Here is a 241,518-nt window from a genome sequence, read left to right on the forward strand (position 1 = left end):
AATCACTTGCCAAACTGACTTAATCCCAAGATTTTAAAAAAAATGTGGATAAGCACCCGAATTAGTAAATATACATACAGTATTCCTGGGGTATAAAATCGCTCAGCATGTGTTAATGGTGAAGGAGCAATGGAAAATTATTTGTAATTTGAGAGAATCCAAATCAGAGGAATGACATCAGAGGAACAGTGATCCTCAAAAGTGACACAGAAGATAACTGCTGGCAATGTAAAAAAAAATTACATCTGTTGAGAGGATAGAAATGAAAACAAAATTAGTTTCTGCTGCAAAATTAACTTCCCAGGAATGTTGGCATGGAAAGTTCAGTACTTGACCCTAAGATAAAGGAAGATGAATGTCCAACAGCACTCATAGGCTCAACCATATGTGCATACTGATGCAGTTCAAGCATGCAAAAAAAAGAAAGTAACATTGTAATTACTTTAATGAAGGCAAGAATCCCTAAAATGAAGCAGAAAAAAATAAGGGCCCTTGAAGCCAACACTATACATCTGTGGTACCCGAGGGGGCTTTGTGGTAGTCAATGAACTAAACAAAGAGTTGTAACAGGCATGGATAATGAAACCCTGATGATTACTGTTTTCTAATGGTTTGTCCTGTGTTTCTATGATATCTTTCTGGAGGAACATTGGATCATTTTTTAATGCATGCATTTCTAAATAACAATAAACGAGGACTGAGTGTCCTCATAATCTAATCTAATGCCTAACAATTCACAAATATTCTGGACAATAGATGTCTAATAAAATTATAACAACATTTCTTAGTAATCAAGCAATATACTAGAGCAATGATCAGGGATTGTCTTTTCTGTCATGGTTAGTGTGATGCTATTACAGTTCGGGGCATTGGATTTCAGAGCTCAATTCTGTCATCATCTGTAATGGAGTTTGTACATCCTTCCCGTGAATCATGGGTTTCTTCCCAGTGCTCTGGTTTCCTTCCACATTCCAAAGACAAAACAGTTAGTAGGTTAACTGGTCATTGTAAATTGTCCTGTGATTAGGCAGGGTTAAGTCAGTGGGTTGCTGTAGCGGCACCACTCAGAGGGCTAGAAGGACCTATTCCATGCTTTATCTCTAAATACAGTGCTTTGATAAAGTATCCAGTCTCCACAACTGTTTTCATATTTTACTGTCTTCTATATATTCTAAATTTAAAATATATTGAAGAAGGATTTTTTAGCTAAATCTACAAAACATTGGGCACCATGTCAAATCAAAAGAAAAAACTCCAAAACCTGTCAACCTTACTAAAACTTAATGACCAAAATTGTGAGGCTGAAAAAGTGTCCATGCCCTTAGTAATTACCATGCTAATTTTTCTCAGTAGGAATATATTACCTTATTTGTTGATGTTTAATATTCATCAATATTTGATGATGTAGAAAAATGTAGGTCACCTGTTTTCACTGAATTTACAAGAATGAATACTCCCTTCTCGGTAAGGACTAACTGTAAGGTAATTTTCAACAGACCAAACTAAAATGAAGACAAAAGAACATTCAAAGCAAGTCAATGATAATACAAGAGCACAGATCTGACAGACTGTCTTAAAGGCACTGAACATACCATGAAGCTCAGTGCAGTCCTTTGTGAAAAAGTGGAAAAAATATGAAACCACAGCCATAATTCAGGCCATCACTCTAAACTTAGTCACTAGAGAAGAATGACACTTGTAGGAGAGGGTACTGTGATGCTAACAGTCACTCTAAAAGAGCTGCAGAAGCCAGTGGTTGCAAATGGAGATGAAGTTCATGGCTCCACAATCTCTAAGGTCTTGCACAAAGAAGATACTCATGGAAGAGTGGGACCGAAGAAGCTCTGGCTGATAAAAAAAAAACATATTCTTGCCTGTAAAGACTTTCCAAAGCATTATTTAGAAGATATTGTAAAGATGTGGAAGAGGTCTTGTGATTGGGTGAGACTAAAGTGAAATTTGTTGGCCTCAACACTAAGCAGTACATGTGGTATATATTGAATACTGTGCATCAGCCTGGTAACACCATCCCTACTAAATCAGAGTCAAAATCAGAATCAGGTTTAATATCACCAGCAAATGCAATACATAATAATAGACAGAATAAACAGTGAATTAGAGTAAATGCACATAAATATTAAATAGCTAAATTAAATAAGTAGTGCAAAAACAGAAATAAAAATATAGTAAGGTAGTGTTCATGGGTTCAATGTCCATGACAGAGGGAAAGAAGCTGTTTCTGAATTGTTGAGTGTGTGCCTTCAGGCTTCTGTTCCTTCTTCCTAATGACAGCAATGAGAACAGGGTGACAGGCGTCCTTAATGATGGATGCCACCTTTTTGAGGCATCGCTCTTTGAAGATGCCCTGGATACTACAGATGCTAGTGCCCATGATGGAGATGATTAAGTTTACAACTCCCTGCAACTTATTTCGATCCTTTGCAGGAGCCCGCCCATAGCAGTTGGTGATGCAGCCTGTTAGAATGCTCTCCACGGTATATTTGTAGAAATTTGTGAATGTCATTAGTGAGTTACAAAATCTCCTCAAACACTGAGGAAATATACCTGCTGTTGTGCCTTCTTTGTAGCTGCATCGATACGTTGGGTCCAGGATAGATCCTCAGAGATGTTGACACCCAGGAACTTGAAATTGCTCAGCCTTTCCACTTCCGATCCCTCAATGAGGATTGGTGTTTGTTCCCTTATCTTACCCTCTCTGAAGTTCACAATCAGTTCTTTGGCCTTACTGACACTGGGTGCAAGGTTGTTGCTGCGACTCCACTCAACTAACTGATATTTCTCGCTGCCGTTCGCATTCTCATCACCATGTCAAAATCTGCCAACAATAGTTGTATCTTTCACAAACTTATAAATGACACCTGAGCTGTGCGTAGCCACACAGTCATGGATGTATGGAGAGTAGAGCAGTGGGTTAAGCACACATCCCTGAGATGTGTTGATGTAGATTGTCAGCGAAGTGGAGATGTTATTTCTGATCCACGCAGGTTGTGGTCTTCCATTTACAGAGGGAGATATAGAGGCCCATGTTTTGGAGCTTTTCGATCAGAACTGTAGGAAGATTGTGTTGAATGCTGAGCTCTAGTCAATATACACCATCCTGGCAGAATAGGGAATGGAAAAGGAGAGGGATAGGGGGTCCATATCCCTCTATTCCTTACCTGATTATACGTCAATCTAGATGTCTCATGAATATCCTATTGTATCTGCTTTTATACCTTTTCTGGCAGGAGTTCCAAGGCACATGCCACTGTGTGAAAAACATTCTCCTCTCACCCGTGCCCTGTAGAATTTGACCTCCCCATTCTCTGAGAAAAAGGATTCTGGCTATTTATCCTACTTATGCTTGTTTAATTTTAATATGCTTCCAATAGGTTGCCCTTACCCTCTGAAACTCCTGGGAAAACCTTCTAAGTTTTTCCATTCTTTTTGAGATACATAATACACCTCAATTCTAGGAACATCCTGGTAAACCTCTTTTGCAGCTTCTCCAAAGCTTCCACATCCTTGCTATAGTGTGTCAACAAGAACTGCAAATAATACACCAAATGTGACCTAACTAAAGCTTTAGACAGCTACAACATCACTTCCAGACTTTTATACAATGCCCCAACCACTGAAGGCAAGCAGTCCACATACCTTCTTTACCACTCAGTCTACCTATGATCCCACTTTCACTGAGCTATGGACATGTATCCGAAGATCAATGCTTCTAAAGGTTCTGTTATATACTATACACCATTTTATAAACATATATTTGTTCCATATATTTTTCTTCTCTGTCAGGAGCAATTTTTTGAATATTTTGCTATATCAGGGTTTTTGGCTCATAATTTTGGGTCTCAGATTTACCTCATAAATCCCTTGATCATAGTTAGGTATAAGGATTGCAATTTAGAATTTATTTCATAATATCTTCCTAATCTCTGTTTCTGTAAGTGATAATAAATGTTTAATTTCTTTCTCTAATGGAATTGCCACAGTTTCTATGATATAATTAGCCTCTAGTATTAAATATTTAACTTCTGAGAATCATTTAAAACATTTACTTTTTGATTTCTGACTTCTGAACTTTAATAATCCAAAGTCAAGACCTTCACCGTCACAACTGCTGATCGAATTTTTGGGAATAGCCATGATGTATTAACTCTGCACAGGTGTCACAAGACTCTTTAAATCTCTGGTACTTCTAGCTTATCAGAATTTTAAAAGTATTTTAAATTAAACCTTTCAAGTCAAAATTACCTTATATTAGTCTTCAATAATACTGACTTCCCATTCATTTAATCTATTACTATATCCTTGTAATTTTATGCTACTATCAACATTGCTATGATACTGCAAATGTTTTACTAATTGGCAGACTGACATGTGTCACATGATTGCAACATACACTCAATGACCACTTTATTGGGAATACAAAATACTCTCCAGATGCTGGGCTCAAAGTAACACTCACAACACACTGGAGGAACTCAGCAGGTCGGGCAGCATTCGTGGAAACCATCAGTCAATGTTTCCGACCGGAACCCTTCATCAGGACTGAAGAGGGAAGGGGCAGAGGCCCTATAAAGAAGGTGGGGGGAGGGTGGGAAGGAGAAGGCTGGTAGGTTCCAGGTGAAAAACCAGTAAGGGGAAAGATAAAGGGGTGGGGGAGGGGACGCCTGTCCCTACATCTCCTCTCTTGCCACCATTCAGAACCCCAAACAGTCCTTCCAGGTAAGGCAACACTTCACTTGTGAGTCTGTTGGGGTCATCTATTGCAACCGGTGCTCCTGGTGCAGCCTCCTCTACATCGGTGAAACCCGACGCAGATTGGGGGACCGCTTTGTCAAGCACCTCTGCTCCGTCCGCCACAACAGACAGGATCTCCTGGTTGCCACCCACTTCAACTCTGCTTCCCACCCCCATTCAGTTATGTCTATACATGGCCTCCTCTACTGCCATAGAATTCTCCAACTTCCGGCAATTTCCACCCCCTCCCTTCCTCTGTCCCCATTTCACTCTGCCCCCTCCCCCAGCTGCCTATCACCTCCCTCATGGTTCCGCCTCCTTCTACTACCCATTGTGTTTTCCCCTATTCCTTCTTCACCTTTCCTGCCTATCACCTCCCTGCTTCCCCTCCCCCTTCCCTTATCTTTCCCCTTACTGGTTTTTCACCTGGAACCTACCAGCCTTCTCCTTCCCACCCTCCCCCTACCTTCTTTATAGGGCCCCTGCCCCCTCCCTCTTCAGTCCTGATGAAGGGTTCTGGCCTGAATCGTTTCCACGGATGCTGCCCTACCTGCTGAGTTCCTCCAGCGTGTTGTGAGTGCCACTTTATTGGGTACCTCCTGTACCTAATAAAGTGGCCACAGTTTGTGTATGTCTGTGGTCTTCCGCTGCTGTAGCCCACCCACTTCAAAGTTCGATGTGTTGTGTGTTCACAGATGTTCTTCTGCACACCACCTTTGTAATGTGTGGTTATTTGAGTTACTATCGCCTTATGTCAGCTTGAACCACTTCTGATCTCTCTCATTAACAAGGCATTTTTGCCCACGGAAATACACTCACTAGATTTTTTTTTTGTTTTTTGTACCATTCTCTGTAAAGTCTAAGGATTGTTGTGTGTGAAAGTCCCAGGAGATCATCATTTTTTGAGTTACTCAAATCACTTCATCTTAACATCAGCAACTATGCCATGGTATAAGTCACTTAGATCACATTCTTCTTCATTCTGATTTTTTGGTCTGAACAACAAACGAAAATCTTGACCATGTCTGCATGCTTTTATGCATTGGGTTGCAGCCATATGATTAGATATTTGCATTAACAGGCAGGTGTACCTATTAAAGTGGCCATTGAATGTATAAAACATTAATTAATTTCATAAAGACTTGATGCCTAAACACAGTCACCCATTGGACAGGTCGTATACTGACCATTCTCCACCAATATTCTGAAGTAATCCCCGATTTTTGATTTTAACTCCGAGAAGTAAAGTCCACATTACCTAGTTGTTATTCTTAACCAAATCACCTGAGAGATGATGGGAAAAGGTTTTGAACTTTTATAATCATGTGACAGGAGCCTACGAAAAGGACTCAGTGCAAACTAAATGCTGCAGGAAAGGAATCTCATTTTGAAGTGGCCCATGCTGGGAAAGTTCTCAATTTTCTTCTGAGGCCCAGACAAGCACTGCTGTTCCTCCTGAGAAAAGAGAAAACAAGTTTGATGCTGGTGATGACGACAGTACTGCTTTCCTGCACATTAAATTAACTAAATAATTTGATTTTCTTTTGATGATTTCATGATGTAGATCATTTACAGATATGGGTAGAGAAGTGGCAAATTGAATTTAATCTAGGCAAGTCTGAAATATTGCACTTTGAGAAACCAGCTGAAAGGAGAAAGCATACAATTAATAGTATTAATTAATAATTAATAAATAATTAATAGTAGGTTCCTTAATAACATTGAGTTACAGACAGATCTGGGGTCCAGGTCCATAGTTCACTAAAAGTGGCTGTGCAAGTGGATAAAATTGTAAAGAAGTCATGCTTGTCTTCATTAGTGGCATTGAGTAGAAGAGTAAGGAAGTCATGCTGCTGCCATATAAAACTTTAGTTAGACCACACTTGGGGTGCTGTGTGCAGTTCTGGTCATCCCATTACAGGAAGAATGTGAAGGCTGTGGAGAAGTTTTACCAGGATGCTGTCTGGATTTGAGGATAGAAACTGTAAGGAAAGGATGGACAAACTTCGGTTGTTCTCCCTAAAGTGGCAGGCTGAGGGGAGATCCAATAGATTTTTTGTTAAATTATGAAAGGTGTAGATAGAATGTTTTTCCTTTTATATATATGACGAACATCAGAGGAGATGCTTTTAAGGTTAGAGGGGGGAATTTAAAGGTAATGTGAGGGCCAAGTTTTTTAATGCAGAGAATGGTAGGTGCCTAGAATGGATTAACATATCATCTGTCATGCAGTTGGCCCTGATAGACCTAGAAAACAAGGACACTTATGTCAGAAGGCTGTTTCTGGATTTCAGTTCAGCATTAACACTATTGTCCCATAGATGTTGGTGAACAAATTCCTACCCCTCGGTCTAAATGCACCATTGTGCAACTGGGTGTTGAACTTCCCAACCAACAGACCTCAAATAGTCAGGATGCACAAACGCTCCTCCCTCCCCATCTCATCCTCAACATCAGTGCTCTGTGCTGAGCCCATTACTGTACACTCTGCTCACACATGACTGCACGGCCAAACACCCGAGTAATCACATCATCAAGTTTGTTGATGACATGACAGTGATGGGGTTCATCACTAACAACGATGAGATGGCCTACTGAGAGGAGGAGGTGTAAGAGCTTGAGGCCGGGACATTAATTTCTTCTTTAATGTCAACAAGACAAATAAAATGGTTATCAACTTCAGGAAAACTTGCTCCACTCACACCCCAGTTTACATTGGTGGCACAGCAATGAAAACTGCAAGCAGTTTCAAACTCCTGGGAGGACCGTTCACACACAACTTCTCGTTGCCCTAAAACACAGTCAGGAAAGCTCACCAATGCCTCTAGTTTCTGAGGAGGCTGTAAAGAGTTGGACCTTACACATCAACACTCACGTCATTCTGCAGATGTGCAGTAGAGAGCATCCTAACAAGCTGCATCACTGCTTGGTATGCAAAGTGCACTGCGGCAGACAGGGAGGTTTCACAACGGGTAGTCAAAGCTGCCCAATGCATCACTGGCACCAGCCTACCCAAAATCAAGTATATATATACAGAAAGTTTCTGGAAAAAGGCCATTAACATCATGAAGAATCCCACCCACCCTGCCCATGGACTGTATGTCCCACTCTCATCAGGGAGGAGGCTATATAGCATCCATGCCAAGAACACCAGACTCAAAAACAGTTACTTTCCACAAGCGGTAATGCTGATCCACACCGCCACATTATTATCAGAATCAGGTTTATTATCACCGGCATGTGTCATGAAATTTGTTAATTTAGCAGCAGCAGTTCAATGCAATACATAATATAGAAGAAGAAAAATAATAATAAATAAATTACTGTATACATAGCAACACACATCAAAGTTGCTGGTGAACGCAGCAGGCCAGACAGCATCTCTAGGAAGAGGCACAGTCGACGTTTCAGGCCGAGACCCTTCGTCAGGACTAACTGAAGGAAGAGATAGTACGAGATTTGAAAGTGGGGGGGGGGGAGGGCGAGATCCAAAATGATAGGAGAAGACAGGAGGGGAAGGAATGGAGCCAAGAGCTGGACAGTTGATTGGCAAAGGGCATATGAGAGGATCATGGGACAGGAGGCCCAGGGAGAAGGAAAAGGGGGGGGGGAACCCAGAGGATGGGCAAGGGGTATAGTCAGAGGGACAGAGGGAGAAAAAGAGAGAGAGAGAAAGAATGTGTGTATATAAATAAATAACAGATGGGGAACGAAGGGGAGGTGAGGCATTCGCGGAAGTTAGAGAAGTCAATTTTCATGCCATCAGGTTGGAGGCTACCCAGTCGGAATATAAGGTGTTGTTCCTCCAACCTGAATGTGGCTTCATCTTTACAGTACAGGAAGCCGTGGATAGACATATCAGAATGGGAATGGGATGTGGAATTAAAATGTGTGGCCACTGCGAGATCCTGCTTTCTCTGACGGACGGAGCGTAGGTGTTCAGCAAAATGATCTCCCAGTCTGCGTCGGGTCTTGCCAATATATAGAAGGCCACATCAGGAGCACCGGATGCAGTAATGTGCAATTAAGATGTGTGGCCACTGGGAGATCCTGCTTTCTCTGGCGGACGGAGCATAGGTGTTCAGCAAAACAATCTCCCAGTCTGCGTCGGATCTCGCCAATATACAGAAGGCCACATCGGGAGCACCGGATGCAGCACCTCATCCGTTATTTATTTATATACACACATTTTCTCTCTCTCTCCTTTTTCTCCCTCTGTCCTTCTGACTATACCCCTTGCCCATCCTCTGGGTTTTTTCCCTCCCTCCCCCTTTTCCTTCTCCCTGGGCCTCCTGTCCCATGATCCTCTCATATGCCTTTGCCAATCACCTGTCCAGCTCTCGGCTCCAACCCTCCCTCTCCTGTCTTCTCCTATCATTTGGATCTCCCCTCCCCCTCCCACTTTCAAATCTCTTACTATCTCTTCCTTCAGTTAGTCCTGACGAAGGGTCTCGGCCCGAAACGGCGACTGTACCTCTTCCTAGAGATGCTGCCTGGCCTGCTGCGTTCACCAGCAACTTTGATGTGTGTTGCTTGAATTTCCAGAATCTGCAGAATTCGTGTTTACTGTATACATATATTGAATAGATTAAAAATTGTGCAAAAAACAGAAATAATATACGTTTGCATATTAAAAAAGTGAGGTAGTGTTCACGGGTTCAATGTCCATTTAAGAATTGGATGGCAGAGGGGAAGAAGCTGTTCCTGAATCACTGAATGAGTGCCTTCAGGCTTCTGTACCTCCTACCTGATGGTAGCAGTGAGAAAAGGGCATGCCTTGACTGCTGAAGATCCTTAATAATGGATGCTGCCTTTATGAGACTCCGCTCCTTGAAGGTGTCCTGGGTACTTTGTAGGCTGGTACCCAAGATGGAGCTGATTAAATTTACAACCTTCTGCAGCTTCTTTTGATCCTGTGCAGTAGCTCCCCCCCCACCCCCCCATACCAGACAGTGATGCAGCCTGGCAGAATGCTCTTCATGGTACATCTGTAGAAGGGATATACCAAATTTCTTCAAACTCCTAATGAAGTGTAGTTGCTGTCTTGCCTTCTTTATAACTGTATCGATATTTTGGGACTAGGTTAGGTCCTCAGAGATCTTGACACCCAGGAACTTGAAATTGCTCACTCTCTCCACTTCTGATCCCTCTATGAAGATTGGTATGTGTTCCTTTGTCTTACTCTTCCTGAAGTCCACAATCAGCTCTTTCATCTTACTGACATTGAGGGCAAGGCTGTTGCTGTGACACCACTCCACTAGTTGGCATATCTCGCTCCTGTATGCTGTCTTGTCTCCATCTGGGATTCTACCAACAATGGTTGTATCATCAGCAAATTTATAGATGGTATTTGAGCTACGCCTAGCCACACAGTCATGGTTATAGAAAGGGCAGAGCAGTGGGCTAAGCACACACCCCTGAGGTGCACCAGTGTTGATCATCAGCGAGGAGGATATGTTATCACCAAACCGCACAGACTGTGGTCTTTGGTTAGGAATTTGAGGATCCAATTGCAGAGGGAGGTACAGAGGCCCACGTTCTGTAACTTCTCAGTCAGGATTGTGGGAACGATGGTATTAAATGTTGAGCTATAGTTGATGAACAGCATCCTGACACAGGTGTTTGTGTTGTCCAGATGGTCTAAGGCCGTGTGAAGAGCTATTGAGATTTTGTCTTCCGTTGACCTATTATGGCGATAAGCAAATTGCAATGGGTCCATGTCCTTGCTGAGGCAGGGGGCCAGTCTAATCATGACCAATCTCTCAAAGCATTTCATCATGTCCCGTCAATTATCTTATGAATGTCACTTTATGGACATACAATTCATCTATGTATATTAGCGATCTTATGTGTTTATATTTATTGTATAATTATTAATATTGTGTTCTTGATATTTTGTGTTTTTGTGTGCTGTATCCAATCCGGAGTAACAATGATTTTGTTTTCCTTACACTTGTGTACAGGAAATGAAACTAAACAACCTTGAATCTTGATGAGACTTTCAGATAGGACCTATGAATATGAAGGGATATGGACCTGTCCATATCACAGAAGGACATTTAGCAGGAAGAGGATATTTAGTATAAATTGGCATCGATCAGCATAACAATGTGGGCTGAATGGCCTCTCCAGTGGTGTACTATTCTATGTTTCTGAATCAAGGGACAAGATTGGAGTAGAGAAAAAGCAGTTCTCTTAGTTAGGGAGTCCACAACTCGACTAGGACTCACTGCAGTGAACGGAAATCAGTTCTACAGATATAGAAAACCTGAAGTTGAAGGAGAAGATGCTTGTAACACTCATCAGATTAAGCAGCATTGGTGGAAAGACAAACAGAGTTGACATGACAGATCCAAGACCTGTCAGAAATGGTGAGATGAAGAAAACTATCTTAAAACAGAAACTGATCTCTATTCTCTATCCTAGTTTTTTTCTAAAGATGCTGACTATTTCCGCCAATTCCTTTATTTTCTCTCTCTCCGAAAGTCAAAGTAAATTTTATTATCAAGGTATATATATGTTGCTCTATACAGCCTGAGATTCATTTTCACGTGGGCATATTCAGCAAATCCATCAACGGAAGATCAATCAGAGTGCAGAAGACAACAGACTGTGCAAATACAAATATAAATAAATAGGAATAAATAATGAGAACATTAGATAATGAGATAAAGAGTCCTTGAAAATGAACTAATTGGTTGTAGGAACATTTCAATGATGGTGCAAGTGAAATTGAGTGCATTTAGCCCCTTTTATTCAAGAGCCTGATGGTTAAATAAGAACATAAGAAATAGGAGCAGGAGTAGGCCATCCAGCCCATCGAGCCTGCCCCGCCATTCAATAAGATCATGGCTGATCTGTCTGTAAACTCAGCTTCATCTACCTGCCTTTTCCCCATAACCTTTAATTCCCCTACTATGTAAAAAATCTGTCTAACTGTATCTTAAATATATTTAGTGAAGAAGCCTCAACTGCTTTCCTGGGCAGCGAATTCCACAGATTCACCACTCTCTGGAGAAAAACTATTTCTCCTCATCTCCATCTTAAATCTTCTCCTCTAAATCTTGAGGCAATGTCCCTTAGTTCTAGTCTCACCTACCAATGGAAACAACTTTCCTACTTCTATCTTATCTATCCCTTTCAAAATTTTGTATATTTCTATAAGATCCTCTCTCATTCTTCTGAATTCCAGAGAGTATAGTCCCAAGCAACTCAGTCTCTCCTCATAGGTTAACCCCTTCATCCCTGGAATCAACCTGGTGAATCTCTTCTGCACTGCCTCCAAAGCCAGTATATCCTTCCTCAAGTATGGAGACCAGAACTGCACACAGTACTCCAGGTGCGGCCTCACCAGTACCCCGAGTCTCTCTGCACAACAGCATGCTGCAATCTTTCACCCTTTAAATAATAATCTGCTCTTCTGTTATTCCTTCCAAAGTGGATGATCTCGTATTTACCAACGCTGTATTCCATCTGCCAGACCTTGGCCCACTCACTTAACTTATCTATATCCCACTGCAGACTCTCCATGTCCTCTGTACAATTTGCTTTTCCACTCAGTTTAGTGTCATTTCAGCAATTTTGCTACGTTACACTCAGTCCCCTCTTCCAAATCATCAATGTAAACAGTAAATAGCTGCGGGCCCAGCACCGACTCCTACGGCACCCCGCTCACCACTGACTGCCAACCGGAGAAACACCCATCTATACCAACTCTCTGCTTTCTATTGGTTAACCAATCCACTATCCATGCCAATACACTTCCTCCGACTCCATGCATCCGTATCTTATTTATACGTCTTTTGTGTGGCACCTTATCGAACGCCTTCTGGAAATCCAAGTATACGACATCCACCTGTTCCCCTCTATCCACTGCACTCATTATGTCCTCAAAGAACTCCAGTAAGTTTGTCAAACAGGACCTGCCCTTTCTGAATCCATGCTGCATCTGTCTAATGGAACCACTCCTTTCTAAATGTTTTGCTATTTCTTCCTTAATGACAGCTTCAAGCATTTTCCCAACTACAGATGTTAAGCTAACTGGCCTATAGTTGCTCGTCTTTTGCCTACATCCTTTTTCAAAAAGTGGCGTAACATTTGCTATCTTCCAATCCGCCAGGACCTGCCCAGAATCTAGACAGTTTTGGTAAATGATTACCAACTCGTCTACTATAACCTCTGCCAATTTTTTCAGCACCCTGGCATGCATCCTATTAGGACCAGGGGACTTATCTACCTTCAGGCTCTCTGGTTTGCTCATCACTATCTCTTTAGTGACAGTGATTTTATCAAGGCCCTCACCTCCCATTTCATCCATAACATCATTCTTTGGCATATTAGACGTGTCCTCCACTGTGAAGACCGACGCAAAAAAGTCGTTCAATGCCTCAGCCATTTCCTTATCACCCAATATCAATTTCCCCTTCTCGTCTTCCAAGAGACCTACTTTGACTTTGGCCACCCTCTTCTGCTTTATATATTTATAAAAACTTTTGCTATCTGTTTTTATATTTTGTGCTAATTCACTTTCATACTCTATCTTCCCTTTCCTTATTTCTTGTTTAGTTCTTTGTTGCTTTTTAAAGTTTTCCTAATCCTCCGGTCTCCCACTACTCTTTGCAACTTTGTACACATGAGCTTTTAATTTGATACTATATTTTATTTCCTTAGTTATCCAAGGCTGGCTCTCCCCACACTTACTGTCCTTACTTTTGACTGGAATATACTTTTATACTTTATACTTTATTGTCACCAAACAATTGGTAATAGAACATACAATCATCACAGCGATATTTGATTCTGCGCTTCACACCCCCTGGATTACAAATATTAAATATTAAAGATATTAAAAATAGTTAAAATTAGTAAATATTAAAAATTTGAATTATAAATCATAAATAAAAAAATGGGAAGTAAGGTAGTGCAAAAAAAACCGAGAGGCAGGTTCAGATATTTGGAGGGTACGGCCCAGATCCGGGTCAGGATCCGTTCAGCACTCTTATCACAGTTGGAAAGAAGCTGTTCCCAAATCTGGCCGTACGAGTCTTCAAGCTCCTGAACCTTCTCCCCGGAGAGAAGAGGGACAAAAAGTGTGTTGGCTGGGTGTGTCGTATCCTTAATTATCCTGGCAGCACTGCACAGCACAGCGTGCGGTGTAAAGTGAGTCCACGGATGGAAGATTGGTTTGTGTGATGTGCTGCGCCGTGATTACGATCTTCTGCAGCTTCTTTCAGTCTTGGACAGGACAATTTCCATACCAGGTTGTGATGCACCCTAGAAAAATGCTTTCTATGGTGCATCTATAAAAATTAGTGAGGGTTTTAGGGGACAGGCCAAATTTCTTTAGTTTTCTCAGGAAGTAAAGGCGCTGGTGGGCTTTCTTGGCAGCGGACTCTGCTTGGTTGGATCAAGTCAGGTCATTTGTGATATTGACCCCGAGGAACTTAAAGCTTTTGACCTGTTCCACTTGCGCACCACCTATGTAAATTGGGTCGTGCAGTCCGCTACTCCTTCTGAAGTCAACAACCAATTCCTTCATCTTGCTGATGTTGAGGGATAGGTTATTGTCTTCGCACCATGACACCAGGTTCTTAATTTCCCCTCTGTACTGTGAAAAATCTCTTTGGAAGTATTCCACTGTTCCTCAACTGTCCTACCAAATAGCCTGTGCTCGTAATCCACATTAGCCAACTCCTCCCTCATCCTGTTGTGGTGTCCCTTGTTCAAGCATAATACATTAATTTTAGATCTATTTCATCCTCCATCTGAATGTGAAACTCAATCAAACTATGATCATTCTTTCCAAGAGGAAAACTCAGGGATAAAGTTAAGAAACACTTCTAATTAAAGTATGGTGAAAAATGTAAACTTCTGCATATTCATAATGAATTGTTAATTATAAGTCTGAGACTGGTGTGTTTCTGTGGATATAAAGGCAGGCACATAGTATTAGCTCACAGATCAGTCATGCACAGGCCCAGTAAGTTACATGGCATACTCTTGTTCCTGTGCACTCTTATGATTGCAATTCAACAATTACCGTATGATGAAAACTCAAATAATACACCAAAAACACTTGAGCAAATTGTAAATATAAATCATGAATATAAACTGTACTTATCAATAGTGTGTGGTGCACAGCGTCTACCAAAAACTGCCCATATTATTAGCATCCATGGAGAAGGTGATCAATGGTCTTACGACCGTTTTAGGTAGATATAATGCATAAATAGCGGAGATGGATCATGATAAGTGGCTACACAAGATTGCACCTTAAAATTGGTGCGAAGAAACACAAACAACAGAAGCTATGGCGACTGATTTTGACCCCTCTTTATAACGTTCCTGTCCTCCCCTTGTCTCTCAAATTTTGCTGCCCTTTCACGGCCTAGTTTAATTCCTCGATCTCCCTGCTTTCCTCCAGTTCTTTTGCAGCGCCCCGACACATTCTGCTCCTTCTTACTGTCTCGGTGAGATTGGCCACGTCTCCCGGCCCGAGGTTCCCACTGCCTCCCGCGTTTGGCATGGTTTCGCCACTGTCCCTCTGGGCCCCGTGGCTTCACATCATCCCTATCCGCCCCTCCACTCGGCCCATCTCCTCGGTTTCCGATTCTCTTTCTACGCTGACGTGTGCCTCTGGCTGCCCGGTGGCAGCGCATGCGCAGCGTCTGGGCGAGCTTGTGCCGGCCGGCCGGCGGTGGCAGCTCTTTGACGTGGCACTTCCCCAGCTGGTGGACAGAGCATTGATTGCACCGAGAGCAAGCCCGGCTACAGGACAGCCGGCTAGGGCAATAACCGGGCACCCCAGTGAGGCAGTAAACGGCATCCACTGACCGCAAGGTAAACTGCAATGGTGCTCTTAAGCAGTTTTGCATTTTGGTTCCTGATTCATTTAGCTTAAGATTGCATATTTTCTATTATATTTCTAAATCTTTCTTCCTTCAGACACTGGCAGTTCCTAAACTGAGCACTTTCTCTTGAATTATATATTCATCTAGAATAAAGAGTAAGGACATCAGCAAATTTCAAATACGTGGGGAGTTTGACGTGGCAATTCATTCACTGACTGCTCTGTCAACTAATCTGAGGTGTCAATTCAGAAGGATGGCTGTTGTGCGCATTTTATTTTACAGCGTTTATACAATACTGGTAATAGGGCTGTGTTAATATTTTCATTCAATTAATATGTATTTTTTCAATGAAAGTTTGTGTTTGAGGAGTGAGGCCTTGCATCAGCTGTAATGTGTACAACAGTGATGTGCAGTTGTAGCAAATGTGTCCATGCAGAGTTAGAAGCAACATCAGTCTAAAAAAAGCCAAGTATTATAAAATACTAATCAATAAGAGTTAGGTGCTTGAGCTTGTAGTGGGTACTCTTGGGATTATTATTATTTATAATTCACAATTTGATCATGTATTTGTCATTAAGTTACTTAACATTTCTCTGCTGGATTAGTGAATAATATTTCTATCGTTCGTCCCTTCCATCCATTCTTCCATTCTTTACCCAGATTTTCACTCCTTGAAATTTCTAGTTGAATGTTGATAAAACTTGCTAAATGAATTAGTTTTAAGATTCTGTGGCAGAGATCACAGCTTGAGAATAGAAGGATGTGCCTTAAGGACAGAGCTGAGGAGGAATGAGGGTGGTGAAATGTGGAATTCATTGCTATAGATGGCTGTGAAGGCCAAGTCGTTTGGTCCATTTAAATTGATAGGTTCTTGATTAGTAAGGGAGAAGGCAAGAGAATGGGGTTGAGATGGAAAATAAATCAGTTATGAATGAATGATAGCAAACAGTTGATGGGTTGAATAGCCAAATTCTGCTCCCATGTTTTGCAATCATATTCTTTATTTCACAAACTAGATGTTGGAGGCAAGGCCTGGAGCAAAAGCTTATCCCTGATTGTCCTTGAAAACAACTGCTTTCTTGAACTTATGACTCAGAATCAGGTTTAATATCACTGGCATATGTCATGAAATTTGTTATGCAGCAGCAGTTCATTGTAATACCTAAAAACGGTAAGTTACAATAAGTGAGTATATATGTGTGTATGGATATTTGAGAGTTAAATTGAGTAAATAAATAGTGCAGAAAGCAAAAAAAAAAGTAGTGAGGCAATGTTCATTGGTTCAGTGTCTATTCAGAAATCTGTTGGCAGAGGGGAAGAAGCTATTCCTGAATCACAGAGTTTGTGCCTTCAGGCTTTCAGGCCTGTACCTCCACCCTGTTAGGAGCAATGAGAAGAGGTCACATCCTGGGCATTAGGGATCCTTAATGATGGATGCTGCCTTTTTGAGGCATCATGGTTTGAAGGTGTTATGGATGCTAGTGAGGTTAGTGTCCATGATGGAGCTGATTGAGTTCACAACTTTCTGCAGCTTAGTCCGATCCTGTGCGGTGTCACCCCATACCAGATGGTGATGCAGCCAGTTAGAATGCTCTCCACACTATGTCTGTAGAAATTTGTGAGTGTCTTTGGTGACATACCAAATCTCAAAATCCTAATGAAATATAGTCATTGCCTGCCTTCATTGTAACTGTTTCAATATGTTGGGCCCAGGATAGATCCTCAGAGATATTGACATCCAGGAACTTAAAGTTGCTCACCCTTTCCAATTCTGATCCCTCGATGAGAACTGGTATTTGTTCTCTTGTCTTACCCTTTCTGAAGTCCACAATCAACGCTTTAGTCTTACTGACGTTGAGTGCAAGGTTGTCCTACGACACCACTCAACCAGCTGATCTGTCTCTTTCCTGTATGCCTTCTCATCACCATCAGAAAAGCTGCCAGCAATAGTTCTGTCATTAGCAAATTTATAGATGGCATTTGAGCTGTGCCTAGCCACACAGTCATGGGTGTAGAGAGAGTAGAGCAGTGGGCTAAGCACACATCCTTGATGTGTGCCAGTGTTGATTATCAGCGAAGTGGAGAGGTTATTTTCAACCTGCACAGACTGGTCTTCTGGTTAGGAAGTTGAGTATCCAGTTGCAGAGGAAGGTACAGAGGCCCAGGTTTTGGAGCTTTTTGATCAGAACTGTAGGAATGATAGTGTTTAATGTTGAGCTGTAGTCAATAAACAGCAGCCTGACATAGGTATTAGTATTGTCCAGGTGATCCAAGTTTGCATGAAGAGGCAATGAGATCGCATCTGCTGCAGACTTATTGTGGTGATAGACAAATTGCAGTCTGTCCAGGTCCTTGCTGAGGCAGGAGTTGATTCTAACCATGACCATCCGCTCAAAGCACTTCATCACCATAGATGTGAGTGCTGTTGGACAATGGCCGTTAAGGTTGCTCACCCTGCTCTTCTTGGACACTTGTATGATTGTTGCTCTCTTGAAGCAGGTGGGAATTTCTGACTGTAGCAGTGAGAGATTGAAAATGTCGTTGAACACACCCACCAGTTCGTCAGCACAGGTTTTCGGAGCCCTACCAGGTGTAACATTGGGGCCTGTCACCTTGCAAGGGTTAACTCTCTTGAAAGACAGTCTGGCATTGGCCTTTGAGACGGAGGTCACAGGGTTACCAGATGCTGCAGGGACTCACATAGGTGTAGTTTTATTCTTACTTTCAAAGCGTGCATTAAAGGTGTTAAGCTCATCTGGGAGTGAGGCATCAGTACCATTCATGGTGTAAGATTTCACTTTGTAGGAAGTAATGGCTTGCAAACCCTGCCAGAGTTGGCATGCATCCGATACTCCCTCTAACCTCAATTGGAATTGTTCTTTTGCCCTAGAGATAGCCCTCTGTAGGTCACACCTGACCTTCTTGTTTGGTCCTGGACTTATGTTTCACCAAGGTTTTTGATGCCATACTCAGGTTATAAGACCATAAGATCATAACTGTAGGAGCAGAATTAGGCCATTCAACCCATCAAGTCTGTTTTACCATTGCATCATGGCTGATTTATTACCCATCTCAACTCATTCTCCTTACTTCTTCCTGTAACCTTACTAACACCCTTACTAATCAAAAACCTATCAAACTGCTCTAAATATACCACATGACTTAGCTTCCATGACCAACCATGGCAATGAATTTGACAGATTCACCACCCTCTGGCTGAAGAAATTTCTACTCATGGTAGGGTAACGCAAATGGGAGAAATGTACATAATTCACAACCACTGACATTGAATTGGGGTTTCGCTTTAGGGGGCTGGTCTGACATGATGATGTCATTACATACAAGGTTTTTAGCGCACTTTTGCTGTGTAGGTCTTGGAGTTCAATAAAATGTGTTACAGGTTTTGTTCAACATAACCTGCCTCACTATGTTTTATTTGTGGAAGCCAACATTGGTGACCCCAATGCTTTAGGATGATTCTGGAGTGATTGAATATGTTGGCCAACGCAGTTGCTTTGAAACAGCCAGAGTTTTGGGAGCAAAATGCCGTCGCTTGGATCATACAAGATGAGACCCAGTTTGCTCTGCAAGAGATCTCTGCCAACAACACCGATTACTTCTATGTAGTAGCATTGCTCAGCAATTGCACTGTGGCGAGAGTGGTGAGTCTGCTTGAATACCTACCTGAACACAATAAATACTGATTGCTGAAAACTCACCTTTTACAGACTTTTGGACTATCTGATCACACTGAACAGTTGCTCTCCTTGCCCAGACTCGGTGATGCTAAGTCATCAGAGCTAATGGACCACATGCTGTCTCTCCTGGGAAATCACTATCCTCATTTTATTTTTAAAGAATGCTTCATGTAGCAAATGCCTGGTCAAGTTTGCATTGCCCTTGTTAATGCACCCAGGATGGATTATAGGGAGTTTGCTAAAATAAGACCATAAGATATAGGAGCGGAAGTAGGCCGTTTGGCCCATCAAGTCTGCTCCACCATTCAATCATGGGCTGATTCAATTCTTCCAGTCATCCCCACTCCCCTGCTTTCACCCCATACCCTTTGATACCCTGGCATCAAGAACCTATTTATCGCTGCCTTAAATACACCCAGTGACTTGGCCTCCACAGCCGCTCATGGCAACAAATTCCACAGATTTACCACCCTCTGACTAAAGTAATTTCTCCAAATCTCAGTTCTAAAAGGACGTCCTTCAATCCTGAAGTCATGCCCTCTTGTCCTAGAATCCCCTACCATGGGAAATAACTTTGCCACATATAATCTGTTAAGGCCTTTTAACATTCGGAATGTTTCTATGAGATCCCCTCTGATTCTCCTGAACTCCGGGGAATACAGCCCAACAGCTGCCAGACTTTCCTCATATGGTAACCCTTTCATTCCTGGAATCATTCTTGTGAATCTTCTCTGAACCCCCTCCAATGTCAGTGTACCCTTTCTAAAATACGGAGCCCAAAACTGCACACAATACTCCAAGTGTCGGCATCGCCTATTGATGAGAGTGCAAAGAGCGATGAAACCTTGCTGGAGGCCGCCAACGGAAGTGGGATCCAGACCTATGGGACATGATGGGTGACATTCTGTTTCAGTGGATGACATTACACATGGGACTTAGTCCTGGCTAAAGTGGCTAGTCTACTGCTTTGTGCTGATTTCTTGTGTGGCCAAGGACTATTAGTCAATCTTAAGAACTGCTGGCTTGTGGATGTCAAGGACCTTGGGTTGTTTCCCCACTCCCCCAGGAAGTTCCCTATAACAACTCTGTCAAGCACATGTACCACTGCATGTGCATTTAATTGACTGATGGGTGAATTCCCAGATATCACAAAGACCACATCACAAAGGTGGTGTTGTAGATTGTGTAGAGGATTGTCGAAGATTGCAGAGAGACATTGATAGGATGCAGAAGTGGGCTGAGAAGTGGCAGATGAGTTCAACCCGGAGAAGTGTGAGGTGGTACACTTTGGTAGATAGGGTAGTTAAGAAAGCTTATGGAGTGTTAGCTTTCATAAGTCGAGGGATAGAGTGTAAGAGTCGCGATGTAATGATGCAGCTCTATAAAACTCTGGTTAGGCTACACTTGGAGTACTGTGTCCAGTTCTGGTCGCCTCACTATAGGAAGGATGTGGAAGCATTGGAAAGGATACAGAGGAGATTTACCAGGATGCTGCCTGGTTTAGAGAGTATGGATTATGATCAGAGATTAGGGAAGCTAGGGCTTTACTCTCTGGAGAGAAGGAGGATGAGAGAATACTTATAGAACCATAGAACATTACAGCACAGAAACAGGCCTTTTGGCCCTTCTTGGCTGTGCCGAACCATTTTTCTGCCTAGCCCCACTGACCTGCACCTGGACCATATCCCTCCATACACCTCTCATCCATGTACCTGTCCAAGTTTCTCTTAAATGTTAAAAGTGACCCTGCACTTACCACTTCATCTGGCAGCTCATTCCACACTCCCACCACTCTCTGTGTGAAGAAGCCCCCCCCCAATGTTCCCTTTAAACTTTTCCCCCTTCACCATTAACCCATGTCCTCTGGTTTTTTCTCCCCTAGCCTCAGTGGAAAAATCCTGATTACATTCACTCTGTCTATACCATCATAATTTTACATACCTCTATCAATTCCCTCCTCATTCTTCTACGCTCCAGGGAATAAAGCCCTAACCTATTCAACCGTTCCCTGTAACACAGTTTCTCAAGTCCCGGCAACATCCTTGTAAACCTTCTCTGCACTCTTTCAACCTTATTAACATCTTTCCTGTAATTTGGTGACCAAAACTGCACACAATACACCAAATTCGGCCTCACCAATACCTTATCCAACCTCACCATAACATTCCAACTCCTATACTAAGAACATAGAACGTAGAATAGTACAGCACAGTACAGGCCCTTCGGCCCACAAGTAGTTTGTTTAATAAAGGCCAATGTACCAAAAGCTCTCTTTACGACCCTACCTACCTGTGATGCCACTTTTAGGGAATTTTGTATCTGTATTCCCAGATCCCTCTGTTCTACTGCACTCTTCAGTGCCTTACCATTTACCTTGTATGTTCTACCTTGGTTTGTAATGGTCCAAAGTGCAATACCTCACACTTGTCTGTATTAAACTCCATCTGCCATTTTTCAGCCCATTTTTCCAGCTGGTCCAAATCCCTTTGCAAGCTTTGAAAACCTTCCTCACTGTCCACTACACCTCCAATCTTTGTATCATCAGCAAATTTGCTGATCCAATTTACCACATTATCATCCAGATCATTGATATAGATAAAAAATAACAATGGACCCAGCACTGATCCCTGTGGCACACCACTAATCACAGGCCTCCACTCTGAGAAGCAATTCTCTACCACCACTCTCTGGCTTCTTCCATCGAGCCAATGTCTAATCCAATTTTCTACCTCTTCGTGTATACCTAGCGACTGAATTTTCCTAACTAACCTCCCATGCGGGACCTTGTCAAAGGCCTTACTGAAGTCCATGTAGACAACATCCACTGCCTTCCCTTCATCCACTTTCCTGGTAACCTCCTTGAAAAACTCCAATAGGTTGGTTAAACATGACCAACCACGCACAAAGCCATGTTGACTCTCCCTAATAAGTCCCTGTCTGTCCAAATACTTGTAGATCCTATCTCTTAGTACTCCTTCCAATAATTTACCTACATGATAGAGGTATACAAGATATTAAGAGGAATAGATAGAGTGGACAGCCAGTGCCTCTTCCCCAGGGCACCACTGCTCAATACAAGAGGACATGACCTTAAGGTAAGGTGTGGGAAGTTCAAGGGGGATATTAGAGGAAGGTTTTTTACTCAGAGAGTGGTTGGTGCGTGGAATGCATTGCCTGAGTCAGTGGTGGAGGTAGATACACTAGTGAAATTTGAGAGACTACTTGACAGGTATATGGAGGAATTTAAGGTGGGGGGTTATATGGGAGGCAGGGTTTAAGGGTCAGCACAACATTGTGGACTGAAGGGCCTGTACTGTGCTGTACTATTCTATGTTCTGTGTTCTAAAATAGTTTATGCCTTTATTCCTACATAATTAAGCATGCCTTTGGTGTTGGATTAGTGTGCAAAATTGTTATATTTCACGTGGTTTAACTTTCTCTATGTTTGCTTTCATTTTTATGTACTCATCTAGTAGAATGACCATACAAATTTCATTTTTAAGATTCTTAATTCAGTGCATCACAGTAATAATACATGTCATAAACAAAGAACAAGAAGCTTTCCCAGTCGAATTCTAAAATCAGATTTGCAATCAGGCAATGTACCACCTTTATCAATTGAAATATTGAGAACATTGCCAAGAATTTTTCATTGATTTTTCCCCGTTCTTCAAACAGCTGTAACACATGTTTGTTCCTTTCTCCTCCCTTGTTCACCTTCCTTATCCCTCCCACAACCTGCTTTCTGCCCATTGTCACTCCCTAATCTGGTTCTCTCTATCACCTGCCAACCTCTGTCTCAATACCTGCCCTTTTTCCACCGCGCTCTCCCATCTTCTCATCATCCCACCTCAAATGGTCTCACCTATCACCTTCCAACCTCTGTCTTATCCTTCTCTCTCACTTTTATGTTTCAGCTATCTTCCCTCAACTTTCTCCATTCTGATACAGGGTCTGGAATTGAAACTGCAACCACCTATTTGCCTTCACAGTAGCTACTTGACCCCCGCATTCTTTCAGTGGATCATTTCCCTTTGCTCCAAATTCTAGCATTTGCAGTCTCTGTGTCTGTAACTCGAGCATTAGTAAGGTTGTGATTCCACCTCACAACCCTCTGTCTTTCCTGTCCCTAATGTGCAAACCTAAACATTAAAAATCAGCAAACTATTCATCCAGCAGACACAATCAATTAATTTTGATCAAACCAATATGCATATGCATAAGCAGCACGTTCATTGTCTTCGTGGAATGATAAAGTATTAGGATTGGGTTATCTAGATGCACATGAAAAATATTAAAATTGAGGCTCTTGAAACAGAACTCCTGGAATTAGATTTTTAAGGCAGTATTGGAAAAAAGATGCAAGACCAGGGATATCTTTCCTATAGCGATATCTCTAAAACAATTTCTAATGGTGCATCCAAATTAGATAAGTTAAATTACCATAGGGAGTTGATATGGGTAAAAAGGTCTATCTGGACAGCTAAGAAAGTAAATTATTTAAATTTGTGAAACTTATGAAGCACAATTTTAAAAAAAACTAACAGAAAAAGAACTTATGCAGAAAGAATAACTTGTGTTTGTTCATCTCTTCCTCTACTATCAAGCTGATCTTTCAGTGTTCTTATTTGCATTTGCTCTTGCTGGACTACCTCAGATGCTTGGTTATTTGGTTGCTTTCTCTAGCCTGTAGGTTTGACTCCAGTAAAATGTCACAAATGACATTATTATATTTTCACTGTGTGCCTTTGATACTTCTCAACAACTCTTCAGATATTTAATAGTCAACCATTTCACCCAACACTTTTCTTCATTTGTCCAGCGACGTAGGATTGCCAAACTTGGTTCCGTTGTTACCTGTTTGATTATAATCAGAACACCTCCAAATAAGGTTCAAATTGTTCTGTTTACTATCAGAGAATGTATAAGCATACAACATGAAATACTTGTCTTCACAGCCATCCATAAAAAACAGAACCCCAAGAGAATGAACGACAGAAAAATGTTAGAACCCAAAAGCCCCCCTCCCCCTCAGGCTCACCACCCACCCAGCAACAGCAAAACACCCAAAGAGAGACCATGAACAAAAATTGTTGTTTACCTGACAGTTCGACATGTCACACTCTCTCACTCTCACTAACAAGGGATGGAGCGATATCACCAATTTTTTACATTGAAAGGGGAGACTGACAGTCACAGTTATGGTGTTACAGTCTGACGTGTCGTTTTTTTATTCCAAGATTCCCGACTCGAGAATCAGCGGCAAATTCTCTCCCCATTGAGTGAAAGAGAGGGTGACTGCAGCCACTTAACTACAAAGACCTCCGTCCATACTTCCACCACAGCAAAATCCTGATATTCCACCTCCTGCGATGCTCAAATCAGCAACACCGGTCTGGAATCTTTCATCCACTGGGCTGCACAGGGCCACACCCTGGAGGTGCCAGCTTCCAAGCTGCGCTGGGAGAATATCAGAAAATGGCTGGCCAATGAGCTTCAGGAATGGGAAATCATCCACTGTCAAAGAAAGTGCATTTTGAGTGCCACTTGCAGATCAGATCTGGATAGAACCCCCAACAACTTGAAAAGGGGAATAAAGAGAAAGAGACTTTAGAACATAGAAAACCTACAGGCCCTTCAGCCCACAAAGCTGTGCCGAACATGTCCTTACCTTAGAAATTTCCTAGGGTTACCCATAGCCCTCTATTTTTCTAAGCTCCATGTACCTATCCAGGAGTCTCTTAAAAGACCCTATCGTATCTGCTTCTGTCACCGTCGCCAGCAGCCCGTTCCACTCACTCACCACTCTCTGCGTAAAAAAAAAAACAACCTACTTCCAAGCACCTTAAAACTGTGTCCTCTCGTACTAGCCATTTCAGCCCTGGGAAAAAGCCTCTGACTATCCACATGATCAATGCTTCACATCATCTTATACACGTCTATCAGGTCACCTCTCATTCTCCCGTCAGAGGATGAGAGGTGACCTGATCCTCTGTGCGTATTTACATTACAGAGGGGAATTTAAGCATATGAGCTTGAAGAGACAGCCACTTGGCGCCATCTGAATTTGTCCCAGTTCTCTTCCCACCCAACTTTAAATTTCTCATTCATACAATGACCCTCCTGTTCCGTCTGCACATTGCTTTTGCATTGTAAGATCAGATTCTTCCAATATCCAGCCTTGAATGAGCCACAGTTTTCTCCAGTTAACATTGGGAACATTGAGACTTTTGCCTTTATTTGCTGTCACAAATTCCATAACATTGCCATTGATTCTGTATTTTTAGAACTGAAGGCTCAGATAGGCAAGCAATGCAAACAAAAATCAATAAATTGAGTCAAAAAGGTTCACTCAGGACTAAAAGCTGTGTCATTGAGCGGGGTTCCAATGACTATTTAGATTAACTACAAGTTTTATACCTTTTCGTGTACAGGTTTGTCACCTGTAACTATTGCCTAATCTGACTCAGTAGTATTTGGATGTGACTATTTTGGCACAAAATCGTGCAATTCAAATTCTTATTGCTACCTACTTTGAAGATTACTGAATCCCTCAGTTTGTTTCTCTGTCATGATTAATTCCATTTCCATAGTTTTCTATTTAAATTTTAAGCTAACTTGACTAACGCTGGCACTATTTCTTCTCATTAGTGCCTTTATGTTTCATCCCCTTCTAACATTTACTCAATTTGATTATACTTAGATATACTGTAACGATCTTTTTGCACAATTACTTTGTACTTCATTGCGTTGTTCTTTCACTTTATATAATGACTATCTTATCCAACTCTAGGCTTATGCCAAGACTTTTATCCATGAAAGAGATAGAGAGCATAGTACCATGGTGTGACTGACAATGACCTTTCCCTCAATGTCAGCAAATCAAAAGAGCCAGTCCACCAAAAGCCTGTCCTGACCTTACCAAATAGATGCCACAGCCAGAAGATAGGTTCCATTGAGAAACCTATAAACAATAAAAATTAAATCAATAAGTAGAACTAAAAACACCAAAATGCATAAGTAATTCAAATCACAAAGTTCAAAAGGAATTAGAAGAGGATCTTGCCTTCAGCTTTGCTTTGCTATTATCAGCCTATAATTCCCATTGAAATGAAATTGGCTTTTGCCATATGTAATCTGGCTCAGGACCCAAGAGTCCCATTCCTGGTCAAAGTTCTGGAGAATTTCAGCAAAATTGAGCTGCACTACTGGATTCCATGTGGAAACCACCAGTGGAACTATTAGATTTCACATGTGTGAAAGTGTGAAAGTCCCCAGTTTGCTTCTGTTTGGCTAAATTGTGTTTGGAACTGCTGGCACTTACCATCAGAATCCACAGTGATGATGGTCTTTCTACGGTTGATGTACGAGTTCATAAATATTTCAAATATTTCTTGCTTATTGCAGCAACCACCGAATTGTAATATCTTTTGAGAAAACAGTATTAAAACTAAGTAATTTCTATAATGATTAGTCCAACTGCATCAGTGGCATTATGCATAAGAGTAAATATAGCGAAACAAATCTTGGTTTTTAGAAAATGTGCGATTTGTGCTCGTGCTTATAATACATGTCAAATGAAATAAGGAATTCTGTGTGGATTACCCTACGAATATGCCTGAAATCCAATTGTAGGGGAATATCTGTGCCAAGATTATAATTTTGTTTCATAATTTGTCATCATTTATAATTCCATGAATAGATGCAGAATTAGTTCAATAATTGCCCAATATATTCCAAATACTGGTGCTCAGTAAGGTAGTATCCTCAGACCTCTGCTTTACTTCCTATACACTCATGACTGCATGGCCATATTCTGCTAAAGCTACCAGTTTTCAGCTGATGCCACTGTAGTGGGCTGTATCTGAACTAATATTGAATCAGAGTACAGGAAGGAGATAGACAGCTCAGTGACATGTTGTCATGACAAAAATGTTCTCCTTCATGACAACAAAATAGATGGTCCCTGACTTCAGAAAGAGGGGTGGTGCATATGCTCCTTTACATAACAAATGTGTTGAGGTTGAGAGCTTCAAGTTCTTAGGTGTGAACGTCAACAATAGATTGTCATGGCCAAGAAAGCTCAGGAGGCTAAAGAAATATCCCTGTCAGCCCTTATCAAATTGTATTAATGCACTATTAAAGGCATCATATCTGGATATATGACAGCTTGGTGTGGGAACTGCTCTGCATGCGACTGCAGAGATGTAGGTCTCCTTGTCTTCTTTCCATACTTCTCACTGCCTCAGTAAAGAAGCCATGATAAACAAAACTGGGCACCATGACACTGTAGAAGACAGCACAGTGCTATTACAGCTTGGGGCACTGGCGTTCAGAGTTTTATTCCGGTATTCTCTGTAAAGAGTGTGTACGTCCTCCCCGTGAACGCGTGGGTTTCTTCCAGTTCCCTCCCACAGTCCAAAGACGTAACAGTTAGTAGGTTAATTGGTCATTATAAATTGTTCTGTGATTAGGCCAGTGTTAAATAGGTGGGTTGCAGCACAGTGGGGTTTGTTGGGCTGGAAGGGTCTGTTCGTGATGTACCCTAAATAAATAAATAAAGCACCCACTCTAGACATTCTCTCTTCTCTCCTCTCCATCAGATAGAAGATACAAAAGCCTGAAAACCCCTACCACCACACTCAAGGCCAGCTTCTTCCCTACTACTCTAAGAGTATTGAATGCTTCCTTAGTATGATAAGATGAACTCTTGACTCACAGTCTAACTCATAATGAAATAGCATCTTATTGTTTTCCTACACTGCACTTTCTCTGCAGCTGTTACACTTTAATATGCATTCTCTTATTACTTTGTACAACCTCAATGCACTGTGTAATGATTTGATGTGTGAACAATATGCAAGGCGAGCTTTTTACTGCACCTCAGTACTCGTAACAATATAAACCACTTCCATTTCTAGTAATATCATAATATTATACAATGCCATTCAGCCACCATTTCAGATTGCACCAAGCCAATTAAATTCTTCTTTGGTCTATTCAATAGTAAGCTGAGTTTCCATATATTTTCCTTAACAAGAGTCCTCAATGTACCCCACCACCAGCCTCTTGCCTCGACTTCTACTGATTAAATTTTCATTAATTCCTTTTTCCATTTCAGCTTAGACAATTCTGATGCTCTCCCAACTACTGTTCAAATCCCATCTATTTACAGTGCCCTGTAAAAGTATTCAGCCCCCAACCTTTTGTTCACATAAATGGAGTGGCATAATAGCATAGTGGTTACAGTACACGTGACCAGGGTTCAATTCCCACCACTGCCTGTAAGGAGTATGTACATTCTCAGCGTGACTGCATGGATTACCTCTGGGTGCTCTTGTTTCCTCCCACTGTCCAAAGACATATCTGTTGGTTGGTAATTGGTCATTGTAAATTGTCCCTTGATTAGGCTATGATTAAATCAGGGGACTGCTGGATGGTGTAGCTCAAAGGGCTGGAAAAACCTATTCCACAGTGTTTTTCAATAAATAAATAAACAAGTACCACAACAGTGATTTTGATCAATTTAACTGAGAATTTTTATTTGTGAATCACGTGCTCCTTTTTTCGCAGTAGAGCCCAAATAAACAGGGTAAATTGTAAAGCATGAAAAACTGAAATGCCAGCAGTTCAAAAGTATATACCTCCCTTTGCTCGGTACTTAGATGAACAACAATTACAGCCAGTAGTCTTTTTGGATAAGTCTGTTAGTTTTACACAACATGATGGAGCAAGATTTGCCTATTCCTCGTTGCAAAATTGCTCAAGCTGTGCCAGGTTGGTCGGGGAGCGATGGTGGACAGCAATCTTGAGGTCTTGCCAGAGATGTTCAATTGGGTTAACTTCAGGACTCTGACTGGTCCACTCAAGGACATCAATTTTCTTCATTTGAAGCCACTCTGTGGTTGCTCTGGCAGTGTACTTTGGGTCATTGTCCTACTGAAAGACAATCTTCCTCCCCAGTTTACGCTTTCTGGCGGAGGCTTACGGTTCTTTATCCAGGATTTCTCTGAATTTAGCAACATTCCTATACCCTACAATCCTGACCAGATTTCCAGTCCCTGCTGCCGAATGGCATCACCATAGCATGATGCTACTTCCACCATACTTTACAGTAGGGATAGCAACTACGTTTAGAGAGGCAGTCTGATCGAGGCAGTGTGGCTGTGGTGTCATATTTTTTTATGATGGATTGTAATGTTATGTTCTGTGCCTTTGAAATGGTCTTGTACCCTTACCTCGATTTGTGCTTCTTTATCACCATCTCGCTAACTTGTCTTGAATGCTCTATTGCCTAATTTTGGTGTGGTTTTTTGAAAGTTGCCATACAGTTGGACCATACAGAGAGAGGGAGTATTATTCTTATGAACTCATTGAAAACAGATGGTCCTCTATTTTTCTATATCAACAAATATTGATGAATATTGAACATCAATAAATAAGATAATATATTGCTACTGAGTAAAGTCAGAATGGTAATGGGAGACTTTCTTCAGTCTCTCAATTTTTGTGTTTAATTTCTAGTAAATTGTTGAAAGGTTTTGGAATTTTCTTTTGATTTGACATGATATACAATGTTTTGTAGATTTGTTCAAAATTCCTAGTTTGAAATATTTTAAATTTTGGAAATGTGAAAATAGTTGTGGGGGCTGAATAATTTTTCAAGGCACTTGAAAAAGCTTCAGTCCTGTCAAATCACATATATTTCAATTACCACATCTCAATTTCCATCTATTTTCTGCTGTCCTACTCCAGCTTTCAGTCTTCCAGTACCTTTTCAGCCCTAGAACCATTTAGTTATCCCACTAACTGCTGTTCTATGAACTCAATCACATCACACTTCACACCATATTTGACAGCTATAGATTAGGTGAAATACGTCCCAAATCTTTGACCCTGAACCTAAACTTTAACTGCATTCCTCTCTTGATTGAAGATATTCTTTAACTTTCTTAGCATGGTACAGTAATTAATTTTTACAATCCAAACAAAAACAATGCACTGTGCAAGTGAAAACAAAAATGGTTAACCCAGGAAAGCAACTTCAAGCAGACTCTCAGTGCCTGCCAGGAATATTGACAGCTGATCTTTTAGTGACCCTTTCGTTTGTGTCTGCACCAGGACTTAATTAAATAAAATTATCTGTCACATTTTGCCACATACAAAATCTGTATATGGTCCAGTTTTCAATGTAACTGGTATGAAGATAATAATTCTTAGCTGTGCAAGGAGCAGACATGTTTGACAAAGCCCTAATCATACATTCCTGTTCCTTGCATGTATATCATGCAAAATAAGATTAGAGCATGTTTTGAAAGGTTTGAACTGTCCATTAAGAATTGGTTTGGACTCTTACTATGATCCACTCTAATGTAGATTTCATTTCCTGGTGCATTAGCCCATGTGTTAATGTCATCAACATCTGTAGTTCCTGTTAATTACTTACTGACAAAAATTGGATTAAAAGGTCGCAATTTACAAGCTTCATAAATAACTCACCATAAAATGAATAATTGAAAGTAGTGAACTAATTGTGACCCAGAGGACAAAGATTTTACATATATAAAAGCATTACCTGTAATTTGAATCAAAAAGTAATCAGCACTTGCAGATGTCTATGAACTGCTGATGTAGCTCACAGACCCATCTTGTGGGGGCTTGACTATCCAGGGTATGGAATATGCTCTGGAACACTCAGTATAAGCAGGAGGGGTCTTCCTGGGACAGCCTTGCAGCTATAATCTCCCAGCATCTTTTTCTCTTCCTTCCCATGTTTTCTGTGATTTTTTTTTTCTGCTTTATTTTTTCTTTTGCCCCATAAGATATTAAAAGATTCAATCAGAAGTCTTGAAGAATTTTGTTACAGATGCTAATCCAAATATAGCAGATCCTGGTTAATTGGGATACATCAGGACCAGAACATCTTTCCAATTAAGTAGCTGTGCCAATTAGCAAAAAGTTTCATGGAAATAGTTAAAAAGGTATAAAAAAAGACAAACTATCATTTAACTAAGTAACAAATTATGTATTTAAATGAAAAACAAAACAATTTAGAACACTGAATTCTACTACAAAACTATAAAACTATATTATTTCCTAATAGTTGTCACTCACCATTAAATTGTCTCCACTGCTCTGTCACCAAATGTAGAGGAGTCTTGACCTAATCACAGAGCAGCAGAGATGAATTAATGGTGAGCTATAACTTTAATAACAAACTACAAAATAATGAGCATGAGGGAGCACAAAACAAGAGAGAATAGAAACTTAATATGACAAGGCAACAAGATAACTGAAGGCTTAGACTAACTGGTTGAGGCTGGCTCATTCCTATGAAGGAGGATTGTGGATGAGAACTGGGTTTAAATAGGCAGCATGTTTTGCGTTGGAATAAGTGGCAGGTGACTCCTGTTAGTTGGATGAGGACTGGGAGGATCCTGCATTTGCAGGCCTAAAAGAAGGTATAAATTCCCTACAGTCAGTGAGTGAATTAAATCCTGGTTGCTGGCACTAATGTTATTATGCTGCCCCATATAACCATTATATCCATGTTGGAGGCATGTGCAGAGTGAAACATTTCATGGTACTTTCAATATTAATTACAGTTTATTGATATTAAATGGATCATTCAACCTCTATCTATTTATATGGGGAGTTGAGTACTAGGGCCTAGAAATTTATGGTTTTTGGATCACCTCATCAAACTTCATTTGTTCAATGGTCACAACATACACAACCAAATATGCGCCATTTGATCCCCTTCCCTCAAGGCCAAGCTTTGGAGGAGGAAATTCCAAAGCTTGGTTGAGCCTATGACTGGGATTGGGAGTTGTTTTCGAGACTGGGACATTATGGGGTGCTGCAAAGCTCTTGTTTGATTGTGGCTATGTTTTGGAGTGTTGGAGGTCGGGGGTGTTTGGAAATTGACATTGTCCAGAGGAGCAGATGCTTGAAGGCTTGGAAAATGCATGGCAGGGAATCACAGGTTTGGTTTCATTTAACAGGATTTGCTGAGCTTCTAAGCTCTTAAGTGCAGTCTGGATTTTGGGGGCTTGATCTTGAAGGGCAGTTATAATGCAGTGGATGGGACCTCAAGAATGTAGGGAATTAATTTACATATTTTGCAAGTCTGCCATAATCTTTTGGAAATACCTAATAACAATTGCAAAAAATAAGTAAAATAAATATTAGTTCTGTGAAAAAGTACAAAATTACAACATCTGACTTCACACCTCTGGAAGAAAATGCTATCAGATTTTCATGGAACTGACTAATTTGGTGCCTGGCCTTCTGTCAATAGTTGCTGTAAACAATGTTATGTCTAATTTCCCTGTTTGCTGGGTATTTCTCATGAAAATCACTGGTGAGCCCCTCTACATTGCTAATATGCTGAAGCATTCTGCACCAATTTTGTGAACTATCTCTAATATAAATAGCAAGGTTTCATTTGATTAAATATCTAAACTTTAGATAATTAATTAATCAAGTGAAACTTTGCTATCTAATGTCCAACTTGCCCTTCAAGCTTGCATTTTAATTTGTGACAATTCGTGATGGAGTCAGGGCACACCCCTTGCATTATTGTCAGAATATATTTGGATGGTATATCATAGGCGTACTAGAATCTCGACTGTCCTGCAATGTGAAAGTAACCTGAAACTTTGTCCTTTTTTCATCAGATTTCTTAAGAATCCAAGGAATGAGAATATTTTAAATAAAAATGAGTCAACAAGGATATATTACCACACCACCTTATTCTCAAAGTCAACCTGGAATGGGAGGATATCCAACTGCATGCGGTTCAGCAAATTCACAGCCTCATTACGGCCACTTTGGTGGAACAGGTTAGTCACATTCAGTAGCACCTACAGGTAATCTGTATACAGAGACAAGAATTAGGCTAAACAAACTTTACGGCATATGCTGGTGATGTTAAACCATATTTTGATTAAAGATCTTAAATGACGCCCTGCGTTGTGCATTCACTAGCCCCTCCCACTTTACCTTGATGACTGCTGAAATACAGGTACACTTTTAGAGTTTGTTTGATCGTCTCTGATGAGCAAAGGTTAGCAGAAAGCCAGCATTTAGCTCCTGTTGCTTGGATTTTGTTGAGAAATGGACATTATTTGCATAGAAATCTGAATATTTACTTTTGTTACACACTTTGTATTCTATTCCTCATGAATAGATTATCTGATAGAAATAATTTAAGCTAACAATTAACACCCAAAGTGGTATTTAAATAATTTTAATTTCTTTCACTTTTTTTAAATCTATTTATCTACTTACTACTATTTAGCACAGAAAATGTAACTGATTTGTCAGTAGTAGATTGTGCCATAGCTTGTAGAATTGAAGAATTAAAAGAGAAAATGCTGGGATTTCCCAACAAGTCAGTGGCATCTCTGAAGAGAGAAACAGTTAACATTTCAGGCCACTGACATTAGATTTTGAGTTCTCCAGAATGCCTCTCATATTGTGAAAGAATTATTGGTCTGAAATGTTTACCCTGTTTCTCATGAATATCTCCAGAATTTTATTTTGGATTACCAACACCTATAAATTTTTGCCTTTCAAGTGGAATTGAAGAAGTCTATAAACATAGCAAATATTTGAACATAAATTTATCATAGTTGTGGAAATATGTTCTATTCCTAATATCTTTTACAAATATTTTTTCCATGCATTGCTACTTTTCCCAAAGGGTGTATTTGTGTAAAATAGGATTGTGATTAATGGTTATACTTGTTTCATAGGGCTGTTGAAACCAGCATCTTTACCTCATGGGCCAGCAGTTTCTGTTGGTCATTCACCATCTTCTCTAGCACAATTTGGTCAAACTAACCTCCAGAATGGGATATATAATCCTGGAAACCAAATACCAAGGTATTTATCATAACCTATAATAAAATTTGTATAAAAACATCATTTTACATACATAGGTATACTTGGCTTTGTTTTAATAAAATTGAATGTCTTAAAAGAGTAATCAAGTATGCTCTTTTTTTTAGCAAGTACTTGGCTCCTGGTGAATTAACCACAGTAAAAAGTAAAGGCACTTAAGTTTCCAACTGGATTTGTTGCAGAACTAGAGCTGTTATTGTTCAGCTGCTTTGCCCAATAGTTAATGGTCATGTAACCATGAAATTTTGCAGAATGCTAAACTGTACTAGGGCTGGGTTTGTTGAATATCACATGCTAATGTTTGAGTCATATTTTCAATAAAATGATTGTAAATGGTTTAATATCAAAGAATAATTGGAAGTAAATTAGTTAGAGATACCACTATGACGCTTATATTTCAATTTGTTTGTGTTTGTAGCTATGCAGTTTCTTCTCCAAGCAGTGTTCAGACTCCTTCCTTCCAATCCCATGGCTCTCACGCACAATCAATATACCAGAATACCACACCACCTGCATTCACACAGCAAGTCATTGGTCAAATGGGTACCATGAAAATAAGTGGCTATGGTAAGTGTTCTTGTTAAGTAACACAGCAAATCAGTTGAATGCAACAAGAGGAAATCTGCAGCTGCTGGAATTTCAAGCAACACACATAAAAGTTGCTGGTGAACGCAGCAGGCCAGGCAGCATCTATAGGAAGAGGTACACTCCACGTTTCGGGCCGAGACCCTTCGTCAGGACTAACTGAAAGAAGAGCTAGTAAGAGATTTGAAAGTGGGAAGGGGAGGGAGAGATCCAAAACTGATAGGAGAAGGCAAGAGGGGGAGGGATGGAGCCAAGAGCTGGACAGTTGATTGGCAAAAGGGATATGAGAGGAGTATGGGATGGGAGGCCTCGGCAGCAAGAAAAGGGGGAGAGGGGAAGACCAGAGGATGGGCAAGGAGTATAGTGAGAGGGACAGAGGGAGAAAAAGGAGGGAGAGAGAATATATATATAGTAAATAAATAAATAACACTGACTACTCTAACTTCCGTTAATGCCCCACCTCCCCCTCGTACCCCATCTGTAATTTATTTATTTTATATATACTCTCTCTCGCTTTCTCTCTACTTTTTCTCCCTCTGTCCCTCTCACTATACTCCTTGCCCATCTTCTGGTCTTCCCCCTCCCCGTCCCCCTCTCACTTTCAAATCTCTTACTAGCTCTTCTTTCAGTCAGTCCTGACGAAGGGTCTCGGCCCGAAACGTCAGCTGTACCGCTTCCTATAGATGCTGCCTGGCCTGCTGCGTTCACCAGCAACTTTTAAATCAGTTGAATATTTGTTTTGGATGTATAAGAACTTGGTAAAGGAATAAAAGAGCAATGGGAAATTAAAAACCTATTCAGGATTTTTTTTTCAAATTTATTTGATGCTGGATAATTTCTCTGTAGTTGTTCCTTGTTGGCTCTCACAATCCCTCTCCCCCCCCTCTCCCCCCCCTCTCCCCCCCCTCTCCCCCCCCCTCCCCCCCTCTCTCCCCCCCCCTCCCCCCCTCTCCCCCCTCTCTCCCCCCCTCTCCCCCCCCTCTCCCCCCCTCTCCCCCCCCTCTCCCCCCCCCTCCCCCCCTCTCCCCCCTCTCCCCCCTCTCCCCCCCTCTCCCCCCTCTCCCCCCCTCTCCCCTCTCCCCCCCCTCCCCCCCTCCCCCCTCTCCCCCCCCTCCCCCCTCTCCCCCCCCTCTCCCCCCCTCTCCCCCCCCTCTCCCCCCCTCTCCCCCCCTCTCCCCCCCCTCTCCCCCCCTCTCCCCCCTCTCCCCCCTCTCCCCCTCCCTATCTCTCTCTCTATCTCTATCCCTCTCTCTCTCTCTCTCTATCTATATATGTGTGTGTGTATATATGTATATGCCTCTGCTCAGTAAAACATAGCAAGCATTTTAATGGCATGACAAAAGCAACTCAAAACCTCTATGATTGTTAACAATTTTTTTCGTTCCTTGTCTTTTCATGATTTACTCCAGAATTCATGCATCTGACTTATGCTGACTTATTGATGTTAGCCTGAACTTCCACTGGCACCCAACTTTTGTGACTATCAAACTTGTTTCACATAATTATATATTATTCAGGCATACTCCATTATCAAAATTTCAACATATAACTAGGGTGAACAATTATTTTGTAATAATTTCTAGAATTGTTAAAACATCCTCCCTCAAATTACACATCTTTTACTTGGAAGGTAAATTGGTGAGTGAAGACAACTTGGTGAAGTATTATTGTGGCTCCAGTAAAGAAAGCAAATAGCCAAATACCTAATCTCTCCATCTCAAGAGAGAAAATCCTTGTGTAAATTGTTTAAGTAATTTAATAAATGTTTGGAAAAGATCTGAATATTTATGCATATAACTCCTGTTGCATTATACCATAAGGTGAAACTCTCGCTGAGGACAAATTCCATAGCTTTTTGCATGTGTGTATTGGCTACCTGCATGTGTTTCAGTTTCCTGAAATGTTGTTGACTTATTTATAGATTGTGCATGGTTTGCATGGTCTGCATTTATCTTTCATCGATAATTGCCCTCAGGATGCTGATAATGAGCCATCTTCCTGAATCATCACAATCCTTCTAACGAAAGCAGTCCCAGTGCTCTGTACATTCCTATTGTAAATATGACCTGCTTTGTTTGCTGACCCATTCAAATGTAATTCAGTATAGTGCAAACATTAATGACCATCCCCATTTCTGACCATGTGATACAATGAAGGTAATGATAACCTAGGGCACCGCCGTGAGGAACTCTCGCACTAATGTTTGTGGCTGAAATAAATAATCTAGTGACTTGCTTTTAGCGTTATGATTCCCTCAGAGGGCAGCACCAACTCCATTCTGGATGCCGCGCCACATCAGCCCCCTGGAAGTGCTACAAGCACACCGCCTCACTCTGGGCTGCTGAAAACTGGCAACACTGTGGCTTCAGGCTTTTTCCTCACCAAGGTGAAGGCCTGGCTGCCCCCTCCCACCATCTGCCCCTGCTCTCACCCAAGAAATCAGTGAACCAGATGTTCCCAACCCACTGAGTTTCTCCTGCACTTCGGTTTTTGTTCTTTATTACAGAAGCTACTTCCTTTTGTGTAAGCATTTCAATTAGACCTTATATCAAAATGTTCCTTTATTTTAATAGGCTCTTCTCGAGCACCTCCACAAAGTGACCCTTCACTGGCTGGACCACCCCTCCAGCCTTCGTTCCAAGGGTCGCAGCCACAGCACCATTTGCCTCCTATTTCTTCTCCTCCAGCTCAAGCAACACCTGTTACACCAGCTGTCCCAGTAGCTTCAATGTTTCCCAGAGGGCCTGCAGGAGTAAATGTTAATCATCCTGGAATGAATCAAGGTGGTGTTGGTTACCAGAAGGTTCCAGGTCAGCCTCCCATGGTTGGATACTTACAGCAGCAAGGTAAGCACATCTTATCAACAAAATATCATTCTGACAGTAGTGTTGCTGTCTGAGATCAAGCCCAATAATATCTTCATTGGTAACATTTGTCAATATTCAGATACTATGATAATGTAACATAGACAATCAAATGTATTCACACTCAATTGTTATCTGAAATATTATGTTTGCAAAGGGAAAATGTGAAATTTAAACTTCTGCGTTAGAAACTTGCCTATGAGAACATTACCCATGTGTCCTGCCCCATTCTTCAGGAACCTTTACACCCACTGGATTACTTTTGAAAGCAGTTACTGCAACTAAATGATGGCCAATATGCACAAAAGTCAGGTTCACATAAGTTTAATAAGATGATTTCATAGAACATAGAATAGCACAGCACAGTACAGGCCCTTCGGCCCACAATGTTGTGCCGACCCTCAAACCCTGCCTCCCATATAACCCCCCCACCTTAAATTCCTCCATATATCTGTCTAGTAATCTCTTAAACTTCACGAGTGTATCTGCCTCCACCACTGACTCAGGCAGTGCATTCCACACACCAACCACTCTCTGAGTAAAAAATCTTCCTCTAATATCCCCCTTGAACTTCCCACCCCTTACCTTAAAGCCATGTCCCCTCGTATTGAGCGGTGGTGCCCTGCAAGAGACCTCCATCATGTCTCCTCTCATCCTCCTTCTCTCCAAAGAGTAAAGCCCTAGCTCCCTTAATCTATGATCATAATCCATACTCTCTAAACCAGGCAGCATCCTGGCAAATCTCCTCTGTACCCTTCCCAATGCTTCCACATCCTTCCTATAGTGAGGTGACCAGAACTAGACACAGTACTCCAAGTGTGGCCTAACCAGAGCTTTATAGAGCTGCATCATTACATCGCGACTCTTAAACTCTATCCCTCGACTTATGAAAGCTAACACCCCATAAGCTTTCTTAACTACCCTATCTACCTGTGAGGCAACTTTCAGGGATCTGTGGACATGTGCCCCCAGATCTCTCTGCTCCTCCACACTACCAAGTATCATGACATTTACTTTGTACTCTGCCTTGGAGTTTGTCCTTCCAAAGTGTACCACCTCACACTTCTCCAGGTTGAACTCCATCTGCCACTTCTCAGCCCACTTCTGCATCCTATCAATGTCCCTCTGCAATCTTCGACAATCCTCTACACTATCTACAACACCACCAACCTTTGTGTCGTTTGCAAACTTGCCAACCCATCCTTCTACCCCCACATCCAGGTCATTAATAAAAATCACAAAAAGTAGAGGTCCCAGAACAGATCCTTGTGGGACACCACTAGTCACAATCCTCCAATCTGAATGTACTCCCTCCACCAGAACCCCCTGCCTTCTGCAGGCAAGCCAATTCTGAATCCACCTGGCTAAACTTCCCTGGATCCCATGCCTTCTGACTTTCTGAATAAGCCTACTGTGTGGAACCTTGTCAAATGCCTTACTAAAATCCATATAGATCACATCCACCGCACTACCGTCATCTATATGCCTGGTCACCTCCTCAAAGAACTCTATCAGGCTTGTTAGACACAATCTACCCTTCACAAAGCCATGCTGGCTGTCCCTGACCAGACCATGATTCTCTAAATGCCTATAGATCCTATCTCTAAGAATCTTTTCGAACAGCTTTCCCACCACAGACGTAAGGCTCACTGGTCTATAATTACCTGGACTATCCCTACTACCTTTTTTGAACAAGGGGACAGCATTCGCCTCCCTCCAATCCTCCGGTACCATTCCCGTGGATAACGAGGACGTAAAGGTCCTAGCCAGAGGTTCAGCAATCTCTTCCCTCGCCTCGGGGAGCAGCTTGGGGAATATTCCGTCAGGCCCCGGGGACTTATCCATCCTAATGTATTTTAACAGCTCCAACACCTCCTTTCCCTTAATATCAACATGCTCCAGAACATCAACCTCACTCATATTGTCCTCACCGTCATCAAGTTCCCTCTCATTGGTGAATAGCGAAGAGAAGTATTCATTGAGGACCTCGCTCACTTCCACAGCCTCCAGGCACATCTTCCCACCTTTATGTCTAATTGGTCCTACCTTCACTCCTGTCATCCTTTTGTTCTTCACATAATTGAATAATGCCTTGGTGTTTTCCTTTACCCTACTCGCCAAGGCCTTCTCATGCCCCCTTCTTGCTCTTCTCAGCCCTTTCTTAAGCTCCTTTTTTGCTTCTCTATGTTCCTCAATAGATCCTTGCTTGCTAAACCACATGTATGCTGCCTTCTTCCACCTGACTAGATTTTCCACCTCACTGGTCACCCATGATTCCTTCACCCTACCATTCTTTATCTTCCTCACCGGGACAAATTTATCCCCGCAATCCTGCAAGAGATCTCTAAACATTGACTGCATGTCCATAGTACATTTCCCTGCAAAAACATCATCCCAATTCACACCCACAAGTTCTAGCCTTATAGCCTCATAATTTTCCCTTCCCCAATTAAAAATTTTTCTGTCTTCTCTGATTCTATCCTTTTCCATGATAATGCTAAAGGCCAGGGAGCGGTGGTCGCTGTCCCCCAGATGCTCACCCACTGAGAGATCTGTGACCTGACCCGGTTCATTACCTAGTACTAGATCTAGTACGACATTCCCCCTCGTCGGCCTGTCCACATACTGTTAATCTGGTTGCATTTATCACCTCAGTTTGGTGACTAACCCAGAAGTAGAATGGAAATGCATTTAGCATAGGTTGACACACATTAATGGAGGCAAATTCCTAGGGCCTGTCCAGGAAAGAAGTCACAGTGGCTCTTATAGAGGTATCTGCTTCATCATTAGCCATTAGGGAAGTTAAACTGAATGGTAGTTAATGTTGATCCATTGTTACCAAGGCTAACAAGGTCAGGCTGGGGAAATACAGGCAAGTGAGCCTGACTTCAGTTGTTGTGAGTTTACTGGCAGGAATTCTGAGTGACAAGATCTACCAATCGACTCCTGATCAGTAATAGTTGGCATGGATTTTTGCATGTGATGTCTTGTCTGATTGAATATTTTGGAGCTTTTTGAAGAGTTAACTAAGGGAGTATTTAACCTACGGTAGGGCACTGGATGTTGTCTATATTAGCTTTAGTAAAACCTCTGACAAAATCTGGAAGATTAGCCCCCATAGGTTTCAGTGGGAGCTAGTGAAATGGATTTGGAATTGACTCGATGATAGGAAACAAAGGTTGATGGTTGGCTTATGCTTAATAATGTGCCAGGAGTCAGTGTTGTGATCTCTGTTATGCAATATTTATGTGAATGATTCGTATGTGAGTGTATGTGGCACGATTAGCAAGTTTGCTGATGATACTAAATTAGGAGGTCTTATTGACAGTGAAGCAGGTTGCAATGAATTGCAATGAGATCTTGATCTGTTAGGACTGAGGAATGGTAAATGGATTTTGACTTTGATAAGTGTGAGGTGTTGCATTCTGGATATTCAAAGAAGGATAGGACGTATATAATGAATGGCCAAACACTGATGAGTGTTGCGAAACACAGGGATCCCAGAATCCAAGTGCAGTTTGTTGAAAAGGACTACACAAATAGACAGGGTGTGGGGAAAAAAAAACATTTCCATGCTGGCTTTAATCAGTCATGCCTTCGGGTTTAGGTGTAGAGACACTTTATGTGGAATTTATATAAGTTGTTGGTGAGCCAGTTTTGGTCATTGTCAAGCTGGAGAGAATGGTGCCTGGACTAGAGGGTCTGAAGTATAGCGAGACGTTGGCCATGCTGGATCTTCATTACCTGGAGTGCAGGAGAGTGAGGCGTGACCTGACAGAAGTTTATAAATCAAGACACATTACAATTAATCCACTGTGCCCTTTGCACTGCCTGTCTTTCCTCTCAGTCTTTCCACACGCCACATCTACTCAGGTCCCCATCCCCCACCAAACTATTTTAAACCCTCTCCAAAAGATCTTGCAAACCTGTTCACAAGAATATTTGTCCCCCTCGACTTCATCTGTAACCCATCTCTTTTGTACAAGTCATACCTTCCCCAGAAAAGATCCCAGTGATCCACAAATCTGAAACCCTGCCCCATACATGAATTCTTCAGGCACATATTCGTCTTCCATATTGTTCCTATTCTTGCCCTCAATGACATGTGGCACAGGCAGCAATGCAGAGATTACCACCCATGAGGTCCTGCTTTTTAGCCTCCTATCTAGCTTCCTATATTCTCTCTTTAGGACCTCACTGCTTTTCGTTGATACCAATATGTACTGTGACCTCTGGCTGTTCACCCTTCCTCCCCTTAAGAATGCTGTGTACCCAATCTCAGACATCCCTGATCCTGGCACCTAGGAAGCGTCATACCATTCAGGAGTCTCTTTCATGTCCACAAAATCTCCTATCTGTTCTCCTAACTATTGAATCCCCTATCACCACCACTCTTCTCTCCACTTCCTTCCTGAGTCACAGAACCAAAATCATGCCAGAGACCTAGTCACTGTGGCTTTGCCATGGTAGGTTATTTCCACACCCCATCCAACAATAAATAATAAATAAAGGCATCCGTTAGTCTTGCGAGACCATGGATCTGCACCTGGAAAGTCTTCACTCTCCAGGGCGCAGGCCTGGGCAAGGTTGTATGGAAGACCGGCAGTTGCCCATGCTGCAAGTCTCCCCTCTCCACGACACAGCTGTTGTCCAAGGGAAGGGCACTAGGACCCATACAGCTTGGCACCAGTGTCGTCGCAGAGCACTGTGCGGTTAAGTTCCTTGTTCAAGGACACAACACACTGCCTCGGGGATCGAACTCACGACCTTCAGATCGCTAGTTGAATGCCTTAACCACTTGGCCACGTGCCCACACATATCCAACAATAGAATGCAAAGAAATATGATTGCTGTTGAGGAGAACAGCCACCAGGGTACACTATCCGGCTGTTTCCTTTCCCTCTCCTGACAGTCACCCAGCTACTTGCCTCCTGCACTTTAGGAGTGATCATATCCCCTATAGCTTTTATCTATCACTTTCTCATTTTACTGAATGATCTGTGGATCATCTGGTCCTGGCTCCAGCTCCCTAACATGGTCTATAATGAGCTGCATCTTGACGTACTTCTAGCAGATGTGTTTCATGGAGATTGGTATTCTCCCAGGGCTCCTACAGCTCGCATGAGGAGCACACCATTAGCTGGGGGTCCATTCTCACTACTCTAGCTAGACACCAATAGACAAAAGAGAATCCTGGCGAAACCTTAAACTAGCAACCACCTGTTTTTGCCAAAGCATCTGTTCCCCACTCTAAATCTGTCCCACTGCCTAGCTTCTTTTTATTGACCATTGCCAAGTGTGTAATAACCTCAGCCATCTCAATCTTTGCAGAAAGTCCCAACAGGCCCTGCTTACTTTTTTAAATTGGGCAATCTCATACTATGTAAACTTCACAAGCAGCTTTCTCCGCAAAAAGTCCTGGAAGGCCCCACTTGCTTTTGGAATCTGCCGTTTAAACTCCACAAGCAATTGTCTTTTCCTTGCTCCTCTTTTGGTTTTTTTGACATCACCTCCATTCTTGCCCTCAAGTTTCTGATGGATTGAAGGTGCCAATGGGAACAGTTTTTATTCTATCTATTCATGACTTATCGATCCCTGCAATTCTTGGCTCCACGGAGAACAAGTACTATTTCTCAAGTATGTCTATGCAACCAGAATCCTTAATCCTTTCAATATTTCCAATAACTCTACCCTACACCCTGTCTAAAGCCTTTGTATCTCGTCTGATGTGTAAATCCTAGATCTGGACATGTAACTCTACTTGGAGGCAAATTAATGATTTATATAAATTCATCATGACTTACTTGCTATGGTACTCTATATCTCCCTCTCTAAGTCCCAGCATTCCATTGTGTTCTAACCCTTTCCACAACCTTCAAATGACTTAAAGAATTTAAATGATTTATGAGTGCCTGAAGAACAGGTAATCGTCTGGCTGCATCTCGTGTGAGGAAGACCTTGGCTAGGGTCAACCCACATAAAGCTGGTCAGGTGCTGAAGGACTGTACAGACCAGTTAACAGAAGCTCTATCATACATCTTCAACATCTCTCTCGAGCAGTCCACTATCCCTGCAGACATCATCCCAGTGCCAAAGAGGTCAAGGGTAACCTGCCTTAATGACTATAAGACTACATTCCAGTAGCACTGATCTCAACAATAATGAAGTGTTTGATTATAGATTGCATTAAATCCCATCTTCCTGCTACATTGGACCCTTTCCACATTGTTTATTGCTCAAATTGATCCACTAATGATGCCATAACCTCTGCCCTCCATCATGTTCTGTCCCTCCTGGAAAATGGTGCCTCATATACTAGGATACTGTTTATCAACTACAACTCAGCATCTAATAGGATCATCCCTCAGAAGCTGGTGGATAACTGTCCTCGTTGGGTTTCAACACCTCTCTCTGAACCTTGGACTTCTTGACAGAAAGACCACAGTGAGTCTGTGTTGGCAGCAACATATCTAGTGGACTTTAGGAGATGCAGTCTGACCACTCCTCAGTGCACATAAACAGCTCCTCCATGGAGAGAGTTAAGAGCACCAAGTTTCTGGGAATGAACCTAATGGACTATCTCACCTGGTCCCTCAACACCATCTCTTTAGTCAAGAAAGCACAGCAGGGTCACCATTTTCTGAGGACATAGAGGTAAGTGAGGATTCCCCACCTCCAATCAAACCAAATCTTACAGGAGCACCATTGAGCACGTCCTGACCAATGCATCACCATTTGGTTCAGAAATTATAAGGCATCTGACCACAAGACTCTAGAAAGAACTGTGTGGGCAGCCAAGAGAATCACCAGGGTCTCTCTCCACCCGTTCCAGATAGTTATCAGGATGTTGCATATGCAGGGCCCTTAGCATTGTCAAGTATGCCTCCCATCTGTTGCACAATCTCTCCTGCCTCCTACAATCAGGCAGGAGGAACCGTAGCATTAGGACCAGGACTGTTAATCTGTTAATCAAGGACTGAGAGAAACAGTTTCTTTATCCAGGCCATGTGGTACTGAACTCCCTGCTACCACCCAGGTCTCATCACACATGAAGATGTGTATATATTATATATATATATATATATAGAGAGAGAGAGAGTCCAGTTTCTATTGTCTCTCCTTTTTTCTTATATTTTAAATATAATGCTTTACATATTTCTCATTTAAATTTCATCTATCAAGCGCATTGCCTATTCCACCAGTCTGTCTTTATCCTTTCTCTCCATAGTTCATTTTGCTTCCAAGTTTTGTGGTATCCAAGGCATTAATATATATTAAGAAAATAAGTGTCGCTGACTCCTGGGGAAATTTACTACTATATGCCTCCCACTAGTTTGAAAACTACTGTTAACCACTGCTTTCTGTTTCTTCTCAGTTAGACAGTTTTCTATCCATGAGACTAATGCCCAATTTATTCCATGCTTTGTCACCAGATTTGTACGCAGAAGTTCATGAAGCTCATCTATTATTCCATATGCATATCAACTAAATTTCACTCACTGGCCTACTCCGTTTCAATATAAGAAAGTTCAAGTTGACTAAAATTAATTTACGTTTAGCAAGTCTATGTTGCCTTTTCCTAATGAATTCCTATTTTCAGGTGACTGCTAATTCTGCAGATTATTATTCTTTTAAGCCAGGTGGGTTATAAAGTGACCGATCTGTTGTTGCATTTGTAATAGGGGTATCATTCCCCTATCTGTGGAAGACTATGGACAGTCTCTCCATTCTTCTCTTGGCAATCCAAGATGCATTCCATCTGGGCTAGGTGTTTTGTCCTCTTTAAGTACAGCTGCATTTATAGTATATCTTTGTCAGTTTTAGACCATCGAGGATGTCGACTACATTTTCCTTTTCTGAGACATCAGCAGCACCTTCTTTCTTGGTAAACACTGATGTAAAATGCCTACTCAGTACCTTGGATGTGCCCCCTACCTTCATTATCAGATGTCTGATTGGCCTCAACTTTCTGTTTCTACCTGTTTACTATTTCCTGCCTTTTTTGCTTGCCCCTTTATATTTGTTAACATATTCATAATCTCTATTTGGTCCTCCTGTTTCATTTTAACTTTCCTTTTAACTTTGTATAATTAGACTAGTTCTCACTTGTGTTGTCAACTCAATGTCTATCATGGATCCTTTTAATGCTTAACTTTAGTCCTTGCATTTCTGGTTATCTGTCTTTAATTGCCCAACTTCATGATCAGAATATGCCGGAATTATATCTGAATTATCACTGCTCGTTGTTCGTTTAGTTTCGTCCTCTTAGCATTAATTTTACCTCAGATTTGTTCTCATTTCACTAGAGTTGACTCTTCTCTGGCTGCCTATTCTTTTTACCAATTCTTAGAATGACACCTCTCCTTTCTCATAGCTGTTAGAAGACTTCACAGTATTATGACCAGTATGTTTGCAGAAATGTTCTATCGATATTCAGCCCGTTTCCTTCCCCTTCCAGTTGGAAATAAATAGATACATAACTTCTTCTGGAAAAGATTTCAAAATTTCGTTCCTCGTCTCTTTTGTATTTTGTTATTTTCCCAGTATATAATAGAAAGGTGATTCTCTATGCTGTTGTGTATGTTCCCTGGAAATTTGCTGCTTTATTCTTCCTGCTAATTGGTGATCTATGGAATATTGCCATTAGTGCAGTGTCACCACTGTATTTTGTTCCCTAACTCTAAGATAGATTCAGCCCAAAACATTGACTGCCTGTTGCCCTCCGTAGATGCTGCCGGACTTGCTGGGTTCCTCTAGCATTCCCACCGCTATCCGTAAGGAGTTTGTATGTTCTCCCCATGGTTGGTCTCCTCCAGATGCTCCGGTTCCTACCAAAGTCTAAGATGTACTGGTTGGCAGGTTAATTGGTCATTGTAAATTGTCCTGTGAATAGGCTACGGTTAAATCGGGAGATTGCTGGCGGTATGGCTCGAAGGACCGGAATGGCCTTTTCCACTCTATAACTCAATAAATAAATAAATAAACATTTGCATACGTTGCTCAAGATTTTCAACAACTGCAGAATCCCTTGTGTTTAATATTCAACTTAATCAATTTATCACTCTTTATCACTCTTCTTTTTACTTTCCTCTATCTTTACAGAACACTTCATGTAAAGGAATGTTGAGTACCCAATGTTAAGTGTAAATCTTTTAAACAGATATCTATTATTTCCAAAGCTGCATAGTGGTTCAATTAGTGACTTGAACTCAATGGTGATATCCAAATATTTGGTTTTGGCTGTGTGGAGTTTGTGCAATCTCCATGTGCTTCAGTTTACCCACATCTATAGATGTAGGTTTATTGACCACTATAAATTGCCCCACTTCATCAATGATATTTACGATAGGTCTGGGGTGAGTTAAACCACATAGAATGGATTGGTATAAGATGGTGGTTATTGTTTGGTGCAGGCTCAGTAAACTGTAGCATGTTTCCAAACTATATGACTTTCACTCCATGAGTTTAAGCCAGGTAACTAATTGTGTCTGCAGTCCTCCAAAATTGACTAATTTGCCTTTGTGTTGACGCACATCTGTAAAGTTTAGACCTTGTACTCTAAGACACTGCTTATGTATAACTACTGTTTCTTGTTCAAGTGTTATCTGCTTCTCTCAGTACTCTTTACATCCTTTTGTATCCTTGTGTCTGCTTCCCTCTAAAGCCCTTTCCCTTCCAAATTAATTTATAAGTCCCCTTCTGCTGCCCCTGTCAGCCTTATGCAGCTGTAGGGAGCCTCCCTGTGTCTACTTCAAGTTCTCATCATGCCAACCTGTGTTTATTTACGGAATACATTTCAGTATTGACATGTCAAGTAGCATCAGAGAAAAAGGAAACAGAGTAAGTGTTTTGGTTTGAAGACCCTTCGTCAGAACTGAGATGGTGCAAAAACAAGGTTCTTGGTTTTAAATTGCAGAGAGCAGCGGAGTAAAGGATAAGACAAAGGAAACATCTCTGTTAAGGTGAAGCCAGGGTTGACATGATGACATGAAGATGATCTGTAAATAATGTCATCCAGTCAATATGTTTATCAGAGCATTTAGAGAAAGAGATATGTTTATTTGTTGAATACAGCATGGAGTAGGCATTTCCATCCCTTCAATCCACAATCCCTCTATTTAATCCTAGCCTAATAACAAGACAATTTACAATGACCAATTAAACTACCAACCAATATGTCTTTGGAGGAATGCAAAAGGGCAGAGCTGTAATGTTCGAGGTGTAGGCTCTACTACTGAGGAGAGAAAACTGAGTCAATGTCATAGATGACCTGGCCAGCCCTGATTTTGCAAGAAGTATAATTGTGCCCCTCAGGACCATGTAAATCAAAAAAAAGGTAAATTTTGTTAATTCAGTGTTTTAGATTTATGGCTTGGTTTAAACATTCAGAAATACATGGAGATTATTGAATGTTTATGCTGACTTATATTGAAATTAATAAAACCAAGAGTACTATATTGCTGCTTTCAGTTGGAGGAGCTTTTCTCAAACATTATATAAACTGTAAGTGGAAACAATTATCTCCATTTCTTTGACTATTTATAAATTTGAATGTAGTATTAGTCGATCACTTTTGAAGGAGTTGTGTTTGTCTGTGTTAAAAATCTTTTAAAACAAGTAGTACTGTTTCTCTGAAGGCAGCAAACAAAAGAATAATCCATGAAACTTTACTGATCTAATTGAGATAACCTTGGGAAATAAATTTTAAATTCTGGTGTTTATTCCTGTTCTGTGCAGCAGGTATATATGGAGGGCAGCAAAGGGGAGTTCAGTCAAATTATCCTGGAACTTATCCTGGGGCACCAGCAACTGGTGCACAGCTTGTGGGACCTCAACAGAAGAAACTGGATCCTGACTCCATCCCTAGCCCGGTAGGTACAGGACAGTAATAAACATAAACTATTAGTACTTCCAGATTTTCTTCATTTGGATTACATTTTAAGCATGTAAATTTGTTGGAATTCCTGTGTCACTCTTAACTGGATATAAAATCTATGTAGTCTTAAAAGAACATTACAACTGTGTTACTAGTGGAGGGGATCTGGTGAGTTTTGTAGCTTCAAAGCATTAAGTTAATTCAAATGAAGACGAATGAATTCAAGAATACTGGTTCGAGAATCTGAGAATACTGGTCTAGTTCGAGTTTACTTTAAGTGACGTATCAAACGCACAACAGGATATGTTCTTTTCGTTTCAAAGAATTCTGATAGTTGTGCGTTTCTGTTCTTTCGGCATTTGTGAAATGAACAAAGTAAAAAATATTCTCAATATCAGCATTTGATCTGACCTTAGTTTGGCATTTCTATGATGCTCAGTGGATGTCTGCTACTGTTGTTTCAACACAGTAAAATTTAAATCTCATGACATTGCAGATGGGTTAGTATGAGAGAGCCCAGTCTGGTGAAGATCCAATACCAGTTGTGTACCAGCCTTGACACCTGCTAGTATTCAGTCAATACTGAAAGATTTAGTACTTCATGAGTTCCCTATAGATCTACTGGAGTGATGTTTCCAAAACTGACCTCGCTTGAATGGCTCCCTGTAGAAGAGATATTGGCTAACTGCCAAATATGATGGGAGTCTGAGATCCAACCCAAACAATGTATTGCCAGCAGCCGCATCTTATTGTAACAGTGATACCTGCCAGTCTGTTATAATTCTTCCAAATAATTGACTATATATTTAGTTTAGTCACTCACTCTTTGTGAGATGTTTTATGCTTTTTTAAAAAATAAGCATGGAAAACCTGGTCTTCAGAAAATTGAAAATGATTGTCGGTAACTTAATTCAATCCATTACAAACTAGACCTAATTTTAGATCTATGCTTGCGAAATTGTATCATGTTTGATTAAGTAATCTTGCCTTGTATCTAGATTTCAGTGGAGCATACGGAATGGAGTTCAACACTCCATAAGCAGTATGCGGAACATATTAGTTCTTCCAATCAAGGCTGAATTTCTAGGCCTTTATTTTTAAGATTAAAATACCACTATCTGGTGGAAGAGATGAATTATTCAAGACAAAAAAAACTATTATAATATTCTAGTCAGTCCTGACGAAGGGTCTCGGCCTGAAACGTCGACTGTACCTCTTCCTAGAGATGCTGCCTGGCCTGCTGCGTTCACCAGCAACTTTGATGTGTGTTGCTTGAATTTCCAGCATCTGCAGAATTCCTGTTATTATTATAATATTCTGATTTGTTATGATAAATTTTAGATATCTAAATTCAAGTTTATTATTTTAGTTTTAAAGCCATTTTTAAAAATGAACATTGTCTCTTGATTGACTTGATCTATCAAATTATCATGTATCTTTATGTTAGATAGGATATTTTTGATGGCATTTGTGGTTAATGGGCTCTTGATTGGTAGAAAAATATTCAACTCTATCAAACTAAAAATGCTCAGAAGACCTGTCTGTTTTTTAAAACAAATATTGTTTTAAGCGGAATTTAAATTGGTCTCTTTCAAATGTTGTTGTGTTACTAAGTGAATGGATTTGTGAAAGACACCCCTATTTTATAATATCACAAGCATCAAAGAACATTCCGTCTAACATTTTGTAAGCTTTCCCATGTCAGCAGTCTGAACTATGTTAACCTATGTTACTTATTAGTTTTGGTCAAAGCACATTCACTTCTATGAATGAAAAACAGAGGAGCACTTCTATTTCAACATATGTCCCTATTTCCACGGTGAACAGGTTGAGAGAGTATTGATATCAGACCAGAATCTCAAAAGAAGAATAATGTAGGTAATGGGAATCTGAAACAAAACAAAAGATAAAAATAGTGAGCAGACCAATTATCATCAGTGAAGAGAAAGATGGAGTTAATGTTTATGGGACCTGTAAAATTTTCTCTGCCCCTTTCGCCACAGTTGCTGCCTGACCTGTTGAGTAATCCCATCATTCTCTGTGTTGCTTTTATCCAAGAGAATTATTACCTTGTTCTTGGACAATATTGAGAATTTAGTAATATCTGTCACCAAGATAATGATGTTCTTAAAAAAATTGTTTTGAATTTGGTACCAACTAGCAGAGAAGTCAACTAGCATTGTTTGTGCAGAATTTTTCCTCAGCCTGAAGCTGTTAACAATGTATGGTGGAGATATTTGTTTAAACACTCTTGTGTATCTTAGACGATGGACAGCTCCAAACCTTACCCGAGGCACTACTGCTGATATTAATATCCATTCCTCATGGCAAAACTATCTTCGACTGAATATGTTGTGGGGAATCGAGGCTAACTTCTGCCAATACTTGCAAATCTTTCCAGTAAAAGTTCTATTGAGACTAGGGATTAACTTTGACAAAATAGATATTTCAAGGATTTCATCACTAGAATGATCTCGTGGACTGGTTTAATTAACCTGGACTAATTAGAGAATTTCTTCTACATTTGGTCTGGATTCTGCATCTCTCAAGACATCATGTTCCTTTCTGTGGAACAGGGATTGTGTGGAAATATCCAAATACACTGTTGTTATCTGTTATTAAGAAAAAGATATACTTCTGGGATTATATCATCATCTAATTGTATTAAGTACTTCAGGGTGACCTTTTTCTCAGAAAGATAGGTCATGTGAATTGTGTCAAAATCTGATTTGGCCAAAACACACAAAAAAAAGCCTGGTTAGTATTCTCTCTAAAATTCAAGAACAAGATTTTCTTATAATAGTTATTAAAAACATCCATGGCTGTGCCATCAGCACAGGCAGTCACCAGTTAAACTGCTGCATTGCAACTTTCTTTATAAATTTAGAACTCCCAAGTGAAGTAAGTTGGCCCTGTGCCATAAAGATGCCTTGGGAGTCTCTTTCTTTTTCTGGTAATCTGTGGGAGAGGAAGTCTGCCTTGCAGACTTGCTTCTGTCTATTACCGTGTGTCTCAACTTCGGTCTCAACCATTCTTACGCTCTTCGCATGTAGCCAACTTTAACTGTTAAACTCATTTGCCATTTTTATATACTTTGGTAGTTGATTAATTACATGATTATATGGAACATTTTATATTACTGATGACATTTGTTGATGACATTTTGGTGAATCTCATGACCTGAGCTAAGACGTGATTTGATGTTGATTCACATTCTGAATTTGAACTCTGTGCGCTCGTGTAGTAACTTTATGTCATGACAAACTAGAGTTTATAAACTGCAGCAGATTTTCAACTGCGCTGCATGTGAAAAAAGGTGCTGTGTGAGAAAATGTATTTCGGTAGGTATAAACCAGAAATTGTTATTTCTTATAGCAAATGAATCGTGATCCTCTGCTCACTTACAGCTCTCCTTTCCTTCCAGATTACAACATCGCCCTAGAATCAGACTTATTATCACTGATATATGTCACGAAATGTGTTGATCTGTGGCTGCAGTACATAGAATTTCTATAGGTTACAATAAGAAATATAAAAATGACTAAATGATAGTGTAATAGATCAAAGTGACGAGGTGTGCTCAAGGACAGTTCAGAAACCTGATGGTGGAGGGGAAGAGACTGTTCTTGAAACGCTGAGTCTGCATCTTCAGACTCTTGTACCTCCTCCCTAATGGTAGTAACGAATGGACGACGTGCCCTGGATGGTGACGGTCTTCAGTGATAGGTGCCACCTTCTTGAGGCTCTGCCTTTTGAAGATATCCTCAGTAGTAAAGAGGCTAAAGAGGCTAGTGCCCATGATAGATCTGGCTGACTCCAGGCCCTCTGTGGTTTTCTTTCAATTGGAGATTCCATACCAGTTAGTGATACAACATACTTTCTGTTATTACCTCCCACTCCAGATGAAGTTACTTCTCCTGCATTCGCCAAAGGAATTAAAAGCACATGAGCATTAGAAGACAGCACATAAATCTATATCTGAATCTATCCACCCTCTGAAGCTACCAACCCTCTGAATTTATCCACTCTTGCCCATCTCAAATACGGTGTCGTGGGGATTATATGTAAGTGTTCTCTGCTCCACACAAAACAATGTGATATCTTTGGAAAAGAAAAGTCCCAGGCCAGATTTAGAGAGGGAAAAATAGAAATTGTTTTCTGACCAATCCAGATGATCAAACTTGTACATCAGATCGCTCTGGTGCCAAATTCATTGAAGCATCTATTTCATCAGAGTCAATGCCTGATCCTAACAACTTTTAATGGAAGGATATTAGTAAGTTGGTGGCCAGGACAAAAGGTGTCAGCCTGTAACAAAGGTCCGTTATTCTCTAGAAACAAAATAAATCTGTTAACATCTGACTTGGATCTGGCCTTCACTTTCTCCTCTGACCTCATCTTCCTATTTCAATGTGCGATCAAATGGAATCCAATCTGTATACTTTATCATACAAAAACCAATCAGATTTGACCACATCCCTCCCCTTCTTTCCCCCCCCTCACCCCTATCTCCAGACAATCATTCTCCAATCAAAGATAGCAACTGATTTTGCCTATTTTTACAACGGGCTTTATTTCAACACCATATCTAATAACACCTAATGGCATCTTTTACAAAACTGATTTAAGGAGACCAGAAATGGTTATGGTATTTTCCATATCTATGAACCCTGTTTTAGTTGTCACATAGAAGGAAAATATCTGTTAAAGCTCATTTTTAATGTGAACACTTCATCAGTTCACAGTCTTTTATGTACAAACAGTCTTTCCATATTCTTCTAATTGAAAAACAAAACCAGACTGCATTCCAGTATTTCTTTTTTTTTGTACATTATCGAGTTCCTGTTATTTCTATTTTGTAGTAAAGGGACCAGAACTGCTCACAGCATTTCGAATAGTCTAACCATGGGTTAGGTATTTACACCATGTGCTAAGTAAGATTATAAGACTGAGAGAGAAACACCAACACTGGAAGTGTACAGTGCCTATCTGGTTGCAGCCTTGGTTGTGAATTAATTTTAGTGCATGGCCAGTGACCATTGTCGGCACCTCAGCACTGAACTTTCTATTAGTATTTACAGGATTTCTGAAATGTGCTTAGCTATTCATTTTGGTGTTTGATCCAGGCACAAAATGGACGTTGTTTACTTGTGCTTTCTAACCAATAACCCAAATGAACAATGAGCAGTTTATGCATTCTGTTGGTCCAAGTACATAAGTTTAAGTTGTCAAGCTTGTCTGATGCAGACACAAAATTAATGGAATTATTGCGAAAGTTAATCTGCATTTTTGATGACTTAAAAAAGAGGATCCAGAGAAATGTAAAATGATTGCTGGCCTCATCTGAAGCACGGCCAATTCCTGTTAACATTCTTAACGGATAAAACATTTTAGAATGAAGTTTCTGTATTCTGTCAAGCAACACCTCACAAATTTAAACTCCCATAATTCTTTTAACTCTTAGTGCACCACCTGATATAACACAGCATAGTTGAAAGTTTCATAAATTTTCCTTCATAGCCTATTGTACTGAAGTAGACTTTTCTCCATTATTAATTTACATATACAGGGTAAATAAACCATAGTTAGTGTTACAAGACTTAACATGCTCAAATAGTTGGTTGACATAATATGGCATGGAAGTGAAGGTGATGAAATAATTCCAACTTCACATTTATTGTATTCAGAATAATGTTCCTATGATCATTCATCCGATAAGACAGCAAATTGTCTCTACAGTACAGAGTTCAGTACAAAAGTTTGGAAAGTTAAACTACCCTCTCTCTTTGTCCTTCCCTCTCTCTGCATTGATTGATATATTCCTAGAGTAAAGTTTTTTTTGGAAGCAGAAGAACAATCTAATGATGATAAAAATACAGACATCATAATCAAACAGGCAAACACTACCTTTTGCTGTCCCCTTCAGTATGTTTGCTCATGGAGAGAAGGATTGTAGTTAACGGGTTTTGAATGTTCTTTTAAATAGAGTTGTAAATGAGGGAGAAGCTATTGTGTGCTAATATTTTCAACATATACTATACAGTTGTGTTAACGGTTGTGCATTTCTTTCAGATCCAGGTCATAGAAGAAGATAAACTTCGACGATCGGGACAGCTCTTTGCTACAAACACTAGGGGCCAAGTTCCTCCACTCGTTACCACTAAATGTGTTGTACAAGATCAAGGTATAGCAGTTCGATATTGCTGAATTAATGAAGATATTTGAAGTTGTTATCCAGTGAAAAACACATGTCTAAATATTCTCTATCATTGTCACTTCTTTTTGTTACCTGTTGCCTTACTTTTAATTACTTTCTCACATTATCCCGTCTAGAACAACCCTAAATTTATCCGTAACATGATAGTTGAACTGTGAAATTGAATCTCAAGGACACTGAGTTTGTGCAGTTTGAAACAATGCAGCACAGTCTTTTTTCCTTGTTCTTGTTCCTAGGGAACAAAATAATTCTCTTAATTTTGAGAGAGAAGATGTTTGCAACCCTCCTAAGTAGGAGATGTTTATTAAGGAACAATCTATTTGGCAATAGGCTCTGGAGTCAAATAGGGGTAAGACAATACACTAAGTGGCAGAAAGCTAAGGAATGATGATGAACAGAGCGACTTGGGAATTCAAATCCATAGTTCCCTGAAAGTGGCAATGTGGGTTGATAGAGTGGTGAAGAAGACATGTGGCATGCTTGCCTTCATGCCTCGCGGTATAAGGTATAAAAGTTGGGATGTTTTGTTTCATATTTACAAAACAGTAGTTAGACTGCACTTGGAATATTGTGTGCAATTCTGGTCATTACACTAGAAGGATGCGATTTGATTGGAAAAAGTGCAGAGGATATTCATCAGGATATTGCCTGAATTGGAGGACAGTAGATATGGGGAGAGATTGGATAGGCTAGCAGGCATGAAATCAATCTCAGCGGCTCGAGCACCCCAGGGCATATTCAAAACCCGGACTCCAACAACGACCATGGACACCTTCAAAGCGACTGCACAACCACCAACTGCGACGCCAGCCTTGAACTCCAGGCTCCACCACCACTACTCTGCAACTCCTTCTCCCTCAGTTCCCACCATCAGCTCTTGGGCCCTCAGAGGCTCCATCTTCCTCTCACCCCAACCCTCCCCTCTCCACTGACACCAGCAGCCTCCCCCCTCCCCCCCGATCCAAGCTCTCAAGACTCCAGCCTTGAATTCCAGGCCGGGTCTTTATGTGCTGCTATTGTGACTCCCGTCTCCCCTTCCCCCACCACCACTCTGCAACCCCGTCTCCCTCATATTGCATCATCTACTCCTGGGCCCTCGGAGGCTCCTTCTTTCTCTCACCCCAACCCTCCCCTCTCCACTGACACTACCAGCCTCCCTCCTCCCTCTGATCCCAGCTGTCATCCGTGCCGGGTCTTTACCATCCTCTCGGACCTTCAACTGTCTGAGGCAGAGCGCTCTGTCCTCAGTAAGGGCCTCACCTTTGTCCCCCTTCGCTCACACCTCAGCAAGTTCTGCGTAGGCCATGATGCTGAACTCCTCTTCCACTGGCTCCGTCTCTGAGCCTACTTCTTCGGCAAAGACTCTCCCACCCCCACCGATGACACCTTCTCCCATCTTCAACTCTCCTCCTCTTCATGGACACCCGGCTCTGGTCTTCTGCCTGCTCTGGATCTCTTTATCGCTAACTGCCGACGGGACATCAACCGTCTCGACTTCACCGCACCTTGTTTCCATTCCAACCTCACTCCTTCGGAACGCTCTGCTCTCCACTCCTTCCGCACTAATCCTAACCTTACTATAACCCACCGATAAGGGGAGGTGCTGTTGTAGTCCGGCGTACCGACCTCTACCTTGCCAAGGCACAGTATCAACTCGCAGATACCTCCTCTTATTTACCCCTCGATCGTGACCCCACTAAGGAGCACCAGACCATTGTCTCCCACACCATCACTGACTTTATCCGCTCAGGGGATCTCCCATCCACTGCTACCAACCTCATAGTTCCCACACCCCGCACTTCCCGTTTCTACCTCCTACCCAAGATCCACACACCTGCCTGTCCAGGTAGACCCATTGTCTCAGCTTGCTCCTGCCCCACCGAACTCATTTCTGCATACCTCAACACTGTTTTATCCCCCCTTGTTCAATCCCTTCCTACCTATGTTCATGACACTTCTCACGCTCTGAATCTTTTCAACGATTTTAAGTTCCCTGGCCCCCACCGCTTTATTTTCACCATGGATGTTCAGTCCCTACATACCTCCATCCCCCACCAGGAGGGTCTCAAAGCTCTCCACTTCTTTTTGGATTCTAGACCTAACCAGTTCCCCTCTACCACCATTCTCCTTCGTCTAGTGGAATTAGTCCTTACTTTTAACAATTTCTCCTTTGGCTCCTCCTACTTCCTCCAAACTAAGGGTGTAGCCATGGGCTCCCATATGGGTCCTAGCTATGCCTGCCCTTTCGTTAGCTTTCTGGAACAATCCATGTTCCAAGCCTGTACTGGTATCTGTCCCCCTCTTTTCCTTCACTACATCGACGACTGCATTGGCGCTGCTTCCTGCACACATGCTGAGCTCGTTAACTTCATAACTTTGCCTCCAACTTTCACAATGTCCTCAAGTTTACCTGGTCCATTTCCAACACCTCCCTCCCCTTTCTTGATCTTTCTGTCTCTATCTCTGGAGACAGCTTATCTACTGATGTCTACTATAAGCCTACGGACTCTCACAGCTACCTGGACTATTCCTCTCCCCACTCTGTCTCTTGCAAAACTGCCATCCACTTCTCGCAATTCCTCCATCTCCGCCGCATCTGCTCTTAGGATGAGGCTTTTCATTCCAGGATGAAGGAGATGTCCTCCTTTTTTAAAGAAAGGGGCTTCCCTTCCTCCACCATCAACTCTGCTCAAACGCATCTCTCCCATTTCACGCACATCTGCTCTCACCCCATCCTCCCGCCACCCCACTTGGAATAGGGTTCCCCTTGTCCTCACCTACCACCCCACCAGCCTCCGGGTCCAACATATAATTCTCCGTAACTTCCGCCACCTCCAACGGGATCCCACCACCAAGCTCATCTTTCCCTCCCCCCCCTTTCTGCTTTCCACGGGGATCGCTCCGTACATGACTCCCTTGTCCATTTGTCCCCCCCATCCCTTCCCACCAATCTCCCTCCCAGCATTTATCCTTGTAAATGGAACAAGTGCTACACATGCCCTTACACTTCCTCCTTCACCGCCATTCAGGACCCCAGACAGTCCTTCCAGGTGAGGCGACCCTTCACCCGTGAGTCGGTTGGGGTGATATACTGTGTCTAGTGCTCCCGGTGTGGCCTTCTGTATATTGGTAAGACCTGACGCAGGCTGGGAGACCGTTTCGCTGAACCGCCAGAGAAAGCAGGATCTCCCAGTGGCCACACGTTTTAATTCCATGTCCGATTCCCATTCTGATATGTCTATCCATGGCCTCCTCTACTGTCACGATGAAGTCACACTCTAGTTGGAGGAACAACACCTTATATTCCATCTGGGTAGCCTCCAACCTGATGGCATGAATATTGACTTCTCTAACTTCCGTTAGCGCCTCTCCTCCCCTTCACACCCCATCCCTTATTTGTTAATTTGATTTTTTAAAATATTTATATATTTTTCCCCCTTTTTTTCCCTCTTTGTTCTCTGTCTGTCCCTCTCACTATAATTCCTTGACTGCCCTCCACCCTCTGGGCTCCCCTCCCCCTTCTCTTTCTCCCCAGGCTTCCCATCCCATGATCCTGTCCCTTCTCCAGCCTTGCATCCCTTTTACCAATCAACTTTCCAGCTCTTAGATCCACCCCTCCCCTCCTGTCTTCTACTATCATTTTGGATCTCCCCTCCCCCTCCCACTTCCAAATCTCTTACTAGCTCTTCCTTCAGTTAGTCCTGATGAAGGGTCCCGACCCGAAATGTTGACTGTACCTTTTCCTATCAATGCTGCCTGGCCTGCTGCGTTCCACCAGCATTTTGTGTGTGTTGTTTGAATTTCCAGCATCTGCAGATTTCCTCGTGTCTGCGTTGGATAGGCTGGGTTTATTTTCTCTGCATGAAGGAGATTGGGTTGTGCTCTGATAGGGATATATAATTATGAGAGACATAGATGGGGCAGTTGGTCAGAAACTTTTCCCCATGGGTTATTTATTTATTTATTGAGATACAACTTGATATAATTGTGCTGCCCAGCAATTCCCAATTTAACAGGGGACAATTTACAATGACAAATTAACCTACCAACTGGTACACCTTTGAACTGTGGGAGGAAACTGGAGCATCCATAGGAAACCCACATACTGACGATGAGGACATACAAACTCCTGACAGGCAGTGGCAGGAAGCTGGGGCATCGAAAATAAAAAGGCAGTGGAAGGAGTTTTAAAGGGGAATTGATGGGAGTTGTTTTACACTAAGTGGTTGATGTCTTCAACTCATTGGAAGGAGATAGTGGAGTTAAATGCAGTCACTACTCTTGAGAGACACTTAGACATAGTATTTAAATAGGCAGGGTATGGAACGATAAGGACCCAGTGCAGGCAAATGAAACAAGTACAGATGAGCAAAATTGTCAACAGAAACATGATAGACTAAAGTGCCTGCTTCTATGCTATGCAACTCCATGACACTTAAATCCATTGTACAAAGCTACTGCATCCCGCAAAGCAGCCCCCAAATATTTTACCCTAATATAGTAATAATGGATCATTCATATATCTATTTCACAGCCATTCTAGATGTGCTGTATATTTTGATCACATTTTCCTGCCGATTATTGAATGCTAATAAATAGCTTTTAAATCTGTCCTCATGGTGACGATTGTACTTATGTTCCCACAATATGTACTGCAGTGTATACTGGTAACGGGATATCACACATTTCTGCCAACTGAAATGTTGGAATTAATAAAAACAAAGAATAAAGAAAGCAATTGAAGCCAGCATGAAAAGGAAGGCCCTAAACTGGAGCCCATTGTAATAGATTGTGATATTACTTAATTAAATCAACATTCAGAGTCAAGACATTAAATAATCTTGAATCTTTTTGTCTCCCTTGTTATTCTGTCTCTATAATGCCATTATCTGGTTTCAATGCCCTGTTGCTATTTCACACCTTTTCATGCATAACCTGTTGCAGATGACTTTCGATTTGTTTCCCGGGATCTGGTAATATACGTACCTTGGTTCTCTCCGGTGACTACAAGCTATCATATTTTAAATCAATTTTTAAAGAAGTGTTTATATGTTGGATAACATTAATAATACTTACATTACACTCGTATTCACATTTCACTAACATTAGACACAGCCCTCATTGTTATTGCTTTATCACGGAGTTGGTTGCCAGGAAGTGCCAGCCAGTGAATTGACACGCAGGTCTAGATATCTGTGGCCCTCAAATTTAGGCTGTAATAGATGACAACAGAAAGATCTCTCAGTTCTCAATGTAACAAGGGTATTCCTATACCTAGTTACACAAGAGGAAATACTACATCTTCCCTTTTGATAGACGAAATCATAATAAGTGAGCACCAGGCTTTCTACAAACTGCAAGGTAGCATGGACCACAGATTACTTGGCCTCCTTATCACAGCTTTGCATTTTATCAAGGCATTTCCTTGGTGAACCAGAACCCGCTTCTGATGCACACAGGACCAAAGTTCAAAGTAAATTTAGAAAAATACAGGGCTATCCAGTAGGGAAATTCTAGGCAGCTTCTATAGTGGGTTACATGGTCACCACCACATTGTGGGTTGAAGGGCCTGTAATGTGCTGTAGATTTCTATGTTTCTAAATTCATTATCAAATTGTATATGACTGTATATGTCATATACAATCCTGAGATTCAATTCCTTGTGGGTATTCACGGTAAATACAAGAAACACAATAGAATCAATGAAAGACTGCCCCCAAGCAGGATGGACAGTCAGTGTGCAAAAGACAACAAACTATGCAAATACAAAAAAGAAAATAAGCAATAATATTGATAATAAATGAGCAATAAAATAAATATTGACAACAAAAGATGAAGAGTCATTGAAAGTGAGTCCATTGTCTTATGTTCTGTAACTCCAAAGAAATCAAAAGAAAAATATAGGAGACCGGGAATAATAACACGTATTTCTTGTTTCATTTTTACTTTGTGAGGCGTGTAGATATGATGTGAAATTCCAGCAGAAATTCCAGTTCCACCATTTTTAAAAAAATAAACTTAGAACATAGAACATACAATAGTACAGCACAGTACAGGCCCTTTGGCCCACAATGTTGAGCTGACCCTCAAACCCTGCCTCACATATAACCACCCACCTTAAATTCCTCCATATAAATGTCTAGTGGTCTCTTAAACTTCACTAGTGTATCTGCCTCCACCACTGACTCAGGCAGTGCATTCCACGCACCAACCACTCTCTGAGTAAAAAACCTTCCTCTAATATCCCCCTTGAACTTCCCACCCCTTACCTTAAAGCCATGTCCTCTTGTATTGAGCAAAGATGCCCTGGGGAAGAGGTGCTGGCTATCCACTCTATCTATTCCTCTTATTATCTTGTACACCTCTATCATGTCTCCTCTCATCCTCCTTCTCTCCAAAGAGTAAAGCCCTACCTCCCTTAATCTATGATCATAATCCATACTATCTAAACCAGGCAGCATCTTGGTAAATCTCCTCTGTACCCTTTCCAATGCTTCCACATCCTTCCTATAATGAGGCGACCAGAACTGGACACAGTACTCCAAGTGTGGCCTAACCAGAGTTTTATAGAGCTGCATCATTACATCACAACTCTTATACTCTATCCCTCGACTTCTGAAAGCTAACACCCCATAAGCTTTCTTAACTACCCTATCTACCTGTGAGGCAACTTTAAGGGATCTGTGGACATGTACCCCGAGATCCCTCTGCTCCTCCACACTACCAAGTATCCTGTCATTTACTTTGTACTCTGCCTTGGAGTTTGTCCTTCCAAAGTGTACCACCTCACACTTCTCCGGGTTGAACACCATCTGCCACTTCTCAGCCCACTTCTGCATCCTATCAATGACTCTCTGCAATCTTCGACAATCCTCTACACTATCTACAAGACCACCAACCTTTGTGTCATCTGCAAACTTGCCAATCCACCCTTCTTACCCCCACATCCAGGTGGTTAATAAAAATCACAAAAAGTAGAGGTCCCAGAACAGATCCTTGTGGGACACCACAAGTCACAATCCTCCAATCTGAATGTACTCCCTCCACCACGACCCTCTGCCTTCTGCAGGCAAGCCAATTCTGAATCCACCTGGCCAAACTTCCCTGGATCCCATGCCTTCTGACTCTCTGAATAAGCCTACCGTGTGGAACCTTGCCAGAATAAACTTGCACTTGATGGCGGTTGCCTTATGTGGGGATTGAGTGTTGTTGTACCATCCAAGCTGAGAGTTAAAGTTTTGGAGAAGGTACATGCTGATCATCTTGGCGTGGTCAAAATAAAAGCATTGGCTCAAAACTTAGTCTGGTGGCCTGTGATAGAGCAGTAGATCAAACAGCTTAATGTGCACTGTTTGGGATGCCAATGCGTACACAAGAAAGGTATCCCGAGCTGTCAGAACCACTTCCTGTAGTCCCAGAATCAACTCCTACAGCCACCAGAGAGGAGACCCCGGAACCTGAGATTGTTTCACAGCCACAGGTCTCACCTGCCAGGCAGAGTGACCCCCACCCCCAGTCAGGAAAGATACAAACCCACAGGAGTAAGAAATCCTCCACAGTGATTAAACCTTTAGGCCTGAATGGGACAATTTACAAATTACTATGCTGTGGATGTTGATATGGTAGTTGTCTTTATAGTTGAGATGCATTCTATATTGAATTCAAGTATTTTTGTCATTCAACCATACACAAGTATACAGTTAAATGAAAAAACTTTAAGTAATGTCTAGTGTGTAGTTGCAGAGTGTTCAATGAATAATTGGACTGTGTTGCAAATCAGCGTCATTCTTTATGTTGTCACATTATGACTAAAATAGTTACTAACCCAGTGCAGAATGAAAGAGTGATATTTTTTCCATATTCCAATCCTAATAAAATTCTTACAACAAGTTTTGTTATCTATCTGTGAAGTATACTTCAACACTGTACCAAATAGGTTCTATTTTTCATGTAATGGCATTTTTTACAGCTGGAATAATGAAGTGCTCTCAAATCTTTCACCCTTGATGAGCTTTCAACTTAACCATTGCCCTTTGTCTTTCTGATTTGCCGAAGGAGATAGTACTGATAAGGCTACTCCCTGGGACATCACCCTGGACGCTTTGAGAAAGGTCATCTTGCGTTTGAATTCTGACATCTGAAGTGCTGGGGTTCTACTGACACTAGCTGAATTTATCATACTGCTTACAAAAAGTACATGCTGCTCTTGGGACAATGGGATACCTTTAATTGTTTGTTTTGGAATGTAGTCAATGTTTAGTTTTCACTTTATTTATCTCTTAAAGGAAATGCGAGCCCTCGTTTCATCCGCTGTACAACCTACTGCTTTCCAAACACAGCAGACATGGCCAAGCAGTCACAGATCCCTTTGGCAGCTGTCATCAAGCCTTTTGCAGACATCCCAGCAAATGAGGTAGGCTGATTGGATCAATGACGTAGGAGGGCGTCAGGTTACTTTGATGCAGTAATTAACTCTCCAGTTAGTAATCCGAAGTTTTGCTTATCAGATATTTAATTCAAAACTCATTATAACTTGTCATTGCAAATGGGGAAAATATCTGGGGGGGGGAGGGGTTGCGCCACGGTGGTGTAGCAGTTAGCACAGTGCTATTACATGTAGGGACATTCCAGAGTTCGGCTTTCAATTCCCGCACTGTTCTATAAGGAGTGTCTGTGCATCCTCCCTGTGAAATGGATGCATTTTCTCTGTGTCCTCCTATTACCTTTCACAATCCAAAAACATACCATGTAGGTTTATTGGTCATTGTAAATTATCCCATGATTAGGTTAGGGATAATCGAATTTGTCAAGGGCTTGCTGGGGCAGCATAGCTCAAAGGGCCAGAAAGGCCCACTCAGTGCTGTGTGGTTAAATAGATAGCAGCATTGACAAGAGTAGCCTAGTCAGGAGAATGAGGCCAATTAGGTATTGATAGCTCATGATGTGGATAAAGGAGATCCAATTTAAATCAATACTTAATAACCGGTGCTGATGAACACATCTTTGATTTCTGCCCTGAGGTCCTTTGTGGTCAATGAGATGCTTGCATTGTTATCAAGATGGCATCCAAAGAATGGATATCCAGCAACTAAAAACTGAAGAAATCACTCACTATTAACCTAAGCATAGACAGTGAAATTTCTCCAGTCCTGATGAAGGGTCTCAGCCTGAAACGTCGACTGAACTCTTTTTCTATAGATACTGCCTGGCCTGCTGAGTTTCTCCAGTGTCTTGTGTGCTGCTTGGAATTCTAGCATCTGCAGATTTTCCCTTGTTTGTGTTTATGCAGTTTGCAGTCAGTCTGAAATCATCCATTAGGTGTCCCATTTCCCTTAGGCAGCAGGAAAAACAACAAAATGTCACAATGCAATCAGTGTTCTTGGATTCTTTTTAGTCGTAGTTTATATCAGTACAGGCAAAATTTGACAATATATGTATACCTAGTGACATCATTAGATTGGAGCCTGATGTGAGAAAAAGATCAGCACGCTAATGCAATCGGTATAATTTCACCAGAGAATGTTTGAAGGCATGATTTCTTCCAGGTATGATCATATTTTGCATGATTAGCACCCAATAAACATGACGCAGGGCCTAATTTCTAGACTTTTGTTTTGAATCTACACATTGCATGTATAATTTAACTATGCAACATTGAATTTGTAAGGAAGAAATTCTAATAAAGGTGAAAAATAATCTCCAAAAGTGGACAGTATAGTTTTTATAGTTTATTTAAAATAAACATTATTGTTTTGTTGGGAAATGTGTCATAACTAAAATATCCATGGATGTAACTGATAAACCCTTCCATTTTACATATTTTGTTGGTAAATTTTAATTTCTTCACTATCCTAAAAGGTGTAATGTCAATTTTTTTTTGAGAAGTTTTGGAAATGGTAAACTTGACTAATTTATTGAATGAAGGACTTTTGGATCTAAGCAACAAGGTACACTTTTTATGTTACCGTGCAATTTTAAAATAGTTAGGTTTCAAGTAGGAATACTTTAAGAAATATATCACATCTGCTTTTACAGCCTAATAGTGATTGCAAAGTGAATAAACCATTGGTGTGGAGAATGGTCTTCTACTGAAAAGGGTTCCAAGGTAGCGTAGCACTTTGCACAACACTTACAGCTTGGAACGTCGGAGTTCGGAACTGAATTTTGGCTTCCACAGTTCACTTCCAGCATCCTCTGTATGCTCTTCCCATGTGTTTGGGTTTCCTCTGGTTTCCTCCCACAGAAAAAAAGACGTACGGGTTCACAGGTTAATTGATCATTGTAGGTCGTCCTGCAATTAGGCTCAGAATTAAATCACTGGGTTGCTGGATGGCATGACTCAGTGGGTCAGAAGGGCATGTTGCATGCTGTATCCCTAAAATTAAATAAAATCTCCCCTTCATATTTTGCAAATCTGGTTATTTTCATATTTAATAATCTTCAAGGAAGATCACATCTCCTAATTTAGGTGAAAGGCAGAAAAGGGAGAAAGCAAGTGTCAATTTGCAAGCACTTGACCGTGAATTTAATGGAAGCAGAAAGGGTGAATCCAATTTCTTCTCCATGGGCTTTCACATAAAGATTTTAAGGCTGTACTTTCTGTGGAGGAAGTCACATTGACGCTTAACTTCCCCACTGCAATATCTTACATGTTTCACAGTTGGCTGATCACTGCAGTATCCAGGCACTATATTCAGAAAAAAAAGATATTTAATCACCTTCAGTTTTGGTGAGCAGCTGGTACCTTCTTGGGCACTAGGATAGGTTATATTTCAGGATTTCTTGTGAGTACAGGTAGTCATTTATAGGATTTTCATCCCCAGGAACAGTTACCATTTCTTCACAACCAGCTAATTGTGAACCATGAAAATACAGACACACAAACACAAGTTATTCTGCAGAAAATCTTAAGCAGCATACTTAAGATGTTGGAGGAACTCCGCAAGTCAGTCAGCATCTTTTTCTTTGGCATCGTTAGTCTCGTGAGACCATGGATTTTGTGCCTTGAAAGGTTTCCAGGGTGCAGGCCTGGGCGAGCTTGTATGGAAGACCAGCAGTTGCCCATGCTCCAAGTCTCCCCTCTCCACGCCGCCGATGTTGTCCAAGGGAAGGGCACTAGGGTCGATACAGCTTGGCACCAGTGTTGTCGCAGAGTAATGTGTGGTTAAGTGCCTTGCTCAAGGACACAACACGCTGCCTCAGCTGAGGCTCGAACTAGCGATCTTCAGATCTTAACCACTTGGCCACGCGCCAACACAGTCAGCATCTATGAAGAAGAATAAACAGTCCATCAACTCCCTTTGGTTCTCCTCCTCCTTCCTTTTCTTCCATGATTCACTGTCCTCTCCAATTAGATCCCTTTTTCTTCAGCCTTTTACCTCTTTCACCTATCACCTTCCAGCTTCTTAGATCATCCTCTTTCCTTCACCCACAGACCTTCTCCCTCTTCTGGTCTCACCTAACACCTGCCAGTTTGTACGCCTTGCCCTCAACATCTTCATGTTCTGGCTTCTGTGCCCTTTTAAGTTTTGATGAAGAGTGTTGACCATCCGTTGATGCTACATGACTTGTTGAGTTCTTCCAGTATCTTGTATGTGTTGCTGATGAAAATATATATGACTCCTTCATCCTGAGGGAGGCTTCATTGATAAAAGTTTTCAGCAGCCAGAACTACCTTCTAAGGCTGATCACGCATGCACTTTCCAACTACAGCGACAGAGAGCAGGTTCAAACTAATGCCATACAAGTGCTAGGATAACAGGAGAAAAAGCCATTGGTCTCCTCATGGTGAAGTTGTGCTGCTTTCATTAGTGCAAGCAGATGTAGAGACACAGATCTGTAAAGCTTTATGATGTAGGGTTTCTTCTCTGAACTTTGGACTTGTAGCTAGCACCAAACTTATTCTTTGCTCTTGAGTAATTTTGAGACACTTTGCCTGTGAGTCGGCTGATGTGATATATTGCATCCAGTGCAGCCTTCTATATATTGGTGAGACCCGACGCAGACTGGGAAACCAGTTTGCTGAGCACCTACGCTCTGTCCACCAGAGAAAGCAGGATCTTCCAGTGGCCACGCATTTTAATTCCATGTCCCATTCCCATTCTGATATGGCTATCCACGGCCTCCTCTAGATAGATAGATAGGTATACTTTATTGATCCCGAGGGAAATTGTGCTTCGTTACAGCCGCACCAACCAAGAATAGAGCATAAATATAGCAATACAAAAACCACAAACAATCAAACAACAAAATGCAAACTATGCCAGATGGAAAATAAGTCCACGACCAGCCTATTGGCTCAGGGTGTCTGACCCTCCACGGGAGGAGCTGCAAGTTCGATGGCCACAGGCGGGAACGACCTCCCAGTGTTGTATCTCGGTGGAATATGGCCGAAGTCCAACAGCAAAAAGTTCAATATCCAGTCTACAAACATGTTCCTCGATCGTAATATGACCCGGATTGCACCATCTGTTGTTAACCAGAACAGTAAGCACCCAACTCCTTTATGCTTACCGCTCTCAGTGCACTTCCGGTCAGCCCGAACGGCCTGGAAGCAGTTCATGGAGAAGTTTTGATCGGGTATGTCCTCGTGCAGCCCCGTACCTGTGAAACACATAACACTGTCAAGATGAAGCCACAATCAGGTTGGAGAAACAACACCTTATATTCCGTCTGGGTAGCCTCCAACCTGATGGCATGAATATTGACTCCTCTAACTTGTGTTAATGCCCCTCTTCCCCTTCTTACCCCATCACTTATTTATTTATTTATTTATTTATCATTTTCTTTTTTTTCCCCCTCTCTCTGTCCCTCTCACAATAACTCCTTGCCTGCTCTCCATCTTCCTCTGGCGCTCCCCTCCCTCTTTCTTTCTCCCTAGGCCTCCCATCCCATGATCCTCTCCCTTCTCCAGCCTTGTATCCCTTTTGCCAATCAACTTTCCAGCTCTTAGCTCCACCCCTCCCCCTCCTGTCTTCTCCTATCATTTTAGATCTCCCCCTCCCACTTTCAAATCTCTTACTAGCTCTTCTTTCAGTTAGTCCTGACGAAGAGTCTCGACCCGAAACGTCGACTGTGCTTCTTGCTATGGATGCTGCCTGGCCTGCTGCGTTCCACCAGCATTTTGTGTGTGTTGCTTGAATTTCCAGCATCTGCAGATTTCCTCGTGTTTGCAATATAATGCATGGTTATGGTTTCTGAAGAAGGGTCTCATCATGATGCTATGTCTTAGTTTGGAGAAAATTAGAAGTCGAACCTTTGAACCTTTATTGATTTTGAGAAAAGATGGGGCTCATTTGCTTGTTATTATCATTTGAGTTAATTGATATAATTTTTCCATAATCTAATTGTAAATTTTTTTAGTATATTTTCTTTTCTTGCTGGCGGTTTGATGTTTATTTTTAGAAGCTTTTTGTATGACGCATGGCTTCGGGGTTGTACACCTAATGGGTTCCCTTTTTTTTCTCACTTTTTTGCTCAGTAGGTTTTTTTCGTTATCACAAAATTCTGTTTTCAATCTTTAAGATGATGGGTTTTTTTTGAGGCATTGTAAGTGTTGTTACTTCAATGTACTCATGTTATTTTTCCTATATATACAATAAAAAGATTTGAAAAGAAAGAAGGGTCTCATCCCAAAATGTTGATTGCTTAATCTTTTCCTCTAGCATTTTGTGTGTGTTACTTTGGATTTCCAGCATATGCAGATATTCTCCTGTTTTTGATCTCAATATTACTTTCATTGTAGATTATCATCAGAATTTCAGTCACAGTTTCAATACATATGGAGGTGGCCATTAATATATTTATTATTGTGATATAGTCATTTGAACTTTTAAAACATATATAAGTATTTGTATAAGCTTCTAAAGCTGAAAATTACATATTAAGATAAAGCTCAAGGAAGCTGACCACATCATATTTGTATTTCTTATGTCAATTGATATCCAGAACTTCCATAGAGCAGAAAAGAACATTTGTTTATTTGCTGGAAATTTCCACACTGCATAAAAGTTGATGTTCTTGGGCTGTGTTGGTGATTGTTGTGTTCATTATTCGTAAGGACAGTGATGTTGTGGGGATGGAACTGGACTCTCTGACGGTGGTGTCTGAAAAGAGGATGCTGTCCAAGTTGCATGCCATCTTGGATAATGTCTCCCATCCACTACATAATGGACTGGTTGGGCACAGGAGTACATTCAGCCAGAGACTCATTCCACCGAGATGCAACACAGAGCATCATAGGAGGTCATTCCTGCCTGTGGCCATCAAACTTTACAACTCCTCCCTTGGAGGGTCAGACACCCTGAGCCAATAGGCTGGTCCTGGACTTATTTCCTGGCATAATTTACATATTACTTTAATTATTTATGGTTTTATTACTATTTAGTTATTTATGGTGCAACTGTAACAAAAACCAATTTCCCCGGGATCAATAAAGTATGACTATGACTATTGAGGGATAGTACAGAGCACACTAGAAAGGCAGCATGCAGAATACTCAACTGAACTTTATTGATAACTCTGCTTGTACAGTATGTGAACTCCTCCCATGTGGGAGTGGCATAGAACTAGCAATATTAACTACCACTACAGAGACCAATGTTATGTTCTGTGCATACTGAAATACGAAATCCTTTAGGCTTTATTGGCAGTATTTTGTGAAAAATTGTATATGAGTTTCATTGGCTATGTATAGCCAATCACAAATTTGCCTCTACCTTGCACTGCGCACATTTTGCCTGTTTCTCCCTTAAAGTTTATTTTTTAATTATTTTAATTAAGACCTAAATCCTCTTAAGTTTTCTTTTTTATACTGTGTATACTTGTAAAATATTTCAAGGGGATCACAAATGCTGGTTCACTTTTGTTAACAGTTGGAGCCATTCCAAAATAGGGGTGTTCAGAAGACATGGGCCAAGTAACTTAACACAAATGATTTATTATGCTCTGGCTACCATTATATTGCTCCTTGACAAGAAATATAAATAGATTTTCTCTATCATTTTTACAATATAAGTGTTGTGCAGTAGAGGAGAAGCAAACTATACCTTCAAAAAATTTACACAGCTTATAGGTCCTTTATTGTATTTGAAAAGTGAATCTTTTTTACCGCTGTTATTTGCAGAAATGCATAATTTCTCTTAAATGATCAGATTTAATCATATCACAACTAAGATTCTAGTGTTTAACAGTTTCTTAATGGTCACTGAACTATGGAAATATAAACAACAGATTTTATTTATATCTTCATTGCCTTTATACGTCTCTGTAGAGGTCTGTTATTCATTTAAAATGTTTAAATTTTCAATGAATTCCATAAATTACGTGATGCAGATCTGCATATGCTGTGTATTTCTACTGCCTATGAATTCTTTATATTTTTAAAGATTTAATTATTTATTTAGCAATACAGTGTGGAGTCAGCCTTCCCAGCTCTATGAGCTACACCATCCCAGCAACACCACAACCCCGATTAACCCTAACCTAATCATGGGAAAATCTACAATAACCTACCTGGTACGTTTTTGGACTGTGGAAGGAAACTAGAAACCCTGGGGAAAACTCACACATTCCTTGGGAGGTCGTACAGAGACTTCTTACAGATGGCGCTGGAATTGAACTCCCAACTCCAGAATGCCCGAGTTGTAATAGCGCCGCACTAACTGTTATGTTACCATGGCATCCAAATGTTTACATATTCCTTATATAAACTTGCTTATGTTTAAAAAACAAAGTGCTTGCATTTTCCATACAGTAACTGTTTAATTGAAGTTATTTCCTTACACCAGAAATCAAAAAAAGTTATTGAAATGATTAGTTTTAGGATTTGTAATTACTTTCCTTTTTCCTTCCATCTCTTGCGAATTCAGCTGATGCTTTTACATATATGGTTTCTTGAATAGTGATAGCTGTAAGGTTACCCTCCATTTTTTCTTATGTAAGCCTTGGATATCTGAGAAGGATGAAATTACATACAGACCATTGGCAACTCTTGGAATATGGCAGGTTAATTCTGTTCACAGCAGACAGCCACCTATGTACATGTCTCAGCAGAGGTCACTGTACAGCACTTGGCATGAATTTCTTCTGCCAACAATAGTACCCCCAAATCACCTATTTTACATCAATTGGTACCTTGCTGAAATTCTGCCCATTATCTTAGCACAGATACTAAATCACTTTTGGGCCAGGTTCCCAACCTGGTGTCTACAGATCCCTATGTTAATGGTAAGGTCCATGGCAGAAAAACAGGTTTGGGAACCCCTGTTCTGAGCTGAGTAACTTAATACAGCATTTGTTTCTGGCTAATCCATTCAACTGACAGCAATATTTGTAGAATAACATGTTGCTTACTGTCCATGTAATGTATGCTGTGAAGACTAACACAATCCCTTTTAACATCTTCAATGACATTCACAACTATATATAGTTGGGTGCATAAAGGGAGGATGGGTGGATGAATACAGGGCCCTGGTGGAGGACTTCGTCAAATGATGCAAGCTGAATCATCTGCAGCTCAACATCAGTAAGACAAAGGAGATGATGATGGACTTTAGGAAGACAAAGCCTCCCTGTTACTACTGATGGTGAGGACCTATAAGTAGCTGGAGGTGCACCGGGATGACAGACTTCAGTGCAGCACCAACACAGGAGCTGTGTACAAGAAGGGCTAGAGTCACCTCTACTTCCTGAGGAGACTGAGGTCCTTTGGAGTATGCAGGCCTGTCCCTCACATGTTCCACAAGTCTGTTGTCACCAATACAATCTTGTGTGCAGTGGTGTGCTGGGGCAATGGCATCAACATGGGTGATGGCAACACGCTCAATAAACAGATTAGAAAAGCTGGCTCTGTTATAGGAGTTAAACTGGACACACTGGAGTCTGTGGTAGAACAAAGGACACTACATAAAATCCTTGCAATTCTGGACAATGCTTCTCACTCTCTGCATGCCAGCTTGGCTGAACAGAGGACCACTTTTAGTAATAGACTAAGACAACTGTACTAACAAAGAGCGTTATATAAGGTTATTCTTACCCTCAGCCACTAGTCTCTATAGTGAGTCAACCTATAGCCAGGGAAGTGATGACTCTCCTTCCTGTTAGACTATTTGAAGTAACTTATTTTTTAATCCTTTTCTTACTTCTCTTCTAATATTTGTATATTCAGTATATCTGTGCACGGTAGATGCAAGTGGAACAAGTGTTACACCTGCCCCTACAAAACCTCCCTCTCTACCATTCAGGGCCCTAAACAGACCTTCCAAGTGAGGTGACACTTCACCTATGAGTCTGTTGGGTTCATTTACTGTGCTCGGTACTTTCAGTGTGGCCTCCTGTATATCGCTGAGACCCGACATAGGTTGGGAGACCACTTCGCTGAGCATCTATGCTGTGTTCACCAGAAAAAGTGGGATATCCCAGTGGCCATCCAGTTTAATTCCACTTCCCACTTCCATTCTGATATGTCCATCCATGGCCTCCTCCACTGTCGTGATGAGGCCACACTTAGGTTGGAGGAACAACACCTTGTATTCCGTTTGGTAGCCTCCAACCTGATGGGATGAACATCGATTTCCCAAACTTCCGGTAATGACCCCGTCCCAGCCCACTGCACCATTTCCCATCCCCTTTTCCCTCCCTCACTTTATCTCCTTGCCTACCTATTGCTCCCTCTGGTGCTCCTCCCTTTTTTCTTCTATGGCCTTCTGTCTCTTTCACCAATCAACTTCCCAGCTCGTTGCCTCATCCCTCCCTCTCTAGGTTTTACTTATCACCTTGTGCGTCTCTCTCCCCTTCGCCCACCTTTTAAATCTACTCCTCAGCTTTTCCTTCTCCAGTCCTGCCGAAGGATCTCGGCCCAAAACGTCAACCGTACTCTTTTCCATAGATTTTGCCTAGCCTGCTGAGTTCCTCCAGCATTTTATGTGCGTTGCCCAGAACACACGCACTCTTATGACTCAAGCATTCTTTTTTATTTTATTTGTACACAAGGAGAGCAGCATGGAGCCCTGTCACCCACATTGTTCTGAAGCCAAGACAGAAAGATTGCTATTTTTATACAGACACAAAGTGCTGAAGGATCTCAGCAAGCCTGGCAGCGTCTATGCAAAGGTGTGCAGTCAACCTTTCAGGCCGAGACCCTTCATCAGTTGCGAAAGGTTGACTGTTTACTCTTTTCCATAGATGCTGCCTAGCCTGCTGTTCCTCCAGCATTGTGTGTGTCTGGTGCTTGGATTTCTAGCATCTGCAGATTTTCTCTCGCTTGTGATTTTTATACAGAATTAGCTATTCAGTTACAAGGATTGACCATTCAGTAAATCGTATATGTTTGAATCACCGTTCACCATTGAGGTGTTAAAAGTTAACTGAAACATCAAGCTGACATCTTATGATATTTTGAAGTTTATAAAGCAATTGTCCCTTAGTTGTTGGTGTTTTTTACATCCTTTCTTTAATCCTATCTATCCAGCAACCCCTATTGTGTAAAGGGACACTATGTTTTAGGAAGATCTTTCTAGAAAGGTCTCACTACAGAGGCCTAACTCATCTGGTTTGAGTGCACACTACCACAGTCTCCCCTGCCTATCTGTCTGCAATGGGCAAGGTTGGCTCCAGCAATCTCACATCAATGGTCTCTCTTGACTACAGCTGCTCCAGGCTATCCTTGTCTGGATGTCGTCTTTAACCCTTGCATTACTGCAACTTCCACAAGGCTAGCCAGAAAGCCTGCTTTGGAGAACAGTCATGCAAAGAAGCAGGTGGTCATTTCTTAGGGGTCTGTTTAATGCTGCAAATGAGCACAATTTCAATTGTTTACTGGTTTGGTTCGATTTGATTCTCTACTGAACGCTTGTATTCCTCATAGTTCATTTAATATTAAATAAGTTAAACTCATTCCAAACTGTAGCCAGATAAAGTAGGTATTTTTATCATCTTCTTCCTGAATGTCAGCTTAATCGTATGTGCACATGATTTTATTCTGTTAATCTTGAGTATGGTCAACAGTGTTTGACTCCTAAGTCTTCTCACATTTACCTGGATCCATGCAAATGAATTACTTTTCTGATTTAAGTTCCATTTATGGAAGTGAACAGTGAAACTTAACTGTTCAGTTATCCCAAACTGCAATAATGCTTCTTACCAAATATGTATTGAGGTCAAAGGTCATCACCATGAAGGAAAGTGCTATTGTACAGAAGATTCCTAAAGAGTAGAAAACCAGGCTGAGCAAGTTTATTGCATTGGCAGAACTTAGCTAGTTATATAGGTTTTAATTTGTTTTTGGATGGTAAAAACTAACAATGGTAGCATAAATGAATTATATCCAATTTTTAACTAACAAGGCAGTTTAGAGTCACCTTGTTGGTGGGTCCAGTGTGATGCCTCCAAACCTCAAAATGTAGATCATTGAACATGTGAAAAGTAAGCTCTTAGTGTAGTGCTGAGAATGCACGTTTTCCAACAAAGTTGGAAAGCACAACACTTACTGGGGCGGGGGAGGGGGGCGTGGTTTCAGCCCCAGCACTTCCCATTCTGTTTGTGCTTTCCTTTCACTGGTGAGGACCAGGAAGCTTTGAAAAACAAAACCCAATGCTAAATTTAAAAATCCAGACCAGAGTTGGTTAAATTGGACAATTAACACCCCTTCTGAGAGTTTAATGGACTGCAGGTAAACTGGGACGTCAGTAGGTTGGAAATACAACATGCTTAGGAACGCCAGAAGCTGCTGCACGTTACAGTCCAACCCATAATTTCCCACAGTGTGGTTGACTCTAAAGAGAATACTGTTCAGTTTGTTTCATTTCACTAAAGAAAGTCCTTTATAAAGTTAGAAGCATATAGTATTTAAAACTGGAAAAGAATGGTGAAAATCTGGCAGAAAAAAATGCTACTTAAGCATTTTTATTGGTTAGTTTAAAGTTATTTGTTGGTTAATTTAAAGTAAACAGCATTATATTTCTATGTAGGTAGCACTAAGCTTTGCTGTTACAAGGAGCAAGTTGCTGTCTGTTCATAAATTACAATGTTCTGGGTCTGGACTGAGAGTGAAATATTGCAGAACGTAAACAAGAGTTCAAAACTGGCACTTTGCATAGTTTTCCATTTTATTTGCCAAAAAAAGCCCACACATGTACAAAAAAAGTTTTCGTGAACATTATGCTTTGGAACAGAGGTAACATAATTTGTATTTTTGTTATTTCTTTGAGTCAATTTAGAGAAAATGATAAATTATGGATGTGATTGATTCTTCAACTATTTAAGTTTAATCTACAGCTGTTCCTTTACAGCAGTTATTCTTGTTTCTTCTGAGATTATAAAAAGTTTGCACAGCTGCTGAAGTGTTAATGTCCCTTTTCAAGCAGTGAAACCAGATGTCTTCCATTTCTGTAGATTATCAAATAACTTAGCCAAATAATAGTGTCCCACATTTGAGCAGGAGTAAATAGACAGATAAAGCAGGAAATCAGAAACTCCCACTGTTGAAAGGCTATAAATACTGCTACAATTAGATATAAAAGAAGTACAGCTGGTCTGAGAATTTTTAAAAAACAGTGCCATAAGAAAATATAGTATAACGAATGCTTTAGGAGCTTTTGTGAATTACATCTGGTCTATTATTGGTTTGGGATCACTATTCATCCATATAAGACTAATATTAGAATGGATATAGCAACACAGATAAATGGTCTGTAACTGACAGAGTATGCAATCCATTTATGGGCAGGTTAATGAAACGTAGCAATGCTGTAAAACATGCTCTACTATCAGAATAGCAAAGCTACTGGGCCTTGAAATTCTTGGACTTGGGAAAGTTATATTAAACCACTAGCAACATGAATAAATAAGAGAAAGAGAAAAAGTAATAATAGTGGAGAGTGTATTGACTGGCTGTATCATGTCCTGGTATGGGAATACCAATACCTGAGAACAGAAAATCCTACGAAAGGTCAACACCAAGAGAAAATCTGCAGAGGCTGAAAATCTAAGCAATACACACAAAATGCTGGAGGAACTCAGCAAATCAAGCAGAATCTATGGAAAAGAGTACAGTCAATGTTTCGACAGAAACCCTTTAGCAGGACTGGAGAAAAAAAGCTGAGGGGTAGAGTTAAAAGGTGAGGGATGGGGAAGAAGCACAAGGTGATAGGTGAAACCGAGAGAGGGAGGGATGAAGTAAAGACCTGGGAAGTTGACTAGTGAAAGAAATACACGGCTGGAAAAGGGGCAATCTAATAGGCGAGGACAGAAGGCCCTGCAAGAAAGAAAAGGGTGGCGGAGCACCAGACATGGGCAGGCAAGGAGATAAGGTGAGAGAGGGAAAAGGGGATTGGGAATGGTGAAGGGGGGAAGGGACCATTACTGGAAGTTTGAGAAATTGATGTTCATGCCATCATGTTGGAGACTACCCAGATGGAATATACGGTGTTGTTCCTTTAACCTAAGTGTGGCCTCATCGCGACAGTAGAGGAGGCCATGGATAGACATATCAGAATGGTAATGGGAAGTGGAATTAAGATGGGTGGCTACTAGGAGATCTGCTGAATGGAGTGTAAACACTCAGTGAAGTGGTCTCCCAATCTACATTGGATCTCTCTGATATACAGGAGGCCACACTGGGAGCACCAGACACAGTATATGACCCCAACGGACTCACAGGTGCAGTGTTGTCTCACCTGGGAGAACTGTTTGGGCCCTGAATGGTAGTGAGGGAGGAGGTGTAGGGGCAGGTGTTGCACTTGTTCTGCTTGCAAGGATAAGTGCCCGGAGGGAGATCGGTGGGGAGGAACAAATGGACAAGGGAGTCGTGTAGGAAGTGATCACTGTGGAAAGCAGAAAATGGCGGGGCGGGGGAAGGAAAGATGTGCTTGGTGGTGGGATCCTGTTGAAGATGGTGGATGTTGCAAAGAAGTACAGGTAGTAATGCTTCATATTCATATGATTTTGGAAAACTCACCCTCATACTATTAAGATACTGTATGTGTTACATTTTGAGCGTGTTCCAGAGAGTATCTCATTGGTTCAGATTCTACTGTTTTAATGATGGCAAAATTGTTACCATTACACTGTGAAAGCTATAGTAACATCTGCCATTTTAACTCTGTGGTTATATATGGAAATCTGGAACATGTGGTCAGTGATGTCCTGTTCCTCCACAGGGTGTGCTTTTCACATTATTACCAATGTAAATCTTAGTGACATCTCCAATAAGATCTTTTGATGAAAATTTCTTATGCATTGTTAGCAGTCGCTTCAGGCAATGGGGCTCATTAGCTGTGGTTGGCAGCTCATCTAGGAGAAGGAAAACATTGGTCTCAAACCTCTGCTGCCTTGTGGCTATACCCACTCATGGGGAAGGCTTTGGGAATAAATCCTGAGGGAAAAATCCGGAGCTGAAGTCCCTACGGCAGTCCTCAATGTTGACTGGCAGCTCCTGTGACACTGCTGGTACCAAACTGTATCGGTCTCTGCCGTTCCTTTGGGTTGATCAGATGCATGGAGAAGGGGAGCTTGCTATGTGAGCAACAGCTTGCTCTCCATATTGTACTGCCCAAGCTTGTGTATCTAGACAGCTAGGATGCAATATCCATGACCAACTCTGACTGATGGAGGCCTCAACCTTAACTGCAAACATTCTTGAAAAAGTTAAGTCTCATTGAGTGAGTTGGTAACTGAGTTTTTGTTATTGTGCCAAACCATAATAACTGTGTGGAAGCATATTTTGTTCTGAAAATAATTTTGTCTATAGCCTAATTCATTGAACATAGTTTTCAAAATTCCATCAGAGTTAAGTTTTTTGAAGTTTTAGACAGTTCAAGTTTTATCTTGATATCTTATTTTATTCCTTGCTCTGTAAAATGTTTAAAAAGTTAGCTAAAAGTTATAAACACAGGAGATAATGCAGCTGCTGGAAATCTTGAGCGATACACACAAAATACTGAAGGAACTCAGCAAGTCAGGCTGCACCATGGAGTGGAATAAACAGTCAATGTTTCAGACGGAGATCCTACATTAGCATCTTTATTTTGAATTTATGAAAATATTTACATGTAGCTGGCTGCTGAGTCTGTTTGATGTCGCTTCATGCCAGAAGTGTTTTAGAGATGATCTCGAACCAAACCAAGGTCAACAAAGGAGCAAAGCATGACATAGATATTAAACTCCAGAACTGTGTAGGCAATTTTCTCATGGACTTAGCTAACTTTTAATACCCTACTTTAATGGAGTTCTCAGGCAGAGTGGATTCAGTATAATTAAATAATGATTTGGTTAACTAAACCATATGATCGATTCTGTTTTAAAGGTGATATCTGAACAACCTGAATGATACCCATGTGAACTATGCTTATGTACATATAGGCAATCAACTTGTCCATATCTCCCTTGAAAGTCAGCAATCCATTTCCTAAAGAAGTTGAGTACGCCTTAAATTGGACATCTCTCTTTAACTCCTCATCCAATCGTATATTTTATGCCCTACACACATCGATAATTGTCCTTTGCTTCAGTATGACCAGTTATGTTTATGGGGTATAATTCCTAAAATCCATTTATCACATGATTGTGTTCACAACTGTTTGATCAGCTCTGATGAATTAATGAGTGCCTTTGATGCCTGAAGTACTAGAGCTACTAAACCTTGTGTTCTTGTGAATGGTGAAAGCTCTGCCCTTGTTTTTCTATGCAAAGATCTGTGAAAACAGACTGTTCAGTGTCAGTTTTGTGCAAAGGATCGGAAGTGATATTGTGATGTGGATAGTTTGTGCAAGATTTATCTAAATCTTGGATCTTCTGTAGAAATGATGCAGAAACTGTGAGTTAATTCTGAAGTTGCATGTTCTACGTGACTCCTTGCTGTACAGTTTCCCATATTACAGAAGCTTTTAAAGTGATGGCTGTGGGGGCCACATAAAGTAACAAGGCCATGATCTATATTCAAGCGAACTGTATTTTTGTTAAACGGTTAATGCTTACACAAAAAATTTCAAAGAATAGGAGGACCACACTTCAGATTCTCGAAGTATGCCTGGTATGCAACAATTGTCTTTTTACAATAGGGTTGCAAATGAACAATTACGTACATAGAAGATAGAAATCTACAGCACATTACAGGCCCTTCGGCCCACAATGTTGTGCCAACCATGTGACCTACTCTAGAAACTGCCTAGAATTTCCCTAATGCACAGCCCTCTATTTTTCTAAGCTCCATGTACCTATCTAAGGGTCTCTTAAAAGGCCCTATTGTATCCGCCTTTACCACCATCGCCAGCAGTGCATTCCACGCACCCGTCACTCTCTGTGTGGAAAAACGTACCCCTGACATCCCCTCTGTACCGACTTCCGAGCACCTTAAACCTATGCCCTCTTGAGTTAGCTATTTCAGCTCTGGGAAGAAGCCTCTGGCTATCCACACGATCAGTGCCTGTCATCGTCTTATACACCTCATATTACATAGTACATGATTGCGCTTATTCTTTCAAGCAATGGAATCTAGAGCCTAAGGAAGGTCTTCCAGGAAAAGAGAGTGAGGGAGAGACTTCCAAAACTGAGTCAGTACTTCACTGGAGACAATGTACGTTGAAAAGTAAAGGAGCAGTGGGTGAATTAGTCTATGCAACTTAGAATATCCAGAGGAAACTAAACCAAAATGAGGGCTTCATGGATTGAGGCAGAAACCTCTTCAGGCACAAGTTGCATAGATGGGAATTGGCAGCAGTGGCAGAAATCATGAATCCGGAAACCGATGTTCTTCCTATTCATGATGTTACCTGCAAGAGAATTCTTCTCTCCGTATATTGATAACCAATGGTGTGTAAATTCAATAAGAGCAAGGTGTGATTACAAGGTAGCAGGAGCAATGAGGCAATTAGCTTATCTTTCCTACAGCCCCGGTGATTCCTCTATCTTACTTAAAGAAAACATAATAGGCTTGTAGATTCTTGTCTTCATTGCTTGGAATCTTGCAGTTCAAATTAACTACCTTTTTTGGAAGTCACCCAACTTTCATTTCAATTAAGACATAACAAGGAGGTGAAGACCCAAACAAAATAACGTTTTTCCAGCGCCAAGGTATAAAACACAGTGTCAGTAGTCACACAGAACACATATAAATAAGATAGCACTAAAATATAGTCACAGACAAAAAAACATAGTCCAAGGCCCTGAGTTCATGAATGTGGCAGCAGTCTGTAGTCAAAGACGACACAGCTTGTCCTGTGCTGTGCAAACTCTAGAGGACAACACCAACCCTAGCATGTTCACTGTGCCATACCAGGTCCAGCTCTGGTGGAGTGCTCCAATGCCTCTCTCCTGGGTGGCGGCAACGGCAGCTTGAAACCTAGTTCTCACTACAACTGAGGCGAAGCAGCTCCCCTGCCATCCACCCCCACCATACATCAATAAAGCACTGAATCAGACTTGCAGTATTTCACTGTTGATTACATCCAAATGGTCAGGGATCTGAGTTTGGGACTGGTTGATTTGAAATTCCTGTCTTATTTCCTGCGTATGTCCTGAGTGGCAACATAGTTTGAACCTATAGCATGCACAAACGTGTCATTTATTGCAGTGAAAGTGAAAAGACATCTCCTGTTTTATGGAATTATGTGAATTTGACATCCTTTCAAAACTGTGACAACTGGGGTCTTTGAACATTATATTTGGACCCACTACGACCAAAGCAGCTGAAAAGGGGCAAGCACTGAGAGCAGAGGAGCAGTTGATTCAATTGCTGAACTCCAACTTTAACATGAACATCTTACAGTTGATGCTGTCCTCATGCTGCAAGGTAGGCCCGCTGGTTTACCTGCAATCAGCCTCCCCACCCCATCCCTTTCTTTGAAAGTACAGTCCGGCTTGTGCAGGGATCACCACAGACTATCCGAACAAAAACCTGAACCCAGCAGCTCAGGCAGGTTAAGTGAAGCAATCCTAATGCTGTCTGTTTACCTCGCATTCAAACAGTGATGAGAGAAAAGGATGTAAGGAATTAGACTATAGTTCTGTATTGTGTCAGTTTGGCAGAATACCTGTTACTTTAAGTCTGTAGCGTTTATTATGCTGCCTCAGTGCTGAATTGAATTTAGTTTGGATATATTATTTATCCATAATCAATATATGGACACATAATGACAACTATCATTAAAGATGGGACAAATACTGCATGATAAATATAAGATAATTCTGTAAATGTGTATATTTTTCACATTTTAATCTTATCTATGCAAGTTCAAGCAGTTGTCAATAGTCAGGAGTGTTTCAGACAATTTCTGCTAATAACTGTTATCAAATAATATGCTAGATAATTTAAATATGCTGCAATTGTTTGCTATGCACCGTAATATCCAGGAATATCAAGTTATCTTCTGGTTGGCAAACTATTGTTCTTTCTACTAATTTTAGTTACTTGCTGTGACAATTCTTGCATAAATGAACTTTGAAATACTCCAGCAGCTTATGTTTGCATGCTTTCTTTTATAAAAATCTATTTCTTGGACTATTAATATTTTCATTGGTGATGTTTCCACTTCTTATGGTTTCTGCTTTTTACTTAATAATGTCGTTGCTTAGGGCAGATAATACTGGTCTCATAATTTAGAGGACTGAACTAATAATGAAAAAATGATGAATGAAGGAAATGAACTTGGTTTAAATCTGTGACCCTGTCCCAATCAAATGTGGATGATATGCCCTAACACACCACTTACTTCTCTAAAGTTTCCCTTCCCATTAAAATGACTACATGTTCTCCACATCTCATCACAAAACTCACTTCCAGTTACCACTGAAACTTCAGCTGACCACTGTTATTTTTGAATTTGGCAAGTTACTTTCAATGAGCATTTGAAGGGTGTTCCCACTGGAATTATTGAAACATTAGGATTTAGATCATAAGCTGAGGAAGGGCTGCAGATATACACAGGGATTCCAAGAGGGGGCAGAGAAGGGTTCATTTTCCTTCAGGGTTATTACAAGAATCCATTCCTCAATTAGGATCTCTTATGAGCAATAACTACAGGGCTTTTTGTTTTAACAAAAAAGGTCTTGTAAAGATCTGCAATATCCTGTGGCCCTAACTTTTGACAGTTACCTATGACTGGACTTGTCTGTAACTTGAAGTCAAGGCCACTGTTACAGTCATCTCCCTAATCACAAGATCATTTTTAATTGCATAGTACAGCATTTATGAAATGACTGAAGCTCAATGCTGTATGAAAAGTGACTTCCTTGACTTTTCTTCAGGATCAGAAGATGTAGCTTAGCAGTTGCAGTATTTTTTTTCAGCATTTCTGAGTTTCTTACAATTACATCTGTCAAATGCTGCATTCTTGTTGCATCTTGAAGTCCCTGTCAGAAGCTGGAATTGATTTACACCAGTTTCAACTTCCAAAATGTTCAGGTCATGCTCAACCATGAGAGAATATTTCTTGTGGTCAGTTGAAGTCATTCTTTGGTCATCACAACTGCTTAATATCTTTTAGGAACGATGCATTCCTGACAGATATACCTCCAATATTACTTCTTAACCACACCCTTATGGTCTCCAGCCAAGGCAGCTCAGCATCAGCATCAGGACACTGAAAACCAGAGCCGCACAGAAAACACAGTAGAGGCCACAGTTAGTCTCCTTATTGTGATAGGGGGAAGAAGAGGCTCTCCGGTACACATTAGACAGGAGCCTGAAAATACCTTCACGCACTAGTAGCGTACAGGTAAAAGTCAAAGGTGAGTTGATAATGGGTGTTGTTGAGCGGGGTGTGACCAAGGTGGATAAAGACATGGGATGGAGGGACGACTGCTTTAATCAGAATCTATGGTGCGAGGAGTGCATTGTTGCAAGGGTGCCTGGTTGTGGGTGTTCCCAGGATGACATGGGAATGAAATCTTACCAAGCACCCTAATAGAGAAATTGTGCTGTGATTACAAGGATGGTAAAGGCCAGCACGGCTTGGTCAAGTTTCCGGCTTGGTCAAGTTTCCAGCTTGCTGCAAAATGGCACAGAAATGGCCCTTAGTTTCAGATTTCTTTTCAATTGTTGATAAATAGCAAAATTGTGGAATTAAATTTTTAATTAGCTGAATTAAATTGACTCCCTAATATGTAATTGTGGTGAAATAATGAGAGCTAGTTAGTAAATCACAGAATCGAACTCTGCCTTAAACAGATAGGTAGAAAGTTATGGATCTCAAAACTAAAATATTTTGACTGACATGGCCAATAAAGTAGAAATCTTGCAAAAGTACATAAATGTAGTAAGAAAATATAATTTTGGCCCAATTATCAGAAAAAGAATGTAAAAGTCCAAGAGAATGTGTAGCATAGTCTGATGAGGATAATTTTAAAGACTGATGTGAATAAATGAAAATGAATGCTGGAGTAGCAAGGGCTGCATTCCTGGAGAATACAGAAGGGAGTTGTTTGAGTTGTGTAGCCTAATGAAGGGAATAGCCAAGGTAATCATGTGCAACATAAAATTCCTCTTCCACCATAATCAATGCTTAGCCAACTGCAACTTTTAAATAGTTACTGTAGATAGGGGAGGAATTAAAATGTTTTTCTGCTAACTGTGGCATGGTAGTGTAGTGCTTAGCACAATGCTTTACAGGTCAGTTGAGTTCAATTCCCACTGCTGCCTGTAAGGAGTTTGTATGTTCTGCCCATGACTGCCTATGTTTCCTCCAGGTGCTCCAGTTTTCTCCCACATTCCAAAACCTATCGGTTGGTAGGCTAATTGGTCATTGTAAATTGTCCTGTGATTGGGCTAGCCTTAAAATCGAGGGATTGTGGGGCGGGGCAGCTCGAAGGGCTGGAAAGAGCCTCTTCCATGCTGTATCCCAATAAATAAATAAATATGAGCAGTGAAGTTCTGAGTCAACATGGATTTCAATAGACATTAACTTTAGAACTATGAAAATATTGTGACTTAAGATAAATTTTTGTACGTAATTGTACGGTGCATGTTCGGGAAAATTGAACTTTGTAAAGTGAGTTCCTAATGTAATAGAGTTGTACAGCATAGAACTGGGTCATTCATTCCAAGTCTTCCATCCTGGCCACAATACCTATCTATGCTAATTCCATGTCTCCATATTAGGCCAGTATGCCTCTACTTCTTTCCTATCCAAGTACCTAAGGAAATGTCATGTATACATGTAATTGTGCCTGCCTCTACCACTTCCTTTAGCAGCTCATTCCATATACCTTTCACCTTCTATGTAAAAAAAAATCTCCTTTAAACTCCTCTCCTCTCTTCTAAAACCTATGCCCTCTGGCTTTAGATTCCCTCACCTAGGAAAAAAGACTCTGAGTAGCTACTTGTATGGTAGATAAGACGTTAATTCCCCTCCTAAAGTTTCTTGTGTTTCCGTTATAATAGAAATTTTTAAATTACTGAAAACAGCACAAAATCCCTGTCCATAACATTTTCTCAAAAAAAAACACCAACTTACAAGCCATCAGTAGACCCCAAAATCCCATTTGTTTTAAATTTTACTTATTTGTAATTCCATATGCAACAGTTTTCACCTCGACAGGAAATAGAGCATGCCTACAGAATCTGATAATGGAGCAACAGATGTGCCCTGGAAAAACAGAGATCTTTTGAAGTTTCACTAGTAGATTTGTCATATTTGTGAAATTAATACATATTAGATAATTCCGATTTACATTTTTGATGAAATAGTTGAAAATTCTGTGAAATGTAGAGTATATGAATTTTTATAGCTTACAACGTCACATCTTGAAGTTATCCCTGACTTTTCTGGGCTAATCCAACTCTGCCTGAAATATTACTTACTCGAATACTAGTAAGTAATTGACATTAAAAATTATATACTTGTTTTTAACCTCAGATCTTTCAAGTCAGGATGGTACTGAAGTCTTCATGAGGCCAGAATATGTCAGGATATATCGGTATCAGTAATCAATCCCATCCTAATCCAAAAGTGTGAAGCCCTGCACCAGGAGGCATTGACCTCAGATTCAGAAAATCAATGAAACAATTAAAAAGGTTTAAACATAGAAATAAATATATCTTATTTTATTTTAAAAATAAATATATTTAAGGAAACTCAGTGAATTGAAAACGTACTTAAACTTGCATAGATTCTTGAGAGCTCTTCATTAAAATTGATGTCTATGTTATTTCTATTGCAACTCATGGGAAATTGCAACATTTACTTACTAACAGTGATTCAGGTGGAGGCCATTCATCCCATCAGCTTCATACAAGCTCCCATTATAAAATTCCATCAGATCCACTGCTGTCCATTTTACTGTAGCTCTGCTATTTAATCTCTTTCTCAAGTGTGTGAGGTAAACAGAAAAGGGTAGCATTTCTGGTGAAGGGGCTTGTCGAATGCATTGCCGGGCAGCTCTCTCACCTTTACTCACCAATGGACACTCGGCTGTCACCTGTGACTCCTAGCTGCGTTTGTATGCGACAGCAGCCGCACCCCGGTATACCAGTTCAGCAAGTGGGCTAAACCAGGTGAGGATAGCCGCCAGGTACTCTCCCAGTGAAATAGGGACATGACTGTCCTAGCACGTCAAATCAGTTACAACGGACTGGGTGGATAAGATCGTCTGAGAGGACCAGTGGCTAGGAAGGTGATACTGCAATGCTCCACGGAGAGTGAAGTGCTTGGAAAAGCACCAAAGATATCATGGTTGTCTGTTGCAACCTAGGAAGACCCCAGATTGTGACACTTGTTTGTACCACTGGATCTGAACTTCTAAGGTCAAGAGGGTAGAACTGCCCCAGTGTAATGGCTTTTCCACTTTAAAAACTCTACCACGTAGATTTCCTGTTATCATTGGACAGAATGGACAACCACCACCACAAGTCTATCAATTCACTTTCTTTTTCAGTAAGTTTTCAGTAGCCAGTTAATCAGCCAGCATATAGTTTGGGATGTGGGAGTAAACGGAACACCAGCAGGAATCTATGCAGTCACAGGTAGAATGTGCAAACTCCACATCCAAATTAGCATCAAACCATGGTCCGGGCAGCTGTATTAGCTAATAGGCTACCATGACTTGTATATTGAGGTTGAGCTATGTGGCAATTCTAGCATCAGAGCACAGATGAGGAAATGCTGTGGGAATCACCAGCTTTGGCAATATCTACACTGAGAAATGCCATCATTTGCTACAGGGCTACTAGAAGTTTCCATGAAGGTACTGAACCGTGCAGAAGTCTTGGGTCCCCTACGTTTTTTTATGTAAAATTTGACTTATGTGGTTTTTTTTGTCTTTTGCATTAGTGTGTCATTTCTTCATGGCATAATAAAAACATTCACCATTTAGGGGAAAAGATGATAGGATGGAGAGGTCAGTGCTATGAAATTGCCTCTTCAAGCCACACTACCCAGCAATCTCCCAATTTAATCCTTGCCCAATCATGGGACAATTTACAACGACCAATTCACCTACCAACTGGTACATCCTTGGACTTTGGGAGGAAACTGGTGAATGCAGAGGAAACCCACGTGGTCATGAGGAGAATACACAAGCTCCTTACAAGCAGTGGTGGGAAATGAACCCAGGATGCTTGTACTGTAAAGCGTTGTGTTAACCACTATGCTACTGTGCCACCCCATAATATATGTGTTTATTAAGTTACTGTAATACAAACATTCTGGGTCAACTTAACTATTGTATGTCATTTAACTCTGCCTTTTGTGTCCAAATGAGGTGTGGGCAGCACTTAGCCCAGACGGCAAGCCTTTTATAATGCTATGGTTTCTGAGGACATGTGGTTACACTTGATCCTTTGTGTACTCCTTGTGTCAGGACATTTATATTGGTTTCTTCTTAGGCTGCTTCGTTAAGTGTGTGATATTTAACATTTTGTTGTCATTGGTCTAAGTAATTTCAGACATGGCACTTTGTAGCAGTGAAGTTGTTGTCCATTTATAGTACCTTCCCTGTACAGCATGTATGGCAGCAGTGTAGTAGTCCTGTTTAAACTCTCATCCTCTCGATTTGTGTGCAACGTCTTGTCATGTGATGTGAAATATATATAAAAAGCTTCTTGTAACAGGGTTTTGCACCTGGAATATTTTAATAGCTCCTTCAATATTACTTGGTATTGTTATTTATTGTTACTTTATTTGAACTGGCTTGGAGGGAAGGGGAAATTGGATAAATCAGGATTAGTCAACAGTGGGTTTGAACACCTGGAAGAGAATACACTCGGAGGATTGGTGCTCCAGTATTTCACTGTTTAAAACTCATGGGAATTGCGGAGAATGAAGAGTGGTGAGCATGTGAGATGTGACAATGGTAGTAAGAGGAGGTTGGGGGGAAGGAGTTGATACAGGGGAGTGGTGAATGTGGGCAGAGCATGTAATGTGGACTGCTGAAGGGAGAACCAGTGGAGGAGATCCATAATTATGGAAAGTAATGGCAACATTGACTTGCATGGAAGTAGATACCTATGAATGACCAGCAGCTGCCCAGATAGATTGGGTCCAATAACACTGGACAACATTTTTTTCAAAAGTGTTACTTCCTCAAAAATATTTTTGTTTATGAGACCGCTTGAAACTGAACTCAAATATAATTTCAGATTACTTGTATCATGTAGGAGTTTGGAGAAACAAGAAATTAACTTTTATTGCATATAATGTGTTTAATTGCATAAGTGTGCTGAAGCTTTGCAATAGTTCAACTGAGCTAAAAATGTTTTGTTGATGATTTTCATTTGTACTCTGTGTCTGAGGCTTCTTGCTTAGGTGTCCAACAATAATCAGCCAGCACTGATGGATTCCAGTTTCCTTGATACCGTTTCTCTATGACCGCAATGTCCTGGTGAAACCTTTCACCATGCTCATCACTGACAGCGCCAAGATTTGCAGGAAAGAAAACTAAATGGGAATGTAGAAAATGAACCTTTTGTGACATGCTACACTTCATGGTTTCAGCATGCATTGTGGGCAACATTTTAATTGACTTGAAATAAGAATTGAAATAACAAATATAGGCAATTTTTTAAAAATGGTGCATGATAAGGAAATGTCATGGTGATTTTCATGATCAGAACCTAAAATCCATAAGATACACTGAAAAGTATTCAGGATGCAAAATCTTTGTTGTCCAAAGTAGTTAATGTGAAAACAGGCATCAGTTTTTCATTGAAGACCTATTGCAATTTTCTCAGAGGTCTACCATGTGTAACACTTAACTGGTATCCAATGAGGCTTTGTTCCTGCCCTGTAGTTTTACTAAATATGCACAGAGACCTTATTACCCAAAAACAGAATTAGCAGGTCCAAGGCAGATGCTTATAAATTAATCTCGCCGCTGGTGAATGTGTAGATGAGATTGACAGGATGCTGGCTGGGTTGGTGCAATTCAGCAATATAGAAACTCGATGTAGGTTGGAATGGAGATGACTGAGGGAGGTAAAGTTATGAGAGGCAGAGATAGATTTATAGTTAGAAACTTCTGTGTATATAGAGTGGGGATTATTTTCAGGTAAAAGAAAGGAAATTTACTGTTAAGGAAGATTTTTTCACCCAGAAGGTAATTAGACCCTGGAACATACTACCTAAAAGGGGGTGCTGCAGGCAGAGACTATAACAACAATTAAGAAATCATTAGATAAATACTTAAACACCATGACATGAAAGGTTACAAATCAAATAGAGAAAACTTGACTATGGATGGGTACACGATGTGCCAAAGGGCTTACTTCTGAGCTTTATATCGATGACTATAAAATATCACAGCGAAAGTGAGGTGGATGATGATGGGGGAGGGGTGGATATTTGTGCCTGCTATTGTGCTTGAACTTACTAAACAACTTTTCAAGAAGATGTATTGTTTTGGCATATGAAGATAATAAGTGAACTTAATTAGTTAATGGAAAGGGTGCAGACACTCCTTGGTCCTTAAAAGGCCAAAGACACTGGAATGACAGCTTAGAGATTTTCTAGGTATGGATTCACATGCTAGAAATTGTATCAAAGTGTGATGTTTTCATTGGCACATTGATACAGTGCCTTCAAAAAGTATTCGACCCCCCAACACTTTGTTCACATAAATGAGTATTGCAAACCGGGATTTTTATCAATTTAGCTGAGCTGCCTTGAGGTCTTGCCGGAGATGTTTGATCAGGTTAAGATAGTGTGATGCTATTATTGGCCAGAAAGATCTACCGTCTACACATCAGTGGATTCGGATGAAGCAAGGACAGTGAAAGTAGGCAAACCTGTTGTCTTTAATCTTGCCATATGTTTGAAGGAAATGGAGATGGCCATTTTGTGAGATTTTGTCCTTGCAGGTACCCTCCCCCCATTTTGTGAACTCTGAACTGATTCTTGCTCTGGGATAATCTAATCAGAGCAATTGAATGTGGACACAAGGAGCTTCAGCTAATGATCTCCTATACCTGAGACCATTCTCAGATGAGTAGCTATTTATTATGTAAAGTGGCCGGTTTGCCAGAGAAGCAATCTGTAATCTTGTTAGACTCATTGTTTGTGTATCTAGTTCAACTGGTTTGGACCACTCAGAGTTGAAAGTAACAAAGGTAGGAGGCTCGGGGCTCAGGGGTGAGCAGAAATCACAGGACAATGTTGGTTGATGCCCTGGATCAGAGCTAGTAAGAAGGTGACCCAGGTTAGGAGTCAGGAGCTTCAAATACAAAACAGCGGGTAGCCCTCCAGAGACCAACCATCATGGAAGTGGAGGACCCCATAGACATGTAGAGATCGGAGCAAGAAAACGAAGAACCAGTGTAGGCTCCTCTCCCAAGTAATATCTTGTCTCTTCATTAACTATTCATAATGGGTCAGGGAATCACGGTGGTTGTGCACGCAGGTAGTTAGTTCATGAATCTACATGCATTTTAGTTGAGACAATAATGGTTACTTGTCGGTGAATACAGATTCTGTCTGTGTCTCTCTGATCATGATTACTAAGGGGTAGATCCTTGTAACGCTCCCCTCCACTGTGCATTACAGTAAGGATTGTATTACCTGGCTGATGCACAGAGTTAGATTATGCTACATGTACTGCTTAGTGCTGAGGCCAAGAAGTTCCACTTTATTCTCATCTGACCACAAGACCTTCTTCCACATCTTGACAGTATCTTCCTAAGTGACACTTTGCAAAGTCTTTCCGGGGAAGGATATACTTTTTTTTAAGTGGTATGTGTGGCATAAATCTAATACTGTGCATTGTGCTATGGAGATGATTTTCAGCAGCAAGGACAGGAAATCTGGTGAGGATTGATGGGAAGATGGTTGGTTGTTCATCCATCGTTGACGTCGATGAGGACCTCGACACCATTATGATGGTGTCGAGACTAGCGCTTGATTTGGGTTTAAGTGAGGGAGAGTTGCGCAGCGTCAGCCTCACTCTCTCTTCCCAATTCCCATCTGGATCCAGTGGCAAGACAGAGTCTAGACGGCTGGAGATGGGACTAGGCGCAGTGGATGACCAGGACGTCTTCTGTGTCTTGTCCTGCTCTACACGTTCCACGACGCTTGCAGAGACCGCCGCCTTGACCGTTGGACCTTCCATAGGTCTCGTCCGCTCAATCCGCCGGAGTCTGTCTTCACATGCTGGGATAGACAACTCCCTATCACACCGGGGGTTTGAGACCCGTCGGCTACCCTCACCTGGTTTAGCCGGCTTATCAAAGCCGTTGCCCGGGGTGTGGCCGCTGTCGCATGCAAACAGCTACGGGGAGCCACAGGTGAGAGCTGAGTGCCAGGTGGGGACCAAAGGTGGATTAACCGCCCTGTAAAGGACGCGACATGGAAAGATGAATACTGCTAAATATAGGGAGATCCTGGATAAAAACCTGCTTGCCTCTGCCAGAAAACTTAAACTGGGGAAGAAGTTTAACTTTCAGCAGGACAGTGACCCAAAGCACGCTGCCAGAGCAACCATGGAGTGGCTTCTAATGAAAATTGATGTCTTTGAGTGGCCCAGTCAGAGCCTTGATCTTAACCTGAGAGAACATCTTTGGCAAGACCTCAAGACTGCTGTCCACTGCTGCTCCTGAACTACCTGGCACAGCTTGAGCAATTTTGCAAGGAAGAATGGGCAAATTTTGCTCTATCACATTGTGCGAAGCTAATAGAGACTTATCCAAAAAGACTACTGGCTGCAATAGCTGTGAGAGGTGGTTCAATTAAGTACTGAGCAAAGGGAGATGAGTACTTTTGAACTGCCGACATTTCAAAATCTTTGATTCATAATCTTTGACTACTTGTTAAAGTACAGAAGTTGGTTAATAGTATATTTTATTATCTGATAAGTTTCTTTTTTCTTTCTCTTTCCCCAAACAGCTTCAACTTTGGTAGTGGGTGTAGATCTTTTTTTTAATAAAATTGTTTATATTCTAATATACGAATTAATCCAATCCATACGAATATAGAGTAAGGAGTTCGTTAATGTGATTCAATATACTGTATCTGGCATTATTATATTTTGTTTTTTGTTTTATAATATGTATTCTCTTGAACTGTGTATTCTTCTATATAGAAATCCATAAAAATATTGAAAAAGAAAGAATTTTTAGTTTTTCATCCTTGACAATTTTCCTTGTTTTTTGGGCTCGACTGATTAAAAAAAAGAGCATGTGAATTACAATATAAATTCTCAGTTAACTTGGTCAAAATCCCTGTTTGTAATACTCGTTTATGTGAACAAGGGGAAGAGGACCAAATACTTTTTCAAGGCACTGTAAATTTGTACTTTTGTAAACTACATTCAGCTGCTCCGTGTGTGTGTTGCCGCTTCAGGCAGTTCCAGCACAGCCCTTCAGGAACTCGCACAGAGAAGCATGACAGAGACACAAATGAGCATAAAGTGCAGGATCAACATTGTGTTGAAATGGTAGGGCAAAAACATGCTTCATGAATGCTGTGAGGTTCAAACACAGAAGCAAGCCTTTAAATGGAAACAGTGTAAAAGCCCACCATTACCTGGGCTGAATGAGTGACTTGATTCCACTGGGATGGTCCCAAGTTTGCCCTTGCACAGGGTAAGTTTTTACTAGATGAGTAGGTGCGGTTTGCAAAGGAGTCTTTTACTGGGTGCCTTCCATTAGCATCCTGTTTCCATCTAGGTAACCGTGGATAGTGTCTGTCACTCAAAATTTGCATTGAGAATCTCCCATAGGATTTATATGCAGGAGGCCTGGCAATCATGATATTAATTCGTCAGATACATGATTCTCATGTAAATTTGAATTTTGCATTGCGGGTTTCAAAAAGATTAGTATAATCTAAGACACCTGACCTGTACTGTTCTTGCATCTGTACCTACACAGTGAAGAATTCCTTCTCCCCTATCTGATCTTTAGACTGACCCAGCATAAGATGAGTAGTGATCCTCCTTGTAAATGAAGTTAGAGGGAAAGAAATTGAGTTCCAACTAGAATTGTGACTTGATTCTTTCTTCTTTATTTTTTCTCACTTCTAATATTTGCATGTTTGTGTATCTGTGCACTTGTAATACAGGTCGACCTTCACTAATCCAACTACCTGTAATCCGGTTCCTTCAATAATCTGCACTAATTTCAAATTTTTCAGGCCACCGTACCAATCTGCTGCGCATTGTTTTGGTTGCGCTAGATCTGTTCACGTGTTGGCGCACTCTTGTAAGCACAGACAGGCGATTCCTGCTTGTTTTCCTGCATTTATTAATACCATTTGCGTGAGGCGCGGCCGCCCAGCACCCGCCCATCTCACCCACCAGCGGCGGGGGAGCTGGCACGCACTGGGTCGGTCCGCCTGCCAGCAGTTGCACATTGCCCTCCAGCGTCGCCCAGCCAGTGCTCCATTCTCTTCTGCCTATGACCTCAAATCAGACGTGGTGACCCACCGAATTTAAGCATATTACTAAGCGAAGGAAAAGAAACTAAAGAGGATTCCCTCAGTAACTGCGAGTGCAATGTAGTCTTTGGGGTAACTACAAGTCTGTGTCTTTGCTATCGCTTAGCTCATGCTTGAGTGCTGGTAGTGGGTGTGCTTTATTTTTTGCCGGTGGGGAGGGGGGATTGTTGCTCGCTGCCGCTTACACACGGGAGGGAGGGGAGCGGTGGGGGGGAACTTAAGGGTTCTAACGTTTAACTGTCAATCATTCTTTGGGGCACTCCTCTGTTTTCGTAGATGGTTGCGAAGAAAAAGCATTTCAGGATGTATATTGTATACATTTCTCTGACATTAAATGAACCTTTGAATCCTTTGATATTTTAAAGGTATGATGAGGCGGTTAGCTATTGTTTAATGTGGTCCTTCTGTAATTCGGCATTTTCACTAATCCAGCACTCCTCAGGTCCTAATGGTGCCGGATTAGTGAAGGTTGACCTGTACTACTGTGACATTGCAATGTCCTTTGGGATCAATAAAGTATCTATTTATCAATCTAACACTGGAATAAAAGGCAGCATTTTTTTTGTATTTAAATATTTGTATATGGTTTTTTAAGGCAAGTACAGGTGTTTGATTCCTTGCCACTTTCCCTTCCCTTTCCTGACATTTACTAGTTTGTCAACATTTGCAGCTTCACTGATGGTGATCAGCTTCCACTCATTGCCTTTGGCATAAAAACACACAAGAAATCAGTTATTTTCTAAATTAACTGGCTCATATGTCTCAGGTGAGGACATTGATTCATCACAATGGCTGCCAGCCACACTGACAGACTATTCTACTACTGGCTAATACTGCAAAGTGGCATCAAATGTAGAGCACAGGCTGTAGTTGTCTGGCTCTGCTTTGCTTTCAAAAAAACAAATCAACTTTGTTTTTTAAAATTAGCTTTGGGTCTTTAAGCAGCTGACATGTTTCTCCAGACTAGTGTAGTTGTAAAACAGATTGATTTGTTTGTTTCACATAGATTTTTTTTGGCTCTTTAATTGATAGCATTAGATAAGAATTTTCTTTCCAGACAGAACTGTGAGTGTTTCCCACTCTCTCCCCTAAGTTAATGGTTACTAGCCAGAAACAGCAACTACATGAAAGTCATGAAATTTTTTGTTCATAAAGATTCCTTTATTTAACCATAAAAGTTTATTTAATGTAGGTCTTTATATGCAGTATATTAAAGAAAATCCTGACCTGAATTGTGTGAAGGATTGAGGGAAGGTGAACAGAATGGTTGGACATGGTATCATAATATGCTTCTGTTATAATGAGCATTAAGACAAAGAAGTCTGCAGATAATCTGAGAATATAATGGAATATAAAATCGGGGATCATGCAAAATGTGTTGCTGAAGCCCCACACCCATTTAGCATCGATGCATTTAATCTGTCACATTGTTTTCTGTCACCTTGTAAATTCTGCAATGATGATTGTGAGGTTTTCCTGAAACAGAAAGCTGCATCTTCTTTTTTCAACTGTTGGACTGAGTAGGATGAATTGAGGAATGTGTCCCCCAAATCTCACTGAAGAGTACATCTGGATACTCTTTATCCAGTTGGAGGAAAATCAAGATTCCCAACACAGCTGCTAGACCCAGTACGACCTCCACATTGTGCAGTCTGAGGAAATGCAGAAGCAAACACAAGCTAATTTTAAACCAGCACCACCTCTTCATCTTTTCAGTCCAACATTATTACAACTGTTTTCTAGAATCTCCCCATTGATTGTGCTTCAGCCTGTCATTATAAAGGTAAATTTGACTTTCTACATTAGTAGAGAGAAGCGATTTTGCTTCATTTATAATGTGTTCATATGTCATGATTTTCATTTCAATTGACTGAAAATTAAGTGAGGTGCATAATGGACAACTAAACCGATTTATTGTTGCCCCAAGATCAAGATTTCTCAAAACCATTCTGAGATCATTCATTGTGTCCTTTGACCATCCACTCGGGCTCTGTGCATTCCTACAATAATCCCAGCTCATGCTGTGTGTGTATGAATTGTTCAAACAGATGCTGGAAGTGCTTATGATCACAAGCCACATGGTCAAAATTACCCAGCTGCAACTAAGAAAAAAGACAATAACTAGAAGTATGTATTGTAATTGGAGATGGCAATATAATGCACTTTGCAACAGGCTTTCAACACCATGTGGTGAATGATCTCCTGCATGCACACAGCTTCTGAAGGAATGGGACCTCTTTTATTTGTAATGGTCACTTTTATGCATCTCAGTCTTTTTTTTTATTACTGCTTAACTGCCTATATTTTGAAAACAGGTGTTGTCCCAAAAGACTGGTCACAACATGCAGTTGGAATTCATTATTTCATTTCAAAAGATCTATCAGCACTTTTTTTTCAGGTAGTGAAGACTCATTTGATTCAGATTGAATGGTTAAGAATGAAAATTGCAGCAATTTTGTGCAATGTGATTCATAGTAAATATATATCAATCTGTAGTACAAAGCAAGAAGTCAGAAATAAGCTTGCAATTTATGGTGGTAAGAAATCAGTGTACACGGTTTGTGATTAAGCAAGAAGGCACTTATTATTTCAATCGCAGAACAGGTGAGAGGGTGGGAGAGGAGCTTGCTTTGCTGTTGCTGTTTTGTTGTCTTGTCCTTGCTGGTGCTGTTCCACTAAACATGGCGGACATGCTATGCTGTTGCTGGAATGTGTAGTGACGCTTGCAGACTGGCTCCTGCACATCTTTGGGTTGTATTGTTTGTTAACGCAAATGACATATTTCAGTGTACGCTTTGATGTTCATATGATAAACAAACACAACTGAATGAGTCTGAATCTGATGACTCTGCTGTCACATGGGATAAGAATGGCAGATTTTCTCCCCTGAAAGGTTTTTACAACAATCCAGTACTTTTCTGGATATATTTTTTATTTTAGTTTCAGATTAAAAGTCCTCCCCAGGACCCGTGCAGTTTGTACATGTGAATGAGCATTTGGGAGATTGGCTGCGATAGCTCATTCCACCTGGAAACTCAATTCATGACGGCAGTTCCAGCTTGTGATGTCCCGATGATGAATAGCTCACATGAACAGAGCGCTGTAACCTGGGAAAGGCGGGTACTAGAAATTGTAATTTCGCAGTTACCTGGGGAACTTCAAATTTAGGTCTCTGATTTGTTAGATTAGACTCCTGGATTGGGATTTTAGTAATTTACATACTAAGCTACCTCTGGCAACACTTCCAATTTTCTGAGAATCAAATGAATCATTGAAAAGTTAGAAGTGTCATAAACGCAGACCTGCTTGTTGGCAGAACTGACATTCTGATTCAAGCTACTGTGCAATGATATTCGGTGTTGCAGTAATGTACCATTAAATTTAAACACTATAAAATAGTATTCAGTGCACTAGAAACTTAACAGATGTCTGTAAACATGCATCTTGTTGATATTTAAGTGAGATTTCAAGCTGTTGTAAAATCAGAATTTAATAATAGTGGTATATTATGTAAAATTCTCTTTCTAATGTTGTGAAGTTTTTGGAGCAAAGTTGTCTCTATATAGAAACATAGAAAACCAACAGCACAATACAGGCCCTTCAGCCCACAAAGCTGTGTCAAACATGTCCTTACCTCAGAAATAACCTAGGGTTACCCATAGCCCTCTATTTTTCTGAGCTCCATTTTTCTGAACTCCATATTCCTGTCCAGGAGTCTCTTAAAAGACCTCATCATAGCCCCCTCCACAACCGTCGCCGGCAGCCCATTCCACAAACTCACCACTCTCTGCATAAAAAAACTTACCCCTGACATATCCTCTCTACCTGCTTCCAAAAAAGGCCTCTGACTATCCACAAGATCAATGCCTGTCATCATCTTATACACCTCTATCAGGTCACCTCTCATCCTCCGTCACTCCGAGGAGAAAAAGCCGAGTTCACTCAACCTATTCTCATAAGGCATGCTCCCCAATCCAGGCAACATCCCTGTAAATCTCCTCTGCACCCTTTCTATGGCTTCCACATCCTTCCTGTAGTGAGGCGACCAGAATTGAGCACAGTTCTCCAAGTGGGGTCTCACCAGGGTCCTATATAGCTGCAATATTACAAATATTAAACTATATATTAAATTTTTTACAAAAGTGAAATAGTTATCTTAATGTGGGTGGAAATTCACAAGGATAATTATGTGATATCACAATTTCAGTTACAATTAAAAAGTAGCTATGGTATTGTAGAGTTAATGGTACTATTTGGAAGTGCAATGGGCATCTGGTAATTTTAAACATAAATTGGAACAGCCATGTAAGATTTTCCCCATCGTGGCAGTCTATTTTTAAACTGTAGTTACTTATTTTTCATACTGACTTACAAATATACAGTGGATTCTAGTTAACTAGGACACATCACATCGGGGCCAGTACATTTGGGCCAGTTAAGCGGCTGCTCCAATTAGCCAAAATTTTATGGAAATAGTTTTAAAAAGATAAACTACTGTTTCATTAAGTAACAAATTATGTATTTAAATGAAACACAGAACAAAATAGAACATTCTGAAGTGGGAGGGTGACCAACCAGATGTCATGGTGCACATCGGTACCAATGACATAGCAAGGAAGAGTGAGGAGGTCCTGGACAGTGAGTATAGAGAGCTTGGTAGGAAGTTGAAAAGCAGGACCTCAAGGGTGGTAATCTCAGGATTGCTACCTGTGCTAGGTGCCAGTGAGGGTAGAAATAGGATGCTCTGGAGGAGGAACAAGTGGCTGAGGAACTGGTGTAGGGGGCAGGGTTTCAGATTTCAGGATCATTGGGACCTCTTCTGGGGCAGGTGGGACCTGTACAAGAGAGACAGGTTACACTTGAACCACAGGGGGACCAATATCCTTTCAGAGAGGTTTGTTAGTGCTATTGGGGAGGCTTTAAACTAGATTTGCAGGGGAATGGGAACCAGAGTGCCAGAGCTGACAGTGTGGCTGGGGTGAAAATAAATGATATTGAAAGTTTAAGCAAATCCGCTGATAGAAAGGTTGTGAGTGGTGGTAAAATTCTTCTGAGGTGTATATATTTCAATGCTAGGAGTATTGCGGGGAAGGCGGACGAGTTGAGGGCAGGGATTGACACGTGGAATTATGACATTATAGCAATTAGTGAAACTTGGCTACAGGAGGGGCAGGACTGGCAGCTTAATATTCCAGGGTTCCGATGTTTCAGATGTGATCAAGACAGAGAAATGAAAGGTGGGGGAGTAGCATTGCTTGTTAGGGAAAATATTACAGCAGTGCTCAGGCAGGACAGATTAGAGGGCTTGTCTACTGAGTCCTTATGGGTGGAACTGAGAAACAGAAAAGGTATGGCCACATTAGTGGGATTGTATTACAGACCACCCAATAGTCAACGAGACTTGGAAGAGCAAATCTGCAGAGAGATAGCAGGCAACTGCAGGAAACATAAAGTTGTGGTGGTAGGGGATTTTAATTTTCCATACATTGATTGGGACTTCCATACTGTTAGGGGTCTAGATGGTTTAGAGTTTGTAAAATGTGTTCAGGAAATTTTTCTATATCAGTATATAGAGGGACCAACTAGAGGGGATGCAATATTGGATTTCCTGTTAGGAAACGAATTAGGGCAAGTGACAGAAGTCTGTGTAGGGGAGCACTTTGGTTCCAGTAATCATAACACCATTAGTTTCAATTTGATCATGGACAAGGATAGATCTGGTCCTAGGGTTGAGGTTCTGAACTGGAAGAAGGCCAAATTTGAAGAAATGAGAAAGGATCTAAAAAGCGTGGATTGGGACAGGTTGTTCTCTGGCAAAGATGTGATTGGTAGGTGGGAAGCCTTCAAAGGGGAAATTTTGAGAGTGCAGATTTTGTATGTTCCTGTCAGGATTAAAAGCAAATTGAATAGGAATAAGGAACCTTGGTTCTCAAGGGATATTGCAACTCTGATAAAGAAGAAGAGGGAGTTGTATGAAATGTATAGGAAACAGGGGGTAAATCAGGTGCTTGAGGAGTATAAGAAGTGCAAGAAAATACTTAAGAAAGAAATCAGGAGGGCAAAAAGAAGACATGAGGTTGCCTTGGCAGTCAAAGTGAAGGATAATCCAAAGAGTTTTTACAAGTATATTAAGAGCAAAAGGATTGTACGGGATAAAATTGGTCCTCTTGAAGATCAGAGTGGTCGGCTTTGTGCGGAACCAAAGGAAATGGGGGAGATCTTAAATAGTTTTTTTGCGTCTGTATTTACTAAGGAAGCTGGCGTGAAATCTATGGAATTGAGGGACTCAAGTAGTGAGACCATGGAAACTGTACAGATTGAAAAGGAGGAGGTGCTTGCTGTCTTGAGGAAGATTAAAGTGGATAAATCCCCGGGACCTGACAGAGTGTTTCCTCGGACCTTGAAGGAGACTAGTGTTGAAAGTGCAGGGGCCCTGGCAGAAATATTTAAAATGTCGCTGTCTATGGGTAAAGTGCCGGAGGATTGGAGAATGGCTCATGTTGTTCCGTTGTTTAAAAAAAGGATCGAAAAGTAATCCAGGAAATTATAGGCCGGTGAGTTTAACATCGGTAGTAGGTAAGTTATTGGAGGGAGTACTAAGAGACAGAATCTACAAGCATTTGGAAAGACAGGGGCTTATTAGGGAGAGTCAACATGGCTTTGTGCGTGGTAGGTCATGTTTGACCAATCTGTTGGAGTTTTTCGAGGAGGTTACCAGGAAAGTGGATGAAGGGAAGGCAGTGGATAATTGTCTACATGGGCTTCAGTAAGGCCTTTGACAAGGTCCCGCATGAGAGGTTAGTTAGGAAAATTCAGTCGCTAGGTATACATGGAGAGGTGGTAAATTGGATTAGACATTGGCTCGATGGAAGAAACCAGAGAGTGGTGGTAGAGAATTGCTTCTCTGAGTGGAGGCCTGTGACTAGTGGTGTGCCACAGGGATCGGTGCTGGGTCCATTGTTATTTGTCATCTATATCAATGATCTGGATGATAATGTGGTAAATTGGATCAGCAAGTTTGCTGATGATACAAAGATTGGAGGTGTAGTAGACAGTGAGGAAGGTTTTCAGAGCCTGCAGAGGGACTTGGACCATCTGGAAAAATGGGCTGAAAAATGGCAGATGGAGTTTAATACTGACAAGTGTGAGGTATTGCACGTTGGAAGGACAAACCAACGTAGAACATACAGGGTTAATGGTAAGGCACTGAGGAGTGCAGTGGAACAGAGGGATCTGGGAATACAGATACAAAATTCCCTAAAAGTGTTGTCACAGGTAGATAGGGTCGTAAAGAGAGCTTTTGGTACATTGGCCTTTATTAATCGAAGTATTGAGTATAAGAGCTGGAATGTTACGATGAGGTTGTATAAGGCATTGGTGAGGCCGAATCTGGAGTATTGTGTTCAGTTTTGGTCACCAAATTACAGGAAGGATATAAATAGGGTTGAAAGAGTGCAGAGAAGGTTTACAAGGATGTTGCCGGGACTTGAGAAACTCAGTTACAGAGAAAGGTTGAATAGGTTAGGACTTTATTCCCTGGAGCGTAGAAGAATGAGGGGAGATTTGATAGAGGTATATAAAATTATGATGGGTATAGATAGAGTGAATGCAAGCAGGCTTTTTCCACTGAGGCAAGGGGAGAAAAAAACTAGAGCACATGGGTTAAGGGTGAGGGGGGAAAAGTTTAAAGGGAACATTAGGGGGGCCTTCTTCACACAGAGAGTGGTGGGAGTATGGAATGAGCTGCCAGACGAGGTGGTAAATGCGGGTTCTTTTTTAACATTTAAGAATAAATTGGACAGATACGTGGATGGGAGGTGTATGGAGGGATATGGTCCGTGTGCAGGTCAGTGGGACTAGGCAGAAAATGGTTCGGCACAGCCAAGAAGGGCCAAAGGGCCTGTTTCTGTGCTGTAGTTTCTATGGTTCTATGGTTCTATTACCAATAGTATGGCAGTTCTATAAACTGTGAATTAATAGTTATCAACAGAGGAATTCATCCAGTGCCATTTTCCTTTGATTGTCTGTGAATGAACGGAACCAGTGCAGATAATGGACTGCCTTCATCAAATTCAAAGTAAATTTCACCACACACATCCCTAAGATTCTTTTTCCTATGGGCATACCCAGCAAATCTATAGAATAGGAACTATAACAATATCAATGAAAGATCAAGTAGAGTGCAGAAGACATCAAACTGTGCAAATGCAAATATAAATAAATAGCAATAAATAACGAGAGCATGAAATAACACAGGAGTTCTTAAAGTGAGAGCATTGGTTGTGGAAACATCTCAATAGATGAGTGTAGTTATCCCTGTTTGTTTTAGACTCTGATGATTGAGGGGTAGTAATTGTTCTTGAGCTTAGTGTTGTGAGTCCTGAGGCTCCTGTACCTTCACCCAGACAGCAGCAGCGAGAAAGGATCATGGGCTGGGTGGTAAGGATCTCTGATGATGGATACTGCTTTCCTGTCACAGCGTTTCATGTAGATGTGCTCAGTGGTTGGGAGGGCTTTATCCATATTGCACTGGGCCAGATCCACTACTTTGGAAGTGGGCTCCTCCCACTTCTTTCAAACAAAAGGTGTAGCCATGGGCACTCATACGGGTCCCTGCAATACCTGCTTTTTTGTGGGCTAAGTGGAACAGTCCACGTTCCTTCCATCCCCCACTTTTCCTACACTACATCGACAACTGCATTGGCGCTGCCTCCTGCACCCATGCCAAGCTCGTCGACTTCATCAATTCCGCCTCCAACTTCCACCCTGCCCTCAAATTTACTTGGTCCATTTCTGAGACCTCCCTCCTCTTTCTCGATCTCACTGTCTCTGACTCTGGAGACAGCTTATCGCCTGATGTCTATTATAAACCCACAGACTCTCACAGCCACCTGGACTATACCTCTTCCTACCCTGTTGCTTATAAAAACACTATCGCCGTCTCTCAATTATTCCGTTTCCGCTGCACCTGCTCTTCGGAATAGGCTTTTCATTCTAGAATGAAGGAGATGTCCTCCTTTTTCAAAGGCAGGGACATCCCTTCATCCACTATCAATGCTGCCCTCAACCGCATGTCTTCCATTTCACGCTCGTCTGCTTTCACCCCATCCTCCCGCCACCCTACCAAGGATACCTACCACTCCACCAGCCTCCTCATCCAGCACATAATTCTCCCAGACTTCCACCATCTCCAACAGGATCCCACCACCAGGCACATCTTTCCCTCTCCACAATTTTCTGCTTTCTGCAGGGATCGCTCCCTACATGACTCCCTTGTCCGTTCGTCCCTCCCCAGTGATCTCCCTTCTGACACTTATCCTTGCAAGTGGAGCAAGTGCTACACCTGCCCCTACACCTCCTCCCTCACTACCATTCAGGGCCCCTAACAGTCCTCCCAGGTGAGGCGATACTTCACCTGTGAGTCTGTTGGGGTTATATACTGTGTCCGGTACTCCTGGTGTGGCCTTCTGTATATCAGGCCTTTTTCTCACATCTCCAAACCTGAATGCTTGAACCCACAATGAGCAAAGCAGTTCTGAATTGTCTTGCTGCTCATTTCTCGCCAACCATCAGTGACAAATATCCCTGCTTTTTGAACGGAAACACACACAACTGACAGTTTTTAAAAGCTGTTTGCTTTTAAAAACAAGGTTTGGTGTCTAGCGGTAACACAAGTGTATTCCACTGACGCTACTTATAAACCGTTCAGCAACAGTCTCCTGTCCCAACCAAGTGGCTTCGTGTCACAAATAAACAAAGGAAGTCCGGCTACTTTCTCCATCAGTTTCTGTGCTTTAAGAGCTGGCGCAAATAAGTGGCTGCACTGTCTGATCAGTTGATGGCCGAATTAACCGAAATCCACTGTATCGCAATTTCTGCACAATCGCTGGTTTGAAAGCCACTTAACATTGTTCACATTGTGACTTGACACTCCAGCAGCACTTCTCGTGATATGAATAATCATTGCGTGATTGCTTTTAGTCAGCTCCACTGATGTAAAATTCCAGAATGAGGAGATCAGCAGCTTGGGTTAAATCACATGTGCACATGATTACCTAGAGTAGCTGAAAAGTAGGTAATGCTTTGGCATTCCTACCTCACCACAGGTTAGAAAATCTACCCAAATAAGTAATCAGTAACACAAAACAATGTGTGCTTCAAGTGAATTCTAGGTATTTCTCTGATGGAAGATGTTAGTAAGTAATTGCCTTCCAGATGCAAGTAAATGTTCCATGGGTTGGTGATCACTTTGTGTTTCCCTCATCATGAGTCATGAAGTGGATCTTGCCCTTTCTCTGATATTTTCTATCATTTGAGTGTGTGTGGCCAGTGTGACAAGACACTTAATGGACAAGCTTTCGCTCTTTGCATTAAAAGAGCTGATTGGAAGTGAACCCATGCCAGGTGTTAGCCATGGAGTTAAACTACTAAACTGGAAGTCTCTAATGACAAGTTAATCAATTATTATACACTTATGTCTAGGCGCACTGTGATCCCGTCTATACCCTACAATCCAATGATTCACTTCAGATCAAATAGAGGGAAATATTTTTGTGCTCCATCATTCAGTTTCAAAGCCATTTGAAGAGTTCATATAATCTGTGATTTATTCTGGTTTTGTTAAATCAAGCAGCACTTCACAGATATGCATATTGTACTTAATTTCGGTCGCTTCCAGATTTTGTGGAATATTTTTGGACACTCTCAAACGTAGTACTAGTGATACAGAGTTTCCAAGATGGGACAACTGCTTTCCTGGTGAGCAAGATTTTATTTCCCCGTGTCGTTATCACACGTCCATGATCATCTGAGCAAAATAATTTATCCAATGCTCCCTCCTCTGGCTGACCATCTATCTCCCATGGGGTTGCTCAGTATGCTTAAGAGGAGGGTTCCACCACTCTTTTTTTAAAAAAAGAACAATATTCACCTTGAAATCTCACCCACTTGCATCAGTTTTGTTTCAAATGTTGCTTCTTGATTTATATAATAAATGTATTTTGATGCAGTCATTGTAAATATCCTGTTCCCATATAGAGAACTGTCAGTGGAATAGAATATTGTGTTCTCAATATATGGTATTGGTGAATTTATAACAATGTAATTACAATATTTTTGAGAATACTGAATGTGGTCATTTTGACCCTGAGATTATCTGGCCATAATTGCAAAAGATCATGCAACTGGAGCTCACAATGGAGCTATTGTCATTGCTGTCTGCTTTGGAAAATTGCTGACAATTTTGAACAATATGCCAGTTATAAACTTGCTCAACAGTTGTTCTCTGCAATGAGTTAGAGTTGTGACTAACATAGCTTCAGTGAACCATCTCATGGCACTGAGAATATCCAGAGGATGTAGAATGGCGGTTTGTTAGCAGTTTGTAAAAGATGTTGTGATTGTACAGACTTTATGGTTTGGTTAATAACAGTCTAGAAATTCAAGTGCACCCAAAAGGGTTCATGGGAATTCCTAGGCCGACATATATCAAGCTTGGGTAGACTGGATGGCAGTTCCAGGTTGTTAACTCTCCACAGCAGAATTTGGTTGAGTCTTGGGTGATATTTAATGGGGATTAGCCATTCTTGGGATGGAAAATATGCACTAGAAGGGTAGTCTTAGACTGGGTTTATGGGTTAATTGGCCAGAGGTTATTTACTTGATCAGGCTACATCTCAGAGAGGAGAGCGATTGAAGCCCTCTGCTGTGGTCAGGTATAGAATGAGAAGCCGGAGAACCATTAGAGCTGTGCTCTACAGTGAGTGCAAATGAAGCAACTAGGAGCCTATTACTTGATATGGAGCGGGACAGATGCAGCCACAGGGACCCTGCAGGTGGTAGAACTGTCTCGTAACTCTAGCATGCAGGGCTTTCATTCTAACCTCTGGCCCTTTCTACGGAAGGTTTGTACATTCTCCCATGACCTCATGGGTTTTCTTTTCCTGGTGTTTCAGTTTCCTCATATATTCCAGAGACATGTTAGCTGTTTAATTAACCAATCACTAAATTAGTGTGGTATGTGGTGGGAGAATCAGTAATGTCAATTAGAGTATCAGACACTGCATGTCCTCATTATCTAATCTAATCTAATCTAATCAGAACGGAGATGAAGAGGAATTTCTATAGCCAGAGAGTGGTAAATCTGTGGAATTCTTTGCAATAGGCAATGTGGAGCCCAAGTCTTTATGTATATTTAAGGGAAAGGTTGCTTCTTAATTAGTCAGGGCATGAAGGGATACAGAGAAAAGGCAGGTTTGGGGCTGAGAGGAAAATTGGATCTGCCATGATGAAATGGTGGAGCAGACTCGATGGGCAAAATGACATAATTCTGCTCTACATTGTATTGTCTAAAATAGGCTAAGTGGGTGGATAGGATTGATAGGATTTCTTAGAGAACTGGCAGTGACTTAATAGGCCAAATGAGGGAAAGGGTAATTGGGGACGTCTGTCTTAAATCGGTGGGATCAGCAGCCAGAGCTTTGTCAATAAGGAAGATAAGAATCAGGGATCTGTTCTGTTAAACTAGGAGTGAGGAGAGGGGACCTGTACCTTAATTTGTGGTTGGTAAGCGTGGGTTTGGGAATTAAGCCATAGGAGGGCATCATCTTTCACTACCCACTCAATCCCACCAACTTCCATCCTCACGCAATATCTCAGTTAAACTTCTCGCCACTTGTGTGATAATTGATCGGATCTCAAACATATCTACTTTACAATAAGACCATTTGGCATTGAACTAAGAAGAGGGAAACCCAGCCAAGAGATAACTGTTGAGCCTTGTTCTGCAACCTCTTCACAAAATGTCTGTGTGCATTCTGTTCATGGGCAAACAAATGATGCCAATTTCAGGGGAATAACTGACCGGAATTATAACTTATCACACACATGTAAATAACTAGATTGGAGAAGTAGATAGTAACCATGCAGGCTGTCAGAAGCTTTCACTGTAAATGATCAAAACCTTCCAAAAGGGAAAGGAGAAAATTTTTATGATCAAATAAAGGAAAAAGCATAAAATTGCCTTGCCTGAGCTGGTTCATTTTTATTTGTTTATTTGGTGGGCATGCCATTGACGGCTTATAGCAACTTGGAATAGACCTTTCTTAACAAACTCATCAACTATACCATCTTTTATTTATTTTGTTTAGAGTTACAGTGTGCAGTAGGCCCTTCTGGCCCTTTGAGCCAGGGACCCAGCAATCCCGACAACCCTAATCCAGGCATGGGATAATTTACAATGACCGAGTAACCTATCTGGTATGTCTTTGGGCTGTGGGTGAAATCTGGAGCACCCAGGGAAAACCCATGCATTCCAAAGGAAGGACATTCAAACTCCTTACAGAGGATGCTGTGGTTGAACTCCAGTTTCCAATGTCCCAAGCTGCAATGGTGTGGCTCTGATTTGTATTGTACTATAAATCTAAATATTTAGTCAGAAGGATGTGTGAGAATTGCCATTTAAAATGTCTAGTTCTGCTTCTAATACAGCTAACTTGTGGAAATATTTCCTATGAACAATATGTATAATGAAATAAGATCTCTGCTGAGAAAATTTAAGCTATTTACTTCACTACACGTAGGACTAGTTTGATTTACATGTTATCAATTCTCTCTTGTTTTCAATTTAACAGGCACCAATCTGTGTTGTGAACCACGGAGAAACGGGACCCATTCGTTGTAATAGATGTAAGGCCTACATGTGTCTATTAATGCAGTTCATTGAAGGTGGACGGAGGTACCAGTGTGGATTCTGCAGCTGTGTCAATGAAGGTTACTAATTAATTTTATTCTCTTGCCATCATAAATCTTATGTACAACACAGCAACAATTTTTGTCTTTGTATTGGATGGAGGAAATGGAGTTTATATTGTTAGAACATTTTTTATTCAGCTCTCAAAGGTTTTGTCATATAGGCCTCAAGAGAGAATAAGTTGTAAGGTTATGAGGGGAAATGGAATTGATCGCAGTATTCTCCTGGAAGCTGATATGGAGCAAGAGGGCTGAATACTCTCCCCTATATGGTAACAAGTAACTTTACTCATATAGTGAGTTGTGTGGGCCCATTTTCAGGCGGAAAACTCCGCATCACACCTGCAGCATGTGTTAAAAGCCTGAAACTCACACAGACTTCAGCCTCGAGGGTTATCAACAAAAGCTGATGAGCTCTGAAAGACAGGCAGAGGTCCAGAATTAGCTCACAAGCTGGTCAGGGCCGATTCCATGTTTGTGGTGACTCTCAGCTAAGTCACAGGAAGGAGACTATTGTGGATTTAAGTAGTTATCAAGTATGCTGTGAAACCTGATGAACAACTCAAGCTGCAATTAAACTCAGATCGATCTCATTCAGCATTAACCTGGCTTCCCAGCCTGGGGTCCACTGGTCCCTTGGTTTATGGTAGGGGTCCATGGCATAGAAATGGTTGGGAACCCCTGACTTAAACCATTAGATAGTGTGGCTTTAAAATAGACTCTTCTTGTAACATTATATATTGTAATTGCATGGTTTAAAATGCTGGCCTAATTATATATGAGGTAATTGAATTACTATGTTCTACTACTAATGGATATTTCATAATTCTTTAAATGGTTAAATTGGTTTATGTTTGATTATAAACAGGAGACTTGACTCTGAATGTATTTTTTTCACCATTTTCTTTTCGGTCTCTGGCACATTTAAATGTTAATTTTATTCTGTCTGTTTTACAAAAACACTGCACAGAGTTTTTCCACAAACCCACCAGATATGTGGAACTGATTTTTTTTTATTGCCTTGTTTGATTTCTGCATGAACATCACTGCATTCCCTCTGATGGAATCAAACCTTATTTGTTCAAAGAAAGATTGATTGGTGGAGTGTGTGAGCTGGGATTAAGTGGTTTAAAGTGTTTGGCTATTTTCCGAGTGTGTTGCCAAAACTGTTTGACTGGAACACATTACTTAAATTGGATTTTATTCACTTGGATCAATATGACCCTTTCCCTTATAAAGTAAGCTTATTAACTCTGAATCTTAGTATCTCTCTTTCTCCTGCCACTCTACAATTCTTAGGGCAAATACACATGATACTGAGCAAGAACGTTAACATATTTTTTAAATCATTAAAAGCAGACCACATTCAGAGTTATCATATTTACATTGTGACATAACTGTTACTGTATTTAATATAAATACAATGAAAGAATTAGCATGCGTTTTATTTAATATAAAATCACAACTTGTGCGATTATCAATATTTGATCTGTAGCTGCTTTTGTAGAAAATGAAGGAGGGTGGAATTTGGAAATTTCTTGGAATTCATCTCAACTAACTGGTCCAGAAATTCTCCAATTGGATGTTTGAAACAACCCAGTGAAACCTGAGGCCCAGCAACTTTAATTCCAGATGCTATGGAACAGGAGAATGGCAGATTTTTCTTCTGATTCTTTTTTCCCCATGAACTCCCAACCTCAATCAACATAATGGCTTCATTAAGGTTGGCAGTGAGTGGGATATCTGCGTGAGTGGACATTAGGAATGGCATCCCATTGCACCTCTCAAAGGAAGCTGCTATTGAGTGGCCATCATTCTATTTCTAGAAGCCTGAATAGATCACAAGACTACAAAATATAGGGGCAGCATTAGACTATTCGGCCCATCGAGTCTGCTCCGCCATTTCCTCATAGCTGGTCCATTTTCCCTCTCATCCCCAGTCTCCTGCCTCCTCCCTGTACCCTTCATGCCCTGACTAATCAAGAATCTATCAACCTCTGCCTTAAATATACCCAAAGACTTGGCCTCCACAGCCATCTGTGGGAATGAATTCCACAGATTCACCACTCTCTGGTTAAAGAAACTCCTCCTTATCTCCATTCTAAAAGGATGCCCCTCTATCTTGAGGCTGTGTCCATAGGGAACATCCCCTCCACCTTCCCTCTAGCAAGGCCTTTTACTATTCAATAGGTCTCAATGAGGTCACCCCTCATTCTTCTGCATTACAGTGCATACAGGCCCCAGAGACATCGAACGCTCGTCATATGACAAACCATTTAATCCTGGAATAATTTTTGTGAACCTCCTTTGAAGCCTCTCCAATGTCAGCACATCCTTTCTATGATAAGGGGACCAAAACTGCTCACAATGCTCCAAGTAAGACATCACCAATGCTTTATAAAGCCTCAACATTACATCCTTGCTTTTATATTCTAGTCCAGTGGTCCCCAACCTCCGGGCCGTGGACCGATACATTGCCGCGAAGAATGAAGCGGTCCAGCAGTAGCCAGAATGCACCCAGCACATCTTTAAAAAAAAAGCCGAAATAAACAAGCTAATTAATTAGGTGCTGCCCGGCACATAAATGTCAGCCCAGATCAGAGGTGAGTGCCGATCGTATCGCCTCTGAATCTGGGCCAACATTTATGTGCTGGGCGGCACCTAATTAATTAGCTTGTTTATTTCGGCTTTTTTCTTAAAGATGTGCTGGGTGCGTTCCAACCACCGCTGCACCACTGCACGCTTCGCGGCAATGTATCGGTCCGCGGCCCCGAGGTTGGGGACCACTGTTCTATTCCTCTTGAAATGAATGCTAACATTGCATTTGCCTTCTTCAACACAGACTTAAAATGCAAATTAACCCTTAGGGAATCCTGCACAAGGATGCCCATGCCCATTTGTGCCTCAGATTTTTAAATTTTCTCTCCATTTAGAAAATAGTCTGTCCTTTTATTTCTTCTATCAGAGTGCATGGGTGGTGGGTGGTAATGTCAGTCACTTGCTAAGGATATAATAAAGCAATTGAAGACCCTGAAATTTGATCACATTTTACGTAAGAATAGCCAATAAAATATTGATGAACCAAGACCATACAGCTAGAGGTTACCATAATAACATCTCTTGGTAGATAATTCCTTGATTTTTCTCCAGAGTTCGGGGAAAGAATATTGTACTTGTTGGCTTTCTGAGAGTCTTTAGTGTGTGGCATAATAGGTGAGCATGGTTTCCAGCATCAAGAGAAACTGCACGTAGCCTCTCTGACAACTTAAATGTAGTTGATACCTCCTAGTACCAAATGCAGATGCAATCTATTCTAATATATCTGGTATCCTCAACCTGTTATACATTGATAGATCCACACATAGGTAACCAGACAGACCTTTCTTTGGTTCAGACTGCAATTTCAATAACAGTTGTGAATCGTGAACGTAAATCCACAGGGCAAACTTTCACCAAACCCAGCTGCATGATGGATGCTAATTTACCAGCAAACACATTGGGGTGTTAGTGGATATATTCCCTAAACTCCACTAACTCAATGTTACAGCCTGTATGCAGGGCTCAAGGGTTGGAAAGGATGTCAAAATGAATGACCTTTCTTTTATTTTGAGCTTTAGCTCCAAAGGCACCTTCACTTAAGCAAATTCCTGCTGTCATTTGAACTGGAAAGAATCCCCTTTTAGTGTTTAAATATGATCTTTGTTACCCATATAAAATAGACAAAGTATAACATGTTTATATTTGTGCAATATAATTTAACTGTAAACTGCTTCTAAATGGTTTCTAAAGTACTTTTCATTGTATTATTTCAACCATTCTTTCACCATCTGGTAGCAACTATCCAGATTTCCCAGAAGATTCTTTTTCTTTCACATGGCATTTAACTACCTCACTTTTCTGAAATGTCTTGCTGAATGCAGTTCTGTATTATTTTCTGCCAACTACATTATTTTGTATTTTGTTCTGTATTATTTTCTGCCAATTACATTATTTTACCATTTCTTTGCCAGCTGTACTCCCCTCTCATATTTCTAATTATCCTGTGTTTTATTTGAAGATCAAGCTTGTTTTGCAACTTTTCTTCATGCCTCTATCATTATACATTAATTCTTTCTCCCCAAGCTAAACATCTTTGTGCAGGGTGAAACTATCTGTGGGGCACTGTTTACTAGATGCTCAACAATATAGTTAACCGTCCAACTTGTCCTTCCTCAGTATGGACCCTGGATGCTAATACAGTTACCTGCAGTGACCCGTGTATGCATTCTGCTGTTTTGCTCAGCAATGCTTTGTATATCCTTACATACCAGTTTCGTTAGGATTGTGTCTTCTCTTATCATTCCTTACACCTAAGTAGCACTTTATATGAAGAAATCTGTTCTCGTATCTCTCTTCAATTTATCAGTAATAAACCTAAACCAACTAACTTCCCAACCAGAGGAAAGTCATTTCCCACTCAGGCTAATCATTACTTTGAGAGTACTTATTAAATCTCTGTTTCAGTTTCATTTTGTGTTAGTGCGATGTTAGGGCACTTACTCTTTTTGCTCTTAGAATCCTTGAAGGCCACAAGATTATTGGCAATTCAGATCCCTAGATCAATTACATAACACTCTTGAACTGCAAGAGCTTCCCATTCATCGATACCAATCTGGTTAATGATCAGTAGTGCAATATTTTTTTTAAAGGCCGTGTGAACTGGCTTTAATGATTTCAAACTTCCTTTTTCAGCAAAACATCATTGTAGCAGATGACTTGGGTGGTAAAGATGTAATTGATGTAGCAGACTATTTGTAAATGAAAATCAGACTAGTTTTCAGGGGTTTATAGTTAAGAATCTCCTCCCAACACAACCTATTACCAGACCTTCCCACACCAACATACATAAATACATATATGAAGAGTTCTGTATACATTCTGGGAGAAGTTGCAGTGGTGAAGGAGTACAAAATACTTGGGTGTTCATCTTGGCAACAGACTTGACTGGAAAGCCAAGAAGGGGAGGAGCAGACTTTATTTCCTAAGGAAGCTAAGATCCTTCAATATGTGCAGCAGGATGTTGGAGCTCTTTATCAGTCTGTTGTAGAGAGTGCAGTCTTCTTTGAGGCTTAATGTTGGGGGAGCAGCATCAGTGCTGGTGATGCGAAAAGACCAAATAACCTCATCAAAAAGGCTGGATTCATCCTTGGATGTAAACTAGACTCTTTTGAGTTACTGGTGGAGAGGAGGTCACTAAAAAAACTGTTATCCATTATGGACAGTCAGGCACATCCTCTCCAAGACCTACTGAATAAGCAGCGGAGCACCCTTTCAAACAGACTCATTCAGCAACGATCATTACAGAAAATCTTTCCTACCAAACGCAATAAGTATTTACAACAGTTCATTTCTGTGCGACAGCAGAGCACACATTGTAATACAATAGTCTCTGTTTTGTTATTTCATCCCTGGAAATTATTGCACAGTATTGCACATTGGTAAATTATTATTGAATATATTATTAATCTGTATATTATTAGTTAATATTATCATTATGTTTATTATTATTGCTAAGTGTGTTTATAAATGTTGCTGCTATAACAAAATATTTCCCACTTGGGATCAATACTTATTATTTTTATTATTATTATTACAATACACATACACCTTTTGATAGATCAAATCTCTGTGCAAAACAGGTGGCTTACATTGGAAGTGACATCTGATTGCCAAATGGTATAGCCACAATCTCATCAGGCCCATTGGGCAGTACTTCTATAAATCAATGCCAGTCTGTTAGGGGTTTAGTTCCTTTAAAGTTGAAACTATCGTTGATTTTGCACAGTTACAGCAATTTTGCATTCACTCCTTTTTCACTGACTGGTTTCATATCCAGTGGAAAAATCTGGTTTCTTGTCGATCAGATTTACTGCTGTCTCAAGAGTTTAGTTGTCCCACTACTAGAATCAAAATGCCAGCTATAATACTATTACTGACAAGAGTAACAGGGCTTTATCCTTGGTAGCTGTCAATTCAAATTACTTGCTTTCATTATCCTACACTGAAAGATTTTAATTTCAAAGCCACAAAAGCCCCTGTAAAGGTTTATACTTCTGTTTGTTCTTTGGACGTTTGTGATACGGGAAGGCAGAATATCTTGGTATTCAATGGATTCCCTGCGGGTATTTAATATCAGCCATATAGTATGTAACCTGAGTCTTGTGTAGTTAATATAGATAAACACTCACCATTCTAAAGTAATTATTTGCCATTTTACAACAATTCATAGTTATTTTCTTGGTGCCAACCCACAAATTACCAAATGTATTGAATTCATCATTGATTTTCCACTTTGCAATCAGCAGCAAGTTCCAAAGCTCAGACTATTTAATGGAGTTTTTCTTAAGATCTGCAGCTCTTTCCTTGGACTCTTACTACAGTAACTAGCAGATCCTATTCGCTTGATGGCAGGCGCCATTCATGCATTATCTCTGTTTTCTTTTATGCTGTCAGAAGTTTTCACAAGGATTAGAAATGTGTTCAAAAGTAACGTTGTAATAAATTCATTGGTTCCATTAGTTAACTTTGTATAATGTTATTTTACAATTGCCTGTTACCAGTGGGAGTCTTTGGCTGTGATATTGGAATCTCACAGAAAATGTTTTTTTTTCCAGTCACAGAAAGGAAGAAGTTTCGAAAGCAATAGAAGAAATGCAAAATATTTACATTTACTTTTAGTTGCTATGTAGAAAGGTAATTTTAATAACATTGCTTACGTATTTTTCCTCCTTCAGTCCCTCCATTCTATTTTCAACACTTGGATCACATGGGCAGAAGGTTGGATCAATATGACAAGCCAGAGTTGTCCCTTGGATCCTATGAATTCATGGCTACTTTAGATTACTGTAAAGTAAGTATGAGTGATAGATAAACTAGCTTTCCACATTGGGATACATTCTGCAGCATGAGACTTCTTACAGAGGATTTATTAATATGGTCTTTTGTTTTTTCTTTTACCTTGTATCTAACCCAGGGCTTCTAGATCAATGCTGTCATTGAAGTGAAGGCGTTGTTTTTATACAACTGTCATCATTGCAGATTAACTATATTCTAACTGGACAAAAAGGCCAAGGAGCAAGATGTCCCTAGCATTTTTTTGCCATTGTGTATATAACTAATCCTGCTTTGAGTTAATAAGTCTAGTTGTCACATTAAGACTCAGATTTGGGGATAATATGTATGATATGTAAATTCCCCAGCTGTTAACTGTGAACTTATTCTGCCTCACTGGTTAGTTGCATTAGTTTATGAAGAATGTACAAGCAAATGTTAACTACTTTGGCTTAATTTCCAACCCCCCTTCCCCCACTCCACCAAGACGACCTCTTCCAGACTCCTGGCTATGACTCAAATTCATTTATTAAGGACATCTCATGAAACAGCACTGATGGTCAAATAACCTTGAAACACCCACATTTCCCTCCAACCCAGCAAAATGTAGAAATATATAATCTTCATTTGAGTTACCTTTTCTGTAGCTGTCAGGTCACAAAGTCTTTTTTATTTTCTTTTCATTGCTAATGAGTCCCAGACATGTCGAACTTTTTTCAACTTCAAAGGGAGCCATTTATAAATTCATAGAGACGTCTTAGCTTGGGGTATGTGTGCAAAGGGATATGAAGTCAAGTGAATACAGATGGAACTTATTACAGCTGAGTTCACAAAAAATCTCTGTCATCTTATTCTGAGTTACAAACTGACAATACTCCAGTGAGGTATTGAGTTCTTTACTCAACAATGAAGGCAGATTTTGCTTTTTTTCGATAAGCACGCTATCATTTCAGTCTTCTAAATAATTAACTGTCCTAGATTTTTCATTAAGTTAAAAATTTCTGCACAGGATTTTTTTGTGGAATCCACTATTTATTTGCAAGCACCAGTGAATAAAAGAATTAAGGAACTATGGTCCCACCCATCTCCTGCCACTTCACTCTGCAACCATCTGACCAGAACTCAGCTATGGTGAATCAGTACAGGCCTGGCCTGACCTTTGTTCTTATGAGTACAGTGATAGTATTTCTTAAAAATGCAGAAATAGCATATGTCTTTAGAATGTTCCAGGTTTGAAACACAATTAATTTTTTCCTGAAGTAGATAATACTGTACTGCTGGATTTAGAATATATCCCACAATTTGCCAGGAATTAAGCATTTTATCAGAGGAAAAAATAAGTGCGTGTCTGATATTTGCATTAGATGCCCTGTAGAATAGCTGCAAAGAAAATGATGCTGGAAACATTTTGGCAGAACAAATTCCAGCTGTTCCTACTTTCCATTTCTGCTCAACTGCAGAAGGTTAGAATTTACTCCAAAAATGTTTTACTGCTATTCCTGCCCACCTCCACACATCTACCCCACACTCTCACCAACCCCTCTCAACACTTCTTTAATAAGGGCCTATAAAATGTAATCACCAGGAGAGATCAGCTGATCCATCAAGACTGTCATACCCTGAAGCCAAGGCACTTCACTCACTGTCATTCAGTGTAAATGGATATGAAAAACAACTAATTATTATCACATTGGGCCTATTTTTCTTGAACAGTGTGATAATATTGAAAATACAAATGCAGTGCCTAAGCCCCTATAAGAGAAGCAGTGAAGCAAAGGAATGTAGTTATTGAGTGGTGCAGCGGAACAGAGGGATCTGGGAGTTCATGGCCACAGATTCATAACTTTAAAGGTGCAACGCAGATGAGTAAGATGATTAAAAACAAGGCATGTGGTATGCTTTCTTTTATATGCCAAGATGCAGAATACAAGAATAAGGAGGTTAAATTTGAGCTGTACACGTGAGTCAGGTAACAACTTGATTGCAACATATACGTGAGATCAGAGAAAAGATGTGATCATTGCGGAGAGGCTGTAGAGATTTATAAGGTTGTCGCCAGGACTGCAAGGTTTTTGTCATGAAGAAAAATTAGATAAGCTAGTGTTGCTCTTTTTGGAACAGAGAAGCTGAGGGATGACAACTAAGTTATGTAAAATTATGAGGTGTCTATGGAGAGTAGGTCGGTTTTGTTTCCTAAGTGGGGGAGCCCAAAAACAAAAAGCCATTGATTTAAAGTAATTTACCTAGAAATTACTTTAGTGATAACTGAAGAAAAGTTTTCATACCCTTAGCAGTCATGAATTCACAATCTGCAGGAAGGCAGAGTGAGAAACCCTCATTTAAAAATGAAACCTCAGTGTGCACTTGAAGACCTATGATGTGCAGGTTACTCTAGAGCTAGGAAATGTGATTAGGCTGAGCGGGTCTTTTTCAACCAGCACAACACGCTGGGCTGAATGGCCTCCATCTAGAACATAGAACGGTACAGCACAGGAACAGGCCCTTCAGCCCATAATGTTGTGCCAAACTAATTAAATTGTTAATCAAATACTTGGTTCAACTAATCACTTCGGCCAACACAGTGTCTATATCTTTCATTTCCTGCACATTCAGCACATTCATGTGCCTGTCTCGAACACCTCTGTCTTAATTGCCTCCACCACCACACTAGAGAGCATGTTCCAGGCACCCTCCACTCTGTGAAAGAAAACATGCCCTGCACATCTCCTTTGAACTTACCCCTCTGATTTTTGATGCATGCCCTCTAGTATTAGACGTTTCGGCTCTGGGAGAAAAAAAACCCAGCTGCCTCTCATAATCTTTTAAACCTCTATCAGATTTCCTCTCAGTCTTTGATGCTCGGAAGAAAACAACTCAAGCTTGTCCAACCTCTCCTTATAGCACGTGCTCTCTAAACCAGACAGGTTCCTGATAAGTCTCTTCTGCACCTTCTCTAAAGCCTCCATATTTTTCCTCTAGTGAGGTGACCAGAACTGAATGTAATGCTCCAGGTGTGGCCTGGCTAGTATTCTACAAAGACGCAACACGACTTCGTGCTCTTGTACTCTTTCCTTGATTAAGAAAGGCAAACATGTCCTATGCCACCTTTACTATCCGGTCAACCTGTGTAGCCACTTGCACCCCAAGATCTCTCTGCACACCAACACTGTTATGGGTCCTGCCAATTAACTGCGTACTTCCTCTTTACACTTGATCTCTCAAAGTGCAACACGTCACATTTGGCCGGGTTAAACTCCAACTGAATGGTAAATTTCATATATAGACCTAAAAGGAACAAGCTCAGCCCAGTGGGATAGGCAGATATTTGGGAGACAAAATTCATCACATAAATCTGTAAGCTTATTTGTTGGTGGGAAAAGAACAGAGAACACAAGTTGAATGGTTAATTATAAAAGGAGAGCCCTGGTTGTTTGTGCACAGGTCTATGAAAGCCACTAGACAGATTAAAATAAAACAATTGAAACATTAAAATTCTATTGTATAACACTGCTTTTCATCAATGTTAAGCAATTGACAATAAATTATTTTTTTCCATTCTTTTCCACGTCATTTTCAATATTTGATTAGGCACAAGTCATCCTGACTCTCCTGATGGCAAATTTCTGTATCAAGGGCATGTGATATAACATAATTTCCTGAGAAATGCTCATTTTATCAGGGACTCAAAGTATGTTGTCTTGGGAGTACCTGCTGTTGGATACCCTTGTGACAACAGGAACAAGTACAAACGGTGAAGCATTGTCGAGGAACCCTGCCAGCTGGGTGAATTATGTACTCTCATTTTTGCCATGTTCTCACTGAACTTTGATGTGCTGTCCAAAGACTCACAGACCCACAATAAAATTCATCAGTCAAACTGGCAATCATCTCTATCAGTGTTGGGCTAAGCGTTCAGTCGCCTCACCACCAAGCCTCATCCTCTGGAGCTCAATCTTGGAATAGAGTACCAGGCAGCACATATTGATACCAGTAGGCTAAATGGCTTGTTGGTGCACTGCATTATTCCTTGAATTTATGATTCTTTGCTATCACACAATTGCTATAGAACTTAAACATCTTTGCTATAGAACTATTACACAATTATTTTTCATACTGCTAATATCTGAAATAAATTTATTGGTTTGTTACAAGGATTTTTTCTCAATAATAATGATCAGTTAAGCAGAAAGAGAATCAGTTAAGCACAAGTACCTTTTTAACTCAGTTAACAAACACATGAATTTACAGAACTAGGTACTTGTGTGCACACCTACTAGATTTTCCTGATCCTTTATGAACAGTTAAAAAAGAGAAAATGTAATAACCTGGGAAAAGAAGTCTATGCTGGTCAAACTTTCTTCTTCATCCCAATGTACCCTCCATGCTTCCAACTTGAGGTCATCCACTCTGATATTGTTGGATTCTAACAGAGTTTTTCTGCCTGTACTCCTGAAATCTTCCATTCTTATTCTTACATAGGTAATTCTCTTGTTCTGTCCAACTCAAACTGGTTCAGTCAGTTCATCCACGTCAGCCAAACACTGCGCCCAGACAACCAGATAACAGACTGTTCCTTCTGCAAGCCTGCATTTTACATAATATAGAGCTTCCTATCTGAAAATGGTCTCAGCAGAAGCTCATTGTGTCCATGTTCAGTTGCTCTACTTTAATTATTCCGTAACAAAAATCAGTTCATCAAGCAGTTCGCAAAATGGCAGTTGCAGGAACAATCTCACAAAATGGCTGCCTCCATTCCTGCAACCACTTGGCAAGAACAAAGACTTTATTTTGTCAGTTTCCATCACCCTTGCCTCCTTCCTGTTCACTGATTTGCACATTGTAGTTCTTTCTGGCAAGCATTAGTCAAGAATTGGAAAGTACGTACAACCTTATGTAAAAGGGGCATTTGTCCATTAGGTACATGCTCTACACCTGGAAAAGGTGATAAAGTTTACTTGAGAAACAGAAGTGAAATTATAGCCATTGTCAAAAAGATAATTTTTCCATTGATTGCTAAAACAGGTGATAGTTTAAACAGGTTAGTAAAATCTTATGATTGACAAATGAAAATCTGCTCTGAGACTAACAAATTTCTAAATTTAAATTTGCTAGTTTGTTAATTGAGTGAATTAAATATTTATTCAAGGGTAAAGGCAAACACATCATGACAACGTCCCACATTTTAAAGAACCAAAGTGTGGGATTCTTTTTTTAACCGCAGAAGTCATGTTAAACTCCTTTCCAATTCTAACTGCCAATGACATATCCACACAATGTGTTGGTGGAACTCAGCAGGCCAAGCAGCATCTATGGAAAAGAGTACAGTCGATGTTTCAGGCCAAGAACCTTCGGCTGGTCTGCTGAGTTCCTCTAGCACTTTGCGTGTGTTGCTTGGATTCCCAGTATCTGCAGATTTTCTCTTGTTTGCCAATGACATATGCTTGATTTTATTAATTAGAAAGCCTAATCTTTCCATTGCTATGTCAAGCTATTTCTAAAATTAGTGTAGCAGTAAAGAATTGTATGCCCACATTGCTGTTTTCATATTATAAATCAACTGCTAACTCTGTAGTTCTTATGACAATATCCTCAAATTTGAACAGTTTCTAAACTTCAATATGTTGATTAAATTCATTCAAACTTTAGTTAAGATAAAAATATCTCTGCCTAGAAGTTCTTGTATACATAAAATTGTGCGCTACTTTGGGGAACAAAGAAATCAAATGGCTGTGGGCCTATTGCTGCATATCTCCATAGCACCTTAGACCCCAGCAATTTTCATGATAGAAAAAGTGTGGCAATGGAGATCTGAAGACTGTGGGAGTAGACAGGAAATATGTAGGAGCATGGTTGGAGGTGCCTAATAGTGGGAAATCAGTAAGTGAGCTTAGGATTGTTTTCAGGTCCTGAGGGGGGGAGAACTGGAAAATAAGGGGGCCTGGGACGTGAAGCTGTTGCTGCACCTCAGACACCAGAGGGTAGGACATTAGGACTTTGTCAAGTACTGAGATATTGGAGCACTCAGGAGGCTTGGAATCTGCCTCCTCCCTATGATCTTCTGGGTTAATGGCACCTGTGACATTGGAGGGTAGGAGCCCTGAAATACTGGTGGTGAATTGTGAATTGCTGAGTTATCGAATGGTGGGAGGTACAAGAATTGCTTGGTTGGGGGTCTTAAGGTATTGAATGGTCGAATGACCTGAGATATTGGAGAGGAATATTGGAGGGGATGGGGATATTGGAGTATTGGGAGCTTGAGGCATTGAGGTCAGAGGTCTGAAACTTCAAGATCAGTCCACTTGGAACATGAGTCAGGGCCAGGATCATTGGAGAGCCTGGAAGATCAAAAAATATCCAATTCGATGCATAGCAGTTTAAAAATCTAATTCATCAAATTTGTTTTTATATTAGATAAATACTTGCCTCCTCTATCTTCAATAATAGATCTACTATTTAATGAATGTCTTTTTTAATACTACCTCTCATTCCCTTCTCCATTTACAAAGTGATTAAATATGCCTTTAACTTCATCACAGTTTTAGAAAATCCTTGTGGAATTCCAGGGCAACCCTACACCATCATCTGGGGGCCTACTCATTAAACTAAGATCTATGTTTTTTGTGTTCATATATCTATTTTTACTTACAGAACAGCAAGCCTCCTAAGCCACCAGCCTTCATATTCATGATAGACGTTTCGTACAGCAGTGTCAAAATCGGTTGTGTCAAATTAATATGCGAGGAGCTTAAGACCCTGCTAGATAAGTTACCAAGGTAAGCAGATTTGTTGGTTTTGTTATGACCGATAATAAGAAAGGTGTTTATCATTTCAGATATTTAAACTTGTCAACATGTATTGGAGATTTACAGCTCATATTAGATACAAACTGATAACCGAAATTCAAGTGGATGTTCAGTTCAGAGAATATTTATTATAGTGGTATATATCTAATTTGTAGTATACTGTGACCACAGGGGAATCATGGCAAGAAAACGTCTGTTTAACCAAGTCAATTAATGCCGATGTTCATGTTTTTTATCTCTTTAATTTGCCTTTCCATAAACATCTATTGTTTCTCTCTCTCCTAGATTCCTGTGAAATGATCAGTGCCATTCACCCAAGCTTATCAATGGGTTTAATGGTTATCATATACTTCTCCCAGTTTTATAGATTTAAATGCCCTTAGCCTTCACCTTTCTGGAGCTCAGCCTCTGCAGGTTTTCTGGTAACTACTGACTTCTCAGTTTTGGAAACACCGTTGGAAATCATTTTACACCTTCACTAGTGGATTTTGAAGCATATTGTTTGTAAGCATACAAAAGAACCAAGAGTAACAATACTCACCTCACCCTATAACTTGTGAAAAGCTTCACTTCCCATGTGTGCAAACTTTTCAACCCTGCTGCACTTTTACTGCTACTCCTGTACAATTGATCCTCTTACCACATCTCTTACAAGCCACCCTATTAAAAGCCCTGTAAAAGTCTGTTCACACTAGTCGCACGCATACCCACTACACGTTCTCTCTATTTCTTGTATTGCAAGTACTCTGTCATAATGCGACTATTAACAAATACCACTTCATTGTTCCTTTAACATTTCTAGAATGGGGCTAAGGGACCTTTGGCTACCACATTTACTCTTTTTCTTCTCGAGCAAAAGTGGTATGTTGCTGCTTCCCAAAGCAATAGTTAAAGCATGTATGTGATCTCAGCTGGAGACTGCTCCTTTTACCTTCACCAACCAAATGCCATCAGGCTCTTGGGTTGTGTTATCTTTAGAGTTGATTGCTTTCCTCTACTTCAAAATCTCATTTATTCTTTGTTCTCCTCTTACCTGCATTCTGATTTCTACCGTAAATCAAAGTGAAGTATGTACTATAATATCTCCGATCCATGCTTCGCCATAGTTGAAGCATCTGTGATCCATTAACTGTCTTGACCTCTCTTTATTTTAAAAAAATGTAAGTTACTAGTTACAAGAATTTTAAATGTTGTTTCTCTACTCTCCACAAGTTTCTTAACGTATTCCCTCTTAGACCTTCTAATCTTTCTTTATTTCCCAGATGCAGTTCTTTATTTCTTGTCCATCCCTTAGTCCAAGAGTCGTAGAGAAATACAGCACTGAAACAGGCCATTCGGCCCAGTTGGTTTATGCTGACCACAGCACCCTCCTTGTTTATTCCATTTGTTCATGTTTGGCCCATAATCCTCCAAGCTCCTCCTCTCAAAGTACCTATCCAAATGCTTTTTAAATGTTGCGCTTAGACCCGGCTTAACCATTTCCTCTGGCAGCTCAATCCAAGTACTCATTACCTTCTGTGTAAAGAAGTTACTACTTAGGTCTCTATTAAATCTTTATCTCCTCTTGTATCTGTACCCTCTCGTCTTGGACTCCCCAACCCTGGGAAAAAGTATATGATTGTCCACCTTATTCATAACCTTATAAATTTATAAACTTCTATGAGGTGTGCGCTCATTCTCCAGCACTGCAGGAAATAAAGACCAAGCACCCGATGATTCAGACTCTCTAGTCTAGGCAGCATCCTTGTATCTCACTTCTGCACCTCTCCAGGATGATAATGTCTTTCCTCGTGTTGTAACTGGATCGAACAAAATGGGTTTTGGTAGAGAAAATACACTTTACCTTTCACCCAAATCATAGATCACCAAAAGCATCGAAAAATTGGGAAATTCCTCTAAATATTTCCCTTTTAACACCATTGGTTTTCCCTTAAAGAAATGTCTCTTTTGTTCACGGCCTTCTGGGGAGCAGGTCTGCTCATTCGCACTATTCTCGCAGATACTTAGACTGCCATGAATTTGAGGGAAATAGCGGGAAGGTGTAAGTCAAAATGGATGGAAATCAGGGAGAAGAGATAATTAGAAAGGTTTAATAGATGGTGTGTACAGAGACTCCATGTTGTGTATTGTGCAGATCAAGCACCATGCTCTGTCCAGACCAAGGATGCAGAGCGTAGTAATATATCTAGTGCTCTTTATCAATACTACCTGCCTACCAAAAAGATAGATCATGTAACTCAATATGGAGGACTCACATATATAAATCTGATTCCGGAGGGTCCCCTTATGGTTCTCAATTTGGTTTACAATGGAACTTTTCACTATGGAATAATGGACATCATTGTTGTGACCTTTTGATAAATTTCTGTTGGGTAGTCAGAAACACACACTGGGCAAGTGTAGAAACAGATGGGGAAATGGGACACATGCTAGAGTCAACTGCAGAAGTAAGTATCTGATCTAATTTACATGTTTGCACAAATGAATTGAAAACATATTGAAACGTGCACAAATCTTATTTGGTGTGTAATTTAAGGTACGAAGCGCAGCCACGAATCAGATTCTAACAGAATATGCATACCATTGGGCTTAAGTAAAGGCAAATATGGAAGTGTAATGCAGTAAACTGCAGGAGCATTAGTAAAATGTATTTACTCATATCATAAAGCATCACCCACAATTTAGTAAGAAGACAGCCTAGTAATTTGCCTTACACCTCATAAATCCAGGTGCCAGCAGATAAAGTAAACTATTATCAGGTTTATTTTATATATCCACAGAAAGAATGAGCAAGCATGGAATTAAATTCAATTCTGTTGGTCTTCAAGCAGCTACCTAAGATTTCTAAGAAACTACTTGTAACTTTCCAATTGAGAGGTTTTAAATAATAAAAAAAATTCATGTTCTAGAATCATGAACTTTCTCAGACAGTAAAGTATTTTTGAAATGTATTCAGTATTCAAATGGGGAGAAATGGCAGTTAATTTGCATACAGCAAACTCATTTACAGAAAGATGTTAAAACTACCAGATTATCTATTTTATGGATTAAGAAATTGGCATTATTAGCTTTGATCTTAAAGATGATTCCCTTAATCTTCTATAACTACTTGCGAGGAGAGCTAAGTCCTGAATTCAACATTTTATTTGAGAAATATCAACTCATCTGTGCCACACAGCACTGGATTTCTACTTTGAATTTTATAAAATCACCACCTTCTTCTCCGTGATTAATCTAATGACATTGAAATCGTGCTCCCAGATATAAATATTTAACGCTATCAGAGACAACCCTTACTACTTTCCTTTCATAAACCAAACCTTATGCTTAGCATGACACCATTATGTCCCAGTTTTATTCACCAAAGCTTCTCAGCCTTTTGGCGAAGATCAAATGTATGATTGGACTAGACTCACTGAGGTCAAGAGGGTGATAAGATCTTAACCTGCTGATATAGGGGTGGATCTTCATACTGACTAGGAAACCAATCTAGTACCCCTTTCCAGCAATCGACACTCAGCTGCCAGCATATCGACTGGAGGGCCTGACATCCGAAATCTTGACAGAGGAGTGCTGAAGGATCTCAGTGAGGAAAATAGTTTCAACAGGGTCCGCTTCATTCGGAAGGTTCTGCTCAACTGCTTCCTGTATGCTATGCAAACAGGAAGGCCACCACACAAATGACTGCCAGGAGAGCAAACGCTGTAACCACTGCCCAAAACGTGACGGCTCTTATATACAAGCAACAGGAGGGGGAGCTGGGAAAGAAATGCTCAGGCAAATGCTGACATGTCCACCACCAGCACAGAGGCCAGGACCAGCATTAGTTTAGAGACTGTAACTGTGGAAAGGTCAACCACCTTGAGCTCCCACAAACACCCCTCTCCCTGCTGCCAGAAAACCCTAGACCCCTCCACAAGACGAGAAAAAGTCCATGGAGGAGGGAATGGAGAGGGATAAGAAGAAGAATGGCGGGTGGTGAAGAGGAAGGAGTCTCAGAAGACACCACTCGAGACAACGGGCTAACGAAAATGAAAGGAAGGGAAAGAAAAGGGCAAGGCAGCAAACAGATTCTGACAACCTATCCTCATTGGAGGATGAAGCAAGTGCAGGAAAGCTGCAGCCCAGGCAGAGGGAATGCACAACAGGAGAGGGAAAAGTCAGAAAGAGAAAATACGCATGGAGAAGGTGTTCTGCTGACATCCCAGCTGGTCGTTCTGGCTGGAGACTTCAACCGCATCATCGAGGTGGCTGGACAATCTGGTAATTCCGACAGCAGGCTGCCCTGATGGAAGTGGTTAAAATAGCCAAGTTGCACAACGTCTTCAGCACCACTGCAGATGGAGAACGGCCACAACCTACCGGGTCGCAGTCAGACGGAGAGCAGCCACGACCTACCGGGTCGCAGTCAGAAGAAGAGCAGCCACGACCTACCCAGTCACAGTCAGACGGAGAGCGGCCACGACCTACCGGGTCGCAGTCAGACAGAGAGCGGCCACGACCTACCCGGTCACAGTCAGACGGAGAGCGGCCACGACCTACCCGGTCGCAGTCAGATGGAGAGCGGCCACTTCCTACCCAGTCGCAGTCAGAAGAAGAGCGGCCACGACCTACCCAGTCGCAATCACACTGCTCAGCCAACTCCCAGATCGATTTCCTCTTCCTGTCAGATTCACTGACATCACTTCGGTGTTCTTCTCTGCCACTGCCTTCTACAAGCCTCCTGTCATCTCCGGGAGGACCAGACGGCAGACAAGGGGACATGGAAGCTGAACATTAAGCTGCTGACTCCAGGGGGACATTAAGGAACTAGAGCGGGAGTTTGGCAGTTGGAGAACCTTGAAACCCTTTGTTGATTTTCCTGTTCACTGACGGGAAGTGACCAAGGAGGCTATCAGGCAGTTGTTCATCTGCAAAGGGGTTCAGGAAGCAAGGCAGGAACAGAGGGAACTGTGTAAACTCCAGACAGAGTTGCAGCAACTTCTTCTTCTGCAGTGAAAGGGGGGTGGATGTGCGGGTGGAGTTACAAGAGGTGGACAGCCGGCAAGCCGAACACTTTGCTACCGAATCCTCCAAGATCATCTTCCAATCCTGTGGAACCGGATGAGATGTGCTCCTGTTTCTTCTTCCAGAAGGTTCATGATGGAGCTCTGTGATCCGGAGGAAGGAGATGGTTCAGGAGCATCTTCACAGGTGGAGGTAATGAAGATCTATAGATCCTTCTATGCCGGTCTGGATGACAGGAAGACCACAGACACCACAGCCTCCCAGAATTTCCGGTCGTCTATCACACAGGTGTTATATGATAGCAAGTGGAAGAGTCTGGACCAGGCACTGACCCTGGAGGTGCTGACTTGCTCCATCCATTCCTTTGGCTCGAATAAAAGTCGCAGAAGCGACAGCTTACTGGCTGAGTTGTACTGAGCTCTGTGGGACTGGATGGGCCCAGACCGGATGGAAGTGTGCAATGCTATGCATGCTTCTAGCTGACAGAATGTCAGAATACATGGGAAAGGGCATCATTGCCCTCATCTAAAAGCAGAAGGGGAAGAGGGGTGACATCAGGCATTGGAGATCCATTTCATTGTTGAGTTTAGACTATCAGATTCTGTCCAAGGCCATTGCCAACAGGATCAAATCTGTTCTGAGACAGATGATCCATCTGGACTAAACCTGTGCTGTACCTGGCAGGAAGATCTTTGACAGCCTTGTCTTGCTGAGGGACTCCATTGCATATGTGTAGAATAGGAGGGTGGATGCTTCCCTGGTCAGCTTGGACCGGGAGAAAGCGTTTGACAGGATATCACACATGTATGAGAGGGACATACTCCCCAAAATTGGATTTATGAAGGGAATCAGGAATTGGATCCAACTACTCCACACAGATATCTATAATGCAGTCCAAGTCAACAGGCGAGAAACAAATTGCTTACCCATCAAGTCTGGAGTCAAGCAGGGTTTCCCGTTCTCCCCTGTCTTGTTTGTGTGCTGTATAGAACCTTCTGCTGAAACCATCAGGAAGGATGAGAGCATGCCGGGCAGTGGAGGACCCAAGTGAAAGCCTCCCTGTATGTGGATGATATCACCATCTTCTGCTCAGATATGAGTTTAGTTTGAGTTGGCATCAGAGGCCAGGGTTATCCACATGAAGAGCAAAGCCATGCTCTTCAGCAACAGAGCAGACCGATCCAGTTCTCCTTTACCATCAGGGCCGCTTAAGTGAATACACTGGGATCTGTTCAGTGGGGCCAAGGTGTGCAACAAGAATTGGCTGGAACAGACTGGGAAGATAAAACAGAAATTGGGACTGTGGGGAGGGCAACAGTTGTTGACAATTGGGAAGGACTTAGTCATCAGGTGTGAGTTGCTCTCAGAACTGCTGTACTTGGCACAGGTGTGGCCCATTCCCTGCTCCTCCATGCTGGCTTCAGGTTCACCTGGGGATCCAAGATGGAGCAGGTCAGATGGGTCACAATGCACAAGTCCCTAGATAATAGGGGCAAAAATGTACCCAATACTGCCCTCAACCTGATGACCCCATTTTCATGTGGCTGCATCAGGGTATGTGCAGAACCTAAATATAGTACATGGGCTCCAAGCCCCTCAATTATTGTAGTATTTAATATAAAACCCCAGCATGTCCCAGGAGTGGCAGTGGTGCTAGAACTGTATGGAGAGAATTGACCATGTACGTGAAGAATGGACAGGCATGAAACGGTTTATTCTTGTAAGTTTATTTTTCTAAAATTAAAAATCTATCCACCATTGTGTTCATCCATACTGAGATACTGAGTCCCACTCTTGTTTAAAATGTCATCATTTGTTGATATTGCTGCAATACCAAACTTCTGCAGTCCCAAACAATTCTGTACGTCACCCTCTGTTGCATAGATCTCTTTTAATTGCCTATTTTAGATGTTCTATTTTCTGTTGCTTCTGGTTCCAACTCTGGAACTCCCTTCCCTGAAGTTTTCCTTGCTGTTGTACTTCTAAGATCTTCCTTCAAATGTGTCCCACCTTTCTTGGTCTTCCCTGATTTATTTGTTTTGCTAAATTTCTGCAGCTGTAAAACAAATGCAAGTTGTGGCTTGTAACTACAACTAATTCAGAGAAGTGGCAAGTTCTCAACAGAATATACAACTATTGATTTCAAACTTTAACACAAATTTTGGGTCAAATTGGCATTCCATCTTAGTCTCAATAGAAAATCAGAAATCCACCAGTATCACTAACAGTGATATCTCATTAAAGGTGTTGCAAAATTCAGGTTAGTATTGACATCACTTTTTTCACTGGTGTGTTAGTTGGGCAGCAGTACATAACTGATACATTTGCAATTTTGTTTCAAAAACTGGTAATGTATTTTATTTAAAATCTATTAGCAATAATTTCTTTCATATTCAAATTGCTTTACAGGGTAGATCAGGCAGAGACTTCTGCCATTAGGGTCGGCTTTGTCACTTACAACAAGGTTCTACACTTCTACAATCTTAAAAGCAGTCTTGCACAGCCACAGATGTTAGTAGTGTCAGATGTTGGAGAGATGTTTGTTCCTCTTCTGGATGGCTTCCTTGTCAATGTCCAGGAATCGCGAAATGTCATAAACAAGTAAGAGAAAAAGCATTAATCATTATATCTACCAAATGTTATTGTTTATTCAAATGTCTAACTTGTTATGTTATTACTTGTAACTAAATATCAGTGAGAAAAATACTTTTAAGTTATGTCCTGATTTGGATATGACCAAAACAGAGTATGTGATTGCATTTTCATAAACTTCAACCCGAAGGGCAGAGACGGTTGTTGGTTATAGTAAAGGAATAGTGAAGATCACTTCTCCTTCCTTTAAGTCTTTCTTTTTCCTTGGCTGATGGAAATTACTACACTTACTCCTTGTAAGGAAAACAAAAGTCAGTATGTCTGGCATGATTCTTGTGACTTAAGTGTTCTGATCCTGAAATTTTGCAGGAGACTGGGGAATGTTGCAAAAAACTGTTGTTTTGTTGCTCTTTTGGGTTTTTGCTGATCTCCCATTGCAGTTAGAGGCTGAATGAACTACCTTTGCACCAAGAATAGTGCATTTTCAAAAATTGAAATATTATGATGAACGAATCTCAGTGTATCAGTGCATGGCAAGTTGTATTATTGTGTTCATTCATCTACATTTTTAGACAGTTAGCTTACTTTTAACTTTTCAACTTTTCTGGAGCATTTAAGTAGCTTTTAAAAAAAACTGGCGGTTGTTTTATATTAAATTGGGTCTTGTCACCTGGCCAAATTCAAGATTTTTTTTTTAAATGTTCTGCTAATAGCTTGTTGCCTGTAAGTATGTTATGCATCCATAGCAACCGAAGGACAAAAACACTTTATCTTTTGTTGGGAGCTGGTACATACTAGCTCTGTGAATACTGTTTCTCTGATCTTCTACGTAAGTCATTTTAAATGGACATCTGTGATTATTTGCATATAAATGCACCTTTTGGCATAAGAAGTGTGCGAATGGCAGTTCTCCCCCTCCCCCTCCAACTTTCAAATCCCTTACTCACTCTTCCTTCAGTTAGTCCTGATGAAGGGTCTCGGCCTGAAACGTCAACTGCACCTCTTCCTAGAGATGCTGCCTGGCCTGCTGCATTCACCAGCAACTTTTATGTGTGCTGAATGGCAGTGAGATTCTCTTTATGTAGATCTCACTTCAGATCCACATCTCTTGCTTTAATTCTGCTGGGGGTTCTTCTACACTCCAGGAAATAAAGTCCTAACCTGTTCAATCTTTCCCTGTAACTCAACTCCTGAAGACCCAGCAACATCTTAGTAAATCTTCTCTGCACTCTGTCAATCTTGCTGATATCCTTCCTATAGTTAGGTGACCAGAACCGTACACAATACTCCAAATGGGCATTCACAGTAAATACAAAGAAACCTACAAAACTGCACGCATTTGGACAAATTGTGCAAATGCAAAAAAACCCCAAAATAATAATAACAACTAAATAAATAAATTATAATAGCTGAGAACCTGAGTTGTAGAATCCTTAAAGGTGAGTCCGTAGTTTGTGCAATCAGTTCAGTATTGGGGTGAGTGAAGTTATCCACTCTGGTTCAAGAGCCTGATGATTAGGGAGTAATAACTGTTCCTGAACCCAGTGGTGTGGGACCTAAGGATCCTATAGCACTTTCCTGATGGCAGCGGCAAGAAGAGCGCATAGCCTAAATGGTGAGTGCCCTAGATCAGTGGTCCCCAACCTCCGGGCTGCAAAGCACGCAGGGGTGCAGCGGTAGCCGGAACGCACCCAGCACATCTTTAAGAAAAAAGCTGAAATAAACAAGCTAATTAATTAACTGCTGCCCCAGATCAGAGGGAATTGCCGATTTTGCTTGCTCTACACGATGTTCATTCCTCTTTCCAGGGCGCTGGAGCCTTTAGCTGTTCCATTGTTTGGTCAATTTAAACGCCAGCCCAGACAAGCTGAAAAGACAGGGCTGTCAGGATCGAGGTGACATGTTGAATCTACACAAACTTCTAATAAAGTATCGGCACTGCCGTGCTTTCTTTGTAATGACAGTTACGTGCTGGTCCCAGGACAGATCTTCTGACACTTTTCAGAGAGAGAAACGTCGATCCTTAATGCCGAAGAATTTAAAATTATTGACCCTCTCCACCTCAGTCCCTCTAATAAAGATGGGCTTCTGGCATGCTTTGCGGCCCAGAGGTTGGGGACCACTGACCTCGATGATAGATGTTGCCATCCTGTGACAGCACTCCTTGTAGGTATACTCAATGGTAGGGAGGGCTTTACCTGTGGCTGTATCCACTAATTCTTGTAGGCTTTTCCATTCAAAGCATTGGTGTTTCCATACCAGGCCATGAACCAACCAGTCAGTATACTCTCCACTGTGCATCTATAGAAGTTTGTCAAGTTTTACATGATATGCCGAATCTTTGCAAACTTCTAAGGAAGTAGAGGCACTGCAGTGCCATCTTTGTAATGCTACCTATGTGTTGATCCAAGGACTGATCATCTGAAATGACAATGCCGAGGAATTTAAAGTTGCTGACACTCTCCATCTCTGTTCCCCTGATGAACTGGCTCATGAACCTCCAGGTTCTTCCTCCTGTAGTGAATAATCAGCTCCTTGGTCTCGCTGACATTGAGTGAGAGTTGCTGGTTGTGGCATCACTCGACCAGATTTTCAGACTCCCTCCAATATGCTGATTTGTCACCACTTTTGATTTGGCCAACAACATTGGTGGTGTCAGCAAACTTAAATACAGAACTGGAGCTGTGCATAGCTTCACAGTCATAAAGCTGTGCTGATGGTGATTGTGGAAGAGATCTTGGTGCTAATCAAACTGACTGGGGTCTGCGAGTGAGGAAATCGAGGATCCAGTTGCACACAAGGTGTTGAGGCTAAGGTCTTAGTGCTTATTGATTAGTCTTGAAGGGGTTATAATATTGACTGTAGATCTTCAGTAAATGCAGATCATCCTGATGTATAGCATAGATATTCTGACAGGGATTATAATACAACAGCTATGTGCTGACTGCAAGCTAGGTTATTATCAGAGGCCAATGTACTGAGTAAGGGGTAGTGTTCAGTATCAGTCAAACCCTTAAACATTAATTTTGATTTTTTTTCTCATAGTTTATTGGACCAGATCCCTGAAATGTTTGCTGAAACTAGTGAAAGTGAAACAGTCTTTGCCCCAGTAATCCAGGCTGGACTGGAAGCAATGAAGGTTTGATTTTTTTTATTCCTTAACTTGTGCTTGGTATGTTTGAATAATGAAATAAAAAAACAAACTCAAGGTTTTGCTATGCTTTTCCAGATTTGTAATCAATGAAGGGCAGGTTATTCACCACTGACCTATAAACAAAAAAAGTATGCACCTGATGACTGCAGATCTCCCAATGCTAATGAGTTGCAAGTGCCAGCATCTTCTTCAATTGCAATACACTTTGTGCATCATATAGTGACAGCGGTTGTAGCATTTCTCATAGGATCCAAAAGAAAAACTTAGTTGGCCAGGTTGGCTGCCAGAGCTGTTAAGAAGATTAATATTTTTGAATGCTTCTTACGTTCTGAAACATTCAAAAGAAATTCCAAAACAAAAGTTTTATATGGGGAGCTGTTGGTCACATCTGTTTAACTATCCCTTGCACTTGGCAAATAGGTGGGGATATGAAACCCAAGTGCAACTTTGACTTCTATCATGCTCATTTTGTTGCTACCACTTCCTGGAACCACTATGGAGGTGGCGGCCAAGATCCTAAGAATTAGCTAGAGTGATCCTAAAGTGTTAACTTGGAGGAAGATGGTCTTGAGTATAGAAGCAAAGGATAAAACCGATGCTGCAGTCAAGTTAGCTCATGCAATCAATAGGTGTCTTGGCTAGGTATCCATTTGCAGGGTTAAGTGACCCTTGTATCTTGGTGTGAGGCAAGTTACAATAACAATGACCAATATGTAAAGATTCCTGTGATTAGCAAGGCTAGATTAATCATTGTAAAATGGGTAAGACTCAGAATGGCTGTCACAGGATTATTTACCTCATTTTGTTCCCCAGAGTCCAATCACAACTGGTCAAGTTTTGACATCCAAAGTAATTATGCTAATTAATCTAGTAAAATATTAAAATTATATTCTATTTATTGGTTATGTTGTATCAATGTAAATACGTCCATGAGGAAAAAATTGAATATAATTTAAAATATTGAGGTTGAGTTATCTACAAATTGAACACAATTTAAATCTATATTTTGTATCTTTTTAGCAGTAAGCAATTCCATTTTTGACTAAAATAATTTTCTAATAGTTCGTTCTTCTATTTTAGCAGCTTTACAAGTGCTGATTGATTGTATTATAGGAACACTGAATAGCTGTCCATACTTGTCAAAAGGAAGCTGTCCAGCCAAAGTGCCAAAGCACCAAAGCACCAGGCCTGCAGCCCTCTGATAACAACTCTTCACTGATCTGAGTATTTCCTTGATGCCATCAGATTTCCTACCTCTGTCTTCCAGATAGTTCTGTATCTCTGCCCCATGAATGAAAAAAAACCTTTTTATTCTCACTTCTAGTTGTTATACCAACTATATCACTGAACATCCTGATTAATTCATTAAACTAAAATCAGCCAAAAACGAGATCTTGGTAACAAAATGTGATTGCTAGTTATGAACACATTCAGTTGCTGGCTTTATAAACCCAAAATTCTCAGCTTATCTCTGAACATTGTGGAGAATTTGTTTATTTTTAGATTGATGCATGGTATTTATTGGACTTGATCAGCCATTTCTGCGTATAAAGCTGAAATGTCAGTCCTTAATCTCACTTCTCAGAATTAAATGCTGGGGGTGGGGGGCAGTTATTGTAACAGAACTCTCTGATTGTAATGTTTTTTGAAAGAACCATTTACAATTGCTTTATTAATGTAGGTAGTATACTTTCTGAAGCCAATTGTAAGTTAAAGTGCCTTTAAGTGAAAGGATGGATCCAAATGCTGTTTTGTTCCCAAAGATAGACTTTGTCGTTTGTCACACATTATTGTGTCAAATGACTGCGGCCAACATGTTTCTGTACTTCGGCTTCAGATGTATAACTGAACTTTACAGTGATAGAGCACAACTATTTTCTTTCAAGATTAGAATTAACCCTATCTTGGAATTTGAAAGTCTGGACATGGTCAATAGTTGACAGTTTATGGATATGGCATAAGTTACTGGAGACAATTTTGAACTGCAGTCTGTCATGTTAATGAGTCAAAACACGGTAACTAACAGATGATTTTATTAAAATCAGTTGCTCTATGAGGAGAATTGGAATTGGTTTATTATTGTTTCACATTCATGGAGATCAAGCCATTACAGTGCACTGAGGTAAAATAAAGTGTACAGCTGCAGAGAAATGTAGTGCAGGTGAACAATGAAATGCAAGATCCTAATGAGGTAGTAACGAGGTCAACATTCCAACTTGTCATTCTCAGGAGCCATTTAACGGACTTATAACAATTGGGAAGGAGCCTGGTAGTTTGTGGTTTCAGACTTTTGTATCTTCTGACAAGAAAGAGGGAAGAAGAGGGAATGTCTGGGTTTTGAGGGTCTTTGATTATGCTGAGGCAGCAAGGATTGAATGAGCAAAGGTTGGTGTCCATGACAGGTTGAGCTGTGTGCACAATTCCCTGCATTTTCTTGCAGTCACATGCAGATTATTTAGCATACCAAACCCTCCTGTATCCTAATAGAATGCTTTCTATGGTGTAGCAATTAAAAAAAAATTGCTATGTGTTGATGGGGACATGGCAAATTTCTTTATCCTCCTGAGGAACTTGAGGCACTGGTGAGCTTTCTTAGCCGTGGCATCTATGTTATTGGACCAGGGCAGTCTAATAGTGATGTTCACTCCCAGGAACCTAAAGCTGTCAACTTTCTTAACCTCAACACATTGATGTAGACAGGAGCATGTGCACTGTCCCCTTCCTGAAGTCAATGACCAGCTCGTGTTTTGCTCACATTGAGGGAAAGATTGTTGTCATAATACCATGGTACTAAGCTCTCTATTTCCTTCCTGTACTCAAACCAAAACAAGGGTGTTGACTCAAGTGCATGTCTAGGTTTTAAGCTGATAATATAATCAAGGAATGGTTTCAATGAATGGTGCGTGCCAATTGATTCCAGTCCTTGATCGGAATAATCTGATCAAGTTCCAAAAGAAGCCTTTGGTGTTTGCTTAGAAATCACTCACTATATGTTTTTGAAATTTTATGCAAACTATACTCAGTCAAACAGTTCAGGTTTTGCATTCTGATATTGAGCAGTTAATGCATTTTATCTGTTTACTTCCTGAACTATAGGTGAAACTATTGAAAATAGTGTGGTCATTGGTGCCAAGCTCCCAGTATTTCGGTTCTTTGCATCACATCACCTGCACCTACTGGTGTGGCCCTTGGCATCTAGTACTCAGTGTAGGGTTGTGTGATCATCTCCCCCTCATTGTCTGTCCTCCATTGTGGTAATCTCAACACCTTCCAAAGATCATAACTCCTCCATCACCCATCTGTCACCTTCTCAACCTGACACTCCCTCCAAAATTCAACGCTGACAGCCCCTCACCCTCCACTATCCCTTAACTGATCATATTTTTGAGGATGTGACTAAACACATTGATGATGGTAGAGCAGTAGATGTAATGTATATGGATTTCAGCAAGGCATTTGATAAAGTACCCCATGCAAGGCTTATTGAGAAAGTAAGGAGGCATGGGATCCAAGGGGAAATTGCTTTGTGGATCCAGAACTGGCTTGCCCACAGAAGGCAAAGAGTGGTTGTAGACGGGTCATATTTTGTATGGAGTTTGGTGACCAGTGGTGTGCCTCAGGGATCTGTTCTGGGGCCCCTACTCTTCGTGATTTTTATAAATGACCTGGATGAGGAAGTGGAGGGATGGGTTAGTAAATCTGCTGATGACACAAAGGTTGGGGGTGTTGTGGATAGTGTGGAGGGCTGTCAGAGGTTACAGTGGAACATCGATAGGATGCAAAACTGGGCTGAGAAGTGGCAGATGGAGTTCAACACAGGTAAGTGTGAGGTGGTTCATTTTGGCAGAATATAGCATTAATGGTAAGACCTGGCAGTGTTGAGGGTCAGAGAGATCTTGGGGTCCAAGTTCATAGGACACTCAAAGCTGCTATGCAGGTTGACTCTGTGGTTAAGAAAGCATATGTTGCATTAGCCTTCCTCAATCGTGGGATTGAGTTTAGGAGCCAAGAGGTAATGTTGCAGCTATATAGGACTCTGGTCAGGCCCCACTTGGAGTACTGCGTTCAGTTCTGGTCGCCTCACTACAGGAAGGATGTGGAAACCATAGAAAGGTGCAGAGGAGTTTTACAAGGATGTTGCCTGGATTGGGGAGCATGCCTTATGAGAATAGGTTGAGCGAACTCGGCCTTTCTTCCTTGGAGCGACAGAGGATGAGAGGTGACCTGATAGAAGTATATAAGATAATGAGAGGCACTGATCATGTGGATAGTCAGAGGCTTTTACTCAGGGCTGAAATGGCTAGCACAAGAGGGCACAGTTTTAAGGTGCTTGGAAGTAGGTACAGAGGAGATGTCAGGGGTAAGTTTTTATGCAGAGAGCGGTGAGTGCGTGGAATGGGCTGCCAGTGACGGTGGTGGAGGCGGATATGGTAGGGTCTTTTAAGAGACTCCTGGACAGGTATATGGATCTCAGAAAAATAGAGGGTTATGGGTAACCCTAGGTAACTTTTCAGGTAAGGACAAGTTCGCACAGCTTTGTGGGCTGAAGGGCCTGTATTGTGCTGTAGGTTTTCTGTTTCTGTTTCTATATGCCAAAAGCTCAAGTAATCCCCAACCACTGATATGCCCTGCGATTGAATTTCTCCAGTATACTTCTCTCTGGGGAGTCAGTCTAAAAAGTAGAGTGAAAGAAACCTTCAATTCTGTTCTGGCAATGCCAGGTAATTGTTATTATAAATTCTAAATTCTTGTTAGCCAAGTTATAAGGAATATGGGAAATATGACTAGGATATAAGGAATACGGCTAGAATATGGAACTAGTTGGCAGTTCGCTCACTGAGTGGCAAAATAAGTATGAGAGATGAAACAGTCTATTCCTGTTTTGCTTTGATGATTGACTGTTCAACCATGGGAACAATTGCAACCTGACCTGACCTAGTGTGCATGTCTGAGAATTTCTAACAAGGAACTTTAACAAAATGGACTGACAAATTAGCGCATTTTCTTTCCAGCCTTTTAAGTTGTCCTGGGACCAATGATACTAATCCAGATAGGCATACCAACTCAAGCTTAATGTGAGCAGTTCCTATTTTGTTACAGCATAGCTACTCAGAAGTGCTGACCATTAAATAAATGGGATTATAACTTGTAAATCAACCACAAGAATGCATTAGGAATAGAGCAAACTGTGAATAAATTAACTCTTCTTCCCCCTTTGTATTTACAACAGGCCGCAGAATGTTCTGGGAAATTATTTATATTCCAGTCATCGCTGCCCACAGCTGAAGCTCCAGGAAAACTGAGAAACCGGGATGACAGGAAGCTGGTGAATACAGATAAGGAAAAGGTACTGTGGCTGCAAGATGCGTCTTAATACAGGTGACCCCTGTATTTGGGTAACAGAAATTTGCCCTTATGAAATTGACAAATCTAGAATCTAGGAATAAAAATGCATCCTTACCAAGTTCACTTGAAAAATAATTTTGAAATATTTTTTGTTTCAGCTCACATTTTTAACATGTGTACAGCACGGTGTTATGCTGTGGCTGTTAAATTTGAGTCCAATGTGGTTAAATGTATTTTAAATTAGTGTCCTATTCACTGACACAGATTTCTGCCCAATTGTAATAGCTCTTATTTTCAGGAAGGTATTTGCATCAAATTCCTTTATATCATGAGTAAGATTGTTTATCTTTTCCTTTTTCTGACACGTATAGCTCGACAATTCTTCTGTAACTTTTGCTTTATTGATATCAGTCAGGGATGCCCAACTAACACAATAATGTGGCAGTTGCGAGATAATTGTTTTTCTCTTTCTGCAGGTACTTTTTCAATCGCAGTCAAATTTTTATGAAACTTTGGCAAAGGACTGTGTGGCCAATAGCTGCTGTGTAGATGTGTTTCTGTTCCCAAATCAATTTGTGGATGTCTCAACTATGGGGGTCGTGCCACTGGCTACTGGTGGTAGTTTGTACAAATACAACAATTTCCAGGTAAAGTTCAGTTGTCATTTTAACAATATTTTGACCTATTTGTCCATTCTAATTTCCTATTGCCTTAGTGCATCCTTTCTTGTTCCAAATTCAATCCTTAACTTGTATAGCGAGTTTGGAGTCAGTGAGGTTAACTCTCCAGGGTGACATGTAACCCTTAAAATAGGTGGTCTTGATTTTATGTAAAGCCAAACTATTAAGATTCTGTATCCCAATGCCATTTCACCTCAGCTACCAACCATGCAGCCTCCCACCATTTCTGGCTAGTCAAATCCACCATCTTTCTAAGCGAAACCATATGCACAGTCGGTGTCTGATTTGTATGCCATCTGTGCATTGCCCACAGTAGCAATCCCCAGCTCCCAGGTGCATTAAATTTCTTTTTCTTATTTCTACACCAACCAGTCCATCACTAGCCTTCTCACAGTCAACTTTAGGTAGCTGCTGCCTTCTGTGTCTTCCAAACACCCCCACCCTGTCCCCTTCTCTGGTCCTTCCATTTTTGTCCCTTTGTCCCCTTTCACATATCTCGCCTCTAGATCCAACACCCATATTTACCCCTCTCCCCCCTGTGGTTTCCACCTATTACACATAGATTTTACCCACTGGATCTCCCCTTCACTATCTGGTTTTATCTGCTCTTTAACCATACCCCCACCCCATGCTTCCCATTATCATTTTCCTTATCAGATTCCTGCCCTGGTAGCCACTTTGTCATTTGTCATCTTCCATCAGCTGGTTCCGACTTCCACCTCCCCTCCCCTCACTGCAACTTCTGCCTTTTGTTTCTCATTGACTGCCCCCATCAGTCATCCACCTACTTCTAACTCCCAACTCCACCTCTCCCCCTCCCCTACCTGATGCTCCATCTGCACGCCTTCCTTCGTCCTCCGCAATCCACCTGTTGTTAATAAACTTATAATGTAACAGTAAGAAAATGCCTTGAGCAGGACTCAAATTCGAACATCTTTATCTCAGTCACTGGAGCTGGGAAACGCAGGAAGAGAGAGTAGATGAATGTTTAAAAAGTGTTCCCAATCAAGACTTAGCCCAGCAGATTCCATTCGGAGCTGAGAAGCCTGCAGATATCTGTACTGCTACATTGGACTCTATGGCGGACTAATGTGGAGCAGAAGGCTACATTTTAGCCTACAGTCAAGACTCCAAACCCTCAACCCTATCTATTATGGGTTTAATCCTGTCAAGCTGGTGCCAGTAAACAATGCGACCAACAGCGACAGTTTGCAAAGCTGCTTCTTTTCTTCTTTCAAATATGATTCTTACTACTATGCTGTCTGTGATTGGAACCAGTGAGTTACATTTTCATGGTTTGTTTTGGGGCTGATTGAGTGATCTGGCCCTTTGCTGTCTCAAGAAATTCAGTGAAGTTTGATAGAGGCCTGGAAACTTGGGGATGGGGTGCAAGCTCATAATCGACTCCATTGCTTCTTTCCAATTGAAGTGTTGAGCAAGGGTGAAGTTGACAAGGGCGGGAGTTGAGGGTGGGCAGGTGTTTGGCTTCATCTGCCTGTGTTTGACCAGACTTCTCGCTAGCTGTTGTCAAAAGAAAATGCGGGAGCCTTGGAATCTACGTTGATCGGCAAGGCTGTAGGCTCGTTTTAGGGGACTGAGGTTCATGCTACATGTGTTCATGGATTCTGTTTTTTTTTGGGAGGACAAATTTCAGAGTTGTATTCTGTATGCATTGATAATAAACCTACTTTGAATCTTAATTGCTGGACCATCTGAACAGATATTAGTGAAAGATCCACTACAATTAGTTATTTTGAAGTAAAATTTGTACAAGCTATTTTTTTTAATCCATACCGTAAAATGGGCATCACAGTGACTCTCATTACCAGAGACCCAAGTACGATCCTGACTGTGGGTGCTGTCTGTGTGCAGTTTGTACCACTTTTCTTGACCCTAATCCCAGCCTTAATCCAGTTTCCACCATTTGCACGATGCTCTGCATTACAATGGTGTGTTGATCATTAGATTAATTGGTGACTGTGTTGCCCATAGAGTGGGTGGGTGTTATAAGAATCGGAGGTATTACTGGGCATGTGTAGACTCGGGGGAATGGGATTGCTCTGAAAGCCAGAATAAATGTTATGAGCCAAATGGTCACTTTCCCAATCATATGAAAATGCATGAAAAATATACTTGTTGTTAAAGAGTTGTGACCTTCAATTTTCATCACCATTTGAAGTCTGGTAACTGCACTAATACAATGAATTCCAACACTGGATGAGAAATACAGAGAAATTTCCTATTACCTATTTGTAATGTAGTACATATGGGTATTACCTATAGCATATTGAGGTGACTGATCCAATAGAGAAGTTGAAGTTCCTCCCTCCAGAAGATCATAGCCAGAATGCAATCACAGTTCAGTGAGTCATAGAAAAGTACAGTGCAGAAACAATCCCTTCAGCCCATCTAGTGTGGGCCAAACCATTTAAACTGCTTACACCTTTCGCCCTGCACCAGGACCATAGCCCTCCATACCCCTACCATCCATGTACCTATTCCAGCTTCCTTAAACATTGAAATCAAGCTCGCATGCACCACTTTCTCTGGCAGTTTGTTCCACATGTTAGCCCTCTGAGCGAAGAGGTTTACTCTCATGTTCCCCTCAAACTTTTCACTTTCCGCCTTTAATGCATGACCTTTAGTTGAAATCCCACCCAACCAGTGGAGAAAGCCTGCTTATATTTACCCTTCATAATTTTGTATACCTTTACCATATCTCCTCTCAATCTGTAACCTATTCAATCTTTTCTTATAACTCAGGCCTTCCAGTCCCGGCAACATCCTTGTAAATTTTCTCTGCACTCTTTCAAACTTATTTACATCTTTACTTTAAGTAGGTGACCAAAGCTGCACACAGTGCTCCAAATTAGGCCTCACAAATGTCTTATACAACTTCAACGGGACTGTAATTATGCTCAGGAATGCTGCCTGATTCCAACAGACTTCTCACACACTGCCAAAGTGAGCAGCCGGCGTTTAGAATGAAGTGTGAAATAGAGCATTGTCACTTCAACTGCTCAATCACTCCAGTCCTCACCAGATGAAAGAATTCAGGGCTGAATAGTCTGAATTACTTGCTATATTTTGGAGTACCTGAAATTTCTCTTGTTTTTAAGAAGTCTCGCCAAAAATTAAGAAAGGTTAACTTACATTCATAAAACAGAAATAATGTGAAATGGGGATTATTTCAATTCCATCTTCAATCACTTGCCAAATCTATTGATTTAGGAATAAATTCCATTTCTTCTGAGTTTTTGTATTAGGCAAGCAGTTTCTGTGCAATTGGTTATCTGTACCAATATGTCATGTCTTAAATTACAGCTAATAATTTCCTTACTTTGATGTTTGAAGAAAGAATATTTCCACCATATGTAAAATAATAAATCATGCAGCATTAATAATTATTTGCAAATTTGGATTTAGTTTTTGGGAATTTAGTCACAGTTCACAAGCATAAAGTAAACAATTATCTTTATTTCTATAATCTGGATCACAGTTTGTTCATGAATATAATCTGGTTTGCCCCTGGGGGATTTTTTTAATTGACTCATATTTTCAGGGTCTGCATTAGATCATAGAACATAGAACAGTAAAGCACAGGAAAAGGTCCTTTGGCTCACAGTGTTGTGCCAAGCTAATTAAAGTAATGACTCCTAATCCCTTCGCTCCGAGCACCTCCGCTCCGTCCACCACAACAGACAGGATCTCCCAGTTGCTACCCACTTCAACTCTACTTCACATTCCCCTTCGGATATGTCCATACATGGCCTTCTCTACTGCCATGATAAGACTAAACTCAGGTTGGAGGAGCGAAACCTCATATACCGTCTGGGTAGTCTCCAGCCCCTTGGTATGAACATTGAATTCTCCAACTTCCAGTAATTCCCTCCCCGCCTTCCCCCATCTCTGTTTCACTCTGCCCCCTCCCCCCAGCTGCCTACCACCTCCCTCATGGTTCCACCTCGTTCTACTACCCATTGTGTTTTCCCCTATTCCTTCTTCACCTTTCCTGCCTATCAGCTCCCTGCTTCGCCTCCCCCACCCCTTTATCTTTCCCCTTACTGGTTTTTCACCTGGAACCTACCAGCCTTCTTCCCATGCTCCCCCCACCTTCTTTATAGGGCCTCTGCCCCTTCCCTCTTCAGTCCTGATGAAGGGTTCCAGCCCGAAATGTTGTCTGTTCGTTTCCACGGATGCTGCCCGACCTGCTGAGTTCCTCCAGTGAGTGTTGTCCTGATCCCTTCTGCCTGCACTTGGTCCACATCTTTGTATTCTTAGCCTACTCTTGGCAACTCATTCTAGGCACCTACCATTCTTTGTGTGAAAAAAACACTTAAAACCCTGCCCTACACATCCCCTCTAGTACTAGACACCTTGACTCTGGGAAATAGTTACTGACTGTCTCTCTATGCCTCTCGTTATTTTATCAGATCTCCCTTCAGCCTGCTCTGATCCAGAGAAACAACGTCTCCTTGTAGCAAAACTCTTTTTGTGACCTACCAGAATTTATCATTTATAAAGCTGCAACATAACTTCCTGACTTTTGAACTCAATGCCTCAACTAATAAAGGCAAGTGTGCCATATGCCTTTTTTAACCACCCTCTCGATTTGCATGACCACTTTCAGGAAGCTATGGACTTACACCACAAAATCACTCTTTACATCTGCCCCTCAGTATTGGGTTCATCAAATTGAGCAAATGTGACTGAGCAAAATCTGTGTAATGAAGTATGCACCAAGATGTCATTAGTTACATGAATTTCCAATTATCTATAAGATTGAATTAATTTAAGGTTTTTTCAGAAGCAATAGATTATTTATTGAGAGGAAATACAATACAGAATGAAGAATCTGCTTGGTTTAGTTTTTGCTGCTTTATATCACTATTACACAGTGCCATCTGCTGGTAGAACCAGTACTTCTCAAGCTCCTCATCTTTTTTTTGCACAGATACAGCTTGATGGCGAACACTTCTTGAACAATCTAAGAAAGGACGTACAGAAGTCAATAGGGTTTGATGCCATCATGAGGGTCAGGACAAACACAGGTGAAGTGCCTCTGATTGAGGAATTTGATGTTAAGTAATTTGAATCAAGTGTCTTTTTTATGCGGCATTGGATCCGAAGTAAGAATCATTTCGTTCACCTTTACAATTGTACACTGAGGGATGACCATAAACAATCTTCAATCTCTACATTGATCATTTCAGGTGCAGAATGAGATTTCATTAATCATCATAAACTGATCATTTTTGTTTCTTACTGTGTTTCTATAAATTAGGAATATCTGATGCTAAGTTAGAACATAGAACAGTACAGCACAGGAACAGGCCCTCCAGCCCTCAGTGTGAGCCAAACCAAATAAATAGCCAACTAAACTACTCCCTCCTGCCAACACAATGTCCATAGCCTTCAATTTTCCTTATATTCAAGTGCCTATCTAAACATCTCTGAAAATTTCTTAATGTATGCCACTCACTATGTAAAAAAGCTTGCCCCCCCCATATCTCCTTTGAAATTACCCCCTCTCGCATTAAATACATTTCAATTTGGAAAAGGATACTTCCTGTCTACTCTGTCTATGCTTCTCGTAATCTATCCAATCTCCCCTCAGCCTCCACCGCTCCAGAGAAAACAACCCAAGTTTGTCCAACCTCTCCTTACAATACATGGCCTCTAATCGAGGCAACATCCTGTAATCTTCGACTGCACCCTCTCCAAAGCCTCGACATCTTTTCTATAATAGAGTGACCAGAATTGTATGCAATACTCCAGATACGGCCTTATAAAACTGCATCACAGTTTGCTGATGACACTAAATTGAGTGGAAAACCACATTGTGCAGAGGATGTGGAGAGTCTACAGAGAGAAACAGATAGGTTAAGTGAGTGGGCAAGGGCCTGACAGATGGAATACAATTTTGGTAAATGCGAGGTCATCCACATTGGAAGGAAAAATGGAAGATCAGATGATTATTTAAATGGTAAATGATTGCAGCATGCTGCTGTGCAGAAGGACTTGGGAGTGCTTGTGCATGAATCACAAAAGGTTGGTTTGCAGGTGCAGCAGGCTATCAAGAAGGCAAATGGAATGTTGGCCTTCATTATTAGAGGGATTGAATTTAAGAGCAGGGAGGTTATGCTGCAACTGTACAGGATACTGGTGAGACCATATCTGGAGTACTGTGTGCATTTCTGGTCTCCTTACTTGAGGAAGGATATACTGACTTTGGAGGTGGTGCAGAGGACATTCACCAGCTTGATTCCAGAGATGAGGGGGTTAGACTATCAGGAGAGAATTTGTCATCTGGGACTGTACTTGCTGGAATTCAGAAGGATGAGAGGAGATCTTACAGAAACATATAAAATTATGAAAGGGAAAGATAAGATAGAGGCAGGAAAGTTGTTTCCACTGGTAGGTGAGACTAGAACTAGGGGACATAGCCTCAAGATTCAGGAGAGTAAATTTAGAACTGAGTTAAGGAGGAACTGCTTTTGCTAAAGAGCAGTGAATCTGTGGAATTCTAAGCCCAATGAAGCAGTGGAGGCTACCTCAGTAAATATATTTACAAGAAGGTTGGATAGATTTTTGCATTGTAGGGGAATTAAGGGTTATGGGGGAAAAGATAGATAGGTGGAGATGAGTCCATGGTCAGATCAACCATGATCTTATTGAATGGCAGAGCAGGCTCGATGGGTCAGATGTCCTACTCCTGCTCCTATATCTTAGGTTTTTATGTTCTTAACTTTGTAAGTTTCAAAGGTACATTTAATGTCAGAGAAATGTATACAATATGCATCCTGAAATTCTTTTTCTTCGTAAACATCCACGAAAACAGAGGAGTGCCCCCAAAGATTGAATGACAGTTAAATGTTAGAACCCCCAAGCTCCCCCTCCCATGTGAAAGCAGTAGCAAAGCAACAATCCCCTCTCCTCCACCAGCAAAAGAAAAGCCATGGCACCCACCACCGAGCACTCAAGTGTGCAGCAAAGCATCAGCAAAGACGCAGAATTGCAGTGCCGCAAAGACTACTCATTCACCCAGTATTCGACAAACCAAAGGCTCTCTCTCTCCCTAGTAAGGGAGAAAGAGGTGTCTCCGTTTCACAGCAAGAAGGGAGACATAACAAACAACTCGTTGATTTATGGTGTTAAAAGTCCGTTGTGCCGCTTTTTCCGAGCTCTGTGCCCAAAGACCTCGGGTCTCTGGGCACACAGACAGCAGCCAGCTCGCTGCTTTCAACCTTCTGTCTCCCACAACACACCGGCAGAGACACTGACCTTCATTCCTCCTGCCTCCAGAGCCACGAGGATCCCAGAACTCCAAAGGCGAGCTAATCTCTTCGGCCGCATCCTTGGCATATCAAATAATGGCCAGTCATGAAACCCCAAGAGTGGGTCCCATTCCCACAAAGAACTGAAGTTAGCATAACTCCTGGTCAGGGTCTTCAAAAGAACCCTGAAAGGGAAAAATAGAGATATTAAAGAGAGAAATAGAGTTGTTTCCAAAGATGCAAGCAAAGAAGTCGGCGTTGGATGCCATTGTCTCCTCCTAAACTGCTCCTCTTCTCCTTTTCAAGTAGTTTTATGATGGAATAATGTGATTTAAACAGCAATAGTATATTTCTGTGTTTAATCAATAGTCGGTATTTTCCAGTCATTGTCAAACAGATGTTCATTACAGTTGTGTCTACATCCTGTGGATTTTTGACTGGAATTTGCAATGATTATCAGACTGGTTCAACAGCAGTGCACATCTCCACAGGAGTCAGTGGAGCTGTGGGAAAAATTAAAGCAACTTTAACGACTCAGACTGAAGAATGCTTACTGCAGTATGCAGAATCAGAAAGTTCGTTTGAGAAATGTTAGTTCAACACATAGGAGAGATTAGTTTTGGGGTTTTTTAATTTACTTTTTAACTGGTTTGGTACAACATTGTGGACCAAAGGGCCTTTCCTGTGCTGTACTGTTCATACACAGAACATAAAATAAGATGCAGTAAAGGAAGATGAGATGGAAGAGACAGAAATAAAAGATTTCTGAAAGAATGGTTTACTTTAAACATACAACAAGAATTAATATCTGTTAGATTGGAATTTAATATTCAATACTGATACAGGTTTCCCCTGCCATCCGAAGGTAGAGCATTCCTATGAAACGGTTCGTAAGCCGGAATGTCGTAAAGCGAAGAAGCAATTACCATTTATTTATATGGGAAAATCTTGTGAGCGTTCGCAGACCCAAAAAAAACCTACCAAATCATGCCAAATAACACATAAAACCTAAAATAACAGTACCATATAGTAAAAGCAGGAATGATATGATAAATACACAACTTATATAAAGTAGAAATACTTCTCTACAATGATTGCCTGAACAGATCTCCGTAGCGAAAATCTCACACAAGCGCCGTCAGCAGAAAATCTCACACAAGCGCTGTTGGCAAAAACACTCCAGTAACCTTTAAGCTATGAAGCTGCCAAATCATACCAAATAACATGTAAAAATACACAGCCTATATAAAGTAGAAATAATGTATGTACAGTGTAGTATCACTTACTGGAACACAGCGCAGAGCACACTGATGATGGTGTGTTAGACTGAGTCGTCGCAGGTTGGGTGGTGCAGTGGCCCCCACCCTCTGCGCTGCCGACCTGATACCGATCCACGAAGAACGCAGCGGTGCCGCGGTAGCTGGGAGGCACACAGCACATCTTTAAGAAAAAAACCGAAATAAACATGCTAATTAATTAGGTGCTGCCCGGCACGTAATTGTCAGCCCAGATCAGTGCTGATTGCCGATTGCATCGCCTCTAATCTGGGCCAACAACTACGTGCTGGGCAGCACCTAATTAATTAGCATGTTTATTTCGGCTTTTTTCTTAAAGATGTGCTGTGTGCCTCCCGGCTACCGCTGCATTCTCCGCGAATTGGTATCTATCCGGGAATTGGGGTGGTGGGACACTGGGGTGTCATCTCGTCGTCTGTTTCCATTAGGGCAGGCAGCTCATCTTCTCCTATGACTGCTTGCCTCGATGTCGAAGGTCGAGGTTCGTCGTCTGCTGTGGCTGATGTGGAAGGCTTGCTTGACTGCTGAACCTCGCGCATTTTTGGATCATACAGTTCTTTGTAAGCACTCAAACCATCCTGCAAATATCCCCTAAACCAATGTACCCTTTCAAAATTAAAGTCGTACTTTATCATTGCAGCGAAAATCTCACGCAGTTGCTTCACTTTCGCTACTGCATTCAGTTTCGATTGTTATCCTTTCCTCTTCCAATTGCATCAGCTCTTCATCTATCAGTTCTTGGTCATGAGATGCCAAAATCTCTTCAACATCATCTTCGTCAGCTTCCACAAGCCAAACTCACGTTGTCCTTACTTCGTTCACCACGATCGAAACGCTTGATTATGTTTAGTTTTACGCTAAGTGTAACACCCTTACGAGCTCTTTCAGGCTTTTCCGACACCTTAGAGCTCATCTTGCAAAAGGCTGCTCACAGGCATGTGTTTAAGCGATGCCGTTCCGAACCCGGGGGAGGAAGCCTGTTTGGGGCGCGCACTGATTTTTTATCGTAACAGTGAAAACGCCTTCTGTTAGCAAAAACAGGGTACTAATGTAGGTCTTTCGTAACAGTGAGGTTTCGTAAAGCGAACGTTCGAAAAGTGGGGGACACCTGTAATGCTGCTGTATAGACATTAGACTTGAATTGCAAAGCATTCACACACATTGGAATAGTAAACCCAACCTCTTCTGTGGGATTTGTGGTATAATATAATGTGCCCTTTCATGTATTTGATTTGAGCAACTTGCAAAGCAACTTCCTGATTTCTGCATAGCTCTCCATGTGTCCTTTGATCTTTGTTACTGCTTTCCTCTTCCTTTCATGCACTAAGTGCTCATAGTATCATTTTTATTGCCCATCCTGGCTAATCCATTCATGTCATTAGGGAAGAAGCGGGAGAATGGAGTTTAAAAAAATCATTGAATGGCGGAGTAGAGCCGATAGACCAAATGGCCTAATTCTTTTCCTTTATCTTATAATGGTATGAAACATTTTCTGTTTCGTGTCTGATTGCAGTATCAGAAAGTACTGAAAATGCTCATCACTTCCACTGTCTGGACAGTTCTGGCCAAGGTGGTTTCTGTGTACCATGCTCCTTGACGTCTTCTGGATGGATCATGAAATCATGTATTTCACTTCTTTTATATCTTTTACATTTGCTTTTCATCTTGAATGTGATTCTGGAACTGTTGGAGCCTGTAATTCGCAGCTTGGAGATCGTCTGGATGTTTCAGCGCTCCGCAGTCTCAAGGAGGATTCCAGGAGGCAGAGGCAGAGGCAGCGAGCGTGAACCTGTGGCAAGAAGGCAGTGGGACGGGGTGTGAGCCAATGTTCGGCTCCATTTCACTGATTGAGGCTTCCATTGTTCGCTGATTAAAGCAACGAGGAAGATTGAAACATCAATGCGAATGCAGAGGGTGAGCGCTGGCAACCTACCTCTTGATTGCTGGTGGGATCACTCTGCTATCGGAGAGGGGAGTCTGCCTTTTGATTGCTGGTGGGATCACTCTGCTATCGGAGAGGGGAGTCTGCCTTTTGATTGCTGGTGGGGTCATTCTGCTATCGGAGAGGGGAGTCTGCCTTTTGATTGCTGGTGGGATCACTCTGCTATCGGAGAGGGGAGTCTGCCTTTTGATGACTGGTGGGATCACTCTGCTATCGGAGAGGGGAGTCTGCCTCTTGATTGCTGGTGGGATCACTCTGCTATCGGAGAGGAGAGTCTGCCTTTTGATTGCTGGTGGGTTCATTCTGCTGCCAGAGAAGGAAGATTGCCTTTTGATCGCAGTTGAGATCGCTCTGCTGCAGGAGAGTGAAAGGACTGGGGCTGTACCCAGAGAATGTTACCCAGGCTTTCTGCGTTTTGGATATGGACTTGCACTATAGATTTTTTACAGTCTTAGTTTTTTTTATATTTTGTGTTTTTCGCCTGATCTTTCTCTTTTTTTTTAATGTATGGAAGAAGGGTATTTGGGGATCGACATGCTGGCTCTGTTTTTGTTCGTTTTTTTGTGCAGGGAGGATGGATTTGTGGGTTGGTGATCATGCTGCTGGTCTTTTCTTTCTTGGTTTCGTGGCTATTTGGAGAAGAAGAATTTCAGATAATGCTTTGATAATAAAATGAATCTTTGAACAGTTTCTGTTAGAATATCAGAAACTAGAAGGTGACCTGATTGAAATGCTAAAGCTTTGAGAAGAAAAAGTGCAGCCGAGAATCATCAAATTAAAATTATCACTGAGCAATTATGGAGAGATTTTAGCAGAAGTGAAGTGGCTGATTGAAAAAGAAATGCTTGGCACAGAGAATTATTGATGCAATTTGAACAATTGAACTTTGCATTTACTAGGGAAAAACTGGATCAGTGTTTAATCAAAAGAGGCTACAAACCTATGGGGAGGGAGGGAGGGAGACTAAATGCAAATTAATTAATGTAAGATTGCAATGGTCTAATGAGCCAAATGACTTATTCACACCTGTATGCTTCCACGGAACATTGAAGCTTCATTCACCTAATCAATTAAAATATATAGGTGCAGGAAAGCAAAGACATCATTGGATCTCAGGTAGGATGTATTGTAAGTAGGAGATCTGTAGACACCCGGTAAGACAAATATACAACAGACAAAGGAAAAGCAAACACTAGGAAGCATGAAGGAAGGTAAATTTGTAATACTTGTGAATGTTGGATGTATTAAAATTGAGACACTGTAAACATATATAAAGTGACTAAGCAGAGAAAATCTGGGGTGAACAAACTACTGTACATACAGTAGATGTCTCTGGTCTAAATAAAAGTAAAATTGTGCTAAAGTGTGTTACTGATTAACAGACCAGTAAGTGAAGAGCAGATTACTGACAAATAAACTTGTTAAAAAGTTAGAAAATGATTTTAATAGTCTATTTAATTAATCAAACATAAATTGGACAACCTGAGATATTTAGAACTGGAATTGGTAAATGTGTTATGTAATATCTCGGTGGCTTTATAATTTATGAAAGATAATCCTCATCTGGTACTGACTAAAGACTAAGACAAGTGCAGGAGGTTGAACAATACAACATAGGGGGCACCATGGCACCGCGGGTAGTGCTGCTGCCTCACAGTTTTAGTTACTGTACCTGGGTTCATTTCTGACCTCCAATGCTACCTGTGTTTAGAATCTATCGATCTCCCTGTGACTGTGTGGGATTCACCTTGATGCACTAGTAGCCCCCCGCATCCCAAATACATGTTGACTGGCTTCTGTAAATTATCCCTATTGTAGGTGGGTGGTGGGAGAATCAGGGAATTAGTGAGCATGTAAGGGAGAAAAGATAACAGGAAAGTAATTGAGGGAATGGAATTGATCGGAATGAAGTTGAGCTAACATTGACTCCATGGCCCAAGTATAATTTTCTTTATTATTATGAAATTTGATGTATCTGGAATTTGAGCATAAGTAAACAAAGAATTGGGGAGGAAAAATAGAGAAGCTGAATATTTATCAAATGGTGAACAACACATTGAAATGGTTTGTTTTCAATATTCAATATTCATAGAGGGTTAGGAGCCAATGTATATGAATCATTGTAAGTTACCACAGGGATACAGAAAGCAGTTAGGAAGGCAATCAGTGAATTGTCCTTTTATTGCAAAAGGATCTAAGAACTAGATCTATCCTAGTTATAAAGACACTTGGTGAGACTGAATCAGACTGAGGAGAAATTAAGCAAACTGGAGCTATAGAATTTAGATGTCAAAAACCAGCCCTGCCTGGAGAAACACCATTTCTCCAGGATCGATGTTTACTCTTTAAGCCTTGTAACAATTGTGCATATTTTAATGAAATCCCTTCTCACTCTTCTGAATTCTATAGCTCCAGTGTGCTTAATCTCTCCTCTTAATCTGATACACTCCCAGCAAACACATCCTTCCCCAGTTTGAGAGATCAGACCTGAACACAATATTCCCTGCAGATTCGGTCTCACCAAGTCTCTTTATAACTAAGGTAGATCTAAACCCTTCCTATCCATGCATCAATCCAACTGTCTTTTCTAAATTGTAGCTACCTCAACCACTTCCTCTGACAGCTCATTCCTTAAATATACCACCCTCGATATAAAAAAGAACATTTCCCTCAAATTCCTATTAAATCTTTCACCTGTCACCTTAGTTCAGTGCCGTCTAGTTCTTGATTCCTAAATGCTTGAGAAGTTGACTGAGTACATTCACTCTATCTATGTACCTCTATAAGATCACCTCACAGTGTCCTATGCTATATTGGTAAAGTCCTGTTCAACCTCTCATTATTACTCAGTCCTTCAAGTCCTGGTAGCATCCTTGTAGGTATTTTCTGCACTCTTTCCAGTTTAATAACATCTTTTCTATGGCACAATGACCAAAACTGAACAGTGCTTTCAAGTGCGGCCTCTCCAGTGCCTTGTAAGACTGCAATATATTATAACCTCCCAACTTCTATACCGAGTGCTTTGACTGAGGGCTGCATGCATTAAACATTCTTCACCACCCTGTTTACATGTGACTCCACTTTCAGATCACCATGTACCTAAACTCCAAAGTCCCTCTGTGTGTTGCTCAGATTTCCAGCATCTTCAGATTTTCTCCTGTTTGCTATCAGCATTATCTCTTTGCTTTTATATTCTATTCCCCTAGAAATAAATGCCAACATTGCATTTGCTTTCCTTACTATAGTCTCAACCTGTAAATTAACCTGTAAATAGATGACAAATAATAAGAATCCCAGTTCTGATCTCAGAAGCACACAACTGGTCAGGAGCTTACAGTCCATGAAACAACATTTTGCCATCACTCTCTGCTTCTGTCCTCAAGCCAATTATGTATCCAATCAGCAAGATCTCCCTGAATTCCATGTGATCTAACCCATCAGACAATCTACCATATGGAATCTTATCAAAGGCCTTATTGGTGCATATAGAACTGCCTACTGCCCTGACATCATTGACCTTCTCATAAACCTCAATCCAGATCATAAGACATGTTCTGCTGCATACAAGTCCATGCTGACTACTACCACTCTCCAGTAACTTACCAGCCACAGATGTTAGGCTTACTGGTCTATAGTTCTCAGGTTTTTCCTGCAATCTTCTTAAGTTATGGTATCACATTCGCAACCTTCCAGTCTTCCTGAACTTCTTCAATAGCTAATGATGATACATATATTTCAGTAAGGGCACCTGCAATTTCTCTTCTAGTCTAATCTTCCACAGTGTTGTTTCATATACCTGGTCATGTCTCGGATATTTGTCTACCTTGATACATTTTAAGATGCACAGCACCTCCTCCACGGTAATGCAGGCTACCCACATGAGACCTTCCCATTGGTTTTCTCAAATTGTCTTTCTCCACTGTAAGAGTAAAGGAGAAATATTCACTAAGGACATTGCCCATCTCCTGCAATTACACACATTAATGTTCACTTTGGTCTTTGAAATGCCTTATTTCTCCCTCTAGTTACTTTAGTCACAGGTAAAGTTGGTTGTTGTCAACATACTGGTGAACACCGCGTCCACATTTTCAGAAGAGGTTGGAGAAGGGCAGGATGCAGGTTAAGAGATGATACATTCTTAGGGAAGCCTGTGAAGTTTGCAATGCATTAAACTATGAGGAAAGTTTTTAAGCATTCCATGCATTTTAAACATTTCTTTTAATATTTTCTTTATCAAGGCTTCAGAGCAACTGAATTCTTAGGCTCCATGTATATGAACAACACAACTGATGTGGAATTGGCTGCCATTGACTCTGATAAGGCAATCACCGTCGAGTTCAAACATGATGATAAACTCAGTGAAGAGAATGGAGCCTTAATCCAGGTAAAGCACTTCAACATTGCTGTGTTACCTGAGCTTTCCATACAACATAACAAGTGTTTCTAGACTTTACATTTGTGTCTATTTTGGCAAATCACGGTCAACTTTAGTAAGTTGTTTTTGGATGTGGGTAGGAATAACAAAGTAAAAGAGAAGACCTATCCTGAAATGACAGAACTAGAGTTATTCTTCATTTATCCTTAACAACACACCATAAAAACACTTATTCATTCATTTTATAATTGTTTAATTTGCCTTTTTCTTTACAAACTGAGTGCCGCATTTACCAAAATTGTACCTAGAGTTCAACCTAATTCAAGTTCAACTTCTATCAAAAAGACAGGCAGGTCGGCAGAGGAGTTGGGGTGGTGCTGTTGGTAAAAAAAAAACTTGAAATTAAACCCTTAGAAGGAGGTGACATAGGATTGGAGGATGTAGAATCCTTGTGGGTAAAGAAACTGCAAGGGTAAAAAGATCCTGATGGGAGTTATATACAGGAACGCAAACAGTAGCCAGAGTATGGGATATCTATTTCAACTGGAAATAGAAAAGGCATATATTAAGGGCAATGTATGATAGTCATGGAGGGATTGCAATATGCAGGTAGTCATGGTGTCATGGTAGTCATGGAGGGATTTCAAGATGCTTCTCGAAGAAGAAGCATTATAAAGGCAGGATGATGCAACCATGGATGGCAAAGGAAATCAAAAAAACATAAAAGCAAAAGAGAGGACATATATTAGAGTAAAAATTACTGGGAATTTAGAGGATTGAGAAGCTTAAAAACCAACAGAATCTAACTAAAACAGCCAAAAGGATGGAAAAGATGAAGGTAAGCTAGCCAATAATACCAAATGTTTTTTCCAGATATGTAAGGAGTAAAAGAGAGATGAGAAGACCATTGTAAAATTGATGCTGGAGAGATTGTAATGGGGGACAAGGAAATTGTGGATGAATTAAATAAGTATTTCAGTAGTATGCCAGAAGTTCGAGAGTATCAGGGCAGAAGTGCGTGCTTCTATTACTAGGGAGAAGGTGCTTGGGAAGCTGAAAGGTCTGAAGATAGATAAGTCACCTGCACCAGATGGATTACACTCAAGGATTCTGAAAGAGATAGCTGAAGAGATTGTGGAGAAATTAATGATCTTTCAAGAATCACTAGCTTCTGGAATGGTTCTAGAGCATCTTAAAACTGGCAATGTCACTCCACTCTTCAAGAAGGGAGGGAGGCAAATGACAAGTAAGATGTTAGAATCTATTATTAAGAATGAGGTTTCAGGGTACTTGGAGGCGCATGATGAAATAGGCCAAAGCGAGGGGAAATCTTGCTTGACAAATCAGTTGGAACTCTTTGAGGTAACAAAAGGCAGGATAGACAAAGAATAGTGGATGTTGTTTACTTCGATTTTCAGAAAGCCTTTGACAAAGTGCCATACATGAGGCTGCTTAACATGAGGGAACCATGTCTCTATACTAACATGATAGAAAATTGGCTGTCTGGCAGAACACAAAGAGTAGGAATAAAGGAAGCCCATTCAGATTGGGTGCTGGTAACGAGTGATATTAGTATTTGGACTGCTTCTTTTCATGTTATATGGCAGTGATTTGGATGATAGAATTGACAGCTTTGTGGCCAAATTTGCAGACGATACAAAGGTAGGTAGAGGGGCAGGTAGTGTTGAGGAACTAGGGAGTCTGCAGAAAGGCGGATTGGGAGAACGGGCAAAGAAGTGGCAGATGGAATACAGTGTAGGGAATTGTATGGTCATGCACTTTGGTAGAAGGAATAAAGCCGTGGACTATTTCCTAAATGGGGAGAAAATTCAAAAATCAGAGGTGCAAAGGGACTTGTGAGTCTTCGTGCAGGATTCACTAAAAGGTTAACTTGCAGATTGAGTCAGTTTTAAGAAGAGCAAATGAAATGTTGGCATTCATTTCGAAAGGACTAGAATTTAAAATCAATGATGTAATACTGAGGCTTTATAAGGCATTCTTCCAACCGCTCTTGGAGTATTGTGAGCAGTGCTGGGTGCCTTTTCTAAGAACAGATGTGCTGGCATTGGAGAGGGTGCAGAGGGGTTTCCAGGAATGGAAGGGAGCGTTTGATGGCTCTGGACCTGTACTCACTGGATTTTAGAAGAATGAGGGAGAATCTCAGTGAAGCCTATTGAAAATTGAAAGGACTAGATAGAGTGGATGTGGAGAGGATGTTTCCTACAGTGGGTGAGTCTAGGACCAGAGGGCACAAACTTAAAATAGAGGTGTGTTCTTTTATAACAGAGATGAGAATGAATAACCAGAGAGTGGTGAATCTGTGGAATTCATTGCAATGGACAGCTGTGGAGGCCAGGTCATTGAGTATACTTAAAGCAGAGTTTTATGAATTCTTGATTAGTCAAGGTGTTGAACGTTACAGGAAGAAGGCAGGAGAATGGGGTTGAGAGGGATAGTAAGTCAATCATGATGAAATGGCGGAACAGAATCAATGAACGAGTGGCTTAATTTTGCTTCTATGTCTTATCGTTTTTATATCTTTACCTTGCTTCTGTAAATCAAGACAAATGAATGTAGGAAAAAGAAGAAAATAAAAACATTAAGAGCCTACCTTATTAAAGATCTTTCATAACTGCAGCACTTTTTAATATGTTTGTAACTAGTGAATATCTTTTGGACTATAGTCTATCTTGTACTATGGGAAAGAAAACAACAATTCAGCTTCATCACGGAAGAGTCCATAATTGTTGATTGAGTGACAATGATTGGCCATGGCAAGGAGAAGAACATTTTTGCTTTTATTTAGTTGATAAAGCAGGATCTTTTAAATCAACCAGACAGGGCATGCGAGTCTTCAGCTTATGTATCTCATCAGAGGTATAACACCCTCAGGATCCTGTATAACTAATTTGATTGAATCCTTTGAAGGGGTAACAACATGTATAGATGAGGCCACGGTAGTCGATGTAATTTATATGGACCTTGGTAAAGCCATGTGGGAAACTAGTTCAAATGATTGGGGCCCATTAAATTCAGGGCAAGTTGGCAATTTAGATCCAAATTTGGCTTGGCAATTGGAGAAAGAGGTGGTTTACAGAGGAACACACATACAAAATGCTGGTGAACGCGGCAGGCCAGCAGGTTTACAGAGGGTTGTTTTTTCAATTGGGCACCTGTGACTAATAGTGTCTCACAATAATCAGTGCTGTTTGTCAGTGTCATCTATTGCATCCACTACTCTTGGTGTGGCCATCTCTAAATCTGTTGTAGATTAGGACACAGCTTAGTTGGACACCTTTGCACTATCTGCCTGAAGATAGCTTGGTGGCTGCCCACTTCAATTTAACTTGCCATTCCAATTCTGACATGATAGGCGATTCTGTGGACGCAGTCCAGAGACCCGGATGGTAGTTTGCCTCCCTGGTGCCAGGGTCCGGGATATTTCTGATCGTGTCCAAGATATCCTGAAGTGGGAGGGTGAGGAGCCAGAGGTCGTGGTACATATAGGTATCAATGACATAGGTAGGAAAAGGGATGAGGTCCTGAAAGGAGAATATAGGGAGCTAGGAAGGCAGTTGAGAAGAAGGACCGCAAAGGTAGTAGTCTCGGGATTACTGCCTGTGCCACGCGACAGTGAGAGTAGGAATGCGATGAGGTGGAGGATAAATGCGTGGCTGAGGGATTGGAACAGGGGGCAGGGATTCAAGTTTTTGGATCATTGGGACCTCTTTTGGCGCAGGCGTGACCTGTACAAAAAGGACAGGTTACACTTGAATCCTAGGGGGACCAATATCCTGGCGGGGAGATTTGCGAGGGCTACTGAGGTGACTTTAAACTAGAATGGTTGGGGGGTGGGAATCAAATTAAAGAGACTAGAAGAGAGGAGGTTAGTTCACAACAGGGGAATGGCAACCAGTGCAGAGAGACAGAGGGATGTAAAATGAGGGTAGAAGCAAGAAGTAGTAAGGTGAAAAGTAAAAGTGGCAGGCCAGCAAATCCAGGGCAAAAATCAAAAAGGGCCACTTTTCAACATAATTGTATAAGGGCTAAGGGAGTTGTAAAAGCGAGCCTGAAGGCTTTGTGTGTCAATACAAGGAGCGTTTGTAACAAGGTGGATGAATTAAAAGTGCAGATTGTTATTAATGAATATGATATAGTTGGAATCACAGAGACATGGCTCCAGGGTGACCAAGGATGGGAGCTCAACATTCAGGGATATTCAATATTCAGGAGGGATAGACATGAAAGAAAAGGAGGTGGGGTAGCATTGCTGGTTAGCGAGGAGATTAACGCAATAGAAAGGAAGGACATTAGCCGGGAGGATGTAGAATTGATATGGGCAGAGCTGCATAACACTAAGGGGCAGAAAATGCTGGTGGGAGTTGTGTACAGGCCACCTAACAGTCGTAGTGAGGTTGGGGATGGTATTAAACAGGAAATTAGAAAGGTGTGCAATAAAGGAACAGCAGTTATAATAGGTAACTTCAATCTACATATAGATTGGGTGAATCAAATTGGTAAGGGTGCTGAGGAAGAGGATTTCTTGGAATGTATGCGGGATGATTTTTTGAACCAACATGTCGAGGAACCAACTAGAGAGCAGGCTATTCTAGACTGGGTATTGAGCAATGAGGAAGGGTTAATTAGCAATCTTGTTGTGAGAGGCCCCTTGGGTAAGAGTGACCATGATATGGTGGAATTTTTCATTAAGATGGAGAGTGACATAGTTAATTCAGAAACAAAAGTTCTAAACTTAAAGAAGGGTAACTTTGAAGGTATGAGATGTGAATTAACTAAGATAGACTGGCAAATGACATTAAAAGGGTTGATGGTGGATATGCAATGGCAAGCATTTAAAGATCGCATGGATGAACTACAACAATTGTTCATCCCAGTTTGGCAAAAGAATAAATCTGACAAGGGAAATTAGGGATAGTATCAATTCCAAAGAAGAAGCATACAAATTAGCCAGAAAAAGTGGCTCACCTGAGGACTGGGAGAAATTCAGAGTTCAGCAGAGGAGGACAAAGGGCTTAATTAGGAAGGGGAAAAAAGATTATGAGAGAAAACTGGCAGGGAACATAAAAACTGACTGTAAAAGCTTTTATAGATATGTGAAAAGAAAAAGATTGGTTAAGACAAATTTAGGTCCCCTACAGACAAAAACAGTGAATTGATTATGGGGAGCAAGGACATGGCAGACCAATTGAATAATTACTGTGGTTCTGTCTTCACTAAGGAGGACATAAATAATCTTTCGGAAATAGTAATGGACAGAAGGTCCAGTGAGATGGAGGAACTGAGGGAAATACATGTTAGTAGGGAAGTGGTGTTAGGTAAATTGAAGGGATTAAAGGCAGATAAATCCCCAGGGCCAGATGGTCTGCATCCCAGAGTGCTTAAGGAAGTAGCCCAAGAAATAGTGGATGCATCAGTGATAATTTTTCAAAACTCTTTAGATTCTGAACTAGTTCCTGAGGATTGGAGGGTGGTGAATGTAACCTCACTTTTTAAAAAAGGAGGGAGAGAGAAACCGGGGAATTATAGACCGGTTAGCCTAACATCGGTGGTGGGGAAACTGCTAGAGTCAGTTATGAAAGATGTGATAACAGCACATTTGGAAAGCGGTGAAATCATCGGACAAAGTCAGCATGGATTTGTGAAAGGAAAATCATGTCTGATGAATCTCATAGAGTTTTTTGAAGATGTAACTAGTAGAGTGGATGGGGAGAACCAGTGGATGTGGTATATTTGGATTTTCAAAAGGCTTTTGACAAGGTCCCACACAGGAGATTACTGTGCAAACTTAAAGCACACGGTATTGGGGGTAAGGTATTGATGTGGATAGAGAATTGGTTGGCAGACAGGAAGCAAAGAGTGGGAATAAACAGGACCTTTTCAGAATGGCAGGCAGTGACTAGTGGGGTACCGCAAGGCTCAGTGCTGGGACCCCAGTTGTTTACAATATATATTAATGACTTGGATGAGGGCATTAAATGCAGAATCTCCAAGTTTGCGGATGACACGAAGCTGGGCGGCAGTGTTAGGTGTGAGGAGGATGCTAAGAGGATGCAGGATGACTTGGATAGGTTAGGTGAGTGGGAATGTGGATAAATGTGAGGTTATCCACTTTGGTGGCAAAAACAGGAAAACAGATTATTATCTGAATGGTGGCCGATTAGGAAAAGGGGAGGTGCAACGAGACCTGGGTGTCATTATACACCAGTCATTGAAAGTGGGCATGGCGGTGAAAAAGGCGAATGGTATGCTGGCATTTATAGCGAGTGGATTTGAGTACAGGAGCAGGGAGGTACTACTGCAGTTGTACAAGGCCTTGGTGAGACCACACCTGGAGTATTGTGTGCAGTTTTGGTCCCCTAATCTGAGGAAAGACATCCTTGCCATAGAAGGAGTACAAAGAAGGTTCGCCAGATTGATTCCTGGGATGGCAGGACTTTCATATGATGAAAGACTGGATCAACTAGGCTTATACTCGTTGGAATTTAGAAGATTGAGCGGGGATCTTATTGAAACTTATAAAATCCTAAAGGGATTGGACAGGCTAGATGCAGGAAGACTGTTCCCGATGTTGGGGAAGTCCAGAACGAGGGGTCACAGTTTGAGGATAAAGGGGAAGCCTTTTAGGACCGAGATGAGGAAAAACTTCTTCACACAGAGAGTGGTGAATCTATAGAATTCTCGCCACAGGAAACAGTTGAGGCCAGTTCATTGGCTATATTTAAGAGGGAGTTAGATATGGCCTTTGTGGCTAAAGGGATCAGGGGTATGGAGGGAAAGCTGGTACAGGGTTCTGAGTTGGATGATCAGCCATGATCATACTGAATGGCGGTGCAGGCTCGAAGGGCCGAATTGCCTACTCCTGCACCTATTTTCTATGTTTCTATGTCAGTCCATGGCCCCTTCGACTGCCATAATGAGACCAAATTCAGGTTTGAAGAACCACACTTTCTCTTCCATCTGTGTATCCTCCAACCTGATGGCTTGAACATCGATTTCTAACTTCTGGTAATTACTCCCCCTCTTTTCTCCATTCCCCATTCTGGTTACCCCCTCTCTTCCCTTCGCCTGCCCATCATCTCCCTCTCGTTCCTTCCCTTTTTCTCCATGGTCTATTGTCTTCTCCCATTAGATTCCTCCTCCTTCAGCCCTATAACTCTTACACCTATCACCTCCTAGCTTCTAACTTCATCATTCATCACCCACCACCCTCACCTCGTCTGACCGATCACGTGCTGGGCTGTATTCCTCCCGCTACCCTCACCACCTCATTTTGGCTTCTGCCGCCATCCTTTCCAGCTTGAAACTTCAACTCTATATTCTCTTCCATAGATACAGTGTTCCTCCAACATTTTGCATGTGTTACAAAAATAGAGAAACTATGCTCTATAAAACCTTGGTCTGACCTCAGCTGGACTACAACTTGCAGTTTTGGTCATCGTGTTGTAGGAAAGAAGTGATGGTGCCTGAGAGGGTGCAGAGGAGATTGATCAGATTATTGTCTGGGATAGAGCTGTTCAGTTTTAAGCAGGAGACTGTCGAAATGGGGTCCATTCTCCTTCAGCAGAGAAGGTATAAGTGGTCATAATTGAGATGTATAAAATTAAGACAGTTATGAGATATGGTATTGTGCAGGAAGTTTTTCCACCCTATCACAGATACAATAAACTACAGGTTTAAGATAAATGAGAAGGGATTCCAAGGGTCATGAGGGGGACCTGGCTTCATGGTAAGCAGCTAGAATGAATTGCCAGAGAGAGTGTTTGACTGCATTTTAGAACTGTTGGAATACCTGAATCACTTAGGTTTGGTGAGCTGTGGACTAAGTGCTTGGCAGTGGGGTTAATTCAGGAGGCTGCTGATAGGTGGGGCTGACTGACCTGTTTCTGTGCTGATTCTCCATCATTTTAAAGAACATTTAGTTTGTTCCAAGCTAAATTAAATTTAACAAAATGATGACAAGATTTACATCATAGTGATCTTACAGGATTCCTTTCTATTTCATAATCATTTTCTCCTGGTATAATTAACATCCAAGTTTACCCAGAGGCCTGCCAAACAGATCAAGATGGTGTTGATTGATTACAGTGCAAAAAATATAACCACAGTTTTATAGTAAATTGATGCTAATGGAAAATAAGTTTAATAGTAAGATCACATTGAATGATGCTGAATGAAGACGCCGTAGACACAACATACTGTACTTTGACAGAAAATGATAATGAGGATGTGACTAAACACATTGATGAAGGTAGAGCAGTAGATGTAGTGTATATGCATTTCAGCAAGGCATTTGATAAGGTACCCCATGCAAGGCTTAGTGAGAAAGTAAGGAGGCATGAGATCCAAGGGGACCTTGCTTTGTGGATCCAGAACTGGCTTGCCCACAGAAGGCCAAGAGTGGTTGTAGATGGGTAATATTCTGCATGGAAGTCAGTCACCAGTGGTGTGCCTCAGGAATCTGCTACTTTTCGTGATTTTTATAAATGACCTGGGTGAGGAAATGGAGGGATGGATTAGTAAATTTGCCGATGACACAAAAGTTGGGGGTGTTGTGGATAGTGTGGAGGGCTGTCAGAGGGTGCAGTAAGACATTGATAGCAAAACTGGGCTGAGAAGTGACAGATGGAGTTCAAACCAGTTAAGTGTGAGGTGGTTCATTTTGGTAGGTCAAATATGATGGCAGAATGTAGTATTAATGGTAAGACTCTTGGCAGCGTGGAGGATCAGAGGGATCTTGGGGCCTAAGTCCACAGGACACTCAAAGCTGCTGGGCAGGTTGACTCTGTGGTTAAGAAGGCATACGGTGCTTTGGCCTTCATCAATCATGGGATTGAGTTTAAGAGCCAAGAGGTAATGTTGCAGCTATATAGGACCCTGGTCAGACCCCACTTGGAGTACTGTGCTCAGTTCTGGTCGCCTCACTACAGGAAGAATGTAGAAACCATAGAAAGGGTGCAGAGGAGATTTATAAGGATGTTGCCTGGATTGGGGAGCATGCCTAATGACAATAGATTGAGTGAACTCAGCCTTTTCTCCTTGGAGCGATGGAGGATGAGAGGTGACCTGATAGAGGTGTATAAGGCATTGATCGTGTGGATAGTCAGAGGCTTTTTCCCAGGGCTGAAATGGTTAGCACGAGGGCACAGGTTTAAGGTGCTTGGAAGTAGGTACAGAGGAGATGTCAGGGGTAAGTTTTTTTTTAGGCAGAGAGTGGTGAGTGTGTGGAATGGGCTGCTGGTACGGTAGTGGAGGCAGATATGATAGGGTTTTTTAAGAGACTCCTGGACAGGTACATGGAGCTTAGAAAAATAGAGGGCTATGGGTAACCCTAGGTAATTTCTAAGGTAAGGACATGTTCGGCACAGCTTTGTGGGCCGAAGGGCCTGTATTGTGCTGTAGGTTTTCTGTCTCTATATATGAACTGCCACTATACACTGTGATATAATACTTGATTCTGAAAAGGAATGTGTTGTCTTTCAGCAGAGGCAAATCAGAGTTCACAGATAGCTATGAAAAGAAGGTGGAAAAAAAATCTAAGAATAAGCTATATGTAAATGTAACCCTAATGCAGAGCTTTGTGAGACAGGAATCCCAGTTGCAAATTGGATTTCGCAAGGACAACATGAGTTTCTGTCCAAAATGCTAGAGGAATCCAGCAGGTCAGACATCTATGGAGGAAAATGGACAGCCAGCATTTCAGCCGATATCCTTCAGAGCTTCATCATGAACCCTGATATGGTTTTGGCCTGAAACATCGACTGTTCATTTCCCTATATATTGCTATGAAACCTGATGCGTTCCTCCAGCATTTTGTATGTGTTGCTCAAGATTTCCATCCAGCAGCTGCAGAATCTTGTGTCTCCATGAGTGTATGTCTGTTACCTTCAGTGGGTGAAAGATCTGAAGGCCAGGATGATTGTGTCCCTCAATAATGCAATTCCAAACTTTTTACATGCAAGCAAATTCATGATATTTACTTTTAACAGTTCACTTACAGGGTCATTTCTTTCACAGCTTGGGCTGTCAAAGTATTCTATTCATTGCTGTTTGCATTTCCTAAGTGGATTTTGTTTAGATTAATGCAGTTTACCTTTCATATTGAGATAAACAACAAGAGTGTGATTAATGGTTTACTGATTTTATGATTTGGTTTAAAAATCTGAAATGCAAGGCAGATATGTCATGGGTTTTGTTTTATTCTCTCCAGTGTGCCCTACTGTACACTAACGTTGCTGGGCAGAGACGCTTGCGCATCCATAACCTGGCTCTAAACTGCAGCTCTCAGCATGCTGATTTGTACAAGAGCTGTGAGACAGATGCACTCATCAATTTTTTTGCCAAATCAGGTAAAGTGTTGGCTTCTTTTAATCCTTCATTTGAAATCATTTTATTTCCCATGGCTTGTATGACTCAGTTTATGCTTGTAGAGACGATCACCGGGGAATACTTCAGGAATAAGAGCGTAAGACATAGGAGCAGAATAAGGCCATTCAGCCCATCGAGTCAGTTCTGCCATTCCATCATGGCTGATCCTGGATCCCGAGTATACTGAGGTTCTTGAGCCAGATGCTGCTTCTTCCACGTAATTTCTGTGTCTGAAGTAAGGGACAGGACAGGATTTCTCATTGCATTTTCTTAAAGGTACTGCTGGGAGTATCTTAAAACAGTGAAAACTTTAAAAATATTATTTTGCTGCTGACCACGTAGAAGCTGCTGCCACAAACATCACCTTTCTTCACCTGCCGCTGTCTCATTAACTGTCTGTGGACTAATTCCGCTTCAGATATACAGTATCTAAGATTTATCAGGCTGTGAACAGTGAGTTGTGGCAGAACATTTATTGTCTGCTCTCCACAACCCACTCTTCCTACTTAAATGTGACCTAATGTCATATTTGTCTTTGGTTGCTTGCTGACATAGACTAGTGTACAACTCAAAACCTTCATTGGTTGAGTTTAATTCTGTGCTTCCCCCATGCAGAATGCAGCAATGCAGTCCCTCCAGCAGCATTTATCTTTTCTCTCTTGGTCCCATGTAGCAATTAATTTGGATGCATGTGAAATTTCCAGATGGAAATTAGCTCCCTGCAGTATAAGCTGGAACTGTGATTTGGGAACATGTGTTAAACACCATACCTGTTGTCTGGTTGCAGTGAAGTATTTCAAAGGTTTCAAAGGTACATTTAATGTCAGAGAAATTTATACAATATACATCCTGAAATTCTTTTTCTTGGCAGCCATCCACAAAAACAGAGGAGTGCCCCAAGGAGTGAATGCCAGTTAAATGTTAGAACCCCAAAGCCCCCCAGCTCCCCCTCCCACGCATAAGCAGCAGCAAAACAATGATTCTCCCCTACCCCATCAGCAAAAAAAAAAGCATCGGAGCCTCCCACCGAGCACTCAAGCATACAGCAAAGCATCAATAAAGACACAGACCTGCAGTACCCCAAGGACTATTCATTCACCCGGTAATTCGACATATCACAGACTCATTCTCTTCCTAATAAGGGGAAAAGAAGTGTCCCTGTTTCATGGCAAGAGGGGAAACATAACAAACGACTCACTGATTTACGATGTTAAAAGTTTGTTGTGTCGTTTTTTCCGAGCTCTGTGCCCAAAGAAGTCGGGTCTCTGGGCACACAGCCAGCAGTCAGCTCGCTGCTTTCATTCTTCCATCTCTCACGACATACCAATTTCCTGCGGAGGCATCGACCTCAAGTCCGCCTGCCTCTGGAGCCACGAAAGACTGAGGCTACATCTACACTACGCCGGATAATTTTGAAAATATCCACATTAGGCGTATATTTGGGCGAATCTCCTCCTACTGGGCATGCGCAGGACACACAAAAAACAAGCCAAGAGGAAATGGTATATTGCTGTGCATTTGTCCAGTTTACAGGGTAGAAAAACTTCAAAGGAATTGCTCTTGGCTCTCGCGCAGGAGGACTTAAAACTAAAAAAAACAAATACTGGAGCGTATGGCGGCAACCGACAGACAGTATGACCCGGCTGACGACGAACATTGAAATACTGACTAACTCTGTTGCATTAATAAAGCACCTTGTTAAATGTATAAAACATGTCTGCATCAGTGTTATCTTGTATTTCCATACAATGTTTCATTAGGCTGTTACACATCTATTGTCAGAGAAGTACTTGCATAAGTGGTAAACCACCTTCATACAAGCAAGGACAGAAAACAGGGCAAAGTGAGTATACTTATTTATTCAGTAAGTTATGGGTCAAGGTATTTGGTGAGTACATTTCTAACTCTTCTGGCTTCAGTCTCGTTGCTGTCTGTTCTGAAATTGTTAGGTTACGTGGGGGGTTGCGTTCAAGAAAACAATGAAATGCCGCGCTGCGGCCATCTGTTCCGGCACGTCATGACAGCGTTTTTAAATAGTCAAAAAAGCTCACTTTACAATTTAACTCTCACGCCGTTCACACTGACTGCGCGTTATAACAGCCGTCCGGCAGTGCTTGCGCAGTACCAAGCAGAAGCAGAAAAAGCATTGTTGTTGTGGTGTTGTCATGACAGCGTTTTTAAATCTCTCCGCTTACCCTGTACACACTACAACAGATATTAGGCGTTTTCAGATTTATTCACTCTGGAGACCGTTTCTGAAAATCTCCGTTTTTGGGGGATGAAAACGCCATTTTAGTGTGGACAGAGGGTCAAAACGAAGAGAAAAAGCTTTGTTTTCAAAATTATCCGGTGTAGTGTGGACATAGCCTGAGACTGCAAGGGAAAGTATATAACACAACAAAAGGCAAATTTCTGCCTTGCCTTCGAATTATTGATTAGACATACTACTATTAATGATGCTCCCATCTTAATGTTCTGACCATTTCTAACATTATAAATATACTGTATAGGTCATTGGTAAATTGACTCAAGCTGTACTATAAGTAAGCTGTATGATTAATTTGATAGAGAGAGTATAATATTGAAAAACATTAATTCTAAGTAAATAACAGAGCTTATATCATATGTTTTGTTTTATTCTTTTAGTTCATGGGCTTGAGATTGTGTGAGCCATTGCTTGTGACAAGTGAGCTTGAGATTTAATGCACGAATGGGACCACTTGGGTCATTTGGTAAGCCTGAGATCCTTAGGTTAATAGGCATGCCAAGGGCCAATTAAAAGAAGTTAGGTTTAAGTGCAGTGGACATTGAAATGGATAGGGTTAGAATTGGGGAGCTTGAGTCTGCTGCTCAAGAGGCTATGGCAAGCCGTGGCAGAGACTGAGACTAAGGTAAGTTTCAGAAAAGAAAGAGGAGGAATTGCACTACTAATCAAGGATAATATCACAGCTGAACTCAGAGGAGGCACAACAATGCTTCTGAATATGTCCATAATATCCTGAATAGGGAGGGTGAGTAACCAGAAGTCATAGTACATATTGGTAACAACAATTTAGGGAGAAAAGGGGAGGAGATCCTGAAAACGGAGCACAGGGAGTTAGGTAGGAAATTGAGAAGCAGGACCTCAAGGGTAGTAATCTCGGGATTGCTGCCTGTGCCACGTGACAGTGAGGATAGGAATAGAATGAGGTGGCAGATAAACGCATGGCTGAAGAATTGGAGCAGGGGGTAGAGATTCAGATTTCTGGATCATTGGGACCTCTTCTGGGGCAGGTGTGACTTGTACAAAAGGAACAGGTTGCACTTGAATCCAAGGGGGACCAATATCCTGGCAGGGATGTTTCTGGAGCTATTGGAAGTGGTTTAAACTAATATGGCAGGGGGATGGAAGCAGGTATGATGGAGATGAGGATGAGCCAGCAGATTTACAAGTAGACGATGTAATTTGAATGTAAGGAAGGACAAGCCAATGATTGGGTAAAACTGCAGACAGAGCAAAGAGTTAAATTGTGCCACAGAGGCAAAATTCAAAAGGGCGAAGAATGCAGCACTGAAGGTGCTGTATTTAAATGCGCGAAGCATGCAGAATAAGGTGGACGAACCTGTGGCGCAATTAGAGATTGGTCAGTCTGGCATTGTGGGCATCACTGAGTCGTGGCTGAAAGAAGGTCACGGTTAGGAGTTTAATATCAAAGGATACACCTTGCATCGAAAGGACAGGCAGGAAGGCATGGCAGTGGTGCTGCCCTATTGGTAAGAGATGGAATTACATCTTTAGAAAGAGGTGACATAGGGTCAGAGAATGTCGAATCTTTGTGGGTGAAGCTAAGAAACTGCAAGGCAAAAGAAAACATTATGGGAATCGTATTTAGTCCTCCAAATAGTAGCCAAGATGTGGAGCTGAGATTGTAAAGGGAGCTGGAAAGGGCACGTAATAAGGGTAATGTCACAATTGTAATGGGGGACTTCAATATGCAAGGAGGTTGGGACAATCAGGTTGGTGTCAGACACAAGAGAGGGAATTTGTTGAATGCCTATAAGATGGCTTTTTAGAGCAGCTTGTGCTCGAGCCTACTTGGGGAAAGGCTATCTTAGATTGGGTGTTGTGTAATAACCCAGATCTTATTAGGGTGCTTAATGTAAAGGAACACTTAAGAGACAGTGATTGAATTCATACTGCAATTTGAGAGTGAGAAACTTAAGTTGGATGTATCAGTATTGCAAATACTGGAATAGGAAGGGAATTTCAGAAGCATGTGAGATGTTTGATGTGTTTCTACGAGGGTAGGTGGAGGGGTAGGAAGTGCTGAGGAAGCAATGTGATTGCAGCAGGACAAACAAATTGGAAGAATGAGCAAGAAAGTGGCAGATGGAATACAGTGTTGGAAAATGTGTGTAAATGTATTTTGGTAAAAGGAATAACAGTGCGGACTATTATCTAAATAGGGAGAAAATTCAAACATCAGAGGTGCAAAGGGATTTAGGAGTCCTCGTACAAGACTCCCAGGAAGTTAATTCACAGGTTGAATCTGTGGTAAAGAAGGCAAATGCAATGTTAGCATTTATTTTAAGGGGAATAGAATATAAAAACAAGGAGATTATGCTGAAGGTTTATAAGACACTACCCAAGCTGCACTTGAAATATTAACAACAGTTTTGGCCCCTTATCTCAGAAAGGATATATTGTCATTGGAAAGAGTCCAGAGGAGGTTCACAAGGATGATTCCAGGAGTGAAGGGGTTAACATGTGAGAAGCATTTGGCAACGTTGGGCCTGTACTCACCAGAATTTAGGGGAATGTGTGGGGATCTCATTGAAACCTACCAAACATTGCAAGGACTAGATAGGGTGGATGAGGATGGGGTATCCAGAACTGAAGGGCACAGCCTCAGAATTGAGGGGTGACCTTTTAGAACAGAGGTAAGGAGGAATTTTTTAGCCGAAGAGTAGTAAATCTGTGAAATGCTGTGCCATGGATTGTGGTGGAGGCCAAGTCTGTGGGTATATTTAAAACAGAAGTTGATGGATTCCTGATTGGTCAGGGCATCAAGGGATATGGTGAGAGGGCAGGTGTATGGGGTTGAGTGGGATCTGGGGTCAGCCATGATGGAATGACAGAACAGACTCGATGGGCTGAATGGCCTAATTCTGCTCCTACATCTTATGGTCTTGTAATAGAGAGGTCAGGCACAAAGTCCATCTGGGTGGAACTCAGGAATAGGAAGCGTGTAATCACATTGATAGGATTGTACTCCAGACCTCTATTAGCCACCGAGATATTGAGGAACAGATATGTGATCAGATTAGTGAAATGCGTAAAAATAGTAGGGTTATTAAGTGTGATCTTCTTGGTATAAGGGGTTTAGATGGGGCTGAATTTGTTAAGTGTATCCAGGAAGGTTTCTTAAATCAACAAGTGGATGGTTTAACAAGAGGAGGGGCTGTACTGGGCCTGGTGTTGGGTAATGAGCCTGGCCGGGTGACTGACCTTTCAGTGGGTGAACTGTAACTACAACTCCTGAACTTTCAGATAAGGATAAATATGGTCTTTGTGTGTGGGAGAGTTTCAAATTGGAGTGGGGAAAATTACAAGGGCATTAGGCAGGAGCCAAGAAGAGTTAATTGGGAAAACCTTTTCTCTGGCAAGTCCACATGAGACATGGGGAGGGTGTTTAAAGATCAATTGCACAGAGTACAGGAAAGGTATATTCCTGTTAAAGGAAGGGCGGGTATGGAAAGATAAGAGAACCTTAAATATCCAGAGAGGTGATGAATTTAGTCAAGAAGAACAAAGATAAGTATGTAAAGCTTCGGACATTAGGCTCAAACAAAACACATGAGGATTATAAAGAAGCCAGAAAAGAATTAAAGAAGTGAATTAGGAAAGCCAGGAGGGGCCATGAAATAGGCATCCGTTAGTCTTGTGAGACCATGGATTTGCGCCTTGGGAGGTTTCCAGGGCGCAGGCCTGGGCAAGGTTGTATGGAAGACCGGCAGTTGCCCATGCAGTAAGTCTCCTCTCTCCACGTCACCAATGTTGTCCAAGGGAAGGGCACTAGGGCCAATATAGCTTGGCACTGGTGTCGTCGCAGAGCAATGTGTGGTTAAGTGCCTTGCTCAAGGACACAACACACTGCCTCAGCTGAGGCTCGAACTAACGACCTTCAGATCACTAGACCAACGCCTTAACCACTTGGCCACGCACCAACAAAACGGGGTCATGAAAAGTCCTTGGCAAATAGGACTATGGTGAATCCCAAGGCATTTTATACATACACCAAGAGTAAGAGGATAACTAGGGAGAGGGTAGGACCACTCAGTGATAAAGAAGAGAACATTTCCCTGGATACAGAGAATGTGAGTGAGGTACTGAGGTACTTAATGAGTACTTTGTTCAGGATTTACCAAGGTAAAGGCTATGGAGGACCAGGAGATCAGTGCTAAGTGTATAAATATGTTAGCGTGTTTAGAGGTCAAAGTAGAGGAATAGTTGGGCCTTATAATGAATATTAAGGTGGATAAGTCCCCAGGGCCTGATGGGATTTACCAAGTTATGGAAGGAGGGAAAATATGAGATTGCTGGGCCCTTGACCAGTCTCTTTGTCCTCTTTAGCCACTGGCAAGGTCCTGGAGGACTGGCGAGTGGCTAATGTACATCTGTTTAAGAAGAGAACAAGCGAAAATCCTGGGAACTCCTTGTCGTCATGGCTATCCCTCGAGGTCAAGGATGATGGTCTTCGTTCTGAAGTGGCCCACAGGTGAAGTGTGCGTGTATTTGTTTAACGTGTACTTGATGTTGCACTCCAGGAAGCACACGATACTTCACAAATCAATCAACTGATTCCAATGGCATGGAAACCACGGCGATTGGAGCTGATATATTTGTTGCAGCCTTCATCCGCCTTCATGGCCATTGAGTTCAAAGTAACTTTGTCGGCCTGTTCCACCGTAGAGGTCTTGGTTGGATTGTTCTTTGTCAGGGACCTCATCTTCGACCTTACCATCATGGATGACCCTAGCAGGAGCGTAGCTCCAGATGGCATTGCTCTGGGAATTACAGGCTTCTCCACCACGACAAGGTGACAATCCATGGAGAAGCCTGGGAACTATAGACAGGTGAGTCTCATTTCATTTGTCTGGATATTGCTGAAGAAAATCATTAGGGATAGGATTTGGAAACCCATGACCTAATTAGGGAGAGTCAGCATGCCTTTCTTCATGGCAATTCGTGCCTGAACAACTTGACTGAGTTTTTTGACGAGGTGACTAGAGAGATTGATGAGGGTAGAGCAGTGGATGCTGTCTACATGGATTTTAATAAGGCATTTGTCAAAGTCCCATTGGGAGGCTAATCCTGATGATTAAGATGTTTGGGGTTTGTGGTGAATTGGCTGTTTGTATTCAGAACTGGCTTGCGTTCAGAAGACAGAGAGTGGTGGTTGAAGGGACTATTTAGAGCTGGAGGTCTGTAATTAGTGGAGTTCTGCAGGGATCTGTACTGGGACCTCTGCTGTTTGTAATGACCTAGATGGAAATGTAGATGGGTGGGTTAGTAAGTTTGTGAATGATACCAAGATTGGTGAAGTTGTGGATAATGTAGATGACTGACAAAGAATACAGCGTGATGTAGCACAGAAACGGGAGGGAGGGAGGAGAGAGAGCAGCGCGCCGCGCGTGTGCAGCCCTCTGGTGAAAAATGATATCGTATCCGTTAAATAGGGGCTGTGGACAATTCTGATTTGATAGAGATGGACGTGAAAGCACAGAGGAACATCTGGAGAAATTTCTGAAACGCCAGTTTGCCGCTGTTGTTATTGCGTGGTCAGGAATCTTCCGGAGGGAAGGCCTCAAAATCCCCGGCTTTGCCTGCTGTTGGCAACCCAGATTGAGGTCGAATCGTTCGGACAGAGATGGCGCTCAGTACTCGGTGTCGGAGAGCTGATCGGAGGCTCGAAGTTTTCTGATGACTCAGAGTCGGACTGTGGTCGGGCATGGCAGTGAGAGTTTTTCTTCCCTCTACCGTCTGCGTGAGATGTGGGACATTTGAGAGACTTTGAACTTTTTCCTGTGCTCATGGACTTCTTCATCAAGTTATGGTATTGTTGCACTGTTGTAATTATACGTTATAATTATGTGGTTTTGTTAGTTTTTTCAGCCTTGGTCTGTCCTGTGTTTTGTGATGTCACACCAGAGGAAATATTGTATCATTTCTTAATGCATGCATTACTAAATGACAATAAAAGAGGACTGTGTGTCTTCATAATCTAAAAATGGCAGATGGAGTTTTACCCAGATAAATGGGAGGAATTGCATCTCATTAGGACAAATACAAGGAGACAGTACACTGTTAAGGGCAACATCCTTAACAGTGTTGCTGAGCAGAGATCAAAGTTCATAGCTCCTTGGAAGTGACTACACAGGCCGATAAAGTGGTTAAGACAGCTTATGGAATGCTTGCTTTTATTATTTGAGGCACTGAGTTGAAAAGTCAGGAGGTTATGATGCAACTTTATAAAACTCTTGTTAGGCCACATCTGGATGCCCCACCATAGGAAGGATGTTGAGGCTTTGCAGAGGGTGCAAAAGAGGATAACCAGGATGCTGCCTGGTTTAGAGGGCGTGTGCTATCACAAGAGGCTGGATCAACTGGGGTTGTTTTCTCTGGAGCACCGGAGGCTGAGGGGAGATCTGATAGAGGTTTACAAGATCATGAGAGGCAGAGATAGAGTGGACGGAGAGCATCTGTTTCCTAGAGTTGAAACGTCCAATGTAAGAGGACATGCTTTGAAGCTGAGAGGAGGTAGGTTCATGGGGGTGGGGGGTGTGATCGGTAGGTTTTCTACTCAGAGAGTAGTGGATGCCTGGAATGTGCTGCCTGGTATGGTGGTAGAGGCAAATACATTAGAGGCTTTTTAGAGACATTTGGATAGGCACAGGAATGTAAGGAAGATCGGGGAGTATGGACACGGTGTAGGTAGGAGAGATTAGTGTTTGGTTGTTTTTGATTTGCTTTCTAACTGGTTCAGCACAACACTGTGGGCCGAATGGCCTGTTTCTGTGCTGTACTCTTCTACGTTCTAAGGTAAGTTTCGGTTAGGTTTCTTTCTTTCTTATTGCACAATTAGAGCAATTGGAATGCCAGGCAGACAGTGAAAGGCTCCTCTTGCGGAATGTGGGAGGACAGGGAAGCCTCCGGTACCCATGACAAATACACCTGCAAGAAGTGGATCCAACTGCAGCATCTTCCAAACCGTGTTAGTGAACAGGAGCAGGATGAACTCTGGATCATTTGGGAGGCTGAGAGGTTAATTGACAAGAGGTACAGGGAGGTAGCTACACCTAAGGTGCAAGTTACAGGTAGCTGGGTGACTGTCAGGAGAGGAAATGGGGATAAGCTGCCTGTGCAGGGTACACCTGTGGCCATCCATATCAATAACAAGAATACTGTGTTGGATGCTGTTGGGGAATGACCTAGTCAAAGAAAGCCACAGCAGTCCGATCTGCAGCACTAAGTAGGGAGTAGAGAAGAGAGGAGAAGGGGTGAGCAGTAATGGTAGGAGATTAATTGGTTGGGGAAGTTGACATGAGGTGCTTTGGAAGAGAACAAGATTCCTGGATGGTATGTGTTTCCAAAGTGTCAGGATCAGAGACACCTTGGATCAAGTCCATAGCATTCTTAAGGGGAGAGTCAGCATCCAGAGCTCATGGCTGCAGTGTAGGTACTAATCCCATAGCAGGAAGGGTGACGGGGTCCTGTAAAGTGAGTTCAGAGAGTTAGGTGCTAAGTTAAAAGACAGGATCTCTAGGGTTGTGATCTCAGGATTGCTATTGTGCCACATGCTACTGAGGCCAGAAATAGGAAGATAATACAGTTCAACGTATCACTAAGGAGATGGCAGATGGACTTCAGATCTTTAGAACGCTGGACTCCCTTCCAGGGAAAGCAGGATCTATACAGACAGCACATTTTTTTCCTGAACTGGAGGGAGACTAATATCCTCAGGGAAAAGTTTGTTAGTGCTATTCCAAGGGGTTTAAACTAGAGCTGTGGGGGATGGGAACCCAAGTGGCAGGGCAGGTGGTGGGGTAGTTGTGTGGAAAAAAGTTGTTAAGCCTACGTACAAAGACAGGAATCGAAAGGTTGAGCATGATGAGAATAATGTTCTAAGTTGTATCTATTTCAATGTAAGGAGTATTATAGGTAAGGTGGATGAGCTTAGAGCATGGATCAGCACCTGGAATTATGACATTGCAGACATGAGTGAGACAGGGGGGGCAGGACTGGCAGCTCAGTGGACCAGGATTCCATTTACTCAGTGATAGAATGGGGGGAGGGCTGTCATTACTAGTCAGGTAAAATGTCATAGCAGTGCTCAGACAGGACAGAGTTGGGTGGAATTAAGGAACAGGAAAGGGATGAAGATGTTAAAGGGATTATAAGCCATCCAATAGTCAATGGCATTAGAGGAGCAAATTTGTGGAGAGATCACAGACAGTTACAAGAAAAATAAAAAAAAATATTGCCTGGACTTGAGTACTTGAGTTACAAGGAAAGGTTGAATGGGTTAGGACTTTATTCTCTGGAGTGTAGGAGAATGAAGGGAGGTTTGATGAAGGTATACAAAACTATGAGGGATATGCATTCAGTGACCACTTTATTCAGGCCCTCCTGTACCTAATAAATTGGCCACAGAGTCTATGTTCATGCTCTTCTGCTGCTGTAGCCCATCCACTTCAGGATTGTCAGAGATACTGAGCGTTTTGAGATGCTCTTCTCGCACCATAGTTATATCACATGCTTATTTGAATTACTGTTGCCTTCCTTTCAGCTTGGTCATTCTCCTCTGACCTCTCTTATTAACAAGGCGTTTTCACCCACAGAAGAGCACTCACTAGATGAATTTTGTTTTTTTCACCATTCCTGTAAACTCTAGAGATTGTTGTGCGTGAAAAATCCCAGGAGATCAACGTTTCTGAGATACTCAAACCACCCTATCTGTCACCAACAAATATTCCACGGTCAAAGTCACTTAGGTCACATTTCTTTCCCATTCTGATGTTTGTCTGAACAACAACTGAGCCTGTAGACCATGTCTGCATTGCTTAATGCATTGAGTTGCTGACATATAATTGGCAGTTTAGATATTTACATTAATGAGCAGGTGTACTTAATAAAATGGCCACTGAGTATAGATAGGATGAATGCAAACAGTCTTTTTCCTCTGAGGTTGGGTGAGATTAGAACTAGAGATCATAGGTTAACACTGAGGGTGTTAGAGGTGTGAAATGAGCAGTCAGCAGAAGTGGTACATGAGGGTTTGATTGCAACATTTAAGAGAAGTTTGGAAAGTACATAGATGGAGGGCTACAGTCCAGGTGTAGATCAATGGGATTAGACTGAATAATAGTTTGGCACGGGCTAGAACATGGAACATTGAAATCTATAGCATATTACAGGCCCTTCGACCCACAATGTTGTGCCTACCATGTAACCTACTCTAGACACTGCCTAGAATTTCCCTACCGCATAGCCGTCTATTTTTCTAAGCTTTGGGTACCTATCTAAGAGTCTCTTAAAAGACCCAATTGTATCCACCTCGACCACCATCCCTAGCAGTGCATTAGATAGGCAATGGGCCTGTTTCTGTGTTGTAATGCTCTATAATTCTATTGCAGTTTAATATGTTTTAATTTGTTACCACAAAACAAAATTTACAACTGCTTTATATATAACTGCCTTGTACATATATATCAAAGTCCTCCTGAATTTTGGAGGTTTGTAGTAATTCGTTTCACACTGGAATGTCTGTCTGAATGGGTTTTGTTCTGTTGCTATAGATACTCAAAGTACACCTTCAGCTTGGGAGCACTACTTAAGTGCCACAGCGGACATTATGAAGGATTGTTTCAGTTTTAATATTTATATTTATAGATAGCCTTCGTCCTTGAACTACAATTCAAGTGCAGCTCAGTTAAATCAGTCCTGTACTGGCTGGTCTAATTTTATATAGCGGAGAAGAGAAATTAATATAAGCTCTTCTTGGGCTTCCAGCCAGGTATAGGTATCGATTATAACTGACGTTTCAATGATAAACTCTGTCATCTTCATCAGGGATGATGCCTGGGCATGTCTAGTCCAATAGTATTTATACCCCCATCATCCATTCTACCTGATTGGTTAGTCCTCATCCAATCAGGTTTCTGTTTTCCTACCTTGTTTACAAACTAATTCTAGTTCTTACCTAGAGTGAGACCCTCGTCTTTGTTAAAATTCTTTTCCCCAAAATGATACACCTCCTGTGTTCCTTGATGCCGGTTTCCACCATGTGCCCCATCTAGCTGATATATGCTGCTCCACATTCACAGGGAATCCTGTAACCTGGGACTCTGGACGGCTGACGCTTACAGAATTCCCTGTGAATACGGAGCAGCATATTTTGGCATGGTGGAAACCCGCATCAAGGAACACAGGAGCTGTATCAGTTTGGATTACCCAGAGAAATCAGCGGTAGCAGAACACTGCATTGGCAATGGCCATAGGATTGACTTTGACAGCACAAAACCACTGTGCCGCTCCAATGGCTTTTGGGATCACCTGATGAAGGATGCCATCGAAATAAAACTCGAGGTAAAGAATTTTAACAAAAACTAAGGTCTTACTCTAAGCAAGAACTGGAATTTGATTCTAAGCAAGGTGGGACAGCAGAAACTTTATTGGATGAGAACTAGCCAATCAGGAGGGATAGACTACGGGGGTATAAATACCACTGGACTGGACATGCCCAGGCACCATCCCTGATGAAGATAGCAGAATTTGTCATCAAAACATTGACTATAATCAATATCTGTACTCGGCTGGAAGACTGAAAAGAGTTTATTCATCATACAATCCGGGAAAGCTCTAGATCCTCTTTCAAAAGTTAATGTGGTTCATAGTGCAAACAGGAGAGAATCCGTAGATGCTGGAAATCCAATCAACACACACACAATGCTGGAGGAACTCAGCAGGCCAGGCAGCATCTATGGAAAAGAGTACAGTCACTGTTTCGGGCCAAGACCTTTCGGTAGGGCTGAGACTGTATTTTTTTCCAGAGATGCTGCCTGGCCTGCTGAGTTCCTCCAGCATTTTATGTGTGTTTCTCATAGTGTTAACTTTGTTTCTAACATATATAAATAACTCACTTCTCAGTGATTAACATATAAAAAATCCAAATTAAGTACCAGATGTCAAAGGGAAATTAAAACCACGTTTTCTTTACAAATAGCTGTAATCATGATTTTATTAAGCTGACCTCAAAATGTTACATTGTATCAAGATGTTCCTTTGAGAGTACAGGACTTGTTCACTTCAGATCAAGATAACTAACATGCTTTTATTAAATCATCATCAAGTAATGTATTCATGGATCACAATTTTATGCGTTGGTGCAAAATTAAAATAGTTTTCTTCACAGACTATTTGTCAAATTTAGGGCTAAGCCAAAGATACCAGTTCTTGAACTGGGTCTTAGCTGTTCTTTCAGTTAGTCCTGACGAAGGGTCTCGGCCCGAAATGTCGACTGTACCTCTTCCTAGAGATGCTACCTGGCCTGCTGCGTTCACCAGCAACTTTGATGTGTGTTGCTTGAATTTCCAGCATCTGCAGATTTCCTCGTGTCTGCACTATAAATGTAGCATTGTGAAAAAGTCAAACAAACTTGCATTGGTATCATGGCTGCACAGTAAAGGTCTCCTTCACCGCTGTCTCTGCCCCAGTGTTTAGTTTTGCAGTAAATAGTTGCAGGAGAAATTTCACTTTATGATCCCGTATGAAAAACAAGTCTCTGTCATTTCAATAAAATAAAGATTCATAAGTTGCAGTCCTCAAAGAAACTTGACTACATTGGTCTAGCAATCCCTAGGCACTGGTCATAGAGTCATGGAACATTACAGCACAGAAACAAGCCCTTTGGCCCATTTAATCTATGCTAAGTGATTAATCTGCCTAGTCACAGTGACTAGCATCTGGACCGTAGCCACCCATACCCCTCCCATCCATATACTGTACCTATCTGACTTCTTCTTAAATATTGAAATTAAACCTGCATCCACCATTAATGCTGGCAACTCGTTCCACACTCTCAGCACCCTAACTGCAGAAGATCCCCCTCAAAAAATGGAAAATATAAATTTAATTATTTTAAAATCTGTTTGTCTAAACATTCTCTCAAATGACTGTACTAAGCATGAAACATAAATGTACTTAATTGTTCTACTTGAGTTCTGTAATTTGGAAGTCATGGAAACACAATTTCAAAAGCGGTGAGTGTTTAATATACAGCAACTCTTTTTCAGGTGCTGAGAACAACTGGCTAAGGATACATTTCTAAGCAACTGAATTTTGAATTTGCGCATAGAATATTTTTAGGGCCAAAGAGGTTGTTGAGCAGTACTTGTATACTTGTATATCATTGTAAAAACTCATACAGACATCTTCCAACAGAAATTTTTAAACAAAAGATTTTCTGAAAGCCATGTCTTGTCACTAATTTCATTCGAGGAACAACAAATCCTGTGGAAAACCAGGCTATCATTGGTAACTTCTAAATTTTATGATTTAACTCCAGAAGTTGCTGTCAATTGTAAAGAAGTTAGTGCTATCCATTCTGATGGGTGAATGAAAATTCCATCTTTATACTGAAACTATCTGTCTCTCAATACAGGAGCCCCTCAGGGCTGTGTACTAAGTCCCCTCCTTTACTCCCTGTATATCCATGACTATGTCGCCACCCACAGTTCTAATCTGCTAATTAAATTTGCCGATGAATCTACATTGATTAGCTTTATCTCAAACAATAACAAGGTGGCCTACAGGGAAGAAGTCATCTCTTTGACACAGTGGTGTCAAGAAAACAGCCTCTCCCTCAATGTCGCAAAAACAAAGGTACTGGTTGTGGAGGAATTCAGATGGGCTAACCTCTATTGACATCAATGGATCTAGAGTTGAGAGAGTAAACAGCTTCAAGTTCCTCCACATCCACGTCACCGAGGACCTCATGTGGTCTGTACACACCAGCTGTGTGGTGAAAAAGGCACAATAGCACCTCTTTCACCTCAGACAGTTCAGGAAGTTTGGTACGGCGCCCAAATCCTAAGAACTTTCACAGGGGCACAATTGAGAGCATCCAGACTGGCTGCATCACTGCCTGGTATGGGAACTGTACCTCCCATAATCACAGGTCTCTGCAGAGAGTGGTGCGGACAGCTCAGCACATCTGTAGTTGTGAACTTCCCATGATTCAGGACATTTACAAGGACAGGTGTGTAAAAAGGGCCCGTAGTATCACTGGGGACCCGAGTCACCCCAACCACAATCTGTTCCAGCTGCTACCATCCAGGAAACAGTACCACAGCATAAAAGCCAGGATCAACAGGCTCCAGGACAGCTTCTTCCACCAGTCCAACAGATTGATTAATTCACGTTGATTTGAGTGTATGTCTATGTTACATTGACTGTTCTATTTATTATAAATTACTATAATTGCACATTGCACATTCAGATGGAGATGTAACATAAAAATTTTTATTCCTCATGTATGTGAAGGATGTAAGAAATAAAGTCAATTCAATTCAATAGAATTTTCAGGAACAGCAAGCAGGAATGTCATAATTGACAGTTTGTTCTCAGACGAACCCATCACTGTGAGTCCAATGCTCCCTGAAAATGACATTCCAAGTAGACGAGATGATAAATAAAGCATATGGCATGTTTGTTTTAGTTGGTCAGGGCAAAGAATATAAAAATTGAAAACCTAAGTTGCAGCTGTATAAAACTTTGGTGAAGCTGCATTTGGTGTGTTGTGTGCAGTTCTGGTCTACACTCGATAGGAAGGAAGGATGTGGAGGCATGGAAAGGGTAAACAAATAATTCACCAAAATATTACCTGCATTGTTATATATAAGGAGAGTCTGAACAAACTTGGATTATTTTCTCTGAAGAGTTGAGGGCTAAGGGGTGACATGACGGTACTGTGTAAAGAAGTGGTCCCCACCCTCCGGGCTGCGGACCGATACGTTGCTGCGAAGCACGCAGGGGTGCAGTGGTAGCTGGAGCGCACCCAGCACATCTTTAAGAAAAAAGCCGAAATAAACAAGCTAATTAATTAGGTGCCGCTCGGCATGTAAATGTCGGCTCAGATCAGAGGCAATTGCCGATTTTGCTTGCTCTACATGATGTTCACTCCTCTTTCCAGGGCGCTGGAGCCTTTAGCTGTTCCATTGTTTGGTCAATTTAAACGCCAGTCCAGACAGGCTGAAAAGAGACAGGGCTGTCAGGATCGAGGTGACATGTTGAATCTACACAAACTTCTAATAAAGTATAGGCGCTGCTGTGCTTTCTTTGTATTGACAGTTACGTGCTGGTCCCAGGACAGATCCTCTGACACTTTTCAGAGAGAGAAACGTCGATCCTTAATGCCGAAGAATTTAAAGTTATTGACCCTCTCCACCTCAGTTCCTCTAATGAAGACTGGCTTCTGGGTGGCACCTAATTAATTAGCTTGTTTATTTCGGCTTTTTTCTTAAAGATGTGCTGGGTACGCTCCGGCTACCGCTGCACCCCTGCATGCTTTGCGGCCCAGAGGTTGGGGGCTACTGATGTAAAGTATTGAGAGGTGAACAGTCAAAGTTATTTTCTTGGGGAGGAATTGTCAAATACTTGAGGATATAGGTATAAGGTGAGGGGGGTGAGTTTAAAGATGTGTGAGACAATTTTTTTTACAGAGTGGTAGGTGCCTGGAAATTGCCACCAGAAGACATGGTAAAAACTGATCTGATAGCAGAGTATAAGAGGCATTTAGTCAGACACATGAACAAACAGTGAATGGAGGTATACAGACTATGTGCAGGTAGATGGGATGAGTTAGATTGGCATCATGATTGCAGCATACACGATGAGACAAAGGGCCTGTTTATGTACCATACTATGTCCTATCAGATGAGAGTTACCAAAACAAAACTGACACACTTCCTCGAGGAAGAGTGAAAGATCCCACAATCTCGGGAAGATCAAGAACTTTTATTCTTGGCAAATGTCCCATGTTTCTCTTTCAACCCAAAACTCAATAATGTTTGCATTGTGTACTTTGGAGCATCTGTAAGAGACATGAAAGGCAGATATAAAAGCATATGTCATTATTAGATTTTAGTTTTTGAAATATGGTTACAAAGTATATACATTTTGCACAAACCAGTTGTGGAAAAAATATTTTGAAAGAAGCTTCTTTCTCTTGTCAAGGTGAAAGAGTGTTGCTGGTAGAAATATTGCTTTAGTATTATCTAAAATAAGCACTTTACCGAATGGAAAGTGAATGATCAAATTGTGCTGACATCCTGTTGGTGTGAAAATTCAGTCCTTGACGTCAAGCATTCTTATACCATTATAGTTGAGCTATAATTCCTACTATCTTCTGAAAAAAAATGCACTCTCTGCTTGTTGATTGTAACCACTCTGATAAATAAACAACTGCTCAGGAATTGTGGATTAAATTAATACAGTAAGTAGTAGTATAAATCATAAAATTCACTTTTACTCGATCCTTCCTCCTGTGGTAATTTGAAAATCACAAATAATTATTCTGAATTTATCACAGATATTATGGCTGTGTTCCATAATAATATTACTTAAAATTCATGATTGTGTGAAGCTGCTGAAAGAAAAGTTTTTAAACTGTTCTTGCTTTGATTTTATTATCCAGCTTACAAAGCCATTCTAAGCCAACCACTGAAGACGGTTAGAGAGATTCTGGTTAATCAAACTGCTCATATTCTGGCTTGTTACAGGAAGAATTGTGCTAGTCCCTCATCAGCTGGGCAAGTGAGTACAAGTGATAGACATATTTATCAAGATTTAGAGCATTTGTATTTCTATTGTCATAGAACTTTTCCTAATTTTTTAAAATTTATTTATATATTTGGAGATACAGCCTGGAATAGACCCTTCTGGCCCTTCAAGCTGTGCTACTCCGCAACCTCCAATTTAACCATAACCTAGTGGCAGGGTGATTTATAATGTCCAATTAAGCTACTAATCAGTGCCTCTTTGGGCTGTGGGAGGAAACTGGAGCATCCAGAGGAGCTCACCAATCCCACAGGGAGGATATTGGAATTGAACTCTGACCTCCGATGCCCCGAGCTGTAATAGTGTCACACTAGCCACTCAGCTACCTGCCACTGCTGTACCATGGTTCAATTTGAAATAAAATTACCTAATTCTTAGTTACCTCTCCAATTTGCCTTAAAGGCAATATAATTTCAGTAATGTTTAGTTCTTTTTCACAAAACCATCAATTTAATTTCATATAAAAGCAATATCTATCTTATAGCAAAATACTTAAACTGAAAAAGCATAGATTCTAGTTCTGTTGCTTTAGGTTCCAACATTAAATACTTCATTCATAAAAAGTATTTGGTTTCAATTCATTCTTATAAAATCTGGAATAAGGGCCTTCCAGGAATTTAGCACTGGTCAAGTACCAATTAAAAAGGCTGGTTATTAATGGGAAGCATGGTGCTGGTTGGTGTTTTTTTCTTGTGACTAGGAAACATGGAAGAATTATTTCCCTCAGGAACCAGCTTTCTTTAACTGCAAGACCTGATTACCATTTGTGTTGCTTTTTCCCAATCACAGATCTTGGGGTTGATTAGTTTAAGCATCAGGGTGTAGCAAACAAAGACATGGAAGGAAGGGCAGAATCAGAGGCCTTGGTGACAATGCTTAGGCCTGCAGGACCTGGAGTGGAAGATTAGAAGGACCATGGATGGATCAGAGACTGATAACAGATACATGATTGGGTTGGACATTAGAGGTTGTGGAAGATTAGAAGGACCATGGATAGATCAGAGACTGATAACAGATACATGATTGGGTTGGACATTAGAGGTTGTGGAAGATTAGAAGGACCATGGATGGATCAGAGACTGATAACAGATACATGATTGGGTTGGACATTAGAGGTTGTGGAAGATTAGAAGGACCATGGATGGATCAGAGACTGATAACAGGTACATGATTGGGTTGGACATTAGAGGTTGTGGAAGATTAGAAGGACCATGGATAGATCAGAGACTGATAACAGATACATGATTGGGTTGGACATTAGAGGTTGTGGAAGATTAGAAGGACCATGGATGGATCAGAGACTGATAACAGATACATGATTGGGTTGGACATTAGAGGTTGTGGAAGATTAGAAGGACCATGGATGGATCAGAGACTGATAACAGATACATGATTGGGTTGGACATTAGAGGTTGTGGAAGATTAGAAGGACCATGGATGGATCAGAGACTGATAACAGATACATGATTGGGTTGGACATTAGAGGTTGTGGAAGATTAGAAGGACCATGGATGGATCAGAGACTGATAACAGATACATGATTGGGTTGGACATTAGAGGTTGTGGAAGATTAGAAGGACCATGGATGGATCAGAGACTGATAACAGATACATGATTGGGTTGGACATTAGAGGTTGTGGAAGATTAGAAGGACCATGGATAGATCAGAGACTGATAACAGATACATGATTGGGTTGGACATTAGAGGTCCCATGAGAATGTAAATAAATTGTATGAGATTGAGAGATTATATGGATTAGAAGAGACATGGTGGTGGATATGCAGGCATGTTCAGCAAGGATAGATCAGAAGATTACAGCTGGTATTAGGGAGTGAAGAAAAAATGTTGTAAAGAATGAGAAGATGGATGGGAGAGAGTGAAGGGAAAAAGTATTATGGAAGGTGAGGAGGGGTAGTTGGGTTGGGATTGAATTTGACAGGTGAGTTAAGCAGGCAAATTAGAGCCAGAAGTGAGCATTCTATACATGCATCTCCTAGATCATATAACCTCACCTTTCATAAGCTGCTGAAGCCCAGAAAATCCCCCAAATGGTTGACAATGAACAGGAAGTAGTTAAAACAAATATTATTTTGCTTTTTTTTATGACCAGCTTGGTTTATTTGTATCTGGTTGTTTTCTTTTCTCTCAAACACTGACAATTTTATGGAGAACAAGTTAAAAAGGGAATTGGGTGCATGTGAAGTGAGCTCAGAGGGTGTCCATGTTGATAATGCATTAGATTCTATTTCTTGTACATTTAACTGGAAACATTAAGTAGTCACTCTGGAGACAGGAGACACTTTCTACACAATTTCTGCATTATCTCTATGTAATATTTGGAGTCCATGCAGCAAAGGTGTTTGATGTGCTGCAGTCATTTTTGATATGACTGTGGCAAACTGTAAAAACTATTATTGCAGTTTGAGATGGCCACTAGATTAACTTTATCCTAAACATGACAACATTCTCTCAAACAAAGCTTTGACTGGATTCTTGGGTATCAGATCATGTTTTATGAAGCTTAATTATTAGTTAAAATATTAGTTACCTTGAAACTCCATGGGGCTCTCAGTCTCATGCCATAATAATCCTGATTGTCAACCACTCTGCTATTAAGAAAGATCTCCAGGGAAGTTCTAGAGTACCTGAAGACTGGTTTCTGACATTACTTGCATTTTACACCTCTGAATATCAGATGTGAAAATAAATTAATGCAACTTCACTTAAAAAAATGTTTCTTTTCCACTTTAAAAAAAATTGGTGGTTATTACATTCAGAAAATAGATCGGTATTTCTTTCTCTGCATGGCTGTGTGGGACGTCTGCTAGTTAAATATAAATGAGGGTGAGTTGGTCTTGAAATCATAGACAGTGTGTATATTGGAATTGTCTTGTCAAGTTAAAGTTAGCATTTCATGTTTCTTGTAGTTTGAGAGATCGTCAATATAGTAATTATGTACCTACATAAATTGTTTTAGCCTGAACCCCAAAATGTTGCATTCTATTGCATGATTGAGGTATGAATGTGTTGCTTGTGCTTTAACATTGTGATTTTCGAACATTCAGTGACCAACACATTCAATTAGCAACTAAACTGGAAGAGGTATCAAAAATTTTAACCAATATTCATGTAGCAAAATATTTACTTCTGATCCTAGTCTAAATTCCCTTTCATGACACTTATCCTGTTAAATTAGAATACAAAATGTTTATTGCAATAGTGGCAAACATAAAGATGCAAACAGCTGAGAAACTCTAACTGCAACAAATAGCTTTAATTATTTAAATTTGTAAAATAATCCTGTAGCCTAACAAAAGAAGATTGAACACACTTGTCACATTTTTGCTTTTATGCCTCCTCTGTAGAAAATGCTTTGATGACATAAAGTAAACTCAACAAGTTTCTGTCCTTATAAGGGCATGGCAATGGTAGCTTCTGCAGCGATTTGGAATCAGAGTTGTCCTATTCCATATACAGAATTGTTTGCTTAACCATTGAAGGAAGTGGAATGTGAAGAAGAATTATTAACTTAAAACTAAAATGCTGATTTTAGGTGAAATAATCAAGAGACCGTCATGAACAATTTCAGTATTGACAAAAGACTGAATCTCTTTGAAATGTAATAATGTAGTATTTGTTAAGTCTTACTGCTTAAAACAAAATGACCAGTGGTTTGAAATATTCATTTATTAATTGTAGAAAAAAAAGACCAGCAAGTTCAAAGTAAGATTTTGTACTGTGTGAGTAGTTTTAATCTGTGGGTAAGATACTGAACCCAATCTTTCAGACGTTTACACTCACAATCAAATTTCTGTGCACGGGCTTGAAGTGCTTTAGGTCATCTGACCAAAGCAATTATTCACAATTGCATTGAAGTTTCAATTATATTTTACAATAAGACCATAAGACACAAGAGCAGAATTAGGTCATTCGGCTCATCATCTCTGCTCAGCCCTTCCATTATGGCTGATTATCCCTCTCAACCCTATTTTCCTGTCTTCTCCCTGTAATCTTTGACACCCTGACTAACCTATCAACCTCTGCTTTAAATATACTCAATAACTAGACCTCCACACCCGTCCCTGGCAAAGAATTCCACAGATTCACGACCCTCTGACTAAAGGAATTCCTTCTCATTTCTTTTCTGAATGGACATCCTTCTATTCTGAGGCTGTGCCCTGTGATTCTAGACTCACCCACTATGGAAACATCATCTCCATATCCACTCTGTCTAGGCATTTCACTATTCAATAAGTTTCAGTGAGATAACCCTCATTCTTCTAAGCTCCAGTGAGTACAGACCTAAAGCCAACAAACATTCCTCATACATTAACCCTTTCATTCTTGGAATCATTCTGGTGAATCTCCTCTCCAGTGCAGGCAGTGTCATCTTTTCTTAGATAAGGGGCCCAAAATTGCTCATAATATTCCAAGTGAGATCTGACCAATGCCTCAGCATCACTTCCTTGATTTTATATTCTAATTTTGTCAAAATGAATACTAACATTGCATTTGGCTTCCTTACCAGTGACTCAGCCTGCAAGTTAACCATATAACCATATACAATTACAGCACGGAAACAGGCCATCTTGGCCCTTCTAGTCCATGCCGAATGCTTACTCTCACCTAGTCCCACCGACCTGCACTCATGGAATCATGTACAAGGACTTCCAAGTCCCTTTACACCCCTGAATTTTGAATTTTCTCTCCATTTAGGAAATAGTCTGCACCCTTTTTCCTTCTACCAAAGTGCATGACCATACAATTCCCTACACTGTATTCCATCCGCCATTTCTTTGCCCATTCTCCCAATCTGTCCTTCTGCAGTCTCGCTGCTTCTTTAACACTACCTGCCCCTCCACCTGTCTTTGTATTGTCTGCAAACTTGACCACAAAGCCACTAATTCCATCACCTAAATTGTTGACAAACAAGGTGAAAGGAAGTTGTCCAAATACTGAGCCCTGCAGATGACCACTTGTCACCAGCAGCCAACCAGAAAAGCCCCCTTTATCCCAATTGGCCTTCTGCCAATCAGCCAATCTGCTCTCCTTGCTGGTATCTTTGCTGTAATGCCATGGCTCTTCTCTTGTTAAGCAGCTTCATGTGCAGCATCCTGTCAAGGGCCTTCTGAAAATCCAAATAAACAATATCCACTGACTCTCCTTTGTCTATCCTTTCTGTTACTTCCTCAAAGAATTCCAACAGATTTGTCAGGCAAGATTTACCCTTAAGGAAACCATGCTGACCGTGGTCTGCTTTATCATGCACCTCCAAGTACCCCGAAACATCATCCTTAATAATGGTCTCCAACATCGTCCCAACCTCTGAAGTCAGGCTAACTTACTTATAACATACTTTCTTCTGCCTCCCTCCCTTTTTAAAGAGTGGAGTGATGTTTACAATTTTCCAGAAGTTAACAGTTTTCCTTAAATATTATTTTCAATAATGAGGATTTTAAACATAATAATGCAAAATAATTACCAACAGTTATAATATAGAATTTAATTGAATTTTATGACAAATTTTTCAATTAGTATTATAATTAGCCCTCCAAATTTAATATTGAACTGAATGTCATGTTCAGTTTTGAAAGGGAATTTAATTCATTTATTAGTTCTTCCTGTGGCATGCTTTTTTAGAACTTTCTTTGAAGTATTTTCTGAATACGCACAAATTGGATGAATTATCAAGTAAAAGTAAAAAGAATGATTTTGAAGTTATGTAAGGAAGTTTTGATTTGAGGATACCATTGCCGCTGTGACTTGGGCCAAGCACCTAGCCTTGAAATCAACCATGGCCATTTTATTGATGAACAGCACAACCTCCTCTGAGGGGTTAGGTATACAACACTAGAGTAAAGTGGAAGGCCCTTAGATTGTTCTGGTGTAGACAAGTTGGCGTCCATGCTGAAAAAGAGCTATTTGGGGCAGGGAAAACCAACAGTTAAACTATCACAGAAATAAGTGAGAAGAGACTGAATTTACAGAGAATAATATCAAGGTGGCAAGAATTACATTCTGTGGGACAGAATCAAGCTGAAGTGATTGCTCTTCTGAACCATCCAGAAAGACCTATTTCTTCAACCTAATCATCCTGTGCATAGCTGAACTTTTCCTGATCTATACTGGCTTCATCCGAATCATCCGGAACTTTCCCTGATCTCAACCGGCTTGTGGATCTTTGAGAGGAGCAGGAAATCAGCTGTGCATTTTTTGAGGGGGTGACAAGGTTGGAATCCTTGGCTGTATATTTTGCACATGTAGCCAGACATGAAGGTGCTTTCTATTTTCCCTGTTCACATAGAACACAGCATAGACACAGACTCTTCGGCCTGCAATGTTACGCCGAATCAATTGAATTAGTAATGAAATGGGCAACTAAGTTATTCCCTCTGTCTACACAATGTTCCTATCCTTCCATTTCCCTCACAGACCTCTTAGAAGTCCCTAATGTATCTGCCACTACCATCACCCCAGGCAGCCCATTCCAGGCTTCCACCACTCGCTGTGTTAAAAAAAAAATTGCCCCTGCATCTCCTCTGAAATACCCCATCTCACCTGCTCTCTGGTATTAGACATTTCAACCCTGGGAAAAAAAAATTGTCTGTCTACTCTATCTCTGCCTCTGTTAATCTTATAAACCTCTATCAGGTCTCCCCTCAGCCTCCGACACTCTAGAAAAAAACAGCCCAAGGTTGTCCGGCCTCTCATTATAGCACACGTCCTCTAAACCAAGCAGCGTGCTGGTACACCTTCTCTGAACCTGCTTCTAAGCCTATAGTGGGGGAACCAGAACTGTACACCGTACTCCAGGTGCATCCTAACTAGAGTTTTATAAAGCTGCAACATATCTTCCTGATTTTTGAACTCAATGTCTTGACTAACGAAGGCAAGCATTCCAACTGCCTTCATAACCACCCTGTCAATCTGTGTAGCCACTTTCAGGAAGCTATGAACTTGGACCCCATGATCCCTCATCAACACTTAAGGATCGTGGCCTTAATATTGTAGTGTCTTTACATTTGACCTACCAAGTGCAAGACTTCACATTTGGCCGGGTTAGTCTCCATCTGCCATTTCTTCATGTTCCACAGTATGTCAGCAGGCTACTTGCAAGTTGTGTACAGTACTCATCTTGGACAAACTTCAGAACACTTGTCAATGTTAACAGTCTTGCATGCAGGCAGGCAGATGTCATTCTATTTCTCATGACGTGAATTATAACTATATTGTGAAGTAATTATTGCTCAGTTAAACAGAAATAGAAGTCTGTGTTCTCATATAAAATGATGTTTTTCATTTAAGGATGTTTTTGTATTGTCTGTCAGCTCATCCTTCCAGAGGCCATGAAGTTGCTTCCTGTCTACATGAACTGCCTCCTGAAGAATTTTGTTTTACTCGGGAGTCCTGATGTTGCTACAGACGAGAGAAGCTTTCAGCGGTTGCTGGTTACTTCAATGGATGTGGTTGGCACACAGTTCTTTTTCTATCCAAGGCTCATTCCCATCGTAAGTAAAGAGTTTCATTCAAACCACTAGGATATCCTATTCCATCCCCTGCAGGAAGGCCTGTCTGCAAAACGAGTTGTTTGGAACTGGGATAGCATCATTCTATTGAATACCGATCTGACAGGGCTCTTCCAATCCTCAGTATTCAATCATGTTCAAGTGGATTCTCATTCAACCATAGACACATAGACAACTAAACAAAAACTTATTCTTCTGCAATCAGGGCACACAGAGTCACACACAGCACATGTAGTTACAATCCAGCACACACAATCACTAAATAATATTAGCACAAGTCCCTGAGTGACAAGGCCTGAAGATGGTCAGGTTGACATAAAGTGTGAGGTGCACGTTTATGTGAGACAGTGTAATGTTACTGACACTATTCTAATAAAACAAACAGTCGTAAAACAGCAGCAATAAAAGATGAAAAGTGACCTGTACAGGATGAGAGTGTGTCTGTGTGTTGGTGATGGGTGAGGGTGTGAGGCAGCCAGGCATTTAGACAGGGTATATACGTGTGCGGGTGGCAGCAGGGTTTTAGCCTAACAGCCTGGGGGAATAAACTGTTACCTTGCCTAACAGCTCTGGTTTTTATGCTGCGGTACCTTCTGTCTAACAGCAAGAGGTCACAGAGATTGGGGGAAGGATGGGAAGTGTCTTTGACAATCCTGGATACTCATGTATGTCCTCACTGGGGATGGAGAGAGACCCTTATGATGTTTTTTAGCACTCCTCACTATGCGTTACAGGGTCTTGCGATCTGGTGCATTGCAATTCTCATGTCAGACAGTGATGCAGCTTGTCAGGGCACTCTCAGTGGTGCTCTAGTAAATGTCTTGAGATTGGGTGGGGAGGGGAGGGGGCAAGGAGTCACACTTGCCTCAACCTCCTCAGGAAGTGGATGCACTGCAATGCTCTCTTGATTAAAGGGATGGTGTACGGGACCAGGCGAGATTGTTAGAATTGGTCACGACAAGAAACTTGGTGCTCCTGAATCTCCCCGTGGAAAAGCCATGGATGTGCAGTAGGAGATGGTCAGCCTGCACCTTCCTGAAGTTCACAGCCTTCTCTTTGCCTTGTCCCTGTTGAGACACAGGTCGTTGTTTTTACACCAGTCCACAAGCTGCTGTAACTCCTCTTTACATGCTGTTTCTTCATTGTTGCTGATGAGGTCAACCACTGTTGTGTCATTAGCAAACCTAATGATGTGATTTGGCAGTCCAGTCGTGCATTAGCAGTGTGGAAAGCAGCAAGCTGAACATGCAGCCCTAGGGGTTGCAGTGTTCAGCATGATGGAGCCAGAGATGCTGCTGCCAATACAGACCATCTATGTTCTCTTCATCAGGAAGTTGATGATCCAGTCACAGAGGGATGGGTTGAAACCCAACATGGACAGATTTCCCACCAGCTTCTGGGGTATGATTGTATCAAAAGCAGAACTTAAGTCTATGAACTGCATTAGACCATAAGACATAGGAGCAGAATTAGGCCATTCAGCCCTTCAAGTCTTCTCTGCCATTCCATCATGGCTGATCCCAGACCCCACTCAACCCCGTACACCTGCCTTCTCACCGTATCCTTTGATATCTTGATTGATCAGGAAACGAACTTCTGCATTAAATATACCCACAGACTTGGCCTCCATTGCATTCTGTGGCAAAGCATTCCACAGATTTACTACACTCTGGCTAAAATAAAATGCTCCTTACCTCTGTTCTAAAGGGTCACCCCTCAACTTTGGGGCTGTGCCCTCTAGGTCTAGATTCCCCACCACAGGAAACATCCTCTTCACATCCACCCTATCTAGTGCTTTCCACATTTGGTAGGTTTCAATGAGATCCCCCCGCATTCTTCCAAATTCCAGTGAGTACAGGCCCAAAGCTGCCGAAAACGGTCCTCATATTTAACCCCCTCATTCCCGAAATCATCCTCGTGAACCTCCTCTCTGGACCCTCTCCAATGACAACATCCTTTCTGGGAGATGGAGATCAAAACTGTTGACAGTACTCCAAGTGCAGCCTGATTAGTGTCTTATAAAGGCTCAGTATTATCTCCCTGCATTTATATTCTATTCCCCTTGAAATAAATGCCAACATTGTGTTTGCCTTCTTTATCACAGACTCAACCTGTAAATTAACCATTTGGGAGTCTTGCATGTGGACTCCTAAGTCCTCCTGCACCTCTGATGCACACTTAACCTTCTCCCCATGTAGATAGTAGACCACAACACTGTTTTTCATCTGCCACTTTTTTGCACATTCTTCCAATTTGTCTAAGTCCTGCTGCAATCGCACTACCTATCCCATCCACCTATCTTTGTATCTTCCGGAAATCTTGCCACGAAGCCATCAATTCCATTATGCAAATCACTGACAAACAATGCGAAAAATAGTGGTCCCAATACTGACCCCTGAGGAACACCAGCAGCCAACGAGAAAAGGCCCCTTTATTCCCAATGGCTGCCTCCTGCCTGTCAGCCATTCCACTATCCATGCCAGTATCTTTCCTGTAACACCATAGGATTTTATCTTGTTAAGCAGCCTCATGTGTGGCACCTTATCAAATGCCTTCTGAAAATCCAAGTAAATGACATTCATCGCCTCTTCTTGTCCACCATGCCTGTTACTTCATCAAAGAAGTCTAGTAGATTTGTCAGGCAAGATTTCCCTCTACAGAAACCATGATTACTTTGACTTATTTTATCATTAGTCTCCAAGTGCCTCGAAACCTCATTCTGGCATAACAAGTACAATTGTCTAGTTGGGACAGGGCTATGTAAAAGGCAGAGGCTATGGCATCATCAGTGGAACAATTTGGGCAATATACAAACTGTCAGGAGTTCAACTGATCAGAAGGCAGGATTTAATGCAATTCATGACCAGCCACTCAAAGCATTTCATTATTACTGATGTTGACGCCATGGGGCATTGGGGCAGGATACAATCGGCTTCTTGGGCATTGAAACCTACAGGTACAGTGGTTTGATCCAGGGATATGTTGGAGATGTTGGAAATGTCAGTGAGTATGTTCACTAACTGGCTGCACAGTCTCTGACCACATGGCCAGGTACATTGTAAGGCTCTGCAGCTTTGTGTGGGTTGACCTTGGCTTCCTCATATCAACAGTGGCCAGACATAGTGGCTATTCCTCAGAGATGTTGTTAAACCTACATACAAAGTCGGGAGTTGAAAGTGTGAGGATGGTGGGACCAATGTTCTGAATTGTGTATAATTCAATGCATGGAGTATTGTAGGAAAGGCAGATGAGCTTAGGGCGTGGATCAGCACATGGAATTATGATATTATAGTCATTAGTGAGACTTGGCTGCAGGAGGGGCAGCACTGTTAGCTCAGTGTTCTGGGGTTTTGTTGTTTTAGACGTGATAGAGCGAAAGGGAATAAAGGGTGAGTGGTGGCATTACTAGTCAGGGAAACTGTTACAGCAGTGCTTAGACAGGACAGACTGGAGAACGTGTTTGCTGAGGGTATATGGGTGGAATGGAGGAATAAAAAAGGGATGCCCACATTAATAGGATTGTATTATAAACCACCCAACAGTTTGCAGTGATTTAGAGGGGTAAATTTGGACAGAGATCATAGACTGTTGCAAGAAACAATATTGTGAGTTTCATACTGTAAAAGGGCTGGCTGGGATAAAGTTTGTCAAATGTGTTCAGGTAAGTTTCCTGAATCAATACATAGAGGTCCCAACTAGAGAGAGTGCAATACTAGATTTCCTATTAGGGAATGAGACAGTGCAGGTTTTAGTAGGGGAACGCTTTGCAAGGCAGTTACAGAAAAGGATAAATCTCATCCTCAGGTTGAGATCCAGAATTGGAGAAAGGCCAATTTTGATGGTATCTGAAAGGACCTGGCAAGTGTGGATTGGGACAGGTTGTTTTCTGGCAAAGGTGTGCTTAGTAAGTGGAAGGCTTTCAGAAGTGAAATTTTGAGAGTACGGATTTTGAATATACCTGTCAGAACAAAAGGCAAGGATATCAGACTTGGGGAACCTTGGTTTTCGAGGCATATTGAAGCCCTGATTAAGAAGAAACATACATAGAAACATACATAGAAAATAGGTACAGGAGTAGGCCATTCGGCCCTTCGAGCCTACACCGCCATTTATTATGATCATGGCTGATCATCCAACTCAGAACACCGCCCCAGCCTTCCCTCCATACCCCCTGACCCCCGTAGCCACAAGGGCCATATCTAACTCCCTCTTAAATATAGCCAATGAACTGGCCTCAACTGTTTCCTGTGGCAGAGAATTCCACAGATTCACCACTCTCTGTGTGAAGAAGTTTTTCCTAATCTCGGTCTTAAAAGGCTTACCCTCTATCCTCAAACTGTGGCCCCTCGTTCTGGACTTCCCCAACATCGGGAACAATCTTCCTGCATCTAGCCTGTCTAATCCCTTTAGGATCTTATACGTTTCAATCAGATCCCCCCTCAATCTTCTAAATTCCAACGAGTACAAGCCCAGTTCATCCAGTCTTTCTTCATATGAAAGTCCTGCCATCCCAGGAATCAATCTGGTGAACCTTCTTTGTACTCCCTCTATGGCAAGGATGTCTTTCCTCAGATTAGGGGACCAAAACTGCACACAATACTCCAGGTGTGATCTCACCAAGGCCTTGTACAACTGCAGTAGTACCTCCCTGCTCCTGTACTCGAATCCTCTCGCTATAAATGCCAGCATACCATTCGCCTTTTTCACCGCCTGCTGTACCTGCATGCCCACTTTCAATGACTGGTGTATAATGACACCCAGGTCTCGTTGCACCTCCCCTTTTCCTAATCGGCCACCATTCAGATAATAATCTGTTTTCCTATTTTTGCCACCAAAGTGGATAACTTCACATTTATCCACATTAAATTGCATCTGCCATGAATTTGCCCACTCACCCAACCTATCCAAGTCACCCTGCATCCTCTTAGCATCCTCCTCACAGCTAACACTGCCACCCAGCTTTGTGTCATCCGCAAACTTGGAGATGCTGCATTTAATTCCCTCATCCAAGTCATTAATATATATTGTAAACAACTGAGGTCCCAGCACTGAGCCTTGCAGTACCCCACTAGTCACCGCCTGCCATTCTGAAAAGGTCCCGTTTATTCCCACTCTTTGCTTCCTGTCTGCTAACCAACTCTCCACCCACACCAATACGTTACCCGCAATACCATGTGCTTTAAGTTTGCACACTAATCTCCTGTGTGGGACCTTGTCAAAAGCCTTCTGAAAATCCAAATATACCACAACCACTGGTTCTCCCCTATCCACTCTACTAGTTACATCCTCAAAAAATTCTATGAGATTCGTCAGACATGATTTTCCTTTCACAAATCCATGCTGACTTTGTCCGATCATTTCACCGCTTTCCAAATGTGCTGTTATCACATCCTTGATAACTGACTCCAGCAGTTTCCCCACCACCGACGTTAGGCTAACCGGTCTATAATTCCCCGGTTTCTCTCTCCCTCCTTTTTTAAAAAGTGGAGTTACATTAGCCACCCTCCAATCCTCAGGAACTAGTCCAGAATCTAACAAGTTTTGAAAAATTATCACTAATGCATCCACTATTTCTTGGGCTACTTCCTTAAGCACCCTGGGATGCAGACCATCTGGCCCTGGGGATTTATCTGCCTTCAATCCCTTCAATTTACCTAACACCACTTCCCTACTAACATGTATTTCGCTCAGTTCCTCCATCTCACTGGACCCTCTGTCCCCTACTATTTCCGGAAGATTATTTATGTCCTCCTTAGTGAAGACAGAACCAAAGTAATTATTCAATTGGTCTGCCATGTCCTTGCTCCCCATAATCAATTCACCTGTTTCTGTCTGCAGGGGACCTACATTTGTCTTTACCAGTCTTTTCCTTTTCACATATCTATAAAAGCTTTTACAGTCCATTTTTATGTTTCCTGCCAGTTTTCTCTCATAATCTTTTTTCCCCTTCCTAATTAAGCCATTTGTCCTCCTCTGCTGAACTCTGAATTTCTCCCAGTCCTCAGGTGATCCACTTTCTCTGGCTAATTTGTATGCTTCTTCTTTGGAATTGATACTATCCCTAATTTCTCTTGTCAGCCACGGGTGCACTACCTTCCTTGATTTATTCTTTTGCCAAACTGGGATGAACAATTGTCGTAGTTCATCCATGCAACCTTTAAATGCTTGCCATTGCATATCCACCGTCAATCCTTTAAGTGTCATTTGCCAGTCTATCTTAGCTAATTCACGTCTCATACCTTCAAAGTTACCCCTCTTTAAGTTCAGGACCTTTGTTTCTGAATTAACTATGTCACTCTCCATCTTAATGAAGAATTCCACCATATTATGGTCACTCTTACCCAAGGGGCCTCTCACGACAAGATTGCTAATTAACCCTTCCTCATTGCTCAATACCCAGTCCAGAATAGCCTGCTCTCTAGTCGGTTCCTCGACATGTTGGTTCAAAAAAACCATCCCGCATACATTCCAAGAAATCCTCTTCCTCAGCACCTTTACCAATTTGGTTCACCCAATCTACATGTAGATTGAAGTCACCCATTATAACTGCTGTTCCTTTATTGCACACATTTCTAATTTCCTGTTTAATACCATCTCCGACCTCACTACTACTGTTAGGTGGCCTGTACACAACTCCCACCAGCGTCTTCTGCCCCTTAGTGTTACGCAGCTCTACCCATATCGATTCCACATCTTCCCGGCTTATGTCCTTCCTTTCTATTGCGTTAATCTCTTCTTTAACCAGCAACGCCACCCCACCTCCCTTTCTTTCATGTCTATCCCTCCTGAATATTGTATATCCCTGAACGTTGAGCTCCCATCCCTGGTCACCTTGGAGCCATGTCTCTGTGATCCCAACTATATCATAATCATTAATAACAATCTGCACTTTCAATTCATCCACCTTATTACGAATGCTCCTTGCATTGACACACAAAGCCTTCAGGCGCTCTTTTACAACTCTCTTAGTCCTTTTACAATTATGCTGAAAAGTGGCCCTTTTTAATGCTTGCCCTGGATTTGTCGGCCTGCCACTTTTACTTTTCTCCATAGTACTTTTTGTTTCTACCCTCACTTTACACCTCTCTGTCTCTCTGCACTGGTTCCCATCCCCTTGTAGTGAACTAACCTCCTCACGCCTAGCTTCTTTAATTTGATTCCCACCCCCCAACCATTCTAGTTTAAAGTCACCTCAGTAGCCCCCGCTAATCTCCCTGCCAGGATATTGGTCCCCCTAGGATTCAGGTGCAACCCGTCCTTTTTGTACAGGTCACGCCTGCGCCAAGAGAGGTCCCAATGATCCAAAAACTTGAATCCCTGCCCCCTGCTCCAATCCCTCAGCCACGCATTTATCCTCCACCTCATCACATTCCTACTCTCACTGTCGCGTGGCACAGGCAGTAATCCCGAGAATACTACCTTTGCGGTCCTTTTTCTCAACTCCCTTCCTAGCTCCCTATATTCTCCTTTCAGGACCTCATCCTTTTTCCTACCTATGTCATTGGTACCTATATGTACCACGACCTCTGGTTCCTTACCCTCCCACTTCAGGATATCTTGGACACGATCAGAAATATCCCGGACCCTGGCACCAGGGAGGCAAACTACCATCCGGGTCTCTGGACTACGTCCACAGAATCGCCTATCTGACCCCCTTACTATCGAGTCCCCTATCACAACTGCCCTCCTCTTCCTTGCCCTACCCTTCTGAGCTACAGGGCCGGACTCTGTGCTGGAGGCACGGCCACTGTCGCTTCCCCCGGGTAAGCCGTCCCCCCCAACAGTACTCAAACAGGAGTACCTGTTGTTAAGGGGCACAGCCACCGGGGTACTCCCTATTACCTGACTTTTCCCCTTCCCCCTCCTAACCGTGACTCACTTGTCTGCCTCCCGTGGCCCCGGCGTGACCACCTGCCTGCAACTCCTCTCTATCACCTCCTCACTCTCCCTGACCAGACGAAGGTCATCGAGCTGCAGCTCCAGTTCCGTAACACGGTCCCTTAGGAGCTGCATCTCGATGCACTTGGCGCAGATGTAGACGTCCGGGAGGCTTGGAGACTCCAGGGCCTCCCACATCCAACACCGAGAACAGCAAACTGCCCTCACACTCATACTGCCCCTCTCCTCAAATAACAACAGAAAATGAATGCCAAACCTCCCTCGCCTCGCCCGTTTCCGCCTAAGCCTGTTGAGCCGAAGCCCTTAAGTCTTCACTCTGCTCCCGGCTCACTCCGCAGCCCGCAAACTCCGCTGCCCGCTCTATGAGGCTCTGTTCCTTTTAAATCTGCCGCGCTGCACTGCCCGACGTCACACGCCTGCGCAGTCCCGCCTCTCAGAACGCCGTTGGAGAAAAAAAAATAACGAAAATTTCAAAACTGTCTTTCTCGGCACTCCCACTCAGACTCTCAGACTCCTTCTTCGAATCAAACCCGAAGCAGGATGTCTGCCCTTTTAAATCTGCCGCGCTGCACTGCCCGACGTCACACGCCTGCGCAGTCCCACCGCAGGAGGTGAATAGCAGATAAATGTAGCAGGGTACAAATGAGATGCGTGAAGAGTATAAGAAATGCAAGAGAATGCTTAAGAGGGAAATAAGGAGGCTTAAAGAAGGGATAAGAGTGCTCAGGCTGACAAGGTGAAGGAGAATCCCAGGGGCTTCTATAGATAAATTAAGAGCAAAAGGATAGCAAGGAACGAAATTGATCCATTGAACATCAGCATGGTCATTTGCATATATGTACACCTAGGGTGCCTAAGACCTTTGCACAGTACAGTATACTGGTTAAAATAGGAAAGTAATTGGGAAATACAAATAAGAGTACTTAGCTTTGTATTACCTCAGTAGTATTACGTGTTACTTGGTAACTGGAAAGACATCATATACGGTACTGTGCAAAAGTCTTAGGCAACCTAGCTATATAAATATGCATGGATCCCACAGAGAGGGGTGAGATCTCTTTTAAGATTTTTTTCATCTGTATTTACTCGAGATGGACACAAAATCTATAGAACTACAACAAAAAGCAGTGAGGTCGTGGACCGTGTACAGATTACAGAGGAGGAGGTATTTGCTATCTTGAGGCAAATTAGTTTAGATATATCCCCAGGGCCTGACAAGGTTTCCCTTGGATCTTGTGGGAGGTTGTAACAGAAGTTGCAAGGACCCTAGCAGAGATATTTAAAATGTCGTTAGCAACAGGTGAGGTACTGGTCAATTGGAGAATAATTAACATTGTTCCATTGTTTAAGAAAGTCTCGAAGAATAAGCTGGGAAATTATAGGCTGGTGAACCCGACATCAGTAGTGGGAAAGTTATTGGAAGGTATTCCAAGGGACCAGATATATAAGTATTTGGATAGATGTGGACTGATTAGGAATAGTCAACAAGGCTTTGTGCACGTGGTAGGTCACATCTAAACAATCTCATAAAGATTTTCAAGGAGGTTACTGAGAATGTTGATAAGGCAAGGCGGTGGATGTTGTCTACATGGACTTTAACAAGACTTTTGACAAGGTCTTGCAAGGGAGGTTGGCATTCAGGATGAGGTAGTAAATTGAATTAGACATTGGCTTTGTGTGAAAGGCAGAGAGTGGCTTTCTGACTGGAGGCCTGTAACTAGTGGGGTGCCACAGGGACTGGTGCTGAGTCTGTTGTTGTCTGTCATCTATATCAACGATCTGAATGACAATACAGAAAACTGGATCAGCAAATTTGCAGATGACACCAAAATTGGGGGTGTAGTGGGCAGCGAGGAAAGCTATCAAAGCATGCAGCGGGATCTGGACCAGCTACAAAAATGGGCCGAAATATGGCAGATGGAATTTAATGCAGACAAGTGTGAGGTGTTGCACTTTGGAATGACAAACCAGGGTAGGACGTGCGCAGTGAGTGTAGTGTACTGAGAAGTGTGGTAGATCCAAGTACTGAGTACAGGAGTTGGGATATTATGTTGTGTTTGTATAAGATGTTTGTGAGGGCTAATTTGGAATATTGTGTTTTGTTCTGGTCAACTACCTACAGGAAAGATATCAATAAGATTGAAAAAGTGCAGAGAAAATTTATAACGATATTAAAGGCCTGAGGGTAGGTTAGGAGTTTATTCCCTAGAGCATAGGAGAATGAGGGGAGATTTGATAGAGATATACAAAATTATGAGGGATATAGGTAGGGTAAATGCAAGCTGGCTTTTTCTACTGAGGTGAGTGAGACTAGTGCCAGAGGTCATGGGTTAAAGGTGAAAAGTTTAAGGGGAACATAAGGGGAACATTTTGCTCAGAGGGTGATGTCAGTGGCGAATGTGGGTTTTATTTCAACATTTGAGAGACATTTGAATGAGTACATAGTTAGGAAGGGTACAGCAGGCTATAGTCTGGATGCAGGTCAGTAGGATTAATAGTCTAGCATAGACTGGATGGGCTGAAAGGCCTGTAGTACTCTCTGACTCTATGAAGTTTGGGTGTATTTATTTGCAGTAGCAAATACTGTCTAATGCTAAATTTATGATAAACTGTATTAAATGTGACCAGTTTTCCCTGTTGCCTGACCTACTGTAACAAACCAGAAAAACAGATACTGTTTTTGTAGTTATTTTTAACTCCAGAATCATTTGAAGGAAGCTAACCAACCTGTCAAAAGGGTCAAGCTTTCTATATTATCATAAATCCGCGGTCCCCAACCACCGGGCCGCAAAGCATGCGCTACCAGGCCGCGAGGAAAGATATGATTTGGCGATAGGAGTCAGCTGCACCTTTCCTCATTCCCTGTCACGCCCACTGTTGAGCTTGAACACACGCGAGGTCATTACGCATGCGTCATCCATGTCAGCGCGGGAAGGAGATCAACTCCTCGAGCTTGCAAATGACGACGGGCTGAAAAGCATGTTTGACATAACATCTCTGCCGGCATTCTGGATCAAAGTAAAGGCTAAATATCCTGAGATAGCCACGAAAGCACTGAAAACATTGCTTCCATTTCCAACATATCTCTGCAATGAAAGCAACGAAAACTAAATTGCGGAACAGATTGGACATAAGGAACCTCCTTCGAGTATCGCTGTCTCCCAACACCCCTCGATAGGACCGTGTTGTTGCAGGAAAACAAGCCCAGGGCTCCCACTGATTCAGCGATATTGGTGTGTTGCAATGATTTTATACGTTCATACGGGGGAAATATGTGCTGTGTGTTTAATATCCAAACAGTACTTAAAATGTTATGATGCTATTGACTTATATAACCATATAACAATTACAGCACGGAAACAGGCGATCTGTGCCGAACGTTATTCTCACCTAGTCCCACCGACCTGCACTCAGCCCATAACCCTCCATTCCTTTCCTGTCCATATACCTATCTAATTTTTCTTTAAATGATGATACCGAACCTGCCTCTACCACTTCTACTGGAAGTTCGTTCAACACTTACTTCAAGCTCCCTGATAATTGACTTATCGCCATATTCATGCGAGGAAGATATGCGCTGTGTGTTTAATATTAAATTCGTTAGATAATCCCTTTTAGAAACGAAATTAAGTGTATTAGCCACTTATCACCTATATTGTGTTCGTGATTAACACCCCCCCCGAACTGAATTTGTAGAGAAAAATTGGCACGTACATGCATGCGCAAATCACGCATGCGCACTGGTGCCCGCACAAGGCTTCATGGTCATTGTAGTCTTTCTTCCCCCCCCCCCCCCACCCCACCGTCGGCCGGTCTGCAAGAATATTGTCAACATGAAACCGGTCTGCAGTGCGAAAAAGGTTGGGGACCCCTGTCATAAATAACGTTAAAGTAATAGTATTTCAGTTTCATTTCTGTCACAATGCAAATTCTAGGTTTATACAGTACTGTGCAAAAGTCTTAGTCAAAAAAAGCAAATTTCATGACATATATGAGTAATGATAAGCCTGATTCTTATATGGTCTCTATTGTGGGCTGAGTGTGGGAAGAGGTCAGGGGCAGGGGCATTATGGTTGGGAAAAGGGAAAGGAAAGGAGAGGAGAGGGGAGTGAATGGGAAGCACCAGAGAGACATTCTGTAATGATCAATAAATCAATAGTTTGGAATCAAATGAGCTTGCTTGGTGTCTCAGGGCCGAGTGTATATTCACCAGTGCCATTCCCCTCCTCGGGCACTCCGTCTCTGCTACCTGTTTCCTACCACTCCCATGGTGCTCATTATCATCATCCTTTGCTCCCGCCAGATTTATAAGCTTGCTCTCCATTCTATATTGACAAATATGGTATTATGCAAAAGTCTTAGGCACCCTAACCATATAAATGTGCCTAAGAATTTTGCACAGTACTGTATGTTAGCCAATAAATGAACACTTCAAAAGACAAAATCAACATACTCATAACAGAATCATAAATGTTGGAAAGTACTGATGTAAATTTTATTGAAGTGCCCAGCAGCAGTGCATGAGTCTTACTGAGGTTTGGAGAAAGTTGTGAAGATTCCCTAGAATGACAGCATAGACTATTGAAGATAATTATAAGAATAGGTAGCATAAACTGGGCTTCCAGTCTGTGGGGATTGGTATATGAAGGATATTCTTAAGACTACTAACACAGCTGAAAGAGCAAGTGGGAAAGTTTGGCTTTGTAAGGAAAATTGAAACAAGGACACATCATTAGAATGATATCAAGATAAACTTTCCATGAAAAACTAAGTGGAAATTAGGAACAAAGAAACTGTAATTAGATGGTTAACTAAAAATTTCAAAACTGCAGTCAATAGTCTTTTTCTTAGACAAGATTATTATAGAATCTCAAACGAAGGCAAATACAGTTATACGGCATTTCTGCAGCAATTTTGTTTTATGGTACAATAGACTCAAGAGGCTGAATGGCCTCTTGTTCCGGTGTTTCCAACCAATAACACAACTGAACACTTGTCCTTTTCATAACAGCACAAAATGGATGTAAACAGTGAGGACATTCCTGCAGCTGTCCGTTGCTCAGAGGAACGTTTAGAAGATGGAGGAATATTTTTATTGACAAATGGAATAAATATGTTTCTGTGGCTGGGATTGAACTCACCACCTGAACTAATTCAAGGCATTTTTAATGTACCCTCCTTTGCACATATCAACTCTGAGTTGGTGAGTAATGTATAAAAAGTCATTAAATATATGTACAGTATATGACATAACTAACAAGAGATTCTTTATCCTTCCCTCACTGGCTAAACCAAATTATTTTCTTGGGGGGAATGTATTACAAAAATGATGTGTATCAACTTTAATAATACTTGTAGGGGTTAGTCAAAATGTGTCTATTTGCTGAGAATCTGCAATTTTAATCATTGATGTAGGGGCTGGGGATCTCCTTGGAGTGTTCTCACCTTCCCACTGCCCCCCCCACCCCATCCCCGTACACAGACCAAAATTAATCCATACACAGATAAGCAAAACTAAGTTGTAATTTCTGCAGCCTTATTTTGGCAGAGTGGAAGCTGTTCATGAAAATTCTGTACCAATAGCATTATAAAACCCAAGGCTTGTGGCTCAGCTGAATTCTCGTTATAGCCAAGCATCATTGCTTCACCTGATTTCCTGTCCATATGCATGCTCTCATCAGCAAAGTGTTGCCCTTAACTAATCCAGCGTGAAATGAAATATTGCTGATAGTCCCTCAACTTGTATATCCATGATTTTAATATGAATGGTGATACAAAGTGCTTCATAGAAGAATAATAAGAAATGGAGACATTGAGGTGGGAAAGGGAAATTGGAGTTGATTGAAAGCTCCTGAAGAATTCTTAAACTCATTTAAGAGTATATTTAAAGGAAGACAGAGTAGGCAATTAGTACCCATCTACATTTGGAAAACGTGGTGGGTTTTTCCTTTTCTTCAGGGCATGAGTGAAGCACGAGTGTTTGATGGCTTTTTGGTACTGGTTTCTATTGCACCACCCCTTCCCAAGATTTACTTACCTAACATTTCACATTGGTATTAGATCTCTCTTTACTACTGACCTGGACCTCTGGATTACCACAAGCTAATAACACTACCACTACTCTACTGATTCTCACAAATCTTTTGGCATGCAAGTATTCTACATGAGCAGAAATTATGAGATTTTAGCAAGTGCAGAAACAATCTGAGTGACCTTGTCATCTTTTCTGGTGATTTTTTTAAACTCAAAGTCTTTTTTATTGACTTCAGTATTTAGATTGCTAAACTGTGGAAGTATATTGCACTGGCATGACAGGAAGGCTGTACAAGTGTCAGATGTTTCCATTACTCATGCACACAAGAGGGAAATAACAGAGAAGAATTTTTTTCAGGAGAAGTTATTTTGCTTTTATTGAGAGAAGTTGTAGTTGTTTCTGTACCACTTAAACAGGCTGGTCATTGAGTATTCTATTAGTTTAAAAAATAGTTATGGAAAAAGATAGTAGAACAGATCCACAGGTTAAAGTCCTGACAGGATCATGGTCAACTTTGGGGATATATGCAGGATCTAGTGGGGATGACTAGGTGACTTTACTTAAAGGCAAAGGAACTGTTGGCAAGTGGGGGGCTTTTAAGAGTTAAGGGCAACCTGTTCCCATTAGAGTGAAGGATAAACATACCAAGTTCGGGGAACCCTGATTGACAAGAGATATTGCGGCTCTGGTAAGGAAAAGGAAGGTAGCACACAGTGACTTTAGGCAGCTGGGTACGGGCGAATCCCTCAACAAGTATAAAATGTTTAAGGAAAAAGGAGAGGGAATTCAGGATAGCACAAAGAGGGTATGAGATGGAATTGGCTCGAAGGGTCAAGGGTTATCCCAAGACGTTCTTCAGTTATATTAACTGGGAAAAAAGGTGACTAGGTCCTTTTAAAGACCATCAAGTTTGCCTATGTGTGGAACCACAGGAGGTGGCTAAGATTTTCAATGTCTATTTCTCCTCAGTGTTTACTAAGGAAAATATGGATATCAAACAAATTAGGGTAATAAATAGTGAGGTTTGGATAATATGCATTGAAGAGGAAGGAGGTATTTCAGCCTTGAAGTATGTTAAGGTGGGCAAATCCCCAGGGCCTGACTAAGTGCACCCCTGGACCTTATGGAAGGCCAAGGAACAAATCACAGTAGCCCTTGTCGAGATAATTGCTTCATCATTAATCATTAGTGAGGTTTCAGAAGACTGGAGGGAAGCTAGTGTTGTTCCATTGTTCAAAAAGAGTAACAATATCAGGCCAAGAAGCTACAGACTGGTGAGTCTGACTTCAGTTATAGGGAAGTTACCAGAGGAAATTTGGGGACAAAATCTTCTGTCACTTGGATAGTCAAGGCCTGATCAAGAATAGTTAGCATGGTTTTGTGCACATGAAGCCATGTCTGATGAATCCTTTGGAGTTTTTTGAAGGAGTAACTAAGAGGATAGATGAAGGTACAGCAATGGAAGTTGTCTATATGGACTTCAATTAGGCCTTTGACAGGTTTCCACATGACAGGCTGAGCTGGAAAATTAGGTCGCATGAGTCTGCAAGGTGGTTTCAGATTTAGCTAGATGGTAGGAAGCAAAGGTGATGACTGAAGTTCAGTTCTCAGACTGAGGGCCTGAGTCTGGCATGGTGCTCCAGGAGTCAGTGTGGGATGTTTGTTATTCCTTGTTTCTCTAAATGATTTGGATATGAATGTATTTGGGATTATTACAAGCTTGCTGATGCAGATAAATTAGGGAGTCTTTTTGATAGTGAATTGCAAAGAGATCTTGAGGAAGGTAACCTCTGAGATTATACATTTTGGATATTTAAACTAGGATAGACTTATTACAGTGAATGGCAGGATACTACCTAATATTGTGAGATAGAGAGATCTTGCAATATAAGTGCACAGTTCTCTGAAAGTGACCACACAAGTAGAGAGGTTCACTGTGCTGGCCTTCATCAGTCAGAGCATTGAGTCTAGATGTAGGGAAGTTATTTTGTAGTCATACAAGTGATTGGAGAGACCAAGCTTGGAATATGGTGTACAGTATTGGTCGCCCTGTTATAAGAAAGATATTGTCAAGGTGGGGAGGTGCTGCCTGGACTAGAGGGGCCTGAGCTACAGAGAGAAGTTGGAGATGCTGAGCTTTTATTCCCAGGAGTTCAGGACAATGAGGCATGACCTCATAGAAAGTTATAAAATCATGACATGTATGGATAAGGTGGACAGTCATATTCCTTTGTATAGGGTTGTGTTGTTCAAAACTAGAAGGGACAAATAGAAGATAAGAGGGGAGTGGTTTAAAAGAGACCTGAAAGTTAACTTCTTTATATAGATGGTAGTGAGCGCCCAAAATGAGCTGCCAGGGGAAGTGGTTGAGGTGAGTACACTTGCAAAATTTAAGAAGCATTTGGATAAGTACGTGGAAGGAGAGAAGTTTGGAAGATGCTGTGGTTGCCATAGAACTGTTGGACCAAAGGGTCTGTTTGGCCCAACTAGTCTATGAGTAAAGTTATTGAACAGTAGACTATATGCTCTGAATTATACACCCTGCCCTTCCAACACATTGGCTGGTACTGTCTTGTTCAATAACTAGTTTGTTGAGTGTCATGGTTGGATAACATTCAAACATTAGAGATACAGGAGTGTGTGGGGAAAAGCTTTATGTTATACCTGCCATAGTGTTTCATTTCAGTTTTTTGTCTTGCACAGTGTATAGAAAAGTATTGATTAACACTAAAGTGAGAAGCGAAATGATGGGTTCACACTCAATTTCACTGTAGACAATCACTTGGAAAATCTGCACAATCTTTTGACCTTTGAATATTCACTTCCTTGCAGACAAAATTACCTGAACTGGACAACCCATGTTCAAAGAAGATTAGGATGATCATTGACAATATAAGAAGCCAGAGCCCTTATTCCATGAAAGTAAGCAGAAATGTTAAAGACCATGTTTTTTGTTCAGATCTCTTATAATTATTGGTTTTTTTATTCCAACTATTGATTTTAAGTTATGTTACCTACCAGTGCATTAACAGGTTTACACTGTGCCCCAAAAGTTTAAATGATAAAAGGTGAGATTGCAATAGGCAGAGCCAATACTAGCCAACTAAATCACATTTCTAAATTCAGCTGGATTGATTAATAAAAAAGTAGTTTGGAATACTTTGGCATCATTGGTCTCAAGTGTGATGTTTACATGCCTGAGCATGCACTTCTCACCAGATGAAGCTTTAGCTGAAGAGGACTGGAAGATGATAGCTATTCAAGATAAACTTTTTGCTTTGCTTGAATATAAGAAATAAAAGGAATGTTTAAGTCTTCCCCTAGTCTGGACCCCTGACTTCGCTGAAATGTGACACATTTATCTTATTGCTGAGGGATCCCTAATTTTCTGTAAATTGTAGTTTCTTACCTAAGGTTGCCTCTTAATGACTGGATTCCAATATTCTTGAATATTTGTTGGGAATGTGCTAGAGATTAAATTTGACTCCTTGAAGATGGTAAACAAATTAATTATCTATATTCCACCACTGAAATAAATGCTTTATTTGTGTATCTGATTTTGACTTGTCTCCAAATGGTTAAAACCGCATGCAGACTGTACAGTAGGGGTCAATCATACTTGTCAATGTTGCTCTCTTCGCACCAGTGTCCTTTTGCTACGTAAATAAAATAGGTGAGCAGGACACACAAACCATGTTGGGGAATATTGTCTTAATTAGGCAGATCTGTCCCCAGGTCATGAGACCTAAGCAGGGAGAAATGTCGGCTTTCTTTCTAACTGGGCAAAATCTGTCAGGAGGTAGAACCTGGGGCAAGAAGCTCTGAAAATACTATTTTATCCATCAAGTTTATCTGGGGGTCTGGACTTTCAAAATGTTCCTCCTGGTTTCATGTCCCTCACTTGTAGTATATAAACCTATATAATGGGTTCCAATATATCAAGCTGTGATGCAACCAGCCAGTATATTCTCCACTGTACATCTATATATAGAATTTTGTCAAAGTTTTAGATGATATACTGAATTTTCACAAACTTCTAAGAGAGGAGAGGCATTGCCATGCCTTCTTTGTAACTGCACTTGTGTGCGGACCCAGGACAGATCCGCTGAAATTACAATTTTAAGGAATTTAAAGTTGCTGACCCCCTCCACCTCTGATCCCCTGGTGAGGACTGGCTCATGGACCCCCTTTCCTTCTCCCATCGTCAATAATCAACTCCTTGGTTTTACTGACGTTAAGTGAGAGGTTGGCACCGTCTAGCCTGATTTTCAATCTCCTTCAGCTGATTTGTCACCACCTTTGATTCAGCCAACAATAATGGTGTTGTCAACAAACTTAACTATGACATTGGAGCTGTGCGTAGCCAGACAGTTATCAGTGTAAAGCAAGTAGAGTGGGAGACTGACCACACAGTCTTGTTCACCAATGCTGATGGTGATTGTGGAAATGTTTCACTGGGTTTTAGTATTTCCAGGACATATTCCCTTCAATGTAAATCGAACATAGATTTTAAAGAAAATATGTGAAAAATCTATTTTTAAATATGTACACTGTACCCTATAATGTTTGCGTTTTAATAATTAGAACTAATTTACATGGTGTATAACAGTTTCTAGATCTGCTTGAAATGTCCCAAATTCCAAATTTGTTGAAAATTCTTTGTTGTTATCTCTCAATTTTAATCTGGATGTTCCAAATTAAGCTTTCTTGATTTTTTTTAAGCAAAACTAACATCTAACATTCCTTTCAGAAAAAATGACATTAATACTGTCACAAATTCATATCATGTCACAGTGAATTGAATGTTTTCTACAAATTCTGCAGCCCAAAGTTTTAGGTTTGATTGTCTCTTCTTTTTATCTACAGCTGATAATATTAAAGCAAAAAGAGAAATCGGAGGGGATTTTCAGGCAGTTCCTCGTAGAAGATAAAGGGATCCATGGAGGAGCTTCTTATGTGGATTTCCTCTGTTATGTACACAAAGAAATCCGCCAACTTCTCACCTAAGACCTGCCTCAACCAATTGCAAGCGATGCCTTATCACTCGCCTTTACAAGAGAAAGGGAAAGCAAGAACTGCACAAGATTAAATTATAAATCTTTTAATTTCGCAACTTTTGTTGACAGCACTTGAGTTTTCTTAAGAGGAAAACTATTTTGAACGTACCAGACATCTAATATTTACTATTTTATAGTAACTCTATAGTTTTAGTTGAAGTATCACTGATAATAAAATAGTTGGCATTATTGCATACAGTTAATAATGTATAGAACTGATGATATTCAGTACTCTCAGCTGTTATATTGGATTTCAATTATTGTTCTTTCACTGACGTATCAAGAACATGGACAGTAACAAATCACATTTTGCTACCCAGAAATAAATCTATCGGGTGTTGTATTGTTAAATGTTTCATCCTGCCAACAAATGAGTGGTCCTAGTGTGTAGCAAGGGAAAGCAGAGCAATTTGATAAGTCTGGCCACAAAACCTGCTATTAAGTAAAGTACCCTCTTTGTAAGTATTGACGTCAGTTGCCAAAGATAATGGCGATCAATTGCTGCAGGTGCTCTTTATAAATCCAAAACTTTTAATATTCTTAGCAAGATGTAGTGCAAATACAGTGGACCAAAACCAGAGAAAATCTACTTTTTTATTTTTTGTATTTAATTAAATCAAGCATGTCTTTCTTTCATAGATGCAAAGCTACAAGAAGAAGCAATGAATGAATCACAGTTCTGACTTGCCTGCTTACTGTGAACATTGCTCTGTCTTGTCAGTGTGCTTAGACTGTTTGAATGATTATTATTGGATATGATGCTGAATTTACTCCACAACGGCATTTGTTGTTGTTGTTCAGATATGCACACTTGCATGTCAGATTCCATTGATGATAAACCTTCCTTTTATATCATCTATAAATGTGATATACATGTAATATAGCACCATGGTTAATTTTCTTCAGCACAGTGTTAAGTGATACAGAATTATTTTAGAAACAATCTTTCAAAATCACCATTTTTAGAGTTGAGAACAATTCAGGTGAATTAGTTGAAACATACCAAATCTTTTAAGGCAATTGATGGGGCAATTGTTGAAAGAAAATTTTCTCTGGCACAGGGAGACATTTATGACTGAGCCTAGAATTTCCTTCACTGAGAGGATAGTAAGTCTTTGCTATTCCAGAGCAGAATGTTCAATCTTTGTGGTTCTGTGAAACAGCAATTGATGGTGTTTTTTTTTAAAGATTTTAGGGGATTTGTAGGATATGTATATGATGCAGGAAGAGGTGGAAAATCGGCATGCCCTTTACTGAATGCAGAGCTAACTCAAAGTTCTATTTTTATGCTGTAACAGCAACATCAACTTGACTGACAATCAGTGATAACTGTAACTGTCAAAGTTTAAATACATCTCCAGAAAGGTGGATTTGGTGTGGTGAATGAAAGGCTTAGCAACAGCCATTAATAATTAATAAAGGCATACATAAAATTAAATACAAAGCACTCTGTAAAGTTTAGAAGAATGAGAGTGACTGGACTGAAAAAGATTCATGTGAGAATCAAACAAACTGTAGATGCTGGAAAGCTGGCTTTTTGAAAAATACCTCAGTCAGCCATGATTTAGTAATTGGAAAGTGGTCTGAACTGTGTATTAAGTTTGTGATTTGCTTGTTTAAAACGCCTAATGTCTTTTATTTAAGCTGGTGCATTGGATGACATAAGAGTGCCTGATAAAGGCATGCCCAGGTACAGAATAATATGCAACATTGAAGTGCCCATTTTTGTCCTAAACTTATTGCTGCTTAATGTGGTTTCAAGCCTTTTTGTCCTTTTGTCAAACTGAAAACTCAGAAAAGGCAGAGATCACCCCATGTTGTGTGAGTTTCAGCGGAAAGTTATGTAGAGGTCAGTGTAACGTTTGCAGAATTTTGCCCCCAGTGAATGGTGCCTGAAATTGCAAATATTCAAATAGACAAGTAAAACAGACAACATTTATTTTTCAGTACTTCAGCAGAAGAAACTGCAGATTAGGCCAGCGTGGAGCATAGTGGTTAGTACAACACTTTGCCATACCAGCGTCCTGGGATCAATTCCTGTCGTTGTCTGTAAGGAGTTTCTACATTCTCCCCATGACTGTGTGCCTTTCCTCCAGGGGCTCTGGTTTCCTGACACAGTCCAAAGGCATACAAGTTTATAGATTAATTGGTCATTGTAAATCGTCCCATGATTAGGCCAGGATTAAATCAGGGGATTGCTGGGCAGTGTGGCTTGAAGGGCCTATTCCGTGCTGTATCTCAGTAAATAAGTAAATAAATTATAGAAAAAGAGGGGGTGTTGCAGTTATCTCCAACCAGTGCTTGGTTTCAGTGAATAGAAAGTCTTATAATCTCTGCCACACTATCAGGCACTTGATTCAATGCATTTTGAAACAGTGAAACACACAATAAAGACAATGAAATATATAAAACAAATACAACCCACATTGAAGGGGTAAGGAACTGAATTAAAGATGATCATCATTTATTTTACTGGAAAGAAAGAAAATAAAAAGTACTTAGAGGAGTTGTGAAAGAGGAAACAATGCTTGTAATGAAATCCTGTATCACCAGTTCAGCAATTTTCTGTTGTGCGTGGTTGGCAAGAGGAAAGCAACAAGTTGTAAAAATCAGTGATGACATTAATTGTACTTCAGTTATTGCTTCGATCAATCAGTTTTGTAGCACAACATTGTAGATCAATTGTCTGTGATGGTGCAGGACTGATGAAGACTACCAGTAAATTATTTATGTAATTTGTCAATAGGTTGGAAACACCAACAAATTATCAAGCTTGTAGTCCCTAGCAACAAGCTCATATTCATTCATAGCCATCAGTAAGTGACCAAGGATTTAAAATAAGAAAGCAAAATGATAGTGAAGGCCTTCTTACATAGTTAATATATTTTGTATCATAATACCCATAAAATACTTGCATCATTGGTATTTAATCATAAACTTGTTTGCAAAGTAGCATTGTGCTCTAATCCCTAGAATTTTAGGGGCTGCATTTCTATTTACATACAAGGCAAGCTACAGATTTGAAATAGTTTCAATGTCTAACTTTGTAAATCCAAAAAGTAGTATTCCTTTTCATTATATTCACTTCAAATGTTAATTATTAGAAAAATCATTACAGCTATTTTTACAATGAAGAGTTGGATGGGACATGTGAGAGAATAAAGTACCTGCAATTCTGACCTTAACGTGACTATTCTGTCATAAATTTGATTATGCAATTTTTATGCTTTTATTAATTATGTGAATAAAATAATTACAAATACAAGTAAGTGCCTTGCTTGCAATATAAGCTGTTCACCTGATCTGCCATATCAATAAATAATTTGTTAGTGTAAGTACGTTCCACATTCTCAAGATACCTCAAACTACTTTCCTTGTGTGCCCACAGTTTTAATTTAGAAAAACTAAACAGTCAATTTTCACATAAAGTAATGGCCTACAAATGAGCTAAGATGATGTAATTACTGGTAAACATGGAGGTTTACCAGTAAATAAGTTTGCAGCAGTTAAACTTACCTGTTCATAATTCAGTGACATAAACTAACAATCTGGAGAACCAAATTCAAATCTACCAAGTTAGCTTTGAAATTTAATCCAGCTAATATTCTGAATTTGGGAACTAGAACACCAACTGTCATTAGTAATGATAATGATTAAAACTGCCAAATTGTTATAAAACTTCATCTGTTTCACCAAAGTCCTTCATGAAGGAAATCTGCCATCCGTACGTATTGTGGCCTGTATGATCTATGATGGTTGATTCTTAAATGCCATCTGATGAGGCCTAACAGGACATTCAGTTGTACCATGAGCACTACATTAAAACAGAAAATGAATAAAACTTGACAGGTCACTAAAGACTGGCATCTAAACTGGGAGAAGTGACATAGTTGCGTTCACAGAATGATACCTCAGACAATGTGCCAAATTTCTCCATCATAAACCCTTCTTGTCTCAGAGGCAAAAACTGCATCCTTGACAGGTCTCAACATTTTCAATGGATGTGGATAAGGAAATCACTTGATCATCACCTATCCCTCAATTCATGAATCTGCTGCTCCAGGTCAGGCAAAACCTGAAAAAAGCAAGTGCAAAAAATGTATTCTCTGTACTGGGGTTTCAGTGTCCGTTGCTAAGTGATTTGGTGCAATCACTATGGGGCAAGTTGGCCCAGGCCTGATGACATCGCTGTCAGACTGAGTCAGCAGCAGTTAGTGACTGAATCAACATCACACGACATCAGCCTCCCCGTACTAAGATGCATCTCCATGACAGCATTGGGATAAGTGACCACAACACAGTCCTTGTTCAGACACAGTGCCAAATTCATACTGAGAGCATTCTCCATCATGTGTGGCATGATAATTGTGTTAAATGTCATAGATTCAGAGCAGACTTGGCAGCTCAACTGTGAACGATAGCAGCTGTGGAGGTATACATCACTCGTGCCATTTGTATCTCTCACTCTGTCATTATCATCGATCCAGGTAAAATGAAGAGAGCAGGAGGACTTGACTAGAACAACATCAGGCATACCTACAAATAACAAGATGCCTGCCCAGTAAAGCAAAACAAGGCAATGACTGCTAAAGGCCAATAGACAGAGCCAGGTAATTTCACAACCAGTGGATCAGATAAATGTTTGCAGTCCTACAACATTTAGCTATGGTGGACAATGAACAGCTAATGGGTACACAAAGGGCCAAGAGTATCTTCATTCTAAAAGATGGTAGAGCCCAACTAAAGAAAGGGATGAAGCATTTATAACCATATTATCAGAACTGCTCTGAGATTTCCCATCATCACAGTCTCCAGCCTGTTTGATTATTTCCAATTTATAGAAAGAAGTGTAAACACAGCAAAGGGATCAGACAATATTTCAGTTATATCATTGAAGATTGGTACTCCAGCCAAAGTGTCCCAGTGTAGTTAAAACACTGGTATATGCCGTAGTTAATAATGTAGAAAATTGCCCAGATATATCCCATTCATTAAAAGCAGGACAAATTCAATCTAGCCAATTGCTACATAAATCAGCCTCACAATCATTAGCAAAGTGATGGAAGCCATCAACAATGCAAGCAAATGGCATTTCTTCATCTGTAACCTGTTCACCAATCTTTCTTCAGGGTGTTCTTCAATCCAGATCCCATAGCCTTGGCCCAATCATACAACAAAGAGCTGAATTCCAGTGCTGAAGTGAGGGCATTTGCACATAACACCAAGACAGCATTCGATTGGGTATGGCATCAAGGAACCCTGGGAAACTGAAGTCAAAGGATACTAGAGGGAAAGTATTCTTGAGAATGGAGTTATACCCCACACAAAAGAAGATGGCTGTTATTCTACATGACAGTATCCTGGGTCCAAATATCTTCAGCTGCTTCATCATAAAACATAGAACAATACAGGAATACGCCCTTCGGGCCACAATGTCATGCCAAACCAACCAAAAGGTAAATCAGAAAAAACACAAGAAACAAATCCCTCCATCTTCCTCACATCCATGTGCCTATCTAAACATCTCTTAAAAGCCTCTAATGTATTTGCCTCTACCACCTTACCAGGCAGCACATTCCAGGCATCCTCCACTTCTTGTGTTAAAAACTTACCCCTCACATCTCCTTTCAACCTACCCCCTCACACCTTCAAAGCATACTCTCTGGTATTAGACATTTCAAACCCAGAAAACAGAGACTGCCTGTCTACTCTATCTATGCCTCTCAATACAGAATCATAGAGACTAATCAAAGACAGTCAACATGGCAGATCCTGTCTGGCCAATTGGATTGAATTGTTTGAAAGGGTGGCAAAAATGAGTATTTACATGGGCTTTAGTAAAGCCTTTGACAAGGTCCCACTGGGAGAATGAGATCAAGGTAAGTTGTTAAACCGGATCCAACATTGACTTGGTAAAAGAAGACAGAGGGTGATTATAGACGGTTATTTTTGCAATTGGATGCCTGTAGCTAGTTGTGCCCTATAAACATTTCTGCTGAGACCTCTGCTGTTTCTGATATCTGTGAATGTGGGAGGCAAGGTCAGAGGGAATGCAAAGTGGAAGGGTCATGGGGAATCTCAGATTACAAGTCTTTAGATCATTGAAGACAGCAACACAGTATGCAATGTGCTTAGGAAGCATAATATCTACTGGCCTCATCCAATACAGAAGAAGAGAGATATGCACCAACTTTAAAAAACTTTGATCAGACCTCATCTGGAGTGCTGCGGCAGTTTTGGACCCCATGCTACAGGAAGCAAAGAATATTTGGAATGGAGCAATTCAATCATGTGAGGAGAAACTGAAGGAGATGGATCCATTCTCCCTTGAGAGTAGACACGACTGCAGAAAATATTTCCCCATATCAGAAGCAGATAAGACTAGAGGATGTATGTTTACAGTAAGTGGATTTAGAGGGGGTAAGAGAAGTTCTTTTTCACCCAGAGATAAAAACCTAGAATGCAGTGACTGAGTGATTGAAGCTGAATCTAGGTGACCATTCAAAGTGCTTAAAAATAGAAGGACAGGGCCAAATACTGGCAATGAGATTAATTTGGGAAGGTTGCCCACTGGTCAGCATGCTTGAGTTGGGTCAAAAGCCTGTTTCTATGCTATACGTTTCTAAATCTCTATGATTCTTACACCAGCAAGGACCTTCGGAGAAAATCCTCCTCTTTAACATATGGCTTTAAATCTTTTCTGTACATATTCAAGACTGGATGGAGTTTATCTTCTGTATTTCAGCTAAACAAAGCATTTGTTGCGTGCAGAGTTCACCCAGAACTTCTCTGAATTGGCCGATCTAATTAGGCTCAAACCTTTGACCTTCTCACCCAGAGGCAAGAGGCTACCTCTGCCAAAAATAAAATAAAAATGAACCCATCTTCCATTGTGGGAGTATCCAGATCCATAAGTTGTACTTCCTCCAAGTCAGCCAAAAAAGTTGCATCTGAACAACTATTCATGACAAAATTTACTTTAATTTAGTTATAACATCCGACAATCTAGAACTGACACCATTTCACTACACTCCTAACAGGCAATTAGCTTGAGGGAACAAACTTTAAATATTTACTTATGTTTTCAATTCTTTTCCTGGTCTGTAATGTGTCCTGGGACTAATTTCAAATGCTGATGGATAAAATCCATTATATTTACATAAACCAAACCTTTTTGTTTAAATGTATGTTTTAAGGAATACTTTGAGCACCGTACTACTTTCAACCATACATTGTAACAGACGTCCCAATTATGCTTTTGTTGAAAGCTCAGAAATATAAATGGCATAAAACAGATTTAATCTAAGTTGAGATCGACTTCAGAGCAGACTATCACTGAGAACCACAAGATTCATGGGAAGCCAATTCAAATAGCCTGCGTGGGATCTGGCAATTTTCAAATGTGGATCAATAGTAAGCTTGTGCAAAATGTTATCTGCTATGCGTGTGATTTCAGGGCTCCCCTCAGTACTAGCTTGATGGGGATTTCATTCATATCAGGTTATTTTGACCTAAATCGAATGGAAAGTGACTTAAGCAACTAACTTATCACTCTAAGCTCACCTAAAAAAATCACAAAGCATTTGTAGATGATATCAGGAAAGTTATGGTAACAGTGTTTCTCCATCTGAAAGCTAACTTAGTGTTTACTTTGCATGTGAAATAAAAGAAAAATTTACTTGAAACATTTCAGCAGACTTCCAGAGTAGATGCATGCTGACTCTCAGCAGTGCTCACTGTTGTGGGTTTTGAAACGATTAATGTAGGTGGTATTTTAAAGGTAGCTTTCAGTTTTCTAAAACAAACCTATGAACTTTCTCCAGCAGCTTAAAGGAGCTGGTGTATGTAAATATTAGAAACATTAATTGTGCCAAAGACTTTAACACGTAATGAAATGTGACATGTGACCAATGGTTGGATACAGCTGGGACCTGGAAAGTGAATGACTGGGCATTATTTACTTTTGCACTCCACAACTGAAAATACACTTTGGACAGAGTGAAATCTGATCATGACCTTCGGTAATTTCAACATTGCACAAATTTATCTGGGCATTTACCATTATGTTGTGTCACAGACCTGACATAATTATAAAACATGGGATGATGTTGGTGTTCCTGGGGAGATTTCTGTGTATTGTTCAAGGAGAGCTCATCAGTAGTTACTGCTGGATTTATAGTGGTTTCATGGGGCATAGTGCAGAATGAAATTCAAATAAAAGATCCCTGCCAGCACTCCTCCATCAACAGCAAACCCTCAATTGTCAGACTCCCCTATAGCCCCAAACCTTTCATCCCCAAGGCCCTGATTGCCCACCCCTCTATCATGACAGATCCTTTGATCTCACTGCTTCTCCACTCAGCTTTGGGGCATCTAGATAACAGCAAAACATACGTTAGGCTGCAGTTTATCAATTAAAGCTCAGCATTCAATGTCATATTTCCATACTACTAACCAACAAGCTCCAAATCCTAGGCCTCTATACCCGACTCTATAACTAAATCCTTAACTTTTTTATTGGGAGACCACAGTTAACGGGGTTGGTAATAAATTCTACTCCTCACTGAAAATCCACACTGATGCACCCTAAGTATGTGTACTTAGCCCTCTGCTTGACTCTCTCTACAGCTATGACTGTGTGGATAGGCCCAACTCAAATGTCTTCTAGAAATTCACCGATGACCACTGTAATGTTCTATTTCATAACTTATAGTAACTTTTATGTCATTCACAGTGCTGCTACTGCATTACAACAAACTTCATAACCGTCCTAGGCGGGAGGAGAAGATGGCAGCGCGACCCAGTTCGCGCAGCTCTCTGGTGAAATGATAATCGTATCTGTTAAATAGGGGCTGTGGACAATTCTGACGTGAGAAGCAGAGGAACATCTGGAGAAATTTCTGAAATGCCTGGTTTCGCTGCTGTTGTTAGTGTGAATCTCTGGAGGGAAGGCCCCAAAATCCCCGGCGTTGCCTGCTGCTGGTGATCGAGGCTGAGGTCGAATCGTTTGGATAGAGATGGTGCACGGTACTCGGTGTCGGAGGGCTGATCAGAGCTCAAAGTTTTCGGACGACTCAGAATCGGACTGTGGTCGGGCATGGCAGGGAGAGTTTTCTTCCTTCTCCCATCTGCGTGAGATGTGGGACATTCGAGAGACTTTGAACTTTTTTTACTGTGCCATGGCCTGTTCTTCATCAAGTTATGGTATTGTTGCACTGTTGTAACTATATGTTATAATTATGTGGTTTTGTTAGTTTTTTCAGTCTTGGTCTGTCCTGTGCTTCTGTGATATCACACCAGAGGAATATTGTATCATTTCTTAATGCATACATTACTAAATGACAATAAAAGAGGACTGCATGTCCTCATAATGTAATGTAATGTAATCTAATCTAATCTAATCTAATCATTGACAATAAATGTGATTATCATTTTGATGTCCCCGGTCCTAGCCCTCTATCCCTGTACGTGAGTCTGATCCTATGATGACAAGCCAGCAGCCTTTACTCACTGTGGGTCCAAATAACTGAGAGCTGGTTCAGCCCAAGCACCCACCAGCACAAACTAAGCCAACTACTGGCTCTCACCAACCACCTCCTACTACAACACCTGCAACTAGCCTCACACTCAAACAAAGATTTTTATTAGACACTGATGAAGATCATAACTCTGATGGCAGTCATATATAGGCCAGGATGTGGACTACGAAGTACAAAGGGAGATAGAAAAAGCATGTAAACAAGGCAATGCTACAATAGTCATGGGGGATTTCAATATGCAGATAAATTGGGAAAATCAGATTGGTGCTGTATCCCAACAGAGGGAATTTGCAGAATGCCTATGAGATGGTTTTTCAGAGCAGCTTTTGTTAAAGCCCACTAGGGGAAAAGCATTTCTGGATTGGGAGTTGTATAATGAACCAGAATTGACTAGGGAGCTTAAGGTAAAAGGATCATCACGAGGCGGTGATCATATTATGATACAATACACTCTGCATTTTGAGATGGTGAAGATAAAGTCAGATGTATCAGTATTACAGTAGAGTAAAGGGAATTACAAAGGCCTGAGAGGGGAGCTGGCCAAGTTGATTGGAAGGGGACAGTATCAGGGAGGATGGCAGAACTTGCCCTCACTACTGCCTATCCTTCCTCACTGTCTCCCTACAAGTTGTATCTACATTTACACCAACTGCTCCGTCCTCCGACCTATCACTGTAGTTCCTAACCCCTGCCGACCTAACTTACAACCTCCGCAACAGCTCTAACAAACCTGTCTGTCATTCGAGTTCAGGTGTAATCCATTCCTTTTGTAGAGGTTATACCTTCCCCAGGAAACACAAATCTGAAACCCCAGCCCCTGCCACACAGACACACCCCTGTCATATCATCCTGTTCTTACCCTTACTAGCATGTGGCACAGGCAGCAATCCAGAGATTACTACCCTTAAGGTCCTGCTTTTCATTTTCCTACCCAGCTCTCTATATTCTCTCTTCAAGATCTCATCCCTTTTCCTAACTATGTTGTTAGTACCAATATGTACCATGACTACCAGCTGCTCACCCTCCCTCCTTAAAAATGCTGTGGACCTGATCTGAGACATCCCTGACATGGGCATCTGGGAGACCCTTTCCCAGCCACAGAATCTCCTGTCTGCTCCTTTAACTATAAAATCCCGAATCACTACTGCACTCTTCCTCTGCTCCCTTTCCCTCTGAGCCACTGAGCCAGATTCAGTGCCAGAGACACAACCGCTGCAGCTTTTCTGGGTAGGATGGCATTCCAGACAGTATCCAAAGCAATATACATGTTACTGTGGGAAATGGCCACAGGGGTATTCTTCACTGACAGCCTGTTCCCTTTCCCCCTCCTGACAGTCACCCAGTTCTCTCCTGAAACTTAGATTTGACTGTCTCCCTGTAGCTCTGATCTACAACACCTGATTCTCCCCGATGAGCTGAGTTTTCTAATGCATTCTGTAAGGAGCTGCTCCACTTCCATAGTAAGCTCTCTGTCTACTATAACAGACAGAATCCTTGACCACATCTCAGCTATTTCCCACCACTATCCTTATGCCCTTTTCTACTAGACAAAGCAAGCAAAGAGTTCCCCTCAACATACATAAAATATCTGAAGGGTCTTGGCCTGAAATGGCGCCTGTACTTTTTTCCATAGATGCTGCCTGGCCTACTGAGTTTCTCCAGCATTTTGTGTGTGTTGCTAGGATTTCCAACATCTGCAGATTTTGTCTTGTTGTAGTAGAGTTCTCCTGATCCTCCCCTTTGACCCCACCAGCCTCCACATTCAACAGGACATGCTTCATAATTTTCCCCAACCAATGAGATTTCATCACCAGACACATTCCCTCCCCCTTCCTTTCAGTACTTTGAAGGGACCATTCTCTTCACGATTTCCTTGTCTGTCTTTCCATCCCCACCAACCGCGTCTTTTCTGAGGGCATTTCCCATGTAAGGCCTCTTATTTTACCTTTTTGCTTCTCACCATTCAGGGACCAAAAGAGACCTTCACAGAACATAGAGCAGGATAACACAGAAACAAGCCCTGCAGCCTATGGTGTTGTGCTGAACTAAATAAAATTAAACAGTATTTGAACACCTAACTCAACTAATTCTTTTTGTCTACACAGTACATATCCCTGCGCTCCCTGTATATTCATGTGCCTAACTAAAATGCCTCCATCATATTTTCCTCGACTACCACCCCTGCTACATTATTCTAGGCTCTCACTACTCCCTGTGTAAAAAAAAGATGCCACACATCTCAAAATACTGGAGGAACTCAGCAGGTGAGGCAGCGTCTCAGGAGAGGAATAAAAAGTCAATGTTTTGGGCCAAGGCCCTTCATCAGAACTGAATAGGGAGGGGGCAGAAGCCAAAATAAGGTGGGGGTAGAGGAAGGAGTACAGCTAGTGGGTGATAGGTGAGACGGGCGAGGGAGAAGGTGGGTGGGTGGTGGTCGAAGTAGCCATTATGAAATCCTACCTTTTGCGGCAGACAGACAAGTTGTCTGATGAAGTGGTCCTTCAATCTGCATCAGATCTCACCGACATAGAGGAGGCCACGCTAGGAACATCGGATACAATAGACGACCCCGACGGATTCACAGGTGAAGTGTTGCCTCACCTGAAAGGACTGTTTGGGGCCCTGAATGGTGGTTAGGGAGGAGGTGTAGGGGCAGGCGTAGTATCTGTGCTGCTCGCAAGGACAAGTGCCAGGAGGGAGATCAGTGGAGAGGGACGAGGGGACAAGGGAGCCTGGAGAGCCATCACTCTGAAGACAGACTATCCAGTGATATATTCTAAAAACCTACAGACTCTCACTGTTACCTTGACTATACCTCATCCCACTCTGCCACTTGTAAAAATGCAATTCTCTTCTCCCAGTTCCTCCATCTTCATTGCATCAGTTCTCAGCATGAGGCCTTTCATTCTATAACATCTGAGATGTCCTCTTTCTTTCTAAAAAACAGGATCTCTTTCCAACACCATCAATGCTGCCCTCTCCTGCATCTCCTCTATCTTCCACACCTCTACTCTCACCCCATTTTCCCACCATCATTACAGGGATTGGATTTCACTTGCCCTTACCTACCATCGCATGACGCTCTGTACCAAGCATATCATTTTCCATAACTTCCGCAATCTACAACAGGATTCTATCACTAAGCGCATCTTTCCCTGAACCTATCTCCACTTTCTGCAGGAATTCCTCTCCCCTCTCGCTGTGGAATGGGGACACCTCTTTTTCCCTGATCAGGGAGAGAGGGAGCCTGTGGTATGTCGAATTACCGGGTGAACGAGTAGTCTTTGGGGTACTGCAAGTCTGTACCTTTATTGATGCTTTGCTGCATGCTTGTGTGCTCGGTGGAGGGTGCCAATGTTTTTTTTGCTGGTGGGGGAGGGGAGGTCATTTCCTTGTTGCTGCTTACGCATGGGAGAGGGGAGCAGGGGGGTGCTTTGGGGTTCTAACATTTAAATGTCATTCATTGTTTGGGGCACTTCTCTGTTTTTGTGGATGTTTGCAAAGAAAAAGAATTTCAGGATGTATATTGTATACATTTCTCTGACATTAAATGAACCTATTGAAGCTACATTACTCCCATGTTCACTCATCCCTCCCTACTGATCCCGGCACCTATCACTGCAAGCAAGACAAGTGCTACACCGGCAGCATAACTTCCTGGCTCCTGAAATCAGTTCCTCGTCTAATAAAGGTAAGCATCCCTCAAGCCTTCTTTACCATGCCACCAGCTTTCACAGCCATTTTCAGGGAATTGTGGAGTTGTTTTCTCTGTTATGGAGTCATAAAGTCATAGAGCACTACAGAACAGAAAAGGGCCCATCCAGTTCATACCAGGTCATTATTCTGCCTAGTTCCATCAAACAGCATCCCTCCAATGCCCTCTCACCCATGTACTTATCCAAATTTCTCTTAAATCAAATTCACCAATTCAATTAAGGACCCTGACACTAAATGTGTATTTTTCCTTTGCATTTGTTCTCCCAAAGTGCAACACTTGGCCAAGTGAAACTCCATCTGCCATTCTCCATCCAGTTCTGCTACTGATCTATATCCAGCTGTATCCTTTGGCAATCTTATATAGTATCCACAACAGTGATAACCTTTGTATCATCTGTGAACTTACTAACTGAGCCACACGTGATTTTGTCCAAGTTATCTTTATATATATATCACAAACAACACCCAGGGTCCAGTACAGATCCCTGCACCACACCGCTAGTCACAGACCTGCAACCAGGGCAAGTCCCATGGACCACTACCCTCTGTCTTCTATCATCAAGGTAATTCTGAATCTAAATTGCCAAGTCATCATGGATCAGAATCAGATTTAAAATCACCGGCATATATCATGAAATTTATTAACTTTGCAGCGATAGTACAATGAAATACATGATAAATAAATACATAGAGAAAAACTGAGTTACACTAAGTATATATATGTCTATTAAATAGTGAAGTTAAAGTAAGTAGCGCAACATTTCAGAAATGAGAAAATAGTGAGGTAGTGTTTGTGGGTTCAATGCCCGTTTAGAAATCAGATGACAGAAGTGAAGAAGCTGTTCCTGACTCTCTGAGTGTGTGCCTTCAGGCTTCCATACCTCCTTCCCAGTGGTAATTGTATGCATGATGGACACTGCCTTCCTAAGGCGTCGCTCCTTGAAGATGTTTTTGATACTGCAGAGGCTGGTACACATGATAGAGCTGACAAGATTCTGCAATTTACTTCAATCTTGTGCAGTAACACACCCCCCCAACTCCATACCAGATGGAGATGTAGCCAGTCAAAATGCTTTCCATGGTACATTTGTACAATATTCTGGCTGGGACTACTATGAGGGACCTTGTTGAACATCTCACTAAAATCCATGCTGACAACATTCACAGCTCTACGCTCATCAATCACCTTTGTCACCTCCTCAAAAAACTCAAACAGGTTAGTAAGACATGACCTTCCCTGCACAGAGCCATGCTGACTGTCACTAATTAGGCCTTGCTTTCCAAATGCTCGTATATCCTATCCTTCAGAATTCTCTTCAACAGGTTCCCTACAACTGACATAAGACTCACTCATCTAATGTTTCCAGGATTAGCCCTACTTCCCCAAACACTTTAATTCCAATTCCCATTCCCATTCTGACATGTCAGTCCATGGCTTCTTCTTGTGCCACGATAAGGCCATGCATAGGGTGGAGGAGCAAAACCTTATATTCTGACTGGGTAAGCCTCCAAACTGATGGCATAAATATCAATTTCTCCTTCTGGTAAAGAAACATTTCCCTCTCCCTCCCAACTTCTTCTATTCCCCACTCTTACCTCTTCTGACATGCATATCCCCTCCTCCTTCCCTTGCTCCCATAGTCCACTCTCATCTCCTATCAGATTGCTTTCCCTCCAGCCCTTTATCTTTGCCACCCACCCGGCTTCGCCTATCACCTTCCAGCTAGCCTCCACCCCATCCCTCCACCTTTTTATTCTGGCATCTTCCCCCTTCATTTTCGGTCCTGAAGCAGCGTCTTGGCCAGAAACATGAACTGTTTATTCCTTTCCATAGATTCTGCCTGACCTGCTGAGTTCTTCCGGCATTTTATGTGTGTTGCTTTCGACTTCCAACATCTGTAGAATTTCTCATGTATACCTACATAATTCTTTTAAATTCTTTTTGTCTTGTCTCCTAATACTCTTACTCCTGTTCAATAAGTATGGGTCAGCTAATGTAAACATTTTCTTAATTAATGGTTTATTTCCCTTATCTTTCAGGAGCCTGATTGTTGTGGGATAATAACTGTTCCTGAACTTGGTGGTGTGGGATCTAAGTCTCCTGTACCTGCTTCCCAATGACAGCAGCAAGAAGAGGGTGTGGTCTGAATGGTGGGGCTAATTGATGATGGATGCCGCTTTCCTATGGCAGCACTCTTTGCAGATGTACTCAGTGGTGGGGAGGGTTTTTCCTGTGATAGACTGGGCTGTGTCCACCACTATTTGAAGGCTTTTTCATCCTTGGCCATTGGTGTTTCCATACCAGACCACGATGCAACCAGTCAAGATGCTCTCCTTAGTGCCATAGAAGTTTGTCAAAATTTCGTATGACATGCTGAATCTTCACAAATTTCAAAGAAAGTAGAAGTACTTTGTAAAAGACATTCTTTGTATTGACACTTCTGTGCTAGTCTCAGGACAGATGCTCTGATATGATAATACCAAGGAATTTAAAGTTACTGACCCTCTTTGATGAGGAGTGGCTCATGGACCTTTGGTTTCTTCCTCCTGCTGTTTGGGTTTGCTGATGTTGAGTGAGAGGTTGTTGCTGTGGCACCATCCAACCAAATTTTCAACCTCCCTCCTATCTGCTGATTCGTCACCACCTTTAAGTCGGCCAACAAATATAGTTGTTATCTACAAACTTAAGTAATGGCATTGGAGCTGTACTTAGCCTCTTGGTATTCGGTATAGTGGCTAGAGAAGGAGGCTAAGCACACAGCCTAGTGGTCCACCTGTAAAGATGGTGATGAAGGGGCATGGTGTGTTGGCATTCATTAACCATGCGATGGAGTTCGAGAGCCATGAAGTAATGTTACAGATATGTAAGATCTTGGTCAGACCCCACTTGCAGTACTGTGTTCAGTTCCGGTAGGAAGGATGTGGATGCTATAGAGAGGGTGCAAAGGAGATTTAGGCTATGGGGACACTCAGTCCTCATTTATTGTCATTTAGAAATGCATGCATTAAGAAATGATACGATGTTCCTCCGGTATGATATCACAGAAACACAAGACAGACCAAGACTAAAACTGACAAAGACCATATAATTATAACATATAGTTACAACAGTGCAAAGCAATACCGTAATTTGATAAGAACAGACCATGGGCACCGTAAAAAAAAGTCTCAAAGTCCTGATAGCCGCAACATCTCACGCAGACGGCAGAAGGGAGAAACTCTCCCTGCCATGAGCTTCCAGCATCGCAAACTTGCCGATGCAGCATCCTGGAAGCACCTGACCACAGTCTGACTCTGAGTCCGTCCGAAAACTTCGAGCCTCTGACCAGCCCTCCGACACCGAGCACTGAACACCATCTCTGCCGAGCGCTTCGACCCAGCCCCCGGCTGCCGAGCAACAAGCAAAGCCGAGGATTCGGGGCCTTCCCCCCTGGAGATTTCAGATCATGCAGTAGTGGCGGCAGCGAAACAGGCATTTCAGAAGTTTCACCAGATGTTCCTCCGTGCTCTCACGTCTGCCTCCATCAAATCAGAATTGTGCACGGCATCCTACTTGACAGATAACAAATATTCATCACCGGAGAGGCCGCGCGCACTACGTCATGCCGCCATCTTCGTCATCATTACAAGGATGTTGCCTGGATTGGAGAGTGTGTCTTATGAGGATAGGTTGAGTGAACTCAGCCTTTTCTCCTTGGAGTGATGGAGGATGAAAGGTGACCTGATAGAGCTGTATAAAGTGATGAGAGGCATTGATCGTGTGGGTAGCCAGAGGCTTTTTCCTACGGATGAAGTGGCTAACACAAGGGGGCATAGTTTTAAGGAGATTGGAGGTAGGTACAGAGGGGACTATTGCTACTACTACGTCGACTCAGTCCTAGGGGGCTAACATCATACAGAGGGGATGTCAGGGATAACTTTTTCCACACAGAGAGTGGTGAGTGTGTGGAATCACTGCTGGTGACGGTGGTGTAAGTGGATACAACAGGGTCATTTAAGAGCTTCTTAGGTAGGTACATGGAGCTTAAAAAAATAGAAGGCTATGCGGTAGGGTAATTCTAGGCACTTTCTAGAGTAGGTTACATGGTCGGCTCAACATTGTGGGCTGAAGGTCCTGTAATGTACTGTAGATTTCTACGTTCTATGTTCTATGTGATTGTGGAGGAGATGTTGTTGCCAATCCATTGACTTTGGTCTGCAAGTGATGAAAGTGAGATCCAGTTGCACAAGGAGATATTGAGGCCTAGCTTTCAGAGTTTATTGATTAGCTTCAAGGGGATGATAATCTTATGGGATGTGGGAAGGCAGGAAGACCTCCATTATCCCTGACTACCACACCTGTGAGAAGTTCATTCAGCTGCAGCTTCTAACAAACCGAGCTAAGGAGTTGGAGCTGGAACTGGATGAACTCCAGATCATCAGGAGGCTGAAGGGGTGATAGACAGGACATATAAAGAGGTAGTTACACTAAAGGTGCAGGACCCAGGAAACCGGCTGACAGTCAGGAAGGGGAAAGGGGTAAGGGTGCCAGTGCAGAGTACCCCTGTGGCCATCCCCCTCAACAACAGGTACATCACTTTGGATACTATTGGGTGGATGAGCTAATAGAGGAAAGTCACAGTAGTCAGGTCTCTGGTAAGGAGTCTGCCTCTGTGACCCACAAGGGAGGAGGGAAGAAGAGAAATTCTGTGGTGATTGTGGATTCGTTAGTTAGGGGAACAGACAGGAGGCTCTATAGCTAAGAATGAAATTCCTGGATGGTATGTTGCTTCCCGGGTGCCAGGGTCCGGGATATCTCGGATCAAGTCCTTAGCTTTCTTAAGAGGGCGAACAGCCAGAAGTCATGTCCATGTAGGTACCAATGACATGGGTGGGACAGGTGGTGAGGCTCTGCATAGAGCGTTCAGAGAGTTGGGTGCTAAGTTAAAGACCAGGACCTCCAGGGCTGAGATCTCACAATTGCTACTCATGCCATGTGCTAGTGAGGCCAACATTGCAAAGATTCTACAGTTTAACATGTGGCTAATGAGTTGGTGTAGGAGGGAGGTCATAAAAGTTTTGGATCATTGGGCCCCCTTCCAGAGAAGGTAGGATCTGTACAGAAGGGATGGTTTGCACCTGAAATGGAAAGAGACTAATACGCTAGTGGGAAGGTTTGTTGATGCTGCATGGTGGGGTTTAAACTAGAGTTGCAGGGGGAAGGGAGCCAGTATGCCAGAACAGTTAGCAGAGAGATTGTGAAGGAAGATGTTCGTAAGACCGCAAAGTTAGGAATCAAAAGGTTAAAGTGTGTGGAGTTACCATAATGGTTTCTGAAGACTAGAAAATTGATGTTGGTGTCTATTATTAATGATAAGGTCTCAGGGTACTTGGGGCACAATATAAAATAGGGCATAGTCAGCATGGTTTCTTCAAGAGAAAATCTCTCAATGGAGAACTGGTTGATGCTGTGTGCTAAGATTTTCAGGAGGCCTTTGACAAGCTGCCACACATGCAGCTGCTCAACAAGCTACAAGCCCATGGCATTATAGGAAAGAATCTAGCATGGATAAAGCAGTGACTGATTGACAGCAGGCAAAGAGTGGGAATAAAGTCAGCCTTTCCTGTTGGTGACTAGTGGTGTTTCTCAGGAGTCTATTTTGGGACCGATTCTTTTTACAGAATAGGTGGAGGGGCAGGTGGTTTTGAGGAAGTAGAGAGGCTACAGAAGGATTTAGACAGATTAGGAGAATAGGCAAGAAGCTAGCAGATGGAATACAGTGTCGGGAAGTGTGTGATCATGCACTTCGGTAGAAGAAATGAAAGGGTTGACTATTTTCTAAATGGAGAGAAAATACAAAAAACTAAGATGCAAAGGGACTTGGGAGTCCTTGTGTAGGATTCCCTAAAGGTTAATTTGCAGGTTGAGTCTGTGGTGAGGAAGACAAATGCGATGTTTGCATTCATTTCAAGAGGACTAGAATATAAAAGCAAGGATGTAATGTTGAAACTTCGTAAAGCACTGGTGAGGCTTCACCTGCAGTATTGTGAGCAGGGTTGGGTCCCTTATCTTAAAAGGATGTGCTGAAACTGGAGTGAGTTCAAAGGAGGTTCATGAAAATGATTCCAGGATTAAGTGACTTGTCAAACATCTCTCTATTCTTTCACACAAAAGAAATACCTTCAGTTTTGTTGCTGGCTGTTCCTCAATGAAATGCAGTATATGTAGCTACCAAATGCAAATAGGGATGATATGGGCTTTAGGGAGGATTTAGATTTTTTGGCAGAATATCTATTTGATTAATTTTCCAAGGTGTCTTTAAATGAAATAGCATCTGACACATCTCCTTCAGATCTAAGGCTACATATTCATGTAAATTAGAAAGCTATCCAGTTGTGGAACATTAACTACTAAATTTTCAGAACAAACCCTGACTATTAGCTTTACATCACACATGGGTTTGATATGTATGCTCCTTGCTGCCTTGCTCTGGAAGACATTCAGTGACACGAGTGGTCCTTAAATGGACAGAAGTGTAATTCCTACTTTTGTGCGGTATCCTCTGTCCCTTGTGGAATCTGAAATCTCAACCAAAGGAAATCGGAAAAAAGTCTTTATGCAGCACCATTGTACAGAGCATAGTATACATCATAATACATACTTCATGCAATAATCCTTACACAGAAACTACCAGACAACTCATTCAGTTTCAACTGAGTGATCAGTCTATCTTGGTTATAGCCCTAAAATAAGCAATGTTCAGTCTTCCTTACAGACTTATTGACTGATGACTGGATAATGGTCTGTTTCTTGTCTTCATGTTTGTATAAAGTAGAGTTTCCATAAGTCAGGTCTTCCATAACCCAAAGAGCACTGCACTTAAGCAACTAAATTAAAGATCTTAAAGATATTTTTGTTGCAGCAAATGTGTGGTTAATATCACAGAGCAGACATGATAGCTCCTACAACATTAGGAGCAATTTGTTCTAGTGCTGGCAAAATCAAAGAAGCTGTGATACATTTAGGTATAGCCAAGGTAATTCATACTGAACAAAGAATCATGGAATAGAACAAAAAGCTTATTTGTCTGGATCGAAAACCAAAACAAGAGCTGTAGACCTATTAATATGGCAATCATTCAAGCAAATCTAAAAGCTCACACAACGATCCAAAGAATAGGCAAAGAAAAGATCACAGTTGAAAAGTTGCTTGGTTCAAGCTTTTTAGATGGGTTACCCTTTGTAAACTATCAAAATTATGGGTGAAGCAGCTGACTAGTTGCAGAAAATTAATGGAGAAGCTATATGTTTAAACGGAGATGTGACAGGGCATTATTGGTCGTGTCTCCCACCATGACTATGCATTTCCAAAGAAGAAAAGTTTGTGCCAGAAGATAAGCCTGTTGAAGAATTCTTAACTCTTCTGCTTGTAGGAATTCTGATGAAGATTTTAGGTTGAAGTGGCATCAATTTTACATATGCTTGTTATTTTTTGATCAAATAAGGCCAAGATAACTGTGACAGATTTTCAGGAATGATTTTCTCCACATACTGTTCCCTGCTTGGAAGGAATACTCTGCCAGGGAAAATCTCATTTTCAAGTTATTGCTTCACTTAGATGCTGTCCAAGGTCACTTATCCACCTTAATGACATAATGGAAAGCATTACATTTTTTGCTAGTTCCTTAAGATTGTTAAGCCGAGAATATTAATGGGGACAGGCTCCCACTACCTATTAAATGCCCCCAATAGCGAGCGCCTCACATAGTCTTTGACAACCAAGTCCAGCTCCTGGCCTTCACGTGTGGCTTTGCTGCTAAGCCTGACAGATTCCTTTTTACTGACAAGAGAAGGGGCAAAGGCAGGTGAATGGCACCTTAAAACCAGTCACTTCAGGCAGTTGGGGCTCATCAGTTGTGGTTGCCAGCTATCTAGGACAGCGGTCCCCAAACACCGGGCCGTGGACCAGTACCAGGCCGCAAAACATGTACTACCGGGCCGTGAGGAAACGATATGAGTCAGCTGCACCTTTCCTCATTCCCTATCACGCACTGTTGAACTTGAACATAGGGTTGCCAACTGTCCTGTATTTGCCAGGACATCCCGTATATTGGGACAAATTGGTTTGTCCCGTATTTCCCCCACTAAGGTAGAGCGTTGCTATGAAACCTATTGTGCCAAAATGGCGTGAAGCGAAGAAGCAATTACCATTAATTTGCATGGGAAAAATTTTTGAGCGTTCCCAGACCCAAAAAAACCTACCAGATCATACCAAATAACACATAAAGTCGAAAATAACATTAATGTATAGTAAAAACAGGAATGATATGATAATTACACAGCCTACGTAAAGTAGAAATAATGTATGTACAGTATAGTCGGGAAGGTGAAGGGAAAACTGATTTGTGGGAAAAAAATCAGCACATACGCACATGCACATATCACATGCACACACAGGTGCCCACGCAAGGCTTCATGGTCACGGTAGTCTTTTTTGGGATAAAGTGTCCCGGGACTGCTATTTTTGTCCCTTATTTGGGAGTGAGAAAGTTGGCAACCCTAACTGTAAAAGACATGTTGAGGTGAGTTTAACCCTACTTGAACACCCACCCCGGTTGGTTGGTCACAAGAATATTGTCAATATTAAACCGGTCCGCGGCGCAAAGAAGGTTGGGGACCCCTGATCTAGCAGAAGGAAAGCTCTGATCTCAAACCTCCGCTGCTTGCGGCTATACCCAGTCATGAGAAAGGCTTCGGGAGTAAACCCTGGAGGAAAAATCCAGAGCTGGAGTCCCTAAGGCCATCCTACGTTAAGTTCAATGTTGACTGGCAACTCTTGCAACGCTGCTGGTACCAAACTGTGTCGGTCTGTGCTGTTCCTTTGGGTTCCAGCATCTACAGAATCTCTTGTGTTTAGAATAGCTAAGAAGAAGATGCTGCCCCTTCAGACACTAGCATTGTCCCTCCACTCCATCCTACTTCTACAGTCAAGTTCAGTAACCAATGGCCAATATGGTAGCATAGTGGTTAGCACAACATGTTATAGTACCAGTGAACCAGGTTCATTTCCCACTGCTGCCTGTAAGGTGTTTGTACGATGCCCCGTGAATGCATGGGCTTCCTCCGGGTGTCCCAGTTTCCTCCCCTAGTTCAAAGATTTACCAGCTGGTCATTTTAAATTGTTCCATGATTGAGCTAGGGGTAAATCAGAGGTTGCAGCTCAAAAAGCCGAAGGGCCTACTCTACGCTGTATCTCAATAAAATAAATAAGTTTATGCTTCTGTATTTGGTCATTTATTTTATTTTGAAAAATAATTCATGCATAGCACACCATCTTAGATGTTCATCTTTACTGAAGAGACCTTAATGAGAGATTATATTTTATTTCTAATGGGGAAATTGGATTCACTTGATGTTGCTTCGCTTGATTACACTTTTCAAGAATGCTGCTGTGATGTAAAGTGAAAAACTGCTGCTTTCAATGCTGTTGGAACAAGGAGATCAAATATCCAGCAATGTATGCTGCGCTCTCTGCTTGTCATGGTGAAAATGTGTCAGTAAGTAAAAACTCTTAAAAATGTAATTGAAAAGCAAATTGCAAAAGGCATGCTGCATTTGCCATTGAACACTTTCTCAATGCAGGAAGATTTTTTTTGTGTGATTTAACAGTGGAGGACACATCAAACCTGTGAGAATGATCAAGATCATTTATAAGACCATAAGCCATTGGAGCAGAATTAGGCCATTTGGTCCACCAAGTCTGCTCCCCATTTCATCATACCTGATCCAATTTTCCTCTCTGTCCCAATCTCCTCCCCCCCCGCCACCCCGTATACCTTCATGCCCAGACCAATCAAGAATCTATCAACCTTTGCCTTAAATATACATAAAGACTTGACCTCCACAGCTGCCTGTGACAAAGAATTCCACAGATTCACCACTCTCTGGCTAAAGAAATACCTCTGCATCTCTGTCCTAAAAGGATGCCTCTCTATTCTGAGGCTGTGTCCTCTGGTCTTAGACTCTCCCACCATAGGAAATATCCTCTCCACCTCCACTCTATCAAGGCCTTTCACCCTTTCACCATTCGACTGGTTTCAATGAGGTCACCCCTCATTCTTCGGAATTCTAGTGAATACAGGCCCAGAGCCATCAAACACTCATACATTAGTTTAAATAATCAGTAAAATTATTATATATTTTAAATACCTTCAACAATAGCATTCTGTTGTAAAGTAAAACATAAACTCATTAATTTAATGTGTTGAAATTTGAAGTCATCTTCAAGAGGCAGTGACTTCAGAAGGATTCTCCTCACCCATTACATTTCTACTACCGGTGAGGAGGTACAGGAGGCTGAAAACCCAAACTCAAAGATTTAGGAACAGATTCTTCCTCTCCAATTTAGGGATAGCTTCTTTCTCTTATTTAGGAACAGCTTCTTCTCTGCCATCAAATTTCCAAACGGTTCCTGAACCTTGTTATTCCGTTTTGCATTATTTAACTATTTTGTAGTTTTATAGTCATATTTATGTCATTGCACTGTACTGCTGCCACAAAGCAGCAGATTTCACCACATAGAAATCAGTGATGATAAACCGAAATCCAATTCTGATTCTGAAATTTGATGGTGTCATTATTGGCTGTTCCACAAGGTGGGAGTGATGCTCCATAAGTACTACTGTTTGGTTGTTTAAGCTATACCCCAACAAATTATCTTCTTTTTGTTTCAAAACATTTGACTGCTCAAATTGTCATATATTTAAATAAATAAAGCATATCTTAATAATAATATTAATCAAACAGTAAACACAATTATTTCACCACTGCTCTTAGCATTAAAGCTCAATAGCGTCTATCACAAAAATTCACAAAATTGGCTGAAAAGAAGTTTTAAACAATGCAAAAGGTTGATTATGTCTACTGAGATGTATTGGATTTTGCTAGTGTGTTTTGCTCTGTGAGCTGTGCTTAAGGAATATTCTCATTCATCACACCTTGAAGAGTCCATCAGCACAACAAGCACAAACAAGCTACAAGAGAAGTTGTCATGGTGGTGAGGGAAACTGTGGAGGAGGATGAGTACAATAATCCTCAGTTTAAGTGGCCACCTACCAGGCCTGTGTCACAAGTGACCAATATCATAGCAAAGACAAGAAACAATGGGATGTCTGCCCTTTCAGCTTGCTCCATCATTTATATGATCTGATCTTCTACCTCAGCTTGAATATCCTACATTGTCCACATATCACCTGATTTCCCTTAACACTTGTAAAATTATCAAATCCTCTGAGCCTGAACATGCTTCTGGGGTAGAGATTTACAAATATTAATGAGTCTCTGAGTGAAGAAATTGCTTCTCTTCAGAAAATCCCTTATTCGGAGAGTGGTCACTCTCTCACTGACCTCCGCAGACATGGGAAACATCCTCTTCATGCCAACCTGCCGAGATTTGTGAGAAATGACTAGGTTTCCGAGAGCTTTTCAAAACTGCAAGGAATGTGCAGCAACTGTGGAGATGCTGCCTCACATTTCCCGCAAACCAGGCTCAGTCCCAACCTCAGCTGTTCTCTCCATGTAGTCTGTATGTTTGTTCTGTGGACTTCCAAATCAAGCCTCCGATGCAAAAACTGAAACTGTTGGTGTTATTTCTATGGGAGAAAAGTATAGAAATAATATTTCGGGTCAGTAACCTTCCATTTTAACTGTAGAGAGGCAATAAAAGGAAGGCTCCATGCAAGAGTATGACAGATATAATGATAGAAAGGATATAAAGTTAAAATGGAACAGTGGATGGGTATAGAGAAAGTGTAAGTTGTTACAACAGAATCATAACAACAGAATGCATGGTGGAGAGTATGTTGACCAATTACATCATGGCCTGGTATGGAAACACAAATGCCCTTGAATGGCAAAGCCTACAGTACAGCCCAGTGCCTCATGGGTAAATCTGTCCCACCATTGAGCACATCTGGAGGGACTGCTGTCACAGGAAAGCATTATCAAGGGCCCCCATCATCCAGTGCTCGCTTCTCACAGCTGCCATCAGGAAAGAGGTACAAGTGCCTCAGAACTCATACCACCAGGTTCAAGAACAGTTATTACCCCTTAGCCTTTGAGCTCATTAACCCAGAGGGGATAACTTCACTCAACTTCGCTAACCCCAACCGTAACCTGTTCCCACAACCTACAGACTCAGTTACATTTGAGTTTCTCAAGTATGATGCAAAAGACAAAGCAAAGGGGAGATGGGGCTGAATCTGTTAAATGTTGATATAGAAAAACTGCAAGGGTGAAAAAATAATCTCAGGTAAACACATTAAATGAAGGAACCAAAGTTATTTATAGATTCCAGGATTTTTTTGACAAAACAATTTACACATGCAAGTAAGCATAGCTTGGCTATCAGCAAAGTTAATTTTATGGAAAGCTCATTTGCAAATCCTGATCCATCAGTACATATGTGCAGATTTCTGCTCAATGGGTGTTTGTACCACAAATCCAGACTGGTGTTTTATATTAGGATTATGCTAAAGCAGATTTTAATGGCAGCCAGGGAATGATTGTTCAAATCTGATGTTTTGGTCCTTTTGTGAAGAAACTTGCAATGAAAATTTAAGCTTTAATTTATTTTCATGAAGCATTTATGGCTTAAGTACAGAAGAAAACTCTCGCATTTAATGCTTCCCTGTGTTACTTCTGGTAAGACCATAAGACACAGGAACAGAATTAGGCCATTTAGTCCATTAACTCTGCTCCGCCATTTTGTTATGGCTGATCCAATTTTCCTCTCAGCCCCAACCTCCTGCCTTCTCTCTGTATCTCTTCATGCCCTGACCAATCAAGAATCTATCAAGCTCTGCCTTAAATATACATAAAGACATGGCCTCTATAGCTGCCTGTGGCAAAGAATTCCACAGATTCACCACTCTCTGGCTAAAGAAATCCCTCCTCATCTTCATTCTAAAAGGACGCCCCTCCATTCTGAGGCTGTGTCCCCTGGCTTTGATTCTCCCACCATAGGAAGCAACCTCTCCATCCACTCTGTCAAGGCCTTTCACTATTTAATAGGTTTCAGTGAGGTCACCCCCTCATCCTTCTGAATTCTAATGATTACAGGCCCAGAGTCATCAAACACTATTCATAAAACAGTCCATTCAATCCTGGAATCATTTTCATGAACCTCCATTGAACCCTCTCCAGTTTCAGCACATCCTTTCTAAGATAAGGGGACCAAAACAGTTTGCAAAACCCCAAGTGAGGCTTTACCAGTGCTTTATAAAGTCTCAGCATTATATTCTATTCTTCTTAAAATGAATGCTAACATTGCATTTGCCTTCCTCACCACAGACTCAACCTTTAGGAAATCCTACACAAGGACTCCCAAGTTCCTTTGTGCCTCAGTTTTTTTGTATTTTCTCTCCATTTAGAAAATTGTCAACCCTTTCGTTTCTTCTACCAAAGTGCATGAACATACAATTCCCAACTCTATATTCCATCTGCCATTTCTTTGCCCACTCTCCTAGTCTCTCTAAGTCCTCCTGTAGCCTCTCTACTTCCTCAAAACTACCTGCCCCTCCACCTATCTCCGTATCATCTGCCAACTTTACAACAAAACCATCAATTCCATCATCTAAATCATTGACATATAGCATAAAAGGAATTGGTCCCAAACCAGAACCCTGTAGAACACCACTTGTCACCAAGAGCCGACCAGAAAAGGCTCCTTTTATTCCCACTCTTTGCCGCCTGCCAATCAGCCACTGCTTTACCCACACTAGAATCTTTCCTGTAATACCATAGGTTCATAGCTTATTAAGCAGCCTCATGTGTGTCAGTAGCCTTCTGGAAATCCAAGAACACAACATCAACTGATTCTCCTTTGACTATCCTGCTTGTTATTTCTTTAAAGAATTTCAACAGATTTGTCTGGCAAGACTTTCCCTTAAGGAAACGATGCTGACTATGGCCTATTTTATCATATTCTTCCAAGTACCTTGAAACCGTATCCTTAACAATCGACTCCAACATCTTCCTATTGAGATGTCTTCACTGAGATCAGACTAACTGGCCTATAGTTTCCTTTCTTCTGCCTCTCCTCCTGTTGAAGAATGGAGTGACATTTGTGATTTTCCAATCATCCAGAACCATTCCAAAATCTAGTGATTCTTGAAAGATCATTACTAATGCCTCCACAACCTCTTCAGCCAGCTCTTTCAAACCCCTGGAGTTTACATCTCCCTGTAGCTCCTGCCTATTACTTCCTCACTCTCCCATATGAGCCATGGGTGCAGCTCTTTTTACTCGAGAAGCCCATTATAGAACTGAAACTTGCAATTGGGCGCTACAGCAGCGTAGCAGTTAACACAGCCCTCCTACAGATCGGTATCGGAGTTCAGAGTTCAATTCTGGCACCATCTGTAAGGAATCTGTCTGTTCTCCCTGTGATAGGGTGGGTAAGATATTGCAGAATAAAATGTAGCAGCCACAGAGAAAGTGCAGTGTAGATAGACAATGCGTGCAGGATCCTCTGTAATTTGTACATCCTCCCTATGAATGCTTGGGTTTTCTCTGAGTGCTCTGGTTTCCTCCCCTAGTCCAAAAAAGTACTGGTTAGTAGGTTAATTGGTGATTGTAATTTGTCCTGTGATTAGGAAAGGAAAGGTACATCGCATCCGGAGTTTCTCCAAGTTTTATTTCATTGGCAAATCTGGATACATTCAATTTACTTCCTTTATCTAAGTGTTTATAATAGCTAAACCTCGTACTGATGCCTGTGGGACCCTACAGCTACCAGATCGCCAATCCAATAATGATATGTTTACTCCTACACTTCCTTTTCCGTGCTTTAACCAATCTTTTATCTAAGCTAATATATAAATCAATAGCCTCATCTACGGTGCTGTGCAAAAGTGTTAGGCATATATACTTTTCATAGGCATTGTATATAGAGCTAGGGTACCTAAGACTTTTGCGCAGTATTGTAAGTTGTTTTATATCATTTTCTGCGTGAGTTAAGTTTGATTGGTTTGAACTGCATGGTCTTTATTTGCCCTTAAAACAGCAGTATCTGTGAGTCTTAAGTTTTTGTTAATATTGGTAAACATTTAGTGGAAACAGCGTTATGCAAAAGTCCTAGGCACCCTAGCTATATATATGTGCCTGAGATTTTTGCATAGTTTGGTCTGTCTCAACCTTTTCAGTGGCATCTAATCAACTGGCCATAGAGACAAAGGGATCCATGCTGTTTGACTGACCAAGTTCCTCCAGCAGTTCGAGTTTTTTTCTCTTTAGATCCCAGCAGCTGCAATCTCTTGTGCCCCTCAATCATATTCATGCTCTCTGTATAGTTTTACTTGAAAACATAGACTACTTTCTCTACCCTTCAAAAGGAGACATCGACTCAGAGATCAGCCATCACTTGCACTGCTTATGCAAGATTAAAGGAAAAAGGTCTTTGAAGACCACAACCTACTGTGGGCAGCACATTAGCACAGTGGTTAGTGCAACGCTTTACACTACAGGTGACTCGGTTTAGTAGGTTAATTGGTCATTGTAATTTCTACCGTGATTAGGCTAGGATTAAATAAGGGGGTTGCTGGACGTCATGGGTCAAAGGGCCAGATGGGCCTATTCTCCACTGTATCTCAATAAATAAGTAAACAAACAAAGAAATAAAATTCACAACTAAACTTTTGGTCTATCCTTTCTACATTACTCTATGGAGCTGAATCATGGGCCACCTACAGTCGGAACCTGACTGCCCTGGATGGTCAACACCAAAGATCCTAATGAAAGATTTTGAGGATCAGCTGGAAGAATAGATGCACTAACATTAGCGTCCTGGAGGAAGCCAACAGGAGCAGCAAATCCACTACAATAGCGCAACACCAACTGCAATAGACAGCTTACATCATGTAGACACCTAAAGCACGACTTCCCAGATCCTTTACTCCCAGTTGAAGGCAAATTTGCGAACTCCTGGTGGACAAAGGGAATGCTTCAAAGATAACATCAAATCAGCCTGAAGAAATTCAATACTACATCTAAAAACTGGACTCAACAGATACACCTGCAGGAAATCTGTTCAAGGGGGAACTGCACTACATGAGAGCAACCTCTGTTGTACCACAGGGAACAAGTAGCTGCTGCAAGCGGGGTGACTGAACAACCAAAAGATCCAACCACTAACCACAGCCACTGCATACTTGCAACAACACTGTACTGGAAACTGGCAATCCTGGATCGGCCTTCACAACCACCAATAGACAGGGGTTCCCAAAGCTTTATAACATGCATCAATACCATTAAGTAAGGGGCCTGTGGACCCCAGTTGGGAACTCCTCCTTAGGAGAACATCTTCTCAACTCGAGTGATCACACTGCTAGTTCTATTTGATATCACTTGGATGATGGATCAACAACATAACATCTTCTTTCAAAAACTAATGCAACTATTATTTTCAAAACTCTTTTTGTTATGTGGGTTCTGTATGCTTCTCATTATGAAGCCAATATACCTGTTCTCTACCTGTACTGCACTCCCTGCAGCTGCTACACTTTGTTGTGCATTCGGGTATTGTTTTACCTTGTATTCCCTCAATGCACCGTAGTCATGGTTTAAGATGGTGTTGGTGAAGCTTAGTGACTATTTGCCGGTGATAAGCAAAATAATAAAAATTACTAACTGCTTTAGTAACCACACGTTTTCTGGTAAATGATCACTGTAATCAATAGTCTGTAACTTCCCTGTCAGACCTGAGCTTTTGAACAGCCTGGCATTTTCGTAATATGAGCTGAAGTCGCAAAGGTACAGTATGGTTGTGGTATAACATGTATGGGCCAAATTGTGATGGTTTGGCTCAGACACAAGAGCAGGGTATGAGCCAATATCTGGCCATTGCTGGGGCGGACTTGTAGATAATTTGATGCAGCATAACCGAGACGAGGCGAGCGGAGGCGAGGCGGAGTTGAGGGCAAGGAAAGATCCAAGACAGTAACGGCGTGGCATGTACAGGCCAAATCAAGGCAGCTTGTCTGGAACCCAGGAGTGAGGAAAGACCCGAGGTTTGATGATTAAAGTGCCGGGCTGAATTTTAGAGGGCAGGTAGGGGCTGACTCAAGGTGGCAGGGACCTGGCCTGACAGTGTATTGAAATGGCATGGCCCGGTCCAAGAGCAATGAATGACCCAAGGTTTGGACAATTTAAGCACCAGGCCAGATTGAAAAGAATAGTGTGTTGGGGTTGGAGGCAAGGGAGGGGCCAGTTTAGCTCACTGCTCCGCAAGGTTTGACTTGTCTCTGCACTAGACTGAGGCTGTGGCCTACAACTAACAGGCTCCTGAATCGGCCGCTGGCCTCATGCAATTTTGTGTGGACTCACTTTCGTGAACTTCAGTTCCGAATGCTATTTGATTACTTTTATTTTTGCACAGTTAGTTTTTTTTCTCTGCATATTGGGTGTTTGACAGTCTTTTTTTATGGATTCTACTGGGTTTCTTTGTTTTGTGACTACCTGTAAGGAGTCAAATTTCAAGATTATATCTAGTATACATAATCTGATGTTAAATATACTTTGAACTTTAATGATTTGATCTGTGAGCCATCTGCAAGACAAGCTTTTCACTCTACTTCACCAATTCTAGTTCCAATTCCAATAAACACAAAAATACTCTAATAATGTTAAGATTTCTGTAGTTTAAATTATCTATATTTTGGTTTGCTGTGAACTTCTTTGAAAATCTTTCTTCAGCTAATTATAAAATACATTAAACGTTAACTCTATAAATTGTCAATCTCTTTGTCTAGCATCCATCACTGGAAGAGAGGAACTTCTCTGAGTTAATATTGGGGAAGCCATGGCCACTGATCCATCCTAACTCTGCTCCCGAGTCACCAACTCATGATGACAGTCTGAAATTCAACAGACTTTCCAGCTTTGCACTCATATTTGATACTAACTACGCCATCAGTAAGACAATCATTTCCGTGTCTACCACATGACTCATTCCGGCCCTGCCTCAGCTCATCTACTGTTGAAGTTTTCATCCCTGCCTTTTGTTAGATCAAGATGTGACTACGGCAATGTGCTCTCAGCCAACCTCCTTCATTCTCCTGCTCAGAAACCTGAGGCCAGCTTAAAAATCTTCAGTCCATGTTCCAAATTGCACAGATTTCCAGTCACCCTTTACTCGTGTGCTCTTTATACTGGCTCTTCTTCAACATATGCTTGAATATGGATGACATTTCTTTATTGACCTCCATCCCCATTGTAGCAAGTTCCTCCTCAAACAATAATATGATAGGTCTGAATAAAGTAGACTTTTCAATATATTACAGGTGTCCCCCGGTTTTCAAACGTTCGCTTTACGAAACCTCACTGTTATGAAAGACCTACATTAGTTCCCTGTTTTCGCTTTCAGAAGGTGTTTTCACTGTTATGAAAGAAAAAGCAGCACGCGAAAAAAGTCAGCGCACGATAAAAGGCAGCGCACGCCCCAAGCAGCCGCTCTCCTCCAGATTCGGAACTGCATTCTAGCCGGCATTGCTTAAACACGAGTCTGTGAGCAGCCGTTTGCAAGAAGAGTTCTATGGTATCGGAAAAGCCAAAAAGAGCTCATAAGGGTGTTACACTTAGCGTAAAACTAGACATAATTAAGCGTTTTGATCGTAGTGAACAAAGCAAGGACAAAGTGAGTTTGGCTTGTGGAAGCTAACGAAGATGATGTTGAAGAAGTTTTGGCTCCCATGACCAAGAGCTGATAGATGAAGAGCTGATGCAATTGGAAGAAGAAAGGATAACAATCGAAATTGAATGCAGTAGCGAACTGAACATAAAGCAACTGCGTGAGATTTTCGCTGCAATGATAAAGTATGACTTTAATTTTGAAAGGGTACCTAGGTTTAGGGGATATTTGCAAGATGGTTTGAGTCCTTACAAAGAACTGTATGATAGAAAAATGTGCGAGGCTCAGCAGTCAAGCTAGCCTTCCACATCAGCCACAGCAGACGATGAACCTCGACCTTCGACATCGAGGCGGGCAGTCATAGGAGAAGATGAGCTGCCTGCCCTAATGGAAACAGACGACGATGAGATGACACCCCAGTGTCCCACCACCCCAAAACCCAGGCCACGGACAGTTACCGATTCACGGAGCATGCAGCGGTAGCCAGGAGGCACCCAGCACATCTTTAAGAAAAAAGCCAAAATAAACATGCTAATTAATTAGGTGCCACTCGACACATAATTGTCGGCCCAGATCAGAGGCGACGCAATTGGAAATTCAGCGATATTGGTGTGTTGCAATGATTATATATGTTCATACGAGGAAAATATGCGCTGTGTGTTTAATATCTAAACGTTACTTAAAATGTTATGATGCTATTGACTTATAAGTGACTTATAATTCAGTGGTCCCCAACCTCTGGGCTGTGAAGAATGCAGTGGTACAGCAGTGGCTGAAATGCACCCAGCACATCTTTAAGAAAAAAGCCGAAATTAACAAGCTAATTAATTAGGTGTCCCCCGGCACGTAAATGTCAGCCCAGATCAGACGCGATTGCCGATCGCCCAGTGGGAGCCCTGGGCTTGTTCTCCCGCAACAAGGTGGTCCTATCGAGGGGTGATGGGAGACAGTGATACTTGAAGGGGGTTTCTTATGTCCAGCCTATCCCGCAATTTTGTTTCCGTTGCATTCATTGCAGAAAACTCTGCTTCGCAGCGATATGATGTTGGAAATGGAAGCAACGTTTTCAGTGCTTTCGTGGCTATCTCAGCCTTGACTTTGATCCAGAATGCCGGCAGAGATGTTATGTCAAATCCCTTACTCACTCTTCCTTCAGTTAGTCCTGACGAAGGGTCTCGGTCTGAAACGTCGACTGCACCTCTTCCTAGAGATGCTGCCTGGCCTGCTGCGTTCACCAGCAACTTTTATGTGTGTTGCTTGATGTTATGTCAAACATACTTTTCAGCCCATTGTCATTTGCAAGCTCGGGGATTTGATCTTTTTCCCGCGCTGACATGAATGATTCACCGGGGACATTCACAAATGGGTCATGGACCCATTCCTTTGCACACCTTGGGTCATTTGTGTCTTGGGTCACTGATGACCTCGCGTGCATTAAAGTTCAATAGTGGGCGTGACAGGAAATGAGGAAAGGTGCAGCTGACTCATATCATTTCATATCGTTTCCTCATGGCCCGGTGGCACATGCTTTGTGGCCCGGTGGTTGGGGACCACTGATGTAAGGAGTTCTCTCTCTCTCTCTGCTTGTTTGGGTTATATTATTGATAAGAGAGGGAACAAACCCTTTGGGATAGGTGTTATTCTTTCTTGTGTGTCTGTAAGCTATTGTGTTTCGTGGGCTTTGGGGGAGAAGGTGGATGGGGACAGAGAGAGGAGCCGCGATACTGTAAGCTGGATGGTGGGACGGACCCCGACTAGGAGCCCGAGGCCCAGGGTCTTCAGCGAGGAGAGGAGACGAAGACAGACTCGAGTGGAGCATCTGGTTGACCACCCTGGTTGGTCCCAGGCGGCGGGTTGAGGGGGTCGGAGGGGATTGAATGGGGCAAAGAAGACTCCGTTAATTGAGCTCCAACTGTTATGCACGAAGTGGTTGAACTTTGATAAGTTTGGCACCTTTTACTTTCCTTTTATATTTTTTCTCTATTAGTTACATATTTCCAGTAAGATCTATAAAGTGTAATCATTTAGTCGCATATGGTGTATTGTCTGTTGTTTGGCGGGGTGGGGTGCATCACACAGCATCCACACAAACTTGATTACCCAGTTTGGCGGGGCCGAAGGCTGCTCCCCCTAGATGGAAATGAGCTGAGCGAGCCTGAGGCTTACCAGGGGGCTACAATGATATAAAAGAAAATTCCATCTGTGCTGTAACAGAGGCTATGTGAGTGGGGGCACTTCAGTTACTGCACAGCCGTGCACCTGCACAGCTTGGACAAAAACAGTTCTGTCTGTGCCTCTTATTTACAACCCTTGTTGTCTCAAATTTTAGAGGGAGGAAATGATTCATTTATCATCTGTCTTAACCCTCCAACAGTTCCCTGGAATCAGACATCATTTAAATACACAGCGGCCTGGCCTTGCAAATGGATTTGACTATGCATTTCCTCACACTGCACAAATCTACTGGCTTCAGAATTGTGGGACCAAGTCGTCTCGTATTCTCAACTTGACAGACTGCTGTCATGAGCAATTAAAGTGAAGTACAATCATAAATATGTAGGAGTTTCCACTCCAAGCAAATTGTGAATTTTTTATGGTGCATTAGGCTGACTGGAGATCTATTACAACAGATGATTGAGGATTTAATTCGTATCCTGCACTTGCGCCTCCTCTCCTTTCTTGATTTAGGTTCCCCTCGGGTTCCCAGTGAGAATATAGAATATGTGTTGTGATATGCAGAGATAGTTTGATGAAACATAATCTATTGGATTTTCTTGCTGGAGGATGTTGATTTGGAAAGCTCAGACAAAAGTGATTTCATTCTCTCATGGGCAGAGGCCTTGAGGGCTCTAATTTACATTTTTCTCTCCATTCCCATTCTCAAGCATTTTATGATGAAAGTTTTAATTTTGATATTGCAAAGATAAATCAGGAGAAGGGAATAATGAATGATAACTACATCCATTACGGCCAATTTTATATTGTTGCATAGAGTTATTTTCTAATTGCTCCTCTGTAAGGACAAAGACAGACAACCATGGGGATCCCAACCCTTGTAAGGGAAACATTTACTTTCTTCTATTGATACCAACCACGGGCTTATATTTTCACAGATAGTTTTACTT

At 41.4% G+C, this 241,518-nt stretch overlaps 1 protein-coding gene and 1 long non-coding RNA gene across 4 annotated transcripts; both read left to right on the forward strand.

Annotated features, from left to right (window-relative positions):
* Positions 1 to 15,432: 15,432 nt before the first annotated feature.
* sec24d (SEC24 homolog D, COPII coat complex component) lies at positions 15,433 to 209,738 on the forward strand. Of its 3 annotated transcripts, none has more exons than XM_072253167.1 (23): positions 15,433 to 15,591; positions 32,980 to 33,144; positions 34,060 to 34,189; positions 34,626 to 34,774; positions 37,366 to 37,638; positions 48,394 to 48,527; positions 54,605 to 54,716; positions 63,035 to 63,162; positions 106,234 to 106,372; positions 113,125 to 113,240; positions 119,870 to 119,994; positions 127,441 to 127,632; positions 130,669 to 130,762; positions 136,008 to 136,124; positions 136,600 to 136,770; positions 141,758 to 141,854; positions 151,556 to 151,701; positions 161,921 to 162,059; positions 179,814 to 179,932; positions 187,286 to 187,465; positions 200,394 to 200,585; positions 204,249 to 204,338; positions 206,283 to 209,738. In XM_072253167.1, exons 2-23 carry the CDS (start codon positions 33,021 to 33,023, stop codon positions 206,421 to 206,423), a joined length of 3,108 nt encoding a protein of 1,035 aa, XP_072109268.1. In that variant the 5' UTR covers positions 15,433 to 15,591; positions 32,980 to 33,020; the 3' UTR covers positions 206,424 to 209,738. The 3 variants fall into 3 exon arrangements, with proteins under 3 accessions (XP_072109268.1, XP_072109269.1, XP_072109270.1); XM_072253168.1 differs by having other exon boundaries at positions 48,397 to 48,527; XM_072253169.1 differs by having other exon boundaries at positions 37,480 to 37,638.
* Positions 209,739 to 210,946: 1,208 nt separating this feature from the next.
* On the forward strand, positions 210,947 to 215,629 carry LOC140194677 (uncharacterized). Its single transcript, XR_011885261.1, has 3 exons — positions 210,947 to 211,083; positions 211,603 to 211,929; positions 215,208 to 215,629. It is a non-coding gene; the product is annotated as an uncharacterized lncRNA (long non-coding RNA).
* Positions 215,630 to 241,518: the final 25,889 nt, after the last annotated feature.

The sequence above is a fragment of the Mobula birostris genome, chromosome 3, assembly GCF_030028105.1.
Source record: "Mobula birostris isolate sMobBir1 chromosome 3, sMobBir1.hap1, whole genome shotgun sequence".
NCBI classification, from domain to species: Eukaryota; Metazoa; Chordata; class Chondrichthyes; order Myliobatiformes; family Myliobatidae; genus Mobula; species Mobula birostris.

Coding starts and splice junctions, on each gene's coding strand:
- sec24d (XM_072253167.1), top strand. CDS start 33,021: ATGAGTCAACAAGGATATATTACCACACCACCTTATTCTCAAAGTCAA. Junction 63,163..106,233: donor CAGACATCCCAGCAAATGAG/GTAGGCTGATTG, acceptor TCAATTTAACAG/GCACCAATCTGTGTTGTGAA. Junction 127,633..130,668: donor TCGCGAAATGTCATAAACAA/GTAAGAGAAAAA, acceptor TTTTTCTCATAG/TTTATTGGACCAGATCCCTG.